This window comes from Anolis sagrei, chromosome 2 (genome assembly GCF_037176765.1).
Source record: "Anolis sagrei isolate rAnoSag1 chromosome 2, rAnoSag1.mat, whole genome shotgun sequence".
NCBI lineage: Eukaryota > Metazoa > Chordata > Lepidosauria > Squamata > Dactyloidae > Anolis > Anolis sagrei.
The window spans coordinates 240,879,011-241,167,368 of NC_090022.1; the positions used below are offsets into that span (position 1 = coordinate 240,879,011).

Below are 288,358 nucleotides of genomic sequence, written 5' to 3' on the forward strand. Positions count from 1 at the left end.
TGCTGATGATCGTGCCATTACTGCTCAAGCAGGGAGTTTTGAGATGGTAGAACAGAAGCTTTCCGAAGCTCTAGGTGCCCTTACTGCCTATTACAGGGAAAACCAGCTGATCCCCAACCCATCTAAAACACAGACATCTGCCTTTCATCTCAAGAACAGAGAAGCATCCCGAGCTCTGAAGATCACCTGGGAAGGAATCCCACTGGAGCATTGCAGCACACCCAAATACCTGGGAGTCACTCTGGACTGTGCTCTTACCTACAAGAAGCATTGCCTGAACATCAAGCAAAAAGTGGGTGCTAGAAACAATATCATATGAAAGCTGACTGGCACAACCTGGGGATCACAACCAGATACAGTGAAGACATCTGCCCTTGCGCTGTGCTACTCCGCTGCTGAGTATGCATGCCCAGTGTGGAACACATCTCACCACACTAAAACAGTGGATGTGGCTCTTAATGAGACATGCCGCATTATCACGGGGTGTCTGCGCCCTACACCACTGGAGAAATTACACTGTCTAGCCGGTATCGCACCACCTGACATCCGCTGGGAAGTGGCAGCCAATAGTGAAAGGACCAAGGCAGAGACATCTCCAGCTCATCCCCTGTTTGGGTATCAGCCAGCACATAAACTACTTAAATCCAGACATAGTTTTCTAAGATCTACAGAGACACTCGCTGGAATGCCTCAGCAAGCGAGAGTCCAAAAGTGGCAGGCTCAAACCCAGAACCTCAACCAATGGCTGATAACAAATGAGAGACTCCCCCCTGGGCACACAGAGGACTGGGTGACTTGGAAGGCGCTGAACAGACTGCGCTCTGGCACCACGAGATGCAGAGCCAACCTTCAGAAATGGGGCTACAAAGTGGAATCCTTGACATGTGAGTGCGGAGAGTAGCAAACCACAGACCACCTGCTGCAATGCAACCTGAGCCCAGCCACATGCACAATGGAGGACCTTCTTGCAGCAACACCAGAAGCACTCCAAGTGGCCAGATACTGGTCAAAGGACATTTAATCAACTACCAAACTCACACATTTTGTATTTTGTCTGTTTGTTTGCTTTGTTCTGTTAGAAATGTAATATAATTGACTGGCTGCCCTGACACGAGAAATAAAAAAAATAAATGCCTAAAAGGGGACATTGTCAATAAGGTGATAATTCTCACATACCTATGAGTTCAGGGAGATCCTCTTCACAGAAAGATGCCCCAAGATAGCAGGCACCTCCTTGGCAATAAGAGCATTTAATACACTTGGACCTAGCCAATCAATTCATTTCTCCTAGATCTTAGCAGCTTTGACAGACCCTCAATGTAGTGGACTAAATAGATTGTCTTGTTCACAGCAACTAAAAGATCCCAAAAAATACTGAGCAGATGTACCACAAACACAAGTGAACATTTCCCCAGACTCTGCAAATGAATGTGGTGTCAAGTTCTGAGATCATATAAGTGCAAATTTGTCATAGTAAGGAACAAAGTTTCCAATTCCTGGCTGTGCTGGGTTTTATCCCATTGGGCTTATCACCACGTAGATTAACTTTGCTGGATGGCATTCCAAGAATGCAATAATACAGGCACAGTAAGATTTTTTTTCCTGGCCTCACTGCTGCAAAAGAGGCACAATGAAGACTGACCACCAATTTTAAGTCACATTTGCTCTGTGATCTAGGCCACCTATCATTTAGCCATTGTTCAACTGTGAGGGAAAATGTCAAGCAATATACCAGGGCAAAGGAAATCATACAATTTAATTTGTGTTGGAATGGGTTAGTTTATTTTCAAACACTCTTTAGATATCTTTAGATTGCACTCAGAGGGAGTGGTAGATAAGTGAAGGAGGGAGAGTCATGATTTCTTTCCCTTATGAAGAACAGATTTTTGTTGTGGAGAAAGGTCTGTGTGTGTAATGTTTATATATTTATTTTGTAGTAAGACAAATAATGACTTCCTTGAATCTAATCTGTTGCTTTCTGAAATAAACCATCATCAATTCTTTCAGACAATCAGTAACCATACACCACAAATAGTTGTTTTGTCTAACAATCTTATTTCAATAGCATGTTTTCAAACCAAAACTTCTTTTTATGTATTAGCTAGCTACTTTTTGTGTATTCCAACCTTTCATGAATAAAATTAACTAAATTTATCAGATAAATATTGAGGACAAACGAATCTTTGCAATGAAAGATCTATGAATCTAAGCTGCTTTGGATATTCCTGTATTTAGTGAATTAAGCTTCATTTGAATTAAAGTATTCAGTAATCTATTCTCTTTAATAGAAAAGCAAGATGAAAGCAGAAAATGTTAATAATAATAATAATAACAATAATAATAACTTTATTTGTACCCCGCTACCATCTCCCCAAGGGACTCAGTGCGGCTTACATGAGGCCAAGCCCAGAATACATCAAACAAAACATCAATAAACACAACACCAATAAAACAATCAATAAAATACAAATCATATAGATCACATGAACAAAAAATATACAATAATCAATAGTGACATATAAACATTTTAAAAATGGCCGGGCCAAATGTAAAAGATTAAAACTGAAAATATGCTGACATGAACAAGGTAAAATATAACTGGGATAGGATTTTTCAGAGAGAAATGAGGGAACGCAGTCAATCCTAAGTCACTATTAAAGTACATTATGGGGGCATATTGCTGAGAGTTCTCCTTATTCTGGGAAGGCACACTGGAACAACCACATTTTCAGGCTCCTCCTAAAGACTGCCAATGTTGGGGCATGTCTAATGTCCCTGGAGAGTGAGTTCCAGAGTCGGGAGGCCACAACTGTCTGTTGAATGCTAAGTCATTATCACTCACAAATAGTCGTTTATTACAAGGTTGAACATTAGATAGATAGATAGATAGATAGATAGATAGATAGATAGATAGATAGATAACCTGTTCATTTTTTGTTAATGTTCCATGAATTTATTAGCTCCAAATCCCCCTAGAACTTGTTTGGTGCAATTTTTTAAATTAAAAAAATGTACTTAATTGGTTTCAAGAACTTACGTACTTTGCTAATATAATCATATACATAACATTATAGCAAATTATGGGATGGTAATGCAGCCCTAATATAATTTTAGGCATTTTCAAATAGCTGATTGGTCAGGTAAATGAAATGGAAAATAGTTCAAACTTTGCAGCAATATTAACATTAAGTAAAGATTGATGCACATGTCATAAATTCCTTCCCTTATCATTAGTAGAAGGAGGGGGAAATAGAAAGAAAGACTGCTGGTTAACATTTGTCAGACTCTTCAAGTTAGAGGTACTTAAAAAAAACAGAGTTTGAATTGTCATATTTGGCCACTTAAGTTAAACTTTAAAGGAAGAATGTTCAGTAATGTCCAGAGAATCAGTATTTACATAATCAAATAGACTTCTAATCTTGTCCGGATACTGCACATTACCTTTAACAATGCCCTAAGGTGCGATTATAGAAATGCTTGGGTTATGTAATGACAGAACCACCTAAACTAGATATTTTAAGTTCTTAGTCATCAGCAGTAGAAAGTGCAAAATGGGCCACATGAAGAGCTGAAGAATGATCATGATTACTGGGGAATTCCAGGAGTTGATGTCTAGTATAGCTTATGGTGTAATCTTTTTGTTTATTTATTTTCTTTGTTTTTTTCAGTTATTGATGGATTCTGTAACATGTTTGACTTTGGTAAACTCCTTGGAGTACCTGCATAATATACTGGGATGGCTGGATCATCTATAACTGCTTCTTCCTACTACAGCATCCTCTTCTGGCATTTGCTGCCTATCGGAACAAGACACATGGGACCCAGAATTGTATGGGTCTGATTCATCTTCCTTAGTCCTCTCTTCTCCACCACCAGAATGGTATGGTTTTGGGACTTGACAGATGCCATGCAATAGGAGGTTTTGGAATAGAGTACAAGGCCATATCCCAAATCCAAAGTAAAACTTACTCATAAGTAAACTTTACTAAACAGGTTTAGTACTAAACAGGTTTATTAGTTTCTTCCTATTTTAATTGGTATGTTTCTATCCTAAGGAAAGCAGTGATTTTTAATATGATGCAGTATTTAGAATTCCCATGGAATGTCTTTTCCTTCCTCTCCTTTCTGCAGCCCTAGAAGCCATCTCTAAAACATCTCTGGAAGGCATCCCAGCCATTTAGAGCAAGCTATAGAAGTGCTGGGACTGCAGTGGGAAGGTAAAATTGTCACCACTTTTGCTGGGTTCTGTGATTGTAAGAGAAGCTAGCCAACACTGGTAATGGCCCAAAGAACACAACAGTATTGTGCAAGCCTTCTTGCACAACTTGTTTGTCTGAAGACTATGCCAGTAAGCCAGTGGCAGGTCATGGGATCACATGGCAGTGGGGTAGAAAATCTGCTTTGAGTTTTAATTTGACTTTAAAGGACTTTATGTTTTTCTGGATGGCAAAACAAAACTTTCTGCACACAGGAAATGTTCTCACCAAGTAGTAGGTGAGTAGGATTGCAGAAGACCTTCTGACCTAGAATATACTTCCCATTCACGGTTACAGGTTGAGGATCCCTTATACAAAAGGCTTGGGGCCAGAAATTGTTTCAATTTTGGATGATGATGATGATGATGATGATGATGATGATGATGATGATGGAGATGATGGAGATGATGGATTTTGAAATGCCTGTATTGGCATATAAGTACATAATGTGGAGATGGGATCCAGGTATAAACATGAAATTCATTCATGTTCCATATATATCTTTACATTATATACATAGCCTGAAGATAATTTTATACAAAATATTTTAATGATTTTGTGCATGAAACAATATTTGAGTACATTGATCTATCAGACAACAAGCAAGCTTTATTATGAAGCCTACATTTAACATTGCAAAAAAGATTTGTCCTCTGATAACTAAAATTTCATGTGCTGTAATTTCATATTTCTTATAAAATGAATATTTAGTTTATATGTATAACTCACCAACTTAGAAAAAAATCATCTAATGTAAAGTTATGGAATTCTGCATCCAAGAGCCTGTAGAGAACTAAGTCCAGAACTGAGAATAGAATGTGATGAGAAATAGCAATAAGAACCAAGGTATACTTTGGTTAAAATGCCTTCTATCACAAAGCTGTTTCTCTGCAGTCGATTATGATCTATAAAACATGTGTAGTGGGGAAGGAGGCATCATTTGAGTTCTAGGTCACCTGTATTTCTAAATAAAAATGCATTGAGGTTTCCATCTTATTGATTCCATACTTGAGGACAAATTATTTACCATGACGAAGCAAATGTATTCTGTTGATAGCCGTGAGTGCCAAGTTGTAACTATTGGCATTTATTGCACAATGTTGCTGTTCTGCACAGTGGTCAAATTGTGCTATAGCATATTTCCATATGCAGAGATTTATTCTATGCTAAGAGAATGTTAGAATGTAGCCATTGTCACTAGCATGGCCTTAATACTCATGTATAAAGTATATTAATGACAAAAATGCTTTTAACTTTTAGATGTTGCCAATATGTTGATGACTGATGACCATTTTTAAAGTTCAGAATAAAACTCAGAAACTGATAATAAAACATCAGTTTTATGATGGCAGCCATGTCTGTAAAATAATTCATAAATTGGGCTTTATTCTTTTTCCAACAAGTGAAGTTTGTTTTACACAAGCAAGCAATTCTGGTGTCAAATAACATCAAATATCTTGCTATTTTGTGATTGGCACAATAGGGGTCCTTGGAGATGCCCTCTGCTTTTGATCTTTACCCTTGACTTACTTTTCCGCTGACTCAGAATGCCTGTCTCACACACTATTTTATCACCCGATGTGACCAGATATACTCTATTTGGGAAATGTGTCATAAGATCAGCTGGTCAATAAAACTTTCAGAGGGTGAAGAATCCAAATAGGAAAAATAAACAAAGCAACTGGAATGTTCATACTCCCTTTCTTTGAAAATATGTGAGGTCTCGCTTGGCTTTATGTTAGTTCCCATTTTATTTCCATAGGCAGCAACCCCCAGAAAACTGTATGGTGGAAATATCTCCTCTGCATTTGAATTGCAGCCTCTACATAATTACATCCCCTGAATGGCCATTTGCTCTTAATGTGCCTGGATGATCATTTGCTCTTAATGTACAGCTCCTTATTTTTCCAGTGACTATCTTAGATGGACTTTGTGATGGCATCATGTAAAGTCACTCCTCTTCTCTGTCTCTCCTTTCTTAATTTCTTATATTCTGCCTTCCTGCTCTCTCAAACACAAAAAAAGTCCATAAAACACTTTTATTTGTTTCAGAGAAATTATTCTCTATGGGTTTCTTGGTGTTTTGATTGGATATCCTGCTGCACAAGCTGGTCTATATTATAGCCAGGAATAGGAAAGAATTGGACTGAATTGGACACACCAGGAATAGGAAAGAATTGGACTGAGACTGAGTGGCAAAAGTATATAATCTGGTACAAGTCATGGGTTGAAACTACGAATTCTAAGTGCAATATGATAGAAGAAGGGTATTCCACTGGCCGGGGGGCCCCCATAGAGCCCGTGACGGGGAGGGGGAGATACGGGAAAGGGAGACCACCAATTCGGCTAATTCGGCCTAGAAATAGTAAAAATTTTACAACCCAAATTCGGCCTAGGGAAAGAAGGAAAAAAAACTTAACCACTTGTAATCGGTCTCCTGACTTGGTAAGTGGGTGTACCCAGGTTGGCAGTCCCTCTGGGCTGAAGATGGTGCTGCTGAACGCCAGATCTGTCAACGGTAAAACATCTTTCATCCAAGATTTAATCTTGGAGGAACGGGCAGATCTGGCGTGCATTACGGAGACCTGGCTGGATGAAGCTGGAGGAGTTAATTTGACCCAGCTTTGTCCGCCAGGATTCTCCGTACAGCACCAGTCGAGACCTGGAGGGCGGGGAGGCGGAGTTGCGGTGGTCTATAAAAATTCTATCTCTCTGACCAGAGGCCCCATCCCACAGTCAACCAATTTCAAGTGTGTCCACCTGAGGGTGGGTGACCGGGACAGAATAGGGATTCTGTTAGTGTACCGCCCACCTCGCTGCACTACGGTCTCCCTACCTGAGCTAGCGGGGGTGGTCTCGAGCCTGGCATTGGAGTCTCAACGGCTTCTTGTGCTGGGGGACTTCAATGTACATGCCGAGACTTCCCTAGGAGGAGCGGCTCAGGACTTCATGTCATCCATGGCAACCATGGGGCTGTCCCAACAAGTATCTGGCCCCACCCACTGTGCGGGACACACATTAGATTTGGTTTTCTGTCAGGGATGGGAGCAAGGTGGCGGTGTTGAGGAGTTATCCACCTCTCCGTTGCCATGGACCGACCACTATCTGGTCAGATTTAGACTCACCACACCTTCTAACCTCTGCAGAGGTGGGGGACCCATTAAGATGGTCCGCCCCAGGAGGCTTATGGATCCGAACGGATTCCTGACGGCTCTTGGGGATCTTCCTGCCACCTCGGTTGGTGATTCTGTTGAAGCCCTGGTGTCTCTTTGGAATGGGGAGATGACTAGGGCCATAAACACGATTGCTCCGGAACGTCCCCTCTCAAGTAGCCGAGCTAAACCAGCACCTTGGTTCAACGAGGAGCTGGCAGCGATGAAGCGAAGGAAGAGGAGACTAGAGCGCGTGTGGCGTTCGGACCCGAGCGAGTTAAATCGAACACGGTTTGTTGCCCTATTAAGGGCATATGCCGTGGCAATAAAGGCGGCAAAGAAAGCTTTCTTTGCGGCCAATATTGCGTCCGCAAAGAACCGTCCGGCGGAGTTGTTTCGAGTTGTCAGAGGGCTATTGAACCCCACCATTCCGGATGGGAACCCTGACAACTCGACGGCCCGCTGTGAAGCATTTGCTCGGTTCTTTGCGGACAAAGTCGCTTTGATCCGCTCTGGACTGGATACCACGTTAACGGCAGTCTCTGAGGATGTAACACGAGCATCTGCTTGTCCGATTTTGATGGATTCATTTCAATTGGTGAAACCCGAGGATGTGGACAAGATACTTGGAGGAATGAGAGCTACCACATGCATCCTAGACCCCTGCCCATCCTGGCTTCTAAAGGAGGCCAGAGGGGGATTGGCCGAGTGGGTGGAGGTGGTGGTTAATGCCTCCCTTCGGGAAGGCAATATTCCAGCCAGCTTAAAACAAGCTGTAATAAAACCGCTGTTGAAAAAACCATCACTAGACCCCACTCAATTCGTCAACTATCGGCCTGTTTCCAATCTTCCCTTTTTGAGCAAAGTCCTGGAACGTGTGGTGGCCTCACAACTCCAGGTATTCTTGGTAGACACTGATTATCTGGATCCGGCACAGTCTGGCTTTAGGCCGGGACATGGTACCGAGACAGCCCTGGTCGCCTTAGTGGATGATCTCCGCAGAGAGCTCGACAGGGGGAGTGTGTCCCTGTTGGTCCTGCTGGATCTCTCAGCGGCCTTCGATACCGTCGACCACGGTATCCTTCTGGGACGCCTCGCGGGAATGGGCCTTGGTGGCACTGTTCTACAGTGGCTCAGGTCCTTCCTAGAGGGTCGTACCCAGAAGGTGTTGATGGGGGACAGCTGCTCGTCCTCACAACCTTTGTCTTGTGGGGTCCCGCAGGGTTCAATACTGTCCCCCATGTTGTTTAACATCTACATGAAGCCGTTGGGAGAGATCATCCGGAGTTTCGGGGTGCGGTGTTATCTGTACGCAGATGATGTCCAACTCTGTCACTCCTTCCCACCTACTTCTAAGGAGGCTGTCCAGGTCCTGAACTGGTGCTTGGCTGCTGTGTCGGACTGGATGAGGGTGAACAAATTGAAGTTGAATCCAGACAAGACAGAGGCACTCCTGGTCAGTCAAAAGGCCGAACGGGGCATAGGGTTACAGCCTGTGTTGGACGGGGTTACACTCCCCCTGAAGACGCAGGTTCGCAGCTTGGGTGTGACCCTGGATTCATCGCTGAGCCTGGAGCCTCAGGTCTCAGGGGTGGCCAGGGGAGCATTTGCACAGCTTCGGCTCGTGCGCCAGCTGCGCCCGTACCTCAGGAAGTCGGACTTGGCCACGGTAGTCCACGCTCTGGTCACATCCCGCATAGATTACTGCAACGCGCTCTACGTGGGGCTGCCCTTGAAGACTGCCCGGAAGCTCCAGATGGTCCAGCGCTCGGCAGCCAGGTTGCTAACAGGAGCAGCTCTCAGGGAGCATACCACTCCTCTGTTGAGCCAGCTCCACTGGCTGCCAATTCCCTACCGGGCACAATTCAAGGTGCTGGCATTAGCCTACAAAGCCCTAAACGGTTCCGGCCCCACCTACCTCTCCGAACGTATCTCCTCCTATGAACCGACACGGACATTAAGATCGTCCGGGGAGGCCCTGCTCTCGGTTCCGCCTGCGTCACAGGCACGGTTGGCGGGAACGAGAGACAGGGCCTTCTCGGTGGTGGCCCCTCGGTTATGGAATGCCCTACCAAGCGACATCAGACAGGCCCCTTCGTTGCTGGCATTTAGGAAGAAGCTCAAAACCTGGCTCTTTGAGCAAGCGTTTGGCTAATCAGCGCAATGGCACACAGAATGACGGTAAACTGAACATAGGAACGGTATAAGGATATGAGACTGGATCTTGTTTGCGATCGAGGCATGGTATGAATGGTTGTGTGTTTGTTACTGTGTATGCTGTGTTTTAATTGTTATTGTTGTGGTAATTAATATTGTGTAAACCGCATTGAGTCACCTATTATAGGTTGAGAAACGCGGTATAGAAATAAAGCAAATAAATAATAAATAATAATAGCAGTATAAGTGAACCAAACAGCAGTAGTACATTGAGATTGAATGTGGATTGGAACATGCATCACAATTATAGTAATGCAAAACTAAATTGCACATTACAGTTCTAGTAATGTAATGCTGACATACATACTAACATAAATACAACCTTAACCCTTTCCAGTTGTTATCCAGGTGGATTAAAGAATGCATACCCCAGCCGTGCCTCTATTTCCACCTCCCCCCTGTTGACGAAAGATCTGAAAAAACAATTGCAATGGTGTTCCACTGCATGCAGTTATACCTCTCCATGTGGTTATAGCACTCCCCATAATAGAGAAATTTGCACAAAATTAGTTTCTGATTTTAACAGTGCACTAAAACCCTATTTAGCTAAAAATTTAGGTAAGTGTTGTCATATATAGCTTGAATGGAAATTAGTACATCACCTATGCAATCCAATAAGATGCTTTGAGTTCTTTACACATATGCTTCAATCCAGAGTTTATTATCTTGGCCCAAAAGTACAGTGCTCTACATACCATCTGCAGTGACAAACCATTCATGTAGCAGTTCATTGAATCACAGTCCCTCTGATTGCACAGCTTGCAAAACTTTGGAAAAGGGCTACTTCATCCTTGGAGTCAATGCACTCTGAAAGGGGTCACTCTTCCATGTCACAGGAGATTACTAGAGACAGCCCTTCCAGAATGCCTCATGTACAAGGACGGCTCCCAAGTCCAGCCATTCAAGAACCAGTCAGTCTATGCTTGGCTAGGGATGGGAAGAATATCCAAAAATATTCAAAACAATATTCAAAACAAATAACTAAACATATGTTTCTCCAACGTCAAGAAGAATATTGGAATAACTATGTTTCCTTAATTATGAGAAGAATCCTGGAATAAAATAACCTCAGTTTTTGTGTAGCACTACACAGAAATATTATTTTCACTCTTTGTCACAAAAAATTCTTGATTCTGCTTCTGTTTGCTCATCTACTTGACTTGTCCTTCCCATGTTCTCTTTAAATGATAACTCCTATGGTTTTCTCTCTTTTAATTATCTTGTCTGTGCAGCAAGGATGGGAGATCATGGATCCCTTCAGATGCTATCCTTCTTCAGTCTTCTGTTGCCTAGGAATTAATTTCAGTTTTTTACTGTAAGTCTCTTTTCTAAATAATTTATCCTCATAGTGTCTTGGAGGCCCCACCAATTCATTGACCTCTTGTGCTTTGCAGTTCTAGATGTAATTAGTTTTGACAAGCTGTCAGACTAAAGATTAAATAGAGCATGTATGTTAGAAAACTGTGTAGCAGCATTTCTTGGGAAATAACTCTGGAGTTTTAAAAGATCTCAATTTCAATAATTAACTCAGTCAAATTCTCTCTCTCTCTCTCTTTATTAGAAAAGCATAGTACAACCACACTTACAAGAGACATGAAGTATGAACATGAACTCATCTTACAAGTGCTGCTATCATTTTTATTCATATTCATGAACCAAGAAAGCTAGACATCTTCAGTAGCACGCTGATGAGCAGATTAATTCTATGCTCACATTATGCCAAGACCATAGATATGTTTCTGCTGTATAGAGTAAACTCCTATAGTCTTGGAAAGTCCATGAGAAACATTTAATCAGCAAGTGAAAGTATTTCTACCAACAAGCTAGTGACATCACAATCCTCATACAACTGCACCCCAAAAAAACATGGCCGGAATCAAATATTTATTTTGGAGTCATGGTGTTTCTTGATCATAGCTGCAGTTCTCAGATTTCAAAACAACAGAAAGACTTAGAAATTAAAAAAAAATCAAATCTGTAGTTTATTGTAAACCAAAACCACAAAAGAAAAATGGGGAATGGAAACAAACAGATGGAGACATTTCAAATTGGGTGACTGCATAAACAAGTGCTTAAACAGGATGAAGATGAATTTTGAAACTGTAGTATGAACAAGTTAGTTGCTATAATGACCACGGGGAAAAGGTGGAATCATATGGCTCCCTATATTTTATTAAACCATAAGTTCCATAAGCTATAGCCAGCATAGTTAATAACACAGTTGTAATACAGATACATTTGGTGGTCTACATAGTCCTAATTTCTTCTAGGCAGACGGATAGAAAGAAAGAAAGAAAGAAACCATGTGCACTTCTTTTTAAATAGGAAAAAGGGAGTGTTGCAGAGAGGTAGAACAGAGGAATTTTGAGGCACCAGAGAGTTAAAAAGATATTTTTGCACAAAATATTTCTGCACATAGAATTTGGGTGGGCATAGATAGAAAAGATTAAGATCCGAAGAAGCAAGCAAAAGTTAGTTAAATAGAAGAAATTAGAAATAGAAGACCAGAATGCTGATATGGCCCCATCATGTCCAGAAGGAGAGATGATGTGTTGTCCAAAGAGGGTGGTGGCAGTTGAATGTCATAGAGGAGAAGATTTAGGCCATATAATTCTCAAATGAGAAAATGAGGGCCAAAGAAATGATTTAACCTGATATTTTAGAGAAAATTGTAAAGTTCTTGGAGGCCATGAGTTGCTATAAAATCTGACATGAACAGAAAAGGAAAACTGGAGGAAGTAGGGTAAGAAAGGGTACAAAATTACATTTTGAAAGCATAGACTGAAATGAGCTTTAGTCGGGGGAAAGTGAAGTGAGTTTTCTTTTAACAAAGGCAGTGAAAATCTGGCCCATGGACTAGATATGACCTCTGAAGTTCCACAACTGTTCAGAGCATCATTTTCTATCAGTTGTCAGAAGATATATGAAATCCGGGAGTTGAACTCATAAGAACTCATAGGCTTTGGGATAGTGCAATAAGGTAATAACAGGAAACCATCTGGTATGGCTGGTTTGAGATGGTTTTAACAATTTGATTTTAAAGTGGATTCAGCTGATTTTAATGTTTGTGTATATTTATTGTTTGTTTTATTCAGGCATTGAATGTTTGTTGTATAAATGTTGTGCTCCACCCTGAATTTCCTTCGGGGTTAGAAGGGCAGAAGATTAATGCTTCAATTAAATAACTAAACTGAGATTGAGCTTGCAACCAGGAAATGTGCAGAACTGAGCTCTGGTTTGCAGTCCAAGAAACTGGCTGCAAGCTATAGTAGGCACTGAATTGAGCTGTGTTTTAAAATGTTTAATGGGGAAATGTCTAGATAGGAAATAATAACACTGTGCACTATTCATCTTATTTTGTGCTTGAAAAGTGTTATTATCCCCATCCACATGATTTTAGAATAAAAGTATCAACAGATATCTAGATAGATCATAGATGAAAGGAAAGGATGACAAGGACCATATGGTCCAAGATCCTCCATATAGGAATACAGAAGAAAAACACTCCCCAAATGGGTATCCAATCTATGTTTAAAGACTACCTAAGAAAAGGAGTTCACTCCACACTTAGGTACTGTTAACCATCTTTTCATCAAAAGACATGTTATAATGTTTCGATGGATTTTCTTTTCTTTTCTTTTGAATCTAAATAAAGGTTGTTCCTTGCTGAGGGTGCTGAAGAGCGTTTGTATTAGTTATATTCTTTGTACTGATGGAATCAGAAAACAATGGTGCAAAGCTACTGGTAACTAAGTGGATCCAGGTACTGGTAAATAAGTGGATTCTTCTTTGATTGTCATCAGATCTCAGAGACAATGAATGTTAGTTGGAACACATCTAAGTAAAAAGTGAGTGAAATGTCAGTACATTCTTTTCAAAAGCCCACAACCATGAAAATCAACATCTTCGAGATACTGTCCTCAGCTACTTTCAAATTCCAAAAAAGAACTATGGATGAAGGGCTGGTCCTACCCAGAGCGCCCTCCATGTTAGCTGTATTGAATGTTGTCACTCCCATGCCACAATGAGGAAAAGAAGGATTAAAGATGCTATCAAGATGTTGCTGAATTCTATGCTCAAGAATTACTGAATTTCTTGGGACTTGATAAGATAGGATATGAGGTGTTTTAGTTGGCTTCTCACCTGATTGCAAACTGGGGTTACAGTTGGGATGAGAAAGGACACATAAATAGTCAGTGGAAGTGAAGAAGGAAGAAAAACCAGAGGGATAAAAAAGGTAGTTCAAAGCACCAATTAAAACAAAAAATAGCTATAAATTGCAGAAGAGTATTGAGCAGCCTGTCCTAGTTTCTTCTCATTTCTCAGTGAAAGAGGGGGATATTGGGAGCAACCATCCATTGGACCTATGTTTGCTTTAGCCTGTTTTTAATTATCATTAATTTTATGATTATCCTGCCTTTCCTCCAAGACACTGAAGGCATCATGAATGATCTTTCTCCCTATGGTTTTCTTGACAGCAGCCCTTTGAGATAAGAGTGTGGGAGAGATAATATGACTGACTTGAGATCACTTGATGAGCATATGGCTTTTAAAAAAACGAAGGCAGAGGATGCCTTCTACCAATACAAGCAAGGACACAGCTACCATACCTATAACTGATGTGTATAGAAGTTTTTGACAAGCTATAGCTTATCAGTCATGAGTGAGGACAGCTGCAGACACAAAGGACCTGCTTCCTGCTTTGTCTCTAAAAGTACATAAAATACATTTCTTGCTGTTCTGTAACAGCCAGAACAGAAGCTCTTGTTGAATTCCCATGGGATTTATTTTCATTCTGCTAACATCTAGAGTTGAAGCCCTTCTGATTTAAAAAAGATTTCAAATTCCCTGAAGTTTTCTACACAAGATGTCCAGGGTTAGCCTCCACTAATATAAAGACCGACAGAAGGGGAAACCTTGTCATTGTCAATTATGTTTCTTGTCAATTGTGAGCCACTGTTAATCATGGAAGACGCATTGAGCACTTGTGGTGAGTGGCAGTAGCATGAAACGAATGAAAAACAAAAGAGTCCCCTTAAGTGATATTCCTCCCAACCTCCTGTCTTGACTGAAGATGGAAAGTAAATGTGCTGGGCTCACCTTTGCCTATGGAAATGTACATTTTGCATCTTTTAAGTGTGGAAATGTCACTGAGAGCATCTTGCTTAGGAAATCTGTACACCTCCTAAAGTTCCAAGGATGAAATTGATTTTTTTGTAGGCCATCTTGCAATTTATTATATAGAGAAGAAAATGGCGAGCCTTGGGCATCTGCTAGGCTTTGGATCCAAGATCCACAAGGATATCACAATCCCTGGATGTTCAAGTCCCATTATACACAATTGCATAGTAAAATGGGGTCTTTTATGTAAAATGGCAAAATCATTATTTATTTGGGGAGATTCTTAAAAAACATTTTCAAGCTGTGGCTGCATGAATCCATGGATGCATCTGGAATTTAGCTTCCCCTTCCTAGCAGTTCAAAAACAGGCAAATGTGAATAGATCAATAGGTACTGCTTCTGTGGGAAGCTAACTGCACCCCATGTAGTCATGCTGGCCACATGACCTTGGAGATGTCTATGGGCAACAACTTTAGGGCTGAACTACACATTGTGTAGGACAAACCACATTTTTATCCAGTAGAGTAGGAGTGTTAAACCTGTTTTCACAGAAAACCACATCAGCCTAACGGTTGTCTTCAAAGGATCAGTTGTGATTGGAAGACCGTATAAATGTAACTATGTTGACCTGGCAATGAAAGCCTTATGAGCCATATAAAAGTATGTGGTGGGCCGGAGTCAGCCTGCAGGTCTTGCCTCATTTGCAATAGAGGACCAGCAATTATGAAGGACAAGTTATACTGGAAGGAAAGTGTAACATTCACACAAAGAGAGATATATGTTGGAACTGTGATTTTAATTAAACTTGGTATTTTATTTGTTATTTATTTATTTATTTATTTGTCGTGTCAGGACAACCAGTCAAATTATATTACATTTCTAACAGAACAAAGCAAACAAACAGACAAAATACAAAATTTGTGAGTTTGATAGTTGGTTAAATGTCCTTTGACCAGTATCTGGCGATTTGGAGTGCTTCTGGTGTTGCTGCAAGAAGGTCCTCCATTGTGCATGTGGCAGGGCTCAGGTTGCATTGCAGCAGGTGGTCAGTGGTTTGCTCCTCTCCACACTCGCATGTCGAGGATTCCACTTTGTAGCCCCATTTCTGAAGGTTGGCTCTGCATCTAGTGGTGCCAGAGCGCAGTCTGTTCAGTGCCTTCCAAGTCACCCAGTCCTCTGTGTGCCCAGGAGAGAGTCTCTCATTTGATATCAGCCATTTGTTGAGGTTCTGGGTTTGAGCCTGCCACTTTTGGACACTTGCTTGCTGAGGTGTTCAAGCGAGTGTCTCTGTAGATCTTAGAAAACTATTTCTAAACTTGGTAAACATGGGAGATATAATTGTGGGTGCCTCACATCTTGTGTTGTACAGCCTTTCAGGGACATCATACGGTGCCTGATTTATGAAGAAAAAACTCCCCAGCTTCTCTTTCCAAATGGTTTTGTTCCATTCCTCACAAAATAATTCAATTTCCTTTCTAGGAAAATGTCGAGTAAGAGCTTTTTTATAGTCTATATAAGATCACTTCCTGTCACCATTTTGAGAAGATCTGCAGAGGAAAGGGAAAACAGCTGCGTTTGGTATAGAGTGGTTGCAGTTTCTGGGAGTCTAGGGGAAAATGTTAGGCCCCTATGCATTTGCCCAGCCAAATGCATTTAGGATAAAGGGAAGAGAAGATCATGAAGTTTGTTGCCATATATTATAATTATATTTTCAAAAGACCCGAGCTAAGGTAATAAGCTAAACTAACAAACTTTTTGCATATTCGTATGGTGAAATAGAGAACCAGATCATTCAAATTTTTTATCCTTACTTGTGAAAAAGAGCATGTTTAAAATGAAACTTACTCACATTTCTAGACAACTAATGTATTATTGACTTAGCTGGGATAGTTAACCCCATCTACAACAGAAATATTATATTCTAATGCATATTTCCCACACAGAAAACTGAGTAATTAGAATCTATTATACTATGAAGCATGAAAAGTCTGGTGGAGCACATTGTCAAAACAAATTGAAGGAAATTAAGATACTTTTATAATGAACTACTTGTTGCTACAGCTCTTTTACTTTTTAAAACAAGGGATCATGGATACTTCAACCAAAATTAATCCCATACAATTTCACTAAACAGTGATCTGATTCCTTTATAGGAAATGTTCCTGAAATGATGACATGATCATTATGAGTATAAGCAATTACAGCCTCAAATGGTCTCAAAACTTGTCACAGCAGGCCTCCGGGATCTAGTTGTCATGTACCCTCCAGTATTGGAGAAGTTCCTTTGCCAATAATGTTGTGTCGAAATTTCATTTTGCCTCTTTCCTGATATTACCGATGTGAAATGGACAGTTATTATATGATTTATGCACTTTGACATCCACTTATTTTCCAGAGTCTTTAATTGTAGATCAGAGGGATATGTGGGCTCTACATTATTGAAGGAATTGATTTTGTGGAATCATCTTGTCAACAGGACTTTGACACGTGTACCAACTACATCAACTGACAAGTTTCTTAGAAAATTCAAGAATTCATTGAATTCCATATATCTACAAATCTCCAAGGACATAAAAACACCAAACCAAGCCAATCGACCATAACTCATATGCTACAATGAATCAGTGGTCAAATAGTTGACTGTTTCAAGCATGTAAAAATGATAATTTTTTTGTCCACTATCACACTGCTGCATTTGCCTTGTGTACTAGCAGGAGCCTTTGCAGTTGGTAAAGGCTGTGTGATGAGCACTGATTTTTGCATATAGGTCACAACAAGAGTATATGTTAGAAGGGAGAATAAAGATATGTGGGAATAGATGTGAGTATTCTAAAAAACTAAAATGGCAAAATAAGCTTTACTGAACTAACAACACACTGATATGATTAGGGAGATCTGAGAATGAAGGTAATATTTCAGTTTTGACCACTTCATTGATCCCAGCATTTACGTCTTGGTTTGATAATACAGTGTGACAGTCATAGAATCATAGAGTTGGAAGAGACTGCATGGGCCATCCAGTCCAACCCCCTGTCATGCAGGAGAAGCACAGTCAAACCACCCCTGGCAGATGGGCATCAAAGAAGGAACTTTCACCACACTCTTAGGCAGAGAATTCCACTGCTGAACAGCTCTTACAGTCAGGAAGTTCTTCCTAATGTTCAGGTGGAATATCTTTTCCTGTAATTTGAACCCATTGCTCTGAGTCCTAGTCTCCAGGCCAGCAGAAAACAACCCTGGTCCTTCTTCCTTATGACATCCTTTCACATATTTATACATGGTTATCATGTCTCCTCTCATCCTTCTCTTCTGCAGACTAAACCCATCCAAAACTTTCATCATTTTAGTTGCTCTCCTCTAAACACATTCCAGCTTGTCAATATATCTCATAAATTGTGGTGCCCAAAACTGGACACAATATTTCATATGAGGTCTGACTAGAGCAAAATAGAGGGGCTCCACTACATCCCTTGATCTAAGGCATCAATATCTTTTTCACATGGACTGTTGTCGAGCCAGGTGTCACCCATCCTGTATCTGTGCATTTCATTTTGTCTGTTTAAGTGTAGTATCTTACAAGCCATCCTGAGCCCCCCTCCCCTCTTCAGGGATAGAGAAGAGACAGGGTACAAATACCAGAAATAATGATAATAATTTCTCCTTGTTGACATTAATTTTGATAGTTTTGGCCCAGCTCTCCAATCCGTTAAGGACATTTTGAATCCTGATCTTGTCGCCTAGCTATCTTTCCCTGTTTGGTGTCATCTGCAAACACAATAAGCATGCTCTCTAAACCTTCATTTATGTCATTAATAAAGATATTGAACAGCACTGGGCCCAGGACAACCCTGCAGCTCCCCACTAGTCACTTTTTTCAAGATGGAGAGGAACCATTGATGAGCACCCTTTCATAGAATCATAGAATCAAAGAGTTGGAAGAGACCTCATGGGCCATCCAGTCCAACCCCCTGCCAAGAAGCAGGAATATTGCATTCAAATCACCCCTGACAGATGGCCATCCAGCCTCTGCTTAAAAGGTTCCAAAGAAGGAGCCTCCACCACACTCCGGGGCAGAGAGTTCCACTGCTGAACGGCTCTCACAGACAGGAAGTTCTTCCTAATGTTCAGATGGAATCTCCTCTCTTGTAGTTTGAAGCCATTGTTCCGTGTCCTAGTCTCCAAGGAAGCAGAAAACAAGCTTGCTCCCTCCTCCCCTTTGGGCTCAGTCACTCAACCAATTCTTCTCCTCAGCTTGACAATAAGTGAATTTGCGTGGTTGGACTTTATTTTTTGGTATTACAGCTTTCAGAATATGCTGACCAGCTTGGCTAGATAATTTTTTGACTTGTAATCAAAAAAGGAACTTTTCCAGTTTTTTTATTTATTGCAATCTGCCTCTGCTTTCAAGATGGACTCGATGAGATTTCCATCACAATCCAGGATAGGAAGTTAGGGTTTCAGTTACTCAGTCCAAAATCTAGATTTTTATTTTTATTTTAGAAATTAGTCCTGCAGTACTTGAAGTAATCTGAAAAAAATAGCATACCTGTAGCCCTGCTGTTATTAAAAAAAAAAAAACCTAATTTAATAGTATGCCTATCTCTGTCATATTTTTTTTCTTATTCTGAACACAACAAACCCCTATCCAATTTATATGTGCTTGGGCTGAATATCTTTTTTTCTCCTGATCACAACTCTTTCCTAACAGTTTTACATCTGCCTAACAAAAGTAATGAAACACTGTAGGGCATGTATTAATGGAGCCATCTATGCAATCAATTCAGTTTATATTAATATTATGAATTTCTTTACAATGCACCTGAGGCACAATCAAGTAGTCCATTAAAATAACTTGTTTGGAGCTGATATTGCTATGAAAAGTCTAAAATAATAGAGGATGGTCCCTAAGAGAAATGTGTTTTGCGTGGAGTTATTTTTTCATTGCCCTGATGCTCGCAGTGCTGGCAGATGGATTTTTAAAAAGAGTTCCACACTAAAAGACTGCATAAAAACTGACCTGGGAAGGAGATGGCCCAAATCAAGGCCCATATATGCATATATAGGACATCATCCAATGCTGCTCATCAATTGATTGTGACACAGAATTACAAGTGAGGTAATTCACTACTTTTCAGAAAAACATATAGGAGTTCCTTTCTGTGTTTTGTTACTAGGTGTGTTTTGAGTTAGTTTGAGCAATAGTGAGGAAGAGCAAGAGAAAGGGTGACATGGTTGTCCATCTTGTGCTTTCTCTCCATGAGGCGTTGTGGTGCTAGTGAAGATTATAGGAGGAGTATAAGTAATGAGTTCTGAGTGAAGTATGCTGTTACAAGAGTAAATCTTGTCTAATTAAATGACTTTCTAGTGTTGGTGAGATGTCAGCCCAAGAACAATAGTGCAGAAAGCACATCCTTACCAGATATCACAGTGAAGTGGATGAAGTGGTCATGAAAGCATAGAGGTGCTTTGTCAACAATTTCTAATGTGATTCAGAGTTGATCCTACTGAAAGACAGTGTACGATGGCCTCCTTAGAAACATTTTTGTCAGCCTGAAAGAATAGCACATTCTTAATTATTTATTATATTTTTGCTGGCCAGGAAGTGGATATTCACCTCTAGAATTTTGTAACCCAGGGCCCTTCCACACAGCCCTATATTCCAGAATATGACTTGGGTGAGTGATGTAGGGAGAGACCTTTTTTGATGCTCTGACTTAGATAGTAAAATATTTTGCACTGCCATTTTGTTCCCTGAATACCCTCCAACAACTGATAGAGGAAAACAGAGACACATGCAGCCAAACAATATCAGAATAGACTCAAGATGACAAAGGATCACACAATTTAGGAAGGGATTCAGGACTTTCCCTTTACTTTCATCTATAGAGAATGACATGATTCTGCTCTCTCTCCTCCATTTCCTGCTGAATTGTTTACAAATTACTTTTTTAACCTTGGATTCAATATGTAGTAGTTGAAGTAAATGTAGAGCAAACGAGAATGAAGAAAGAAGCTGGGATATTTTAGAAGCAGATGAAGCAGTGGGATAACAAAGGATTTTGTCCCTAATAAAATGGGACAATTGAAGGGTATGTCCCTGTTGCAAAAGCCATAGACAGCACCCTGCTGCAGGTAACTAATACCAGCAGCTGCATAGTTGAATATTCTGATCCACCCTTCACCACAAATGACTGGTAAGAAAAGTATTTATCCTTGTTCATTTTGTCACACACTCCAAGCAAACTGGGCCATTTGTTACCACTGCCTTCCATACGAGTAGCTAAAGACTTGGGTATACTTGAAAGAAATGGCACAGTAATTAGATAAACGTGATGTGGGTTTTTCTTAATCTTTTGTGGATGTTTTTTTTTTGCAGGTCATGTTCATCAGAAACTCATCTTTTTATTCATCAAACATCAACAGTCTCCAATGTGATGAGAGAGAAAAAAGAAAAAAATATCAGAAAGCTGTGCAAGGCAGGAGATGTATAATAGTATTTATGTTATATTTTCTTTTGTTGTTACATCCAATCAGCACTGTAATACATGTTTTCTTGGAGTTTGTAAACACAGGCATAATCCTCTCAGGAAATAATTTTTTGATTACTTAGTTCTTTTTTTATCTACATGAAAACATCATCAAAAAGACGGATAAAGAAAATTCTACACACAACATTCATTTATAGTTATGTACTACTGTATTCCAGGCTCAACATCTTTGAGCCTGAACATAACCAATATTTGTAAAACAAACAGTGATTTTTTTTAAAAAAGCCACCTTGTATCTTGTTGACTCTGAGCATGTATTTAAACTAATCTCAGATCTACTTTTGAATATGTTGTCTTTAAAGATGTACTATCCATTTTGACAAATAAATTAGCTTTTGTTCATGTTTTAAAGTGTTCATGTATGACAGCAACTGGGAAATGTTGGCAGTTTCATCAATTTGATTACCTTTCTGACCTTTTTATTTATAAGGGTTACTTGCCATTTTAACCCTCAACCACATGAGCTTCAAAAATTGTGTCCAATGACTTCTAAAGCCTGAAATGTAGGGGAAAATATTAACTTTTTAAAGTTCATGAAAGGAGTCTGATAGGAGAGTGAACTCAGCAGTTTATTAAACAACTGCTGGGCTCTATCTTGGAACTCTGGGGCAATTTTTATGTGGAGTGAAGAACCTACATGAGAGGAGAATATTTGAATTGTACGTAGGGCCAAGTACTGTTTGATGGGACTTATCTACTGAATTCAAAGAGTGCAACTCTGACATTACCTTACTATTTATTTATTTATTTACCTTACTTATATACCGCTGTTCTCAGCCCGAAGGCGACTCACAGCGGTTCACAACAAATACGAACAGCAAAAATTCAGTGCTACAGTATAAAAACAGTTAACAACCTAACACATTACACAATTAATAAACAGTTACTACAATACCCATTCACTGTCGTCTCGTCATCAAAAACATGTTCCAGATTTGTCATCCATTGTTCCATTTCAGTGTTCATTAACCAATCATTGCACTAATTATTCGAATGCCTGCTCAAACAGCCAGGTCTTCACTTTTTTGCGGAATACTATTAGAGATGGTGCTAGTCTAATGTCCGTAGGAAGGGCGTTCCACAGCTGAGGAGCCACCACCGAGAAGCTGGTAAACTGTCTGGGATTTCTGGGAGTTGTAGGCTAAAACTCCTGAGGACTTACAGTTTGAGAACCACTGATCTAGAGCAAGGGTCCTCAAGCTAAGGGCCGAGGTCAAGATATGGCCCTCCAAGTCATTTACCTGGCCTTCGCTCAGGGTTAACCTAAGTCTGAAATGACTTGAAAGCACACAACAACAACAACAACAACAACAACAACAACAATCTTATCTCACCAGCCAAAAGTAGGCTCACATTTCCCACTGAAATACTAATAAGTGTATATTTGTTAAAATTGTTCTTCATTTTAATTATTGTATTGTTTTAAAGTGTTTTTTGCACTACAAATAAGATACGTGCACTGTGCATAGGAATTCATTCATGTTTTTTTCAAATTCTTATCCAGCCCCCCAACAGTTTGAGGGACTGTGACCTGGCCCTTTGTTTAAAAAGTTTGAGGACCCGTGATCTAGAGTTTCCACTGTATACTGTATTTTCCTTTGCTTCAGGGCCAAAATGTCCCTGGCTTACACCAGTCAATAGGCTTTCCCTCTCTCATGTTCTGGTTCTAACTCTTAATGAAAGATATATAAAAGATAAAATAAACTACAAAGCATACTGGTCAGCTATGTCTACTGACAAGGAAAATAATTTGAAAACTCATAATTATAACTACCTCAAGCCAATTTCCACTACATCAAATATATTGTTCTGCACAAGCAATATATTGTAAGGTCATACTGAATCAGCCAGCTGTAATTTTTGTGCTGAGTTATAATCCATGTAAAAGGAGTGAATTATTGTAACTCTACAAAAGCAAGGAGAACAATGTGCCTTCTAGAAGCTTTTTTAATGAAGCTTTCAGTCCTTGAGACTGGCATTCATTCTTTCCCCTCTGTATGGGTGACCATTTCTAAAGGCTAACACAAATCTTTATGAAATGAAGAGAAGGTGGAGGACACCATGCAACATCACATTAACATGTGGCTGTCAACGAAACTGAACTTTCTTCCTCTCTTTTCCACTTTACATCTTCATGTGCTACCCAAAACCCAGTTTTTGGATTGCATAGGTAGATACATCCATGGTGAAAACCACTCCCTTCTCGGTTTCACTAATAGAAAATGTTCCATCTGTGAAATTACACCATCAAATCCCAGCCATTGTTTCTAAACTAACAAATGCTCATCATGACAATGTATGGTGTTTATGAACTTTAAACTGTTATTACATGAAGCAAACATTGAGTATTCTCAAAAAACAAAAAAGTATTTTTGGGGGTTTTTTTTCTGAATTTTGGAATGCCTGTATGTGCATACACAATGGATTCTCATATAGTCACCAGCAAATCCAGTTTTTCTTCCTTAACTAGCCCACTGGGATGCACTGATGCAAATATCCATGTCCATTAGGGATGCCTTGGTTTTGAGCCCTGCATGGAAAATACTCTGCTGCAACCCTGAGAGTTGGCTGTATGTAAATAATGAGATACCTTGGAGATGGGATCTGAGGGCACTTCAACACAGCCATTTATCCCAGGAACATTTGCATTTAAAGACATGAATGTTCCTGAATCGTAATCTACACACAGGTGTGCAGATACGCTCCCGGATATTTCTGGGCGAACACCTGGACACCCAAATCTCCTCAAAATCCAGAAATAGTGGGTTTATCCCATGCCTTCCATGAAGGCATGGATAAACCCACTAACAAATTAATTCGCCACAAATCAGTTTTTTCCTGGTTTGTGGCAAATTAATTTGTGTTTGCCTAGGACGTCATCTGGACAGCCCCCTTTTAATTGCAGGAACTCCCACATTAAAGGGGCTGTCTGGAAGCGCCCTAAGTCTAAACTCAATCAAAGAAACCACTGTCTTATGTTTGTAAGACTTGATAAGGGGTTTTGGGGATGTCTCTCTCATGGGTTAAGAGTGACTTGAAGGCAGTTAACAACAAACAAACAAGAAGAAATAAAGTAGATCTGGCAAGTGTAAAATCTTTCCATTAAATCTCTAATGAAGAATCTAGAATTCAATCCAATGCTGTCATTCTGCTCAATCAATTGACCCTTACTTTTGGATTGGATTTGGCCCATAGTTTTTCATCACTCTTTCAGACTTCAAATATGGGCATGTGAAAGCAAAGGCACAAGCAAGTTTTGCCACTGAACAGAAAGAAGGAAAGGTCAGACTGTGAAGAAATGCTTCTGTCACAAAGGATTGTGTAAAGTGCATTTGACCAGATGAGTTAGGAATAACATTACATGGCCCTAGGCTGTTGTAATACTATTCAAAATAATTGCAGTTCTGGAGGAAAAAAGGAGAACATTTTAAAGTATGTATAATGATCACACACATCTGCGTGATCAAATTAAGTACAAACAAATCCCCATTAAAATACCATTCCTTAAGGGCCAGATCAAACAAAAGGCATATAGTGTTTGAGTAACATTTGTCAGGGGAAAGGGGGGGGGGGGGACTCAAACATTTGCTTAATTATCATAAATGTATATCCCCTTCCCCCTACCTCACTGCTGCCTTCCTTTCAAACAACTTGCCAGAAGGAAGACTCTGTTACCTAAATTTGAACTGGTGATTTGGCTAGTGATCTTTTCATTCTGTTGCAAGCTGCTGTGTTGAAACCCACTCCTTAAGACTAGCTAGTGCAATGCAGCATTGCAAAGTAGGCCTGGTTCTCACAACATTGCTATAGTGTGTTTGTGTATCAGTCATTCATTGCTGTTAATTCCTCCTCTTTCCCCCCTTTCCCTGAGATTAACTAATGAAAGAAAGGGTGTTTTTTTGTGTGTTCTTTTTCATTGTATCAGAAAACCGAATCTACACAATTTATTTATTTATTTATTTATTTATTACTGTGCTTATATACCGCCGTTTCTCAGCCTAAATCGGCGACTCAACGCGGTTTACAACACAACGACAAGCAGCAATATTCCATTAAAAAGCATAAAAACACATACGCAATACACAATATTATTGGGCCACCAATAATAATCCAATGCATCTCTTAATTGTAGTCGCAATCCAATTTCGTCCTCTGTGATTGACCAATCCTTGTTCATCAGTTTTGTTGCACCAGATTAATCGAATGCTTGTTTAAACATCCATGTCTTCAACCTTTTTCGAAATACCATCAGCGAAGGGGCTGATCTCACCTCTATGAGGAGGGCATTCCAAAGCCGAGGGGCCACCACAGAAAAGGCCCTGTCTCTCGTTCCCGCCAGCCGCACCTGTGAAGCAGGCGGGATAGAGAGCAGGGCCTCCCCAGAAGATCTTAGGGTCCTGGTGGGCTGATAGGCCGAGATACGTTCGGATAGATAAGTTGGGCCAGAACCGTTTAGGGCTTTAAAGGCCAGTGCCAGCACTTTGAATTGGGCCCGGTAGCAAATCGGCAGCCAGTGGAGCTGGTACAGCAGAGGAGTTGTATGCTCCCTGCGCCCCGCTCCGGTTAGTATCATGGCTGCCGCCCGTTGGACTAATTGGAGCTTCTGAGCCGTCTTCAAAGGCAACCCCACGTAGAGAGCGTTGCAGTAGTCAAGACGGGATGTAACCAGAGCGTGGACTACCGTGGCCAAGTCAGACTTCCCAAGGTACGGTCGCAGTTGGCGCACAAGTTTTAACTGTGCGAATGCTCCCCTGGTCACCGCCGAAACCTGGGGTTCCAGGCTCAGCGATGAGTCCAGGATCACACCCAAACTGCGAACCTGCATCTTCAGGGGGAGTGCGACCCCGTCTAACACAGGCTGTAACCCTATACCCTGTTCGGCCTTGCGACTAACCAGGAGTACCTCTGTCTTGTCTGGATTCAATTTCAATTTGTTCGCCCCCATCCAGACCGTCACAGCGGCCAAGCACCGGTTCAGGACCTCAACAGCCTCCTTAGTAGCAGGTGGAAAGGAGTGACAGAGTTGGACATCATCTGCGTACAGATGACATCGCATTCCGAAACTCCGGATGATCTCGCCCAGCGGCTTCATGTAGATGTTAAACAACATGGGAGACAGTATTGAACCCTGAGGAACCCCACAAGACAAAGGCTGTGGGGTTGAACAGGAGTCTCCCAGTAACACCTTCTGAGACCGACCCTCGAGGAATGAGCGGAGCCACTGCAGAACAGTACCTCCAAGACCCATCTCCGCGAGGCGTCCCAGAAGGATACCGTGGTCGACGGTATCGAAGGCCGCTGAGAGGTCCAGCAGCACCAACAGGGACACACTCCCCCTGTCGAGCTCCCGACGCAGATCATCCACTAAGGCGACCAAGGCTGTCGCGGTACCATGCCCCAGTCTAAAGCCAGACTGTGCCGGGTCCAGATAATCCGTGTCTACCAAGAATGCCTGGAGTTGTGAGGCCACCACACGTTCCATGACTTTGCCCAAAAAGGGGAGATTGGAAACAGGCCGATAGTTGACGAATTGAGTGGGGTCCAGTGATGGTTTTTTCAACAGCGGTTTTATCACAGCTTGCTTTAAGCTGGCTGGAATTTTGCCCTCCCGAAGGGAGGCATTAACCACCACCTTCACCCACTCGGCCAATCCCCCTCTGGCCTCCTTCAGAAGCCAGGATGGGCAGGGGTCTAGGATGCATGTGGTAGCTCTCATTCCTCCAAGCACCTTGTCCACATCCTCGGATTGAACCAATTGAAATGAATCCATCAAAACTGGACAAGCAGATGCTCGTGTTACATCCTCAGAGACTGCCGTTAATATGGTATCCAGTCCAGAGCGGATCAAAGCGACTTTGTCTGCAAAGAACTGAGCAAAAGCTTCATAGCGAGCTGCCGAGTCATCAGGGCACCCATCCTGAGTGGTGGGTTTTAACAGTCCTCTGACAGCTCGGAACAGTTCAGCCGGACGGTTCTTTGCAGACGCAATAGTGGCCGCAAAGAAAGTCTTCTTAGCGGCTTTTATTGCCGCGGCATATGCCCTTAAAAAGGACACAAACCATGTTCGATTTGGCTCGCTCGGATCCGAACGCCACACGCTCTCTAGTTCCCTCTTCTTTCGCTTCAACGCTGCCAGCTCCTCGGTGAACAAAGGAGCTGGTTTAGCTTGGCTACTTGAGAGGGGACGTTCTGGAGCGATCGTGTCTATTGCCCTAGTCATCTCCCCATTCCAGAGAGCGACCAGGGCATCAACAGGATCACCTACCGAGGTGGCGGGAAATTCCCCAAGAGCCGTCAGGAATCCGTCCGGATCCATAAGCCTCCTGGGGCGGACCAGCTTAATGGGTCCTCCGCCTCTGCGGAGGTTAGGGGGTGCAGTGAGTCTAAAGCTGACCAGGTGGTGGTCAGCTTCAGAGTGTTCTATGGATGGCACAGGGGTATAATCAATTCCTGGAAGGTGCTGTCTTTGTGTGATTCAAGCTGTATCCAATTTATAAGATATTTATTTATTTATCGTATCAGAAGTGAACCGAGGGTACAGTTGTACTGTATTTAAAAACCTCAATGTTTTAAAAACTTGGCATTATACTAAATTTCCTTTGACCAGTAGCTGGCCACTTGGAGTGCCTCTGGTGTTGCTCTAAGGAGGTCCTCCATTGTGCATGTGGTAGGGTTCAGACTGCATTGTAGTAAGTGACCTGTGGTTTGCTCTTCTCCACACTCACAAGTCATGGACTCCACTTTTTTTAAGGTTGGCTCTGCATCTAGTGGTGCCAGAGCACAATCTGTTTAACACCTTCCAAGTCACCCAGTGTGCCCAGTGGGGAGTCTCTCATCCGGTATTAGCCATGGGTTGAGGTTCCGGTTTTAGCCTGGCACTTTTGGACTCTTGCTTGCCGAAGTGTTTCTGTGAGTATCTCTGTAGATCTTAGAAAACTATTTATTGATTTAAGGCATTGGTGTGCTGACTGCTCTCCAAACAGGGGATGGGCCTGAGATGTCACTGCCTTGGTCCTTTCATTATTGGCTGCTACCAGCAGATGTCAGGTGGTGCAATACCATTTAAGCAGTATAATTTCTGCAGTCATGTAGGGTGTAGACATCCTGTGATAATGCAGCATGTCTCATTAAGAGCCACATCCACTGTTTTAGCATGGTGAGATGTGTTTACATCTGGGTGTCCCCTGGACAACGTCTTTGTAGACAGCTGATTCTCTTACACCAGAAGTCTGCAACATGTGTAAGGTAGTTTTGCCAATTAAAAAAATCTGAGCTTTAAAAACTAGTATAATTATTTTCTTTCATTGGGATGCTTTACTCACAATACCTTATTTTCCCCAAAAGCTTACTATGAATACACAGTGTGATTGTTATTTCACAGTTTATATGCCAAAGTAAGTAGTCATCACAAAATGTAGACATGTTATGTATAAATTGGGAACTTCTTGATAGCACCAGGAGCTTTACCCCCACATTTCAAGGTTTGCAAACCCCCTTAAATAGCAACTGTAGTTTAACAAAACTAATTTGGGATGTCCAAACTACTGTCAGAAGCACCTATGACTTATTTCTGTATTTGATTTTATTTCTCAAAATCAAATACCAAAAAGGAGAAGGAAAATTAAGGTGAGATTTACAGAAATTCAATGGATTCAATAATATTTCTTTCACTTATCCATGTAGCCTAAATATGTGAACGCACCAGCACCTGCCCAATCTTGGAATCTAAGTAAGGTCATGTTTGGTTAGAATTTGGATGTGTAACCAGCAGGGAATATTGTGGGCTAGATTTCAGAAGAAGGCAATTGCAATTGTGTGTTTGTTGACTAATATCAAACTATGCGATTCATGAGTCATCCTGACTTGACAGGAGACTTGAAGGGCTGCCTTTGAAAATTTACCAGAGACAGTGCAGCTGGTTTGCTAATTGGGACTGTTTCCTAGTCTGTTTCTCAGCCCACTTAAAACCTGTAAACACTCAATGGTTTGGAGACAAATTAGATGAGAGGGTATCTTCATTCCTGTTCTGACAGATCAGAAGACCTCTTCAAAATGGTCCAAAAAGTGAAATCAAGAAGGTGGATGTAGCAGGTGGAATCACCTTTTCACTAGTGTTTATGGCTAATTCTCCTTTACCTGGCATCAACGCTATCATCTTTTAATGCCATTTAATTGCTTTTTTTGGCCTAATTTTTTTGTACTTTTAGATTTATCATTCTTTTATTTTGGTACTTTTATTATTTGGATTTTATATAACACAATGTTTTTACTCTTTGCTATTAGCTTTATCTTGGTTTCATCATGTGCTATTTGTAGTATATTGTACCCCGCTATCAGAGGGACCTGGTTGTGTGGTCTAAAAGTGAAAGACATAAAATAATGTAATGCAATAACTTGAATATTTTTTCTGCAACCGTATTATCTGTGAGATCTGCTTATTTCCGATCCACTGAGAAAAATTAAAAATTGAACATAAATTAATGATTAATGATGTACATTCTATTTTGTATTTATTAATTCCATGTGCTGTGTTCTACGGGGCCTTGTGTATAAGTCTTTGCTTCTCATTTTAATAGCTCTTTGAATCAGTGATATATAAACTCATTAGTGTACAAGGCATACTTCAGTCTTAATTATTGTTTCAGTTATTTAAGTGTTTTTCATTAGTAGCTGCTTACATATAAAATGGTTTCAGCAGTTTAAATGAGTAAAAGGTCTATGGATATAGAAAGATTAACTTAAAGAAGAGCTCCCATGGGAGCAGTATATTTGTTGCATTAACTCAGAGTTGCTATTTCATTTGTGTTCATGAAGTGGAAGATTAATGCCATTTGCAGATCTCTAGGCCATTATCACAAAACATCTAACTCAAATCTTAATCATTATCTGATAATCCTAAAGATCACTGAAACCAATGTTAGGGCTATTTACATCTTTATCAGCAGTTCTCTCTCCTTTCATGTGAATGAATTACCAAATACTGAGAAGCATATAAATGCAGTATAAAGTCGTAAGAGCATGCTGTAGTGAATTGAACTCATACTATGCTGTCTTGAGCATATCATGGTTTAAGCTGCTGACATTAATCCCACTATCAGGCTCTCCCTCCCATCCTTCCAACTGTGTCCAGTTTTGTTGTGGTTTTTGTAGAACAGTCATGTCTGCCCTGGAGCAAAGCTACCTGTAAAATCTTCTGCTCCACAAGACCTAGTAATAGCCCAAGATATTTTGCTGCTTGAGTTTGAGGTGAAAGACATATATCCTGCCATTCTTATGAATTTCCCATTCTCCCATGTAGTGGAAGAGAGGGCAGGCAAATGGGCACACTCACAGATAAATGTTCAGATTGCCCAACATTGTCTAACTTTAATGGACAAATTTTAGACAATCTTTCAGGTGTATTAATATGTAAGGGGGTGTGTATTGTATTTACTATCTAATTTTTCCTGGGAGGAAGGAAAATCTATCACAGAAAGACTTTCTGTTGTTAGCCAAGTAACAAACAGAAGTGAGGGAACATTTGGAGACACCGGATGACTTTACTCTGCATGATTAGATGGAAGTGAATGTAATCTACTTCCTTGCTGGAAAAGCTGACATGAAAACTAAAATCCAAAGCACCTCTGGTCCCAGTCAACCCATATTTTTTAAATGACCAAAAAAATACTTTTTTGAATACTGATAAATTGATTTGAATTTTTGCAGTTCAGGACAATATCTGCAGAGAAAATACTTAATCTGTGCAAAATATGACACTTCTGCATGGAAATATTAATTTCTGCATAGAAAATGCCACAACTAGAGACATTTTTCTGTATGAATTCAGGTTTTGGGGGGGGGGGCATGTATAAACTTTGTGCAAAATAATTCCTAAAATACAAATAGCTTTCAAAAACTGGATAGGCATTTCAAGGGATATCTTTCAGGAGCTATATATCAAGGATGAACAGGGCTGACATAAATAGGGTTATCAGGTCACATGGCCTGGGTTCTCTTTTTCAGTCCTCAGGGAAGGGAGAAGGAAACTATTTCTTAAACAAAAAGACTGAGTATCAGTCATCAAATAAAGTTATTGTGGAATATTTATATCACTTTTTTCATCCATATCTGGAAGATAAATAGTGAAAATACTAGTCTCTGGTGGTGCAGCGAGTTAAACCGCTGAGCTGCTGAATTTGCTGATCAAAAGGTTCGTGGTTCAAATCCAGGTAGCAGGGTGACCTCCCACTGTTAGCCCTAGTTTATGTCAACCTCGCAGTTTGAAAACATGCAAATATGAGTAGATCAATAGGTACTGCTTCGGTGGGAAGGTAATGGCGTACTATGCAGTCATGCCACCCACATGACCTTGGAGGCATCTACGGACAGTGCCGGCTCTTCAGCTTAGAAATGGAGATGAGCACCACCCCCCACAGTCAGACACGACTAGACTAAAATGTCAGGGGAAACCTTTACCTTTACTTTAAATAATAATCACATGATCAAAATAATTTCTAAACCTTCAGACATTAGTTTCTCCTGATTCTGAGACAGAAAATCTGGCAAGTTTATTATTATTATTATTATTATTATTATTATTCAAATTCTAGATATATGACTCATAAGTAAATGGTTGACAGGTAGGGAAAATGATATCTAAACTGATTCACACAACTTTAACTATTAGATCCACTAAGTGGCTAACATAATTTTGAAAAGAAATCTTCCATTATCTTGTAGCAATTCAATCCTGACCCAAATATTGGCTCCGTTCTAGAGAGAAACAGCCTAACTCATTGACACGTAATGTGAATCACCTCTCAGCAGGCACTGGGAGAAAAATCAATAGCCACTTTAGTACTATTCAGAAATACTGTATAGCTCAGTGCCTACAGAAAATGTTCCCAAAATTTAAAGATGATATGTTTACACATGTTTTAAAATATGAAGTAATTTAACCATAAAGTACAGTATATTATGTGTCTGTATGAATGTGTACATATTCAATGAAAGTATACCTTTATAATAACTGGCATAAATAATGAGAACCCAAACCATAGATGTTGACTATGAACAGAATGAAATCAAAGTTACATGTTTTCAATAACACTGATCTCAATGGATCTTATTTCAGTGTTACTGCTATTTTAATGTGATCTTCCTTGATTTATAATGAGCTAAATAGTGTTTTGCTACAATCTACAATAGCAAACCTATTCTTAACAAATCTTTCCAAGAAAACCTTGTGATAGGTTCACCTTAGGGTTGCCATAGGTTGGAAATGACCTGAAGGCACACAGCAATAGCAGTGCACTTCCTAGCCAGGAATTTATTTATTTATTTATTTATTTATTTGGGGTGCTTCTACCCCGCCCTTCTCAACCCCCTAGGGGGGACTCAGGGCGGCTTACAAAAGGCACAATTCGATGCCTAACAATTACAACATACAATGCAATATACAATACACAAATTTAACACATAATATCACAGTTATAACTGATTAAAACAATCAGACAGTATACTAGCAGCAATAAAAACATCTTGTCGTCAGTGTTCACCAAATCCAAGTCCGTAAACCATTTAGCATTGTCATTGTCCTTTCCTACTCTGGTCATTATTGGTTGTCTTTGTCCATCTGCCAGCCTACCCGAAGGCCTGGTCCCACATCCAGGTTTTTAGCTTCTTCCTGAAGGAGAGGAGGGATGTTGATGTCCTAATATCCCCGGGGAGTGCATTCCACAGGCGAGGGGCTACCACCGAGAAGGCCCTGTCCCTCGTCCCCACCAGTCTCACTTGTGATAAAGGTGGGGCCAAGAGCAGGGCCCCCTCAGCAGATCTTAAACTCCGAGGTGGGGCGTAGAAGGAGATACGTTTGGACAGGTATGCTGGGCCGGAACCGTAAAGAGTTTATGAGACTGGGTTCTGTAAAATCATTTCGTGAAAAATTATCCGTGTTTGGTATTTCTGTTGGTTAGTTTCCCTCATCTGTTTCTTTCATTCTTTACTGTATTTCCTACTTCAATCTGTCTACAGTCTCTTTCAGTTTTATACGAATCGCTTTCTCATTAGTACTGGAAGATGGAACCAAGAGAAGAATGTAGTGTGCACTTAGTCTTTGAATTTTGTTGCCTTCAGGATGCAACATAAAATAAGATTGGACAATACCATTATGATGTATTGTTTCCTTTGGCCTTTATCACTGGAACAGCTCCAATGAGAAGAGCAAGTCTTCCTCTTCTGCCTAATTATAAGCAAAATTGTCATGAATCAGAACAGAGAATAAATGCTGAAAGTTTTAACAGGAGCCAAGTCTGTTATATAGGTTCCAACAGAGCATTCAATTGTCAGATGCAATTACCAACAGTAGACTCCAGAGATTACAAATTGAACTATGATGTAAATACAGCTCAGAATTGGGATAAGTTCAACATCCCACAGTACAACTCAGAAAAGAAACATAACACAATCAGACTAGCAGCCTGATCATTTGCATGTTTACTTGCACAGACCATTGTGGTGACTAGAGCTTTTGTCTTTGTAAATGGACATGGAATTGAAGTCAAAATGATATATATCTTGCCTGCAATTTTTTTCTGCAGCTGTTATCAGAATTTCTTTACTCCTATGCAAATATTTGTAGAAAACAACTGATATTTAAATGCCTATGTCCATTTCCTCTGTGCATTCTTTTCTTTTTTGGAAGAGGAGAAATCAAGCTGGTCTACCTGTGCTAATGAATATGTTACACCTTTATACATACATAATCATTTTTAAACAGTTATGACCCCAGCTGATTGATGAATGTTTTCTACTTAGCCTTGCTGAACACTTGGCACTCATCTGTATCAATTGTTTTTCATTTGGCTCAGAGATTTATGGTTTTTGAAAGTTTATAACCCACCCATATAACAACAATAACAACAACAGCACTAACAACTTTATTTCTTACCCACCTCTCCCCATGGCTCAGGGTGGGTTACAACATTGTTAAAACACACGATAAAACCACATAATCATTGAAAAACATTCTGCAAAACACACATATTTACATACAATACATATTAAAATATGAACAAATATGTGACTGCGCTATCTGACAGAATTGTATTGCATAGGATGGCCAGGCTAAGATATTTTGCTGCCTTCATAAAATACATAGTATTATAGGATGATCAAGTTTTTTAGGCAAATGAGGCAAAATAAAAATCCAGGATCATGTCTTCCCCCTTCCAATAGGAAAAAATGCAACCACAATGAAATAAATTTCCTTCAATATGCCATCAATACATGAAATACTAGGTTGTGTTGCCTGAGGCAATGATCCACTTTGCTTAAAGGTAGGGCTCACCTTCTACATTTAAGGATCCATCTGAAATGATTTTCTGGTGGTAGAATCAAAGGCTAGGATGGGGCACTGTTTGGACTGTTGGATTACAATTCCAAGAGACCAAGGTTTGAATTACCTCTCACTATGGAAATCTACTGAGTGGCCTTGGTTAGGTCATATAGTCGAAAGCCCTGTCTACACTGCCATATAATGCATTTTCAAAATGCAGTTTAACTGTATTGAATTGGATTATATCAGTCCAGACTGTCATATAATGCAGTTCAAGGCAGTTAAACTGCATTCTGAAAATGCATTATATGGCATTGTAGATGGGGTCTAACGACCTCATCACATTGAGGTCCTTAAGCCAGGGGACAATGGAGGAATCAATGGGGCAGCAAGGCAAATACATTGGGCAGTGGGGAAAACCATCCTCAAGCATCCCACATTGCCCACATCACCCATTTGCCTATCACATGGGGGAAACCATCACTGCCCAGCTTCCCCCCTCACAAGCCCTGACCTAATGAGAACATGGGTAGCCAACCACGTTCTCAGGGCTCCATCCTATGACACTTCCAGGATGGAAGCTCACTGAAAGTAGCCCTGTGTCATATGATGGGCTCTGGCGGGCTTCATCCTGGCTCTGTCCTGGAAGCATCATAGGATGAAGTCCTGGCCCCATGTGATGATGTCCTCAGTCTCAGGGGAAGGCAACGATAAACCTTTCAATAAATATTGCTGATAATACCCTATGATAAGGCTGACATTAAAGGCCTATAACCACAGAAGCAACTGTAGCAAAGCAAGACAATTTACTTTTAAGACGAACTAATATCATGACATGATGAAGCTATCCATCATTGAATAGTGATATGATGTTGCTGTGAAATCTAGACCATCACCCTTTTCAGTTATGGATGGCTTCAGTACATCTTTATAGCCATTCTTCTTAAAAGCAAATTCCCATCTTCTAGTCCAAATATCTGTTGTCTCCTGCTTTGGCTGTGCAGAAATTGTGATAGTCTGAACCATGGTTTGAACCACAAAGCTTGGATATTTAGGAGACCTTTCCATGATTCTTCAAAATTAATTGGCACAAGTCAGAGTGAGGAGCGTGTTACCTGTGTGTCATTGTCCATTGGTAACTTGATGGATGTTTGCTGTTTATAAACAGGATTTTAGCCTCTACATATTTGCATACCAACTGTTTGAGAAAATGTAATTATGAGGAATGAACCAAAACCTAAACTTTTAGACAGATGGGAGCACCTGTCGTTTCCTTTCTGGCAGCTTGAGGTCATCATAAATATGAAAACACTATGCAGCCGGGATTTTTCTAATTAGTCAGTTGTCACTTACAGTTCTTGATCAAGTGTTTCAAACATAAATGAAAATCACATCCATAGGAATAATAATGTCTCACAGGTTTAATCTTTCTGTGTCCTGACCATACTTCTTCAGTTGTCAGGAGGTAGTGAATCATTACATTTGGTGTGTCATACAAGCAAGATGCCAATGCTTCATTCATCTCAGAAGTATTTTGCTTCACTTACAGAAACAATGCTGAAAACATACAGAAAATATAGACATCTGTATATTCGTGTAACATCTATTATAAAAAAGTTTTTGATTCCCCACCGACCAATTCTTTCCCTTAGAATCCATTGCTCACATTTAAAATTTGTCCTTTTTACAAAAATTAATTTCCAACTACAAGCATTTTTTTCTATAATTTTTCTAATGTAATTTTAAGTAACATTATTATTAAAGACAATTAACCTTTAACAGTTTCTATATGTATTTTACTATGCTCAAAAATGTATATAGGTTGGTTTTATGGTTGACCTTGTCCTTCCAAGAGCACATAGGGACATCAGGAATACTTCCTATTAAATCCTTGTCTTGTTGTTCAGCTCCTTCTGTTCTAATTAAAATCATGAACTTTATCATATCAACCATATCCTATATCTAGTTTTGTTCAATAGTATTTTTTTTCAGTTATTAGAAATGCACACATATGAAAATCTTAACTGTACAATTAATTTCACATCTCCTGGTTCTGTTATCCCTTGTCCTCAGAGAAATAATACTACTGATGGCTCCAGTGGCAAATATAATCCATTTTATTTTCAATTGCTCCCAAAATAGAAAATCAAACATTTTATTTTCAGTAAGAAGGATCAGAAGAAATTCCATTGCTTTCTTGCTAATAAACTTAATTCTCAGCCATGACTTCAGTTGCTCTGCTCATTTTCCTCCTGAAGACATTGTCTTAGCTAGGCAGCAGAAGATAGCTGATTTTATCCCATATGATATTGGATACAGATGTAAAGCTGCCAACTATCACATAACATCAACACATAGGGTTCCAGGATGTTTTAGGACCTTCTTGCAAAGAGGTGTTGATATGGAGATATTGAATGCATGGCATGTGTGATTGATGGGGGTATCACATATGCATGCCTGAAACATGGGAAATGCACATTTGATACTATGTCATACTATTATTCAATTGGAGTTTCCATCTGGAAACACCCTACTTAGCCTACTGAGATCGGCCCATGTATGAGTGCCTCTCTATTCCATAAGAATACAATTTTGCTTGGAGACAAGACACCCCAAGGCAAGAATATGATATTTATACTAAAAGATTACCTTGAGCTAGAATCACAGAAGAGATCACAAGGGTCATGCAGTTCAACCTCATTCTGCCACACACAAATACACAACTAAAGGACTCCTGGCATATGGTCATCCAGCCTCTGTTTAAAGATCTACAAAGGAGACTACACAATGCTCCAAGGCAGCTTATTCCACAGCTCTTACAATCAGAATGATCATTAAAACAAACCTAGTTTTTTAAATGGTATTCAACAACAAATGTCACTTTGCATGCATCTCAAATGAGTCATGGGATCACAGCTTTTAAGAATACTAGAACTAAACAAAATCTGCATTCATTTTAAATACAATATTTAAGGTCTGTTTGTAATAAAATGATCTGTTCTGCTGGGAAATGTCTTCAATTGCTTCATCTGCCAAAAATCTGATTTACATGGATCACCATGGAAAGTTTTGTCATTAAAAGAATTTGTGGAAATCCAACAGGGATTGAGAATTCACAATAGTGAACAGCTTGTTGTTCCAAGGCTGTTTTTGTGTTGGAGAAAAAGCCAGAAATGAGTGTTTTATGGTTCTAGGGAATCCAGTGAAATGCTGGCTTGTGTGCCTATGATTACAAATTGTGGCTGTCTCCTATAACCTTTTTACTGTTTACCAGCTTAAAGCATCATAGAGTTGGAGGAGACCACAAGGCCCTCGAGTCTAATGCACTGAATGAAGACTGTAGAGCAACAATCTATTCACCCAACAATGGCCTTTCAATAGCTGAAAATGAAGGGAGCTGTCAGACAGTACATCTGGATGAAACAAGGTTGGAAAAAGGTGGTATAAGGGAATATTCACAACATACTTCCAACAGGGGTTTACTGAGTTTGGATATACAATGCCATTTTGGAATGGAAAGTTTAAGCACAATCTCAAAATGTCCTGTTATATTGGAGGGAAGGGTAGGATACTATAAAACATGGGTACAAGATGATAGAATTCTTTTTTTCTTACATTAGAAATTTTATTACATTATTACAGTATATACAATATAAAATAAAACAATAAACCATAATCTAAAATCTTGCATATTTATATCATCCAACCTCCCTCCTCTTGCCCAATCATAGACTTATACAAATACTTCCCTGTCAATTCTCTTATAAAATGTCCTCTACTTAATTGTCAGTTTTATTCGTGATAGTCATATATATACCCCATGTCATTTATCCAAAATCTTATCTCATTTAATGGTGATTTAAATCTTCTATTGCTCACACATATGTAATAAAATATTTCAATATAGCCTCAAATAAATTACCTTTTATTTCTTTTCCTCCTAATCTTCTTTTGTACGTTAATTTTTCAAATTAAGCTATGGCTCATATCCTATCTAACAAATTCTGTATCAATAGATTTTCAATTTTCCTCCATACTTCGTCACCATCCTTGCAGCACATACAAAAATATTATAAATTTTATTAAGTAGTTTCTCATTTCCATTTCAAATAAGGAGTTAAGAAGTAATGCACCTCTAAAGCATTCCTTCTCTCCTATTATTTCATGGAATCATAGATTCATAGAATCTCAGCAGGAAGAGACCACATGGGTAATCTAGTCCAACCTCTTGCCATGCAAGAAAAGCACAATCAAAGCACCCTGACAGATGGCCATCCAGCCTCTGTTTAAAAAGCCTCCAAAGAAGGAGCCTCCACCACACTCTGAGGCAGAGAGTTCCACTGTTGAATCACTCTCGTGGTCAGAATATTCTTCCTAATGTCCAGGTAGAATCTCCTTTTCTGTAATTTGAACCCATTGTTCTGAGTCCTAGTTTCAAGGACAACAGAAAATAAGCTTGCTTCCTCTTCCTTTCATATATATATATATCTCCTCTCAACCTTCTCTTCTGCAGGCTAACATACCCAGTTCTTTAAGACACTCCTCATAGGGCATGGTCTCCAGACCTTAGATCATTTTAGTTGCCCTCTTTTGGACACGTTCTAGCTTGTTAATATCTCTCTTGAATTGTAGTAACCAGAACTGAACACAGTATTCCAGGTGAGCTGTGACCAAAGCTGAATAGAGCAGCATCATTATTTCCCTTGATCTAGACACTATACTTTTTATAGCCCAAAATCCCATTGACATTTTAAGCTGCTTAATCACATTGTTGGCTCATGTGATTTATTTCATCCAACCTCCCTCCTCTTGACCAGTCATAGACTTATACAAATACTTCCCTGTCAATTCTCTTATAAAATTTATTGATTGATTGATTGATTGATTGATTGTGTCAGGAGCAACCGGACAGTTGTATTAAATTTTTAACAAAACAAACAAACAGACAAAACACAACGCAATACCGGCTAGACAATGTAATTTCTCCAGTGGTGTAGGATGCAGACACCCCGTGATAATGCAGCATGTCTCATTAAGAGCCACATCCACTGTTTTAGCATGGTGAGAAGTGTTCCACACTGGGCATGCATATTCAGCAGCAAAGTAGCATAGCGCAAGGGCAGATGTCTTCACTGTGTCTGGTTGTGATCCCTAGGTTGTGCCAGTCAGCTTTCATATGATATTGTTTCTAGCATCCACCTCTTGCTTGATATTCTGGCAGTGCTTCTTGTAGGTCAGAGCATGGTTCAGAGTGACTCCCAGGTATTGGGTGTGCTGCAATGCAATTGGGTGTGCTGCAATTGGGTGTGCTGCAATTCCTTCCCAGGTAATCCTCAGAGCTCGGGATGCTTGTCTGTTCTTAAGGTGAAAAGCACATGTCTGTGTTTTAGATGGATTAGGGATCAGCTGGTTTTCCCTGTAACAGGCGGTAAGGGTACCTAGAGCTTCGGAGAGCTTCTGTTCTACCATCTCAAAACTCCCTGCTTGAGCAGTAATGGCACGATCATCAGCATAGATGTTCTCACGGGCCAGTCCCATGAGAGCATCTGGACACCCACCTCAGAAAGTGTGCGCTTTCTGGGGTGAGTGTGTACAGGCCCCCAGGAAAATCCATGTTTTTAAAATGCAGATTCTCCTGGGATAAAGGCCTGTCTGGCTCCACCCTGGGTTTGAAAGATGACAAACATAGAAATAATCAAAGATCTATTAGCAGGAAGCAATAGAGCCTGGAATTGAATAAATGGTCAATAGACATAAGAAAAATGGATAATGGGGGTAGAGAGTATACAAAATTTGAGGGAATGATAATCCAAAGAGAGAGTAAAGAAGAAAATAAAGTTATAAAAGGTACAATAAGTGGAATTTATAAATTATTACTAGAATAAGAACAGAAACAATATCTGTCAGGACCCAGTTTCCAGGGCCTGGGTTTTCGTGCCAGGAACCAGGGTTCTGACGTAGGACACTGATAAGGCAACTGCGGCTACTGACCCTGAAAGGAAACGGCCAGCGGTTTGGGCAGGTGAATTGTGCGGAGTTTTTGCGCTTGGCGGGAGAGACATTTTTGAATGAGGGGGAGGGTATATAAGGGAGTGCCAGCCGGCGCCAGCCAACCTCGACTTTCTGAATGTCTATGTGTCCAGCAGTAAAGTTTCTCTTTGACACCAGAGCGTGTCCTGCGTTTTCATTGGGAGCAGCCACTGTGAACTGACAATATCATCTTAGAGAACTATGGAAAAAAGACTTAAGAAAAACTTTAAATATTCAAGAATGGAAAAGATTATGGAATTTTTGTTTGGTCTAGATTTGTCATTGATAGGAGTCACTATGCTCTTTGGAAGTGGAAGCTATCTCAAACAATGCTTCCCACAAATATAGATGCATACACCCACATACATACATGCAAAATATTTTCATTTTTATTATAGAAAGAGCTAGAGCAATCACCCACAAGCAGGTGAGTTGGAATTCTTAGATGATCATTCATGAGTTGGACCCAGACAAGTCTTTAAAACAGTTGATCTGGTGATGGGACCAGTTGATCTGGTGATGGGACCAAACACACATCTGGTGATGGGACCATACATTTGTTAGGATGCTCAAATCCTAGACCCTACTTGAGAAGTCAAAAATGACCTAGTTTCCCAGGCAATTATTTCCAAATTCCCACTTCTTTCTGAATTGATAGGTGTTCTTCAGTTTTAGTTTTGGGACATTATCAGCTGTTTTAGTTCTTTTTTTCAACAGTGTCAGCCATCATGAACTACAAACACCTGCCACAATACAGAGAATGAGATGCTTTATTACTTTATTTCCAGCAACCAGAACACCATCTGTATGTGATGAAAAAGGGCCTCCAAACCACAAAGTTGAAATCAAAACTAACAGACAACCAGTGTTTTCCCTGCTGCTTTGGATGAACCATGTTGAAAGAAATTTGTTTTGCTAGCAATGAGGATTTTGACACCTTATCTAAATCTGTCAGTGCTGTTTGTTCATCCGCATGTTAATTTGTCCAGAGTCGGTCACACTATTGTTGTGCCAGGCAGTCATTTTTTCATTTGCTATTGCTTTCTTGTTTTTTCAGGGATGCCTGGTTTAATGAAAAATGACCAGGCATGTCAGTTTGCATGGGGCAACAGCGCTTTCATACTAGTTAACTGTCGGTTCTCACATTTCAAAGCTGATGCTTACTGCTAGCTTTATGCATTTAGCCATGTCAGAATTCTCTAACCAATGCCATTTTGTGAAATTCCAAATCAAAATTTGGATCATATGGATATTATTAATACTGATCATCACATTCAAGTCTGGCAGATTGTGAAAACAGACCACGTGGTGGCTTGGTTCTCAGGTTGCGTTAGCCAACAGGGAAGCAGCTGTCTTTGTTGATTAGTACTCTGACAATGTATCCTTCCTTTAAAAGTGTAGAATATCAGTGTGCTATTGCAAGATGGATAGTGAGGAGAGTGTACTTTGTTAAGGGTTTTACTTGAATCAGACGTCCCACTCCAAGTCGGTCAATACAAAACTGCCCACTATATCTGTTGATATCTCCCTTTTATTAAGATGTTGGTAAAATAGGTAGGAGAGGCTTTTGAATGGCTAGGAAATAACCAACAAATTTTGAGAGGGTGCATGCCTTTGTCCCTCAACTTCTATAAAATGATGGTGTCATTTAGGAGTTATTCTAGATGCCGTATTTGCAATGTGATCACTTTCATTCATGGAAGCTTACAGGACAAGTTGTGTTGATCTCTTCTTTTGATAGCCCTCTCCATTCATTCTCCATTGTTTCTTTGGTTTTTATTCTTAAAACAGAAAACCCATTAAGGGAAATGTCCACACAATGTCTTTTGACTGTGAGTAGTAAGAACCCTCTCCTGAAAGCTGCCTAGTTCTCTGTGCACACATTCATAATGATAGAAGAATGGAGCAAAAACATCTCAATGCAGTCGTGCATATTATCACATCAAAGCTGTGGTGTGTGCTTTTACACTGCACTATAAATGCATATTTGCAGAGGCAACACAAAGGGGAGATGGGCTGCAAAAGAATGGAAGGATCTCAAAGCTATGGCAAAGCACAAAAACAGTCTTGCTGATGGGATTGTGCAGTTTGTGTTTAAAAAAATTTTTTAGGAGGAGTGCTGTGAAAATCAAACTCAACCAGGAGGTAAAATAGAACAGGGAACAGGCCTAGCCTTTCAATGCTTTAGAAACAGAAACTCTTTCTAAGTGAATGGCTAGCAATGTACAAATTACCATGTCATTTAAGTCCTCCTTGGAATGAATAGAGTGTGCATATGCACAGCAGTTGTGCTTGGTGGGTTGAGTCCACAGTGTTAAGGCTTCTCTCAGCTGTCAGTTGCATAATATACTGCAAACCTTATCAGTTCACCACTTCTTTTTTGCAGCATGTTTCACACCCTGTGGAGCAACCATGGAGATTCTCATCTGTTTTACGAAGCTGTTAGTCGATAGCTAGTATCCCTGTCAGAAAGATGGATGCTAGAGAAAGGTTGGGCCTGTTCTCAACAGATTAACCGAAGACCCTATGTATATATGATCCCTAAGAAGGTTGGGGTCCTTCAGCAATTCCCAAAATAGCACATAAACGCCCCAAGCAAATGTATGAGCTATTCCATGATGGATGTCATGGACATTTAATAGCACAAAAACCACAACACAAAAATATAGCTGTTTTGTGTCCCTATATTGCAAGAAAGGTGAGAGAAAACTAAAATAAAATCTTCACATGTGAACCTATTTTTAGTCCTGCAGCTTTAAAGAGAATAACAGCAAGATCTCCGGGTTTTTTTACTCAATTAAATCAAATACTACAAAAAATGTGGCTGATAACAGAAACATTGGCAAATCAGGAAATGACCGCAGAAGAAGAAAAAATCAAGGCATATCTTTTCCTTCCGCATTGGCCTTAAATCTGTGAGGTTCCTTAGTTGTAGCAGCCCTTTTTATAACAGTGTTAGATGTTAAGAAGCACACAATGTAACCATACTGACCTATTTTAAACTCTGCAAACCATTTCCGGCAAAGTTAGGAATGAAGAAATACCTGGATTGTGTGTATGTTTAACCCTTTGTTGTTGTTTCCACACCCTCCAACTTGACTTCCTTACAACTGGCTTTCTTCTTGTGGGTTACAAATGTATAATTGTGAAGGCTTCAAGGCTTAAAATTCTCCCTGACTTTGGTGAGAGTATTAAAACTTAAGGCATTACCTACGACTGGCCATATGTCCAAATCTCCCTTCCCTGTCAACTGAACAACGCCTTTTCAACAGATTTAACTACTGTATTTTCTGTGGCTCCAATAGTGACAAAAGGTTTCAAAATTAAGATCCTACTGCATATATCCATTAGCTCCCCAATGCAAAAAAATGCCTAGGTTATAACTGATATCTGTTTTGCAAATGGACTCCATTAGTCATTATCCATGCCTTGACTTTTATTGTTTATGAGCAATTCCTCTAAAAAGCTGCATGGGGCTCAGAACAGAAAATGAAAACCTATAGAACAAGATACAGAACAAAACTGTGGACAATAATAGAAGGATGTAGAGGAAACTGGAAGAGGGTATGTGAATCCTCCAAAGGGGAGGACAAGAACAATGAAGAAGTTAGTGGTGATTTAAGATGAACTGTAAGAAAAGGCAAACCACCAAAAAAAAGTATAAACCAGTAGCCAATATTAGGAAGAGGGTCAGAAGGGTTGAGACTCAGAATGGGCTCAGGCTTGCAAAGCTTGTCAGTTTTGACAGCAATACCAGGAAAAAACTACAGAACAGATCATTAAACAACTGGTCTGTAAGTATGTTTAAAAGAATGGCATGGTTACGAAAAGCCAGCATGGATATCTCAAAAAGGCTCTTCTCTCACTCTCTTCATAGAATTACAAGCTTGGGAAAAACTATGTATGCCATGTATCTATTTCTGTAAGGTTTTGGCAAGGTCCACTATGATATTATTTCAAATAAACTGGTAAAATGTAGGTACCACAATGCTACTGTTAGATTGTTTATTTTAATTGTATGTTGTTTTAAGGCATTGAATAGTTGTATATTTGTAAAGTCACCTTGAGTCCCCTTTGTGGTTGAGAAGGGCGGAGTATAAATATGGTAATTAAATAAAATAATAAATAAATAAAATGTTAGTTGATAGAATTTCACTTTAGTACTAATCAAATAGTAAGACCTGGAATAAAAGGGATTTCAATAATTTTTTATTGCTTTTGTCACCTTCTTTCATAACAAACAGTACACTTCTTAAAAAGTCACAAAACTCAGCTTGGCATCCTTCTCAGCTTCTACTGCCAATGACCACCCTGCTTAATTGCCTGTCTCTAAGGTTGACCTTTATTTATTATTTATTTATTTCAAACATTTGTACCCCACCCTTCTCAATCCCCACAGGGGAACTCAGGGTTGCTTACAGCCGGCAACAATTTGATGCCCACACAAACAAGATAATAATACAGTAATTACATATAAATGATACATTAAATTAGCTTAAAATTAGTTTAAAATTAAATTCATTCAAAATAATACTGGCTGTCTAGCAGGCCCATAGCCAGGATTTCAATTGGGGGGGGGGGGGTGGAGCTGAGTTTTTTTTATGGGGGGGTTGGGGGGCTGAGTTTCGGGGGGGGGCTGAGTCTGAGTGAAAGAGGGTCTACCCTAGCAAACCTTTTGTATCATTACCCCAATACCCCCACGCATATGGAATATATTGAGTATGGTGATCAGATCAAGATATGAATAAACATAACAGTTTAAATAATGCACCAGTAAGGCCTTTTTGCGAACCACCATGAGAATTTGGGGGCTTGAGGGGCTTCAGCCCCCCCTTCCCCCCCCCCCCCCCCCCCCCCCCCCCCCGGCTACATGCCTGATGTCAAGCCTTATCTACCTTGATTCTTTTTCTGGGCTATTACCTACATTTTTCTAATTCAATAGCAGTTTCTTTTTTAAAATATATATATATATATATTCCAGGATAGAAAGGTAGAAAGGAAGGATGGACCATCCCTGCACGTGATGGAGGAATAGTCAGGATTAGGAGAGAACCAGAGTAGATGATAGTGACTAAAAGAGAAGGAACTGCATAGAATATAGAATATTATTAGTTTCAGTGGACTGAGGAACAAGATGGCCAACGTTGCTCTAGTCTCCATCTCACTTGCTTCATCACCACCAAATCCTTGGAAAACCAAGGGTTCAGGAGCCATGGTGCCCACTGCCCTGGCCATTTCCCCATTCCCAAGGTCAGTCAGAGCTTTGGGGAGAACACCTGCCAAGGTGACAGGAAAATCCCCAAGAGACATCAGGAATCCATCTGTATTCATAAGCCTTGTGGAGCGGACCATCTTAATTGGTCCCCCACCCCTCCTGAGGTTTGAAGTCCCAGCAAGGCTAAACCTGACCAGGTAGTGATCGGTCCATAATAACGGAATTGTGACCAGTTCCTCCACATCACCATCACCATCCTCCCATCTTGCACAGGAAACAAGGTCCAAAGTGTGTCCAGCACCATGGGTAGAACAAGACACCACTTGGGAAAAACACGTGTTTGTCATGGAGTCCATGAAGTGCTGAGCCACTCCTGACAGGACAGTCTCAGCATGGATGTTGAATTCTCCCAGCACTATTAGCCACTTACACTCCAACAACAACCCAAAGACCACCCCGGCTAGCTCAGGAAGGGAGACTGTTGAGCAGCAGGGTGGGTGGTGCACCAACAGAATCCCTATTCAAATACACTTGAATGCTATTGACTGGGAGATGGGGAACCTGGTCAGGGGGATGGAATCATGATAGACCACTGCAACACCACCTCTCTGCCCCCCAGGCCTCACCTGCAGCTGCACAGAGAATCCTGGTGGTCAAAGCTGAAAGAGATTTACCTATCCAGCCAAGTTTCTGGGATACAAACAAGGTCAGCATGCAAATCTAGAATCAAGTCCTGGATGGCAGTTGTTTTTCCATTTACTGACCTGGTATTCAACAGCACTACTTTCAAACTAGGGGGTCTGTCACCCTGGTTATCCAGGCTATTAGATATATGAGTTGGCTGGGGGGCACTATTGCTCTCCCCATTTTGTTGGAACTGAACCTGTTTCCCCCTTCCGCATCTCCTCCTGCCCTGTATGACTCCAATGGGTGCCCCACAAGTCCAGGAACTCCCTCCCTCCTTAAAACAACACATTCTTCTTGTACAGGGCAAGCTAACAAATGGTAAGTAAAATCCTATATAAAACCAGACAGGCAGTTGTTAAAAGCAAGGAAATAGGTCCTCGCCATCGTGCCACCCCCGACGTGGCTCCCTCAAAGGGGTGAACCCCTTCAGTGTTTCCCCTTCTGTACAAAACCATGAATAGACAGCTAAAATCAAAATTAAAAAGAACAAGAAAGTCTCAATACTACCAGAGATTTTTCTTTTCCTTTCTTAATGAGCCATGACAAGAAATAACAAAATAAAGAATATGGAAGTAGGAAAAATATTGGTTTAGTGGGAATTGAGGGGAAGGAAAATTCCAATATTCTCTCTTTCTCGTTCTCTAGAGAACTGGGCAGAAAACTGGGCAGAAAATGTCAGATTTGGCATGTGAACCAGGTTCTCAGTTGTTTTTGCAACTGAAATAACAGATGTAAATACAAGAAAATGGAATGTTGGCTCAAGGATCAGAAAGATAGCACACTTTTTTCAAAATGTTCTTTGTTAACATTCATGCATTCTACAATTTACAGCCTAGCTTCAAACAAGATGCTAAATTTGAAGTCGAGTGAAGAGTTTTCTTAGTGATATCATGCAGCATGGGCAGGCAATACTTGAGCTTTCGAAATAAACCTGCAACACTATGTGAGGCAAACACTGAAGAAGTATGTTTACAGTGGAAAAATATTTCTAAATTGGTTTCAGTGTTGGAATTTAAGGCCCATCTAAAGACCTAGTTTTAAGCGTGAATTTTAAACTCATGCCCTGTGTTTTTAGGAACTGGCCTCAAGCAAGTTAAGAAATATAATATTATTATTAATAATAATAATTCAGTAAATGAACACATCAAACTACTCTGGGACTTCCGAATTCAGACTGACAGAGTTTTGGAGCACAATACTTCTGACCTCACGATCACATTAAAAAACCAAGTATGGATCATAGATGTTAAAGAGAAACAACTGCAAAAGCTGCCTTGATGTGAAGATTTAAAGATCAAACTGCAAAGACTCTGGCACAAGCCAATAAAGGTGGTCCCAGTGGTGATCGGCACACTGGGTGCAGTGCCTAAAGCCTTGGCCTGCACTTAAACACAATCACTGCTGACTTAATTACCGTCTGTCAGCTGCAAAAGGCCACCCTACTGGGAACTGCCTGCATTATTCACCAATACATCACACAGTCCTAGACACTTGGGAGGTGTCCCATGTGTGATCCAATACAACAGCCAGCAGTGTGACCTTGTTTGCTGTGTACTAATCTTTTTGTGTTTCAAATAATAATAATAATAATAATAATAATAATAATAATAATAATAATAATAATAATAATAATAATATTTAAATATATAAAACACCACATAACACCTCCTGACACAATCTTAAAATTTTGTACTATAAAAACCTGCCCGAATAAAACTGTTTTAGCCTGCCGCTGGAAGAACAACAGGGAGGAGGCCATTCTGCATTCCCTGGGCAAGGAACTTCAGAGTTTAAAGGCACTAACTGAGAAGAAGGACCTCTATCGCATCCCCACCAACTGTGCTTGGGATGATGGTGGGAGCAAGAGAAGGGCTTCTCCTGAGGATCTAAAGGGTGGGCAGGTCCCTGCTGGGAGATACCATCTGCCAAGTAGCCTTCAATTGCTGCAAATTAAATTCAAGGTGCAAATGTAGTTTCCACTCCATTAATTCCATGTGGGAGCGGAAGTTTTTCCCTTCCCGGTAGGCACAGGCATAAGCCAACTAGCAAGTCTCTCCTGGCATCTGTGTTCTTCCTTATTAATAACTTCTGCCTTCTTGACTACACTCTGTGGACCATATACATCCTTGTTTACATATGTGAAATGTTGGACACTTATGTTTCTATACCTCAGTCTTTGTCCTAAAATAGCATGAACTTGGATGTTTCTGACCTTACAACCCCAAATTGTGAGTGAGTTGTTAATGTAATAAAAATATTAAATTAAGCTGGATAGTATTGAATGACTCTAGGCCACACATTTCAATAGCCACATCTACTTTTAGTGAAAGCTAGATGCTTACATCAGTTTCGGTGATATGAAAAAGAAAAAAAAGTGTTCTTATATATTATGCTTGTCATTCTGAACAAAGTGGAAGGAAAAAAGACTACAAACTCTCTCAGTCAAATATATTTTCTGGAACACCAACAGTTTGGAACACAAACAGCTATGGGCTTTCACATATCCATCTAAACATTTTTCATGTGACACTATATTGTTTTGCCAGGCAACATTATACATCTGTGTGATTCCACTAGCCAGCTTTCATGTCTATGTTTTTGGAAGATAAATGTGTAGTTGCTGATGCCAAAGGTGCCATTTTATGAGCTATTCTTCTTTCCTCCTATGGATTTTGTTTGTTCCACACATGAAGACACTATACTTGGTCATCTTAAATCCAGCAGTGCTACTGCAATATTACAGTTTCAATAGAAACTGTAATACTGAAAAACTATGTCTGCTTCTGATATATATTGTTAAATGGAGCCTAGCTTTTTAATATTCCTGCTCTGTCGCTAACTACTTTCAGACCTCTTTATTACCTCACTATCTTACTGGAGTTTGCAAAAGGCCTCCAATTTCAAATTCCCCAAAGTTTCATTAAAATCCTGCTTATTCTTTCGTGCTGTGCATTAATGAAGATATTAAATAATACTGGCTCCAGTTCAAATATTGTGTACTTCAGTATCGTGCATGTTTTTAATTCTTAATATTTCTGGCCTTTAGAAAATAGTCACTGGAATGTCATATTTAGAGTTCTTCCTGAGTTTTCAGCTTAATATGAATTTCAAAAAAATTAAATCCAAAAGGGGTGCATGAATGAGCAGTAACATGTGGATAGTAGTAGTAGTTTATTAACTATTCATCATTCACATATAACATAAATACAGTAAATACAATATAAAATTAGTACATAAAATAAGTGTCAATTTTACTTTTTTTCAAAAAAATGCAATTAAAATGCATTACAATTAAAACATGTTAGCTAGAAACAACAATACTTAATTAGATTAGATAATGACATCCCCAGAAAAGTGATACATTTTTCCCAAATTCTCATTACTGCCAGCACAAAAGGAGAAACTTTGTGTATTTTGTTGTTGTTGTTGTTTATTCATTGAGTCACTTCCGACTCTCTGTGACCTCATGGACCAGCCCATGCCAAAGCTCCCTGTTGGCCATCGCCACCCCTTCAAAGTCAAGCCAGTCACTTTAAGGATACCATCCATCCATTTTGCCCTTGGTTGGCCCCTCTTCCTTTTTCCTTCCATTTTTTCCCCAGCATCATTATCTTCTCCAAGCTTTCCTGTCTTCTCATTATGTGACCAAAGTACTTCATCTTTGCCTCTAATATCCTTTCCTCCAGTGGGCAGCCAGGCATTATTTCCTAGAGTGTGGACTGGTTTGATCTTCTTGAGGTCCAAGGCACTCTTGGCATTTTCTGCCAACACCACTGTTCAAAAGCGTCTACCTTCCTTCGTTCAGTCTTCCTTATGGTCCAGCTCTCACATCCATAGGTTACTATGGGGAATACTATTGCATTAACTATGTGGATCTTCATTGCCAGTGTAATGACTTTACTCTTCACTACTTTATCAACCATAGAGTCAATGTGAAACAAGAAACAGAAAATATCTTCTGAAACATTATTGGAATGTAGGTAAGACATTCTGATTCTTGATTCAGAATATAATGAGCAGGAGATCAAATAAGTTAATAAATTAATTATTATTTTCCTGTATTTGTAACCCGCCCTTCTACCCTCGAGGGGGGACTCAGGGCGGCCTCACAGCAAGCACCATTTGGTGCTGTCACAATTATAAACATTCAACAATAATATCTCATCCCTCTTAAAAATTATTTTCTTAATTTCTAAGAGTTGTTTATGTTAAAAAGTGAACTCTTGAATAGTTCTCTTGATGATAAATGCATTGTCTTTTTCTTCATACTGTACGCTTCCTTTTTTCTGAAAGACAACCTTCATCACTTTTTTGTTCACATCGTACTTCTTCTGTCTCTTTTGCCAGTTGTTCTTGACTGTTCAGTTTTTGTACTAGGTCTTCTAGGTTCTGCATTTCTTCCTGCAAATTTCTCTGAAGGTCATGATTGCTGTGTATGAAATCCCTTACTGCTTGTATTCTGCAGGAATCCTCTTTTGACATTGTTGCTTGCTCCTCCATGCAGAGCCTGATTTCACGAAGTCTCTCTTTGATCAGCTCTGCCTCTATTTCAGTCATCTGGCTTGGGCTCAGTTCGCCTTCCAGTCCATCAAGCTGATCTTCCCCTGGTACATGAACAGCCCAATCAGATTTCAGGAGCTTTTCTATACTTGTAGTAGCCATTTGGGCCTTGGGAACATGCTGAAACTCAGCTAGCAAATTTTGAACATGGTTTCCAAACTGCTTCAGCCAGGAAGAGGAGACTTTCATATCTGAAGAGTGCATTAGTTCATTGCGGCACTTAATCACCTCTCTGACCTTCTTTTGATCAATGTTGCTGAAGTAATCACAGAAGGTAAAAAGGTTTAAGAGTCCTGATGCGTCACACTTGTTAGGACCACAACTATCAGCTTTCTCAGGAGGCATGTAAGCCTTTGCAATTTCCCAAGAGTCAGAAGGCCAGAGCCAAGGTATGCAGTTTCCCCAGTTCACCTCCCCATTCCTGTGTATGTGATGCTTCAAAATCTCCTTTTTCCATTCTTTACACAGGGTACAGGGAGGCTGAAACTGCTTTCCTCTCGGGAGGCAGTGCCCGTGGCAGTGACTTCCAGGCCCACCAACGACTTTCTGGGGGCCCACCAACACACAGAGGAGCAAAGTGTTATGAGAAAATCTATCAGTGCTCATGGCTGCAGGGATGGCTTGAAAAAGAATGGCTGTAAAAATTGCCTAAGTTTTGGAAATGTGAGCTTTGCAAGGTAAATAGCCATTTGGTGGTCAAATTTATAATATACCATTTTGAAAAAAATGGAGTTATTAATAGCCTCTCTGTTCAGTTGTACTTCAATTTGAAAACTGTATTCAGAAAGATTCACATTTACATTGAAGAAAGAAAAAAATGTCAAGTGGAGTAGAATACAACTGAAGAAATTTCTGATACTTTTAAATTCAAACTTTGTAGTTTGATAGCCACTCTAACATGGTTGGGTCAAAAGCCTAACAGAGGAATCTTTTAAAGTTGTCTAGTAATATTTGTTAAAATTGCATGCAAAGATCTAATAAAAGGAAACTGATATTTGCCCACACCAGAGCTGCAGGAGTCCAGGTATTCACAGTTTCTTGAGCGATGTATTCTGAAGGGCCTCCAGTTTATCCACCTGAGAGTCATCCCATTCCCAGGCAACACCATCATACAGAATAAGGGCAATGGTTTTGCCTGGAGTATTTCCAGGGCTGAAACAACCAGATGACCCTGAAGTTTGTAAAAGCTAAGGATTGTCCCAGCATATCTTAAAGCTAGTGCTCTAGGAGCTTCTATATGGGTTTTACAGGAGAGGTTTTCTGCGAAGTGAATGCCCAGGTTCTTAAATTGTTCAAAATGGAGGTAATGGTGATTTGTAGATGTGGTGGTGGTTTTTTGTCATCTCTAACCCCTGATAGTTGGTTGCTGTGAGCAGCTGCAACTCCCAAGACCAATTTATGGGAAGGAAAAAAAAATCAAGAACAGCTCAATATCATCAACTTTTTCAAAGGAGCAAATCATTAGTGAATTACTTTCCTATTGTTTCGACATTGCTCTTTTATATTCAGTGGTACACACTTCATGTAATGTGTAGTCAACATTGTTTCAGATATAGCTATGTGATTGTACAAATCAAGATCAACTAGGTCAGGACAGAAATAATTGTGAGTTTTGCCATCAGCAGTGACTACAGAAGACTCATTTTATCAATTGGATTTACCCATTTGTTGACTTATAATTCAACAGTTTATTCAATTGTTCTGGTTCTGGTTGGGACTAACTAACAGGATTTAAGTCACAGACTTGAGAGGGACCTAAATGTCAATTGATCAAACCCCTTGCTCATTTTGTAAGGAAGTAATTTATTTGCTTGTGTTGCTTTTATTTCCTACCCATCCTTAGCATTGGGAGAGTTTGGCCTCACTTTCACTCAGCAGCTCTTATGGGCTGCAAAGGGGGAAGAGATGAGGGCTGTGTTGACCTGCCAAAAAGAGGACATGTTTTAGCATTGGTCCTGTTAGCTCTTTAGTTAGTTTCTTACTACTCCTCTGTAAATCAATGCAAGGTTGGAGGTTTTGGTAGGACTTTTTGATCTAGTTATCTGGACATTTTAAGGAAATGTGCCTAGACTTTTGAACTTTGTGGAGACTGGTTGTCATGGTTTCCATACACATCATACTGTAGTGGTAGTATAGAAAAGGGGAACTGGTAGCTTAAGTGAGTGTCTCCCAGGCAGCCTTGGATGAAAGGTGGCTTCTGCACTGCCAAGCATTCAAAAAGCACTGTACCTACATTGATCCATGGATAAGCTGACCCTATTTGTTTGACAAAAGATTCTAGATTTATACATGAGTATATACACTATATTTCATCTTTATTTCTATTTCTGATAGTGAAAACCAAATATCATTATTTCTTCCAGGTGACAACAAAATGGGGTTATACCCAGAATTGCAACTTTACAGTGCAATCCTATGCAGACATAAAGCTTTCTGTGTTCAGAAGCGTTCACTCCATGCCTTTCTTCCTTTATTTCTTCTTTCCAACTTTATTCATTCATTACCAGACACTGTTTGGTCTGAAACCTTTGTTTTTCAGTGAATTTCAAACTGCCCTCAGGTACACTGACTTTTAATAAATCTCAAAATGCTTTCATTTTTCACCAATTGATTCAGGAATTATACAACAAGGAAGAATAAATTGGGATTCAGTTTAAATCAAGTAGATGTCCAGGAAATTCATGACTGTTGAACAACCTGGAGTTGGCTGGCTTATCAAGGAAGCCCACCAAAGGTATGAAAGTTAGAAAGGATAACAGGCTGATTTAATGGAAGCAGCACTTTGGAAAATAAAGATGTTTGATGGATGAAACAGTTTGGCCCATTGGAAAATGAAGGCAAATGAGGGCCTGGATTAGATGGTTTGCTCATCTCCTCTTCCTTTCTTCCTTCCTTTATTTAAAGATTTATATTCTGCCTTTCTCACCCTGGAGGGGACTCAGGGCAGAGCACAACATTCAAATGGCAAACATTTAATGCTAGGACATAAATAAATTATATGCATACATAAACATTACAAACATTTGTCTCAACATTAAAATCCACTGCTTAAACTGTCTCAATCATCTGCATCAAATCTAGTTGGCATGATAAGGAATCAAATTGCTGTTTTATTGCACTACCCCCAAAGCTTGGTCCCACACCCAATTTTTACCATCCTTTTGAAGACAGGAGGGAGGGAGCCGATCTAAATCTCACCAGGAATGGAGTTCCATAGCCAAGGGGCAATCACTGAGAAGGCCCTCTCGCTCATCCCCACCAATCATGCCTGTGACAATGGTGGAACAGAGAGCAGGGCTTCCCTGTAGGATCTTAATCTCTGGGATGGTTCATAGGGGGAGATGTGTTTGGACAGGTAAATTGGGCCAGGGCTGTTTAGGGCTTTATAGGCCAAAGGGCAGTACTTTGAACTGTGCTTGGTAGCAAACTGGCAACCAATGGAGCTGACATAACATGGGAGTTGTATGCTCCCTGTATGCTGCCCCAGTTATTTACCTGGCTGTCTCTCATTGGACTATTTGAAGCTTCCAAACAGTCTTCAGATGTAGAGCACTTTGCAGTAGTCTAGCCAGATGTAACAAGAGCATGGATCACCATGGCCAAGTCGACTTCCTTTCAGGCTACAGGCTACACAAACCATTTTGCCATGACAATGACATTTATCAAAACCAAGAAACAATGACAAACGTGCTCCAGCAATTTCCATTCCTTAAAGTGATGACTTGATTGCTTGATTTGTTTGTGGAAGAAGGGAAGATTAATATGTGTAAATACTGCACTCCAAGATCACTCCTTATTCAGTAATTATTTTTCAAACCACAGCAGCTTGATAAAAGATTGGGTAATATTTACCAGAATAAAAATAGTAATTGAATGGGGAAGATTGATTTCTATGTCAATATAAACACTATGAGACTGGAAAGCAGCCAGGTTATTTATTGCATCCACCAGCTGGATGGGATTATGTCAGTATATTCAACAAATGGGAAATACTATTAAAAAAAAGTATGTTTAGGGGTGGGACAGAATGGTATGGCAATTAATTGACAATATATCATCATTTCAAAATTAATACTTTATATGATGGTGATAAACAATATTTAAAATTTAATGTTTTAAACAAAGAAAAGTTCTTGAAAGGAAATTGGAACTGGGGACAGATATTACTTACATTTTTCTAATTCAATAGCAGTTCCTTTTTTAATCAAGTGTGGGGTTTTTTTTTAAAATAGTTTTAACAGATGGTTAGGATTTTATATAAGCACCATGGCTTTCTGTTATGTGCTCTTTCCGAAAATAAAACTTGCTTAGATTAAATTGAACAAATGTTAAATAAAATAATTTGACCTCAACATTTGTTCTCGCTGCCAAACAAATAAAAGGGATGAAGAGCAATTCATCTAAACATCTTTCTAGCACGATTCTATTTAGAGGGCCAGCTTCAGAAGATGGTGCTTAGGGACCACTGCTCTGTTTTGACTACATTCTGCCTCCCCTACTCTATAACAGCATTACAAACCATTCCCGGGAAGTTGAGTGAAGGACAACAGAGTTATACTCAGTTTTATTAATGCTTGGACTGTAAATACCCTAACGGTAGCATATTTTAAGCAGGATCAGCCCTAGTTGGTACTTAGGTGTATTGGCAAAACCACCTCTGAGCATTCCTTGTCTAGAAAACCCTATAAAATTCATGGATTGCCATAAATTGACAGGCAACTTGAAGGAACATACATGCACACATATCATAATGTTTTGAGTCTGATTGAGCTGATTTGTTTTGTCTGTGATTGTATTGATTGCTCTTGTGTTTTTCTGTAACTGCCCTGAGGACATTTCTAAATTTATTATTTAAAAGTATAAAATGGAATAAAATAAGTCTGCAGGGCTTTATCATATGTTCAGAAATATAGCAGACCCTTTAGGAAAAGAAAAACCCAGAGGACTTGGTGGTCACCACAGATCTGAAGCCCCTTGTATAATGTTAGATAGTGATGTCTTTAATTACATCCTCTTATTTATGAATGAATTTTGAGACAATTGTGAAATCATGTTACTGGGAATCTCATTGGATAATGAAACTCAGTTCTTCCTTGATAGGACAGAGGTTGGAAAAATGAAGGGAAGGGAAGCCTGGGAGGAGGGGATTGTGGCAAAGTGGTTTATATTAACACTAGTCTAATGTGGGGAAGGAAAGCCTGGGAGGATGGGATCGTGGCAAAGTGGTTTATAATAACATTAGTATAATGGAGAGAAGGAAGTTATGGGAAAGACAGATAATGGCAAAAGGGTTTAAAATTCCCCAACCCCATCCCCACCCCACCCCACCCCAATGGGATGAAGTCCATAGTAATCTTGCCTTTCGATATTTAAGTTTTCCTGATTACAATAAGAAAAGAATGTGGAGTGGGCAGGAACTGGTGGTTCTGAACATGGGACAGAATGGAAGAAGGCTAGAGAAAATAAAGCTTCTGATGAGACATGTAAAACAAAACAATGTATTTAAAATGGAAGGAGATTATATGCTCTGGTAGGAGCATATAATCCCCCTAACCCTAACCCCCCCCCCCCCCCCACACACACACACACACTTTTTGCAATGCATCTGTTGAAGTCCTTAGCTTTAAAGGTGCCGTCACATTCCTTTCTCTCCCCTTCCCCCCTCCCCCCGCCAAATGTCTTTATTTTTATTTCAATTTCCTGAATTCACAATTCTCACTGAGAAAAGTCTTATTGTTTTATGTGCAGTATTGTGGTTTTTTGTATTTCTATATGAAGCCGTTGTCTTTATTCATACCTGATTGGGATTTGTGAATATAATTCATTCCAGCTGTTTCTCTTTATAGTTTTTATTTGTAATTTCCTTGATTCCTTGAACTACAAAGAACCTTATTTCCTTGAACTATAAGGTTCATTTTCTGCCACTCAACACTTTTAATTAATGCATGCTCATCTTGGCCTACATTTACTCAAGGTTTTTTGAAGTCTTTTCTCATCCTATTATTTTCCTGATTTTCTCTAGTTGTCTCTTATGCATTCCCTTCATCTGGGTGTTTTGCTTCTCTCAGCTTGATTCTTTGCCAATTCTTTGTCTTACAATAAGATGGAAATATTTCTTTGAATATCTATTTAAACTTTAGATCTTCGATGAACTTTTGATTGGTGAAATCTTTTCAAGCAAGCAATTGTGCAGCAAATATTTTACAAAGAAATGCTTGCCAAAAAGGAAGAAATATTCCCCACTCCTTTCTTTCCAGCAGGAAATGCTTCTTCTAAAATGAATGCATGCTTCCACATAATGTACTAAAACTCTAAGGGTCCTTCTACAAATGCTGTAAAACCCAGAAGTAACTGGGTTAAATGCAGGGGGGGGGGGGTGGATACTAATCAACATTTAGCCAAAATATGGTGGGATTGAGTTAAGAGCTAAAAAGCATGTATGAAAAAGGTGCACTCAGCATCACACAGAGTCCAGTAGTAACTATCTAAAGCAGTTTATTTACAGAAAGCATATACAAAAGGGAAAAGGGGTATTTCCCAAAAAGCAGTAGGAAATGTGCTATGAAATTACAGTAGTCCATATATACAATAGTCCAAAATAGTACATAAAATCCATGAAGTCAAGAACATAGGCATTAATCCATAAGCATGAAAACAGGAACTTTTCCAAGGCAAAACTCTTTCAGGAACATAGGCAAACTTGATAGCTGAACAGGAACTTGATTCTATGACAACGTTGTCTGCTCTGGAGACACTAGGTAAACATCACTTAACATTGCTAACCTTGAGAAATGAACTAACTGTAAGGTAGTGCCAAAAGTAAAATATTTCGGACTATGAGTAACTAACAAAAATAGTAAACTTTATCAAAATAATTATGATTAAATGTGGAAGAAGATCAAAGGAAATCTTGAAAGTAAGCAAAGACTTCAATTTACCTGGGTAGGGAGAATAACATTGATAAGAATGATGGTTCTACCCAAATGTTGTTTCTGTTTCAAAATTTACCAATAACAAGGGGGTAAAGGTGTTTGAAAAATAGAAGAAAGATCTCTTCAAATTCATCGGGAAAGGCAAAAAAAGCCAGAATTGCTTACAGGAACCTTATTGATGCAAAAGACAGAGTGGTCCTGGCATTGCAATATCTCAGATACTACTATAAAACCACAAATTTTAGCTGGCTAAAGGATCGGATTAAACTAGATAATAAGGAGTTGCTTAAGCTAGAGAGCCATAATTTAAGATATGGATGGCATGCCTATCTGTGGGATGAAAAGGACAGGGTGAATAAAGATTTAAATATTATTTATTTATTTATTATTCCATACATGTGTATCCTCTCCTTCTCACCCCTAGAAGGCAGGCTTACAATCGCCAACCATTAGGTGCCCAAACAAAGACAATTATAATAACAATTTACATTTAAAACAATAGCCAAAATATCAAATATAAACAACCAATTAAAGTCATGCAAGTTCAAGTCATAATCCAGGATTAAATAGACATATAATAAGAGCCAGCCTTTTTGATAAATGGAAAAGGTACAAGAAGGGGATAGAGCAAAAAAACCAAAACCTTATGGCTGCATCCATTGGAAGCCATCCTGAGACCAGCTACACACACTATATCTGGAACGTGCAAGGAATATCTGGTTAAAGAGAAAGGTCAATGGATACTCAAGGAGAGAGAAGAATCAGGGATAAAAGAAAGCTTCTTCCATTTGCATGACAGATTTAGGAAGGACGTGAGGGTAGGATTTGCCCCTAAAAAAACTGGAGTTAGAATGTATCTTTGAGAAGGACAACAAAGGTCTAATCTCCAGGCTTTATAAATATATTCTAGATTATAATTTAGTAGAAAACCAGATAAAAACTGTTATGATTACGTTGGCCAAAGACTTAGGTATAAATATCAACTTGGAAGACCGTTAGAAAAAGGGGTTTAAAATTTCAGTGGCCAGTTCAATTAGAGAAAATATGTTTAAAATGTTTTCTACAACTTATATAACTCCAGAGTTATTGGCCAAAATAGAGAAAACAGGTCGAGGGGATTACTGGAGGTGTAAGAAGGTGAAATGATCTTTTGTCCATGTATGGTGGACCTGTAATATCGTTCAAGAATTCTGGAAAAAGTTGATGAAAGAAACAAACAATAGAATCACCGAAAAGGTCAAGAAAACCCCGGAAATATGCTTATTAGGACCATTTAGGGGGTGCATTAACTCAGAAGATGAAGAAATTTGTCAATGTTGCTATGTTGCAGCAAGACTACTAATAGCTAAAACATGGAAGGTGTAAAAAGAATGAACTATTAAAGAATAGAGAGATAAATTATTAGATTATATCCAAATGCCCAAGCTGACAAATAGTAGCAGAGGAGGAAATAATGAAGAATTTGCAAACAAATGGAGGCTGACATTTGGATATCTGGAAAAGAAGACAAAGGTAGATTTGATGACTGCCACAAAGGGGATTGAGTGAAACAAGACATAGGGGTAGTTAGTTACTGGTTAGTTATGTGATCTACACTGAGGGGTGTCTGAGGTCATGGGGGTTGGGTTCACAGGTGCGGAGTTAGAGGGATAAGGAAATGTTAAGGAACAATAACTGTACAGCTAATACAGATTTTTCACACATTTAACGAGTGTTTGCTGTATATCATTTTGTAAGCCTGTTTATTCTTTTGTACACTTTTTCTTTTTCTTTCTTTCTTTCTTTCTTTTGTTTTATGATTGTCTGTTCTATTTCTTTTATACACAATAAAACAATTAAAACTCTATAAATAAATAAATAAATAAATTTTAAAAAGATGGGTTTTGGCACTGTCTGGAAGCACCCTAACATCAGAGTGCGCTTTTCATAGAATCATAGAATCATAGAATCATGGAATCATAGAGTTGGAAGATATCTCGTGGGCCATCCCGTCTAATCCCCTGCCAAGAAATAGGAAAATTGCCTTCAAAGCACCCCCAACAGATGGCCACCCAGTCTTTGCTTAAAAGCCTCCAAGGAAGGGGCCTCCACCACAGTCTGGGGCAGAGAGTTTCATTGAACAGCTCTCACAGTCAGGAAGTTCTTCCTAATGTTCAGGTGGGATCTCCTTTCATGTAGTTTGAAGCCATTGTTCTGTGTCCTAGTCTCCAGGGCATCAGAAAACAAGCTTGTTCCCTCCTCCTTATGACTTCCCCTCACATATTTATACATGGCCATCATGTATCCTTTCAGCCTTCTCTTCTGCAGCTCTTCAAACCACTCCTCATAGGGCTTGTTCTACTTTAGAGAATTTATTTTAATACCTAGCCAATTGTTTGTAGATTTCATGCCTTAATTGACTAATCTTATAGCGTGAGTTCATTATACCAAAGTCAATTCACCTCATTTCATGTAACCTCCAAATCTTAACAATTTATTTCCTGTATGATACTAATTCTCGCTATCCAGTCTGCACCATTTCACTTCCAGAAATCTTGTTATAGGCCACATTTTTTTCCCTGTCCCTGTAATTTCTTCCAAACATTCTTTTCTACTAATGTGTCTTTTAATGTCTAGGCCATGGGTGTCAGACCTTGAGATACAAAGGAACTGTATTTGGATGACTAAAATAGCTACAATGTAATCCAGGAGTTCAGCATCTCTTAGTAACAGTTCTGAGTGGCACCCCAGTATCCTCTGCAAGGATTTCACTCCTCATGTTTTACACTGCATCATTGGTACCCCCAAAAAGTTTTTCATAAGTTCTGTGCCTGGTTTTAGGTACAAAGACAACCCCAGCACTTTTTCAGTATTTTTCAGAAATAATGTGATTGTAATGAGTAAGAAATGGAAGAGTGAAGTTCAGATGATATGGACTCACTCATCTACAAAGTAGACAAAAATTCAGGGCTCTGTTAATAGGCATATTTTGTCCTTTTTCTTGGTATATTGTGATAATATGCCAAAATTGGACAAAAGTGAAAGCCAGCTAAACTTGGACATTTGTCCCTGTTTAGATTTTGTGGAGTGGAAAAGCAACTATAGTTCTAATACAGAAGGTTACAGCTTGCCAACTTTCTAATGTTTGCACCATCCACATATGAAGATATTTGTTTTTCTTGAAGCATGCCCAGCTGCTGCATACTGTGATAAGCAGGTTTTAGTGTGTCTTTCCCCCACAGTTGCCATTAAGTTGGCAAAAGCATTTTTCTCTCCACGGAAAGATATTATTATGCAGCCATATTAATAATCATTAACTATTAAGTGCTGTTAACTTCCCAGTGGAGTAAAATAGCACTCAGTAAATGTCTAGGTAGTTGTTAAAAAATTCATTTTCATCCAAATGAGGGAGTCAAATGTATTGTCAAAGGCTTTCGTGGCCAGAATCACTGGATTGTTGTAGGCTTTTTGGGCTTTATGACCATGTTCTGGAAGCACTCTCCTCTGACGTTTCACCTGCATCTGTGGCAGGCATACTCAGAGGCTGTGAGGTCTGTTGGAAACTAGAAAACTAGGAAAATTGAGTTTATATATCTTTGGAAAGTCCAGGGTGGGAGAAAAAAACTCTTGTCTGTTGGAGGAAAGGGTGAATGTTACAATTGGCCACCTTGATTAGCATTTTATGGCTTGTTACTGCCTGGGAGAATCCTTCGTTGAGATGTGATTAGGTGTTCCTGATTGTTTCTTGTCTGGAGTTCCCCTGTGTTTGAGTTTTGTTCTTTATTTACTATTATAATTTTAGAGGGTTTTTCAAATACTGGTAGCCAGATTTTATTCATTTTTATGGTTTATTCTTTTCTGTTGAAATTGTCCACATGCTTGTGGATTTCAGTGACTTCTCTGTGTAGCCTGACATGGTAGTTGTTAGAGTGGTCCAGCATTTCTGTGTTCTCAAATAATATGCTATGTCCAGGTTGGTTCATCAGGTGCTCTGCTATGGCTGACTTCTCTGGTTGAAGTAGTCTGCATGCCTTTCATGTTCCTTGATTCATGTTTGGGCAATGCTGCATTTGGTGGTCCCTATGTAAACTTGTCTACAGCTGCATGGTATATGGTAGACTCCTGTAGAGGTGAGAGGATCCCTCTTGTCCTTTGCTGAATGTAGCATTTGTTGGAATTTCTTAGTGGGTCTGTAGATAGTTTGTATGTTGTGTTTCCTCCTCCAAGAACTCCTCCAAGATGAACTGAACCACCTAAACTGGGTTTTACAGGCCAATGGATACTCCACCTCAGACATCAGAAGAGCTGCAAGACCGAGAACAAGTCACAAGAGTAAAGACAAAGATCCACCCAGAGGAAAAGTGTTCTTGCCATACATCAAGAGAAGTCAGTCACAGCAGAGTACCTGATGAACCCATTTTCCTAGTTTCCAACAGACCTCACAACCTCTGAGGATGCCTGCCACAGATGCAGGTGAATCGTCAGGAGAGAATGCTTCTAGAAAATGGCCATACAGGCTGAGAAACCTACAACAACCGAGGGAGTCAAACTTCTTAAATAAATTTTATTTTAACACCTCAAAAGCAGTGTATTAATTTGTGAATGCATTTCAGATACACCTTTCATGTCTATCTGAAACGAAGATAAGTTTCTTGCAGTAGTGAAGCAATACATATTACAATGTGAGTGCTCATCTCAGTAGCAATCATAGTCTTGAGGAATCCAAGGAAAGTCCAAAATGCAGGAAGTTGTGTCAGGTCAAACCAGAAACTCGCCAGGTTACACTGGTTTTCACCTCCACCTCAAAGCAGGTCTTTGAAACAGTGGATTGGCTACACCAATATGTTACTGCTAGTTTTCTATTGAATTCAAAATTAGTTGAAAATGGTTTTAAAATTGAAAAGAAGGTGAAATACTTAGCTATTATAATGACTGATTCAAATAGCACATTATATAAAATAGGAAAGGAAAGGAACAGGAAAATATGAGAGAGTTTGAATTTGTCTCAGTTATGAAAATGAATGTGTTACCTACAATGCTATTTCTGATTCAGACAATGTCAAATTACAAAATATGTATTTTTCAACAATGGCAAAAATATTTGTCACAATTTATTTGATAAAAAAGAAACAGAAAGTGAAATATTCCAGTATGCAAAACTGCAAAGAGATCTTGGGTTACTAAATTGTGATATTGTATGTTGCTGCATATTGCTTAGTTTGGTTAAAAGAATAGATACTATTGACAAATATAAAACTTTTAGAAATAGAAGACCATGACATGCTGTTGTAGTAGAGCTTGTGAGTAACGTTGCAAACAGTAGTATGGGTGCCAGAAGGGGGAAAAGGGTTATTTGAGAGCAGGAATCTGATGAGGAGCAACACAGGAAGAGGATCCGGGATATACTTATGGCACCTACAGATGACGATTCATTTGAGGGGTTCTCTGGGGATGAAGGGTCAATGAGTGAAGGAGAACAATTAACTGATTGATTTTGGAACTTGGAATAATGGACGAGGAAATCGGATTATGACTTTACTGATGAGACGTGATGAGTTAGTTATATGGATGTATTGACATTATATTGATGTATTGATGTGCTGTTATATTGATGTAGTTGCCTTAGTTACTGTTTTTAAATGCTAGTATTGTGCACTTTGTATATTGACCTGGTTGTAAACCGCACTGAGTCGCCTACGGGCTGAGAGAGTGCGGTATACAAATAAAGTAAATAATAATAAATAAATAAGAAGAAGGAGACACCGTGGATTGGAATAGGGGAAGAAAGAGGGTTACTCAGGAGCAGGAATCGGATGAGGAGCAGCAAGGAAAGAGGATCCAGGATATACTTACAGCACCTACAGATGAGAATTCATTTGAGGGATTCTCTGGGAATGATGGGTCACGGAGTGGAGAAAACGGGGGTGACACTGAGGATTGGACTAAGACAAGGGAAGTGCAAGCTATTTGTGCGGAGCCGACATCTAGTGGGGTTCTCTGGGGGTGAAGACTGGCAATTGGGGAATCCAACTGAGTCTTGGGGGGATCTAAGTCTTGACAGGAGATGGAGAAGATGGAGGGTTGGGAACAGCTGCAAGGGATAATGATGGGGCGGTGGTCAGTTCATCTTCTGATGATGATGTGTAGAAAAAAGTGGGTTCAGGGATGGAGGATCTTTGTAGAAGGCAAGGTGTTGGTGAATGTTTGTGCATTAGGTACTGTCTGGACTTGTTGCTGCCTGTTTCATGTTCGGCATTGGTTTGGGATCTGCAGGTTACTGTTCCTGATCGTGTGTGCTTTCCACTTGGATTGGATTCTCGTGAGTGTGGATTTCTCCCTTCTTGGACCTTGGACCAGCTCCACTAAGACGCTGCTTCTGTGGACTTTGGAGCTTCGCTATTTTGGATTCCTCCTACGCTTTTCTCCCCGCGGCTTCATTGCTTTTGTTAACCACCTGCATGCTATGCCTTTTTTGTGTGACCTCACAGTACTGTGTTTGATTTGGTTCTTTTATTTGGTTAATCCGGATTATATTTCTGTTTACCTTTTGAACCAGGCCTGGTTTTACATTTGAGTTTTGATCAGAGGCATTGAGTTTAAGTGTCTCTCTGTCCTTTTCCTTTGTTTCAATAAACTCTGTTTTGGAACTAACTCTGAGTCTGGCTCTTTAAGGCGTCTGGGATTCCAACACATGCTGTCTGAATTCCATGCATACTTATGGTATAATACGGTTAATGTGGACTTTAACAGCCAATAAAAATATACATTTAATGACAATATGGACAAGATTCAAATTTAGGTTATGCCAAAAATGCCACTGTGGGTCTTTATATACAAAGGTTTTTTTTTTTTTTAACAGAAAAGAAACATTAGAAATGGTGAAGATATCAAGCTATACTGATCAACTGCCAAAGAGATAACAGTTTGAAAATGAAAGAACATTTAATTGGGCCACCAGGTAGTAGTACAGCGAGTTAAACTCCTGAGCTGCTGAACTTCATGACCAAAAGGTTGGCCGTTTGAATCCGGGAAGTGGGGTGAGGTCCTGCTGTTATGCCCAGCTTCTGCCAACATAGCAGTTCAAGAACATGCAAATATGAGTAGCTCAATAGGTACCACTTCTGTGCGAAGGTAACGGCGCTCCATACAATCATGCTGGCCACATGACCTTGGATGTGTCAATGGACAATGCTGGCTCTTTGGCTTAGAAATAGAGATGAGCGAAGTTAGACCCAATTAGACTTAAACCTTTACCTTTACCTTATATGTAATTATTCAAAAGATTTAAATTAGATCAACAAAACTATGAATTTGAATTGACAAAGTATGAATTCAAAACTAAAATATGAATGCATGATGGAGAATTGGTAAAATGTAAAGTGTTTGTTAAATTCTGAGGTGGAAAACAAATAAGTAAATCCTTGTATGATAAAATAAGCTAGAAACTTTGCATATTATATAAAAATGGATCAATGGGAAGATTTAAAATTTATTTAGTGTTATGATTTATATAATGATGTGTACAGTATCTACTAATCAGTAATCATATATCCCTGTCATCCTGTCCTGATGACTCCTGGCTCCACTATGGCATTTTGTTTTATTATGTTTTGAATATGTGCCTTCGCATTGCCTGTTGACTTACAGTTACTTCTTGAATTGTATAGGGTTTTCTTAGGCAAGGAATACTCAGAGATTTTTCCCCCAGTTCCTTCTTCAGAAATATAGCTTATACAACTTGGTATTCATTGGCAGTCTTCCATGCAAGTACCAACCAGGGCTGCCCTGCTTAGTTTCCAAAATTTGATAGGATCTGGTGACTGTAAACCCATTAGTATCTAATACAGATGCACTTGAACTGGACAAGAATGCACATAAAGATAATATCCTCCCTCATTTCTATTCAAGACATTTGTTAGTGGTAAAATATGACAGTATGAAAACTGTCAATGAATTCCTTAGTCTGCTAAAAACATATACACCACACTTTTAATGAGAAATTGTATTGGGCTATTTTCAGCCCCTATATTAAATTCAGTTAAAATACTTCTGAACTGTATATTTATTGTTGAAAATATATCAGCTTTCTTATGCACCTGTCTGTCAAATTATTTTCTGGCTTCAAACTACAAGAGAGGAGATTCCATCTGAACATGAGGAAGAACTTCCTGACTGTGAGAGCCGTTCAGCAGTGGAACTCTCTGCCCCAGAGTGTGGTGGAGGCTCCTTCTTTGGAAGCTTTTAAACAGAGGCTGGACGGCCACCTGTCGGGGGTGATTTGAATGCAATATTCCTGCTTCTTGGCAGGGGGTTGGACTGGATGGCCCATGAGGTCTCTTCCAACTCTTTGATTCTATGATTCTATGATTCTATGATTCTATGATGCAGAGATACTTGAGATTTATGGAAGAAATAAACATCTTCAGATCCCTTGAAGGTTAAATGACTGCCTGTTTGGGGTCGTAGCAAGCAACACCTGGAACCAGTGTTAACTTTTCATCCCTGTTTCTGAAATACTAATAATAATTTTATTTCTTGAAATTTAAGTGGGAACCTTTAATATGCAAGCCACAGGTGATACATTGACTCCAGGCTGTCACACAGGAGAACTGGATGGGGGGGGGGGGGGGGCGCCATTTTTGTACATAAAACTTTGAAAGGATTTTAGACTGTTACAAATAAGTACATGAAATGCTATCAACCATTCAGCAAAGGATTTCCTATTCAGTTGCATGCTGCCCTCAGGTGCACCACATGCTGAGCCTGTCAAATGAACATCTCTTGCACCTTCGTGAAAAGAATGTGGGCAATGATTGGGAACGACATAGCCCTGCGAACTTCTGCACTCACTATTATAATGGGTAATTATGTTGCTCTTTGTAAAACCTACTTTTTATACTTATAAGACCTAAATGTATATTCCAAGTGCTGGATAGAATAGGTGGTGGTGTGTGACGTCAATCATTTCCAATGTATGGTGGGTTTTTATTGGCAAGATTTGTTCAGAGTAAGCTTAGCTTTGCAAACGTACTCTGAGGCTGAGTAGGTTTGCAAAGTGTGACTTGCCCAAGAGTGTGACTTGCCCAAGGTCACCCAGTGGGTTTCCATGGGATTTCAAACCTTTTTTTTTTTTCAGAGTCATAGTTCAACACTGAAACCACCTCACCACACTTAATGATTACGCCTTGAACTAACATGCTAAGTTAGAGGAATTGTGGACAGGTTCTTGCTGTGTCCCTGCATACCCTCCTTTCTTTTCCAATTTTCTGGCATTCGTGTACATTTTGACATGATACACATGATTAAGGATTAGCGTCTATATAAGTGCAGACCCTTCAAAGCCATTATTTGTTACAAGAGCTACAAATCCATCTAAAACACTGTCAGAGGGCATTCACTGCTATTAATCTGACGTGGAATAAATTGTTTTAACTTGTACTTGCAGGCATTTTCTTCACCCTTAATCCTAGGTTTAGCAAACCCAATCTGAAATAGATTAAAAAGCTATTTTATTTGACTCGGCACGATCTTTGCAGAAGCATTTGTAGTTGACCTGGTTGCTACTGGCCTTCCTTTAGACATTTTTTTCCTGTTTGGTAACACAAGAGAATTCAAGGATGAGATGGGAAAGGTCAGTGCAATTATTAGGGCAACGAGGCTGCCAACAGGGGTGCAGATTTCAGAGAGGTGCAGTACTGATCATTGAGGTGCACAAATACATTTATGTAGGTTTATTATGTAGATTTATGTGGATTAATTTTTAACCCTTAGGAAAAATGCAACTCAGAATTTATAGACATTTGTTTTAAGATAAATGTCACACCAGTACTATGGGATATAACTAATGATAAAGTTTTGTGAACAAGACTTGCATTTTGTTGTTTTGATTTATCATAGAATCATAGAATCATAGAATCATAGAGTTGGAAGAGACCTCATGGGCCATCCAGTCCAACCCCCTGCCAAGAAGCAGGAATATTGCATTCAAATCACCCCTGACAAATGGCCATCCAGCCTCTGCTTAAAAGCTTCCAAAGAAGGAGCCTCCACCACACTCCAGGGCAGAGAGTTCCACTGCTGAACGGCTCTCACAGTCAGGAAGTTCTTCCTAATGTTCAGATGGAATCTCCTCTCTTGTAGTTTGAAGCCATTGTTCCGCGTCCTAGTCTCCAAGGAAGCAGAAAACAAGCTTGCTCCCTCCTCCTTGTGGCTTCCTCTCACATATTTATACATGGCTATCATGTCTCCTCTCAGCCTTCTCTTCTTCAGGCTAAACATGCCCAGTTCCCTAAGCCGCTCCTCATAGGGCTTGTTCTCCAGACCCTTGATCATTTTAGTCGCCCTCCTCTGGACACTTTCCAGCTTGTCAATATCTCTCTTGAATTGTGGTGCCCAGAATTGGACACAATATTCCAGATGTGGTCTAACCAAAGCAGAATAGAGGGGTAGCATTACTTCCTTAGATCTAGACACTATGCTTCTATTGATGCAGGCCAAAATCCCATTGGCTTTTTTTGCCGCCACATCACATTGTTGGCTCATGTTTAACTTGTTGTTCACGAGGACTCCAAGATCTTTTTCACACGTACTGCTCTCGAGCCAGGCGTCCCCCATTATCCATCCCTCTGTTTTTTTTAAAAAAAAATAGTTGCATTTTTGACTAAGAAACAATCTTTTTTCATTCTTAGTTGGCAAAATGTGTTGCTTACAGCAGTACACATACGGCCTTAATAGAATTTTGTGAACACACAAGGCTAAAAGGTTTATCTGGAAAGACTTCCCAAACTGATGCTGAGATTATTCAAACTGATTTATGCACTAAAATGTTTTTGTGTGTGGGAAAGATAACAAAATAGGGTCATATTCTTACAATATGAAATAATATCAGTTTAATCTTCTAAATAATAAGCTTTTCAAAATGGAAGTTAGCAATTTCGGACCGCATCAGAAAGTCCAGGTGAAGCATTCCGCTTCGCTGGGCTTCTGTGACAAAAGAGAGAGCAGTGGGGCAAATCTGTCACCCTGCACATAGCCCCCTTTCCACAATGGTTACCCTATCACATGGGGAAAACATTGCCCTTGCAGGGAAGCTCCATGCTGGCTCTATTGGTCCCAGCACAATACAAGTAGTTTCCTGTGCTGTGGTGGAAGCGCCCGACAAAGTTTTCACCCCGGTTGTGGACAGAGCCTCCGGTGGATATCACACAATGTTGTATAATGTCCAGCGTCAGTCTCCATCCCCCTAGGACACTAAAATCAGCCCCTTCTGCTGAGGTAGTGACTGTGTGTGTTTCAGTAGTTAGCCTTGCCTAGGCCACAAAATAACTGGGCACTAGTACTAGAAATAGGTAGAATTCTTCAGGAAAGAAGTCATTTGTGTATGCGTTCTTTAAGGAGAAAAGGTTTTTCAGTTTCATGATCTCTGTACCTGAAAAATATAGAGTGGATTCAGCATCACTTCTTGTCTTTTCCATCTGTAGTAGATTTTTGAACCAGCAGAACAATCACACTTGTAGAATCCAGGAGACTTCATTCATCTTTGTGAGTCAGCCATACCATCCTACCTAAAACCCTGTACTTCTGCAGCTAGTCAAGAGATGACTGTACAACCAATCCTCAATTTACAAATGATTCCTAGTTAAGAATGGGCAGAGGACAACAGGAAGTGAAACAAATCTACTCATCGGAGGGGAAATTCACTCCTGAAAGAGTTATCATGGGGAAAAGGTATTTCCACTGAAGTTTTATCACTAAAACACTTTAGTGATAGGCTCCTTCTTTGGGGGCTTTTAAATAGAGCCTGGATGGTATTCTGTTGGGGGTACTTTGAATGTGATTTTCCTGCTTCTTGGAAGGGGGTTGGACTGGATAGCCCATGAGGTTGCTTCCAACTCTATGATTCTATGAATCCTAGTTTCCAAAACAAACCACATTTTTCAAACTCTAATGATCACAGGGACAGAAAGAGAGGTGAAATCTTCTGAACAGGGGCACAGAAAGTAAATAAACACTCCAGGGGTGTTAACCTTTCCCTATGCTATCCAAAGCTATTTTTTTTTATTTTTTGGCTGGAGTTAACACTTAAAAATGTACCTGTTCTGACATATGCAAATTCAGTTTAAGAACAAACCTACAGAACCTTTCCTGTTCATAACTGGAGGACTGCTGCAATTGGTTATGCTGTCCAATGGTCTGACTTAGCAAAAGGCCATTTTCTATGTTCTTCCTCATTTGGTGCCTGATGCCTCTTCCCAAACTTGCATTTGAATCTCTGAAAGAGTGGAAGAGGTGGTTCTGAAGGGTGCAGAGAGAATGGAATCAATGAAACCTGGTTTTCCCTCTTTCCACCAACATGTTCTGAGCAGACCACTACTGATAGAGATCATTTCCCATGGTTTCATATCTATTAACGCAATGTCATTACCCCATGGTCATTACTCCCAAAGCAGTTGCTCTCTTCCGAACTCAAGAACGGAAAACGGAATATTGGAGGACAGGAAAACAGAGTTAAAGATGGGCTCAAAGCCAATCTTAAAAACTCTGGCATAGACACTGAGAACTGGGAAGCCCTGGTCCTTGAGTGCTCCAGTTGGAGGTCAGCTGTGACCAGCAGTGCAGCAGAATTTGAAGAAGTATGGATGGAGGGCCAAGAGGAAGGCGCATCAAGCCAACCCCGACCGGGACCACCTTCCACCTAGAAACCGATGCCCTCACCTACGGACCCACCCCCAGGATACGACACTTGGAGGACCATCATCCTCGGACTATGAGGGATCGCCTAAGTAAGTAATTCATGGTCATTTTCAAAGCATCTGTATGACGTCAACCTCACTGAAGCTTGATCTTGCCAAATTTGAATTTCAATGAACGAATAGCTGAAAATCTTTTTAGGCCCTCTTCATTCAGTTAAAGTCACATATCGAAAAACAATCTGTAAGAATTCAACACACATGTTGCATTCATTCAGGAATGAATTATTGATTGCAACTCCTGTTGTGTAACTGGTTGGCATGCTTATGTGTGGCTGAACTTCAGATATGACATGAGCACAAACGTTACCAAGCTTCATTCATTTAAGGGTCTTTGGTGTCCGTTGCTAGTTTTGACTATGATGTATTAGGCTGGATATACACTGCCATTTAATATGGCAGTGTAGATGGGGCCTTAAATTTAGGTAGCACAGCTTTCAAGATGTTATTCCAAGGGCATGTTTGTATAATGTAGAACATATTAACCCACACTTCTGAAGTTAACTGTATTACTAGGCTTTCATTTGGAAGTCTAATGCAGCAGAGGTGATTCCACATCAGGTCTCTAAATTCTCCTTCACTCACATAATATTTTGGAGTGATGTCCAGGCAAAGTTTTCTTCCATTTGTAATTCTTATTCATTTTTCACCATTTTTCTTGTCAAAGAGAATCTGTTAAAGAAAGAGTGATGGGACAGCTTCACAATATTTTTGAGTTGTAGTACCAGGACTCCGCTGTCTGGAAGTGTTAAAAATGTGAGCTAATAAGAGAAGAGTGACAGCAATAATATATTGCTACTTTCAAGTGTTCTTTGTTAAAATGTACTTTTAAAGGTAATGTATTTCAGTGCATACTAGATCAAAGTGTGCTACCAAAAATTTATAAACCAGAATCAGTTCTCTATTTAAACATATTCTCTATTTAAACAAGTATACTAGTTTTCTGTCTTCTTCCAGGATCAACCAAGGGTTTTACTTATGTCTTAATCAGACTGCAATACTTAATTTTTTTGACAAGCTCTCAGACTTCCCCAGTCAGAAGACTTCTTTCTGTAGTCTCTATTACTACTGAATTGGGACTAGGCTTTCCAAACCACTGGAAAGAGCAAGATTCTCCTCCTCCTCTCCCTTCTGATAACTGAATGACAACTACTCTTGCACTTTAAATTTAATTTTCTTCAAGTAAAGTAAGCTGAGGACACAGTGAGAGGAAAAGAGAGAAACTTCAAAAGCAGTTGAAAAATGGGGTGACAGGATTAAACAGGATTTTCTCTGCCAAATTGGGACACTTGGGCAATATGTCTCTGTGGACTTGGAATGCTTTTGCTTCAAAAAGGCCATTGCATTCCAGATACCTGCTTTCAGATTACAAGGCTGAAAAATACGAGCTATGTGATGAATGTGTAAGGCAGTCAGGCTACCATATGATATTTCAATACACAATACACACAGCAGATTGGAAAAATGAATTGAATTTTAATATTGGGCTAAAAGTAAGATGGAGGTAGTCTTTTGCTACTATTTTACTTGATCTGTTGCAAAACAGAGTGACTCTTTTCTCTTGCAAATTAGTTGAATTGCTTTCTGAAGACAGGATTTAGATCCAGTTAATAATAATATTTATTTATTTGACCAGTGATATGACCATTTCAAAATAGAACATGAATAAAAAACAAGGCAAAAGGGTGAGGTCAGCAGCTGACCTATTTATAGTCAGTTGAGATTTCTCCATTTTGCTATTGGTGGCTATAAGGCAATTAACCAGACCCACCATTCATATCTTCTGTGCCAGGCTGGGCATAAAAGGTTTGTATCTGGGAGGCTCCATTCACACTATAATATGAGCAGACCCTCCTCAGCTAGTTATTTTCTCTGTAGGAAAAGTTATTTGGAAATGACACCTTGTGTATTGTTCGATTATTTGGAAAACTTTTCCTTAAGTGTCCAAGTGAGGCCTGACATTGTAAATCGGTGTCTGGAATCTGTAGGAAACTAAACGAGGCTTTGTAACTCAATTCATGCTGTTACCACGAGCAGTTTGAATGGTCTAGGTAGGATTTGTTTGGAAATCTCTTGGTTTTGATGATGAAATAGTGAAATAATTCTTGAGTCCTACAATTTTAGGAAAAGGGATGTGCTACAGCAGCATCCCCCAGGCTGGTGTCTTCCAGATAAATTGTTTTACATTTCCTATCATCCCCATCTGCCATGGCTGTGAGAGGCATTATAGTCCACGCTGTACTATTGAGTGGTAGCACAATAATCTCTCCCAAATTGTACCATTGAGACTATAAATTAGTCTTCTTCGGGCTGATGTCCTCTAGACCAGGACATCTGATAATAAATCAGCATTTGCATGGCTTGTTAAATAAGACGATTTCCCTTTTTGTGAAGTTCAACTGAAGCATTTTGTGCAGAGTCCAGTGTAATACTCTGCATTGTTGCAAAAAGAATAATGTAAAACAGCTGAAAGGTAACATTCCGAAAGGTTTTTCTCTATTGTGATTTTTTTGTGATCCTAACATTGAGCAAAAGGGACCCCAGTTGTGGTTGGAACCCACAGTTTAAGAAGCAGTGCTCTAGACATATTGGATCACCACAATCAGCATCTCCATCAGGTCAGAAATGATGGGAGCTGTGGTCTGAGATGTTTGGATAGCAGCAGGTTGTAGAAGACAGGTGTGGATTGCAGATTGCTTGAATGCCACTTCACATGGGGGTGAGGCAGGATCCATCATGGACCAATAGTAAGCATCTGATTAAGGACAGTGTGTTGTCAGAAGGAACTCTCAGTACTTCTCTTTGTCTTGGTGTGTATGCAAGATGATACTTAAATAGAAAACTCTGGAAAAAGGAAAATATATATTTTTATTCAAAAGAACTCTAGCATTGAAGGAATCTATGAACTGATAATAACAAAATACTGCATTGAATGGATACAGTGACTCTTTCTGTTTGCAGACTGTGGTTAAGATTATCAGACAATGTATTATCCTTCAACTCTCCAGATTGCAATGGATCCAGCAATATCATCTTTAACAGCACCATGAGTTACAGTTTGGGAATACATCCCTGCTACCCAAGGGTCATATGATATGATGTGTAATTTAGGAAGCAGGCCACAATGACAATTGTTTTATCTTCTGAGATCAAAAGGGGGATGACCACATAGTCATATGGCTGCAAGGAAATCTACTCTATACTGTATTTTTGCAAATAATGATTTGTCAGAATCCTGAGATTCCCAGATTTCACATAAAAACCAATTAAGCTTCTAGCCCTCATTGTTGTAAAGAGAAGACAACCAACATTAAAGGCTCAAAACATGTATTAAAAAAGTTAAAATACATGCACAAAGAACAATGTCTTTGTATTCAAATTAACTTCTAAGAAAGTTGAATTATAGAACTTGAATTTGAATTATATATGCCCATAAAGCAAACAAAAGCCCCACATTGATTTTGACTTCACAATTGCTCTTTCTCACTTCCAAAATTGCACTGGAGTGACACATGATGAAAAAAGTGTCATTTGTGAATATTCAGAGGTTTTGAATTATGCTTTTATCAAGCATTCAGAAATAAGAGCACTCCGTACAACACATCAGCTATAGATTCATTAGTACTGAACCTATTCATGAAAATGATCTGCAGACCATGCACCTGGTCTAGCCCTTCTCTATGCAGGTGGAAGGAAGGGTAGATGTGCATTTGCACCTTTGCCTTGCAGGAAGGCAAAGATTCAAATTTGATAATACATTACAATAGGTCAGCTATTTGATCACACATTACCATAGGTCAGAGCTGGAGAATGCCCCAAGAGCATTCTGAATGCAAAGAAACAGCAATGTTGGGAAAGTTATATTTTTTGGACTATAGCTCCCAAAATCCAATGGCTAGGTTGGCTTGTAGCTTCTAAAATCTGTAGTCCAAAAAGGGTCATTTTCCCCCTAAGCTCTAAAAAAGAGTGCAGTAGAACAGTGACTATAGACAACTTGGGCCAAGCCAACCAGGCAGCATGCAGGTACTGGGCCCATGAAGCTATTTCACAGCTGATCTACCCATCTTTTTCTGTATCCATCCTAGCCTCTACAGGGTGGTATGGATGGAAATCGACTATGCACAATGACTAGCACAGATGACTAGATGCTCTACTGAAATATACTGGAAGAAGGTTTCCCACTGTAACACAATGTCCTGCTCCACAGATTCAGTCCTAGCACAGAGTTGGAGCATATGTGTACAATTCTTCCAGCCTGTTTATTAGTACTAGCTTCAGTATGAACTGGCACAACAGAGTCCTTGAAGCATGCAGAGGCCTAGTGTTGGATTGTGACCTGTGTTATGTACATGCAGGCTCATAATTCCTGATGTGGCTATCACTGATGAAAATTGCAAACATCTGAATCAAGATCCTCTGCAAAAACTTTTAAGCAAACTAATTAACTAAATACTTTTGGAGGAATATTAAAAATAACCTATGTATTGAAATTAAAGATTAAAATACAGCCTTTCTGGGTCTCCATACATATTCTTCAGTAGAAATATATTTTATAATTCTACAAACAACATCTTATATTAAAGCTTTCAGTCTGCAAATCATTATGATTTAACATGGCAAAACAAATGTTTTGGTCTTGTCTCAAAACCTCCCTTCATAGTGAAGGAGAGTAAAAGGGGCAGAATATGGGCTTACAATGAAAATCAGCAAAATAAAGTGATTGCAAATTATACAAATACCACATTTATTTAGAAAAATAAACTGAAAATGCCCGTTTAGCTGGTACATTTCCCATGAAGGACAGATAACTGGCTATAAAAATGTTATGTGTCAAATATGTAGTACAAATGTTTTCCCCTTTTTTGTACAACTGGTAGGACATTTCCAATATTCATTAGGACAATGTGAGATATTCAACTCAATTTCTTTATTCTTACAATGATACAAAAATGTATTACAAATTAGATCCACTCTAAAATTTGGACTGGCCCGTGGGAGCTTTTTTTTTTTTTTTAAAAAAAAAAAGCATCAGTCTTGAGGAGCAACAATTTGCTTTTTGAGTAAGATTCCAACTGTGAAAGAATAGAAAGGGCCTTATATATTTTTTACTTTTGTAGATGGATTCTATTCAATTTCATATAGAAGCCCGTCAAGATACATTTTCTTGTGGACTAATATTTCATGCAGCCATCTGTGCAAATGATGGCCTACATCATTCCCCTGAATGGAAGCAACAGTGCAAATATTAGAAGTGCATTAAGATGCAATCTATGACAACTGAATTATTTTGGCAGAAGACAGGAAACAACCTCTTTCCAAGCATTTTTAGAATCATAGATCCTCTCTTCTTCTATGGCTTTGAATTTACAAAACAGACAACAGTGATCTTCTCTCTTCATCCAAAATGATAACCTTTTTGAAGGGGAGTAAACACGTTGATTTTCCTGCAGTGATTTAAGTGCTTCAAACTTTTATTTAGCTCCATGTATCTATTCTGGACACTAGCTGGATTTCCACTGGCTGTTTCCAATTTCTTTTTTAGTAGTGAGCTCCTCTAATGGCAAGCTTTGGAGATGGCTGTTACTGTGATGGGGCAATAAAATAATTTTCCTTCTTCTTCTTCTGTCAGCATGAAGGGTACTTAAGGCTGTGGCTTTTGTCAGGCCTTGGCTCATAGCTGTTGGATATCAGGTCAGTCATTTAATGCAGATTTCACCAGCCATCGGTTGTGCTCTGGCTCAAGGGCTTCCAAGCTCCAAGGAAAGCTCCTGTTATAAATGATATATGGCCTGAAAGAAGTTGCAGTGTCAAATCTTTCATGGGGAAACTAGTTAACATGCCTCCAAATTCTGACATTCCTTCCAGCCTGGAGGAGCTGCAGGAGAGAAAGAAAAAAGAGAGGGAGAAGTTACTGAACACATATATGAATATATTTCCATTGTTTTCAAAGCATTAAACAAATTGATCTCTTGCATCTCAAAAAGTAGGAAGGGAGCGGGAGGACAGAAAAGAAATGTGGAGGCACCTTTAAGACTAATTGATTTTTTTATTCAGGGAGTGAGATAGAAAGTAATAGGATCCAGTAAGATGCAAATCATGTTCCTTACCTAAACTTTTTCAAAGCATGAAATTACAAACCACATCATATCATGCTTGCTTGCATCTTTCTGATCCTATTACATTCTATCCCACTTCTACAATGTATGAATCAATATGCTTTCTCCTTTAGATCTTAATGTCACTTAAAACTTCATCTGAAAATGTTCATGCTATAATAATAATAAAAAACCAGTCTTACGCTACATTTTCTGTTCTTTTCCTCTCATCACATCTTTTTTTTTATTTATACATATACTTAAGCACATTTACAGAAGATGTTTTCCTCTCCTCTCTGGGAGGAGAGAAATGACCAATCTCAATAAAATAGCGAAGAACAGAGACATCACACTAGCAATGAAGATCCACATCGTAGCCTATGGATGTGAGAGCTGGACCATAAGGAAGGTAGAGCGAAGGAAGAAAGATGCCTTTGAACTGCGGTGTTGGAGGAAAATTCTGAGAGTGCCTTGGACCGTGAGAAGATCCAACCAATCCATAATTCAGGAAATAAAGCCCAATTGCTCATTAGAGGGAAGGATATTACAGGCAAAGATGGAGTACTTTGGCCACATCATGAGAAGACAGGAAAGCTTAGAGAAGACAATGATGCTGGGGAAAAAGGAAGGAAAAAGGAAGAGGGGCCGACCAAGGGTAAGATGGGTGGATGGTATCCTTGAAGTGACTGGCTTGACTCTGAAGGAGCTGGGGGTGGTGGCGGCCGACAGGGAGCTCTGGTGTGGGGTGGTCCATGAGGTCACAAAGAGTTGGAAGCGACTGAACGAAAAAACAACAAACTTAAGCACATTCAATTATATCACAAAATTATGGAACAACAGTTTTAGAAGAGATTCCAAAGGTGATTTGGCCCAATCCTTTGGCAGGGTAAAAATATAAGAGCTAGAGCATTCCTGACAGATGGGTATCTAACTTCTGTTTAAAAACTTCCATTAAGGAGTCCATCATCTAAAGAATTAGTAGTCAGTTTCACTGCTTAAATGTTAAAGTTTTTTTTCCTTTTTAAAAAATGTTACTAATCTAATTTCAATTGTGTAATCATGATTTATTCATTTCTCTGCTAAAACAAAGGTGGTAGCTTAATTCTCAGAAGTTCCTACTGAGTTTGGATGCAGAGAAAGCCTTTGATAATGTCTGCTGGGAATTTATGGGAAGGATACTAAAGCACTATGGAATTGGTCAGCAATTTAAGAGAGCTGCAAGTGCCATTTCTTCAAAACAAAGAGCTAAATTAAGAAAAAATGGTCAATTATCAAACTATATAGAGATACAAAAAGGGACAAGACAAAGTTGCCCCTTGTAGGCTTTATTGTTTATTAGGGTGCTAGAAATATTGAACATTAGAATTAGAAAGGAGTAAAAATAAAATCAAAGGAGTAAAAATAAAAGGATATGAATTTAAAATAAAAGCATACACTGACAAAACGATATGCATTTTAGGGGACCCAATAAGGAGAATCAAGAAGTTAATGGATACCACCAATAAGTATGACAACATGTCAGAATTTAAAATCAATAAAGAGAAATCAGTATTTTAACTAAAAATCTATCCATGGGTAATATAAATAAATTGGAGAAATTATCAGTGTGAAAGGCAGTAACAAAAGTAAAATACTTAGGACTATGCTTAACTGTTAAGAATACTAATTTATATCAAAATATTTATGGAAAAAAATTAAAAGGAAGTTTAAAAAGACTTAGAAAGATGGCATAAAGTTCAATTAACCTTGATATGGAGGATATCAGGGATAAAAATGTTTGTATTACTTAAAAATGATGTTCTTATTCCAAAATTTACCAATTATTAAAGGGTAAAGGTCTTTGAACAGTGGAGGAAATATGTGGTTCAATTCATATGAGCCAGCAAAAAATCCAGAATTATGTAATTTAATAGATGCAAAAGATAGAGGAGGTTTAGCCCTCCTGGATTTTAGATACTACTGTGAAGCAGCAGGATCTGGTTAAAGGAATGAATTAGACTCGAGGATCACACTTTACTTAACCTGGAGGGTTATAACTTAAAATATGGATGGCATGCTTACTTAGGGTATGGAAAAGAAAAGGTGAACAAAGAATTTACCAGACATCCAATAAGATCTCGCCTCCTAAGGTTCTGGAAGAGATATAAGAAAGGAGTGGAACTAAAAACCTCTCTAGAGCTGCATCTATTGGAAGCCGTACTTAAACCACCATCCAATGAGGAAATAAGAATTTACATGGAACATCTAACTAAAGAAAAAGACCAATAGAAATTAAAACTGAGAGATGAAATAGGGATAAGTGACCGTTTCTGTTACCATCAATTGCATGATCAATTTAGGAAAGATGTTAAAGTAGGGTTTGCTAACAGAAAATCAATGTTGGAAGGTATTCTTGAGAAGGATAATAAGGGCTTAGTTTCTAGATTATATAGATATTATATAGATATTAGGATACAATCTGGAGGACAACTGAATAAAAATCACCATGATCTCCAAGACTAAAGACCTAGGGAAAAGTATTGATCTGGAGAATTGGGAAAATCTCTAGAAAAGTGGATTTAAATTATCAATGGCTGACCATCAGAGAAAATGTGTATAAGATGTCTTATAGATGTTATATAACACCAGAGACAATAGCCAAAATGGATAAAACTCAGCTAGGAGAATGCTGGCAGTGTAAGATGCAGAAAGGCACTTTTTTCCACATTTGGTGGACCTGCAGGATGGTACAAGATTTTTGGGAAAAGATTATTAAGGAAACAAACAAAATGATTGCTAAAAAAGTTAAGAAAAATTCAGAAATGTGCTTTTTAGGAATATTTAGAGAAAGAATTAGCAAAGCAGATGAGGAAATTTGTCAGTATAGTTTTGTTTTTGCAGCTAGACTGACAATAGCAAAATCACTGAAGGGTGAAAAAGAACTATATAAAAAGGATTGGAAAGAAAAATTACTACAAGATATTCAAATAGCCAGGTTATCTAATGGTATCTGGGGAGGATATAACGAAGAGTTGGTTTAAAAAGAGGAGGCTAGCATTTGAATACATGGAAAGGAAGACAAATGTAGACTTTAAAATAGCCACAAGGGGAATCTACTACAGTAGATATAAGAGTAGATTATTTTCAAATATGGAATTCACAATGAGTAGTGTTGGAAGTCATGGCTGGTGGGTTCACGGGTGGGAGGCAAGTGGGGAAAGATTTGATAGAATATTGCAATTTATCTGTTTGGGAGAATGACATTCCTGTATTAGATGTACTTGACTATCTACAGATGTTTCTCCTTCTTATATTTTGTATTCCATTAACTTCACTCATTAAAATTATTAAATTACAAAAACACAAGAAGTTCCTATTGAGTTATGAAGAAAATGGACAACAGAGGCAAGCTATGCCTCTGCCTCATAGTTGTCCTTGCCTGCCTATACATTATAATGTAAGCTGAATAGCACTGACTCTTTTCTATGGATGAAAAACAAAATGGAAAATGCATTTACAGGGAGATATTTAGCACAGAGGCCTGCCTTTATTTGTAAATTAATAGTTTAACTGCAATCAATGCACTAATCAGATTGTTTTATGCAAAACTTAAATGAGAATTTTAGTTTCCTTTCCTTCAAAAAAGGCTTGTTTGCTTTAAAAACAAGATGCCAAAAAGCAATTGATAAAAACTGATTAAATGACAGAATAATAATGAGCAATAAAAACAGTAAAACTTTTTAAATGCATATTAAAAGCAATACAAGTCCAAAACTATCAGCATATATGACACATAAAATAAAATAAAACATAAATAAGCATTTAAACTAAAATAAAACATAAATAAGCATTTAAACTGAATGCCATCTACACAGTGATAATATCTCATCCCAAATCTATGATCTGTCTCGACAGCTTTGTATAGGTAGGTAAGCATATTTTCCAACATTTCACAGAAATAGCGCTCCATGCAGTCACATGACCTTGGAGGTGTCTACGGACAATGCCAGCTCTTTGGCTTAGAAATGGAGATGAACATCACATCCCAGAGTTAGACACGACTGGACTTCATGTCAGGGGAAAACCTTTACCTTTACCTACAGAGAAATATGCCTGCCTATGCAGAAAAATAAGGCTTTTGTAAAAGACATTTTGAGTCAAGATTGGTTGAATCTGCGAATGCAGAACCTGTGGATATGGAAGGCTGACTTCCAATTTACATTGCCCCATAATTCTTTGTAAAGAAAAAGACTCACTTTGGTATTTCATAATGCATTTGGAAAAAGGAGATAGCCATGTTAGTCTGATTCAACATGAAAAAATAAAGGGGAAAGCATGTAGAAGCAATTTCGAGATGAATTGAACTAGAATGAACTTTCATAGGTTTAATTCCACTTCTTCTGATGATTTTTGAATGTTCCAGCTTCAATAAATCATCCTCAGCTGTGTTGCTAGATTATTCCCACTCCCTTTTCCTTTTATGCTCATTTTTAAAAGTGAGCACAAAACTCCTAACTCAATTAGAAATCTTGCTACATTGTTAAATATAAATACTTCAAATATGACTCCTATTAAATAATCCATCATTGCAGTCCACTATTTTCCTCAACCTGTTTCTGTGATAATGCTCTGCTGCACATGTCACAAGAAAGACTGTGATTTGCTGAGACAGTAGAGTCTGAATTTACACCTAAATGTTCAGAAACTATGTGATCACCAGTACTAAATTGTCACTATTTGACAATTCAGATCAATTAGAAGGCTAAAACGAAGTCTTTCCAAGGGCATGTAAACTCTGGGCACATAACCCTTATATGCAATCCCAAAAAGATTTTTTAGTGTGTAAAAGAAATTTTAAAGGGAATACAGCAATGGAGTACAGCTCATATTGTCCTTGTGTTTCACAGAGAAAACTGGTTGCCCACTGTGATGTTGTATATTTCCCATATTGCAATTGTAGGAAAACCAGGGAAATAATCCAAGCTACCCTGTTTCCAACCAACATGAAATGTCATTTGAAAACACTTGTTTTATCGTTATGTATCCAGAGGGATCAATAGCAAAGTGTAAACAACATCAGTGAGATGTCATAAATGGTTCAATATGTAGTTCTGGTCATAAACACTGAGGTAGCTACAATTTATACTATAAATACTTTACATAAGCAAGAGTCATGTAGTTAACCCCAAGACACATGCTAAATCAGGAAGCTGGCAAGTGGTGCCAAGGTAAATGGTAGTTCAGCCAACCTTACTGAATACATTACTAACAGTCACTGGTGACCCTGACATGAATATAAATGCACACAGAAAACTCATGGAACAAGATCAAAATACTTAGGGCCCTTCCACACAGCCATATAAACCAGAATATAAAGGCAGATAATCCACAATATTTGCTTTGAACTGTGTTATCTGAGTCCAAACTTCCATATAATCCAGTTCAATGTGGATTTTATACAGCTTTGTGGAAGGGACCATAGACACCATAAAAAAGATTAGAAGGGATGGAGAAAGCAAAACCCTCTGTCAGCAATATCATCACATAAAGCTAGCTAAACAGACACCTGCTAAAGATAGAATAAAACTAAGGTCCTATTGACTATCATTCAAATCCCGCTAAAAAACAAACAAACCCTGGATTATATACACCAAAACCTTGCCTGGAGTCATACAAGGCAGCACTAATAATAATAATTTCAGAGGTGGTAAAGAAGTGAAGGACACTTTGCCTTAGATATTTGGGGAAAATACTTTTATGATACGAAAATCCCTTGTACAGCTTAAATCGAGAAACAAAAACTGAATTTGCCAAACCAGAAATTTCCACAAGGCCTATGCTCTTAGGACTGCTAAGCAATGTTATTATAATAATATGAAAACATGTTATACTTATAACTCTATTCTTATGCTATGACTATATTAAATTCTAAGTTAAATTTTGATTTATATTATAAAGTCTTTTTAAAAATACAAGAAATGTTTAAATTCCACTAAGTTTAAGAGGATGACAATAATAATCCTGCCAATAAATCTTGCCAAGGAAACCCTACAATAAGGCTGCTATAACTTGGAGTAAACTTTAAGTTGATTAAGAAGTAACTGTCGGTGAGAAGTTGTCTCTGATATTTATAAAACTGGGCCTCTAGATTCTGGTAGATTGCACTTTGCCAGGAGTAATACTTGGTCTCGGTCAGTTGGCCAAGTTGAATTAATCACCCAGCAACAGAAGGCAAGCTGTCAGAGAACTGTGCACGAAGGTGTAATTAGATTATAAACAGGTTGCTGGACTAGACAGGCCTTTGGTCAAATCCAACAAGTCTCTCCTTAATTTATTAAATTGAATGTACAGACTTTATATCTGCTTTTGGTAAAGCCACATGTCACATAGACATTAAGGTTCAAATCTGCCAATAAGCTGAATTCTTTGATTTCTGTCCACAATCTTTGACCAGATAGGCCAGCAAAATGTAAATCTTACAAAGGAAAATGAAGCCCACTGGCTTTTTATAGCAGCTCGTGGGGGCTTCACAACACCCTTGGTTTTAGTGCCACTCTAGGATTGGAAAAACAAAAGGACTGTAAAGTAGGTATGTTGTGATTACTGACTAGCAACAGAAATGTCAGTAGTCTGGTAGATTGCTCAGAGACATGTTCCCACACCTAGGATGCATATACATTGTAGAATTAATGCATTTTGACACCACTTTAACTGCCATAACACAATGCTATGGAATCATGGTCTTCAGCCTTCTCTCTCAAAGAGTTCTGCTGACCTACCAAACTACAAATTCCAGGATTCCATCCTAAGGCCTATCTTCCAGATACACTCTACCTTCCAGAAAGAGCTCCAGTTACAGCCAAGAGCTAACATCTCTACCCAGGGAAAGACAGCACACACAGCTCTCCCATTCTGATATTATGCTAATTAAAATAGTGCAAGTAAACACTTTCTTGGGGCAGGGAGGGAACCCAAGAAGTCCACATTTTCCTATTCAATTTCTGCCAGCCTTGGGGCCTAAATGAGAACTCTGTGAGTTCTAGAACCATAATGATAAACAGATAATTAATTTATTGTCGAAGGCTTTCATGGCTGGAATCACTAGGTTCTTGTGGGTTTTTTCGGGCTATAGAGCCATGTTCTAGAGGCATTTCTCCTGACGTTTCGCCTGCATCTATGGCAAGCATCCTCAGAGGTTGAGAAGGACCTTCTCAACCTCTGAGGATGCTTGCCATAGATGCAGGCGAAACGTCAGGAGAAATGCCTCTAGAACATGGCTCTATAGCCCGAAAAAACCCACAAGAACCTAGATAATTAATTGATTTTGTTCAAACATTGGCTGCAGCCAATGATATCTTCCTTCATTGTGCATTAACAGCCAGTGAGATGTAGTAGTCTGTCCCATTTTGAAGTCTAGTTTAAATAGACACGTAGCCAAGAAACTCAGTACATAATACAGCCAATCACTAGCCTTAAATTTAAAAAAGGGTTTGTTCTGTGCAGTATTATCTAACTCAGATCAAGCAATAATAAGAGGAAGAGGACAGAGATGAAGAACAACAGGAGGAGGAGGGGAGGGGGAGGAGGAAGAGGAAGGAAGAGGAGAAGGACAACAACTCTTACCCATGGATCAAGGTGGGGAACAGCAAAATATTAAAATGCAATACATATAAAATAGTCTTTAGGAAACCAGGGGGAGATCAGACAGCATCTTGCATCTTCATTTGAATTATTTACATCAAATAAATTTAAATTTGATCAAGTTTATTTATTGTATGCCATACTGAGAATTTTAGAGGTCAGGATATAAATGTTTTTGAAATAATAAACAATGAATTTGCTATCGGTCGGATAAAATGAAACTCTCTCTTACACAAACATACCTTTATCACCACCACAACTAATAATTCTGCTGCCTTAAAAACAACCTAGAAACCTATGTGTCCTCTAGACTGATTTGAAAGGTGCTGAGTTTACAAGTTTAAAAAGGTTGCTGAAACTCCCAACTGCTTTGGATCAGAAAGTAAATGTCCTGTGGGTTTTGTTTTTTTTACAGTTCACTTATTATCATCAATAATGAATATCCTGTAATTGGATCTTAGTTAAAAATTCTGTTGATGCAGGGAGCCCAGAGAGAATCTATAGCATTTCCCTGCAGCAATTTTGGTTCTTTGTCTCTTTCTTCCAAGGTGTTGGGAAACAACATCCTTATTCTTCTGTTGTAAAATAGGTAAAGCAACACATTCACTCTAGGACATATTTTTAGAGTGCAGATTTTTTTTTTTTTTTGCTTTACATGCTGCTTCAAGGGATTCCAAAACCTGGAACGCCAGATGTTATGTGACATAAGATCCCCAAATCCCTGACGATAGGCTTTGTTACCTGAGGCTTTTGGGAGATGATGCCCAACAACATCTGTAGAACTGAACCAAGTAGCTGAGAACCACTGAGCTAGTTATGATGTTGTTGTTGTTGTTGTTGTTGTATGCTTTCAAGTTGTGTCCAACTTATAGTGACCCTAAGGCAAACGTATGAAGAGGTTTTCTTGACAAAAATTTGTACAGTTTGCCTTTTCTTTCCTCTATGGCTGGGAGCATGTGGCTTGCCCAAGGTTAGTGGGTTTCTAAGGAGAGATTCAAACCCTGGTCTCCAGAGTTGTAGTCTATCATTCAAACCACTGAATCACAGGGGCTCTCAAGCTAGGGCGCTTCCAGACAGTACTTAATCACTAAAGTGAGGGGGGGAATCCCAGGACTTCAGGAGAGGTCAACATACAGACCTGTGGGTCCCGGGATTGCTTCCTCCATTGTCCAGACTTCATGCTTTGTTCTGAGATTTAGAGGCTCCCAAGATAGCCGCCACAGGAATTCCATTGGAAAATGCCAGTGTTTAAAAAAAGACTTGCAGGACACGGATATGTGGAAATTCGGAGGTTCAGATATACAAATAACCACAAAAGTTCTGTTCTTTGTCTTGGCCAGAAAAATGGTTCCCTCCAGATGTTTCATAAAGTATCGCCAAACAAACAAACCTCAAGGGGCTGAACCACTACTGCCCAAATCAGCATACACAAACAGGAACACACACTTTTAAGCTAGGAACAGAACTTATCTACTATTTTTATAGCCTGGCTCTCTGGCCATCTGTCTAGACAGGGTTCTGTTTCTGGGTTATACATGGCTTTTCCTATTAGCCACCTGCATGAACTTGGCTCCCAGTATTTACATTCCTCTCTAGCATTTCAATGTCACTCTTTCAGCCTGTGGTGGGTGGTAAAAACCTTGGAGGTTCGGATGTGCGGATATGCGGAGATTCAGATATGTGCATATCTGCAAAAGTTCCGTTTTATGTGCAGGCCAGGGAAACTGTGTCCTTCACATGTTTCATAAAGTATCTGCCACAAAAACAAAGTTTCAGGGTAGGACTACTTCTGTCCAAGTCAGCACTACACAATGAAACAGGAACACACATTTTCAAGCTAGGAACAGATTGTTGTAATTATTATCACTTTTTACAGGCTGCCTGGCCATCTGTCCAGACAGGTTTAGTAGTGGCATAGAACAACAGGGTGATGTTCCTGGGTTATAAATGGCTGTCCCTGATTGCTCCTGGGATAAAGGTACTGTTTGTATGTATTTTTAATATATTGGAACCAGGTAGTAAGAATTCCCCTATTTTCATGTAAATTTAGGGTTTTCTAAATGCTCTTCTGTATGCGAGTGAAAAAAGAAGAGCAGTAAAAAAAGAGTGGGTGTAGAAATAAACAACAGTTGCTTTGATGTTAGTACGACATGATTCCAACTAAAAGTTTTAGTCCAGACATCAAAGTATCTAGCTATTCTATTATTGGATGGATTGTTTAAAATTTGTGCTAAATCATAAAGTGGCTTCTTCTTTTTATTAACTTTCGAGATAACCAGCCTCCACTGAAAATTGTGTTCTCAGATCAATGCAATGAAAAAACCCCTACTGTATTGTAAAATCATTGCAAATGAATTTCATTCATTTTAATTTGTAAGCTGACTTGAATCCCATTTTGGTGGGAAAGGTGAGGGAAATAACAATATGGAAGAACTACCACTGTACATTATTCAAAAGTGGAAACTTATTGCAGAACTCAGAAAAGGATTGTGTCACACATGTGTTAAGATATGCAACTCATTACTAGAAAGTCAAGTCAGGCCCCTTCCACACAGCTGTATAAAATCCACATTGAACTAGATTATATGGCAGTATGGACTCAGATAAGCCAGTTCAAAGCAGACATTGTGGATTATCTGCCTTGATATTTTGGGTTATACGGCTGTGTGGAAGGGCCCTCTGGTGAAACCAGACTGGCATCCTGGATTGCTTCCCTCCTTTCCCAAGGTGTGTAGACAACTTAGGGAAGTTTCAAAGCTAAAGAGATGTGAAGCTGATGGGTTTTTTTTCTGTGTAATCTCAACATTAGCTACTTAATGACATGTAATTTTATATTGGATAGCTAGAGAAGTTGTGTACTTCTCCTGTTAATACAATTCAACTGGTATTGCATATTGTAATAACACTGAGCCAAAAGTAGCTGAATAGACAACATAGAAAGACATTTCACATATTCTACCTCTATATTTAAATAGACAGGACAATCCTCCAGTAAAAACAAAATGTAGGTAGTAGTACAAAATGCTGTTTAATTCACAGCCCAACATTTATCTCTTTCACCTGGTTTCTGCCAATGCCTTTCCTTTCTTTCTTCTTTTAGATTATAGCTTTGGAGGGACAAAGAAAATGGTGGTTCCATCATGAATATGCAATTGTGTAAATGGGAGAAGGGGCTTATAAGACTGTAGTCTTCAACAAAGGCTGTTTTGCTTTTATGAACAATTTGTTATCACTTGAACTGTTGCAGTCTTTTTCACTGTGGTATATTGATCTATTTTCCAGCTCTCAAAGCTTTCACTGAAACCTTGGTATTCTAAAAACATGATGCCTTTGCATTCTACTTTGGTTAGACCTCACCTGAAATACTGTGTCCAGTTCTAGGCACCACATTTCAAAATAGATATTGACAAGCTGGAAGGTGTCCAGAGGAGGGTGACTAAAATGATCATGCAAAGATACAGAATGAGGGACATCTGACTCGACAGAAGTACATGTGAAAAAGATCTTGGAGTCTTCATGGATAACAAGTAAAACATGAGCCAATAAATTGATGTGGCTGCTAAAAAACCCAATGGGATTTTGGCCTGCATAGATATGAGTACAGTGTCTAGATCCAGGGAAGTCATGCTACCCCTCTATTCTGCCTTGGTCAGGCCACACCTGGAATACTGTGTCCAATTCTGGGCACAACAATTGAAGGGAGATGTTGACAAGTTGGAATGTGTCCAGAGGAGGGCGACTATAATGATCAAGGGTCTGGAGAACAAACCCTATGAGGAACAGCTTAAACAGTTGGACTCAAAAACCACTTTGAGTCTCCCCAAGGGTGAGAAAGGCGGTATATAAATACTGTAAATAAATAAACAAATGTTTAGCCTGCAGAAGAGAAGGCTGAGATGAGATATGATGACCATGTATAAATATGTGAGAGGAAGTCATAGGGAAGAGGGTTCAAGCTTGTTTTCTGCTGCTCTGGAAACTAAGACAAAAAACAATGGCTTCAAACGACAGGAAAGGAGATTCCACCTAAACATTAGGAAAAACTTCTTAACTTTGAGATCTGTTCAGCAGTGGAACTCTCAGCCCCAGGGTGTGGTGGAGGCTCCTTCTTTGGAGGCTTTTACATAGCAGCTGGATGGCCATCTGTTGGGGATACTTTGTGCTTTTCCTGTATGGCAGGGGGTTGGACTAGATGGCCTATATGATCTCTTCCAACTCTATTATTCTACGCCCTCTTCAAGCACTCTGTGCAAACACGTGAAGAATATCCTACAAGCGAGAGCCTTACTTACCTGTTCAGAATTTCCAGAATGAAAACATTCCCTTTTTAGCAGTCATTGGATTTTCCCACTTACTCATAGCTATGAATTCATAATCCCCCACCTAACATGGTCAAGAATTTTTCTGATTGGTTCCATGAAAAATTTGTTCTCACACTCATTCTATTTCATTGAGGAAAAGTTTACCATCCAAAAAAAATCCAGAAATGAACATTCTGTTTGAAAGAGAAAAAAGCAGAGGATGTAGTAGAATTTGCCAAATATTTTAGAAAGCATGAGAAAGAATTTGTAACATGGTCTGATGTGTAGCATAGACATTCCACATATTTTATACTCAGTCATGCAACGGATAGCACACTACATATGTATATAGCTCAATAATTTAAAACATTAAACCTCCTGTTTGCTTCCTGACTGTATGCTTCTGGTGGTTCCATACAAAAAAGTGTTCACCTCTCAAATGTATTTAAGGCCTTTAAACGAAGTTACAGATGGTGCTCTTGCCGTTCCAAAGTCCTCATGAAGCATTTCATTCTCTGCATGAAACAGATTGCTCTATCAGTCATAAGAGTCTGGCAGAGATACTGATTCACAAACAGGGTTAGATGACAAAAATCAATATAGTTGCATAGATGCAGCTGTGACATCAAACCAACAATATGGATTGATAGCAGTGCATTTTCTTACATGTCTTTGGATACAAGAATAAATTGTTTCCCAAACACTCTGTAAGACTAGAAACATGGCTACACTGGCTGGGCTATAAACAGCAGCAGTTTCTTTCATAGGGAGAATGAGATAACTCCCTATCCAAATTTTATTCTAATTGTTATGTTTTAGATGCTCCTAAATTGTTTTAGATTTGCACAGTTTTAATATTTTAGTGTATGCATGTTAAACTCTGGAAAAATTGGATTTTGAAAGCTGTGCTTTGTTTTAAGATTAATCAAGCCAAGAGAGATGGCCTTGGCTCCTATATCGGAAGAAAGGATACATAGTAAATAATGAATAAATGAATAAACAAACTTGCTAGTTCTCTATTTCTCTCTCGGGGCCCTAGGCAGCTGTAGGATCCACTCGTGTGTGTTTTTAAGTGTATGCCTTCATGTTATCTGTTGACCAATGGCAAATCCATGAATTTCATAGGATTTTCTCAGGCAAGGCATACTAGAGGTGGAGTTGACAGTTCCTTTCTCTAAAATACAGACTTCATTACTTCTTATCCATTGTCTCCCATCCAAGTACTAACCAAGGCTGATTGCTTAGTTTCAAAGATCAGATGGGGTTTGATGTTTTTAAGACATTTGGGTCAAAAGAAGACATATGTTCCAACATTTCACAGAAGAAAAATGGAAATGCATGTGTCCAAGTATAAAGCCAAATGCAGTCAAGATTTTTTCTTAAGGAGAAAACCTGATTAAGCCAAGAGAGATTGCAGCAGTTTCCCTTTGCCTGAGCCTATAGGGAAAAAGAAGATCTACTTCTCTTCCTCCCCCTTGCTGACTTGAATGTAAACATTTTGTGAACCTTGAACTGAAGTAAGCTAAGGAAAAAATGTGAAAGTGAGAGAGATGTCTGGATATTTCAAGAGCAGCTTAAAAAGTGGGATAACAGAGAATTAGGATTGTCCATGCCAAATCAGCTCTGTTGCAGGATATAAGAAGAAATGGGTCAGGGAGGAGAAGGATGAAAGAGAAACCAATAGGCTTCCTAACTCCTAGAGGATTTAAGAGTAGGTCTCACCCAATAAACATGAAACCAGGCAACCTTCTTGGCATGGAGTCTTGTAAAGCTTGGCTCATGCCTCATGCTGTCATCTTCCAGAGATACTAGCTCTGCCCAACAAGCTGCTGAGTCTGCAAACATCCTCACTACTTTCTTTCCCTCAGCCCTGCTTCTTTGATATCTCAAAAAACCTTGGTGTCAGCCTGAGGCCAGCGAGGAAATATCCTCCTACTACACATACAATATCTCCCTTTAGAGCAGTTTGAACAGTAGCAGGAACTGGATATAAATCCAAAGAGAAAGCAACCTGGAAGTAATTAAAGTTACTAGCAATGTTTAGACCAAAAGTGCTTCTCTTAATACATCAGCTCATGTTTTCCCTTATCAGAATGGGCAAAAGCCAATTCTGTTAAGAGTAACTACAGCCCTACTGAATGCAATAGAAATAGTGTTGGAGTAATGGGAAAAGCTGGATTACATTTCAGATCTTCACTATATTCGACTCTAGATAGTTCACGTCTCTAATATTCAGTCCCCTTCATTTTTTCTTTGCTTGTTCTTCAACAAGCAATTCAGAATTTGGACCTTCAGAAAGACTGCCTTTTGCAAAAGTTCAGACACAAGTTATTTTTCTTTGATCCATCATCATCATCATCATCATCATTTTCTTAACTGCCTCTTTACGTGGCTCAAGGAGGGTTACAGCATTTTTGTTTTTGTTTTCTTTGTTTGTTTTTCAAGTCAGGAGCGACTTGAGAAACACATATACACTGTAAAAATTCTATAAATACTGTACACATATTAAAATGTATTTCTATAAAAATATATTTTAAAACTTATTTCTTTAAAATACATATTTAAATAAACAGAACAAGTATGAAAACAAGTTTAAAATTCATGCTTAAAGATGGATGGGTAGGCCTGCCAGAAGAGATAGGGTTTTATTTGGTTTTTAAATTTCGACAGCTGATCTAGCTGTTGGAGCTCTTCCAGCAGATCATTCCACAGTCTTGGGGTGGACAGTGAAAAGGTCATCTGGGTGATGGTTGCCAGGTGGATTCTAGGTGGTTGGAGTAGATACCCCCAAGAGGACCTAAATGTGCGGTGTGGACTGTACAGGAGAAGGCGATCCTGTAGGTAAACCCAGCCCAATTCAAGTAGGGCTTTAAAGGTCAAACCAACACCTTGTTCTTTGCCCAGAAACTAATTGGCAGTCAATGGAGTAACTTTAGGATAAGTGTAATATGGTCACTCCTGGATGCTCCTGTAACCAATCTGGCTGTCATATTCCTCTAATATATACTTGGAATTTGATATCACATGTTCTTGGGTTTTTTAAAATATGCATCATGAGAGCCAATGAGTTAATGAAAAACACCCAATTTATTTGCTTTTCAAATGGATTTTGCTTTGGTGTCTTGCTAGGTTAAGATGGTGTAGCAAAGTTCACTGGATGCAAACAAAGTTATTAATTAAATGCTCTTTTTGGTTACACTTGTAATTGCTAAAGTAATTAATGCTAAATTAGGAGGATCAATTCTTTGAAATTACGTTGGTCTTTTGTGTTTGCATAATTGTTCTGATTAAAACAATAATATCGATATAAAATATTAATATAAAATTTATGTGATTAAAGCATTACCACCTATTTTTCATCATTAAAACAGTATTTATAGCAATACCTCTCAAGCTATCTGATAGATCGAGAATTACAATCCCCCCCCCCCCCAGTGTACTAGGGAGCAGCATGGAATTGTGTCCATTGCATACAGTTTTTTTTTTTCTTTCCTGGAAATCTACCAGACACCAGCAGCCAATGGCTCTGGGACCAGCATTGTTCCAAGGACTATCACTTTGAGTAGCAATGATGTACACAACACTACTTAAACAGAAAGTACTGTGAAAGTATATCCAGAGGACACGATAAATATTAAGGACTGCCTTAAAATGCACATTTTTGACTGGAGTCAAAATATATATAGTATATACACACACGTACACATAGGCAGAAATAGTCTACAAAATTTGGAAAATTACTTGTTATTAGGAAAAACTATTTCAGTAATCAAAGTATATATACAGGTGTCCTTCTACATTTGCAGTTTTGACTTTTGTGTATTCGTTTATTCATGGATTTGTTCCCTAGGAATCTCTTGATCTTTCAGTGAGACTCTGTGATCAACTTCCTCTATTCATGCTGAAGATTTCTAGAGAGAACATCTATATAGAAATGTCTATGTTCCTCACTGATATTCTATGGCCCGTTTCCATTAGATTGAACCATAGAGTCTGGTGGAAGACCTAGAAATTCACAGAGAAGTGTTCTTTTAGGTAGAACAAAACAATTTATTTCCTTGAAATTTTTCAACTTTCTTGGGGGTCCTGTAGCCCTAACCCCAGTGAAAATGGAGGGATGACTATATTACTCTTTGAATCTACCCTTCACATATAATAGAATGTTTTGCAGCACTTTTGAGAGCTTCCTCTGGATTTCCATGGCTTAAAGATTAAAATTTAGGAAAAAATGCAACAAAAAGCAGATTTTATCAAATTTAAAGTTAGATGTGCTCTTTTCTTCATCTGTGGGACAGAAACAAAACTGTTAGCTTTACATTACCCTGTGAAAAATATTTATTTTGAGGCTGGCAATAAAATAAAAGGCATTTTGCCTTATTTTTCAGAGACTTGTGAACCGTTTCACTGAAAAATAACATCCACAAAGCTATACATATTTGGAAAATGAGTATGACTAAAAAGGTATAAAAATGTGGACAAACACACTTTAGTTAATGCAAATATATATAAAAGCAGATATAAACATTAGCACAATTTAAAAAAGAAAGAAAACTAAGAACATAAACATATAGATGTCCATGAAAGGGGAAAAAAGTCTCACAGCCTCGAAAAGGCTGACTTTTATGTAGCTGCATATGAACAAAGCTTAGTGACTGCAAGAGTTGCTGCTATTAAAAACAATTATGCACCTGCGGGAATTGATATACTTTCCATTCAAGCATTACAGTCCATTTTAATTGAAGGAAATGATCAAAATGAATGCCTGAATTCACCCTGCTGTAGATGTACAATTCAAGTGTTTTTGAATTATCAATTGTTACTTGCTTCCCTAATGGCCATTCTTCCATCTGCAAAAACAGAAAGACTCATCTGCATCTGATGCTGTTCAAAGAGAATTTGGAATATATTCTAGAACAGAGCTGGCCTGTATTGGCTGAAGGATTCTGGGAGCTATTATAAATTAAAAGGACATTTCTCCACTTCTAATCTAGGACATAGTTACTAGAGTTGTGCAATTCGAGTAAATTAGGATCTGTTTTGGTGTCCTGGATTTTGGTGGTGACCCTGATCCATTTTTTTTGAGAGCCTTCTGAATTTGGGAGGACAGAAATCTGTTTTTGATCCGGGAAGCTGAAAGATTTGTTTTCAATCCAGCCCAATGGTGGCAATGGGAGAGGGGACTTCCCTGGCTCCAGTTCCCACCATTTTAGACATTGTTTGTCCTTATATCTTTCATTAAGAACTGAATTAAAGGTACCAGAGTTAAGACACCACTCTTTCTGGGATGGTTTGTCCTTATATCCTTCATTAAGATCTGGATTAAAAGTATCAGAGTTACGATACCACTGTTTCAGTCTTTAGAGGAGACCTGGGTTTAAGGTGAAGGCTTAAGAAACGCCACTACCTGAAATTCTTCCCTTCCTGTCTTTATAGGAGACCTGGATTTAAGGCAAGGACTTAAGAAGCCCCACTTCCTGTGATTCTTTCCCTTTTAGCAGCTGCCTCCCTCACTACACTTTATGTGTAACCAAAAGAACTGCATGTTATTTCTTCCTCAATCCCTAAAGTGTAACTGCTTTTAACAGAATATTAAACATTCCAGGAAAATACATTTCTTATTGTAATGCTGATATTTTGGGTTTTAAAAAATCTAATTTACTGAATAAACTACTAGATAAAACCATGCACAATAGTTTATTAGGTCTAAAATGGCTTTTAAAACAGTCAAGAATAGATAACCGAATTCACAATTCAGAGGTAAAAAGACTCTGTTGTGTAGAGAAATGCATTAATAATTGGGATGAACATAATTGACCTTGAAGAGATCTAATAGTCATGTCTTAGATTTAGAATATTGCAATTTATGCATTTTCCCTTTAATGGAGATATCAATACATTACAACTCTAAATGAATGTCAAATAATATAATTCCTTTGGAGATATAACTCCAAACTATAATTTTATTATATGGTGGAGGAGGAATATCAGCTGGTTCAAGTTCCAGCAAGTATTGCATGCAAAGAATATGCTGTTTTCTGCACACAAAAATCCATGTGCAATTTTTTCACAAAATAATTTTGGACCTATTTCTTGTTGCAGGAAGAAAATTGCAACAATTATTTTTAATAATATTGGCAAATAATTACATTTGACCTCACTTCTAATTGTGAAATGCATCTCCACAGTCTAAATAACCCAATGGGTTCAAAACATGGTGACATGGCTCTCGCACCATAGAAAGCACTGGAGCATTTTCATTGGAATAATAAAAATATTTTTAAAAAACCTTTTCAGTTGATGAAAGGACATTGTACCTAAATTAAAGAAAGGAAAGGCCTCCCACTTGCCCCATGGCTTGGGAAGAAAGGAAGAGGATGAACAAATAATTGAATAGGGAGGTAACTTCACCTACTTCTTCCATGGAAATCTGTATTTTGTTGATAACAAAAATGACCCTTCCATTGTCAACTTTTGATCTAAAACCTTGGTTTTTAATTGTGTTTTCATTAGAAAATATCAAAACAAAAACGTCCATTCTGCACACAAACATAAGTGACTCAACAAATACCTCCCCCACAAGTCATATTTTACTGTGACATCCAATGATGCATGCTGCCAAGGCAACTTGAAGAATGCTGAAAGTGGGTGCATTGATGTATCAATAAAGAAAGGATAGTGCTAATATGGGGATGTTAAAATCACCTTAACAGAAAATATTCTGGGCCCATATATCTCTTGGCAACCACAAAAAAGAGCTTATTCATTCTGTCATGAATTCCTGACCTAGATTAATGCAGTGTGTCATCAGCTACCATTATCAACAAATTTCTCATAAAAAGGGAATTGAATAAAGTCAAAATGCAATGTTTTTTTAGAAAAACAAACAAATTCTTGAATGCATTAAGTTGGGGTCCTATTCAAGCTTACCTGGGAGCAAAGGACCTATGTTAGCATGCATTGTATTGAACAGCGAGTAATTCATAACAGATTTACTACAGTCAACAATACACATCATAACCTTTTCAACTACACCCGATTGTGAAATTAGTCAGCTACAAAAAGGAAGTACATTCAATTCTGTCTCTTTGAAAAAAATGCATAAAATCCTTCTGGGGAAGTAAGCATTCAGTTGTGATGTTATTACTAATATGGAATCATATCCAAGATGGGTAGGGTAGAAGGAGCTAACATATACATTCCATTTTTGTCCTTGAAAAAAATATGAAGAGTTCTGCTGGTAGAGATAGCAGGCAGGCACAACTCCATTATGCAATTGCAGATCTCAAAATAAGAGCACAAAGCAGTCTTCCTCCACCTAGGTTCACCTAGACCTCAACTTCTACCTAGCAACTACAAGCTACTGCAAAGCACTGGGCTGGGGAAGACTGGCATGGAAAGGATGGCCAGAATGTGGAATGAAGACCTACCTTACACATACCAACCATGTTATCCCAGACATTATCATCTTTGAACTGGATTATATGAGTCCACACTGCCATATAATTCAGTTCAAACCAAATAATCTGGATTTTATATGCTAGTGTAGAGGGACCCCCCACTCCTACTACAAACCTGCAAAGCAGAGATTGGAAATCATGATGCTCTCCAGGTGTCCCTAGGTGTCTCAGCATTCCTGGGAGGTGCATTCTGAGCATATCCACCCTGCTGTAAAAGCTATTCACCATCCCAATCTCTTTAGATGGTTCCAGAGTACATTTAAAGAAACTTGCTCCAAAGCAGATTTAAATCGCTGCATTGTGGGGGTGGGGCTGGGGGGGGGGACAGGCTTTGCCTGTTGGGTGTCTGCATATTTTCCTGGTAACGTCTGATAACCCAAAGACACCCCCCCCCCCACCAGCCCTAAAATGCAGAGTGATTTGGGACCCCTGCCTCCTAGTCACCTCAGGACACCACAGGTAAAAATATGACAGGGTTCGGTATATGGGCCCTGTCTGAAAAGACCCTCAATCATATACTCTCACATTAAATTTGTCAAACCAAGGCTTTGGGAAACTAGGTTGAATATGTATACATCATCATCAGTTATTTGAAATTAATTTCCATAGTTGTCTAAAGATAATAAATTATAAGAGGTGGAGATGACAAAAATGAAATGATATGTAAGGATCACCATATGCTAGTTACACAGATATGGCCAATATTTCCACTAACCAAAAGACGCAAGTAAATTTTAAATAGAATACCTCATCAAGAACAGCTTAATTCAAAATATTTAATACTTCAAATATTTGAATCTCAGAATTGCTCCATTGTCAGTGGAAACTCTGATAACATGTGAAACAAAGCCTTTATAAACTTCCCTGTTTATAGTAACCAAAAACCCATACATACAATATGAGATAATTGAAACATGTAGATCAATGATTCCCAAACTTTGGTCCTTCAGGTGTTTTAGACAAGCTCCCATAATTCCCAACATCTGATAAACTGTTTGGGATTGCTGGGAGTTGAAATATAAAACAATTGGAGGACCAAAGGTTGGAAACCACTGATGTGGGGCCCTTGTACATTGCCATGTAATCCAGAATATCAAGGCAGATAATCCACATTATCTGCTTTGAACTGGATTATCTGAGTCTACACTGCCTGATAATCCAGTTCAAAGCGGATAACCCAGATTTAATACAGATGTGTAGAAGGAGCCATTGATGATGCAGCTGGTTTGCACAACCAATTTATTATCAAGAAAAAAATATATATTGTGAGATTTGCAAGATATTACAAAGAATGTGACTTGGTGGCTGTTGTCCCTGTTAGACTTGAACAATGATTTTAGTGGCAAATGTGGATTAAGCAAACTGGATTTGATGTGACAATATGTTGAATTTTCACCTAGGCAAAAAAGTCCTGGAAATCACTATAACACACAGAATGCATTGCATTTCATACAGAATTTATGCTTTTTGAATAAGCTATTAAAACCTTCCTCCATAGTCTGAACATGGGAACTAATGAAAAACAAATTTCATGTAATTTTAAATTATTACAAAAAGGTTTTAACTTGGGAAGCAATCAGACTGGAACTCTTACGTAATTTTAAGCTATTTGCATTGCTACTTGCCTAAAGCACCTGATCCATCTTTTATTACTCATCCACTATTAAAATCTGCATGCTCTCATTTGGCCTGCATATTTTCCATGATATTTCTTAGACTGTCTAATCATATGTATGCACATTTACATTTCTCAGTGGTGAACTGGGTTGTATATAAAATGCATGCTCCAATTATGAACTGTACTACATTTGATCTTGCATTGAGAATGCATTTATAGCAGTTTATATTCAAACAAACAAAAATACACTAGACACCTACCAATGTGTTCCAATATGAAATGAACATAAGCCTTGTTATTACAGTGTTTTGCAAAGGCATCTTCCACCATCTGTTTTTGTAACACAGGAAAAATAGTTTTTATCATCAAAGTGTTAAGGAGCTTGTGAGCATTTAGTCGTAACAAAGCTAATTAAATCTATTCCAAATCCAGGTTGCAACACAACAAAATGTAGAAAAGTGAAAGTTTAAACATATTTGTATAATATCATGTAAGGTTCCTAGCCTATCTGAAAGTAGTCATTAGTTTAACTCGTAGGAGAGGTAAGCAGATTTAAAAAATGAATAATGAGAGGCACAAGGGGAAATACTTTTGAAATACTGATTTATTGAATGAATTGATTGATTGATTGAATTGAATGCATTACGCATGTATGATCCAAAACTGAGGGATGCTGGTGCTTCATTTCTAAAGTGGTTCTAAATTATACTTAGTGAAAAACTCGTTACTATAATGAGAGTAATGAAATGTTGTTACTTTTTTGTTACAGTAATTGCGCATGTGCATAATTAAATTACTATCATTGGGGAAACTTCAGGGGCTCCTATATCCCTTATTTTTAAAGCAATTGAGGTGAAACTTGCTACAACGGTAAAACACATTTACCACTGTTAGCCCACAAGATTATTTATTTATTTCAATATTTTTACCCCACCCTTCTCAACCCCTGGGGGGGGGGGGACTCAGAGTGGCTTACATCTGGCACAATTTGATGCCACTACATATAAATAATACATACAATAATTGCAATAAAGATATATTAAATTAATTTTAAAATAGTTTAAAATAAAAAGTACATTAATAAAAAAGTACAATAATACTGGTTGTCTAGCCTTATGTAGATAACGGGATAATTCCTCCCAACTTTCAGAAATACTGATTTTAGAGATTTTTAAAAAGTTTTGATAAAAACCGACTGTTTGGGGAGGGACAAGCCACTCTCCCCTCTTCTGATTGGTGCATTCTGATTCTTATGCATACTGGGAAATGTCGTTTAGGGCAGAGCCTTTTTAATTATTTGGCATAGGGCTCCTCTCCTTCCCAAATTACATTTCACAAGTTCTATGCTGCTCCCAAAATGCAATGCTCCCTGTCTTCACACTGAGAAGCCATTGATTTACAGGAAGAGGAATGGCAAAGGAGGTAGCCAGCTTTTCTTATGCTTCCTTTCACTAGCTTATCTTGCTTTCTTGCCTTGTACTGAACGAAACTGACTTTGAGAGACTTCTGAGCTTTACAAAACTAAAAAAAAGTATGAGGTGAGTTTCAATTTCTAAAATATTTATTGTGCACCAGGAAATGTCTCGGAAATGGCTTTTGACTTTCAAAATATCCAATTTTCCTGAATGTTCCAATTTTTTGCACTCTTCTAGTATGCATGTCAGGAGGTGAAAACATGGACAAACATAAGTAACATAGTAACGGTGGAAGGAAAAGGTCATAAAAATGTCTTCTTGTGACAGCAAAATAAAATCCAATTGGTATTTGCCTACATGTTCCTTATTTACTCTTGTCTTTTTCTGATAGCATGTATATGTCTTTGTTACACTTCTTTTCCACCTTTTCTACATTGGGCCTCAAGTTCTGCTCCATGGTTCTTCTTCACAAAAAATATGTGAAGTAGGTCAGGCTAAGATAAAATATCAAAGCCAAAGTCACCTGTTGGAATTTCATGGCTCAGTGGGGACTTGTCCCAATATTTTTTTCTTTTTGCTTTCAAAAATAATTTTCTAGTATGGTGGAACTCACAACTCCCTGACTTTTGGGGGATTCATAACTTTTGAGGAATTTAAATTTGAGATTTATTGTTTATTTATTATTTATGTTTCTTTTTTATTTTTATTATTTTTTATTTTACTTAAGTAGACATACATTTGCAAGTGTTTGTTGCATACAGTGCTATACTTTCTATCTATTAATGTTCCATAATCATTTATCTGATAATATATTTCCTTTTATGGGATGCAACACTGATTTCTAATGTCTTTTGTATGTTTTCTAAAATCTCCTTTGAATCATAGCTACTTCAGAAATAATTACACTTAGGGCTTGTGAAATCACTACTTGCAAGCATCTACTTCAGGCTAGGTGGCATCTGCCACCATATTAAGCCTGATTCTTCACTGGAGGCTATATACATGGCAATTAACCTATTAATTACTTCTGGTAAGTACAAAAGAACCTAGATAGATCTACTTTTTACTCAGAGTCATTTAGTATGGACACATAGGATGAAATCTGTGCCAAATTGGGATGGAGTTGATATTTTTTTCATGTCCATCATTGAACCAATAACGAAGCAGCCGCCAGCAGCAGCTTAGTGGTACTATCAGAATGCTGGCACATATAAATTATGTTATGATTCCTTTTTCTTCAGGAATCTCAATATTTTCATTGGCTTTTCATTCTCTTGTTTTGAAACAGCAGCGTTCTCTTTTGCATTCCAATGAAAAGTAGCTGGATGCATGTAATCCTTGTGTGATGTAATGTGGAAGCTGACAAGGACAAAGTAAGAATTTGTTTTTTTGTAATGCCTTTCCACATGGATTAAGAAAACCAGGGTCAATCAATTCATCTGTGACAGCCACAGCCATGGAAGTCACTAAACTGGCTGTATTATGAGAAAACCAGGCTCACATGAAGGATAATGGCTAGAAGCATATAGTATAATTATAAAACGGAAGGACTGGAAGCATATTTATAGCAATTTTGTGGGTCTGTTACGAGGATTAACAGAGCTGTATCAAATTAAGAGGATGTTTCAGTGCTATCTTCTTCTACGGTGCTCCCTGTTGATTAGTTGTAGTGTTCTCTCTATAATTTCCATTAATAGTTGTCTGTTCTATTCTACACTTGACCTGACCCAAATTCACAAAGGATCTCAGATATGCTTGTACAGAGATCATAAATGGGATCAAATTTAACACAACAAGTTCTATTCTGAATATCTAACTTGGAAGCTATCTTTATTCCTATCTGTAGACAATTTCCAATGGGGAATCAGGCATGCTGTTAAAGTAAACCATTATTTTAAAACAAGCTTTTTTCAAGAGAGAGAAATCATTTCATTAATATAGCTCAAACAACGTAATAATAAAATAGCAAATTATGCATTATTATGAGCTACTGCAAAGATGACAACTGCAAACATTATAAATGATTTAGGCCAATGAGTAGTATAAGATTATACTCCAACAGACCAAATTTCACCTTTTTTCAGGACTAGAGCAATGTGAAAACAGAGATGCAAAATGAGGACCAAGCAATGCATGCTCAGTAGGCACAAAATGTTGACTAATGGAAGACAGAGATGGAGAAAAGGAGGACTGGGATGGAGTATGTTGAAAAGACCATTATGAGCTTACTGCTATGATGAAGATTAGTCTTCCATGCTCCAGCATATATTGGTTGCATTTTCAAAGATTTTACAGATATTTACTGATTCAGATGTTTGATCTCTTGAAATAACTTAATGAACCATGGTTCCTGAATCATATAGCTTTCATATTTAGATTGGCATTATATGCTGAATTAGAGTCACACTAATTTAATAGCTATTTGTCTTCTTGTCAGTTGTGGAAATACTTAGTGGGAGAACTGACAAAAAGTAGAGAAAGAAACTGAAGTTTAATCAAAATAATGTATGTTATCAGTGTGGTTATCTGTAGACATTTATCTCTACACTTTCAAACACTAGTTTGTCAGGAATGAAAAATTCATTTTCAGAGATAATGGAAGTTGACTTAAAGCTACAAAAATTATATAAAACACATCCCATCTTTTTCTGCACTTCAGAGCTTGTAAATAATAAAATAAAGTGCAGTTCAACAGAAACTCAATTTTTCACATCTTGGCTTTCTCTTGGTAAAGTTCTTCTCTTGTGTCTCTCCTGCTGCTGCTTTCAGCCCAATTACTTCTATAACCACAGAAAATATCTGGTCCAACGTATTACCCAATCAATTTCAAAGCAGATAACACAGTGAAGCAAGCTTAGTGTCCAAAATGGCAGAAAGTATAGTGATGACATTGCATCAAGCGGAAGATCTGTTGACAACTTCAGGCATTTTTTGCCAACATTTCCCTTTCAGATAGTCTTTTTCTATGTGATTTCATAAGGTTAAATCAGTTGCCCTAATATTAGCCACAAAGCTAACAGCATTCAATCCCAACAGTTTTGCTGAGAGCTACAAATGTCACATAGAAATATTGGTGATATGCTCAGACACAACTATGCCTTCTGTTCTGATACTATATAATTAGGCTTTCTTTTTATTATTAATGCAACAACCTGTTTCTCAAAAAAGTTCAGTTAGGGCAAGAGTGCGTGCAAATCAACTACTTAAACTGACAAATCACAACCAACCAGGATCCTTAGACCCACTTCTCAAAGTATATAAAGCAAAGGTTACTCCCATGCTCTTGTACGGAGCTGAAGTTTGGGGTCTAAACCAGATACCATTATTAGAGCAATCACAATCACAGCACCTGCGAAGTTTCCTAGGAGTGGACAGGACGACCCCAGCTGCCGCAGTAAGAGCGGAACTGGGAGTACACACAGTGGATGGCTTATCCAAAATCAGGGCCTACAACTACTGGGCAAAACTGATGGCCATGGAAAATGATAGACTCCCCAAACTGTGCCTGTTAGAGCAGATAGAAAATCAACATCAGACCTCTTGGTTAGTTCTCCTGACAAAATACATCAGGAGCTGTGGACTTCCGACTCGGTATCCGAATCTCTTAGAAGTGTTAGACCCAAAAATAGTTGCTCAACGAGTATTGGATATAGAAGGCCAAAAAGATATCGCTACCCTCAGTAAAGCTGGCTCACTGAAATGGTTAGGCCGCTTTAAACATACTTTCCAAACTGCTCGATATCTAAAAACAGAAATGCCTAAACACCTTAGGAGGGTATTTACCAGAGCTCGTTTTGAACAGCTGGATACAATGGACAAGCACGGAAGGTTTAATCAAGTCCCATACAACGAACGATTTTGTATTTGTGGAGCACCAGAGGTGGAGGATATCACACATGTATTGTTCAACTGTGAGCTGTATAAGAAAGAGAGAGACCATTGCCTTGGACCATACATTATTCAAAAAACACACTGGGACCCATATATTAAAACCTCATTTTTGTTGGCCGGGCAGAACCCTAAAATAACACACAAAACAGCCTTTTTTCTATTCAAAGCAACACAGCTAAGAATTGCACATTTAGAATCAATTGGGGTAAACTGTGGAGGTGATCTGAACGAGATCCTGTTGACAGCTTGTTTATTTTAACTCCTTTTATACCGAGAGTTGTATGTTGTATGTATGACTATGTATGACTATGTGTTAATTGTGTTATGTGTTAAATGTTTTGATACGGCCAATAGGCCAATCAATAAAACGTATCTATCTAACAACCTGTTTCTAGTCTCTGGGGAAACAAGGACTATACGAACATAGCAAGCAATCCTATGCTCCAATAAATAAGCATGCATGGAAGCTTTAACATGCACAGCAGTGCAATTTGGTAAGAATCTATTCTCAACTATGTATGCTGCCTCAAGTTATTCTTAGTCATGAAAATGTAGTGGGCATCCAGTGGTTACATGCACGCACAAAAAGCAAACAGCTGCAAAATCACCCTGATCTTTCCTGCAGCCGACGAATTAAACAGTAACTGCCTGGTCTTTTAAAATGTTTGACAGAAAGCAAATTATTTGGTAAAATATGTGATTAAGTAAATTGAGAAACAACAGTTTATGAACTGGAGTTCAGAATTGTAATTCAGCAAAAGACTCCACACCAAGAGAAGGCAAAACAAAGAAACCAAAACTGTATTAATAAACCATGAAAATTCTTCTAGTGCTTTTTTTGACCCCAACCAGCCTCTGAGGTCAAAAAAAGCACTAGAAGAATCTTCACATTTTATGAATAAGTTCAACTCTTTTTCCAAAGTAAAATATGATGAGAGGGATATACTATGTGCTAAGCCTTTCCATTTTTCTAGTACCAACCTGATTCTATCCTGACTACTTGGCTATCAGCATTGCTCACAGTGACATTAAAATTACTGACATTTTGATGGGATTTTGGTATGGAAGAAAGGGAGTCTTCATCTGTTACCTGTCAGTGGGAAATGTTAGATACTATAAGCACTTATATTAAGAAAGAGGTGCTGAACTTCTGTTTCTTTGTGTGGGGGAGTACATAATCATTGTCATTATTGTAGTTGTGGTTGTTTGTTATTTCATTTACATATGTTGAATTCTGGTGTTGGGAAAAAGCTAAAATATAAATAAACTCAGTCATCTACATTTGCAGGTTTCATTTTTGCAGAGATGATTATTTACTGATTTGATTAATATAGTCTCTCTAGAAACCTTACAACCACATCTCATTAGGGCAAATTCAGCAGCATGCACCGGTTCTTCTATTCTTTCATGACAGATCCCACGACACACTGCAATTTTCAGCAGGGCTCCATTATAAAAGGGAAGGCCAAGCAATGCATGCTACTGTGCCAGCAACACAGAAGGCTTCCTGTGTTCCCTTGGATCAACAGGAGGAAGCCAAGTGGTGAACCCTTTCCCCCATGAGATGTGGAGTCTGGTGAGTCAGACGAGGCAGGCATGGGACGATTGGTTCCCTCACACCCCTGGATGGGGAATGCCGGAATCACCATGAACCATGACAATTCTGTGGCCTTTGTGATGAGATTGCTAGATAGAGATCTTCTCAAGATACTTCTAGATCCCCTGCTATGACACTATTGGAAGTTGTACACAGAATCATGCTGGCAGATCTAGAACAAGCATCCTCAAACTGCGGCCCTCCATCTGTTTGAGCCTCTAACTCCGAGAATTCCTGGTCACTGAACAAGCTAGGTAGGGCTTCTGGAAGTTAGAGGCCAACACATCTGGAGGGCTGCAATTTGAGGATGCCTGATCTAGAGACTCTGTCATGTCTCTTATTAAGAAAAGAAAATGAGAAATATGTAATGACTAATGACTAATCAAGAAATGCTTTTCTGCTGAATTTAATTTTTAGATATGTTCCATCAAAAGTCTGTCCTGTTCAGCAAATTACTGTTTTCAAACAGGAAAAAATATGAAAATTCATGAATAAAAACTGGACATAATCCCTCCAACAGAAAACTTGTTTGCATTTCTTTTCTACATGCACCTTTGAATGCATTTTTATTTCAATATAATCTGACCTAAGAAATATATTGCAAAGTTCACAGAGACATGCAGTGAGAAATAACTACATCTCTACGTATAAACTGGTTTGGAAAGCATGAATTGTAGTAATTTGCTTAAAATTACAGACAAAAAGTTATCCTGCAATCCATAAAACCATCTGAGAAGATGTATATTCCTCCGGATTCTGAGGAGCATCACTTCCTTCTTCAAAATTCAGACAAAAGCAGCACTATCACAGACATGTTCAGACAGGCTTAAATGGTAGTCATCCAAACCGTAAAAGTACAAAACTACAGAAAGATGCAAAAGCACTCAAAATAATGCTTTTGGGATGGGTGACAACAGTTCCTGTATATACCAACTGGAATATATTAGTATATTCTACATACATACATATATCTGGGATTTCAGAATTTAAGAAAAAAAAACAAAAGGGTTAAGGGAAGGAAATTGCTACTGTGGATTACTACAAATCAAAGTTCCCATTCTAATGGGTTTTTTAAAATCCTGATCAGCAAAAATTGAAAGAAATATATGTACAAACAAATTCAAATAGGAAATGGTAGCAATAGCTCCCCAGTCCAGACTGAAACCCACAGCAGGGCTATAACATTAATCTCTCCCTCACACCACAGTGCTTGTCTGGATCCTTACTACCTGCTGTTTAGTAAAGCAGAACCAAATAAACAGCAAACAGAACATTAAACAAGTCAAATAGCAATGACAACATTAATACCTGCATCAGTTTGGTGCAATAATACTGCTCCCAAATACTTTTTCTCTTATACATGCAAAACCCAGAGGATGTAGTTCTTGACCTAAATGGAAGAGGTCAAGCTCCAGGTATCCAAAAGTTATTCTGAGGGGTCTACAACTCTGCAGGGATACACTGCACCTTCCATATGTTCTTAAATCAACACTGTATTTTTAGAAAACAGATTTTAGCTAAAATAAGGTGGGAAAGACAGATTTCTAGCTAGAGAAGAATTGCTTCTTTTTGGGGGGGGGGGGTCAAAAGCAAGAACTCTCTTTTTTTAAAAAAAACTTAACAAAAATGTGGTTGGTAAGCTAGGCAAGAAGTGCCTGTTTCATGTACTGCATGATACATGATTCTCACCTCTAATTGGATATGTCCCTGTAACCTACTCCAATGTTCAGTATGCATTTTTTTCTATCTATGTATCACTATCACCAAAGCTTGTTCTACTGGTCTTGCAGCAAGTACCTCCTGTTCAGTCTCCATGACAAATAATGGGAAGGAAAAAAGGAATTCAAGGGAAAGGATGCCAGCTTATTGCCACAGAAGAAGATGGGGGTGATAAATAGTGTACAAATTGACATGACACATTGCCTCTATTATCAGAATGGCTACCATGCTCAAAATGGCTACCATGTAAGTAACTAGGTACTTTTGTGAGTGTTCTATCTACCTGTAACATGAGAGTGATTACTAGTGTTATTATGTCACACACACCAGAAGCGACTTGCAGTTTCTCAAGTCATTCCTTACACACACACAAAATGTCACACAGATAATCAGATAATGGTTGATTCACCATGCCTAGAATATTAGAATTAAAACATTCCCTCCCCCAAAATATTATAGAGCGATTTTCCCATTATATTTTTTCTCTTCCTGGTTTTAATCTTTTAAATCCATTAAGAGGCATAACTCATGCTAGAACTGACATGAGCATTATGCCTAACCCCTCCCTATTTTTACCTGTCAGCGTAGAAGAGTTATAAAAGAGTTGGCACTTCTTCTTTCAATGACTGAATAGAGGGAATAAGCAGAAATTCATTTAAATGCAGTATGGAAAATGTCATGGTGTCAGCAGACTCATTTGTAGACATTTTTTTTAAATGCATCTGTTTGAAGAAACCTCATATTTACATTAAGACAGTTAAATATTATTTTCTTAATTCCCAAGCCTGAACACATGCTTTTAACTAATTTTTCATTGCCCAAAGTGCTCACTCCATTCTTTTTTAATTAACTTCATGCAGTAAAAGAATACAAAGCTGTCAAGTAATCCTGATTTTCATCAACACTCAAGTATAATAAAGATAAAATGAAAAAAATAGCCACACTAAGGAAAGCCATTAGGATTAAAAGGAAAGGCCTTGATATATAACAGCACTATTCAAAGTGGTGATTTGTGGACAGGTGCCAGTCCATGAGTCATCCATTGCCTATCCACTGTGCATTTCCAGGAAAAAAGCAATCATTGCAGCCAATGGGCACAAATAAGATATTGTTACCTGGCACACTGGAAGAAAAATTGCTGGTCCCTCACATCATACGGCCTGAAAAGTACTGATATAAAAGATATTTCCCTCATGTTGAAATACACAACACACAAAATTCCTCAGAAAATTCATGGAATATTCTACAAACTCTCTAGGATGCGTGTCCTTTTTTTGTTTTAAAATAAATTGTTTTTGTTTTTTAGCATTTTACTAGATAGCCCATGTTTACACTGGATCCCTAGTTGCACTGTAAACAAACAGACTTTCTGGACACCAAATTATCATTTTCTTGTCCTGGCAACTAAACTGCTGCACAGATCACTAGGAGTTTCCTATCTGAACCAGCCAATCAATGGCTTGACAGGTCTTAGGGTGGCCTGAGTAGGCTTCATTCGGGTCCATCACCATTCATATAAGAAATTGCATATGTAGCCAACTCTATCTTTTCTTGGACTACCCCACTCGCCCTTCAATTTTTCAGAATGTCTTTTAATGTCTTAGCAATTGTCTTGTTCATAAGGTGTGCCAATTGATGGGTCTAAAGAAGAATTTCACTCAGCGGAGAATTGGCCTATGCCCCATGTATGTTTGTTGCTTCCTTTGCAACAAAACTCAGCTGTCATTACAGAAAGATTGTCAATATGTGCATCCTTTTCATCAAAAATTCATTTATGGAGGCTGGCATGTTTTGGCCTAAGGGTGAATCCAGGACAATGAGTAAGATTAAACAGGAGGCTTTCTTGAGTGACCTTGGAGGTGGGATCCAAAGCCTTGGACCATAGGGTGTGTGTGTGTGTGTGTGTGTGTAAAATTGGCCTCACTCTAAAGTGACACGAGAAGGATTTCAGACAGCAGTTCAGTATGCTTTGGATCCATTATCCCTGCCATTCCCATTGTTTTCCAGCAATGAGGATGGGTTGAGCACCAGCTGGAAGCCAGGTCAACCAACATCATGGTCTTTGGTGCTAAAATTATACTAGAGGTTTAAAAAATAAAACTGCAGTATTTCTCCTTTCGTCACTTTTCCATCATTGTTTGTGTGTTACTCTTAAGAGTATAAAACCAACTATTTGCATAGCACATATTCCATTAGGAAATGGGAGGAGGACTTATCAAACCTGGAGCAGAAAGTACCTCTGTAATGTAATGGAAGCATTGTATCTATGAACCAACATACAAGAGAGGCCTTGGCATCTTGGAACATTGTTTACAAAGGTGCTTTATCTTCAAAGAGATGCACAAATGCTGCAATAAGAACTGGGTGGATAAATACCGTTGCTCTCTCCTCATAGACCTCATAGACCTCTGATATGTGGTAATACAATTATAATTACTGAAACAAACAATTACTATCACTTTATTAATTCCTGGTTCTATTTACATACCACCTGCCTGGTATCTCAAGGCAAAGATGTGAAAGACTCCACCTGAAATCTTACGGAGATGCAGCTAGTAATTGAAACACAGTGCCCCTCAAGACAGGCCTTATATCCCAGGATCTGATCTCAGGTTTTCTGTTTATCCCAGATTACCTGGTAGTGTGGACTCATATAACACAGTTTAAATCACAAAACCTGGGATCAGATCCTGGGATATTGGGCTTGTCTGGAAGGGCCCACACCCACCCAAACACAAGTACAAACACATACACATTTTGGGAGACCCTGTTTTATTCCACTCCAAATATATAAAAATGATGCAGCTTAAATTTTTGCACTTCAGTAAGCTCAAAATTTAAATTATCTCACAGAGATGAGAATCTCAGACATGTTAGTTGCTGCATGAAGGAGCTCTCCACTGAGCCCACTAGCTTCTTTTGTTTGGGCCTCTGTTCAGAAATCAGGTAGAAAAACTTATAAATTCTCTGCACAGAGAGCAGCTAAAAGTAATTCCATGGGACTGTTTTGCAGTCTGTGAGAAAACTGTTTCACTAGGACTTCTATCTGCATAAAACTAAGCTATGCTTTGTTTGTTTGTTGGAGAACTCAACCTGCCAAGACTTAAATAAGGCCTCAAATATTTTGTTTTGACTATTCAAAGGCTTACTGACAGCTGGAAATGGATCCCCAAGTCCTGCCTAGATTTTATCCATGTCTCAGTTGAAAAACATTCCCATTTTGAATATAGAGAATCAGACATGTTTATAATGCAGATTAAGAGAAGAATTAAAAACATTGGAGTTGCTGTTACCTTTGAGTCTATTCTAATTCTAGTATATATAACTACCATCAAAGGAACACTGCCATCCCCAGCAGTATATATACTGAGTACCTGGGGCACCCATATGGTAGCGTTGGTCAGGAGGGCCCAGCAGAGATAGTACTGAGACTCCTAAGGAACCACCAACTGAACGAAAAACTGCTGGTGACTTTCTATCGCTATGGCTATAGAGCGTGTCCTAACCTACTGCATTTATGTATGGTTTGTTACTTGCACCTGATGTTTTTTGACCCAGAGAGAAATAAGGGGAGGATTCCCTATGATATGAGCAAAAAGAAACAGGGAGACCAAATTTGATTTTAAAAACTCTTCATGTAACATTTATTGAGTATCAATCACATAACATCTATAAGTATCAAGAGTTCTCAATCACACTCACAATCATTCGTCATCATACTCACAACAAGCTTTTGAAAAGGGTCGGACGTTCCGTTGCCATGGTTCTGGAGATGTGATGAACGCAGGCAATTCTTAACAGACTATAAGAAGACAGGGGTTGCCTGCATGCATCACCTCTCCTGAACTGCGACAACGGAACATCTGACCATCTGCAAAAGACTGAGGTCTGTTGTGAGTATGGTGAATACTTGTGTGAGAGATTGAGAACTCTTGATACTGAATTAAATGTAATGTCTTATTTCAAATAAATGTTACATGCATAGTGATAATACCAAATTTGGTCTCCCTGCTTCTTTTTGCTCATATCAGGTTTATAACACTCAAAAGGGTTAATACTTCTGCATAGTGAATCATTAGCTGCCCTCTCCCCTGTTTGGAAGAACTTTATAATTCCCGCTGCCTTAAGAAAGGTCAGGGCATTCTTGGGGATCCATCTCACCTGACATATTATTTTTTGAATTATTGCCATCTGGCAGATGGTACAGGGTGATAAAGACAAGGACAGACTGAAGGATAGCTTTTATTCTAGAGCTGTGGCTATGTTGAACTTCATGGTTTCACAGTGATGTGGCATTGGGTGCTGGGTGGTGGTGAGTGGGTGTGTGGAGAGATATATGTGTTGTTTTGTGGCATGCGCGGGGGAAGGCATGTCACTTCATTGTGTAATAGCACAATGACAAATAAAGCTATTCTATTCTACAGATGTATCCTACCATGGTTACAAAAAACATATACTCACAAGGATGATCATGACCCACATTATTAAATTGTGGTAATGTGAACATGCTTTGTCTGATGTGAACATGCTTTGTCTGCATTCGTATTGCTGCCCTTTAATAATATGGGACACAACGACTTGTGGTCACTGCAAATCAAGATCCGGGGGGGGGGGGCACTTTTGTTATACTATTACAGTATCTTATATTACCATTCTGTGTACAATAGTTTTAATTCAAACAACTGTATAACACTATACTTGTAAGAGTGCTGAGATTTCCATTCCCTTTCCACTTCTCATGTTACCTGGCTAACAACAACATTAAAAAGTCGTTTTAAAAACAGCTTGAAATCTGGCTGAACTGTGTGTGTATGTCTGCCTATTAAACACATGATAGCCATTTGAAATGATAGAGAGATAACATTTTAAAGTTGCACACACACACACGAGACCCAGAACTGCATTAGTCCTTTTACCTTTTGATACGGCACAACATTCAACAGGTAGATTCTATGACATCTCCCTATGCAAATTCTCAAGCTTCCAAAAGCATTTGATAAAAGAGTAATCAACAAGCTTATACAAACAATTTGTGTCACAGGTCATGAAAGTACAATAAACATACAAATGGTTTGCACAATACATTGCAGAAGACATTGTTTGGAGGTGTGTGTAAGGAGAAAGCAAGAAAGAGAATACAGGACATTATTTCCCATCTTGAAATAATGGATCAGCACCTTGTGGCTCTCAATTCAGTGGGATAAAGATTATCCTTCATTTTTTAGTTGAAGAGCCATTCAAATCACTGCATCTAATTTGTGGATTAGCCATATAGGGTAGCACTTCCCACATTCTGCCACACTTAATAACCACACCACCATCCTGAGATTTTTATAGACATGCGGGGCATTTATGTACATACAATACTTCCTAGTCTTATTGATTCCTTTCCCTAAATTCTGTACTGAGAAGTTAAGAATTCATTTTATAGCATAGGTAGAACCAATTTCTATATTATATTATATTATATGAATCCAGAAACTCCATAAATTTAGAGATCTCTTGCCATGTTCTCTTTAAGCTTGTGAAGCAATACACTGCCGAATTGAAAAAAAACTGGTAGAATATCTGAATCCTGGTATTGCAGTATGGATTTCTGCTACAATTTAAATTATGGATGTGGTAACAAGCACAAACTATAATTCCAAGAAACAAGTCAGAAATTCACATAATTGTAGCAAACTTAATGGTATGGGAGAAAACTCTTGGAAAACAGATGACCTTTTCCTGCAGGGTTGCAACTAAAGCTCCTAAACACTGAGCCAATTCTAAATCAAACCAACAGAGATTATCCATCATTATCAGATACACAACTAAGATAGAAATGTTGCTGAATTTTTTATGAGCTACATCATTGTGCACTTCTGTCGCTCAGATACGGTGGTCTCCACATTAAATTATACAAGTACAAATTCTATTCTAATTGATTCTGAAAACTGAAGGTTCCAATATATAATGAGTGGAGATTATAATCCTTTTAAGGCTCCATGACAGAAACATTAATTGCACCCTAACTTTAAGTGCTCTAAATGATGCACTTAACCTAAAATTATTAAGCAGTTGTATTATTTTTGAGAAAATATTACTACTCAAATGGTCATGTTCCTTTAAATTATTTTATATTAAACAATAAAATATTATAAATTGTTTTTAATTCTATATTGATAATATTCAAATATCTTTCATTTTTGAGCTATAGTCAACTTTGCCAAACCCATTCTGTATTCGTGACATGATCTAGTTAAACTGAACCTTCCAGCAGATGATATAAACAATCCTTTAATCTTCTCCTTGAATGTAGATATTATTGTGCTTAAAAAGTGCTTAAATAAAGTTTTTGATTCTGCATGGATGATCTAAATCTGAATTTGTCATATGATGAGAACTATGAATGTTGTTGTTGTGAATGTTCAAATCATTTGTATTTTATGAGAACCCCTAAGGCAAATCTATCATGGGTTTTTCTTGGCGAGATTGGTTCAGAAGACATTTTCCCTTGCTCTGAGAAAGTCACCCAGTGGAGACTGAAAACTCGCCTTCACAGCACTAATCTAACAGTCAAATTACTATACCACTACCTTTTGCTTTGAAAACCCCAGAACACATAGCAGCAATGTTTTTCTTTACTGATAAAGGTATCAGCTCATGCTTTCTTCATATAGGAATTGCAACTGTATATGATTCATTCCATCATTAATCTCAACTGCTTCTTGCGGGCCTGCTGGACAGATTATATTTTTTATCATTTAAGAAAAAAAACTCATGAGCAATGCATATTTGAGGTTCTGGAGCAGGATAGAGAAGTCTGATTTCTAGAACCTGAGTATGGAAAACTCAGTGCCTACTGCAATTGGGAGGAATTCAAGGCATATGAAGATGGCTCCCCAACCAAGCTGGCTTTAGGGGTTTTCCTTCAGCTGGTGTAAGAAGAGGGAGGTAAAGCCCCTTACTGTTATCTCTATAGTAAATAAAATATCTATGAGTATATAAAGTATCATATTTTACATATGAACACATTAAAACAAATATCTAATTAGCCAATATTCTACTGCACACTACTGGCCTTCCTTGCAATGCAGAATAACTATCTACTCCCTAATCATGGTATAATTTGGGATTAAATTAATTGGGTGAATTGAATTCTTAGGAGATAGGGATCCAAGGAGGAAGTAGGATTCTGGAATGCCAGATAAGTGAATGCAATGAACTGCCCTGTACATTTCATCATTGCCTAGTTTTAACTATAATCTATCAAAATCTTGTCAAAAGTGTAAACTATAACTTTTGTGAGGTCATGAATTGATGAATGTTAAAGATAGGTACTATCATATATCACACATGGATCAAACATTGAGTAACAATACTCTATTAAGGCAGAAAAATACAAAACAAAAACCCCAAACAGTAAGAATTATTTAAAAGCTAATATTATATATGAGTTGGGTGTATGTGAAGACAAATTAAATATCAGAGAATGAGAACATAATAATGATATAAAATGATGAGTAAAATATTGTTTTGCTGCAACTCCCAGCATCTCCTATCATAGTTTATACTCGCTAGGACATAACAAGAGTTGCAGAATAAAAACAGGCAAGTCACATCTGGTTGCACTGGTATAAAACATTGGCTTAACTTATGGAGCTCCAAAAGTTGACACTTTGAGACTATAATGTAGCATAGCTAGGTGAGAAACTTCATCAATCTCAATAGGCTTTGTACAAACACTGTTTTACAAAATTGTTGCCTTATTTAAGTTTAACTCTTTGGATGTCATTGAAGACTTCTGTATGAATCTGTATCCTGAAAACCATTTTCTACATAAATATGTGCAAAGTTATTATTCAAGCTGTGCACATACACAAAAATTCCTTTGATGATAGCTTATACTTTGAGCCCTTCCAGACATGTCCAAAACACGGGACCTGTCTTGGTTTTACTTGAGGCATCCAAATGACACCTCAGGTAAAACCAAATTAATCCAAAGAAAACTGGGATTTCCCAGTTTGCTCCAGTTTAATAAAATACCTGGAAAGAGCTGGACCTTAAGCTAAGGTATGGATCTTTCCAGGTAAGGGCTCTGTGGGATCTTACTTCCAGGACTGATTCTGAAGTCCCTAGTTCAATTCCCAAAACAATCCCAGTCCTTTGGACTCTAAGAGCCTAAAGGAGCAAGATGCCTTCTCCTCTCCCCTCCCAGCTCCCCACCCAAAACTTACCTGAGGGGCCTTTCAGCAGTGCAGGCCCCTCAAGAGAGCTCCCCTGATGCACAATAATGAGGCATCAGGAGGTGGGGGAGGGATTTCCCTCCTCTATCCCCTCCACTTCCTGATACGTTATTTTCGAATGACAGCAGAGTTCTCTGTAGGAGTCTGCACTGGCAGCAGGCTCATCAGGTAAGTTTCTGGGTGGAAATGGGGGGGGGGGGGGGGCTTGTGGGTAGCTGGGTACCCTCTCCCAGCCAACCGCCCAAGGGAAAGCCCGGGATTTGGGTTAGGGGTGACAACTAAATCCCAGGAGGAACTGGACGTTAGCTGACACAGCCCTCTACATAAAAGTGAGCTACATTGTTAGAAACAACCTCCACTGAACACAATGGGAAGTAGTAGTAATAGTATCAACAACTTTAAACAACAACTTTATTTCTGTCCCACTTCCCTTCACAAAACCAAGATTTGAGATAGCTAACAAATTAAAAGAACTCAATTTAACTTAATCATATGAGGGGTTTAATTAAAATGCAATTAATCCATCAAAAATACTCAAAAATAATACCAATAAATGCAGTATAGTATAGAAGTCTATAATAAAAGTCTTCTCATTAAAAGCACTAAGTTCTGAAAACTGGCCATTTTTATTCTTTGCCTACCAACAGAACGAATACAAGTAGACAACCATTCTGCCCCCCTCCCCCCAGAAGAGTCTGTAACCCCCTAGAACAGGCATGAAATACATGTATCCAAATTCGGAAATTGTAACCCAAGTGGAGAGGGTTTTTTTAATGGCAAGTTGGAAACACCTGAGAAACACAATCCTCTTGTGAAAAGGTATATGACTTGGTTTAGCTTCTAAGGTTGAAAATGCAATGATGCAACACAGAGTTGATATAACACACAGTGTTTTACTTCAAGAATACCAGTATAAAAATATATATTTCTTTTCACTCAAGATTCTGAATATAAGTATTGTCGGCTGTCAAGGATGGTTTTACAATACAATATTCCAGGACATTTATTTGCTTCTGTTACACATTTCCTTTGCATTTTAAAAATACACTATAGTATAAAAATGTATTATGTTGAACAAATTACAGGTTGAGTTTCCTTTATTCAAAATGCTGGGGTCAAAAGTATTCTGGATTTTAGATGTTTGTAATATTTTGAAATATCTGTATTGCAATTTTTTTGTATCAGAAGCGACTTGAGAAACTGCAAGTTGCTTCTGGTGTGAGAGAATTGGCCATCTGCAAGGACATTTTCTAGGGGAAGCCCAGATGTTTTGATGTTTTACCATCCTTGTGGGAGGCTTCCCTTATGTCCCCACATGGGGAGCTGGAGCTGACAGAGGGAGCTCATCTGCACTTTCCCTGGATTTGAACTTCCGACCTGTCGGTCTTCAGTTTCACATATACCTTATACACATAGTCTGAAAAATATTTCTTCCTAATTTTGGGTATGAAACAAAATTTCTCTACATTAAACTATCAAAAAGCAAAGGGGCCATTATCTCAGTCATCCACTTGGACAGTTTTGGAATATTTTGGATTTCAGATTTCCAGATAAGAGACACTCAACCTCTATTGTCTTTTGAAAAATATTTTCCCTCATTAATGATTGCTACTGCACTACCCTCATCAATAACCGGCGTGCTCTGCCTGTTGCCCAATGAATATATTGACTTTTAAACATGAAATTTGGTAACACGTGCATCAACCAACATTAAACAATGCTGTCACTCTCTTTACTTACCACATGATTTTTACGCCACTTCATAGAAGAAAGGGTGCAATATATTTGGGCTTTTTATTGCTTGAGTAGAAAGTGCTCATTACCTTTTTATGTTTATACATAAGGGAAAAAAAAGAGTTTTCCAAATGGGATAACATCACACTGTTGTAGTGGTTGACTTTCTCAAGATAGTCTTCTGGGGTTTTGGTGCAGTTTGTGGAGGAGGCACAGTTGCAGGTCTGAGAGGGGGAAAGCTACTACTGGGACTTATTCCCATCCCTCCATTTTCTAGTGGAAAAGGAGGCAGTGGAGGTGGTGGTGGTGGTAAGGGAGGACATTGGTGAGGAAGCTTTCCCGGCACATGAGGAGGTTCACTGTGCAAGTGAACCTCCCTGTTTTTGATATTGTATCGAACATCACAATCCGCACAATAGCCATGGTACTGCACCTTTTCATTAAATCGTACCCGTTCCCGTGTTCCAGTCTGAGGACACCTGTCTTTTTCAGGTCTGTGCATCATAGGTTGCATTGGAACTTTGTCCAAGTTACTGTTAGATATACAACATATATCCCCATTTGGAATTTTATTTGGTCCACCTGGCAAACCTCCATTTCGTAGTAAAGTCCCATTAGTCTTTACAGGGTTGGGAGGAATAACTGGCCGCTGTGAGTCCTCACACTTCACAGGAGTCAGCCGTGGAGGAGGAGGTGGGGGATTGGGTTTCCTTAGAACTGTAAGAATGGCAGATGGGTGGGCTGGGGGCTTGATGAGTGGTGCGTTGGCTCGCACCTTGATTTTTTCCAAGCTTGACGCTGTTGTGCTACTTGAGCTGCTGTTCAATGTGTCTGTTTTTGAGCTGTCCGTCATCTCATCCTCCAACTGAAGATCAGAAGTCAGTGTATCAATCTGGTCGACCACCTGCATGGAAACCAAACACAAACTGTAATAAACACCGATGACAATGAAAGGGAGAGTGAGGATCCATGCACAAACCTGCTATTTTTACAAAGTACAAAACATGCAATTTTGCGGCATCTTATTTATTATAATAATATTATGTTCATTTTACAATTCTAGAAGTAAGAAGTCTTTTAGAAAGTTACAGCAATCAAATTTGGAATTCATTTTCCTGGACACAGTCATCAACATTTCTCTTTATGCTGAATGCTCAAGGGGTGGGTTAAATCATTTATTCTTAGCAAACCTGAGTGGAATGATTTGTTAATGTTGGCCTACCACAAAAGAGGAAACACTAAAAAGAAAAACAAGATAATAGTATGAATAAGTTGTGAAATATAAATGTGTTCTTCTGCACTACAGGATAAATAGTTTTCTAAGTATAAAAAAGAATAACAAATAATTGCACAGTATATTACATATTGTAAACATTGCATAATGAATAACAATTTCTTTGAAGCACACAGCTGCATCCACTCATATAAACTGACAGATAGTTTTCACATTTCCCACCTAAAGAATGGTACAGTTGTATTCACAGGTTCTGCATCCAATTTCAACCAGTGATGGCTCAAATATATCCCGCCGGGGGGGGGGGGGGGGATAAAAAACCCAAACCCCGATTTTACTGTTTACTGAGTGCTACACTGGTGTGGACTCATCAATGAAATCAAACTCAAACAGAGACTGAGGGCCTGGTTTAATAATAAATAAAACAAATAAAGAGAGTTTTCTTACATTTTCTCTTCCTTGGTCCAAATACCTATTGAACCATTGCTGTTTTGTATTTTAAATTTTTATACATGGAAACAGATGTATACACAACGAGGCCAAGTAGAATTGTAACAAAAGTAGTGTTTTTTAAAAAAAATGAAAATAAAATGACATATTTGAACAGATAATAACTGTCTATTGTAGACTTACATTATGATAACATATTTCTATATTATCTATTCGCATTCCTTACAGATTCATTCATGTTACATTTTTATTTTTTCTCCTCCCACCACCCTTCCCTACCCCTTCCACCATTTTTCTCTCTATATATTTTTAACCACAAACACAACCTTTTAAATCTTTGTACAATATCTATGCTGGCTTCACCTTCTTCTATCCATTTCATATAATTTGCCCATTTCTCTTTAATTTCTTTTGTAACAGAAGTAGTGTTTTTATTTCATAATGATCTGACTCTAGCAACTTGACCTGAACCTTAGACTTTAGCCTACTCAAAAGTGAGCCCCACTGAATTCAATGAGGCTTACTTTAAGGATATTAATAACATGTTTTCCCCAATATTGTTACTGCTTTTAATGTATTTGTGGGTACTGAATTTGAAAAACATGATACAAATCTTGTACCATACACAGTTCTTTCATAAATTTAATGTATTTTATCAATTTAGTTACTGAGTATTGATTACGCTGCAGATCCTGATGTTTCAGTGTGATATTTTTTAGCACTTTTGAATGGATTTGGGGTTTTCCTATCAGCACATAAAATTGCTTTGAAAGCTTATTAATCTCTTTATTACTATTTATGCTTTATTCCCCAAAAAATCTTTACTCAGTCACATATTACAAAAAAAATAGTCAAAACAAATTTTGAAAAAACCTGAACATGATGGAGAAGTGAATCACTGATTCAATGATTTGCTGCTTACAATGTAAACAGTTCATGAGAACTGAAATGTGTTACTATGATCCAGATTTTGGAGGCCTTACTTTCTGGACCATAACTCAAGGAATTCCCAAACTACTATGTTCCACTAACAAGGCTTGCAGATTCTTGACTACAGTCTAAAAAGGAAAAAAATTATATAATCCTCATGCTTATGCCAACAAACTTCACAAATATTATGGGATGCCTATAATTCTAACTGAAAATGGATTCAGAATGTTTTGCTCCTTCAACAAAATTGAAATATGATATTATTAATTGACAATACTAAGAAAGATGAGTTCCTTAAGTTCATTGGGTCTCTTTCTGACCAATTCAGTAAATATGTATCCATGTATATGTGATAGCCTTTGTTGCTTTTGCTGCATGTACATATTATGATATGATTCCCTTATCCCTAAACAAACCATCGGTTTAAGGATAAGGGAATCATATCATAATAAAAGTAAAAATTCTAGCCGTATTTTAAAATATATATTCTATAAGATTTGAGGCACTAGTATTAATAATCAAACTGTTCTGCCTAATCTTTTTCAATCCAACAGGGTTTTTAGAAATATTATTTTCTCTTAGATATAAATGGTTGCTTGTTCCAATCTATTTTACAACAATAATAAATATAATAAAAACTGATAGCTCACCAGTTATATGGACTATAACCACCATTGTTCCCAGATAGTATGGCCAATGTGTGGCATTGCAGGACTTAAAAACAAAATATATGAAAGTATGAAGTAGTACATCTTACTGTTAGATTTTAATCATCTCTGAAATCCAACAAGATGGATAAATTCTCCAACTTTCATCTCTAAAAAAATCCCATAAATATTGTATGCTTTTCATGTAAAACAACCTGAACATAAAAAATGAAGTGGAAACAAGGTAGAATAATTTTACCTCAGGGTAGAAATCAAAGGTCAACCACAGTAAAAGAATATTAGATTTATTCATTCTATGGTGACATACACTTGATTTCAAACCTCCTACCTGGTGGAAAGAAACATATGAACACACTCCCTTCTGGAGTGGAGAAACTCTGTAATCTTAGACCTCATTTACACTGTCCTATAATGTAGTTCCAGAATGCAGTTTAACTACATTTAACAGGATTATATGGCAGTGTAGACTCATACACTCTGGACAGCCAAGCATGTTTTCCTAGCATGCTATATACTTTTCTCATTATTAAAGTGAATATGCATCCTGTGGACCACAGTTTGTGAACTATTGCCTAGCAAACCCTTAAGTGGATAGAACTTTTGGAAGGCAACTGGACATTATGGACATTTGGTATCCAAAATGAGCAACATGTGGTCCTCAAGCAGATGTTGGACTTCAATTAGCATCATCTCTCACTGTGCTCCTGCATCCACTGGGTGCTGGTGGCGAACTGATGGCACATGTGCAAGAAGGGGCATGCAGCACCCTCTCTCCTGGCACATGCGCTGTTGCCTGCCCCTCAATCACTTGCTATCCTGCCCCCAGTCACTTGCCTGTTCATCCATTCACTCACCCACCCCCACACTTGCCTGCCCCTTGCCTGCCCTCCCGCCCACCTCCCACTCTTCCGCTCACTTGCCCCACCCTTGCTAACTACCCACTGAGTCTCCACCCCTACCCCTAGTTTGGGCATTTGATCTCAAATGGGTTTGCGGTCACTGCAGTAGGGTTTGGTTCTAGAATGCCTCATGGATATGAAAATCCATGGGTGCACAAGTTCCATTAATGCAATGGTGTAGTAAAACATCATATTTATATAAGGATCTATGGGAAGGTCCCTCCCCTCCCTGGGTATTTTTGAGCTGCATATGGTTGAGCCTATGGACATAGAGGGCAAACTGTATTGGGTAAGACTGATGTTAGTTTCAATCAAACAACATCTACAGAAGTACATAGTTCCCACCTGTTTCATTGCAACAAACCTATAATTTTATATTTTGCATACTTATTTGAGCTGAGTTTGTTCAAATTTCACATGAGATTGTAATTGTGACTATGAATTTACTGCCATAAATGAAAAATAGAGCTGTAGAATGTATAGTAGATTAAGAGTCTCTCTAGCCATAGCTTTTGCCTATATAGTTCCATTTGTGTTTAATCATGTAAATATATTATATTACAATATAAATGGCAATGTGGAGCCGCTCTTCATGCATGAATGCAGGAAAAATGTCAGTATATAAAACAACAGTTCATTTGATTTAGCCCCTCATTTCAAAAAGGTTTGAGATGATACATATTTTATATATTCGGAGTTCTGTTGAACTAGATTGACACTGATCGATCTCTATGAATCTGGAATGACTTGAAACTACACACACAACTCAACATTTAAGAGCATATAGATTGCTCTTAAATGTTCAGTGGCTATAATTATGATAAGTAAATAATTGCAGAGAGAAAAATTGCTATGACTAAACATCATCTTTATTTAGCATCTTTGAAAGGTTAAGTAGATAATTTTTTGGGGGAAAAAATCTACGATGGGCGTTCATTAAAGATTTCCCCTGATCCATTTCCTGTGAACTGAGAGCAATGAAATTTGGCACAGTTAGTCCTTCTCTACATAGGTGCCACCTAGAGACACACACTTCTCTCATTTTTTTAAGCAACGGTAAACAGCTCACTTGTAGAAGTTGACAGGTTGCTCCAAAAGCCACCTTGTGACTTTGGAAATCAGAGTCTCATCATCTGAAAAAAAACTTGCCCTTCAAAAATAACTTCATTGTTGGAACGAGGTGGAAGCCTGACGGTGCGAGGTCAGGTGAACAAGAGGGACATGGTAGAATTTCAAAGCCACAGGACCACGCTTCCATTTGAGATATAAAAAATCAATGAATTTTGTGTTTAGACTTAGGTCCTTTCTCCAAGATATTGGAGAAGAATGGAACACCTGTATATTTGCCAATACAGGTATTCCAACATCCAAAAAGAACTCTAATAGGTCTGTGTGGGGACATGTTCTTAGGTTCTGGGATTTTTTGTCTTTTGTTTTAAACCCACTGTCTGAAAGCGCCCACAGATGAAATTGCAGAAACTGCAGAATACACTATTGGCATGTTTATATTTAAGTATATTTCAAAGGATTGCATAAGGAGAAAATAGCAAGCTTTCTGGAGACTAGGACTCAGAGCAATGGGTTCAAATTACAGGGGAAAAAAAGCTTCCTAACCATAAGAACTGTTCAATGGTGGAACTCTCTCTTCGAGTATGGAGGGAGCTCCTTCTTTAGAGACTTTGAAACAGAGGCTGGATGTCCATCTGTTGGGGTGCTGTAACTGTGTTTCTACTGCATGGTAGGGGGTTGGAATGAATGGCCCATGTCATCTCTTCCAATCCTGTGATTCTATGATTCTATGAAATGGACATGGCAATAAGAAACTGAAAGATTTATTCATTTGCTTCTCCTTCAAACCACACCTTTGTCCCATGATAGGGCCCCATCATTTCTGCTGAAAATACAAATAGGCAACACCACCCAACCTATCTCACTCTAAAAGACAGAAGGTACATGTACACTGGAGAATTAATACAGTTTGACACTTTAACTGCTATGGTTCAATGGTATAGAAATGGGAGTTGAAGTACTAGCGCTCTTGACAGAAAAAGCTACAGACCTTGTAAACCTACAACTTCCATGATTCCATTGTTGGGAGGGGGGCACATTTTTGTATGGCAAGTCTTTGGGGAAAGGAAACAAGGCTATGATCACAATAAAATTTCCCTTTAAAAAACCAGGGGGCAGCCAAAATCGGAACTGAAAACGACATGGTTTTTTTGGCGTCTCATACATCTTTAGCTTCTGTGGGTATTTTTATGAGCTTGTCTTTCTCTATTAATGTGAGCTCCTCTAGTTCATACACACAAATGGGAAATTGATCTCTAATTCAGTTTTTGTTGACATCAGGAAAAGGCAAATATTCACAGAAACTATGCTGCAAATCTTCCAAATGTCAAGTGTTAAGTGATTTGTTCTCCTCAGACATCTCTTCATCTGTGCAACCAAAAAAATGCATGAAGTTTTATAATGATTCACAGTTTTTGTTCAATACGTGATGATGTAACAATTGCAAGTTTTTCATCATGGCTTCAATCTTGTGTCCAACTTGAAAAACTGTAACTTTTTTCTCAGATCTAGTCTGAGCATATTTAAATAGGTGAAGATATCTGACAGTTATTCCAATTTAGCTAATCGGGAAAAATGTCAAACAACCGATGAGGAGAAATTTCAGTCCATGAGAAATACTCTTACCACAATTCCTCAAAATGAGATTAAAAACTTCCTTGTAACAGCCAAAAGTTGATGGTGTTCACTGTACCGATCTTTGAAAAGCTGCTAAAAAAGCCTTGCGTTCAGTGATTTTATTTTTATAACATTGACAAAATTGACTAATTCGTTTAACATCTTTTTGGTTTTTCTGGTATCTTTTTAACTAGCAGCTAGAGCTTCCCTAGGTATGCACCAATGGTAAGAAGTCACCAGTGGTATGATCTCCTTAATCCATACTATAAAAAGCTTCATCAGTACTTTTATGTTTCAAATTGAGCCAGCAATCTATCCTGAGATTCAGCCAATGTGTATCGTAACATTGAAAAATCATTTTAACAAACAATAACCAAATACTTTTATTCACAGTAATAGAAAAAGAAACATGATCATTTTTTAAAATATCCAATTATCATTCTGAAATCTGTCTCACTCAAAATGACTGATTTTGTATCTGTTCACACAAACGTGGCTCTCCTTTAATACATGAATTTATTTGAAAACATTTTCAATGCAGTACAGAATTCTGGAAAGCAACAGACATTCTGAGAATATCATATGCTCTCCCTCAGCTACGCAGCATCATTCATTCACCACATGCGGAAGCAGAAAGTGCTGAGGACATTTTCAGCAATCCAACAGTTATTTTCATAACCTTTGAATGGTTTGAGATATTATAAAGAAACTTTGTACAAATGATGTCTATCACCTTTGACATCAATGTATAACTGCCTGCTTGACTGTCTCCCTGCAGTCCTTCCTTCCTTCCTTCTTTTCTTTTTTAACAGTAATAGTTCATAACATTTCTAAACCTTTGTGGATTCCCTATGAGGACATTGTGGACTCCCATGGGTCTATGGACCACAGGTTAAGAACTGCTGATGTAGAGCCAGGCTTCCTAAATATTTTCCACTTGCGACTCCTTTCAGCCCAATAGATTTTTACATGACACACTCCATGGCATTAATCCAGCTAGATCTGAAAACATCTCTATATATTATTTTATGAGCCAACATGATATAATAGGTTGAGTGTTTGCTCACTCAGGACCAGGATTTGAATTCTCATTCAATTATGGAAAGTCACTTGGTGAACTTAGGCAAATTACAATTGCTTAGCCTCAAAATAAAGCAATGGCAATCCTTTTATGAACAAATATTACCAGGAAACTCTGTGATAGGGTTTCCTGATAGTCACCATAAGTCGGAAACAATTTGAAGGTACACAAAAACAATACCTGTTATGTTAGCAATATATCCAAAAGAAACCAATTTGACTTTCATTCAACACCACCATGGGTTTTAACAACAGGACAAATAATGGAAGAGTTCAAATTAGTCATAACAACAGAAGTGGTGATTCAGCAAGTGGTTCAGATGATCATTTGCTTAATAAAGATCGTTGATACCATCTATGCTTTAAAAATAATATTAATTGCAAGTCTCAGTACTCAGACCATCTATATTTTCTCAAACAGTAGAGCCACTACTCCAGGACAATGGCTCTGAGGCATCCTTAGGAAAAGTGAACCTTTCGCACTAGAACAAAACAGTCCTGCTTGAACCAAAACAGAAATCTCTTTAATTTCCTGAAACATCGGAATGTTAGCATGCAGAACATCTTCTCACCAAAAAGCACATAAAATAAACAAGAGTCAAAATAGAAAAAACTGTGCTAAACAAGAACTATGTTACATTTTTAAATTCCATTCAAGGCCTCCTGTTGGTGTCATTTCCACAAGGTGAAGGTACTTAACTCAAACCTGTCAATGTCACTTGAAAAATGACATATGACATGAACAGATCTAACCTTGCACTCCTACTGTTTATAAAAAGTATAACAGTAGCAACTATGACAACAACAAATATTCACAAAATTGGAGATCTGAAGATTGTATCCCATCTGTATTTTAAGCAAATTGACTCCATTTAGTGAGAGAGAGAAACCCAACAACATTGCAGCACTTTTATTTTTAAAATGCCCCCCCCCCCCAAGATTTCTGAATAAATAGATTTGAACATTACTATCATTCAGTTTGCATCCCAGATCTCAGTTCAGAGAGGTAAGAAATTCACATAAAACAACATCTTTATGCATATTTTGGGAAAACCTTCTTGATAAGGAGATTCAGTGAAAGGATGTGTTATGAATGAATTCACATACATCAACACAAATTGGGAACAGCCTGAGCTGCCCTTTGCTAGATAAAATGAATATGATTTCTTCCATATAATCTAAGTTTAAGGAAACAACAGCACTGGGATTTTTTTTGTTTCACTTGATTTGCTTTATTACTTTATGATGAAGAAATTAAATGCCTGAAAGGCACCAGAACCAGCTCTTGGAAACCAAGCCAGGTTACCCCTGGTTAGCAGTTGGATGAGGGAGTGTCAACAAATATGAGGTGCTATGGATTATATTACAGAGGAAGAAACTGGCAAAGGCACTTCTGAGTATTCCTTATCTAAGAAAACCCCCTGAAATTCATGGAGTTGGAATAAATCAACAGTTGACCTGAGACACACACACAGTAAAACAACAGTCTATCTGCCTGGCCTTCAATTGCATCTGATTTAAATAAAGCAAAGGTCTAACTGTTTATTGCAGAATTTAGTTTGGGACAAAATCAAGATTTGCCAAACTGGATCTTTGTCACAGAAACTATAAGATAGATTCAAAGTTGTGCTTAAATTAGATTAACTGAAATAATGCATATTATGTTAGTCACAATTAGATGGAATCTCCTTGACTTGAAGTTATCTGCTCTAAGGAGTTCAGGTTTCAACACAATAGTTATAAGGGTCTGGCACACACATGAGATGACATACACAAATATAATTGTAACTCTGACTTTCAAAACCTATCTGTTTGTGCATGCCATGTTTAGTCTGCTATCCAATTGTCAAGATGCTTGCCATTAACTGTGTGGAAAGCAGGTTGAGTAATGTAAACTAACAACTGGAGTATAGCTTGCTAGAAGCTTACAAAACCTTTGAGACAATAATTAAAATTCCAGAAGCAGAAGACAATAATTTAAGTATATCTGAGTCCCAAAACAGTCAAGCTCAGAAATACTTCAGAAGAGCTTTTAGGCTTCTTTCAAATATTATTCAACAGACTTAGTTCTCCCTAGATACTGAAAACCCAAGCTTTTCACCATATGTGTAAAGGTTAGTTTGTGTAGAGAGGGTTTTTTTCCTGGTTTTTTAAAAAAATAAAAAATAAAACATAAGATAGATAACTGATGTATACTTATGGGAAAAACCAGCTAGGGAAAATCAAATATTTAATATATGAATAATGAATAGGAAAGTATGAAAGAACAGACATTCAGATAATCTAACATCAAAGAACTTCAAAACATACTTTACAAGATTTCTTCATATGTATGGTGTATTTCTTATATAGCCACAAATGCTCACTGGAGACAGATATACACAGAGAACAATAACTAATAAATTTTTCAATTATTTCAACTAAGACAAAAATTATAGGGGCATGCTCCTTTAGTTTAAACAACAGTCACATGTTTGCCTTTTATTAAGGCAAACTGTGGGCAACATAATCCATTATAAGCCTTAAAACTGGATTGTTCATAAAAATGGTATCTGGAATTCAGATATATCAAGTTAGTCCAACGTACAAATGTGCCAAATGTTTATGTGTCAGAGGTAGAGCACATTAAAACTTGCTAAAAACTAATCTAGTGACCTCTTTCCCCAATTTTCAGCAAGTAATATCATATATATTTTCAAAACATTCTGTGGGAAATTATTGGTGCACACCAGGAATCACCTCTGGAAAAGATAAATCTTCTGTTTTTGTAATGAGGAACAGGATCCCTACCTGTGTGACTGGCAAAAATGTTAAACCAATGACTCCGTAGTTTGTTGCACAACATTATAACTGAACATAATCCTCTTGAAGGAACTACCGTATTTACTTGAATGCAATGCTCAGCTTTTTTGACTAAATTATCTCCCCAAAATTACGGTGTGCATTAGATTCACGTAATATGGTAAATATTTTTGGGGTTTCAGGGTTTTCAAAATTGAGGTGCAAATTAGATTAGATGGTGCATTAGACTTGAGTAATATGGGTATTAGCAAAGTTATACCATAAAGATGCACTTATTCGTTCAAAAGCTAGAACCATATCAGTAAACTTTGTTCACCAACCACTGGAAATCATTGCTATATCTATCATCATTATAGGCATAACAAGTTCAGAAAAATTGATGCACATTCAGGATACAATTGGATATTAAACTGGATTCCACTTCTTCTACCCAAATTGATGATCTTCCCTACAGCCCTCTGTACATCCTAAAAAAAACCCTTTTGGAAGGGTTTTTTGGAAGGCTGGGAAATCCCGTGGACTTTTGGAAGGCTGGGCAATCCCATAAAGCATGTTTTAGGGTCAGATGGAAGTGGCTGACAGCCTTAGTAACAGCAGTGGAATTTATCTTAAATATTGTAGGGCCACACTTATCTATGGATTTGGTATCCAGTTTCACTTACACACACTTCAAAAATATTCCCCACCTGGAAGTGTCTGCGGGTCTCTTTTGGTCATCCGGTGAGATTCTATAGCAGTGGTTCTCAACATGTGGGTCCTCAGATATTTTGGCCTTAATCTTACAGAAATCCTTACAGCTGGTAAACTGGCTGGGATTTCTGAGAATTGTAGGACAAAACACCTGGGAACAACTGTTCTATAGTATGTTTCTAGTCCAAATAATAAGGTTTGCTATTATCCATGGTTTCAAGTATCCATGGTGTGTATTCCCTGTGAATACAGGGATCATGCTGTATTCAGATGGATCCTATATAGCCACATATTTTTTCTGTTATGTACCTTTAGACTTCAAACCATCTTTTTAAAATGACTTTTTGATTTTTGACAGAATTAGATATACAGTAATTTGAAGGGATTGTTGCCATTTTTAAGACAATTCAGTCTCATAACAGTAAAGATGCCAAATTACATAAGTTGATTTTGCATTTACAAGAGAAAGAGAGAAAGATTACTAACATCTGGAACTCAGTCAGGCCACCAGACATTGTTGGACTGCAGCTCACAGCATACTTCATTATTAGCTGTACTATGCTTGCATTGATGGAAATTGCAGGCTTATCACATCTGTACAGCAATACAATCCCTGTACTGATATAAGATTTATGTATCTGGAAAAAGAAATGGAATTTCAATTGCAAGTGTGATGAGTTAAAACTTTGGGCAGAAGACTCAGAAGTAAGTTTAACTTACAAAACTGGACAAGTTTCTGGAGCCATTTTATGCTGACAGTTTTTATTTTTTTGGTACAAGATTGCTATACTGAGAAGCAGAAATGAAATTAATAATACTAGTATATATCATATCAAATAACCAGAAATCCGATGTGTATTGTTGGTATCTAGGTTTTAAGGCACTCAGTGTGAAACCTTTAATTGCTTTAAAACAATGTTCCTTAAGACCTAACTATATTTAACATGCATATGACAAATGCTCCAGCAGCTGAAGACATTTTGCTTCTTATACACCATTTTTCACTTTAGTTCACAACCATGGTCACTTTTTTTCCCAAACCTTGGTGTGATGAATATTTGTAAGCAAACCTTCATGGGAACAAAAGTGACTGAAAGGGAAATCTTATGAGTGAAACAATAGCTAGAGGGCAAAAGAAGTTTTTCACATATTTCAAAGTAGCTTTTTATAATTTAGAAGCAGGATCCATGAGGGTTTTGTTTCCTTTTTTCATGAAACATGTTGCTTGAAATATATAAGCACATTAAACAAAGAAAAACGAATACCGGTGTAGTAGGCTTTATCTCATAGTTGTGTGTGATACAAACAAACCAAATGAAAAGAAAAGAAAATGAGAACAATGTAGCACTAATGGAATCCAGATAATATTTCAGAAGTATTTAATGAAATCCTGACAAGCAATTACTCAGACAGAAAGATTAAAAAACTTCTCTGATCTCCCAGGTTCCATCTGTCCTGCCTTCCCTTTAATTCCAGCTTGAAATTTCAATTAGAACGGAAAAGAAATCAAACCCTATCCATTTGTTTATAAAATATATATGATGTCTCCACCTTTTTTCTATATAGTTTTTGCTATTACCATTTGCCCAATGCTGATCTTGGTAGTAAAAGCACAGAAGCACCTATTTTAAAATACTGCCCTCTCCTTTAAAAGCTGTAAAAGCATGTTATTTCATTTTTTCTATGCCATTTACAACAAGATGAGCTCCAGAGCGGCAATAATAAGAATCATTTCCTGAACATGCATTAACAGAAGAAAATTAATTTCCTTTTTATGGAGCTTCTCCTCTTCTGCCCGAAATTAGTTGCATTCGTAAAGATTTAAGCATGTCTACTTGCTTTTAACTCTAATATCCACGATATTAGCATTAACAGTTTCTTCTGTCATTGTGATGGAGCAAAAGAACTATGCCGCTCATACTAAAAGGACATAACAACTATGCATACTGCACAATAAAATGCATCATCAGCATTCATGCTAGTAAGGAAAAGCATAATGACAATCCAGACTTCTAAGAACATCAAAATTATTTTCATTTCCATGCTCTAATAGTGGATATAATGTATTATTTGCAATTATTTGCATGACTTCAAAGCTATGCAATTCTTTTCTTCGAAGAACACAGACAGAGCTGTTACAGATAATTTTATCACTGTCTAATGCCATGCAGATAGCATAAATTTCAGTATACATAACTGAATTAAAGTGTAAAAAATGTAAGCAACCATAGGTGACATTCCTTTTGAAAATGATAAATGAAAACTGTTGCAATTTGAGTAGTTTACAGAAAGTGAGACCAACTGAGGGTGTCAGACTTTTAAAGAAACTCTCCAAATTTCACTTCTATCTTGGCTTGACTACTAGAAAGACCTAAAATAACAATAGCACATACAAAGGAGTGCAAACATGTTTTCATGAATACAGTCCCAACAGTATAAAATCTTGAAATAGCAGAACACTGATAGTTAAAAATAGTTCAATTACAGCAAAACCCGTAGTGGAAAGGTTATGCAACTTACAAACTTCACTAGTCAGTGATTAATGCTGTACAGAGATCTCATTTGACATTAATGTTGTAATGTCTCCCTTGAAAGCTGCAGTGGAAATTATTCTGCCATCAATTAGTACAAAATTAAATCATAACTTGCAATCTCACTGGAAGTGGAGGGGTCCAACAGCCAATAAATGGTAAATGACGTTTATTTATCCCAGCTACATAGATTCCTGAATGAAATAAGTTATCCAGATCCATTTTGATCTGCTTTCGAGCCTTATGGGACTAGGAAGGCTTTGGTCATTTTTGAGGACAAACCCAGAAACTAGATACCACTGAACCTTTTGATGGCTTTTGAAGCCCTTGCCATAAATCCAGATTTCCTTCAAAAATTGAAGAGAAAGGATTCCAGGGAGGACGCTATCTTAAGCCCTTGCTATAAATCTAGGTTTTCTTTTTAAAAAAAACTAAGGAAAAGCATCCCAGAAAGGGTGCTATCTTAACTTTGGTGCTTTTAATCCAGTAATAAAGAATATAAAGACAAATGCCTTACAGGAAGGGGAGCCTGGGAATTTCCCCACCCCGCTGCTACCAATGGGCTGGAGTGGAAAAATATCTTTTGGCCTTCTGGGTCAAAAATGGATTTCTGTTCTCACATATTTGGGAAGCTCCTGAAAAACAGATCTGGGCCTCCACTAAAATCTGGAATAACGAAATGGATCACAGATTACCTGAATCGCACAAATCCATTAACCAAATCCCCATGTGATGTCTATGAGGGTTCCTATTGCTATGTCTTTGTCCTATTTTGTTTCAGGCTTTGTATTAGGGCTGGGCCTTAGCACAGCAGGTTTACCACCAGCTGCAATAATTCTTGCCAATTGAAAGGTTGGCAGTTTGAAGCCCGGGTTAGGGGTGAGCACCCAACCTTTAGCCCAGCTCACTGCCCACCTAGCAGATCAAAAACAGCTGTGAGCAGATAAATAGGTATCACCTCAGCGTGGGGGTACCATAAGGAAATAGCAGAAAAAATGCAGGTAATTAAATTTAAAAAAGGAGGAAGCCTGTGAACAAGGTTCTTCAGCATGGAGGATGTAGCAAAAGCACCCCCTCATAGTTGGAACTGAACAAAACCTCCTAGACACTGAAGATGGGAAAAGCATATACCTCTACCTGTGTACTGTGTCTGTCCTGTCAGTGTATACCAGCACTGAATGTTTGCCATATATGTGTTCTGTGATCCACCCTGAGTTGCCTTCAGGGTGAGAAGAGCGGGATATAAATATGGCAAATAAATAAATAAATGTCTTGACAGTATATCTGGAGGCCTCGGTTCAGGCTTTCGTCTTTACCCAGCGTTTTGTTTCCAGGCTCATTTTTGGCATTGTACTTTTACCAATCTATTTAGAGGATGCCACTTTGTTTCAAGTCTCACTTTAAGCCTCTGCCAATATATATGAAGGACTCTGTTTGGTTTGAAACCTAATGCCACACTCTTAGGCTGGATCTACACTGCTATATAATCCAGATTGTAAAATCAGACAATCCGCATTATCAGTTTTCAACTGGATTATCTGAGTCTACACTGCCATATAATCCAGTGCAAAACAGATAATCTGGATTTTATGTGGCACTGTAGATCCAGCCTAAGGTCCTTTCAGAGCTCTCTCTCTTACACCCACCTTCTTGCTTCTCCCACTGGGGTATAAAATGAAGGCATGAAAGCAGCTGTGGGTCATTCCAAACATAGCTGTCTTACTGTGCAATTGTCTGTTAGCTTGAGTTGCTATTCTGAGACTTAAAGCCCTATTTGTTGCTGTTAGTGTTACCTCTCATCCACCTGACTCCAGAAGATGCCTAAATGTCCATGTAAAGCAACTGAATGTTTTTGTGTTCATGGCAAAAAAGTGAAAGATAAATATTGAAGATCAGGAAGACAGCAGGATGAGAAGTTAGGCAGACTTATCAAAGCAACATCCAGGCAACTTCACCAACACCAATGGAATATAACAGACTAAATGTGTACATTAATTTTCTGGATGTTTTCTGCAGTCAGCTTCAAGAAAGGTTTACAAGGCACAGGGAAGGTGTTCAGGAATTGCAAGTGTTCCTCCCTATTAATTGTAGCCATTTAAAATCCAACTTGAATAAGTGCACAGAACTTTGCAATGAATGCCTTCAAGATACTTCAAGATACAATGATGGAAGAATAGAAAATGGAAAACGATTAAACCTGCAGAAAAAAAACATCAAATGCACTAGAAGCATATCTTATCTGTGGTAGACAATTTTTTTTCTGAATGTGAAGAAACTTCTTCAATTTTCTGCAACATTGCCAGTGTCAGCAGCTACAAATAAAAGGTTGTTTTCAGCTCTTAAACGTTTGAAAAAAAAATACATAAGAAGAACAATTGAGCAAGAAAGACTGACTGGACATGCATTCTTGAGTGTCCACCAGGGTCTCCTCGCAATGGCAATGCTTTCCCCAGGTGATGGGGAAAGCGTTGTAGAGTGCAAGGTGACAGATTTGTCCCACTGCTCCTTCTTTCCGCCCCAGCAGCCCAGCGAAGTGGGACGCTTCGTCAGGGCTTTAGGATGAGGTCATAAGACTGCAGTTAGCAAAAACAGAGGTGTTATATTAGGTTAGGTTACTACAAACATTCATTTTCAGAAAACGACTTCTTCTGGATGTTTTGTTTGGTAAATACGTAAATAGATGTTTAGAAAGGAGAAGGTGGTAGAGGAGTATTGGCTTGATTAGTGTACAGCAAATCCTCTTGCCCCCAATTACCTCGATTAATCTTCCACAAAAGACTGCATCTTAAAGCTGCAGTTCTAAAGATTTCTTCCAGATTGACCCTCAAGTTACAACTAAAATCTGTAGTGAAATCCATGTTAAATCCATTAATGTAATTTGACTATATGCATTCCATAGAAAGTTCACATTCCAGCTATGACCTAGTAATACTTATTAACAAGAGCATGTTGTTAATTAGATTGCTCGCAACACTGTAGGTTTATCATAGTAAAGCTAGTTTCAGATGTGGAATTATAAGGAAAACTTTCATATAGTGATAGGTTATTTTAATTGCAGATCAATTGTATATAGGCAGACAGACAGACAGACAGAGCCTCAAAAGATCCTGCAGTAATTAAACGGGAATAATGGATCGGTGTGAAAAATAGATTTCACAATCCTAAGTAAGTAATTTGCTTAGTCAGCACTAGAGCATTTCAGCAATCTATAGATGAAACCCTGCATTTATTTGTCTGAAATTTGGCAAGGACAATTTCTTTCTATGGGTTACCATGTCTCTGGATTCCGATTCTGGGGGGAATAGTTATAGATATTTAAGGGATTTTTTAAAACAATAGTCAATGAGACACAAAGATTCAGTGAGACATTAATGATTCAAGCAAGACCTTAAAATGTTGCTTTTTAAAAGTTGTTATAATTCCAAGCACCCGTCCCCTCCACCCCCCCCCCAGTAGTTACTATTATAAATACTGTTTTTAAAAGTAATTCTCTATCTTGGGTTTCTTAGAAATATGAATCCTATAAGTTGTCAACATATAGATAAAACACATTTCTATCTGGTCCATTTTCATAGAATCATAGAATCAAAGAGTTGGAAGAGACCTCATGGGCCATCCAGTCCAACCCCCTGCCAAGAAGCAGGAATATTGCATTCAAATCACCCCTGACAGATGGCCATCCAGCCTCTGCTTAAAAGCTTCCAAAGAAGGAGCCTCCACCACACTCCAGGGCAGAGAATTCCACTGCTGAACGGCTCTCACAGTTAGGAAGTTCTTCCTAATGTTCAGATGGAATCTCCTCTCTTGTAGTTTGAAGCCATTGTTCCGCGTCCTAGTCTCCAAGGAAGCAGAAAACAAGCTTGCTCCCTCCTCCCTGTGGCTTCCTCTCACATATTTATACATGGCTATCATGTCTCCTCTCAGCCTTCTCTTCTTCAGGTTAAACATGCCCAGTTCCCTAAGCCGCTCCTCATAGGGCTTGTTCTCCAGACCCTTGATCATTTTAGTCGCCCTCCTCTGGACACATTCCAGCTTGTCAATATCTCTCTTGAATTGTGGTGCCCAGAATTGGACACAATATTCCAGATGTGGTCTAACCAAAGCAGAATAGAGGGGTAGCATTACTTCCTTAGATCTAGACACTATGCTCCTATTGATGCAGGCCAAAATCCCATTGGCTTTTTTTGCCGCCACATCACATTGTTGGCTCATGTTTAACTTGTTGTCCACGAGGACTCCAAGATCTTTTTCACACGTACTGCTCTCGAGCCAGGCGTCACCCATTCTGCATCTTTGCATTTCATTTTTTCTGCCAAAGTGGAGTATCTTGCATTTGTCACTGTTGAACTTCATTTTGTTAGTTTTGGCCCATCTCTCTAATCTGTCAAGATCGTTTTGAATTCTGCTCCTGTCCTCTGGACTATTGGCTATCCCTCCCAATTTGGTGTCGTCTGCAAACTTGATGATCATGCCTTCTAGCCCTTCATCTAAGTCATTAATAAAGATGTTGAACAGGACCGGGCCCAGGACGGAACCCTGCGGCACTCCACTTGTCACTTCTTTCCAAGATGAAGAGGAAGCATTAGTGAGCACTCTCTGTGTTCGTCCACTTAACCAATTACAGATCCACCTCACCGTAGTTTTGCCTAGCCCACATTGGACTAGTTTCCTTGCCAGAAGGTCATGGGGGACCTTGTCGAAGGCCTTACTGAAATCCAGGTACGCTACATCCACGGCATTCCCCGCATCTACCCAGCTTGTAGCTCTATCGAAGAAAGAGATCAGATTAGTCTGGCATGACTTGTTTTTGATAAATCCATGTTGACTATTAGCGATGACTGCATTTGTTTCTAAGTGTTTGCAGACCGCTTCCTTAACAATCTTTTCCAGAATCTTGCCCGGTATCGACGTGAGGCTGACCGGACGGTAGTTGTTTGGGTCATCCTTTTTTCCCTTCTTGAAGATTGGGACCACATTGGCCCACATTTTGTCATCATCCTTTCATTGGCCCACATTTTGTCATCATCCTGTCATGAAGAAAATAGCATAAGGCAGTAGTACAAGGAACAGCACAAGCCAATAATTGAACCACATTATATTTATTCATCTTCAAGCATTTAATGATGCCACATGCACTGAAAATATCAGAACAGCTGAAAAATTACCACTACTTTGCAAATAGGGTGAACTTGCTCCCCATGAGAAAGTAACTAGTTTAGTTATGAGTCAATCAGTTAAAACTACTTGTTTACACATTCCAGATAAGCCACCATCTTTTCTTTCTTCTACAGTTTGAGTATCCCTCATTTGAAATACTGAGGACCAGAAGTGCTTTAGATTTTGAATTTTCTTTTTGGGATTTGGGATATGTACATGTGCATTATTTGTACATAATGAGATATCTTCAAGAGGGACCCACGTCTAAACACAAAATTCACTTATATTTCCTTTACGCCTTATACATATAGCTTGAATGCAATAGTTTTAATATTTATGTCTATAGAACATACATTGAACTGTCACCAGAAAGAAAAAATAGGGGTATCTCAGCTACCCATATAAACAATTTATAATGTTAGAGCATTTTAATTTTCAGAAATCCGAATAAAGGATCAGCAACATACATGACATATTCCCACAATTATATTACAATTTTCATATCCATCAGACTGGTATCCTTGATTTCTTTTATCCATGTCCAACAGAATATGCCCTCTCTAAGCATTTTCTAGGTTCTCCAACATGATTCTGTGGTATTTTGGAGTCAGAAGTCTTTTATTTCAATAGCGTTTGCTATTATATGTGGTTCTGTGTGTCCATATAAAGTCTGCACAACTTTTTCTAGATCCCCTACTTTCTCTCTCAGAATATCAACTTTCTTGCAAGCATATAAAATCAACCAATTGGTTGTGGTCAAGATATAGTTTTCCCTTTAGCTCAGGTTTCTTTCCGTCACCAAGCTCAAATGAGCTGAACATTTTCTGTGGATGAGGGTCTTTATATGTTTATTAGGCCTGTGCGGTTTCGTTCGTTAATTTCGTAATTCGTAAAACATTCGTTAATTTTTGCATTTACGGTACGATAACAAAACATATTTTCAAACCCGGAAGGGTTTTTAAATATCGAACCGGCAACTCCCACAGTATTTACGAGCTTTCGCCCGTTTTGTAAATGGGGCGGGCGGGGCGAAGGGGCGGCGCGAGCGCACACCCAGTGAGCCAAGCACCGCCCCTGCCTGTTGGGCGCCCGGCCCGCGCGCGCTCACCCTTACAACCGGCCTCCGCGCGCCATCCAATCGGCTCCGGCTCCTGCGCCCTCCTCCTCCTCCTCCTCCTCCCAGCTGTGTTGCAGGAAGTGCCAGGAGGAGGAGGAGGAGGGCGCAGGAGCCGGAGCCGATTGGATGGCGCGCGGAGGCCGGTTGTAAGGGTGAGCGCACGCGCGCCATCCAATCGGCTCCGGCTCCTGCGCCCTCCTCCTCCTCCTCCTCCTCCTGGCACTTCCTGCAACACAGCTGGGAGGAGGAGGAGGAGGGCGCAGGAGCCGGAGCCGATTGGATGGCGCGCGCGCGCTCACCCTTACAACCGGCCTCTGCGCGCCATCCAATCGGCTCCGGCTCCTGCGCCCTCCTCCTCCTCCTCCTGGCACTTCCTGCAACACAGCTGGGAGGAGGAGGAGGAGGGCGCAGGAGCCGGAGCCGATTGGATGGCGCGCGGAGGCCGGTTGTAAGGGTGAGCGCGCGCGCGCCATCCAATCGGCTCCGGCTCCTGCGCCCTCCTCCTCCTCCTCCTCCTCCTGGCACTTCCTGCAACACAGCTGGGAGTTTTCAGGGCTGTATGAGTGTATGACCATGTTCCAGAAGCATTCTCTCCTGACATTTTGCCCACATCTATGGCAGGCATCCTCAGAGGTCTGTTGGAAACTAGGCAAATGGAGTTTATCTATGGAATGTCCAGGGTGGGAGAAATGAAAGCCATTCAATGCTAATCAAGGTGACCATTACTGCAACATTCACACTTACAAAATGTTTTGTAAATATTTACGAAATTTCGTAAATAACAAAACATTTTTTTGGAAAGTTTTGTAAATATTTTAAATATTGAAACAAAAAAACACCCCAATTACAAATCGATTTTAGAAACAAATTTTTTCTTGATCAAACAGGCCTATGGATAATTTGTGATATTTTGTGGTTTCTTCAAACACTTCATAAGATTTTTTAAAAACAATCATACTTTCTTTCCTAACATCTCTTTATCATTTCATCATTTCATTTCTTAAAAGTTTTTATTCATGTTGGAGAGGACTGTTGGTGACTGTGTGACTGCTATGATCAATTTTTAGGGTTCCTATTAAAAGTGGAATAAATATCTTTAGTCCACAGCAACATCTGGACAGATATTTCCTGGATACTTCACCTCCACCCCCATATTGCAGATACCTTTAAATGCCTCAGAACCATACCAGAAGTATATGCACTATGTTTATTTTTCCCACACAAGGAACACCAGAGAGTTGTTAGTGCTTCATTCATTTCAACACTTTTCTGAACAGACATAGTATGGACAGCAGTATATGTTGAACTGATTAAAAATTACAGCTGAAAAAGGAAAAGGATTACTGCACCCTCCAAGAAATACCACATTAAGTTTCTTGTTCAATATATTTATTTCAGATCAGTCAGACTAAATCAACCAATCGGAAACCCTTTTTGTTAGAGATGATAAAATGATCTTTGTTTTGTGGCATTCTTAGGATACATATTGTTAAAAAAAAAAGAGGTTCCATTCTGGTCTTTACTGATCAATTACTTGTGGAAATGAAGCAATAATGCAAGGCTCTTAACCAGTTGGGGCTGTTTTGTATATGGACTTTTCTTATATTGTACCAGACTATGGAGGAATAATTGCTTTTTTTTGGAGTTATAGCAATTGAAATTAAAATGCCAGATGTTTTGTTGTAATCCCAAATGACTGGAATACATTTCCTTAGAGTCCTTTCTAGTTCACTGAAAACCCAAGGGAGAAAAAAGACCATTTCTCTCGTTCTGTATGGCCTTTAGTAAAGGCATAAACCGCAGCTCTGTGTCTACTGGCAAAGTTCACAGCAAAGTCAAAGAAAATATTCCTCCTGTTCCCAAATGCCCTGCATATGTCCTAGAATTTAGGGGGCAGAAAAAGGAGTTATGGGTGACTTAGAAATGAACAAATAATAGCCTGATGATAAAGGAGAGGGAGAAGTACTGCTAGTAATGTCATAATGAGAATATTAATGTGGTCAGTATCACCAAATGTTATATAATTGTCCATATAGTTCATATTTTAGACTCTGATCTTCATTCATCGTGTATCTTGAGTGTGGCTTTAGGGCTGGGCCACAATTCAGAGGACTTCAGGTAACCTCCTCTGAAGAAACAATTGATTGCTCAGTGGTTCACATTCAAGAAATAAAGAAGGAGTGCACAGAACAAAGCATTTTCTTTGAATTAAGTTTCAAAATGAGAAAAGGAGCTAAATAGATTTTTATAGAACATGGCCATTCTCCTCTAAAAAAGTAGCAGCTAATGCTTGCATAAAACCAGGCAAGAGACAAGAACAACAGGAAAATGTTAAAATCTATGATATGCAAACACGGATATAGTTCACAAAAAGAAACTCAAGCTTTCAAGTTAGTCTTCTACTGAAGTATGTAGCAATGCTTTGAAAATATGCAAGGGCATCTGCCACATGCCTAAAAGCAGCTGTGCTCCTTACTGGAAAACTTTTTGGTAACTTTGTAGGCAAATGACTTTAACATCAAATTTTCTATCACAGAAAGCAGAACTAATATCATGGCAAGAAAATGTAAAGTTATTCATATTCTTCCTCATCTCTCTGGAGGCCTAGCTCTCATGCTGCCACTCCATACATTGCTAAATGTCAAGTCTGCTATCATCACAAAGGGAAAAAGCAAGATTAAAACAAAATGAGCACTTACATTTGCGGGTCAAACTTGAAGTGAACTATTAGCTTTGAAATTGGTAACAGCAAAGAATCCATAACAGCAGCCAAGGCAATTAATTACAAAAGATAAGATGACAAAATTCAATTGGTATTTGACAGAAATATTCATGAAGAATGAAATACAATAAGGCCACCAGCTATAACAAATGGAAGAAAGTTTTATTAATGACAAAAAGAACAATGAAACTGATATCTTTGGAGCTCAGAATTACAGCAGAAGAAAAATACTTAGTAGGGCACAATATAGACAAGATCTCCAAACTGCATAAACAGATGTCATTGGTTATTTCAGAGTATAATCCAAGCAAAGCTATGCACTCATCTGACTCATTCATCTTGATTGGAAAATTAGATATTTCCTCAAATATCCTCCATGGGTTTGACAAGTTCTGAGCTTGGGTCATTAGTTTTCCAGATTGTCAAAAAATCTATCCAAGAATGAATGATTTTTGAACACAATCTGTGCCACATCTTGTCTTCTATGAACCTGTTCATTACTATGATGAAACATACCATGTCATGACAAATGGCTATGTGTTCTGTCAGTTTTTGCTCTTCCACTTTAAATTAGATGTGCAATGGTAATGGGGAAAATATTCCAAAATATTTGAAAAATTGATGACTTTATTGCAATAGGATAAAGAATTTTTTTACAATAATTGGTTGCTTGGTTCAAGAATGAAATTAGTGAAAAAAAGCTATTCTCAAGTTTAATTCATGTTGAAAGCTCACTCTTTAGAGTTTTAGTCATGGTCACCACATACTCTTCTTCCTAACAATTCCCAGTATTGTAATACTTTGCCAATGTTTATATATTTTAAAAATGGAAGGCCATAGATTTCTGTCTGCAAACACCCATGGTTATCCACAACACAGTCAGGGAATTGTAACATTATGACATGGTCCTAAAGAAGAAGGAAGGCCCAGATACAGCTATAGATCAAATATTACAATGGAAAACTGAGAAAGAGAAAGGAATTATAGGATTCATATACAACAAATTAGTAGAAAAAGAATACAGCTTGAAACCCACACTGCTAGAGGTATGGAAAGAGGAATTAAACTAACTCAAAGAACATAGAATTGCAGACAAATCAAAAGACGTAAAAATCTAAAGATCAAAGAAATAGAACAGGAAATACTGACTAAATGGTATACTACCCCCCAGCAATTAACCCATATTACGAAAAGTACACCTGAATTATGTTGGCATGAATGGAGGAAACTGGAACTTACCGTATATTCCGGCATATAAGACGACTGGGCGTATAAGACGACCCCCAACTTTTCCAGTTAAAATATAGACTTTAGCATATACTTGCCATATAAGACCACCCCCCTTCCAATGCACACTAAATAAAAAAAATTAAAAATCAGATTTGAATTCAATATGGTAATTTTAATTCAAATGCTTATGAGAAGCAGGTTCCTATGAGAGGGACATTGTACCTTACATTGTACATTACAGTTGCTCTTTCTCCTTGAATTTCATTTACACTCTGGGTCCTTTACATCATGCTGGCAATAAGTTAAAATAAAAAGTTGCAATAAATAATACTCATTTAAAGCAATTAAAAAACTAGCCGAGGTAAAGTGCCATTATCAGTTCCCTTTTGCCTTCTCTCAGGCTTCTCCTATTGACGCAGCCTAAAATGGCATTGGTCTTTTCAGCTGCAGCATCACACTATTGGATTGTGGTCGACGAAGATCTCTTTCACAGAATCCTAAAGTTGGGAGGGACCTCTAAAGGCCATTTAGTCCAACCCCCTTCATTTTGCCATCATGTAGGGAAAGCAAAATCAAAGCACCCCTGACAGATGGCCATCCAGCCTTAATATTAACATGAATAATAATAATAATAATAATAATAATGGAAGGGAGCTCTAAAGACCATCTAGTCCAACCCCTTTCATTCTGCCTTCATGGAGGGAAAGTACAATCAAAGCACCCCTGACAGATGGCCATCCAGCCTTAATACAGGGTTAGTCAAAATGCATAGGCCAATAAGCCATTCAATTGAATGGCTTATTGGCCTATGCATTTTGACTAACCCTGTATTAACATGAATAATAATGATAATGATAATAATAATAGAGTTGGAAGGGAGCTCTAAAGGCCATCTAGTCCAACACCCTTCATTCTGCCTTAATACAATACAAAGCGCCCCTGACAGATGGCCACCCAGCCTCAACAACAACAACAACAACATTAATACTAATAAAGAGTTGGAAGAGACCCCAAGGGCCATTTAGTCCAACCCCCTTCTGCCTTAATGCAGCAGGAGCGCAATCAAAGCAACCCTGGCAGACAGCCAACCTTTCTCAATAATAATAATAATAATAACAACAACAACAATAAGATTCATACTAATAAGTCTGAGGAGACCCCAAGGGCCATCTAGTCCAACCCCCTTCTGCCTTAATGCAGCAGGAGCACAATCAAAACACCCCTGACAGATAGCCAACCTTTCTCAATAATAATAATAATAATAATAATCATACTAATAAGAGTTGGAAGAGATCCCAAGGGTCATCTAGTCCAGCCCCCTTCTGCCTTCATGCAGCAAATGCATAAAGCACCCAACAGACGGCCACCCAGCTTCAAAAATAACAACAACATTAATAAAGGGGTTGGAAGAGATCCCAAGGGCCATCTGCTCCAACCCCCTTCTGTCTTTCCCTGCTCCCCCCCCCCCCCCGCCTCCTTCCTCAGCAGCAGCAGCGACGACAGAGGAGAAGGTAGCCCCGGCGGCTTTACTATCCTCCTCTCTCGGCCCCTGCGCAACCACGGTGCGAGGAGGCAGAAAAGCTGCACATGGGGCAAGAGAGGGAAAGGCACGCACCTCTCCCCCTTCTCTCTCACCCCACACATGCCTTCCTTGGCAGCGATGGTAAAGGTGCTCATGGGGTGAGAGAGGAGGGAAAGGGGCGCACCTTTCCCTCCCTCACACACCTTTCCTGCCTGCAGCACTGAGGAAGGCATCTGCGGGGCGAGGGAAGAGGAGGGAAAGGTGCACACTTGCGGAGGCCTGCACAGGCTAATGTCTGCTTGCTGCTTACCCCAGTGCAGGTCTCCGCAGGTGTGCACCTTTCCTTCCACTTCCCTCACCCCACAGATGCCTTCCTCGGCGCTGGAGGCAGCAGCAGCAGCAGCGCGGCGCAGGCCAGACGCTCCCTTGGCCCCAATTTGGCCCAGGAAGGAGGGACGCAGAGTGAGAAAGGCTGCCCTCCAGCCTCCTTCCTCACGCTGCCTCTTTCCTCACCGAGCCCAGCTGGGGCCCGACGGAGCGTCAGACCTGCGCCACGCTGCTCCTCGAGGCTCAAGACAGAGGCTGGAAGCCTCGCTGGCAGCACCAGGGGCGGGCGGGCGCGCTCACCAGCGCTGGCCTGTGTAGCCCTGGAAGTCAGGCAAGCAGGCCGCTGCGAGCGGAGGTTCTCATCCACTGACTCGGCTGCTTCGGTTCCAGTGTCGCTACCATTTGTCATCTGCTATATCCGGGAGATTAGACGACCCCCAACTTTTCAAAGGATTTTAAAGGCTTAGAAAGTCGTCTAATAGCCCAGTTTTTACGGTATATCCATATGTCGTGGGATTGTACCAAGGTACAAGAATTCTACAGGACAACAAAGAGTGAAATGAAGGTAATATTAGGGTAAAAAATAGAGCTGAATACCCTGAGATTGGAAGCAAAAAGCAGTAATAAAGACTGGGCTGAGATGATAAAATATATGCTAGCTATGGCACAAGCTAGCTGGGAAGAAAGGAGTGTAAAAAATGGGACACACAAAAATGGTACAAATATATAGCAGATTATATGCTTCAAGATTACATTATGGATAGGAAAAGTAAATATATTAATGGATATCCTAGAGGACAATGGGAAGAGAAATTGGAATAACCAAGGTAAAGGGAAATAGAAAATATAATGAACTGAACCAAATTATCCTTATGATTAAACAAATAGAATGAATGATAAATAAAATGTATGACTATTCCAAGAGGAAGGGGTGAAAGAGAGAAAGTGGAGGGGAAAACAGTGGGAAAGGGATAGAAATAAGTAGGAGACTAATTTTAATGAGGTATAGATAATAAGCAACATCAGAAGGGGGTGAATATATATGGAATTTTCATACTATATATATGTGTGTGTGTAAATATCACATGTGTTGTTTTCTACACATTCTTGTGAGGAAATGAGAATATTAGACTAGTGCAAACCAGGTAAACTGCAATCCATTTCAGTGTCCCAGATTTTGTAGGGGCCCCAATCCATTTTTCAGGAGCCACCAGAATTCTGGAGGACAGAAATTTGTTTTCTATCCAGTCCATTATGGGGAGAACTTCCAAGGCTCCCTTTCCCATCATTATAGGCATTGTTTGTTCTTATATCCTTCATTAAGACATTGATTAAAAGCATCAGAATTAAGATACCACTCTTTCTGTGAGAATTAAGATACCACTCTTTCTATGGTCCTTTTCCTTCTGTTTGTAGAGAGTCCAGGTATAATGCTTAGTTAAAGCTGTTAAACCTACTCTAGAGGAAGCAGGTACACGTGACGCTCCCTCCCTGCACAGCACCCAGCTCTCCAATGCATTTTAAGGAGGCTTGAATTCCCACTTACGAGGGCAGGAAAAGAAGAATGATCTATCCTACGCTGAACAACAGTACCTCCATGTTCCATTGCAGGTAGCACAAATACCGTAGCCAAAGGTATTGGCAGTCAATGTTAAGTTTAGCAGAACCAATGAAGACATGCTACTACTAAACAACTTCTGATCAAATTTATCTAGTATGATGGTCAAAGCTCCATCACATAACTAGACATGAAGCCAGACTTAAGTGGCTCTAGAAAATCTGCCTGTTATAGAAACTCTAGGACTTTGCCATAAAATGGAATACGTGGCCAATTAAACTAGAATGCTGCATTTAATCAATATAGAATGTCAAGCCTTTCTTGTATTATTAGACAATTAAAATGTATAACTTTGGTTTGTACTGCACCATTGTATTTCACTGATTTTCTTTGCAAAATGGAGTAGTGAAACTCATAAAAGCAAAAAGGGGAGATGGAGCAGTGACTACAAACTGTGTTTCCCTTAAACAGAATTATGGCTAGGTATGATTTGCAGATCAGACTCCAGTTCTTTTGCACATCAGCAAAATGATACACACTCCCATTTTATTCCTAAACAATTAATCAGATCATATATGGGGGAGGAATGGATATCACATAATGTTAGCCAGAAGTTTTCTATAGAGGAAAAACAAAACAAATAAACTCCAACAGAATCCATTAGTGACCTTGACTGCTTTCTAGGTCTGGCTTTCAGATACAAGCAACATTCCTTCTGAAAATTGCATTCAGTGTATACTGATGCAATTCCCAATTTGAATTAGTGGTATGCTTGCAAATCAACTTTTGAAAGAACATCTGTTGAAATGTAAGATGTGAATGTTCACAAGGTATTTTAAGATGAACATTATATACAAAAGACCATATGGTTAATCACTGAAATAGAAAACATGTTAACTTTTAAGAAAAAAATCTAATACAATTAAATACAGATATTCTGCATTCTCCATGACAATTTTTTGCCTAGTTTGAAACTATTAGTGACCAAAACTTGTTGACCTTTCTCTTTCATTTGAATGCCAGAACTCTTTTTCATTAGAATCTTAATAGTATAGACATATAAGAGATATTTAATCAGTTTGCACTGTAACATGATTTTTGTGTAAAGACTATTGTTAATTTTCTACTAAGGTTTTATTCAACTTGTATTCTGCCCAAGCTACAATCACTCAAGCTCTAGAGAATGAATAAGACTCAAACAAACATAGATGTCCTGTTTCAGTGTAGGCCAAAGGAGTATGACATGAGTAAAATAATGCAAGAATATGATGGAGTAGTAATGTAAATCACATTATTTAACCTGACATTACAGCATTTGCTACATCTTTGGCTATGATTTCACCTGTATGACTTCAGAAGGAGCACACTTTTAATTACACAAATATGACTCTCAGGCTTGCAAAAACGAATACTCAGAGACTGCTATTCAGAACATATCCCTAGAGCTATGATTGTCTTCCCACAAACTCTGCCATAAAGTCTCCTTAATGAATACATTTTAATACACTTTACTGCAGACTACATCAAATTATTAAAACACGACAGCAAACATGAACACATAGTCACCCTTAGACTAATGAAAGTTAAAATTAAAAAAATGTTGTGCTTGAGAAAGGGAGAAGTGTAAAGGAGCACGGGTTTCCCCGTCATCTTTCTCCATTTTTTACTTTTTATAATCTTTTCTCACCCTCTCTATTTCATTTTGCCCTCTCTCTTTCTTAATAACCTCATCAATCTTCAATAGACTCCACTCTGTTCATTATATCTTGTCAATCTCTATTTTTCTACACTGTTTTCATCAGTAGCTGGTACCATGTGGAACAATGTGGACAGACAAAATCTCCTGGTTCACAAACATCTAAAGCAGTGGTTCTCAGCCTGTGGGTCCCCAGGTGTTTCAGCCTATAATTCCCAGAAATCCCAGCCAGTTTACCAGCTGTTAGGATTTCTGGGAGTTGAAGGCCAAAACATCTGGGGATCCACAGGTTGAGAACCACTGATCTAAAGGCTTTTGAGGGGCAATCAAAGAAAGTTGTGCAACTTGTAAAAAGGCAAGAGTGGATGCATCAAATACTGAGGAAAAAAGAGAAGCTTGCTAGTTCAGACAGTTCCAAGACTTAGTGCATTCCTAGATGCAGGAAATTATAGATGCATGGAGTTGGAAGAGACCCAAGGGCCACCTAAGGATGTGAACATGATCCTTAGAAGTCTGAAAGCCTCCACTAGCATATACTGTACCTGTGCCATTCATGGCTCTTAAAAGCAGTTGAGGTGACTAGCCAAAGTGGGTGAAGGAAGGAGAAATATTCTTTATGGCAGCACAACATATTTGCATTCTACCCAAAGACAATTCAATATGCCAAACGTTTACAATGCTGGAGTTTGGGGAAAATAGACTTTGATATTTGGGAGTTGCAGTTCCTGGGATTTATAGGTCACCTACGATCAAAGAGCATTCTGAACCCCACCAACGATAGAATTGGGCCAAACTTCTCACACAGAACTCCCATGTCTTGAAGGGGCTTGATGGCATGAGCCTCCCTCCAGCCTTGCACACTCTCCCTCACCATGCTTTTGCACCACACTGCCATGCGTCAAGTGTGCCTGCTCTCCTCTCCCCCCTTGGAGTCTCAAAACAGCCCTCCCCTGGGCTAAGATGCTGGCTGAGAGGATGGCCAATCACATTGGAGAGTGGCTTTTGGTGGGAGGATTCGCTGTCTGTTTCCAAAAAGGTAAAGAACGACAGGTGGAGAGATCTTCAGCCTTCTCTACCAAAGAGGTTCCTAAGACCATAAGAAATATGTTTTCTGATGGTCTTTGCCAACTCCTCTGAAACCCACACATGACCCCCCAGAGGTCCCGACCCCCAAGTTCAGAAATGCTGGTCTAAAGTTGGCTACTCTTACTGTCCCTATGCCATCTCCAACCAACACTTTTCTCTTCCTCTTGAGAATAGTCCTCATTTTCTCTAACTTATATAAATTAAAAATTATAAATTAACAATTATTTTTAGCAATTATAGTGGTATTGTGATCCATATTTTAGAAATGCTGAGTGTTCATAAGCTAACATTTCCTACTGAGTTTATGCCCACGATCTTATATGTAAAGAGGGGGGGGGGGGGGGAGAAAATACTGCATTTTTTCAAAAAAAATTCCACATTTACATCAAATATCTGATCTGACATCCTGAAGCAGTATTAGAACAGGTAATATTAACAGACCTGACTCATGTTCAATCAATATTCAGATGTTTTCGCCTCTTCAATAGTTCAGTCTGCCTGCAATTATTCCTTCAACTATTTCAGAGGCTATACAAATATTTTCTGAAGATTGCCTTGCCTTTTTATGGGAGGTATATGACTTTTAAAATCTAAACACTGCTGACTGGAGACGCATGATGCAGACACATATGCACAAGCACACATATACACTTCCCTTGTGAAAACATATATATCAACTATACAGTTTAATATTGAATTAATTTAATCCTATAGGTCGCTACATATGAAGAAGAAATCCAACAATCTTATCCAGTGAACAACCCCTAAGAGGTCTTTGAAGAACCACACAAAATACTTTATTCACAAGAAGTAAGAAATCAACTCCAATGCATTGTATTTAACAAAAGCACAACAGAAATACATATTATCATCTGTATTTCTGAACATCAAAAAAGTTATCAGAAACCAAGCACAAAAATTCTCAAGATCATTTTTTGAATAGTAAAATAGTGATATTTACAGACTAAATAAAATATTTTAGTCTTCTTATAATACTACAGTTTTAACTGAGTTGTTGTGGTCAAGGACTGGGTACAAGTGAAGGGACTGCCTGAATCTGAATCTATCGGGTCAACCAGGCATATTTTAGTGACTGAGCTACAATAGTGTGAGGGGGTTGTGATTTACTTTGTTTTTGTTAGAATATGTTGGTTGGATATTCTTTGGTTACCTTAATCCTCCTTACTGAGGTTATGGAGACCATATAAACCTTGCTTTTAAGGATGACAAAGAGTTTTGTATTAACCATTTAAAAAAACAAACAAACATTTTATCCATTTATGGTTTATGAGTCAATTAACACAAGTGCATGCATATCTTTTCATTTTCCATCATAGAGAAGAAATTGCATGCTGCAAATCTCACCCTGTTTTTCAAATTATACACAAATAAAATATGCACATCTCAAAATGTGTATCTTTCAAAAATGAGCTGAAGCCCAAGTTAAGCAACAGATAAAATGCATACAATAACAAATATGCATAAAAAGTAGATAATTAAAGAGTGTGCATATCAAACTGGACATAAATTAGCATGCCACAACACAGACACGCAAACCTAATCTAAAACAAAGATAAAAAAGAATCAGGTATAAGTGTAATAAATGCAACAAAATTGAGAAAGATGTTTCACATCCCTATTTGCTTCCATTATAATACAGTACACAATTGAATCTGCACTCTTCATGAAGCTTGAACCTTTATAAGGCTCAACAGAGGCCACCTTTCACAGGTACAAAACACCATTAGCAGCATATTATATTTTTCACACATTTTTTTTAACATAATGACAAAACACAATGCTTATAATAGTTGTTTGACTAGTATTATGTGAGAAAAATTACTTTTTCATACTTTTTGAAAAAAGAACCTTCATAAAAACTAAATCTAACAATTAGATAGAAATCACAATACTGTTTTTTATACTTTGAAAAGAGCAAAAATGCAACAAGGAGAAAATATAAGAGCTCTATAAATGTAAATGTAACACTAGTCAACAAGCAATCCACAGTATATTTCTTGTGAAATAATTAGCAACACGTTTTTCAATGCCACTTAATGTGTTCTTGTTTGCACAAGGACAGAAAGTGACTGAATTATTATAAGAGATGTCCCACAACAAATTCTAAGACTTCTTTAATTGTCAAGCATCCTTTTTCTCCAGATATGTTTTTGCGGCCACAATCTCACCAAAATATTTTTTTTTCACTCAAAAAATTGCAGATATGAGAAACTATGGTCCCTTCAACACTACCATATAATTCAGATTATCAAAGCAGATAATCCACATTATCTGCTTTGAACTGGATTATCCAACTGCATATTATCTACACTGCCATATAATCCAGATCAAAGCAGATAGTCTGGATTTTATATGACAATGTAGCAGGGGCCTAAATCTAATCTGCATCAATAGAAAAAAGGCAAGTTTTACGGCTCTGACTTTACAGTACATTGAACATTCAGAAATGAATTGGAATATAATTTCTGATAGACACACATACGCCAAACAATGGATGTAGAAACTCAATAGAGCAGAACACTCAAAATATCAGTACAGTACTTCCTTTCTTTTCATGTTTCATGTCTCTCTCTAAAATTTTCACAAATGCTTCATATACAGCAACAATGTGGAAATCCAATTCTTTGATGACTTCTAATAGAAATTCAACAAACACAACTATAAAATAATTAATAAAGAATTAATAAAGCCACTCAATGACTCCACACAGAGCAAGAGCTCTTTCGCACTACCATACAAAGTCATAGCACTATGTTTCCACTTTAACTGTTGTGGCTGCATTCTGTTGCATTCTTAGGTTCTTAGTTTGGTGAGGCACACAGGGCCCTTCCATACAGCCATATAACCCAGAATATCAAGGCAGAAAATTGTAGGAAACCAGTAGAAAACCAGTTATGCCACTGGAAAACATCGGCAAACCGTGTTCCCCAGATGCATACACTGTTCCTACCCCACTGACCATGTATGGACATTACCCTTGAGGACAGGAAGGATGACATCATCTATAGCTGACCTCACCTGCAGGCTACCTCACCTTAAGATGACCTCACCTCTAGCCAATCACTCTGCCAATGATGTAATCCAACTCACTGTTACTATGCAAGCTTTGCAAAGAGCACAAGAAGGTATATAAACAGCTTGGCTGATCAATAAATTTGAGATCACCTTCACCCTCCTGGACTGCCTATTTTCTTTATCGTCACTACATCTGGTGACCCCGACGTGATCCTCCCCGCCTTCTGCTCACCGCTGGAATAGCTTTCGTGCACGACAACGGTCCAACCGTTCCCAATCTCGTGAGTACATGGGTGGAAATGTGTCAACTTACCACCAGCAAGATCATGCTGGGGAGTTGCGCAAGTTGTTGGGGCAGAGGGAGGGTCCCGAAGTCAGTCAAGGAGACTTGGAAGACTTAGTTAGAGAAATTCAGAGCCACTGCCCTTGGTATCCACAGCAGGGGTCATTAAAACCATCGGATTGGGTCAGGATAGGTCAAACCTTCCTTGAAAAACCCCAGGGGACAATTCAACACTTATTGCTGTGGAAGCAATGTTGTGAAACAATCACTCTCCTGGGAGTGACAGATAATTGCCCACCCGTGGCTCCGGTCACGAATCAACCTCTCCCAACTCAGATCATAAATCCTCTTTTTACCCCGCTCGAGATGAGATATTCACAGATAGCCCTCCCTATCCCGCCTTCATGTGTCTTTGCTTTTGAATCATCCCCCGCCGATCCAAATCTCCCCTCTACTTCTCTTCAAAATAAACAGCCAAGTCTTGAAAAATTGTTACAGCCCCAGCCACTGAGAGACATGATTCCTCAGACCATTCAGAATGCTGGGGGCCGAGAAAACATGACCGCAACCCTTCTTGACATGGCAGGATTCGAGGAAGCTGTATCCTCGACTGAGCACATTCAAAACACAACAGCCGTGGTTCCAGACCTAATTTATGGCTCCGGCACATTCACTAAAACAGCTGGACGACCAGAGCTTCCCATAATGTCAGTTAATCCCGCAACATGCGCGGTTGAAGAATCTGACATTAATCACCAAACAATCATAAATATCATAATTCACCTCCCAGATTTTGAGTCTGAAAAGACATATGCTTTTAAAGGGGGAGTTACATAAATAAACAGTGCTTATACCACGTCTGGATGAACCGTTAGGTCACAGACCCCCACCTTTTCTTAATACATCATTGATGAGACAGTTTAACGACCCCTATCCCATTCCCATAGTTTCAATCGACACTAGCTAAGATACAGCTATGTCAATGTTCTCTTTTAACCCCTCTCTTTAAGAGACAACATTAAAACATTTCCATTCAACAAAACGTAAAGCTCCCATATATACTGTCATTAAATAAACATTTGTTACAAAATGATTTTCAGAATGAACTTCTGTTCAATCAGAAGTTCCAGGGTCATAAATACATACACAATATACAGTTAAAGATCAATATAGAGAGTCCTCATTCTTTTAAAGAGTGTTTTGATAAAAAGCTTTCAAAGTTTTATCTTTGATAAAGATAGACAATACACAGTCCTCTAAAGGTTATCAAACTTCATTTTCTTTAACACTAAACAATATTAATTAGTTATAAGATATAATGAGAGCCACTACAACTCTTTAAGATAGTTCTTTATGTTATACTAACCCTCAACTGAGAGATTGTTTGAGATTGTTTTCATTGTTGTTGTTGTTTCATAGTTATAATTTTACTCATTGTTATTGTTTCATAATTATAAGTTTTTTACTGTCATAAATTGTGATAAAAATGTCTTACATACAAAACAGACTTTCATTTGCTTGATCAAGTGTGATACACATACCCATATACAACAATTTAAATACTGATAGAGTTGGTGTTGATTTCATAATCAAGAGTTGTGATTCTTAAAATCTATAGTTCACAACTAAAACACATTCTAAACTCCACCAACAATAACATTAAACCAGGCTTGACACACAAAGCTTCTTGTCCCTTTCGTTTCAAAGGGTTAATTATATATAAGACTCACATTCAATTCATACAATCTTAAATTTTAATCACACCTAAACAATTACATGCTTGGTTTCCATGCCTTTCATCTGATACTTACAGATAATCAGCTTCACAAAAACACACTTCTTACAAAACATTAGTTGACAACACATGCTTACATAATAACAGATCTTGCTATGTTACACTTTAAACATTCTCATTTTAAGATTGAGTTTATTAAGTCTACAAATCATAACTTTGTTTGCTTCCTTTTGATGTTCTTCCTTCTTTCCTATCACACTACAACACGCTACAATCAACACTTTAAAAGTCTGATCTCAGCTTTCACTAGATTTAAACATTCTGTCATTAAATAAAATCAACACTCACTTCTTACAGACAGACACACACCTCTATTCGTTACCCACATTTAAAAATTAACAAAACAATACTCAAAACCAGACATTTATTGCTTTATTCACACATCATATCTACCTTACAAGACACTAAAATCCATGAGACAAAAAATCTCTCCCTCTCTCTCTCTCTGAGAGACCAAAAGCAACACACGCTGCCCAAAAAGGGGGGCATACATTCCACAACCCGTACAAGACACGGCTAGGCTCTGAGATCTAATCAATACACACACACACCAACATTGCCTCCCTTCCCCTTTCTGTCTGTTTTAAAATGATTTTTTTTTATTCATAATTGTTTATACTTGATTACTCTGTTTTATGCTTTTAATTTGTCTCTTTTATATGATATTATTAGATGTTTTTAAATATGCTTTCATTCTGCTTTCATGCCTAATACTTCAAAACTACAATTCCCTTCCTTACACACACCGATCCCCATTCTATACTGTGCTGGTCAAAGACCATAATAAATCATTGATTGATTGATTCATAGCTACCACATCCTTCCTCTACAACAAAACACAACCCTATGAGCCATGCCTTTTCATCCTCAAACTACAAAACCTATTATCCCTTTCTCATTACATAATCACTAAAGTGATCCAACAGCTTTGCTGTTGCTCATTGCCTCACTCATCCACATATATTTCAAAATACATTCCCTAAAGATTTTAATACAACATTTTCCACCTTGGTCGAGTCTATTCTTTCTGAGACTCCACCCACATTGCTACCTAAACCTAAAAAGAGTTTAAAACCACTTTTTTTTCCTTTTATGACTCTGTGTCAGTTCCAAAGCTTTTAAAATCATACCATCCCAATGCTAAGAGTTAAACATGGCTTGCTACTATTAACCTGGGTTTAACACACTCAGTTTTCTTAAAATGTTCAATTGATCTAATACATATGTTTACAGCTCATTTTAACCTACACCCCATAGACACTAAAACAAACCAGCTTTCACAAACAAACAACACACATTTTCCCTCATTTTTCCCTTACACAATTCTTCATGTCACTGTTGACACATTCTCTAATTACATTTAAACAACCCCTCACAAAAAAGACACACCAAACGTGTTCTCAACCACTTTCTTTATACCTTTACATTCATGAGGGTCCCTCCTACAATAAAAACTACCACCAAACCCTCTTATTACAGCGCTACGCTTACAACGTTCTACTCTTCCTACACATCTTTAACATTCCATACGATGGCCACACAAAACAAGATTGCTGAGCGTTCAAATCATACCTCTACAAACCATCTGCTTTTTCTCACACACAAAGAAAAGGGGGGAGTCACCCCCTTCCTCTTTCCTGCTCGTTTTTGGGTTTCGCTTTCCAATGGCCTTCCTATACGTGTTATTTACCATTAATCATTTGAATTTAATTTTATCTGATTCTTCTCTCGTTACCAGGATCCAGAAATATTTCCAAACCTCCACACCCCCTCTCCCTCCTCCTCCTCCTCCTTTGATGCAGGTTACCAGATCCGGAGTGAGAAGGCCCAGCCCCCCTCATCGCCTAGAGTCAAGGAGTTAAAAGAGACCTCATGGGCCATCCAGTCCAACCCCCTGCCAAGAACCAAGAGTTCCTGCTTCAACTGTCATAAACCTATGAACTTTAACAAACACAACTTGCTTTTTGACAACATTGTTTAAACACACATTCTCTGTCATTGACTTCTTAAATCAAGCGCTTTGGGTTCCTGCTCACTACATTTGCCTCTAAAAAGATGACGTGACACCAAGGCCTTCAAAATTCCATTCACCTTCTAGTCTATTCTATGTGTTGTTTCAAATCTCACAAATAACTTCAACAAAATACTTATGCATGTTGTTTTTTAATGACTTAGCTTAACATTTTAAGCAAAACACTGTACCTGCTTGATAAAACTTTTATTATCCAATTTGTTTACTCTACACAACTATTGATGGCTATATAATAATCTGCTACTGCTATATATATCCCATTGTTATAAGCTTCTTGCTAGCCTCACGCTCTGCTGACCTTTCCCCCCGCCTCAAGATAATGTCCTATATATGTCCTGGCCTTTAAATAAACAAAAAAAGGTGGGATGTAGGAAACCAGTAGAAAACCAGTTATGCCACTGGAAAACATCGGCAAACCGTGTTCCCCAGATGCATACACTGTTCCTACCCCACTGACCATGTATGGACATTACCCTTGAGGACAGGAAGGATGACATCATCTATAGCTGACCTCACCTGCAGGCTACCTCACCTTAAGATGACCTCACCTCTAGCCAATCACTCTGCCAATGATGTAATCCAACTCACTGTTACTATGCAAGCTTTGCAAAGAGCACAAGAAGGTATATAAACAGCTTGGCTGATCAATAAATTTGAGATCACCTTCACCCTCCTGGACTGCCTATTTTCTTTATCGTCACTACAGAAAATCCCACAATATCTGCTTTGAGCTGGGTTATCTGAGTCCACACTGCCATATGTTCCAGTTCAAATCAGATAATCTGGGATTTTATTCAGCTGTAAGGAAGGGGATCCAGGTTCTCAGGCTGAAAATTCTAATTTTTTTTCTTTACATAGCAGCATTCCATAGGATGCTGATATGGAAGTTAATGAAATCATAATGCAATAATTGCTCTATACATTGAACTGTACTGAAAAAGAGCCAAGTTCAAGCTATACCTAAGCAAAGCCAGTATGATACTTAAGGGGAAGAGAACATTATCCCCACTCCCCCATTTACTGAAATGTTTGGTAGTTCTGTGCTCCCTGAAGCAGAGTCCAAATAGCACCACACCCACTCACTGCTTAAGACAATTTGCTGCACAATTCAAGCATCAATTCCTTCTTATGATGCTTCTGCAAGCAGATTGTTTCATCCTGCTGCATGGCAAGACCAACGCTGCATATGAATACAATCAGATAGCCCTAATGGAGTAACTAGTTATTGTACTTTAAAATGCTTCAGTGAATTACCAAGGAGGAGAATGAGTTAGTATTAATTGCTTCTCACCACAAGAAGAAGTCTCAAGTGATTTTTGGTGATGACACCTTAGGGCAGCTTTGTTCTGCACTGAGGACATAGGTGGGCACAATGGGAAAATTATCTCTCCTTGCTTAGACTTTCACCTACTCATGTCTTTGCTTATATATGCTATTTTTCGCATCCCCATTCATAATCAAATCATTGAATGATGAAGGCCTTGTTTGATTAAGGTCCCTTCTACACTTCCATATAATCCAGGTTATCAAAGCAGATAATGCACATTATATGCTTTGAACTGGATTACATGAGTCTACTCTGCCATATAATCCAGTTCAAAGCCAACAATCTGGATTTTATATGGCAGTGCAGGAGGGGACCAGGAAATGGCTAAATATTGAGATGATAGAAGATGCTTCATGCTTCAGTCATTATTAGACCAGCCACACTGGAGCATGGAAAGGAGAGGTATTCTTGCCACAAAACAGCAATGGCACCAAGGAGTCCACAGATCAGCCAGTCATGTGAAGTAATTCCTGGCTGGACCTTACTAGCATATACTAGACTGATATTAGGAAATACTTTCATCCACTTTTAAAGGACCTCATAAAGATGAAATTACAGATGATATGTAGTCGTCAACAAATCTCAATATAAGAGATGTAACATATTCCCTTATCAGATTTTCCTCCCCCTTCCCAGTGATGTTACAGCAGGGAAAGAAAGGCCACATAGTGACTCAAGTCACTCAGCGAGTCACATGTTCATCCTTCTCCTTCCCGTGTGATGGAAAGGTAAGGGTAGAGCAATTGCTATGGGGCCTGGGACTAAAAAGAAAGAAAACAGCGCAAAGCTTACCTATATCATAAATGCTGCCCATGATGACCAAATTCCACAGGCCCAAACTTTCTTTCTTTCGTGATGCTGGGGTTTCATGAAAGAGGTGTGGCAATTGCATATGTTTCTGATCGGCAGAGTGTGAGACCGTAAAATAAGGTTTTAAAAAAAGTGGAGCCCTAAACGTGCCCCCATCTGATGAGTCCATAAAGTAGGATTCCTTTTCATCAAATTGTTTAACTCTCATATAACTGTGGAGGAAGCAAAACAAGATCTTCTGTCTACTTACTGAGTGCCAAGAACAGCAGGAAACTCCCACAATAGAATTCTGATAAATGAAGCAAGGCTTTTGTTGATACAATAGTTTTACAATTAACAATGGACAATTTAAATAGAACATTTTTTTAAAAAAAAAAGAGTCAAGAAACAGGACACAAAGTTTTAAATATGTCATTGATTGAAAAAACAATAATACTTCTACTCAAATGTTTAAGGAAATTTATTAAACTGACATTTACAGTCTGCATTCATTTAAAATCATGTTTAATATATTTATGGTCTGAGAACAATAGTTCCATTAGCAGCATTCCTCAAATATTCTGATCTATTACTATCAGTTTCTTGAAAGACGGCTACTTTCAATTTGTCATTCATAATGGGGCAATCTATCTCCATTACATTCTATCCTTGAATAAGTCACTGAAATTTGATGATAAAATATAAGTTATATTGGTTGACAGAAAGAGATATTTAAGATATATACATGTTCGTAAATTATAAAAACAAAGCAAAACTTCATAGAAGAATACCCACAAAGCAAAATCCGTGAACTAACATTATGACTTTGCTTATTCAATCTCAGTTACTGAGCAGAGAATCAGTGAAAAATATTTCTCTTGTGATTTTCTTGTTCCACAACTGAAGTTTTACCTTTGTTCCATAACATTTACAGAAGCAAAAACTGCTATTCCTGCACATCTCTCAAGGTCAAACAACTTTGTAAAACACGAGAGCATGAACACTCAAAAATTGATGTACTCCCAAATGGTTATCACCCAGCTGTAAAAGAAGCATAGAATATATACTGCTAACATGAGGTGGATCTCAATCACCATTTTTATTAATTGTGTGTATCTGATGAGGTAAACTCTTGCTTACAAATATCCATAAGACAAATAAATTATCTGTCAGTGCAATCCTATGCATTACTTCTCAGACCCCATTCTACACTGCCATAGACTCCAAAGCAGATAATCTGGATTTTATATGGCAGTGTAGAAGGGACCTCAGAGTATGTCCCAACAAGTTAAATGGGACTTAGTCCCAGATAAGCATACATAGTATTGCACCTGCTATAGAACAATGTCATAGAACAATGTGACTTTCCAACTCATAACAATCAGAAACTAGATATGTGAACAAAATAATCTGTGTGATCACAGGCAAGCATGGTCTAGGACAACAAAATGGAGCGGGACGCAGGCTGATAGAATTTTGCCAGGGAAACACTCTCTTCCAACAACCTAAAAGACAGCTTTATACATGGACTTCACCAGATGGCCAACACAAAAATCAGATTGACTACATCCTTTTTGCAGTCAAAGGTGGCGGACATCCATCCAGTCGGTGAAAACAAGACCTGGGGCAGACTGCAGTTCAGATCATGAACTTCTTATTGCTCAATTTAGAATAAAACTAAAGAGATCAGGGAAAACACACAGACCAGTAAGATATGATCTCACTAACATTCCTAGCAAATATGCAGTGGAAGTGAAGAACAGATTTAAAGCACTAGATTTAGTAAATAGAATCCCAGAAGAACTATGAACAGAAGTTCGCGACATTGTTCAGGAGGCGGTAACAAAGCACATCCCAAAGAAAAGGAAAACCAAGAAGGCAAAATGGTTGTCTACTGAGATGCTGGAAGTAGCCCAAGAAAGGAGGAAAGCAAAAGGAAACAGTGATAAGGGGAGATATGCCCAATTAAATTCACATTTCCAGAGATTAGCCAGTAGAGATAAAGAACTATTTTTAAACAGGCAATGCATGGAAGTGGAAGAAGACAACAGAATAGGAAGGACCAGAGACCTCTTCCAGAAAATTAGAAACATTGGAGGTAAATTTCAGGCAAAAATTGGCATGGTAAGAAACAAAGATGGCAGGGACCTAACAGAAGCCGAAGAGATCAAGAGAAGGTGGCGAGACTATACAGAAGATCTTTATAGGAAGGATAATAATATCGAGGATAGTTTTGATGGTGTGGTGAATGAATTAGAACCAGACATCCTGAGGAGTGAAGTTGAATGGACCTTAAGAAGCATTATTAACAACAAGGCAGCAGGAGATGACGGGATCCCAGCTGAACTGTTTAAAATCTTGAAAGATGATGCTGTCAAGGTGATGTATGCCATATGCCAGCAAATATGGAAAACACAAGAATGGCCATCAGACTGGAAAAAATCAACTTATATCCCCATACCAAAAAAGCGAAATGCTAAAGACTGCTCAAACTTCCATACAGTGGCCCTTATTTCTCATGCTAGTAAGGTAATGCTAAAGATCCTGCAAGGAAGACTCCAGCAATACATGGAGAGAGAGTTGCCAGATGTACAAGCTGGGCTTAGAAAAGACAGAGGAATGAGAGACCAAACTGCCAATATCCGCTGGATAATGGAGAAAGGCGGGGAGTTTCAGAAAAAGACCTATTTTTGTTTTATTGACTATTCTAAAGCCTTTGACTGTGTGGATCATAATAAATTGTGGCAAGTTCTTGGTGGTATGGGCATACCAAATCACCTTGTCTCTCTCCTGAGGAATCTGTATAAGATCTAAGTAGCAACAGTAAGAACCGACCATGGAACAACAGACTGGTTCAAGATTGGGAAAGGCGTACGGCAGGGTTGTATACTCTCACCCAACCTATTCAACTTGTATGCAGAACACATCATGCGATGTGTGGGGCTTGAGGAATGCAAGGCTGCGGTAAAAATTGCTGGAAGAAACATTAACAACCTTAGATATGCAGATGACACCACTTTGATGGCCAAAAGCAAGGAGGAGCTGAGGAGCCTTCTAATCAAGGTGAAAGAAGAAAGCTCAAAAGCTGGGTTGCAGTTAAACATTAAAAAAACACAAGATTATGGCAACAAGAATGATTGACAACTGGGAAAGAGAGGGAGAAAACGTGGAGGCAGTGACAGACTTTGTATTTTTAGGTGCACCATTACTGCAAACGCAGACTGCAGCCAGGAAATCAGGAGACGCTTACTTCTTGGGAGGAGAGCAATGACCGATCTTGAAAAAATAGGGAAGAGTAGAGACATCACACTGGCAACAAAGATCCGCATAGTTAAAGCAATGGTATTCCCCATAGTCACCTACGGATGTGAGAGCTGGACCATAGGTAAGGCTGAGCGAAGGAAGATAGATGCTTTTGAACTGTGGTGTTGGAAGAAAGTTCTGAGAGTGCCTTGGACTGCGAGAAGATCCAACCAGTCCATACTTCAAGAAATAAAGCCTGACTGCTCATTGGAGGGGAGAATAGTAGAGGCCAAGATGAAGTACTTTGGCCACATCATGAGAAGAAAGGAAAGCTTAGAGAAGACAATGATGCTGGGGAAAATAGAAGGAAAAAGGAAGAGGGGCCGACCAAGGGCAAGATGGATGGATGGTATCCTTGAAGTGACTGGATCGACTTTGAAGGAGTTGGGGGTGGTGATGTCCGACAGGGAGCTCGGGCGTGGACTGGTCCAAGAAGCCACTGACTGAAATGACTGAATGAATGAACAACAACAAAGGTGAAGTTGACAACTTCTTCAACTGAAATTTGATAATGAACAATTGCATCAAATCAAGGCCCCAGCTGTGTCAAAAGTTTACGTCCTAAAAAAAAAGTTTATGTCCTACACAGTTTTATATCATATATATCTGCTCTGTTTACAATGGGAAAATCAGGTTCCAGATTTCATCATATATTAATTGACTTTCCTAAATGCTGAGTGTAGAGGCAGATTCTTGCACTGTACAAATCACATATTAATCAAAACATGTTGAACTGCACGTTGAGCTGAACCATAATAGCTACAAGTGCCTTCAAACAATACTTATGAGGGCCTTCGATTCTGACAATGAACATGTCAAAAGCCGCCTTGGTAAGCAGTATTTAGAAGTCTAAATATTCTATTAGAATAGAGTATAATCCTCATCTTCACAGACCCAAAATGCCCTATGTTTTCTAGCTCTCATGAATTATATTGTGCCTACTCATGGATGGAAGAGAGATAATATGCATGCCTTCTCTTCTCTTTTCCGGCCACTGCCCTAATCTTTTCTGAGTTGTGTTTACATGTGAAACAAGCTAATTGTATGTTTAAAGCAGTGTCGTATTTCTGCTTCTATTTCACACACTGAAGCATTTTAAGTCTTCAGGAACAAGGTAAATATATTTGCTAAAAATGATGCCACACCAGAACAAGATCCAACATTTTTTAAAGTTGCAATTTCTTTTTATGCTATGCAAAGCATCAACTTCCCTGAGAAATCTGCAACCCCTTAACTTGTGCAGTGATGAAAGCCTAATAGATCTTTCCCAGAAATGTGCCTTCAGCGATTACCGCATATTCAGATGGATAGAATATGCAGAAAAAGAAGAAATTTATTATATAAATTTGACGGAAAATGTCCTTGAGCCCAATTGGAACTGCTTCCATTTCTTCAGACATCAGTCTTCACAGAATGAAAAATTAGTGAACCTCTTTCCAATCCCTATAAAAATAGTCTGGTGAAGGAGTGGGGTGGGCAGGAAGGTGAAGATGATTTCGGAGTTATTTTTTCCTAAAAAAATATTTTGCCTACACAGTTAAGTACAAAATGTCATATTTGTATGGTATACTTATTACAACCCCCCTCTGTGAAAATAAAATTTTAAAAATACAAGTAATATACAATTTTCAGTGACAAAGTCGTCTGGCCTAACAATAGTTGCAAACTATTCAAAACATTACCAATTTACTATAGCCTACTGACTATTTCATAGAATAGCCAATTTCTAGGGTATTCAATTTCATGTGGGGTTCTCTGAAGACATGGGTTTAATGTTAAGTGTACCTAACTTTGCATAGATCTATTCCTGATTTTATCAAAGGGAAAAAAATATAATAGAAAAGAAAAAAGGTAACCTTTAAGAAAAGCAGCATGCTTAAGAGGAGCAATTCTTTTACCACCAAAATGTATCCTAGTGAGTAATTAACATGTGGGAGATGTTTTAATTATACATCTGTAATGCCAGATTGAGAACAATGGTATGTCATTAGACTAAGTCATGGGTAAGAGGACTTTAGATCTGCTTGGGTTCTACTGACATACGAAAATCCACCTACCAGAGCCGGGTGCAAAACAATGACTAAGAGGGGCATGACAGACTTTAGTAGGACAATCTACCTTTAATATATTGGTTAGATCAGGTAATCATACCTCGTCGGCTCTTACTCTCAATATTGGAATGCCACAAGGCTCTGTGTTGAATCCTCTGCTTTACATTTTGTATACATATTATTGTGCCTCCATCTACCATAGCAATATTATTACCAAATTCACAGATGAAACAGCCATGGTGGGGCTTATCTCTGAAGGTGATTAATCTGCTTATCGGAATGAGGTAGATCGGCTGTGCTAATGGTGCAGGGACAATAATATAGTTCTTAACATAAATAAGAATAGGGAGCTCATAGTGAACTACAGAAAGAACAAACCAGAAATCCAGCCCTTGGTCATAAATGGACACCAAGTGGAGTGGGTGGCCATTTTTAAGTTCCTTGCTGTCACTGTTAAGGAGGATCTGACCTGGGGCACTGAAACAGCAGCATTGATTAAAAGGGCCCAGCAGAGACAGTACTAATTGAGACTTTCAAAGAACCAACAACTGAATGAAAAACTGCTGATGACTTTCTATTACTGTGCTATAAAGAGTGTCCTAACCTACTGCATCTGTGCATGGTTTGATAACTGCTCAGTGGCAGATAGGCAGGCACTCCAAAGGGTCACCACTTCTGCACAGAGTATCATTGGTTGCTCTTTCCCCTCTTTCGAAGAACTTTATAGGTCATACAGCCTTAAAAAAGCAGAGCATTCTTGGGGATTTATCTCACACAGCATATTCTTTTTTTTGAATTATTGCCATCTAGCAGACGGTACAAGGTGACAAAGACAAGGACAAACAGACTGAAGCCCCTTCTACACTGCCATATATCCCAGAATCTGATCCTGAATTATCTGTTTATCAAATAATATGTCAGTGGAGACTCATATAATCCAATTCAAAACAGATAACCTGGATTAAATACTTGGATATAAGGACATTGTAGAAGGGTTCTAAGAAATAGCTTTTATTCTAGAGTGGTAGCGATGATGAACTCCATGGTTTTGCATTGATGTGGCATTGGGGCTGTGCGGTCATGGTTGGGATGTGGAAGGATGGGTGTGTCGTTTTGTGATGTGTGCTGCAAAAACATGTAAAGTACAATGACAATAAAGCTATGCTATGCTATTCTAATAGCTTCGTAAATCAAGCTGACTTGACAACAATAGATGGGGGGGGGGTGATGAGAGACTTTTCGCCAAGGCTATTGTTAAGTACTTGGAATTAGAAAAAAAATGTCCATCTACAGAAAAACCTCAGGATCTATATCAGATGAGGGCAGCCATTGAGGAGCCATTTCTTCCCTTCATTACGTCACACCAGGCCCGTAGCCAGGATTTCGATTCGGGGGGGGGGGGGCTGAGTTTTTTTCAGGGGGTTTCGGGGGGGCTGAGTTTCGGGGGGGGGGCTGAGTCTGAGAGGTTCTACCCTAGCAAACTTTTTGTATCATTACCCCAATACCCCCATGCATATGGGATATATTGAGTATGGTGATCAGATCATGATATGAATAAGCATAACAATTTAAATCATGCACCAGTAAGGCCTTTTCGCAAACCACCATGAGAATTTCGGGGGGGGGGGGGAGCTGAAGCCCCTCAAGCCTCCCCCTGGCTACATGCCTGGGTCACGCAAATCTATTTGAGGTGAAAACCAATCGTTTGTGGCAACTATAACATCACATTCTGTTTAAAACTGTAGGTTTAAGGTCGTATTTAAAAATAATTTATATTTATTTAAAGTTAAATTTTTTATGGCATCAAGCTTTCAAAACTGACAAGAATGGGTTTTCAATGTTGTAGCATTTAGTGCTGTTGCTATGGTTTGGATATGAATTTTTCTCAAATTTTACTAGCTTTTCCTTTTATAAATTGCATGTTCTTTCTTTAAAAAAATATTATTATTTTATCATGATTCAATACATTTGTTATACATTGTTTGTTTTGCAGCAGATACATATTATTCAATACAACCAACCATACTTTAACTTTGGCATCTAGTGTTGTTTTTCTGCTTATAACTGTAGTGAAATGTCTTACATTTCAGGATTTGTGTAGCTGCATAAGAGAGAGGCAAAGATTTTCAGGTTTTTTTCCCCACAACAGTTATTTTAAAAAGAATTATTTATCAATGAATTGCTGTTTTGGGGAGGGGATTCAATATAATTTTTATTGATAAATTATAGGAATACGGAGGTGCAAGCAGTGTCTTAGCAAGCTGGACATCCCTGGGATCTATCAAACACATGGAGTTGAGAAATACTTCTTCAAAAAGAAGAAGTATGGACACAAACTTCTCAAGACTCAAAAGATCTCACCTTCCCTACTTAAATAAAAGGAGAGAGAGGAGAGGAAGACATTGAATACCCTGGTGATATCAAGCAGGTGGGTGCAGACTTCTATTCACCTCTTAAAAATACTACATTTACATAGGAACTATAAGACTATAAAACAAATTAAAAGAATCCATTAAAGTTTCTGTAAGCTTACCAACTTTGTGGACAAAACACCTTAGGGAGGTAAAGCGGATTTTTTTTTGTTGGAAACCGTAGAAACTAAAAAGGGACCCTTAAAATCTAATTAGTGGAACTATTCTTCAGGAATTTTCTAAGACTTCCAGGCAATACTATCTTGTGAGAACAGCTACAAAAGGGTGAAAATGAATTAATTTGTTAAAGGTTAAGCTATAAGAACCGTGGGAATTAAAATTGTTTAACATACCTAATAACTCAGTGTGTGCCTTTGGACTAATTCCAAACAGAAAATAAGTCACAATTGCAGCAAACACCTGTGAAGCTGTGACTAGTCTAACACCATAATTAAATCATCGGACAGTGCAATCATATAGGGCACATAACATATTCAGCTGATGTCCCCTTTTTAGATCTAGCTTGTTGACACTGTAGAATTTTTTGAATGTCCTCTCTTATGTTACTTGTTTTAAGCCCAATAAGCAACTGTAATGTTAAATGTGTTGTCAAAGGCTTTCATGGCAGGAATCACTGGGTTGCTGTTAAGGTTTTTCGGGCTATATGGCCATGTTCTAGAAGCATTCTCTCCTGACATTTCACCTGCATCTATGGCAGGCATTCTCAGAGGTTGTGAGGTCTGCTGGAAACTAGGAAAACGGGGTTTATATATCTGTGGAATGTCCACGGTGGGAGAAACTCTCGTCTATTGGAGGTGGGTGTGAATGTTTCAACTGGCCACCTTGATTAGCATTTGATGGCCTAGCAGTTCTCAAGGTGTGCTTTCTTACTGCCTGGGGGCATCTTTTGTTGAGAGGTGATTAGCTGTCCCTGATTATTTCTTTTCTCGGGCTCCCCTGTCTTTATTTATTGTTATAATTTTAGAGTTTTTAATACTGGTAGCCAGATTTTGTTCATTTTCATGGTTTCTTCCTTTCTATTGAAATTACCCACATGTTTGTGGATTTCAATGGCTTCTCTTTGTAGTCTGATATGGTAGTTGTTAAGAGTGGTCCAGCATTTCTGTGTTCTCAAATAAAATTCTGTGTCCACAGTGTTAAAATTTAAGCCCAATAACCAACTGCAATGTTGACATTTAGAAAAGGTATTTTCCAGCTGATGATAAGTTTCCAGAAGTGTGTGGCTACTTCTCAATATACTTAATTAAGACTTAATTCAGAAACAGACAAATGTATAACTGGCCTTCGCCCCCTCCACACACACATATCTATACATAGTGGATCCTAAAGTAACTTAACTTAAAGGAACTCATCACAAAGGTCCATGAATTTGCTATGCATCATGGTGAATCCATAGGCTCACATCAAGGTGCACGGAGAAGCCATCGCTCCATGCCCTGCATCGCATAACTTGCCTTTTCCCTCATCCCACGGGGGGAAGCGTTGCTGCCAACTTCCCCCCATTACTGGTAAGTCAACATGGGAAGGCTACTATGTTGCTGCAGTGGCGACATACACCACTTGCTCTTTCTTTTCTGGATGAAATCTGACCTGAAGTAAACTTGTATCATGTAATGGGGTCCATCCTGAAAGGGGTGAACAAGTAGTGTAGGATAGGATGAGGTCAAAAGAAATGTTTTTTTTCTCTTCTCCAGGAGTTTCTTTGGGCAACAAAGAGCACCTGAAAAACCAAGAGGTTTTTTGTACAATGTGAAGTGGATTATGGGTTGGTATTAGGATGGGAGGAATCACCCAGAATTGACAAGAAATAGCCAACGTCTTTTAAATTCTTATCTCCCTCTTCTCAGGATTCAAACAAATGTTTTTGAAACAAAAGTGATATGCAGGGTATTTCTACTCCTACTATGAAAAGCCAGAAACAGTCCATGAGGCTAATTCCTTGTGATATCCTGTGTAGCATTGAAAGAAAGACACTTTATCTAGCTTAGCAAGAGTTTTCATGAGCTCACAGGCCAATAATTTATTTTCCAGAAGCAAGGTTTTATGGTGCTACTATAAACCTGTATCAAAATGGGTTTGCAATAAAAAGATTGGAAAATGGCTAAATGCTGTACTATAATTCTAATAAAGTGAAAATATTACATATTCTACATGCCAGGATATCCTCCTCATATAACCAATGACGACAACAGGAAAGCAACCATCATTCTGAGAGAAAATCTTCTCTATAAAAGACATGAGTCAAGTAAAAACCAACAATGCATTGTGATAGATATCCATCTAGCATCTTCCAAAACTCTGTAGCAATTTGAGAAAATTATCTATTAGTAACCAGTACTGTAGATCTTGCTAGATCATCAGGAAGGCTCTGGTTATAGCCTTCCGACAGCCAGTAAATCTGCATTTATTGTTGGCAAAAGATATCCTTAAAAACTAATCAGAAATCTAGGATCCCAAAAATGTAATTCAGTGTCATCACCTCTTATTAATTATCTTAAGCAGACTGTCACTTTTAGGAGCACTGCCAGGACCTACTATTCTAAACTAGTGGGAATTGAAGTTTTACATAGTCTATCACTCTCTCTGCCAAACAGTGCTGAGGCCTCACCAAACTACAACTCCCAGGACTCCATAGTATTGGGCCATGGCAGTTAAAGTGGTGCCAAACTGTACTGATTCTACAGTGTATTTGTGTCTTGGGAGGATAATGCCAACATCTAATAAAGAAAATAAAAGTGTTTTTATCTAAACTGCCATATTGCGTGCAGCTCATTTGCATCTTTAGCAGCTGGAGAAGGTAGAATAAAAACATTTGGTTATGTACAGTATTTTTCAATCCTGTTTTTAAAATATTTACAAATTCTTGTATATGCTCCTTAATCTGTAGGACATTGTGTTCTACAACAATGTTTTGGGAGAAAAAAGAAATAAAACAAGTTCCCACTACAGGGCAAGGTTGTCATTTACCTCCTGTTCAGAAACCAGATTTTAAACTGCATTAAAGCCTAATAAAGTGAAAGTATGTCTGTGTCTATTGAACTTCCACACACTCAACAACATTATCCATTCAACTTAACCACAGAATGACCCAAGAGGGAATCTAGTCAGCCCCCCCCCCCCCCCCGTTTCCCCTCTAAACATACTAAAGGGACCTGGCTGCATCCACAGGCTCCTTGGAGAAATTGTCAAGAGCTTTCTCTGATGGGATTGAGGACACAGCCAGGTTCCCACAGTAAATTTAGAGAGGAAATGTGAGGGGGGGGGCTGGCAAGGGAGGGGGTTGCCATCCCCCCCTCCTTCGGGCTCTTCAAGCACAAAGAACTGGAATGGCAGTGGGGATTGATCCTTGGGATCATGGAAGGTGGTTTCAAGAGTCAATCCCAGGAGACCTAACACCAGAACAGATCCAGACCTTGCAGTACGGTCCTAGGGGACATGAAAGAATCCTCCTCGCAGGATTGCAAGATATCCGGGCGTCCCCTGGGCAACATCTTCGTAGATAGCTGATTCTCTCACTCCAGATGCGACCAGAAGTGACTTGCAGCATGCAAACAAGCAAGCAAAACAACCAAGGGAGCTTTTCAGGACCAACCATGACAATAATCTCAATCAACATGAAGTATGTCAGCTGCCAAAGAACAACTGCTCTATGAACTGTGCCAAGATAAGAAATGTGATGTGCTGTGTGTCCAAGAAACACACCGGGATGAACAACAGAAATGACCATCAATTCCAGGAATGATCTTAGTAGCGGAGAGACCACATGTGCAGTATGGAAGTGCTGTCTTTGTAAAACCAGGCCTCCAAGTCAGCAGTGCCCACAACACTGAAGAAAACAATATAGAGGTTATAACAGTAGAGCTTAATAACATCACAATCACCTGTGTACAAACCCCCAAATTAAGAGTTTTGTTTCTCCTCCCCCGAGAACTTTGATAGGCATCAAAGGGTGACTTTAACAGCCAATAGATGTATAGGGGATAAAAATGGAGGATAAAAATGGAGAAGCTGTCCTGCAGACCACCTGCTGCAATGCAACCTGAGCCCTGCTACATGCACAATGGAGGACCTTCTTATAGTAACACCAGAGGCACTCCAAGTGGCCAGCTACTGGTCAAAGGACATTTAATCAACTACCAAGCTTGCAAACTTTGTGTATTGTTTGTTTGTTTGTTTGTTTGTTTGTTAAAATGCAATATAACTGTTTGGTTTGCTCCTGACACAATAAATAAATAAATAGTACGGTCCTGATCTGTTGAGGGTTTTTTAAAATCTGGAGTAAACTGGGAAATCCCAGTTTATTCTGGATTAATCCAGATTAACCTGAAGTGTCGTTAAGCCGCCTTAGGTTAATCTGAAACCCATCATGGGTTCTGAGCCTGTGTGGAAGGCCCCTCAGTACATCTCCCTCCCTGAGTTGGTGATGAGTGTTGTATGTCACTTATCATGTATAAGAAAGAATGTAATACATTTTAAACTAAACTGAGAATGCATTTTGATATCCTTGATAATATGGTACATTATAAGTACTGCAACATGAAGAGCTTGCCCAGATTCTCCAATATGTAAAATTCTCTTAAGTTACATGGTCAGGTTAATTTTGACTGGCATATAGCCAGCCTGCTACAACTGCAGGTATAATTTGTGCAGGCCAGGAAAAGCCCTCTGACTTTAAAACATCACACAGCTGAGTAAAAATGCAAGCAGTTTATTGAAGATAATAAAAAAGCATTAGCAATAAAAACACTTCATAGAAATATGTAAATCCAAGTAGGTAGAAAGATAAACAGGAATAAAAAAAATCCAGGAAATAAGTCCATCAGTGTTCATGGAAAACTAACACAGGAACTTCTAAGGTAAAACTCCAAACTTTAATCAAGAAATCAAAGAAGGCATATCCTGAATCTATCCAAGGCAAGGTTACAAGGTTCAGGACAAACGTCTTAATTCAATTCCAACATTGCTTCATCTTGCTACAGAATCTGTACTTGGCACTTTTATCCCCTAATCTACTCTATATCCCAAGCCTCCAGAAAAGGATTTCTTTGCAGCTTTGACTCTCTTATCAGTTTTTCTCTCAGCCTGGCAGAATGCTGGAGAGATTGGTGTGTTTGTCTGTTCTGTTTGAAAACATGCCTTCTATCTTCTGGCTCATTAATTTCTGCAGCTGGGCCAGGTGCCGAGCTTTTCTCAGGCTCAAAGTCCTGGGAATTCTCTTGTAACAATCCAGTCCCTCTTCCAGAGACCATACCATCATCCCCGAACTCCTCAGGAACATTCTCATCAGCAAAGACACTTTGAACAGGAATCCCATTGTCATTCTCTACATCTAAAGCACCCTCATCATTAAAAACAGCATAGTCATTCCCAACATCCAGAAGAAGAAGAAGAGGAACTTTTTTTTCTACCCCAGCTCCATCTCCCTGAGGGGACTAGAGGCGGCTTACACTGGGCCAAGCCCAAGGCAACATACAATTAAAAACAGAACAATAACATATTTAAATAGCATAAAAACAGCACAACAATAATAAACAGCATCAAAAGCAACAACAGACTCATTTTTGGAGGGGGCGGGGGCCAATATGCGAAACTAATTAAAGGATAGGGTGGTCAATAAGATGGATAGAAACGTATAGTAGCATAGAAAATAGCATAGAAATAGAGCAATTAAACAGGATCAATTCAGCTTAACTTAAAAATGTAAGAATGAAATATATGTATTTGGATTCAGGTCACGATTCAGAGTACCCTGATCATTAGACACAATCACAGACTAAACACCCTGATTATTAGACACAATCACAGGCTGAACTCCAACACTATAATTGCACAACCTGCATCAGGGTGGCTACATGCAATAAGGATTCTGGGAAAGTTCCAAAATTGACCAATTTCATGACCAAGAAGTGTTGAGAAATCTTTTGTGGGGTTTTCAAGGAGCAGTATTTTAGTGGTTTAGAAGGATTAAATAAAATTATCTGTGAGTGTGAATGGTCTTCAAGAGTAGAACATTACCCTTGGGGGAGTCAATTTTCATCTCGGTCCTATTTTTGATGAAGGTTTGGGGATTTTGGTAAAGGCTTAGGGACTACTTGAGCCACATGTGGCTCATGGGCTGTAGTTTCTGTGCCCCTAGAGTACATTATAATTATGATTAAACCAAAGATAACAAATCTGTCAAATATAACTGTGAAGTCTCAGGTTGATGGCATCAAGATATTAACACCTATTTGAAATTGCAGTTTTAATCCTCCCAATTTATAAGTTAATAAAGCGCTCTTTTACCTGTTTCAACATTTCTGTAGAGCTTTGATTGTGAGAATTCATCAAAAGTAGCATTCTCCTTTTTTACAGTTAAAAAGGATGCTGAACTTCTCATTAACATCTTCCCAAATATGTTAAATTTTTATCTCAGTTGAAATTCTTCAAAGAGCAAGATGTCTTACATATGCAGATTACTTGCCATGATGACAGATGCATGACAGTTAATTGTATAAGCAAAGAAAAAAGCAGCAAGCTTTCAACTGCTAGAAACTATAACTCGGTTAATTGAACTGATTATATCATTTGTATTCCACTTCTTTTCCATAAAAATAAGCTCAAGGCTTTCTCACCTTGCTTTTTAGCTTCACAATAACTCTGAGAGGCCAGAGTGAGGACATTTCCAGACAGCATCAATATGCATTTTTAAAAGTGAGGCAAAAAAATCCGAGGATCTGACAGCAAGTGCACGCACAGACCTCTCAGTCCCAGGGAATGGTCCCCCACCATCCTTACACCTTCCTCTGTAACGGATAAAAATGGAGGGAAGATGGGGGATATCCAGCAGAAGTTTTTTTTTTAAAAATATCTCCAAGATGCGCTGGACCTTATATGAACACATGAGGCAGATTTTTTATCTCTCTTTGCACCCAACTGTTAATTCAAACTCTGTTTAATATTATAAGAAAGAAAGGAATGGCTGCAGAGAGTTCTAGTTGCTTTCCAGTTGTGTTTCCCTTTAACCACCTGTGTGTCCATGGCTCTATTTTTGACAGCCAGATCAGCTGTTTCAGCCTTTTTAAACACATATGCTGGAGCACTCCATACAGGAGGATGGGAAGGAAGCAAACCTTTTAAAAACATCCTTTTCAGCTGTTAACCCGATTCCTCCTGTACTTTCCCCAAACGTTGTTTAGCCACCACCATCCCCTTTTACCTCAGGGGCCTTCCACACAGCTCTATATCCCAAAATATCAGAGTAATCTATGGGGTGACTCTGAACTAGGTGCTAGTTCTTATCTTGAACTATCTCAGAGGTTGTTGTGACAAAAAGTGGAAAAAGAGAATCATATGCATTTTAAGGATGCATAACTATATTATATACACACACATACACATTTGCATAGATTTATCATTTATCCTTCACCTAGCAATCATATAACTCAAAGGCATTACATGCAAAAATACTTAAAATTCATTTTCTATCTGTATCAGATTTATAAATAGTGACAGTTATTTGCCATTCATCCACGCTGAAAACAATATTTTTAAAATTCTGTCAGGATAGTTTGCTGCTTTTTGAAGACAAGTAAGGTAAGTGTGATGGTAAACAATGCAATAATTATTCTATGAATACAGAGATTCTAGCAGAAGGTGACATAAGCATCCTGGCAGGTGCAAGATAAAGAATGGGAACATTTTAACGATCATACTTCAGTAAAATACTAAGAAAACACATATTGAACTCTTACTAATTGCATAGTGTGTTTGACTTATCACTGAAAGATTGTAATATTGTCATGTATTTTGTGAAATCTTGCACATCCTTGGGAGGGAGACTTATTTATTTATTTCAGTTACTTCTACCCCGCCCTTCTCACCCCCAAGGGGGGACTCAGGGCGGCTTACAAACGAAGGCACAATTCAATGCCTATGTCAATTATACAAACATGCATAAAACAATTTAAACAAATTAACAGATTAAAAACATTAAAGGGAATACAAGGCTATATTCAAAGAAAGGCAGTGCTAAGCCACTTCTAAATATTCCTCATTTAAGAGAACCCTTGAAATTTATGAAGTTACAACAAGTTAATAGATGGCATAGGGACACATACTTTACTTAATAAGAGATTCTTGTTTCTGTTCAAATAATTAATTTGGAGAAGTTTTTCTTCTTGTCTCTCAGCATGGTGTATATCAAAAAATAGGGACCCAAATCCAGTTGTCTTCGCATCTTGAAGAATCAGCAGAATATTGTGCATGGGGATGCATAATTTAATCAGACAATAATAAGACTGAGCATACCTCAGAGGATGCTTGCCACAGATGCAGGCGAAACATCAGGAGAAATGCCTCTAGAACATGGCATATAGCCCAAAAAAACCTACAACAACCCAGTGATTCCAGCCATGAAAGCCTTCGACAATACAATAATAAGACTGTCTGCCCCTCCATGTTCCTCTATCTGCATCCTGATCCTCATAGAGATTTTGAATTGCCAGTTTTCTTTTGAAATCTTTTTGTACTGGTTTGCTTAGCTCATGAGAAAGCTGAACTACTTTTTTGGTCTTACTAGGTATCAAGATCAATAATATAAAGCAGCATTGCTGGCCCCATGTGGAGTAAATTAAACAGGAGGATGCTGAATTGGCTTCCAGTCACTTGGCCTATGCCAATTGAGCATAATTTGCAGTTTTGTACTTACTTGAAAGGAGTTGGCTCTGCAATCCATCAGGACTTGTCTGTCAGCACTGGCTTTTACCTCTAAAAACAAGCTATGTTAGTATCTACAAGGGTTTGAAGGGGTGGACCCCGTTGAAGACCATTCCAGATTACAGGTTCACTGCAGTTTAAATAGGTTCTAGGACAATAAAGTGGTCCTTATTGTACCCAGCTATGTGTCTGCTTTCATTATCCCATGGCAGGTCATTAAAATGAAAACAAGATTTTTAAACAATTTTTAACAATTTTCACCTTTCAAATGGTTTGACTTCAATGTCATTGTGCTCAAAATGTTTAACAGTAAGGGATTAAATAAATAAGGTAAATAAATTATGGAGGATGGAATCCAAATCATCTGGGCATTTGTGTCAAAGTAGTCTTGAAGAGCTGCACACATACATGTGAACCAAGGAATAAAAAGCACATCCTAGGAATACATTATTGAAGATAAGCACATTTGGAGGGTTCACTAAACTAGGAAATTTGGTGAGTTGTTCAAGTTAAGAATCCTGACTCCTTATATTTGTTTTGGTTTTCCTGACTGAAATACATTATATATGCAGAGAGCAATAAAATAAGATGTCCACTTTTAATACAGCCTTCTTTTCTGTTAGGTAATTGGAAAAAAAATCTGTGCTGAACACAAGAAGTACAAATACTTCTTATTGCTTGTGGATGTTTTCTAGAAATTACTCATAGTAAGTAAATTCAGTCAGTTACTGAGGAAATTAACGAAGTCAGCTATAAAAAGTGGCTTCAAAAGGGAATCTAAAAACACTGTGAAAACAGAAAAAGTAAAACTAAATTTATATTATTTATGATTCACATATCAATGGAAACAAAAAGCAAATAAATAAACTTTCAATGTTTTCTTTTGCATGTAAAGAAATTTAATCCTCATCATGTTTGCCTGCAAAATTCACAAAGAACTAAACCTATAAAGTAGACAAGACATCATCACTAGAAATTTTGTGAATAATTATTGCATTTTAAACAATTGCTAAGCATATGAAGGATTTCTACTTTTGTTTGCTACTTTGCAGACCAAAAAAGCTAAGATTAAATCACCTCAACAAAAGTTAGCAAAGAAAATTTTCTGGAATTATTTTTCTTTCATCAATATTGTCAGTGTGAACTGCACTGTGGGAATTATCAAGGTGTAGGGTGGTTGTTGAAGGGCCTCAGCCCCCTCTTCCTTGGAAATCTGTTATCTTCTTGGTTCTCCATATAGATGGATCTCATCTTAGTTGGAAGAGTGGTCAACTCCATTAGTCCAAAGTAACATATCAAAGGAAAATGTATTGTTTCAGTTCTAATTAATTATGGACTCTGTGCCTACGACAAGCCACTATGGGAGAAAGACAGGAACCAGAAAATATCACCAAAAGGTATAACATGAAATCTAGGCAAACACGCAACTCACAGAAGGTTAGAAGAAGCACAGATGAAATAGTACCTTTTTTAAAAAATGTAATGATTAAAGATTTGTTATACAATGCATCTGAATGCATTTTTGTTATATTGACATTTCATTATGCCTACGCATTTCAAAGGTTTTCAGATCTAGAGTGACACATCAAACTGTTTGTTTGCAAATCTTGCAAAAGTACTAATTATGTAAATTTGATTTGTTTCAAGTTGAGTTTTTTCTTGAGAAACTCAAGATTTCTTTGCTAAATAGAATACTACATTTAAAAATAATAAAACCATTCTACAAAAATAATGTATGTTATATAACTAAAAGGATTTAGTATGGCAATGTAAATCATGGATTTCTCATAGTCATGTGCAAGAATGAAACTGTTCAAAAAATTTCAATAGCATTAGTTTTTATGGGAGCCCTCATGATATAGTGGTTTGAGCATTGGATTAGGACTCCAGAGAGCAGGGTTTGAATGCCCACTCATGGAAACTCACTAGGTGCCTTTGGGCAAATCATTATGAGGCCATATTATCTTGGCCTCAGGGGAGGCAAATAACAAACTTCTTCTAAATAAATTTTGCCAAGAAAACAAACTGACCATAGGGTTGTGTTAACTTTACTGTAAAATGGAAACAAGTTGAAGGGACATAATAGAGTTATTTTAATAGAAAAGGGCTTTAAAATGGAAGAAATATTTGTATTTAAGCTATTAAGACTTCATTATGAATAAACTAGATATCTACACGAAGCAATCCTTTTAATCACTTACCTTCACCCTTTCTCTCAATCCCCTGTCACTCCTCCAGTCCCCGTGTTATTTCCTCAGCCACCTTAACTTCTTCTGCCTTCATCTAACTTTTCTGCTCTTCTGCTTACTTATGACCTACCATATCCTTGTTTAATCTCTTGCTGTACCAGGGCCTTACCATAAAAAGTTGTGAGGTTGCACCTTCCTGCACTGAATCAACAGCAGACGCTTACAACTCTCCAGCAAAACTGAAAACAAACTGCTACAATCTTCTATCTGTTGGACTCCCCCTTTATCTGCCAATCTTGCTATCCACTCTTTGGTGTCCTGGGTCAACTTAACATGTCATGCCTGCCAGTACATCCCTTTGTGCTATGCCTTACTCAGCTTTTCTCAGTCAATCAACTTCATTTCTCTCACAGGATGCCTTTGAGATGTTTTAAATTTCATTCTCTTGCTGTTTTTTCTGGACAACTGAAACAGTTGTTGAAATAATATGAACTCAAACAGGGCTAGACTGTGTGGGCAACAGTCCCTTTTAAATCTATGTAATATTAATTCTTTCCCCAAACTGTTATGTATGGTTACTATAGCATCAAAAACACAGTTGCAAAGGAAATCTGTATCCTGAAAAGAAACAGTTTGTTAAGTGAAGGAAAAAGCTCAGAAATTAATCAACTATGATATTTAAATGAAAATGGATTTTGGTTCTTCAACAATTTTCCATGCTATATGAGTTTTATTTGCAGAATTTACATTATCTATCACACAACACTTCAAAGAGACTTCCACCTTCTCCCTTCAGTCTTCAACATAGTTTCCTTAGCAGTACTTCCAAGAACACTTGCTTTCTTAGCTTTTTTGACAATAAAATGTCTTCTGATAAATGACATCAGGCAATGGGCACTTGCAGACAGCAAGAAAGTCCATGCTCAACCAGGTTAAAAAAACCTGGGTCGGGGCAACTTTTAGTTCCCACACCACCCTCCAAAATGCATCCTTTCCCCTTCTGGGAAGGCACCAAGATACCCAACACCCCCCCCCCCCCCCACACACACACACACACCCAAAGGTTATAAAATATAAAATAACTTACCCAGCCACCATTAACATCTTCCTGGCATGTAGAAATTATGCCCCAGGAGAGAGGGGTGAGGAGGAAAATCACTCCTTGCCCCCCTCCTGGTGCGTCATTTCTATGTGCCAGGAAGACTCCTGCAGGACGTTAATGGCAGCCACAAGAATACTGATCATGGAAGACTATCCTACTCGTCCAACGCCTAAGTAAAGTAAGTAAGTTATTTTGTATTTTTAAACCTTTGCGAGGGTTGATGCCGTCTGGGTTTTCTGAGCTCATTCCGTCTATTAATCTATACATTTATTGAAGAAATCTTTTTACAATTAAAAGCCTGATTCTAAATTTGGGGGAGGGGAGAGGGTTTAATCTGAGTTTAAATATCAGTAGGCAAAGTTGATCTAATCTCAAAGAAATAATAGCTAGTTTTATCTAGTTTAGCAAATAAAAGAACTATTATCTTAATCACAAAATGTTGGACTCATTTATTTAGTACTTTTTATATAAAAACAAAGAGAGAGCACATTAAGTTTAACAAAGCAACTTAAGAGTAGAATCTACTGGTTATGAACGTTCACAAATATTTTGGTCTTGTTAAAGGGATGGCATTTTATACCTGGGACACTTATCTCTAAATAATGTCACACCATATCATATACTGGCACAATTATACTTTATTTTCCATGTAAATGAACTTAGTTAATTCTCAGACTTAATTCTCCACTGATTCAGAATTAAAATCAGCATAAGCCTTGGAATTTGGAATGTCTGTTTTTCCTCCAGACTTATTTTGATCATATGATGATTTAACTAATTAATAAAAATTAGAGCATTTATATTTATTTAACTAGATAACAGCTCTATCAATTTTACATAGTGTGACACATTTGTATTTCTCTGCATTCTTTGCAATAGATCTCATGTAAAACTTTTGGTACAGACCCTCGTGTTTGTTCCTTTTGCCAAACTAGCCATATGTGAGGCTTAATCCAATTGTTATTCCCAAGTAAAGTAGACCTATTGAATGAATGTGATTCCATGGCTTTACTGTGGTTGGGATTAACAGTTGGATTGAGCCTCAATTTTTTTGGAAAGTTTTTTATATGAAAAGAAGAAATATTGTTTTATTGTGGAAACATATTTCCAACAACTACTGTGCTTTTTTTCTTCTCCCAGAAACAAAATCACCAAACAAATCTCCAAGTTGGCTGTGATAAAAGCAAGTCAATACAATACAATAGAATATTAAGGTAGAGTCTAATCAGGCCTGTTGATGAAGATAGGGGGACCCTCATTCATAGAGTTCCCATAAGAAAAGTTGACTTGATGCCAGTTAACAACCAGGTAGACAATATGAGTCCTGTGAAATTGAATTGAATTGAAGTTCGGTGAAAGGTGAGGTGTAAAAGTAGTATCTCAGAGATGAAAGAAACAGAGACAGAAAGACCTTTGAGAAGAAGAAAATATTTTGTGGTGCTTGGCTACACAAGCCACAATACAACAAATTGGGCCAAAGTGCAGAACTTACTAGACCCCAAAGCTACTTGGTGTCTTGCAAATTAAATGAGCTGAGAATATGAAAGGAAATCATACAAACATCAGAATTTAGAATAAGAGGTTCACTGCCCTAGAAAAATCTGTATTTATCTACAAGCAACAATGCATTGAAAATACACTTGGCCTTGTTAATTTTCTGAAAAAGTTTCAATATGTCTTTTATAAATCCCACAAAAAAGTTAAAGAAATACGTTAAGATCACTATAATTAAACTGATCACACATATTGCATCCAACATTGCTGCTGTTGTGAGCCAAGTTGAGTTTGACTTACAATGACCCTATCTCAGAATTCTTTTCAAAATTCAGTCAGAGAGGTTTGCTTTTGCCTTCCTCTAGGGCTGAGAGAGTTTGACTTGCCCAAGGTTGCCCACTGGATTTTCATGGCTGACTGAAGATTCAAAAGCCGGTCTCCCAGAGCCTTACTGCAACATTTTTAAGCCACTAGAGCTATTGGCTTGTTTTATTTTGTTTTGTGTTTTTAAAAGCCTACATGTAATAAATGACTAAATAAGGACTACAACAGTTCTGATGATGCTTTTATATACTATAAGCTATATTTTATCTGTAATCATTTGCATAACCAAAGCTCCTGCCTTTTTCATCCAAGCTTATCCAGCACTAAATGCTGCTCACTTGTGCAAGAGAGGGAAAGCTAATTTGTCTAATTTGCCAATCGCCGCTGGGGCCAATTAATTACCAGCCGCACATTGTATAACTTTATTCAACTATCTTCCATTTAACCACTGACTAGGTTCATCTCTATTTAGCTTTTCAAAAACACATAAATCATAAATTGAGATTACAAATTGAAAAATTGGTTGAAATTTCATATAATAGCTATAAATACAGGCGTAAAGAACAGAGGTCATGTTACTAAGCGCAAAATAAAAGTACTGTATAAGAAGCAAGCAAAACATAAATAAAAGGAAGGGAAAAAACTCAGTAAAGAATGCAATTTTGGTCTCGTTCTTCCTTCCCTGACTTCTGGTTCTCTTCTATTATATGTTGATTTACACCACACCTCCTGCAGACACTTGAACCCCCCTTTTCAAGGCTAAATTAGAAACATATATACCTCAAGCATTCAAAAAGAAAGCTTTGGGGGCGATTAAATATAAAAATCTAGTGAATAGCAGGAGAGCATATATCATTCAAAATAAAATACATCCTCAATATTTAACAAGTGGCCAAAAATGAGGTAATAATTCACAACTGTCACTTCTTACATATTTTAGAAATCTATACATTGGATTTTTCGAAATGGATTGATTTAACCTCCCTCATCTCTCTTTCTCTCACACAAACAATTTCCAGATGTTTCTCATACTTCAACTTCTGGAATCAGCATATTTCAAAACAGTTTGTTCTAGGTCAACAAGAGGTTTAAAAAAACTTTCATGAAATTGAGGTTTTTTATTGTGTCCTTTAGGGCACTCTCAGGCAGCACCAAAATCCATGTTTTAAATCTAAAACAAAAAAATCCCAGGACCTGACTGCAGCTCTACACACAGACCTGTCAGTCTTGGGATATGGTCCACCACTGTCCTCATAGCCTTCCTCTGTAGCGGATCAAGATGGAGAACAAACTAGGGGCATCTGGTGGAAGATTTTTTAAAAGATTCACTGCATTATGCACTGGACCATATATGGCCATAAGCAAACATCTTCATATAAACACAAGCAGATTCACATGTGCACATATGTCCAGCACATAACAGAGGGATTTAAAAAAAAATCTTCTGTATTGTCGAAGGCTTTCATGGCCGGAATCACTGGGTTGTTGTAGGTTTTTCCAGGCTATATGGCCATGTTCTAGAGGCATTTTCTCCTGACGTTTCACCTGCATCTATGGCAAGCATCCTCACTACCTCTGAGAATGCTTGCCATAGATGCAGGTGAAACGTCCGGAGAAAATGCCTCTAGAACATGGCCATATAGCCAACAACCCAAAAAATCTTCTGTCAGATCTCTTCCCCCAATTCTTAATTCAACCTCTGTTTAAGATTATAAAATATAAAATAAAGTGTTTCAGGGAATTCTAATCTCTCTCCATTTGTGCTTTGAATCACTCATGTGTCAATTTGACAACCCAATCAGACGATCAGCTGTTTCGGCCTTTTAAAAAGCACATGTTCACTGGAACATTCAACACAGGGGGAAGGAAAGTGCATGTTTTGCATGACTGCAGGAATATACAGTCATACAAAGGTGTACTTTTTTCAGGTTGAATTGGGTTTTAAGTTAACCTTTTAAACACTTTTTTACCTCTTAACTCAATCCTTCCTGCACTTTGGCGAAAATTTGTTCCCGCCCTGGCACCTTTAACTTGGTCACTTCCAGATTTTACTGCATGTATAGAAGGGCCCTTAGTCTGGAAAATATTTTCTCATTACATTGTGTTCGTGACTCAATAATTGAAATATTTATTAGATCTTACAATGGAGTAATTTTAATAATATTGCCTGATGGTATTCACATCATCATTAGAAAATGGGTTCTATCTTTTCTGCATTATTCAAGTCACAAGAAATACTTCTTTGAAATTTAACTCTTTTCAGCTGAAATTGTTTATTATTTCCAAAGAAAAAATATATAACTATACTACTAGAATATCTAGTCTTTTAAGGGAAGGTATAATATGGAATAAAAAGTATGCCAGGATAGAAAAGTGTCTCCGCTCCCAATAAAACAATAATTTTTAAAAGACTAAATGTGTTTTAAGTGGACTGAAAATGCACAAGTTGCCTTTCACCTTTTAAAAGGTCTTTAAACAGAACCCCCTATTACACTAGCCTTTTAATGATTTGGATAGAAAATAATAAATTAATTAGTAAGAAGAACAGATGTCGCCAGAGTTACTAGAAGTCATCAACTATTGATACCTCTCTCTCTCTCTCTCTCTCTCTCTCTCTCTCTCTCTATATATATATATATATATATATATATATATACGATTATACCATATATTCAAGTTTCATTTTTCAGTCACAAAACCACAAAAAGAAAAATAATAGGAAATACTTCATTCACTTTAGCAATGTAGCATTACAAGACAGTTGGATACAGTATTCCTTGTGGACATACCATTCATGTAACACTCTACAACATCCAGAATTTTCAAAACAAACTTTGTGTATTGTTCTTTCCCACCTGTTGACTTATAGCAACCTCTATAAGTGTTTTCTAAGGTCAGAAATATTCACAAAGGTTCTGCCAGTTCCTTCTTCTGAAAAATAGCCTACAGCACCTGGTATTCGCCAGGGATCGCCCATCCAAGTGCTAATCAGGACTCTTTTTAGCTTCCAATATCAAATAGAATCTGGTACCTTTAGGCCTTTCAAAATAATAGTGATTTTTCAATCACTAGTTATTCACAAGTTTGAAGCAAATATTTATTACAAAACATAGGCCAACAAACGCTAACTTATTTCTTAATTACTTTACAAGTTGGTGTGCTGCAGGTTGTTTTGGAGAAATTTCCCTCATAGTGATCTCAAATTTCACTGACAGCTGAACAGGATTAATTGAGCAAGTGGTTAAGATAAATCTTCAACAGTTACTAAAAAATACTGAATAGAAAAGCATCTTCTCCAGGTTGAATTAAAAATAATTAGCAGCTGTGCAAGCGCCAGAATTTGGCAATTATTCTCCCGCATGCAAGCACATTGACATTTTATCTCATTAGCAAACCCAGGTTATCCTGCTAAATGTTAAGAGTTTACAGCTTGTGTAAAAGATCAGGTCAGACATTATTTCCAAAATATGGCATTATGTAAAAATATTAAAATCTTCTAATCATGTCACCCTGTCAAATTAACCAACCACATTTGAGGATGCTACTCATCTCCTATAGTAATACGTTATCGCATCTCCGTCTATGAACCCACACGCTCACTCCGGTCATCTGGAGAGGCCCTGCTCGTGATCCCGCCCGCGTCGCAGGCGCGCTTGGTGGGAACTCGAGACAGGGCCTTTTCTGTGGTGGCCCCCCGACTCTGGAACGCCCTCCCAAAAGATCTTAGACAGCCCCCTACACTGGCAGTCTTCAAAAAGAACTTGAAGACCTGGCTGTTCCGATGTGCCTTTTCAGATTAGGAACCCCCAATACCAGGTCCTAGAAGCACTTTAGTAGAACTAAGATCACTGCACACCGCACACTGCACTTACTTTATAATCCTACATACCTCCTGCCACATCAGCACTTTTAATCTTGTACCCATTACTCTGGCCTGGCCCAGTTTTATATTGTCTTGATGTCTCGGTGTATTGTTATTGCTGTTGTTTATCTCTGCTTAACTGTTTTTAATTTGCTCTAGGTATTGTACTGTTGTATTGTGTTTTGAGGCCTTGGCCTATGTAAGCCGCATTGAGTCCTGCGGGAGTTGCTAGCGGGGTACAAATAAAGTTATAATAATAATAATAATAGTAACAATTCTACCATATCTACCAAGTCTATGTTTGCATTCTTATTTTAAATTCTCAAGAATAACCACGAAAGGTATAAACTAAAAGGTAAATTCAAAATGAAAAGCTTGGCTATGACCCAACACAAGTGAGATTGAGCCTTCAGAAATACAAATGTAGAAATCAACCTTATACTGAATCTGACATTGACTCGTTGTTGAGGCCTGTGAAATCTCTGAGGATGAAGAGGGGGACTTTTTGGAGGTGTCTGAGGTTTCTAACTTCTGAGCCTGTTACTTCTGGTGGGGGGACGGGGACAAAAGTGTTCCACCTGATGATGAGAATGTTTTCTGCAAATCTGTTGTTAGGAAAACAAAAAGTGGTTCTCATGAGAATCTGTCAGGGATTGACTTTGAAATGAATGTGAATGCACTTCAAAAGAGTCTTCTCCCACTTTCACGTCATTTTTAAAAAGAGTCCAAGTATCATATCACAGTGCCTGTTTTCTGGCTGAGCTGTATCCCACACTGCCCAGATCTGTACCTAATATACTCAAAGAGTCCATGAACTCTCCCACTGCCCTGCTCCATCCCCTTTAATTCAGGAATCTTAGCAATATTTCAGAGGGCCCTCTCCTGATTTTCCACAAACCTTCCAACAAGATCCTTAATCAGAACCTCAACTAGAAACCTGGCACTGCATCTTGAACATAAAACAAAAACACTTTCAAATTTGGAGGTGCCTAGCATTGTCCTAATAAATTATAGCTGCAACGGAGTGACATGAGTTCTTAATTAATCTAATAGCCCACATATCTAAACTACTGATACACATTTCTCCATATATATTATCAGTTATCATGTAATTGTGAGAAATATTTGTCATTCATACTGTCTGCTAAGTCCCCTGTCGTGGCCATGAGCACAAACTAATCTGTTATAGAAAATGGCTAGAATCTTAAAAGACGAGATTCAGCATACCTGTGCTTTGTCACTGTACATGCTGGTTCATGGCTGGCAGCTGCCAGACTGGATGAATGCAGCACATTTCAGCTAAGAAGGATGTCTTGCCACAGCAGCATTACATTGTTTCAAAACTAGAATTTATATATGCTCTAATTAGCTCACAATTGTACAGTGCAGTACACTTTGAGATACTCTAGAACTGCGCAGAAGGGTTCACTGCAGCTGACACAAATGTTTAGAAAACAAAACAGCAAATGCAATTGCGACAAGCATGCAACGTTCTGTCAGGTTACATGATGTTCACAAACTGCACCAAACATAGATGCTGGTCTTTTTCTTTTCCAGCCAGCTCTATACTGGAATTAAATGCCTTTTTTGACTTGGTACAAGAAAAAGCTTTGCTTTGGCAACAAATGTGTTCATGATAAACTGCATATAAAAGTTCAAGTCTGCTAACAAATTAAGCTCTATGTACATCTATAATGTTATACTGGTGTACTTTTAACATTTTCCTGTGTATATCCTGAGAAAGATTTTTTTTTTCATTGCAACTTTAGGAACCACATATTTAGTTCCCTTGATGATCCATATGTGGAAACAAACCCTAGAGAAGTTACCTTTTCTTAAGTTTGCCAATCAGAAAGCAAACAGAAGCAAACAGAAATTTGGCAGTTTTAGAGGACAGATAAAAACAAACATTTTGTACTGGAGATATTTACACTGCAGACTTGGACAACAAGTAGCAATAGCAGCCAGTAGCAAATATCTCTAAAAGAATTGTTATACCAATTCAAGGAGAATGTGTTTATGAGTGGCTGCTGATAATGACAGCTCTCTTACTTCCAGTATGCCGCTGTATAGTTGCTAGCACACTCATATATTGCTTCTAAGCTCCCCAGAGACATTTGTCTGACCCCTATGTAAGCACAATGGTGGACTAGATTAACCTTTGGTCTAATCCAGAATTATTCTTATAATCTTTTCATAAGGAAAGAACAGTTTTCATGAAACGTGAGTGTATCCTAAATGTAGGAAATATTTCCTTTTCAAGTGGTATAACACAAGGGCATCTGTAAAAAATATTCTTAGTGGAGGTTAAGTAAAAGTCTGCACACTGGTAAGGGTAATTTGAAAATTGCCAAAGGCAAGAAAGAGAAATGCTTCAGAAAACACAGAGATCAAATTAGAGTCACAAAGACAACATGTAGCTAGTGAACTTAGGTTCCTTCCACACAGCTCTATAAAATCCACATTGGACTGGGTTACATGGCAGTATGGACTCAGTTAATCCAGTTCAAGCAGATATTGTGGATTATCTGCCTTGATATTCTTGGTTATATGGCTGTGTGGAAGGGCTCTTAGGAGAACTGAGAGTGGGATTTCCTGAACTTACAAATGTGTTAGCAACACTTAGAGCTCTTCCACACAGGCATATAACCTAGAATATCAAGACAGATAATTCACAATATCTGCTTTGAACTGGATTGTCTGAGTCCACATTGCGATATAATCCAGTTCAATGTGGATTATATACAACTGTGTGGAGGGGGCCTTAGGCAAACATGCAAAAGACACTCCTCGGTTTCAAACATGTAGGCTAATGGCAAACACACTCTTCATCAGATTATCTATCAAATCATTACTGTACTCTTTTGAATAATACAGTGCATTAAAACCATACCAGACTAGTCTACTATTTATCTTATGCTGTTCAGTTTCTACTGGAGTTGCAATTTCAAACCTTGTGTAATGCGGGGAAATGGATGCTAAAAATTCAGCGATCTGGAGTTAAAAACAATAAAGCACTTGCACAAACCAAACCAGCATGAAAGTCACATGGATGGGAGAATGCATTCCCTGAAGCTATTGCTTATTAACTTCTCATCTATCTTTCCCTCTAAGATTATATACGCTAGTCATCGACTTCTAAAGTTGGAAAGGATCCCAAGGGTAATCTGATCTAACCCCTTCCAATGAAGGAAACTACCATTAAAATATCTCTGAGGTACCAGAAGAAGGCCAATAAGTATTACTAAGACAAGATATGTTAGGCTAACTGGAAAAATCATATTTTTCAATGTCCCAAGACTTTGTGCCTTCTCTACATCTCTTCCTAATGTTTAATCAGAATTTCATTTCTTGTAATTTCAACCATTCATTCAGGTCTTACCCTCTGAAGCAGCAGAAAACAAGCTTGTTTCATATTCTTCATGACATTTCCAGCACCACCAAGAACAGAGAAGCATCCCAAGCTCTGAAGACCACCTGGGAAGGAATCCCACTGGAGCACTGCAGCGCACCCAAATACCTGGGAGCCACTCTGGACCGTGCTTTTACCTACAAGAAGCACTGCCTGAACATCAAGCAAAAAGTGGGTGCTAGAAACAATATCATACGAAAGCTGACTGGCACAACTTGGGGATCACAACCAGATAGAGTGAAGACATCTGCCCTTGCGCTGTGCTACTCCGCTGCTGAGTATGCATGCCCAGTGTGGAACACATCTCACCACACTAAAACAGTGGATGTGGCTCTTAATGAGACATGCCGCATTATCACGGGGTGTCTGTGCCCTACACCACTGGAGAAATTACACTGTCTAGCCGGTATCGCACCACCTGACATCCGCCGGGAAGTGGCAGCCAATAGTGAAAGGACTAAGGCAGAGACATCTCCAGCTTACCCCCTGTTTGGCTATCAGCCAGCACGTCAACAACTTAAATCCAGACATAGTTTTCTAAGATCTACAGAGACACTCGCTGGAACGCCTCAGCAAGTGAGAGTTCAAAAGTGGCAGGCTCAAACCCAGAACCTCAACCAATGGCTGAAACCAAATGAGAGACTCCCCCCTGGGCACACAGAGGACTGGGCGACTTGGAAGGCACTGAACAGACTGCGCTCTGGCACCACGAGATGCAGAGCCAACCTTCAGAAATGGGGCTACAAAGGGGAATCCTCGACATGCGAGTGCGGAGAGGAGCAAACCACAGACCACCTACTGCAATGCAACCTGAGCCCAGCCACATGCACAATGGAGGACCTTCTTGCAGCAACACCAGAAGCACTCCAAGTGGCCAGATACTAGTCAAAGGACATTTAATCAACTACCAAACTCACACATTTTGTATTTTCTCTGTTTGTTTGCTTTGTTCTGTTAGAAATGTAATATAATTGACTGGCTGCCCTGACACAAGGGGGGGGGGGGGAAGCACCACCAATTATCCCACAGGTTGGTTTCTAGATCTTTCACAATCTTGGTTCAGTAATTTCTGGATATATCCCAGCTTTCTGATGTCAGAACTGGACAGAATATTAAAGGGTGAAGCTTAAAAAAATAAAATTACTTCTCTTGATCTGGATTCTGCAGTTCTGTTACCATATCCTAGAACTGCACTTTGGCACTGTTGTTTTGTTGCTGCATCACACTATCTACTCATATTCAGCCTGTGATCTACTAAAACTCCAGACCCTTTTCATCTATACTATCCCATTTTGTGCATTTCATTTTTCTGACTATTTTTTTTACCCTACATATATCCTCGTTAAAATTTACTTTACTACTTTTGGCCCAAATCACCTACCATGGAGGCCATTGTGACACCTTATTCTGGTTTTCAAAGTGATTCAAAGATCATATGGCAATATGATGAAAACAGACTAAAACTAAGTATAGAAATAAAATCCTATTATTAATGTAGCAGCATGAAAACAACAATAATATCCCCCTAGCCAGCATAGCTAAAAGTGAAGAATACTAGAAGTTGCAATTCAGCTACTTTAGAGGGCCATAGAATTCCCACTTCCATTTTACATCGATGCTCGCTTCAAGATGAGAACTACATAAACCTAACCATCACTTTCCAAATAGTAGCATATTTAGAGGTAAACAGCACAGAATATCCAGCTTGTCAAGACTTTTGTTCCACAAAATTATACCTAATACGATTCTTAAACATCAAGAAAACCAAGATTATGGCAACAAGAATGATTGACAACTGGAAAATAGAGGGAGAAAATGTGGAGGCCGTGACAGACTTTGTATTTCTAGGCGCAAAGATTACTGCAGATGCAGACTGTGGCCAGGAAACCAGAAGACGCTTACTTCTTGGGAGGAGAGCAATGTCCAGTCTCGTTAAAATCGTAAAGAGTAAAGACATCACACTGGCAACAAAGATCTGCCTAGTCAAAGCCATGGTATTCCCTGTAGTCACCTACGGATGTGAGAGCTGGACCTTAGGGAAGGCTGAGCGAAGGAAGATAGATGCTTTTGAGCTGTGGTGTTGGAGGAAAGTGCTGAGAGTGCCTTGGACTGCGAGAAGATCCAACCAGTCCATCCTCCAGGAAATAAAGCCTGACTGCTCATTGGAGGGAAGGATACTAGAGACAAAGTTGAAGTCCTTTGGCCACATCATGAGGAGACAGCAAAGCCTAGAGAAGACAATTATGCTGGGGAAAGTGGAAGGCAAAAGGAAGAGGGGCCGACCAAGGGCAAGATGGATGAATGGCATCCTTGAAGTGACTGGACTGACCTTGAAGGAGCTGGGGGTGCTGACGGCTGACAGGGAGCTCTGGCGTGGGATGGTCCATGAGGTCACGAAGAGTCAGAGACGACTGAACGCATGAACAACAACAACAACAACACAATTCTTAAAACAGACACTTAACACAAGTTCATACCTATTATTTAATATTTTTCATTCAGATATACTAAAATCAAGAGAATGCTGAATGAATATATGCTAAAAGTAATAACCATAGAAATAACATAAATCCCTTTTCCATACTTTGATCCTTTCCTCCCACAAACTCTCTGCAAGGCTGGAATAGAGCTTCAAAAAGGCTTCTTTGTTTGTTTTTAAATCCCCAAATCTACCAGCAAGCAAAACACTAGTGGGCCTTTGACCATATTGCTGCAGACAGAGAGAGTAACAGTCCCAAAAGTAACTTTTCCAAACTCCGAATTAGAATAAATGTTTGAATAGATCAAAGCTACAGAAAACCATCTGATTCTAAAGGAGGACATCATCAAAGTTAAAAAAAACACAGATGATTTCTTGTTAAACAGATCTCTAAGTAAACAAGAATGAATAAGTAAAAATGGTATTATATTGGTCTTCATTTTTCATCATCAATAAACTCCCCCACAACACATCTATAGAAACATGACAAGAGAATCATAGAATCATAGAGTTGGAAGAGACCTCATGGGCCATCCAGTACATCCCTTTGCCAAAAAGCAGGAAAATCAGATTCAAAGCACACACACACCCCACCCAACAAAAGGCGATCCAGCCTCTGCTTAAAAGCCTCCAAAGAAGGAGCCTCCACCACACTCCAGGACAGAGAGGCCCAATGCTGACCAGTAATCACAGTCAGGAAGTTCTTCATAATGTTCAGGTGGAATCTCTTTTCCTGTAGTTTGAAGCCATTGTTCCACGTCCTAGTCTACAGGGCAGCAGAAAACAAGCTTGCCCCCTCCTCCCTTTGACTTCCACTCACATATTTATACATGGCCATCATGTCTCCTCTCAGCCTTCTCTTCTGCTGGCTAAACATGACCAACTTTTTAAGCTGCTCCTCATAGGGCTTGTTCTCCAGAGCCTTGATTATTTTAGTCACCCTCCTCTGGACACATTCCAGCTTGTCAACATCCCCCTTCAATTGCGGTGCCCAGAATTGAACAGACTATTCCAGGTGTGGTCTGACAAAGGCAGAATAGGGGGGTAGCTTGACTTCCCTGGATCTAGACACTATACTCCTATTTGTGCAGGCCAAAATTTCATTGGCTTTTTAAACTGCCACATGAGATTGTTGGCTCATGTTTAACTTGTTGTCCATGAGGACTCCAAGATCTTTTTCACATGTACTGCTATCGAGCCAGGCATCCCCCATTCTGTATCCTTGCATTTTCATTTTTTCTGCCTAAGTGGTGTATTTTGCATTTGACCCTATTGAATTTCATTTTGTTAGTTTTGGCCCACCTCTCTAATCTGTTCAGATCATTTTGAATTCTGCTCCTGCCTTCTGGGGTATTGGCTATCCTTCCCAATTTGGTATCATCTGCAAACTTGATCATGCCTTCTAACCTTTCATCCAAGTCATTAATAAAGACGTTAAACAGAACTGGGCCCAGAACAGAACTAGGCGGCACTCCACTTGTCACATCTCTCCAGGATGAAGAGGAAGCATTGGTGAGCACCCCTTGGGTTTGTTCACTTAACCTATTACAGATCCACCTAACCATAGTTTTGCCTAGCCCACACTTGACTAATTTGTTTCCCTGCATCTACCCAGCTTGTACTTCTATTGATAAAAGAGATCAGATTAGTCTGGCATAACTTGTTTTTGATAAATCCATATTGACTATTAGTAATGAGTGCATTTCTTTTCAAAGTGTTTGCAGACCACTTCCTTAATTAACTTTTCCAGAATCTTGCATGGTGTTGACGTGAGGCTGACCAGATGTCTGGGTCGTCCTTTTTTCCCTTCTTGAAGATAGCAGGCATGTAGCCGGGTGGAGGGGGGCTTGAGGGGCTTCAGCCCCCCCCCCCCCGAAATTCTCATGGTGGTTCGCGAAAAGGCCTTACTGGTGCATTATTTAAGCTGTTACGTTTATTCATATCATGATCTGATCACCATACTCAATATATCCCATATGCATGGGGGTATTGGGGTAATGATTCAAAAGGTTTGCTAGGCTAGACCCTCTTTCACTCAGACTCAGCCCCCCCCCCCGAAACCCCCCTGAGAAAAATTCAGCCCCCCCCCCCCCCGAAACGAAATCCTGGCTACGGGCCTGGAAGACAGGGACCACATTTGCCCTCCTCCAATGACATGTTTTTTTTTTAATTCCTACATAAACAAGCTGTGAAGAATTGATCTTTTTAAAAAAGAGAGAAAGTAAAAAAAAGTGATGTCAATTCTTATTCCAGTAGGCATTCTAAACATAGAAGGGAAAAAGTGGGCACAAAACCTCTAAAGAACATGACTCTGCAGCTGATGGCAACAGAAGAAGAACATGCAGCTATACCAACAAAGAACAACATCTATGATCTCTAAATGCTCCCATGTGCAATTTAAATGTTGCCTTTGAAAACATACTTTGAGATCTTCCACCCAATATTTTTTATTTATTTGGGTCCATTATTATGGTCCACATAAGCTCTCTTATTTTGTCAATCTACATGCATACCTGAGGCAACATATCCATGTCTCTTCCCATATGAATGAATATATTTCTGTTCCTGAACTTCATCTAATATCTGCATTTCTAGCTTAAAATCTTTACTGAAGTGAAATACTCAATGGTTTAAGACACAGGAAACCATTCACTAAATCAATCAAAACAGAGGACGTTTGAGGTACAAATGGAAAATTCAGTGATGCACAGAAACCACAAGTTTAATGGCAGGCAGTCAACTGAACAAATTGCTAGTGTATGCAACACTTGAATGAGGCCAAAGTAATTATGAATACTAGCCATTATTTTCCTTGCATACCATATTATATAGATATTTTCCAGTTTGGATTGATTTCTAAAGATTATTGGCAACAACTACCTGTCTGTTTCTTATTGATAACAAGCTAAAGAATATTCATTTTCTTACTAAAATATATGCAAATGCTTCATAAATAACATTAGAGAATTTATTCTGGCTGACAAGGTTTTATATCCACATAATGTTTAGCATGTGATATGATGCAAAAAAAAAAAAATTCTCCAGTGCAATCAAGTGAAGAAAACATATACATGACATTAACAGAAAATAAAGCCTTGTAACTGGTAATGGCAAAAAACAATATCCTAGATACATCCTAGAATTACAATATTACTATTGAGAAAACTCAAGTATTGATTCACTAATTAGTGAATCAAGTATTGATTCACTAATTAGTGAATCAAGTATTGATTCACTAATTCTGTGTTAATCACAAGCTCATATTTTTGAAATATTTGATAAAGTCTGTATTCAATTTACGCAAGTACAAAAAATTACATGAGGAAAGTTGTTGATTTAGCAAGTATTAACCACTGTCCTGAAACTTAAGAAGATTGAAGATATACTTTAAGCTGAAAACCTCTATATTATGATCATGAACTGAGCTCTATTGGGTTTATGCTTAAAACAAGAGAATTGCACTGAGAACTGAAGATAATGTAAAATCATCATCCTATTCCCTAGTTAGAAGTGCAAGTTGAGTTCCACATTTCATACTTGTACACTATACAAAAGGAACTACTTACTAGATATACTATGCAAGGAATGTCTGTGAAAGTAAGCATATCATATGTACTAGTAAAAATGGCTTCATGTTTATCATCTTTGTACTTGGGGATTTTAAAATACAGAATGGTTCCATGGAATTTTGACCAATGGTCCCTCTAACGTCAAACCTAAAGTGAAGCTCTACAAGGTAAGACATTTAACTCTGTATAGACAGAACCTTGGACCATTTAATCACTTTCTAAAAACCACACAGCAATACCACAGAGATTTCTCTAAACTGTGAGAAATCAAGCAAACTCCAAGCAAATGCTTGAATGAAATATCTGTGTCTACACATCAATGGCAATACCATTGTGGCTGTTAAAAAATACATCTACTTTCACAGACATCGATTCAGACTCAGATACAAAGAAGCCCTATTCAGCATATTCAGCTATATATAAGGTCAATATTAGGATGGAGATGTGGGTGAATATGTAATTGCTATCCTAAAATACACCTGCAAGTAAGTCTGACTTTCCTATTTCTAGTACACAAACCTGAAGAGGGCTTTGTAAACATGTTCAGTAAATACTCGGCTTCAAGTCAGAGGAGCTCTGAATTCACATTTGTTCAGACTGTTACAGAACCTTCTTCAGTTATTCATAGTCTAATATGCAGTATAACCTACTTCTTCTTGCTCAATGGCTTTTGGATGAGGGTGCACTGAAGTTTAGCTCCACATAGCATCATACAAATATCTGAGCAGCACTGTCATGCCAATGATCCTTCCAAGTGACCCTGCTTGATCACTCTATAGACATGGCTCACATGATCTTGGAGAGAATTCTCTACGTCTTTTACTTTGCACATATTTAATTAGAGAAGCCCATTATGACATTTAAGAGCTACTATTAATGACAATCCACATACAACTCAACCAGCCCTCCTCAACTGACCTTCACTCTTTACCCTGAAGACGATATATTGCTAGGATGTCCCAAAATTTCAAGCATCCATAAAATATCTGGGAACCCTATCTGTTTTGCATCTGTCCATCATGTTCCTCGCAAGAAACCCTGAAAGACAAGTAAGTAGCTTCCTATTACCCACCAAGGCTTCAATACCAGTAACAAAGGCTTTAATGGCCTTGGTGGGTGAACAAAGCCCTGCTGGACAGCACTGGCAGAGTGAGTTCTTGTAGACTCTAATGAACCTCTAATTAACTTTCAATACCACAAACCCCGGGATCCTTCTGGGCCACCTTGCTGGGATAGGATTCATGGGAATTGCTTTACAGTAGTTAGGTTTCTTATATGAACCTGTCTTTGAAAAATGCTCAGAAACTTCAATTGGCCCAAAGAGCTGCAGCCAGGTTGTTAACTGTGGCTTTCCACAGGATGCATACAACTCTCCTGTTACAACATCTTCATTTCAAAGCACAATTCAATGTTCTGATTGTGACCTATCAAGCGCTATACAGTCCAAGCTATCTGAACTACTGTATCAGATAGCCTCAGTCACACCAACTTCCCATTCATGGTTAGTGATAACACAAGAGAGGATCTTCTTAATGGCTGCGCCCTAGATTTTGTAATTTTTCCCTAGCTAGGCTAGGACAGCTCTCTACTTGCTGTGCTTCTGTCAGCAAGTGAAAACTTTTCTTACAAGCTTTTAAGAACTGACTTCAAGGAGCTTTTAATGGTATGCTGTTTTGCTGACTTTTTTCTTTTGTCCTTTACCTGATTTCTTTTAAAAGTGGTTTTATTACTATGAATATTGTAATTGTATTTAAAATGTAACATTGTGTATGTTTCCATACATAAATTTATCTGTATTTGTTTTAATTTCTACAAGATGCTTTAAATCCCAGTAGTAGAAAAAGGTTGGATGTACATACATTGATAAGGAGGTGAAGGGAGAGAATGAGATTCTAAGATTACTTTATACACAATTGTACTGACCTAGTATATACTCATGGATCGGGCTAGAAAAATTAGTAAAACAATGAACTCAAAAACCCTGGGTTTATTTATCTACAGGTCAATGTTATTGTATCTTAATTCTCATCAAAAAGGGAACCATCCCCTTCTTTGAGTAGAGTGGTGAAAGGCAAGAGCTTAATCCATTATGGGATAACCTAAAAAAAATCACTGGCCCTTTCTACTCTCTCCGCCATGGCACTACTTCTGACCTTTCTGAATGCCTGGCTGGGGAAATGCTGGAGGTTACAACTAGCTAGTATCCTGAGTCAGGTTGGTGCTTTCCCCTCTTTGCAGACTGACCCTTGACCTAACCATGAGCCATATCAAAATCCATACTTTTGGCACTTAAATCTACCCTTGATTTATATATGAAATTGGCTTACACATGAGTATATAGGGTAAATTAGTAAGCTGTGCTGAATGTTTTTCTGTTTTCTTGACCTGGACACAAGTTTAGATTTTAAAAACACCCCATATTCTAATTTGTCTCACTTAATCGCATCTTTAGGGTTTTTTTTCCAGAATACTTCCTAAAACTTTACGTGTGACATCAAGTGCCCTAAGGACTGAAAGACTGCAAGGTCCATAGAATCCTTTTCCATAGGTTTAATTTTCTATCTTGCAGAATGGTCAACCATGCCAGTCCCCACTTTCAGCCCAAATTGGTCTGGTCCAGACAGTGGTTTACTACCTGAGTTGCAACTTGACCTGTATCCAAAAGTCACTAAATTAACATGACTATATTAGTTCCATAAGCTTCACAACTCATTTTGCATTCCTGTGATTTTGCAGAAATCCTTCCTGATATTTTACTATAAGCGTGCCACATGCTGCCATCGTAATCAAATAACCCAATTTAAAAGATGTCAGATTGCTTCTCTGCTGTGAGACAATGCAATTGGAGAATCCTAATAAGGAAATTTTTCTTCCTATGCATATTCACAAGTAGGTACCATCTAATGATTTTCAGAATTATTTACTAGACATATGTTTCTACTTTACAAGGACACCTAATGTATTCTTTAGGAGGGAAAATTGTAGGAAAACAATAAATTTGAAAGAAAACAGAAACATCTGTCCAATTGCAATGAACATCAGCCCAAAAAATAAAGAAGGGACATTCCTGAAATACAATAGTGACATGATGCATAAAAATATGAAGGGATGCCTTTAAAATTATCCTAGTAAAGTCTATTTTATTTTTCAAGTGATCAAACATTAGGATAGAACACAAAGATTGGGAATTATGATATTTTCAATCAGTGGGATTTACTCTCGACTAAAAATGTTAGTAATTGTGATAAATTAAATGCCTCGTCCTGAGTCAGATCTTTCTTCCATTTAAACAAGTATTGTCAACTTTAGCATTAGCCAGATGGGTAAGGTAAGTGTTCAGGGACATATGGTGATATTTGGGTGTGTTCAAGATAGAGAACTGATTGCTATGTGGGTTTCAGTTCCTTTAAATTAACGGAATGGTAACGTGATCAGGAGTCTCAAGCACATCTTGTTGGAGCTATACTTAAGTGAGAAATATGACACCAGGAAGGCCATAGTTGGAACTTATTCCTCTCAATAGCAGTTTTGCATTTTCTTTTAAAGCATATACCAAATGTCAACAGAGAGAAAAGAAAAAGTAAGCCCAATAAGTGTCGCATGCCCTATTCATGGCATCTTCGTAGATCAACACAGTTTAAGATAGGTTTCTAATCTTTCTATGCTAGATTTTAGCGAATACAACAAGCCCATAGCATCTTCACAACCACGCCTTCCCCCCAATCTCAACTTCTTGTTTCTCCCTACTTTTTAAAGCAACTCTCTTTGGTCCTCATACCTTGTATGGTCCTTATAGCAATATTTCAAACAACATGAAGACCTATTCCACTTTTCTTTCTCTGTGTAATATCTTTAACCATCAGAACCAGCTGACACCTCCCAACAAAGGATTCCCATGGGGAAGCAACCAGGCTTTGAAGCTGCAAGGCCATTCAATGCTAATCAACGTGGTCAATTGAAACATTCAAACTTGCCTCAAGCAGACAAGAGTTCTTTCTCCCACCCTGGGCATTCCACAGATATATAACCCTCACTTGCCTAGTTTCCAACAGACCTCACAACCTCTGCGGATGCCTGCCATAGATGTGGGTGAAACGTCAGAAGAGAATGCTTCTGGAACATGGCCATACAGCCCGGAAAACTCACTGCAACCCAGTGATTCTGGCCATGAAACCTTTGTCAACACATTCTTTAACCATCTTTGCCTGATGAAGAAACAAGTAGACTTTGAAAACTAGTATGATTTCTTTTGTGCCTTTTGATGAGTTAAATAAACAGGACAAAACAAAGCGAGACATTGCTACACCTACCTCTTCCATTCAGGTTCACTTTTTTTAGTTCATTGCTATTCTATCCTACTCTTTGCATGTCTAGATCTGGGGCTCCCTGCCCTGGCCTACATGCACTGTTTTTGCAGCCCTGGAGACAAGCCGGTTTTTTATGATCTGAGCAGAAAGCATGCCTCGCCTAACAGTGACAAGCTGAGTCTCCCCAACCCACCCCTACTTAATTCATGGGCCATCAATACAAAGACCTGTGGAAGAAGTTTTCCATACAGAGTCCTATTAATCCTCACATAAAAGCTGGACTGTTGTGAACACTATATTCCTGACAGCATAATCCTCTCAAAAGTTAGGATATCCAACACAAAAATAGCTCACCCACGTAACCAAAGTGCTACTGTTACAGCCTGCCAACACTTTTAGTATACTAATGTATATCTTTGATATTCTGTCCAATTTAAAAAAAATAAAAATATATATTAACACAAGAGTCGCCTGTGTCATAGTTTTGGTTTCAAAAGCTCATGTTAAAATATCCTTGTCTCTAAATTTTACAGATGATAAAAAAGGCCATGCAAGGCCAATTTTTGAAACTGAAATACATAAACCCAAGGCTTAGCTTAATCTATGTTTGCACAACCTGGTGTTTTTCAAGGTTTTTGGTTAAAAATTCGCAACAGAACAAGTCAGGATGGTCAGTGGTCAAGGATAATGTGAACTGTAGTCCAAGACACATGGACATCACTGGCTTGGGGAAAGTAGCCATGCATGATGGGGTGATTTTATGATCATAAATAGAAGTATGACTAACTCTAGATCCAACCCAACATTCAGAACGTCAACATACTGACCAGTGAATATGCAAATACAGTATTAGGAAGTTATTTTCAAGACAGGAAAAAAAACCTTAGACTTACATAGCATGAGCCTTTGAAGTTCATGAGATCAAAAGAAGTGCATTATGCCACATTGAAATAAACAAACAGCAAAGCTATTTAAGAGCAAAATTCCAAAACAGCAAAGCTATCTTAAAGCCTCTCCATTATTCTAACATTTTAATAACATTTTTGTCGATAAGTATCTACTATACAATCGACTGGACTTAATGTCAAGGGAAAACCTTTACCTTTACCTTTACTATACAATCAGAACAAATAAGGGTTTTCTTATAGTCACTAACTTACCAGGTATGTAAAGGTAAAGGTTTCCCCTGACATTAAGTCTAGTTGTGTCCTACTCTGTGGGGTAGTGCTCATCTCCATTTCTAGGCTGAAGAGCTGGCGTTGTCCATAGACACCTCAAAGGTCTGCATGATTGCATGTAGTGCCGTTACTTTCTCGCAGAAGCAGTACCTATTGATCTATTCAGATTTGCATGTTTTCGAACTGCTAGATTGGCAGAAGCTGGGCCTAACAGCAGGTGCTCATAGTGCTCCCCGGATTCGAACCACCAACCTTTCTGTCAGCAAGTTCAGCAGCTCGGTGCTTTAACCCACTGAGCCACCAGGTGGCTTAGTATACCTGTACCAAGGTACTATTAACAGACCAATATAGTGGAAAAGTACTACTTTATCTGAAGCATTTCACAGATATCAGACTGACAATAGACAGAACAGTCATCATTTTAACTGAATTTTTTGACTGCTTTAAAAACAACTTTTCTAACATCTTTTAAAGTTAACAATATTTAGGTAGAGGGGATATTTTATTTGATGAATTTACAATGGCTGAGTTTTCAGACTGATGCAGATGTCTCTTATGTAAAAGGGAACATCACTGGATCGAGAGCAGTACCTTTGACCAACCCTTGGTCTTTTATTTTAAAAAACAAACACCAGGAAAGGGTATTTCAGAAAGACATGCATACAACTTTCAGAGGGGTTGTCTGGAGACACATTATGTAGCATTACAGCTAAACTGTCTGGATGTGGCAACTATCTGTCCACCCTATATGCATTGCCTGGATTTCATGGAAGAAAAATTAAACACACATATAAAACACGCAGTAAAAAAAACAAACACATTCTAGTAGTTAAATCCATAATGGTGTCAAAGAAGGGTGGTGGAGTTGCAGCTTTTTAAAAGCCAGACACTTGAAGCCATGCCATACTTGAAGCTACACTTGGTCATGAGGTAGCAAAAAAAAAGTTGTCCATGAGGACTCCCAAGATCTTTTTCACACAACAGCAGAACATGTGAAAAAGATCTTGGAGTCCTCGTGGACAACAAGTTAAACATGAGCCAACAATGTCATGCAGCAGCAACAAAAAGCCAATGGGGTTTTGGCCTGCATAAATAGGAGTTTGGTGTCTAAATCCAGGGAAGTCATACTACCCCACTATTCTGCCTTGGTCAGACCACACCTGGAATACTGTGTCCAATTCTGGGATCCACAATTGAAGGGAGATATTGACAAGCTGGAAGGTGTCCAGAGGAGAGCGACTAAAATGATCAAGGGCCAGGAGAACAAGCCCTATGAGGAGAGGCTTAAAGAGCTGGGCATGTTTAGCCTGAAGAAGAGAAGGCTGAGAGAGACATGATGGCCATGTATAAATATGTGAGAGGAAGTCACAGGGAAGAGGGAGCAAGCTTGCTTTCTGCTGCCCTGGTGACTAGGACGCAGAGCAATGGATTTAAATTGCAGGAAAGGAGATCCCACCTGAACATGAGGAAGAAATTCCTGACTATGAGAGCTGTTCCTCAGTGGAACTCTCTGCCCTGGAGTGTGGTGGAAGCTCCTTCTTTGGAGGCTTTTAAACAGAGGCTGGATGTCCATCTGTTGGGGGTGCTTTGAATGTGATTTTCCTGCTTCTTGGCAGGGGGTTGGACTAGGTGGCCCATGAGGCCTCTTCCAACTCAATGATTCTAGGGTTTCAAAGAAAACATATTCACCCATTTGATGAAAACAGATGAACTGTGTGTTAATGAACAGTGTTTTCAAAGAACCCAGTATTTTAAAATGGTTATTTTAGGTACATAAAGTTGTAATTACAAGTTCTAGCTTTCTGACAGGCTTAGAGTATATTCCATGAAAACTATTACAGCTACAGGCAGGAAAAGCTTTATTGCTTTTTCATCAGTTGTTCAGTCAATGGCTATAAACAAGCTTGCTTACCTAAAACAAAATCACAGCAAATGACAACATGTGATTTTTCCTTATAGAAATCGTGCCTAGATTTTAAGAGTGAATAATCAGAAACTCAAAAGTATCTTGGCTCAGTGATGGCAAAAAAAAAAAAAAACCCCAACAATCTTAAAATATTGTTTCTAGAGACGAAACAGTATGCAGGCAAGTGTAGAACCGGAAACCCATCCAAAATTTTAAATGAATACTATTTCTCTAGGCAATTTTTGACGGCAAACATGGCCAGAGGTGGCCCTAGGTAATTTTCAACGGTAAGCAAACAGTATTTTGGTGCCCCCCCCCCCAACCCATCACTGATACATATTTTCTGTTTGTCGTGGGAGTTCTGTGTGCCCTATTTGGTTCATCATTGGTGGAGTTCAGAATGCTCTTTGATTGTAGGTGAACTATACATCCCAGTAACGACAACTTGCATATGTCAAGGTCTATTTCCCCCCAAGAACGCCTCAAGAGCGCCCCTGGGCAAAATCAACTATACTGGGAATGCTTACTTTGCGTAATGGTTGAGCCGCCCCTGAACATGGCACAGAGGTTTGAGTGTTGGACTATGAGTCTGGGAGACCAGGATCCATCTCTTCACTCAGATAAGGAAACCCAATGGTTGCATTTGGAAAATCCCATTGTCCCAGCCCCAGAAGAAGCCAATAACTAACCTTCTCTGAACCTCACAACCTCTGAGGATACCTGCCATAGATGCAGGCGAAACATCAGGAGAGAATGCTTCTGGAACATGGCCATACCGCCCGGAAAAATCACAACAACCCAGTGATTTTGGCCATGAAAGCCTTCAATGATACATCTTCTTTGAAAAAAATCTAGCCAAAAAACTCTGTAATAAGTTTGTGTTGGGGTCACCATAAGCTAGAAATGGCTTGAAGGGAGAACGCCACAACACAATTTTCTCCATCCCGGTGCCATCCAGGCTTTTTTTTTTTTAACATTTCTGTTCCCCTGATTTTTGTCATGCTAGTTGGAGCTGATAAGGAATTGTCATCAAGCACATCTGATGGGCATCAGGGAGCTTGAAGAATATATGCCTTCAGATAACAAATAAGCCGCTTGCATATATTACTGGGGGGGGGGGGGGTAGTTTGGTGAAAAAAGAGTGAGATTTAAGGCAGATTTTCTGAACTTTATGGAAATGAAAAACTGCTTTTCAGTCCTCTTAAGGGAAAACAACTTGTTAAACCCCAACAAAATTAGGAAATAGCCATTGGGGAGAATTTTATCATGTAATGTGAAGGATTAGAGAGGACGCACACATGCTTTGGACTTGATTTGCAGCGCATAATCCTACCATCTGTCTACCAGTTGTGCCACCAAAGCACCCACACAAGCAGACCCACACCAATGATCTGAGGAAACTTTGGAAAAGGATATAGAAGTTACACTGAATTGCAATGTTTTGCTACTTCCCAATATCACCACAGCAATTGCTTCGGGTGGACAAAGTAACTAAAGGAGCTGACAGCAGCTGCCGGCTAAGGATACATTATATTCATTTCAAAGATACAAGAGACAAATAAATATGGTGTACAACATTTCTTTTGTGATTCATGCCTGAAAAGAAAAGAAAAAAACCATCCAAACTGTTTCTAGCAATTGCCTTTCCAAAAGGGAAGTTGCAGCTGCTGACACTTGTAACAGCTCTATCCCTGACCTCTTGCACCTTTGCTGCCCAATCATATCCATGTACAGCAAGATAGAAGTTTCACTGATATAATGGTTTTAACTTTTGCAGCATAATCCTGCCACATCAACAATGGGTCTACAGCAGATATGGGAAAACCCAGGCCGGAGCCGGATGCAGCCCCTTGGGCTCTTTTCTCAGGCCCTCCTCTCTCACGCCATCCTATCCTTCCTTCCTTCTCTTTCCTTCCTTCCTTTCCTTTCTTTCTCTCTTTCCTCTCTCCCTCCCTCAATTCCCTCCCACCCTTCTCTTCCTTTCTTCCTTCCTTCTCTTTTTCCACCCTCCTTTCCTCCTGAGCAAAATTTAGCTGGGAGAGGAGAAGGTAGAGAGGGAACATGAGGACCATGTTTCAAGATGTAAAAGGGTGTCCCATTGAGGAGGAAGAAGAGAAGAGGAAAAACTGACTTTCTGCTGCTGGGAGGGAGCAATGGGTTCAAATACCAGGGAAAGGAATTCAACTGAAAAGATGAGGAAAAACTTCCTGGCGAGTGGCATAGGCTGCCTCAGAGTGTGGTGGAGTCTCCTTCTCTGGAGGCTTTTCCATAGAGGTTGTCTATCAGGAGTGTCTTGATTGTGCCTTCCTGCATGGTTGGGGGTTGGACTGGATGGTCTTTGGGGGTCTCTTCCAGTGCTAGGATTCTAGGGTTCTATATCAGGAATAACCAATACGGGGTCTCATTGATACACTTTTTCCCTCCTGTCCACCATCTCATCCTGACCAAGACCAACCCTTTCGGGATCCAATCATTTCCAAAAGAGAAGGGGAAGGCAAGGAAGGGGCAGGGAGGGGCTTTGGGGAAAAAACCCCTCCCTCCTGGCCTGCCCGCCCCACTCCAGCCCACCAAGCAGCTCCCAAATTAGAAGGTTTGCCCATGCCTGGTCTACAGTATATCTTAATTCACACTTGTCATTCAGACTTATCTGATCCAGGGTGTTAAACAACAGAAAAGGGAGGAAATGGCTCTCCACTCCCTTTCTTTGAAGATAGCTAAATCTCTCTAGTGTAGTGGGTAAAAATATCAAATATCATCATCTCCCTCTGGGTACGCTCTTTGAGCAGAGACGTCTTCTACTTCCATTGTGAAAACTCCATAAGGATGGTAGCACAACCTGTAGCCACCACAGCAAAACGTGAACCCATGAAGGCTAGTAAAAGTCAGACTAAAAAGGAAGGCTTAAAAAGCTTGAAACATCTATCAAGATGACATCTAGCCATTGCCCACAATGAAGTTGGAAGGAAGCAGGGAAAGGGCCACGGTTGGCACACACTTTGCACGCTTAAAATTAGACTTGGATTGTGGTGCTGACAAAGTCCTCCAGTTCACACAGGCCTGTATCCTTCCTGCATTTGAGGGTGTGTTTTGTATGCAAGGGCTCGGGATCTCGCAAAGCGTCACACACCGCAGGCACAGAGTGGAGCTTGGGAGGAGACCTCTGGCTTCCCTCGCCCTCGCCAGGAGCCCCAAGGCAAGCCCTCCCTTCCGGGCCAGGGATCCCCCTTTCGCAGGAACTTTAATGAGTTTGACAGGCTCCATGCCGAGACCTTTCCTCCTCGCCCCCTCCCGAGCGTCTTAAAATAACATCCGCGACAGAAAGAACAGATTTAAACACACACACACACACACGAATGGAAGAGGGGGGGCATCTCTTAGGCGTTAAGTGCCACCATCGCTGCTGTCAGGGAAGGAAGCGTCAAAACGCAATGACTAAACGCTAAATCTGGATCCCGAGAGAGTGGGAGAAAGGGGAGGGGAAGAGCGGGGGGGGGGGAGCGAGGAAGAAATGCCCACGCAGTCTTTCCACGCGAAGAGACGGAGAGGCACAACTCCTCCTTCCCGTCTTCTCTCTCCTCCCCACATTCCTCAAGCGACATACAACCCAAACTCGAAAGAGGGGCAAGAAGGGAGGGAGGGAGGGAGGGAGGGAGGGAGGGGCGGCACTTGGAAGAACCTCCGAGCCACTTTCGCGGGAAGGAAGAGAGGGAGGAAATATGGAAGGAAAGGTGGAAGGGAGGGAGGGAGGAAAAAGGAAGGGTGGGCTGGCGGAAATACGGAAGAAAGATGCAAGGAAAGAAAGAAGGAAAGGTAGAAGGAAGGAAGGAAGGAAGGAAGGAAGGAAGGAAGGAAGGAAGGAAGGAAGGAAGGAAGGAAGGAAGGATGACTGGAAAGATGGATGGAAAGAAGGAAGGAAGAAGACTGGACAGATGGATGTAAAGAAGGAAGGAAGGAAGGAAGGAAGGAAGGAAAGAAGGAGGGAAGGAAGGAAGGAAAGAAGAGAGAAAGGAAAGAATGAAAGAAGGAAGTAATGGAAGAAGGAAGGAAGGAAGGAAGGAAGGAAGGAAAGAAGACTGGACAGACAGATGTAAGGAAGGAAGGAAGGAAAGAAGGAAGGAAGGAAGGAAGGAAGGAAGGAAAGAAGAGAGAAAGGAAAGAATGAAAGATGGGAGGAAGAGAGGAAGGAATGGAAGAAGGAAGGAAGGAAGGAAGACTGGACAGATGGATGGAAAGAAGGAAGGCATGAAAGAAGGAAGTAAGGAAAGAATGAAAGAAGGAAGGAAAGAAGACTGGAAAGATGGATGGAAAGAAGGAAGGCATGAAAGAAGGAAGGAAAGAAGGAAGTAAGGCAAGGTAGAAGGAAGGAAGGAAAGATAGAAGACTGGAAAGAGGGATGGAAAGAAGTGGGATCCTTCCAAAACAAACCCTCTCGAGTCCATCTCCTCTATCCCAAAGGACTGGGAGCACAGGGAGGCTTTTGGAAGTAAACGGAGAAGGGAAGGGAAGAAGGAAGGCGAAAGAAAGGGAGGAGGAAGGAGTGGTGGTAGTTCGGCTTCTTCCTACGAAGTCGCCCCAAGGCCCCGAAAAGCGGCAGCTGCCCTCCTTCCGGCGGCCTTTGGGCGAGGAGTGTGTGCCTGTGTGTGTGCCCCTCTTCGCCGGCGCCTTTCCTCCCTCGGGAGCCACGAGTTGCTCAGCCTCGACGCCCTTCCCGAGAGTTTCGCGCAGAGTTGGGCCAGACGAGAGGAGGAGGAGGAGGGGGGGGGGAGAGGGCGGCGCGTTCCTTCCCTCCTCGAGCAGCGCGAAGGGGCTTTTGCGGGCTTTCCGTCTTGCCTTTCCCCGTCGGCCACCCGCCCCTCGGGGGTTCCCGCTCACCTCCTTGAGCTCCTTGGCCACGTCCTTCAGGTCCCCCAGGACTAATTCCAAATCGTCCACGATGGTCTTGATCTGCTCCTTGACCTTGGCTTTGGAGGCGGCCGGCGCCCCTTCGGCGGGAGAGGAGACGGACGAGGAGGTGGCCGACGAGGAGGTGGTGGGGGTCCCCTTGGGCTTGGCGGACATGCTTCGCGGGAGGAAGAAGGAGGAGGGGGGAGGAGGAGGAGGAGGAGGCGAAGGAGGAGGAGGAGGAGGCGGGGAGGCCGGTCAGGAGAGCCGCTGCCTCCGCCGCTGCTGCTGCTGAGTGGCCACCGACGACGAAGGGCCCGCGCGACGACGGCGGCGACGCTGCTGCTCCTCCTGGCGCTCGTCCCTCTCCGGGCAGCCGCTGCCTGCCTCTTCGTCTTCTTCTTCCTCCTCCTCCTCGGGACGGCACATTTTGGGCTCCGCTTCCCGAGGCAAGGCGCTCTCCTCCGGCGCTGCCATCAACTCGCCGGCAACTGAGCGGAGACGGGAAGCCCGGGCTGCGGGCGAGGAGAGGAGAAGGCAGACTCCGGTGGAGGAGGAGGAGGAAGCGGCGGCAAGAGCGGGAGCAGCAGCAGCAGCAGCAGCAGACGGGCGGGCGTCGCGCCTGCGCACTTCCCCTCCCTTCCTTTCAGAGGCGCGCGAATCCGCCCCCCCCCCCCCCCTTCTCTCTTCTCTCTCTTTGGAAAAGGCGAAAGAGGCAGAGAAAGAGGGCGCGCGCGCTCCCGACAGCGGCACGCGCCTCTTCCCCTCAACGCCCCCGGCTTTGAGGCAAACTCTCAATCCGCGCTAATCCATTGAGCTCGAGGTGGAGGCGGACGAGGAGGGACGGGAAAAAAAAAGCACCTCCTTCCTTCCTTCCTGGAAAGTCCGCTTCCCTTTTAGCCCATCATCTATATGTAGAATAGTCCTCTAAGAGTTGGGAGAGAGCACCAGTCCAGCCCACTTTAGGGCCACGCGCAGCACTCCTGAAGGTGGCTTGCTGGAAGTTTTCCGGGCTGTATGGCCATGTTCCAGAAGCATTCTCTACTGACGTTTCGCCCCCCATCTATGACAGGCATCCTCAGAGGTTGAGGGGTCTGTATGAGGCAAGTGTGGATGTTGCAATTGGCCACCTTGATTATTTATTTATTATTTTTTAAAATAAAGATTTTATTTGCATACAATAACAACTTACAGTGGTAAACAAAACACAAAACAGTGAACATTTTACAAAGACATAGCCCCACCACCAAGGCCTGAACAAATATCTTTTCCTTCACCATATATTTAGAAATCAACCATTTTATAAATTTATTATGTATTTATGACATTTATATGCCGCCCTTCTCACCTCGAAGGGGACTCAGAGCGGCTTACAAGATATGTGTGTGTATATATATATACACACACATAAGGTAAAGGTAAAGGTAGTCCCCTGACATTAAGTCCAGTCATGTCGGACTCTGGGGTGTGGTGCTCATCTCCATTTCTAAGCCGAAGAGCCAGCGTTGTCCATAGACACCTCCAAGGTCATGTGGCCGGCATGACTGCATGGAGCGCCGTTACCTTACCGCCTGAGCGGTACCTATTGATCTACTCACATTTGCATGTTTTCGAACTGCTAGGTTGGCAGAAGCTAGGACTCACAGCGGAAGCTCACGCCGCTCCCCGGAATCGAACCTGCGACCTTTCGATCAACAAGCTCAGCAGCTCAGTGCTTTAACCCACTGCGCCACCGGGGGCCCCATATATACAATACATTATATTATTAGCATAGTACAATATCAGTATTATATATTACTATATTGTACTATATCATTATATTGTAACATTACTAGTAATATTACATGTAATATATATATATATATATATATATATATATATATATATATTAGTAGTAGTATTATATTGTATTAGATTATATATATATATATATATATATATATATATATATATAATTAGCATAGCACAGGAGACAAGGTGGAACTGTCCCCTGCCCCCCCCCCCCCTTCACACTGGCCCAGAGCGGCAGTTGGTGCTGGGGGAAGGGGTCATTTAATGGCCTTGCAGCTTCAAAGCCTGGCTGGTTACTGCCTGGGGGACTCTTTTGTTGGGAGATGTTAGCTGGCCTTGGAGCCCCCAATGGCACGATGGGTTAAACTCTTGTGCCATCTTGGTTGGAGAGTGCGGATGAGCTCCCTCTGTCAACCCCAGCTTCCCATGTGGGGGTATGAGAGAAGACTCCCACAAGGATGGTAACATCAAAACATCCAGACATCTCCTGGGCAACATCCTTGCAGACGGCCAATTCTCCTACACCAGAAACGATTTGTAGTTTCTCAAGTCGCTCCTGACACACACACACACACACACACACTTTAAAAATTGGCCTTGATTGTTTCCTGTCTGGAATTCCCCTGTTTTTAGAGTATTGCTCTTTAGTTATTGTCCTAATTATAGAGTTTTTTAAAATACTGGTGGTAGCCAAATTTTGTCCATTTTCATGGTTTCCTCCTTTGTCCCCATGCTTGTGGATTTCAAATAGCTTCTCTGTGTAGTCTGGCATGGTGGTTGTTAGAGCGGTCCAACATTTCTGTGTTCTCAAATAATATGTCGGGTCCAGGTTGGTTCCACCTTCGACAACTCCTGAACCCTTCTTCTCCCCATCAGTTCTTCAAAACCAACCCCTTTTTGGCGGGACGCGGGTTTTGCCCAGTTTCTCTCTGCTCGTTGAGAAACAAGGAGGAAGAAGGGCGTCGAAGGAGGCGGGGGAACGTCCCCCCAAACAGCCCTCGCTTTCTTCCCTCCTTCTTCGCTCCTTCCTTCCCGCTCTTTTCTCTCCCCCCCCCCCCCGCCTTATTCTCTCTCCCCTCCTTTGGCTCCTGCCTCTCACGTTGGTAGTCCACATTGTACAACGAATGCCATTTGACACCACTTGATGCGCGAGGATCCTGAGCATAATAGTTCAATGGGACAAGAGCTCTCTTTACCAGGGAAACCTTGCAAACCTAAGCCATCTAACCCTAGAGCAGCATTTCTCAACCTGTTGGTCGGGTCTCCTGGGGGGGGGGGGTTCGAGGGGGGGGTGTCAGATGAGTTGCCAAAGACCATCAGAAAACACAAATATATATTTGGTCATAGGGAATCTGTGTGGGAAGTTTGGCCCAATTATATTGTTGGTGGAGTTCAGAATGCTTTTTGATTGTAGGTGAACTATAAATCCCAGCAACTATAACTCCCAAATGTCAAGGTCTGTTTCCCCAAACTCTACCAGTGTTCACATTTGGGCATATTGAGTATGCGCGTAGAGTTTGGTCCAGATCAATCATTGTTTGGGTCCACTGTTATCTCTGGATATAGGTGAACACTCCAAAACACAAACCCAGTATTTTCTGTTGGTCATGGGAGTTCTGTGTGCCAAGTTTGGTTCAATACCACCGTCTCTTTTTACAAAATCTCAGAAGACCAGGAATGATTCCCAGATTCTCTATTTCAGAAGAGGTAACTGGCAAAACTACCTTGCATTTCAAAACTCTATGAAATTCATGGAATCACCATGACTCGACATGCAGCTCGAAGGCACACACACAGAACTCCCATTTACAGCTGTGTTCACTTAGAGCAGGCATAGGTAAACTTGGGCCCTTCAGGTGTCTTGGACTTCAATTCCCACCATTCCTAACAGTCTCAGGCCCTTTCCTTTTCCCGCATAAGTGACTGAGGGGGGAAAGGAAGGGGCCTGAGGCTGTTAGGAATGGTGGGAATTGAAGTCAAAGACACTAGGAGGGCCCAAGTTTGCCCATACCTGCATTAGAGGCAGCCAGATCACAGTTTACAGGGTGTCCCCCCAAAAGTGTACATCTTTAACAGGCTGAAAGATGCCAAGACTAGAGAAATGTCACAAAATGACGAGAGAAACTTGATACAATGTTTTCTATTCTGTGCTTCTCCATACAAGGCAAGCAATGCACATGCATCAGGCACACTTTGACCACCTCAAATAAAATGGCAATTTAAGATGGAATTTTCAACTCTGATTCAATCATCATTGTAGCATTTATTCTTTCATAGAAATGTATTTCCTTAGCCTTCAGATAATCACCATAGCTACTATTGGCTGTTAAAGGGTGTATACAATTTTGGGGAATATGTGTTTTGTAGGGATAGAGAAGAGGATTTCCCCCAGGCAGGAAGCAGCCAGGCTTTGAAGCTGCAAGGCTATCCAATGCTAATCAAGGTGGCCAATTGCAAGATTCACACCTGCCTCAAAGAGACAGGTGCCTCTTTTTCCTACCATGGGCATTTCACAGATATATAAACATCACAGCTAGTTTCCAACAGACCTCTCAACCTCTGAGGATGCCTGTCATAGATGTGGGCAAAACGTCAGGAAAGAATGCTTCTGCAACATAGCCATACAGCCCAGAAAACTCACAAAACCCAGTGATTCTGGTCATGAAAGTCTTTGACAACATGAGGAAAGAACTGCTTCCAGCTTCTGGAGCACACTTTTCTCACATTCTGGTCAAATTGTGATAGGAGGAGATGACTGCAAGAGACCAAGCAGGGGATGAAAATGAGGGGGTATTTAAAGGAAAATTAAGGATCAGATGGAAGAAAAACAGTCTGGAGGAGGGTGGCTCATATTAGACAAAAGTTTTCTGTAAAAGCCCTTTCTGTGGAATTTATAAGGAAATTCCAGAGGCTGAAAGGATCAAAGGGGAGAAAAATCAGTGGAATTCAACTGGAAATTATAACAGGTCAACCATGAAGTAAATTTCAGAGGAAGTAGTGATTGTTTAAAAGAGGTAGTAAAATATGTATGACTGGTTTTTTTAGGAGAACAAATAATGATTTCCAGGCGTATTAAAAATGCGATAGAAGGGGGTGTGCTGGGTTTGATTCCAAGACTCCCCTGAATACCAAAATCCATAGATGTCCAAGTCCCATTGTATACATTGGCATAGTACAATGGTGTTCTGTATATAAAATGGCAAAAACAAGGTTTGGGTTTCAGATTTTTTAAAGAAATGCTTTCAAAATGTTTATAGTGGAATCTATGGATTCAGCATCCTGGGATGTAGACAGCTGGCTGCATATTGTATTAAATCACATTGTGGTTGAACATGGGGCGGGGAATAAATAAATACATAAAAGAAAGGGGATCTGGAATAGATCAAAACTTCAAGAATCCTCCAGCCAGTCTACTTGTCACTTCCCCAAGTCCTGTTTAATATGGTAGATGTGCTTAAATGAATAGTAGAATCACTTTACTACTACTTTACTACCATAGTAGCAATTCTCATTGCTTACTATAAGTTACAGTCCAGTTGTGACTTCTCATTGCTTAAATCTGTCATCTTGTCACCACAGTAACCATTCATTCATTCATTGGTTGAGTTGATGTTGATGTCAAAAATAGTTTTCAGCAGTTACATGATTCATTATCCTTGCTGTGAGATGCAATATTGATTCTTCCTTCCTAAAAGTGACAGCTAAGAAGCATCTGAAACAAACACTTCATCAGCCTGGGTTACTGAACAGGCGTCTCGCTCATCCAATTACCAATCAGCACCAACCTTGTTTAACTTAGCTCAGGAGAGTTAATGAGATCACAGTTGCTAAATGGTATGTTGTGTACAAGATATATTTAATGAGTATTCATTAAACAGCTTTATTTGTATTCAGTAAACAGTGCTCCACAAACAGCTTATTTGGATAACCTTCTTGAATCCAAAGGAGTGTAGTGTCTAGTTTGAGGGAAGTAATAGTGCCACTCTGTTCTGAGCTACTCAGACCTCATCTGGAAAACTGTGTCCGACTCTGGGCACACAAGTCAAGAAGGATATTGTTAAGCTGAAAGGTGCCCAGAGGAAGGCCAGCAAAAAGGTCAAGGGTCTGGAGGCCAAACCTTATGAAGAGCAGCTTGAAGAGCTGTATATGTTTAGCTTGGAGAAGAGAAGGTTAAGAGGGGACATGGTAGCCATGTTTAAATGTTTGAAAGGATGTCATATTGAAGAAATCTAAGCTAGTTTTCTGCTGCTCTAGAGAGTAAGACACAAGAGTAATGGCTCCAAATTGCAAGGTTGGAGGTTCCACCTAAATATTAGGAAGAACATCCTGCTGGTAAGAGCTATTTTAGTGTGTAATATGCTGCCTCAAAGTGTGGTGGAATCTCTCCTGGAAGTTTTACAAAAAATGCAGGGTGGCAATCTATCAGAAGCGCTTTGATTGTGTCTTCCTGCATGAAAGAGGGGTTGGACTGGATGGTGCTTTTGGTCTCTTCCAACTCTACAATTCTACAATTTTTCTAAGTCCTTTTGGATTTCTTCAGTTTCTATTACTAGTATTTCATAATAATAATAATAATAATAATAATAATAATAATAATAATAATAATTACAACAACAATGACAATGACAACAACTTTATTTTTGTACCCTGCCTGAAAACAATGCCTAAAAACAATGCATAAAAAACACACACAGTACAATACAAAAAAGTAAAACCAATAGCACATAAAAAACAATTTAATATACATTGTGAAACTTAGAAGTAGCTACCATAGTGGTTATATTTGGATACATCTTGAAACTGCTTTGAGTTTCAATGGCTACTCAAATAAAAAGATCAAAGCACTGGCACACAGTGGTTCCTTGATACTGGATAAGTGAATCTGTTCTTGGTTTTAGTAAAAAAATTATTGGAGTTACACATGTTGTTGAACCCTTTTTGGCAATGCAGGTCAGCACATTAGAAAAATCCTTTACTGTTTGGATTAAAACTCAGAGCAGATTCATCATTCCACTGATGTGAAAGCTTTCAGTTGCCACTGCCTGAATTTAAACTTGCAACAGAAGTATTACCTCTTCTTCAATGACAATACTTGAAAAGTTAAAATAATATTCAGATCTAATATGATTATGTGAAAGTATGGCCCATCAATTTTATAAACTCCACAAAGTACTAACAAATTAAATCGCTTTTATGTTTCCCTCAATGCTGAGTAAAATTTCTGAGGAATAAAGTTGTTTACAATAACTACTATAGATCAATCATATCCACAGTCTCCATAAGACTGCCAAATATAGCACAATAGTAACATTTGTCTTTGTTTTTCTTTTTTCAAAAAGTTTGCATTTTGGAAATTTGTTTTTACACAAGGTGAGATGCAGGTTGATGCAGCATTGTTTATCCACACAGAGCATTCATATAGCAATTTGTATTGAAGTTATAAATAATAGTGAATGTATTGTTTAATAGTGAATGTATTATTTACAATGTTTTAATGTATTCTATAATTCTATTTTAAAATGTTTATTTTAATTGTACATTGTCTTAAGGCATCGAATAGTTGCCTATGTGTAAAGTGGCCTTGAGTCCCCTCCAAGGTTGAGACAGATGGGGTATAAATGTCATGAATAAATAAATAAATAAGTTGAGGATAGTTGTTAATAAAGTAATTATCTAATTAATCCAGGCACATCTAGTTAAGGGAGAAAGAAAGAAAAAGTTGAACCCCCATAACAATCTTTCCCTTCTTTGCAATTGTACAGTATTGATATTCCTATAAGTCAGTGATATTATTTCCCCATTGTATCATTGTTCTGTGAGGGTTTTTTTTCCCCCTCCTTCCTTCTCTAGTTCAAGTATCTTAGAAGTTACCAGCTTGTTTTCTATTTGTATCACTCTTTTCACAATTATTCAGCAATTCCATCCCTGGCAATAATTTCTTTTGTGCAGTTCTCAATTAGCATTTCACATATTCCTTACAGTTTCCCAATGGTATCCTCTATACTACTTGTTTATTGTATAGTTGCCCCACCCTATCTATGGATTCTAATTACAGCACCATCTTATGCAGATAGATTTAAATGTGAGATTATATTAAGTGAAATTCTGTATTCTCTCACACAAATCTGACAAGTCTATTTAGAAGGCCCTGTTGTCAGTGCCACTATTCTCAAATGAATGTTTAATGAAGGTACAAGAGGGGGTATTCTTAGTGGCTGTTCCAGGTTGTGAAATTCTATGGAAGGTTAGGCATCTCGTTTCACTAGTCTTCTTTCAGCAAGACCATCCACTCAGACAAACCTTTGTCAATGGCTTACTGAAAAAAAGAATTTTCATGAATTTAATTGATTTATAGTGTAACCCCTGTATCTGTGGGTGATACACTTGTGTACTTACCATGAAAACGGGATTTTGTGGAAACCCAATTGAAACAAATACTTTCCATCAAGAGTTACCATAGATTCACTCCTGGGAACCCAGAAAATTCCTAGTGAGATATCTCTAATGAGTTGGCTCTATGGTAACTTCTGGTGAAAGAACATCATAGAAGTACCCAGAGGACCCTGAAAATTGTGAGAAAGGATTTATCGTGTCAGATGTAGTTAAGTGGAAGTGCTGATACTGGCCCCATAGGAACTTGTCTTTACAGTATTTTTAAAGTGCGTTTAATCAAGTCGTATTTAAATATTATAATCTGTTTTTAAAGCATTCTGGTTAACCTTTTTGCCACCTGCTTTGAGTCCCAGTTTTGGGGGATAGATAGAAAATTAAAGAAAGGAATAAATTCTATTGGACTCGATACTTGCCTCCAAGTTATTTGGTACATCATTATAACTTTATGTCGTTTCCTATCTGATTTGTCATCGATCCACTCCGTTGGGCTTCATGCAAATCTACCATTTGACAAAATTAATCGTTCATGTGCTTTTCTTTTCCATTTCTGGTGGAATAGCTTAATCATTGGTTTGTCCTATTGAGTACGAGGTCTGCCCAAGGGCTGCTTGTGGTCTCTTGGTATCCAGTTTGTAAGTCACCATGTGTATCGGTTGTCTTTGGTTTGTGGTATATGCCCTGCCCATGTCCTTTTTTCCTCATAGATCTCATTGACCACGCCACTACCCTGGTTCTTTGATGCAGCTCTTTATTGCTGACTTTATCTTTTATTGTCACACCACACACCCTTCTTTCCATTGGTCTCTGAGCCATCACCAGTTTTTCCTTCTCTAACTTTGTTGTTGCTCATGTTTCAGATGCATATAACATTGCAGGTAAAACTGTAGTGTTGAAGATATCAGCTCTGACCTTCATTAGAAGCTTATCATCTTTTAGCACTATACAGTTTCAATTAAAAGCCATCCAAGCAGCCTTGCATCTTCTTGCTCATTCATCATTTGCCAAATTATATGACTCTACTTGTTGGCCAAGATATACATATTCAGTTACTTTCTCAAACCCTTGTGCTGGCAGGACTACTGACCGAAAGGTCAGGAGTTCAAATCCAGCCAGCGGGGTGAGCTCCTGTCTGCCAGCTCCAGCATCCCATGTGGGGACATGAAAGAAGCCTCCCACAGGATAGTAAAACATCCTGACATGCCCTGGGCAACGTCCTTGCAGGTGGCCAATTATCTCATACCAGAAGCAACTTGCAGTTGTTCAAGTTGCTTCTGACACCTAAAAATCTCCCTCAATTTCATCTCTGTTTATAACGATGCGGCCCTGGATACACTGCTATATAGTTTGCTATACCTTATTAGCTATACTTTACATCTTTATTGAAGTTGCCCTTTATCCCTTGAAAAGACAGTGTTCTCTATGTTAATATAAAGTATGTGAAAGTGGATGCTTCATTATGATCTCAAAGGTTATTTAACAATAAACGAACATATCTGTTGTAAACCATTCCACAATGTTTGTAGAGGATTTCAATGGTAAAAGTATCATCCTTGTGGAATTCTAGTTTCTAACTTTTCTCTCTCAAAACCATTGGACCAGTAATTGTTCAAAATATGTTTAGATTTCTTAGATGATGTTTCTACTTCTTCATTAAAATATTCTTCCTTACTAGTATAAATTCAGTCTCTGTTGACAAACATTTAAGTGATATCTGAATGGAGAGTTACAGTATGTGCACTGTGGGATGAAATTGATATGATATAAGATAGGTGTGAATCCCATTAAACAGAATATGACTTATTTCTAACTAAAGTTAAATGGGATTGGTCGCACTGTAAGCCATTTAAATATTTTAAATAATTCAAATATTGCATATCAATTATTAAAAAGCCACGGAACAAGAACTCATCATATTTAATTCCTTAACTTTTTTTTTAAAGTAGCTTTACCTCTGTTTGGCTGTGCAGTATATGTATTTTTGCAATCTTCAGCTAAAATCATGATGATGATCGTAAACCATTCTCAGTCAATTTGTAAGTCTAGTTATAGAATGGAGTTTCACATGTGTAGCTCCCCATCAAATTTTCAATCCTCCCCCCCCCCCCTAATTTCATTGAGAGAGACATACTCTTACTTCTTTTCATAAATAAAATTATGCTTTCTCCTTGGATAAACATGGCAAAGGCTGTCTTATACAAATAATATGAGATAATTATCAGGGTGAGTTCAGAATTAGCAACAGTTTTTCCTTTTAGTCCTTTATCATTTAACATTGATACTTGAAAGTATTGTGAAACCACGCTTATGAGAAAGCAGGGTTGCCCACTTTTTAGTTGATGCTTCACTTACATATTTGTGCTCTTAATGGTAGTCTGATGTGCAAACATTGGCCTCAATCCTGCTATTAGAGCCAACTGGAGCATAATCCATTGCATCAGCTGGATTTGCCCACTGTTGAATCATCAGTCAACAACTGATTCAAGGGCCTTTTTTTAGTTGGAAGGAGCCAATATTATTTCAGCCATTATCAGGCACCAAGTTTGTAAATGACTAAATTATTGTCTTTTTTATTGTGAAATGCTTTCCTATTGATTTCTGTCCATAAGCTGCTGTTTAAAGATGCAAGACTGGGCCTGGTTATTTTTTTCTTATCACTTGGCATCTTGGTTCAAGGCATACAGCATTTCTCATCGGTACTATTGTTCTTGTATTTAGTAGTGTAGATATTTTTTAAAGTTTAGTCCTGGGAGTCTTCCCTTGAAAAACAAGAGTTATCTAAAGAAAAATGCCTTTTTGTTCTTTCAAAAAGCTCTCCACAGCGTACACAGAATGCTAGCCTTAAAAACTAATTACAGTTGCTTCTGAGTTTCTAGAGCTTGACTGTCTGAACGATATTATTTTTGGGTTGTTGGCCATGTTCCAGAAGCATTCTCTCTTGATGTTTCACCCACATTATGGCAGACATCCTCACAGGTTGAAGAGTCTGTTGGAAACCGAGAAAGTGAGTTTATATATCTGTGGAATGTCCAGGATGTGGAAAAGAACTCTTGTCTGCTAGAGGTATGTGTGAATATTGCAATTAGCCACCCTGAGCATGTGGACAATGTGGACAAGCATGTGGACAATTTCAACACAAAGAAGGAAACAAAAAAAATGAACAAAATCTGGCTACCAGTATTTAAAAAAACTCTAAAATCAGAACAGTAAATAAAGAGCAAAAATCAAAAAGCAGGGGAATTCAAGACAAGAATCAGTCAGGGCCATCTAACTACTTGTATTGGTTTTTAGCTTAGATTTTAAAATTTGTTGAAGTTTGAAGTATATAACCTCTTGGGTTTGATGTGGATGTACGGGACTGGGTCCCCCTGTTATGATCTGGTCATTGGCCATAATAAAGTTTAATTACTTACTTATCTCCCAACAAAGGATTCACCTAGGCAGCAACCAGCCAGGCCATGAAACTACCGGCCATTAAATGCTAACCAAGGTGACAAATTGCAACAGTCATACTCCACCCTGGCCATGCCATGGATATATAAACCTCACTTTCTTAGTTTCCAACAAACCTTCTCTGAACCTCACAACTTGGATGCCTGCCATAGATGCACGTGAAACGTTAGGAGAGAATGCTTCTGGAACATGGCCATATAGCCTGGAAAACTCACAGCAACCCAGTGATTCCAGCCATGATAGCCTTTGACAACACATAGATTATTTTTATTTTCCAGTTTTTAAAAGTTTTATATCCTATAATGGTATATACTATCTGTGTTGGCAAAATAGATATGATGCCCTGTCCAAAGGTAGCATGCAGACAACTTTTAAATCTCTTTCCAGCCCATCTATCTCTGCACCCGGGTCCTTTTTCTCCCAGTCCACCTCCCTTCAGTGCTTTCAACAAGGCCAGATTTTAAAGACCTTTCCAGCCAAGTTTAAGATTTAGAGGAAGCAGATTGGGAGAAAGATAAAGGTGTTTTAAATGGGGGTAAAATATGGCTGGCACTGTTGAAAGGATAGGAAATTGAGGGGAGGTAATTTGGGAGGCAGAAGAGTGAGAAAAGGAGACTGATGGCCAAAGAGAGCTTAAAATCTGGCTGGCTTTATTGAAAGGACAGGAGGTTGAGGGAAGATTGACTGGGAGGCCGAGGAGTGGGATGAGAAGATTGATGGAGAGGAACATGGTTAGCTCTGTTGGAAGAAGAAGAGATTGTGAGAGGGGTGAGGAGGTTGAGATAGTTAGGCGGCATCCAGAAACTCACAAATAACCAAATCTGCAACAAAACCCCTGAACTGTAATTGTTAGAACAGAAAAGGTGCTTATTTATTTCTAGTTCCAAGCCACAATACTCTGTCTGCTTATTTTAGAGGAAGCTCCATTGAACAAAGTAGATAACTACAATAATTAATGACCACTATATACCATTATAGTTTCATAGAATTGTGAATATCAAGAAAAAATGGTTTCCCTTTTAATTCAAATACATCTAATGTTACACTGTTGAAACCACAACCACAAAACCTGGTTATCCTTCCAAAATCACTGTTTTCCCAACCTTTCAAAGGAGTTTTCCAATTTAAAAGATATATTAGGAAAAAATGCACACAATGACGTATCTATCCATGAAAACTATGTTCAGAAATGTGTTCCTTGCTGTGAGGAATGAATGCTGTAGTGTATATAACCTGGGAGCAGAGAAGATAAATGAAGCCATAACATTTAGCCATTTGCCCAGTGCAAGTCGCTCGGAAAAAGTGGACAAAGGACACTATTTTTCATGTCTGTGCTTTCAGGTATCCAAAGGGAATTTCATTAGGATGATTACATAGCTTTTGGAGCACCACAATGCAACGTTATATACACACCTCATTGAACTGAGTGGCATCTGTACATAGTCCCACGTATTTCTATTTATCAGTGGTTTGTGCATAAGGCATTTTAATGTGATATAACTGGGAAATATCTTCTCAACTAGATTTCATGCTTGTGTGACTTATGGTATTTATGCTTTTAAAAATATATTATTCTGAAAGCCCCAGATGGATATTTCACAAGCCAACATAAAAACAATCCAAGAATTAGGAACTCAAAAGAGGATTTTATTTTGAGTACCAGAAAAGGTCCCTGTGTAAACAGAATGATGGACTAGTCATACCTTTGATCTGGATGAAGCATGGCTATTTCTACTCACTTAAGTAAGTAGAGCATTGATTCCTTTCATACAAAATGCTGCATCTAGTTACTTAAATAACATTTCACACTTTGGTTGAATGATATAATTTAGGCTGAGAAGCTGAGAGGAGCCATTTTGTAAAGGCTGCTGTTAAACAACGGAGGGTCAGAAAGCTTTGCCAAACTACTGCAGCTGATGCAAGAGACTTCCCAGCAGAACAAAATCTACCCTCTGCCCACCCTTTTCAAAATTCCCTGTCTTTCCACTCTCCTTGTTTACCAATACGTCATCAGTGAGCAAATGTCTTTCTTTCACCAAAGACAAATAGCTTGGTGTCAGACGCAAACTATTTCCTGTGAAAAAGTATCCTTTTACCACTGGTATTCATCTGAGCCACACATTATTGCAAACATCTGGAGCTATGCAGAGAAACACTACCTGGATTCTTTCCAAAAGCAGCACAATAAGGGCAAACTGAGAAAAGAAAGGATTACATGAATAAAAACAGGAAGAGGATGTGGGGAAAGAATAGGTAGAGTACAAAATCAGTCTTAAGAGAAGCAGGATAAACAATCTGTATTCCTTTAAAAGATCTTAGGAAATAACAATTTCTTCTATTCAGTCCCTATTGCATCATTCACTCTGAATCTTCTTTTATAGTACATATGTAAACATTTACACCATGTATGAATAGGGGTTGATTAATAGATTAATGATAAATAACAGATGGGCACAATTTCAGTTTTATGGCTGCCCCCCCCCCCTTCCACATGTACTGTAAATGGATCATGTCCCATTTACCATTGTGTTCAGAAGTAATAAACTCTCTTTTTATATATATACAGAATTTACTCAAGCTTCTCCAAGGGTAAATGCTCTCAGATATAGGCTTGAATCCTGCTGGTGTAGAATGCCATCACAACTATGCCAGCACAGGCTGTGGCAGCAAGAGGCAAAAGGGTGCATGTGTAACAGCTGTGAAAGAAATAAGGCACAGACACATAACTTCTCAGAAATTGAAGGTTTTACGTACCTTCCCTCACTACTGTGCCACCATTTGCATTTTGCATTAGTCAGTTATAGTATATTTGCACTAATAGCAGTTTCATAACACTTTAGCTTCCACAGCTCCATCTTATGGAATCCTGAGATTTACAGTTTGGTAAGGCACCATCCCCAGCTCCTTGAAGGAGCTGGGGGTGGTGACGGCCGACAGGGAGCTCTGGCGTGGGCTGGTCCATGAGGTCACGAAGAGTCGGAGACGACTGAACTAATGAACAACAACAAAAGGCACCATACTTAATATTCTGTAATAGAACTCTCGAATAGAAAGAACTTTAGGGGATGTTCTGGATACCTAAAAAACTGAAAATCTCAGGATTCCATAAAATGAAGTAATGACAGTTAAGGTGGTATCAGACTGCTGCAACTATATAGTATAGACACACTCAGAAAAAAGCAAGATCATAACTTGATAATAGATTATGGATATAAATAAATATAAATAAATATTATATAGAGACAATCCTCAAGTTACAAACATCTGACTTACAAATTACTCATAGTTAAGAACAGGAATGAGACAACAAGAAGTGAGAGAAATCTATCCTTAGAAAGGGAAATTCACTCCTGAAAGAGTTATTATGGGGAAAGTGTGTCCACTGAAGCTTTATCACCATTCCGTTTCCACAACAGGCCACATTTTTCAAAATCCAATTATCATAGTGACTAAAATGAAAGTAAATCTTCTGAACAGGGGCACAGACAGCAAAACAAACTCCAAAGTTCCTGTTTTGACTTACATACAAATTCAACTTAAGAACAAACCTACAGACCCTATCTTGTTTGTAACTTGGGGACTGCCTGTATTGATACTTATTAATATTGTTAGGGCTGGTAAAAACTGATTTAGTTAATGGCCCACCTAGCTGTATTAGTATTTGAGGCCTATTTCTTTCCCTTTTAAATATTCTGATAACATTTCTGTGATAGCAAATCACTGTTCTTACCTTGACAGAAATAGCCTTCCTTTACCCTTAATGGGCTCCCTTGCTATGGAATGGAAGATGAAATATCCTTCCCTCCACATGAGAGGAATGGATGACAAGTAAGGGAGAAGGCTTAACGTGCATCCATTTTCAGGTAAAAAGGCAAAACAGTGTTGTTGCTATTAATGCAGGAGCATAAACTCATAAAGTTAATAAAATAGTAGTTGTCAACAAATTACAAATTACAGTCTTTTTAAAAAAAGTTATTTTGATTGTTTATGTTATATATCGGGGCAATACATATTTCCAGTTTTAATTAATTGTGTCATTGCAGAATAGAGAAGCATATTATGACATAGAGCAGTGGTTCTCAAACTGTGGATCCCCATATGTTTTGGCCTTCAACTCCCCGAAATCCTAACAGCTGGTAAACTGGCTTGGATTTCTGGAAGTCGTAGGCCAAAACATCTGGGGACCCACAGGTTGAGAACCACTGACATAAAGGCTGTTTGCTTCCTTTTTTGCTAGAATACTTACTTACTTAGGCGATCCCTCTTTGTCCGAGTAGGATAATCCTCCAGGGTGGGTCTGTAGCTGACTATGGAGCCCTATTCTTGATCTGCATCATCTCCCACAGTGAGGGCATTGATTTCCAGGTGGAAGGTGGTCCCGGTCGGGGTTGGCTTGACACACCTTCCTCTTGGCACATTTCTCTCTTTCGCCCTTCATTCATACCTCTTCAAATTCTGCAGCACTACTGGTCACAGCTGATCTCCACCTGGAGCGCTCACAGGCCAGGGCTTCCCAGTTCTCAGTGTCTATGCCAGAGTTTTTAAGGTTGGCTTTGAGCCCATCTTTAAATCTCTTTTCCTGCCCACCAACATTCTGTTTTCCATTCTTGAGTTCAGAGTAGAGCAACTGCTTTGAGAGACAGTGGTCAGGCATCCAGACAACATGACCGGTCCAGCAGAGTTGATGGCAGAGGACCATTGCTTTGATGCTGGTGGTCTTTGCTTCTTCCAGAATGCTGACATTTGTCCGCTTGTCTTCCCAAGAGATTTTCAGGATTTTCCGGAGGCAGCGCTGATGGAATCATTCCAGAAGTTGCATGTGATGTCTGTAGACCACGTTTTGCAGGCATATAGCAGGGTTGGGAGGACAATAGCTTTATAAACAAGCACCTTGGTATCCCTACGGATGTCCCGGTCCTCAAACACTCTCTGCTTCATTCGGAAAAATGCTGCACTCGCAGAGCTCAGGCGGTGTTGTATTTCGGTGTCGATGTTGACTTTTGTGGAGAGGTGGCTGCCAAGGTAGCGGAAAATGGTCAACATTTTCTAATGTTACACCATTAAGCTGTATCTCTGGCATTGGAGAGGGATTGGCAGGTGACTGCTGGAAGAGGACTTTGGTTTTGTCAATGTTCAATGACAGGCCAAGCTTCTCATATGCTTCTGCGAAGGTGATTAGAGTGGCTTGTAAGTCTTCTGAATGCACACAGGTGACATTGTCATCAGGATACTGGAGTTCTATAACAGATGTTGTTGTAACCTTGGTTTTGGCTTTCAGTCTGCTGAGGTTGAATAGCTTGCCATCTGTCCGATAGATGATTTCCACTCCAGAATAAACTAGAATAAACTGAGACCACAAAAGTCATTGGATACAAATAGCCAAAGACTAGATATCTGAATTAGTAAAATTGTTTAGCGACAGGTACAGGTGGAATGTATCACTTTCAGATGTTGGCTGCTTATTATAGGTGACAATTTTGTGGATTGCAGTGTGCAAGTTGTCACCTAAAATACACCTACAACCAGTTTACAGGGATGTTTCTTCTCCTGCAGATGACTCACTGAGCCTGGTGGCTTCTATGTGGAACAATGAATCTCCTCTAGGATTTAGTCCAGCCATTCATGGAGCTATCCATGGTGCTCAACCTTATTCTTGAAATAGCTTCTCTGAAGAGTTCCTCTGACTTGGACTAAAACTAAAACAGATTCCTCCCTGGGAGCCATTAAGTTACAACTAAGCCAAGGTTGCCATCTTAAACACAAGTTTAGTGGCTAGGACAGTCGAGAATGGTTTGAAGGCAGCAGAAGTGTCCAGATGTTTCCCTATAACTGGACACAGAATACTGGCAATCAGCTTTCACATTGCATTTTCTTGCGCCATAATGTTTTAATTGTTAAAAATATGGCAGTCTGGTTCTGTATTCAACCTGACAACCCTACATAGAGCCTATCTTTATATTTTCAAGACTGTAGTAAAGGCTCCTTATTCTGGAAATGCCTTGCAACTGAATTGAATCGATTTAATTCACTTTAACAGCTTTTGTTATGTAAAAAAGCCACTCTGGGGGAGCCTTGACAGAAACCCCCTTCTTGTTTACATTAAAAGGGATTGTTGCACCGAAATACCAACAACAGCTCCCCCAGAGGGGATTTTTCTCAGGACTGTGACAGGGAGAAAAAGAGTGACATTTCCTTTCATCACCCCAGCCCCATTGTTTTGAGAACACTCAGGTTTCCCCATGGCTGTTATTTACATAACAAAACAACACAAGGCATAATTGCATTCATGTATTTAATGTCACTTTTAGTCAGACCCTAATTGCACTCATGTGCTGTTGCATTATGCCAGTTTTGTTTAATCACATTATTCTTACTGTAGATAGGCCAGGCATAATGTAATTCTGAGCTAACAAGAATATGTTAATTAAATTGCAAGCGGATATCTCTCTCCACCCAAGGTTAATATCTTGAGGGAACCCTCAAGAACCAATGCTAGCTTCTCCAATCCCACTAGGAGATACACATTTTACAAAACTCCATTTCTAACACAATTTTATAGTTAATAAAATAATATTTTAATTGAGATTTCAATGTTCATCATGTTTTCCTAAAATTTTCCTAAACACTTATGCTGTTCACATCACATGCAGAATAAAAATAGAGAAAGGTTAATTCCATTTACTATCTTTCAAAGACTCATCACATGTGCAGCCACATATCCATGTCATGTGTGCTTCACATCCCCATGTGATGTAGCTGAATGTTACAAAGAGTGCTTTGCTGGACATCAGTTGATTGTATGTGGATAGGTGCACGCATGACAGCTGTTTGTAGAAGTGATTGTGATACTTCAATTGGATTAAAGTTCATTTGGGTTTGCCTAGATAATCTTACCAGTGCTTGAAGAAGACCAGAGCAAATTTACACATGAACTTAGAAGTGGTGCAAACTGAAGCAGATCACTGAATTTAAAACAGTTTATGTTTGCTGGGAGATCTCCCATGTTGATTAATCAGCACCAGTCTATACAAAACAATTAAATGAATTTATTTTCTAAAATATGTACTAATTCATTCATATGATTGAAAACCCATTTTAATGAGTACAAGAGGCAAAACACTGTTATATGCTACAAAGAAAGAAAAATTAATGATTAAAGAGATCTCAGCTGAGAGAATAAAGAAATCAGTGAATAAACAAAAATATCTATTTAATGACTTTGATCAACTATAGGGATCTCTTTGGTTTCTTTATTAAATAGGCATATATTCCATCCATTCTAAATAGGCATATATTCCATCCATGCATGACTTTATTTGAGAAATTCCTTGATTCCTTATCCAAGAAGAGAAGGCTGAGAGGAGATATGATAGCCATGTATAAATATGTGACAGGAAGCCACAGGGAGGAGGGAGCAAGCTTGTTTTCTGCTTCTTTGGAGACTAGGACGCGGAACAATGGCTTCAAACTACAAGAGAGGAGATTCCATCTGAACACGAGGAAGAACTTCCTGACTGTGAGAGCTGTTGAGCAGTGAAACTCTCTGCCCTGGAGTGTGGTGGAGGCTCCCTCTTTGGAAGCTTTTAAACAGAGGCTGGATGGCCGTCTGTCAGGGGTGATTTGAATGCAATATTCCTGCTTCTTGGCAGGGGGTTGGACTGGATGGCCCATGAGGTCTCTTCCAACTCTTTGATTCTATGATTCTAGGGTATTACATTGAACCCATTTTTATTTAAGAGAAACATTCTCATGGCTAAAATCTTCTGTACTTTTCTCTCACTCTTCTACACTATTTCTGAAACATAATTACTCATGGGTGTTCTACAATCAAGTCAGTATCAATGGCTGGAATCTCAATGGACAGGTACTGATACAAAATCCACAGTTATGCATTTATAACTGGGGCATAATCACAAACCTGCAATGATTTCTACTTTAGGTGGCATGTAGGGACTGTAAAAGTCTCCCAAGCCCTGAAGCTGGTAAGCAGCTGCTGAGATTGACGGGGACCGTTTACCCTGTTGATTGCAAAGTGACTGCTGAACATTCTCATCTCCCCGTTCCTTGTGTAAGTGATCTGCTTCAGTCCATCAGTAGAGATCACTCATGGGAAGGGGTGGGAATGACAGACAACCACTTCTGAATCTACTTAGACTCTACTACAGAGCATCATAATTATGACATGTAATGGCTGTAAAGGATTCTGCTGGACACCTGTACTTTCCCCAAATGAGACAAAAAATAAATGTTAATAGATGACATGCAAGTAATTCTGGGAAACTAGCCAAATATTAGCCAGGAAGGACTTACAGAAAAGCTGCCATATATCAGCATTTCTTCATTTGGCAAGGGCAGTGAGCTTTGATAATGATCATTGATCAGTTGTTCTGAGGATGGGAGAAAAAAGGTCTTGGAATCAGTGGCCTCATTTTATTGAATAAGTAATCAGAACTATTACAACCAAAAAACATTTTTTTGTTTTCATGCAGCAGTTTTTTTCCTACTTTCAGCATACAGATCACAGCTGGTGAATGTGGGTACAAGTATACATTTGGCTCCTTTTCAATGATAGTCATCAATCTCAACAAAAATAATTGCTCCGTACACTGAAATTAATGGGCAATGAATGCCATTTAATTTAAGATATATCTTAAGATAATTACTAACCAAAGCATTTTGTAGCTAACTCTTAAAAGGTTCCCTACACGTCTATACAAAATAAATTCAAGAAACTGCTAAATGTTCAGATTTTTTAGACCATTGTCCAAATATGTTTGAAATTTTATTGGCTACAGAACATCCATATCTCTGAATGGAGGAATAATCTCACACAACCAAATCTAAATTGACTCCTGCATGGTTACATAAAGCTGGACTTATTCCTTTATAATTAGTTCTGCAGCATGTCATTTGAGGACAGAGCTTCTGTCCCTTTCAGATCTTATAATGCTTATTGGTGCAATCTCTTTTGGAATCTCGGAATCCACCATAAGTTCTCTGAAAGCAAACCAGGCTGGCACAAACCAAATCATTAGCACTTTCATGACTTTCCCTCAATAGCACTTTCATAGCTGATTTCAAAAAGCTTCCCAGTTCCTCTCACAGCCATTAAATTGCTGTATATCATTGTAAGAAAGCAGAAAGCCATTCTATCTGTATACCTTGTGCTAGTTCATCTCCTTTTTTGTACTGATAGTTGCAGGTCTTTCTTCTGTTTTTTTAAATCATTAACTATGTGCTCCGTTACAAACCTAAAAGCGAAATAGGGGAGGGAAAGAGAGAGAGGAAGCCAGTAAGCCCACCTTAGGTAGGGAATTTCTATATCAGGGACAGGAATCCTACAGCTATAGGACAATTTTTGCAATTGTGGGAAAGGCTGCAGTCCAAAACCATTTGGAGGGCTTTATGATTCTCCTACTCCCTTTTCTCACAAGTATATTGATTGAGAAACTGTATGCAGTGAATATTGTCCTGCTTTGATTTCTCAGATAGAAAAAAAGGTCTAGAAAGGCATATAGCAAATGATGGAATAAATGGAGAGGCAATCTATGAAATACTGAAAAAAATTCTCTGTCGATAAAGGGAACTATTATGTCAATTGACTGCTCTTTTCTACCTTGAATTGACTTCTCTTTTCTACCTTTTCTACCTTGACTGTACTCACAAATCTGACTGCTATCTGCCAGCACAAGGTAGTTCTTGGGTTTACTGAGATTAAGACTTTCAAACAAGTATGGCACAATTAGTTGAAAAGAATAGTTCAACTCCACAGTTTCTTTGGGCCCTTCCACACAACCCTATATCCCAGAAAATCCCACATTATCTGAGTGTGGAATCAGACAACCCAATTCAAAGCAGATATTGTGGGATTTTCCTTGATATTCTGGGATATAGGACTGTGTGGAAGGGCCCTTAGAGTCCACACTTTCTACTCTTGTTGGGTTTTCTTATATCTTAAAGGTCCAACGTTTACAGATATGGTGTACTTTTGGCTGCAGTGTTGCTCTTGTATATGTAAATCACGGTTGTGATTTACTGATATCTCAGTAAATATTCTTTCTTGGGGCTCTTCCACACAGCCATATAACTCAGAATATTAAGGCTAAAATCCCACAATATTTGCTTTGAACTGGGTTATCTAAGTCTACACTAACTTATATTCCAGTTCAAAGAAGATAATGTGGGATTTTATTCAACTGTGTGGAAGGGGCCTTGGAGAGCAACTTTTACAACTTTCACCTATGCATTTGTAATTTCATTCATTGAATGTAGCATGTAATTTGTGTGACTTAACCTTTAAGAACAATTAAAGGCAAACCTTAACAGCTGGAGAGAGAATTTGGGGAAATAATCCATTTTCATCCATACTGACATGCCATTGTGCACCCATTTTCATTTGCAAAAAGGCGTTGGTAGCCTGTAGGAACCTAAATGTTGCATCTGTGAGTCATGTTCTGATGTTTGGTCCCATTTCACGCACAAAATTACCCTAATGTCCTTTAAAAGAGAAAAAAATGAGTATATGGCTTTTGGGGTGGGGGGTGCAAGTGGCTTTGGAAGCCAGAACAGTGAGTTTCAGGGTCTCCATGTGACCCACAAGGCATGCTTTCTTCAGCCCTGCTTTGGGGTATACAAAACGAGGAAGTCTTTTTTTCCTAGTAAATACAAATCAAGGAAACATTTCCAAAAAACATGTAAATGATCAGTCACCTGCAGTTCCTTCTATGGCAATGCTAAATTGAGAAATAAAAATTCAATTACCAATAACTTATTAAGAAATTAATTCACCATTTCTTAAAGTAATCTCCCTAACTTACTCTATCACATTCAGGGAACCAAGAAGGCCTACAACTATCTTGAGAGAAGAAACATTAAAACTGTAGGAAAAAGACTGGCTAACATTGGAAAAAACAGTGACAGGTGTGGGAGAAAACTCTCTAGAGCCCAAGCCACAGAAGAGCAGAGTTTGGGAAAACAAAATCTTCTTCTTAGGCAAACCCTCATAGCCCAAGGATGATGGTCCTCCAAGTGTAGTATCTTGACGGTGGGTCCGTAGGTGGCTGTGGAGCCCTTTTCTTTACCCACATGTTCTTCCACAGTGAGGACATTGGTTTCCAGGTGGAAGATGGTCACGGTCAGGGTTGACTTGATGCACCTTCCTCTTGGCATGATTCTCCATTTTGCCTTTCATTTGTGCCTAAAAGCAAAATAGAAAATAAGGGGGAAATGAGTCTTGGTTTAGAATGGGGTTTAGGGCAGGAGGAAATATTTGGTTGCTTAGATTACCAATAACTTATTAAGGAATTAATTCACTATTTCTTAAATTAATCTCCCCAGGGCCCTTTCAATACAACAGCTCTTATAGTCTTGATGGGAAGGTGCCTTGTTCCCATAGGAATGTGTAGGATGTGTGCAGAGTCTTTCTAGGAAGAAAAGGTGAAATGCAACTCTCTCCAACCATGCTTTTTCCTCTATAGATGCTGGACGGTTTTCCATTGTATTTTGTAATATTTTATTGCATTGTGGTATGTGGCAATGAATCCTTTTTAAAATCTTAGGGCGCTTCCAGACATGACTAAAACCTGCATCAAAACGGGTTAAAGTAACCTGCTTTAATGCAGGTTCTAGTCCCCACCCTCAACCCAAACTCGGGCTTTCTCTGGAGCAGTGGTTACATGCCACCCTGAGTCAAATCAGAATAGCATGGAGCCACCTGAAGCCCCCCAACTTAGGTCCCCAAACTTACCAGAGATGCTTGCCGGTAGCACAGACCTCTCCCTACAGACCTCCTGGCATGAGAAAATGATGGATCAGGAGTGGGGAGGGGAAAAATCTCACACCATTTTCTTGCATGTGCTGCCAGCGGTCCTCTCTGATAAGTTTGGGAAATTAAATGGGGGGGGGGGGGCTGGAGGGGATGAGGTGGGCACCATCCTGCTGCTCCAGGCTTTTCAAAACTTGAAGAAGTGGGATGGCTCTTGGGACTCACCTCCAGTGCCATGGAACATGACCCCAGAAGTCAGTCCCCAAAGGCCCAATACCTGGGCCTTTCAGTAAGACCTGGATCTACTAAAGTATTTAATTAATGTGGAGTAAATCAGGGAAACCCCGCGTTCGCTTTTACCGGAGGCATTTTTTTCAATGAATATCTCATAGAGTCTCAACCAATTCAAAATAGTTTATAGCAGCCACAAAAGCAGCTACTTTCAAAGTAAGCACCGCATACTTGAAATAACATTTTCAAACCAGGAATAGAAAATGTTTCAAATTTCATTACATTGAGTAATCAAATATTTTTTTCTTCTTCCAACCAATCCTCAAATTTCTTGAATCTTCCTATCTCCTTCTCTCCCTACTTTGTCCATTCTGCTTTTTATCTTTCTCCTCCTTCATGAGTTCCACTCTTAGGGAAGAAATGGGATGTAAATGAAGAGATTTAAAGTGATTGATTTTTTCTCTCTCTCCTCTTTTAATTATACAGTTAAGGTAAGATGGGTCCAAAGAAGATTGTGTTTGTCAGGTACTTGATCATTAAAACTGAAGATAGCACAAACTGAATTTGGCCCCCTGCATACAAAACATGAGCTGTACTATTGCAGACCACATTTCTTGATGTGCAATGGAGGAGTAAAGAAGATGCAAATATTTAGTTTGTGCAAAAAGTTTTTTTTCATATATTCAGAGGCTCTCAAAAATTTCAGACAAAGAATTATTTACCCTTTATTCACTAGGTGATCTGTACAGCTATCAACTTATTGCTGGATCCATCTACACTGTGAAATTAATGCAGTTTGACGCCACTTTAACTGCTGTGGCTCAATGCTGTGGATTCATGGGAGTTGTAATTTGAAAAATATGCACTATTTGTTAGAGAAGGTTAACAAAATTGAAAAACTACAGGTGCAGGTGAGTAGTAATGTGAATTGAGGAGCTTGTAAAATTAGGTTCCGTATTTTGGGACAACCTGTCTTTGTCTGACAGCAACCTGTCATTGTCTTACAGTCTGACAGAAATGAGAGGGCTGGGCTCCTCTCATTTCCAGATAATAATCAAATTATGAACTTATGAAAATTCTAGGTAGAAGACATCTGTGAAAGGACAAATGGGGCTCATTTGAAGGAGCCCTTAATAAAATGTGCTACCATAAGATCAAGAGAGACAAGCTCTATTCCATGGTTTGGCTGGCACTAACACCTTAATTTACAATTTCATTTATGATAACTCAATTAATTAAACCAGTTCAATTGCACACCAGTGTTGAAAAATCCTTTTCAATATAGTAGTTGCTTTAAATGTATCTTGAGGTGCTGAATTTGAAAAAAACACCGTAAAAATATCATACCATATAAAGTTCTTTTACAGATTAAATATTTCTACCAGTTCATTTGTTGCTTAGTTTTGATTAAGTCTAGCCACTGATTTTCCATTACAAATTTATTATAGTGCTTTTGAACAGATTTTGTATTTCATATCAGCACCTTACAGTGTTTTGAAAGCCTATTAGAAGACTTTAACACCCCCTTTTACTCTTTACTCCCCACAGAAATCTTACTCAATACTGTATTTACTCAAATATAATGCTTTCCTTTTTTTACTAGATTACTTTCTCAAACTTAGAGTGTGCATTAGTTTCATATAATATGATAAGAACTTTTGGGGGGTTCAGGGTTTTGAAAATTGAGGTGTGTATTAGATTCAGTGGCACATTAGACTTGAGTAAATAGGTTATTACAAAAGAAAAACATAAAAGCAAGATGTGAATTTTAAAAAACCTCAATGTGATGGAGCAGATCTGAAGTCATTTTTAGATTTGGTATGCAAAATTCTATCAAACCACTACACATTTTTTAAAAGTACTTTGACTCTCGGTTTTGAAGACCTGTGCAACTAGTGTTGTAGAAGTGAATTGATATTTAATTTCTAATGTGAATTTTAATTGTAAAACCTAGCATTTGAAAGTGAATTAATCAAATTAATTTTAAAATCTACTATTCCAAACTATATGTATATGTATATGTATATAGATAAATATGGAGACACAAGTTCCTTGGATGGCCACACAATAATCCATTCAATGCTGCAGTTGGTGGAGAATGAGGCCCACCAAAAGAGGTTTATTTATGGAGAGTAGTGGCAGATGGTTCCTCAACATTATTGTCCTAACTATCTGTGCCCTGGGGGTATTGATTTCAAAAGCAATGCTTGTCAGTGACATTACTCTCCCATCCCTGCCACTGAATTTTTGCACTTTCCCTTACCTCTATCTAGAAATTTTGCATGAACTCAGAGCCCTCTGAACTCAGCATTTTTATTGCTCCCATGGTACTGTTTTTATGATGTTATGTTTTTAAAATTATTATTATTATTATTATTATTATTATTATTATTATTATTATTATTGCATTACGTTTTAACTCTGCTCTCTGGGCTTTGCCCCGTGTCCCTTCGGGAAGATGAAGGCGAAGTATAAAAATAAAGTTATTATTATTATTATTATTATTATTATTATTATTTCAGTGGAGGCACTGAAATGCAGTACCTACATTCCCCTTGTTCCCAAACTATGGCCCCAAACTAAGGCCTGTGGGCCAGGTGCAGCCCTCCAAGGTCATTTACCTGCCCCCCCCCCATCCTAATCTGAGTGTCACCCTAAGTCTGAAACAACTTGAAGGCACACATGAACAACAATCCTAATTCAACTTGACTATCTCATCAGCCAAAAGTAGTCCAACATTTCCCATTGAACTACTGGTAAGTTTATGTTGGTTAAAATTGTTCTTTGTTTTAAATGTTGCATTGCTCTTTCATTTTATTATTATGCTGATTCACAATACAAATAAGATATGTGCATGGTGCATAGGAATTCATTCATATTTCGTTTCAAATTGTAGTCTGGTCCTTCAACAGTCTGAGGCACCGTGAACTGGGCTTCTGCTTAAGAAGCTTGAGGACCCCTGACCTATATACACAATTGCAGGTACAAAAATCAGGTCCTCCTCTATTTTAGTCCCAGATATGGCATTGCTAATTCATTTCCATTAACTGCAATGGTTGAGAAAGTGGGGAAGAAGAGGGAAAGATAAAAAAAACCTTCTCTCTCATCTTCTGTCATGGTTGCATTAGGAAATAAGAGCTTTGGATTTGATGGTAGATTCATCACAGAGTTGTGTTTAAATCAAATTTAGAGGAAGGGCAAATGATTCTTTTAAAGCTATAGCTTTTATAGCTTTTAAAGCTATCATGCTAAAGTTAAGGATTTCTACTGAAATCTTTAAAAGATCATAGAAAGTGAAAACACTTAAACAAGTGGGATCCCTTGTAGCACCAGGAAAGTCTTGATTGTAAATTTTGCATTTGAGAATAGTAAATGAAAAGGATTGCATGTTACTTTACCAGAGTCTTTTCCTCTCCTAAATTATTTGAAATGCTTATGATTTTTCCATTAATAGCATATTTTATACCATTCCTGCACCACACATTCATATTCTTTATTTCTGCCACTAAGTAGCAAGCCCCAAGCATTTTAATTTTCATGAATCATATTTGCATAGATGCAAACTCCCTCATTTGCACAAAAGAGCAGTAGAAAATTAATTTTAAAACACATTTGGTTTCACATATGTTTTCTATAAAGCTGTTATTTTAAATTGGTTTAATTAGAGGAATTTGTCATACTTAGTGGAAGCTGGCATTACGGCATGGTTTCAGCATTAGAATTTAGGCAGTGAGAGGATAGAGACAAGACTATGTTCTCTAAAAATGGGCTTCACAATGTTCACTGGCAGTTGATGTAACACACATTCTGTTTAATGGCATCTAAAAGGTGTTTATGTGTGGATATGTCATCTTGTGTTGCACTCCAGGACAGGAAAAAGCCCTCTGATTTTAAAACACACCACACGTTGAATGAAGAAACAAATCCTTTTTTATTGAAGCTTAGTAAAACAGCCAGTAGAAAGAAATGCTTGTAAGAAAATAGGAAAGTTCCAAAAAGTAAAAGGTCAGTAAAATGCAGTAACTCAAAGCAATGTCCACAAAAGATATAAAAGCAACCCAAGGCAATGTTTATCCAGATAGGAATCAACAGGATGCGAAGACAATCCAAACACTGCTAATTAACACCAAAAGGCTAGAAGTATCCACAAGAACAAGACCCCTTAAACATGATTTCCACGGCACATGAACTTGATTTCCAAACGATGCCTGATCTAACAGGTTTTCCCTTGAAGCAAACCTTATATCCCAAATCCCAGAAACTGGTTTTGTTTTCCCCCACCCTTGACTCTTATTTGATGAAGCCTTTTGGAGCGATGTAAACCTTGAGTTTGTTGTCAGTCCTGGCTGAACTCCAGCCGCCTGTTTTTCAACTCTCTTTCTGGCTGCTCATTAAAATTTCCAGGTGTCAGATTGTTTTCCAAACCCAAATCTTGAGAGCTCACAGAGAGAGGGAATAAACCATCATCCCTATGCCTAGCAGGAATATTCTCATGAGAAATTGCCCTTTGCACTGGGCCCTCTCTGTCATTGTCTGCAAGAAAACCATTGATCAAACCATCTCCATCTTGCACCTCAGCCTCGGCACCATCATTTCCCTCATCATTTCTCACAGCATTGCCCACATCATTGCCCACATCAGAAGCATTATGATCATCCTGGAACACAAACACAGGCTGATTCCCAACATCTTGTCCTATAACAGTCTGCATATGCACAGCCTTTTGAGAAAAAATGAGCTTGTTTCAATAAATTTAACTTTTAAAAAATGTGTTATGTCCTAATAATGATTATTAAGATTACGTATATAAAAAGTTACATAATCCAGAAACTGGCTGAGCTATTGGCAGGAGCTGTACAACAGCAAAATAAATCTGGGGGAGAAAACTTAACCTTAGACCTTCTAGAACTTATACTTCATAGCCCTAAGATCCTCTAAATGTTCTCACATATATTTAGGAGATTATAATGAGGACACAGTGATAGAAACTTTTCATAGATACCTCATTTGTGTAACTATATTCCAGTGGCTGTTTTTCAGTCTCTTCTATCCCAGACTCTGAAAAAAATCTGTTCTCCTTTGTCTATAACTGATATTTACTACAACCCACATACCTGCATGTCTGATACCCATAGTTTCATCTACTTGCACCTGACAAAATATGTCCTCTTGAGGAATTTTCTTGGGCCCTTTCTACACTACCATATAAAATCCAGATTATCTGCTTTGAATTTGATTATATGGCAGTATAGACTAATTTAATCCAATTCAAAGTAGATAATGTGGGTTATCTACTTTGATAATCTGGATTATATGGCAGTGTAGAAAGGTCTTGGTCTACCAGGAGATTCTACAGTAGGTTTCTGCAGGAAATTACCTAGAAAATTCCCAGAAGTGCATCTACACTGTAGAACTAATGCAGTTTGTTACCACTTTAACTGGCATGGCTTGATACTATGGAAACCTGGGATTTGTCGTTTGGTGAGATACCAGCACTATCTATCAGCAAAGCTACTCAGTGGATGCCAGGAGCTCTCCAGAGCTCAGTGGTTGGCTGCTGTGGCAACAAAGAACAAGCCAGGTAAGTTTCATCCCTTTTACCTTGTGTTGCAGAGCATAGAGAAAAGGGAATGGCAGCACAAATTAAAACTGGTCCACACCAACCCAAAACTGCTGGACTTCTCCGGGGTTTCAGGAAAACTGAAGAGCAATAGTTGATTTCTGTTAATGTGGTGTAAGGCCATCTTAACATGTTTTACCCTGTGTTATGGACCAGAAGTCCCTGGATATTCCCTGGATGTCCAGGAGTGAGTTCTGTTTTGATTTGAGGTTTCTGACAATGATTTGACAGTAAACACAGAAGCATACTTTCCTCCTGCCCATGAACTTAAGAGAAGTCCCTAACCACTTAAGAAAGCAAAATGTAGTGAGTGGGGAAAAAATCTCAAAAACATTTTCCTGGCTAATAACTATCTGTGCAAAGGTATCTTGTCTCCTACTTCAACTATTATTATTTTGTGTCAAAAGCATTGCATAAATGTTGTAAAGCAGTGCTTTTCAGTTGGGAAGATTAGCCGTTTGCAAGAAACGTTGCCCAGGGGATGCCCAACTGTATTTACTCAGTCTTTGAGGAGGCTTTTTCATTGTCCTACTTCAACTGCAGGATTACTAGGCATGGTCATGAATCAAAACCAATATATTTCATGTATTTATTCTTGTTACCTTTCTCTCTCTCTCTCTCTCTCTCTCTCTCTCTCTCTCTGTGTGTGTGTGTATATATATATATATATATATATATATATAATTTTACCTTATTCTTTTTAGAGACTCATTAGATTCATGAGACTTTTTTCTGCTATCAGCAAAAACTTTATTTTTTATCCCCACTGTGCTTTCCTTCTATTAGATTGATTATTAAATTCATTCTTAGAAAAACGTGCTTGTTGAAATCTATTTACCAGTGCAATTATTTTCAGTCATTAACCTGTCTCCAGAGGCTTCTGGAGTGGTTTGCACCTCACTTTCACATTTTAATACAGTTTTTGGGCCAACCCTTTCCTGTGTTCCTGAATCTATATGAAGAAAAGCATCACTCATTGCTGTTTTATGACATGCCTTGGGAGAAAATTGGAATCTGATTATACTTTGGCAAATTATTACGATAATGCTTTCTTCATTTAAGATAAAGTGAATTTGAGATAACATCCTCACCAAATCGGTTTTAATCAAAAAGGTAAAAGAGATAAGAGACAAATTTTCTTTCTGTCCTGAGAATGAATTAGGCCATTTGGTGTTCTCTATCGACCATAAAAGTAGCTGTAAAGTCCAATGACCTAATAAAGTCATGGTCCCCTATTAAAATGTCATAATTTGAGATTAATTGCCTAATTTCTTTAATATGTTGAAACAATTTATGGGAAATTTGATTAGTCAGCACACTTCTCGAGTTTAACATTTCCAGCATAGGAATCCTAGAATGGATGCATGCTGCGGAGAACTAATTTTTTACTCCCTTTTGCAATTCGCTGATGGTCTTGCTCTAGTCGATAACATTTTTATTCATAAATAGTTGTGCACACAATTTTATTTGTTTCCCTGTCAAAAGATCATATCCACCAAAAACAAACACACCTATTTCTGAAGGTTGCTGAATGTGAAAAAACTGGAATACGGCACATGGAACATCCATTGTGTATAGTGGTCTGAGCGTTGTGCTAGGACTCTCGAAGACCATACTTTGAATCCCAACTCAACCAAATCATTTGATAAGTTTACAGATAAGTTAACTTAAAGACATATAACAACACAATGGCACAGAGGGCAACAATGCAGAAAAATGGCAAAAACCTGTAACTGGAGCTGTGACTATATTGAACTCTATGGTATCACACTGGTGTGGCATTAGGGGTCATGCAATAGTGATTAAAATGTGGAAGGATGGGTGTTTTGTTTTGTAATTCTATATATATAATGTGAATGGGAATTGCATTTAATTTTGTTGTATGGTGTTCAATGACAATAAGGTTATGTATTATTCTAATTGATGGAGACGGAAGTGTTTACACTAAAGCATTGAGTATAATCGTTTCTCTACTGTTCTCCAGGTTTTCAGACAAATTCTTGAACATACTTGTCTTCACATTTTCTGGAACAACTACTATAATTAGGTCTATAATTTTCATACAAATGTTCAGGGTTCAGATTCTGGGTCAATAGGGTTGGATGTTTCTCTCTAGAAGGGAAAGAGTCCTTGGATAACCCAGAAGATTTTAGGGGTAAAATGAGTAAGCATCTTAGTCAACTGCCTTCTAGAATTGCTCATGGCTTCTTATAAGTCAACTGAATTAAAGTCAATTAATGAAGTCATGGGTGGATGTGAATCCCATTAATAATATGGACATAGAATTCTTATTTTGACCAATCTCTCTCTCTCTCTCTCTCTCTCTCTCCATACAAAACTAATATATTTCAAAGATAGGTATATAGATTGTCCTGATTTTTAAAATGCCCTAAAGCACTAAAGTTAGGAGGGGGGATCATTTTCAGATGAACAGCATTGCAGCACTTATCTCTCTCTTCCCCTCCCTCTCTCCCCCCTTTCTCTCTCACACACAGAAGTGAATTTTATTTTGAGGGAACAAAAAACAACAGAAAACCACCTATCTCTCATCTTCCATTTCTTCAAGAAAGACTAAATAGTAGGCTCTGTATTTAGACTGAAGTACAGTTGTAATCCTATACAATTTATGATTAAGTCCCATTAAGCTCAGTAAGATGTCGTGGTAAACATGCGTGCAATTACACAGCCCACTAATTATATTTTTGCTACAAGTGGCCATGAAGCATTCATCCTACGGTTCCTATATACAGAAGGAGGTTGCTAATTAAGTTTCTTGCAGGGGCGAAGAGCCACAACAGCAGCCAAACATATGTGAGGAAGCTCAGAGAAAACATAGTCCAGAATATGATTCATAGCCAACACTTATCTTGCTTCTGTAGCTAAATTTATATGACAGAGTTAAGCAAAGCAGAAGGACTGGGCAGCATATAGATATCCTTTTGATGAGTCTCATAAAATCCACAACCAGTGACAAGTCAGAAAAGGAACACACGCCTACTGGCAGGCATTTGATGAATTTCTGTAAAAATCTTCTGGCAGGTGAAGCGTCATGGTTTTTTGTAAGCCTAGTCATCTGGTAATGGATGGTGAGTAGAAACTGAAAATATTACTTCAAGAAAATGTGGGAGATGCAGTGACAAGGCAAGAAATGACTGATTGATATGTGCTATTTTGTGTTAATTGAATCTTTTAACCGCTTTAAAAAGGCAAATATGAGCTTTTAGAAAAGGGCTTCTAAATTCTGCAATTCTGGGACTAATAGTAAAAAAAACTCAAACATTTTTAAAGCTCTGGGCATTACCTATGATCTTTCTTGTATCAAATACTCCCACAAAAAGCACATTTTCTGGGAAAGGTCCAATTGGACTCAATAGCTCACTATGGAGGAGGCACCAAGGCTATGAGTTGTCAGTGTGTCACCTTGATTTGAACTCCCCCCACACCTCCTCAGCTCTTGTATTTGCTGCCCATCTATGTCATTTTTCTAAAGATTTCATACTTTTTGAGTGATCTCTACCCCAGACCAAGTAGTCTCTTTTGTTAGTAGCTTTTTCTTTTCACCACCAGTCTTTCCTTCCAACTAGAATAGCTCAGAAAATGACCAGTGGCTGTAATTTATCCTGCCTGGCAGGTGACATGTTTGAGCAATTGCCCATAAGTGTGCTGATATCTGCTCAGAATGTCTTGGAACTACTATCTCAATCTTCTCATGATAACTACTTCAGTGTCATGGTAGGGAATTTGAATGTCAAGCCACCATGCGCTGATTGTAATTGCTGGTTATTACTGCACTGATGAGCCAATGGTGATCTAGAAGAAGGCCCAGAAGAGAGCTCTTTACAAACAGCTCACTCAAATCTGAAGTCAAGTTTGATTTTACCAAAGGGGATGTATGTCTCTTTTATATTACATTTCCTCATAACATGGAGTGGTGACATGTGGCTGACCAACTAGTAGTGAAAAGCAGCTGCATTCTACATATGAATGCATATGTATTTTCACGTGATTCTCTCTCTCTCTCTCTCTCTCTCACACACACACACACACACACACACAGTCACAATAAAATGGTGAATAAAATTATGGAGTCAGACTTTACAATAAAATTTGTGACTTTAAGGTCCTGGCTCATTTTAAAAAGAAAATTATCTAGATACTGGATAATTAGATCAAGATTTATAACTTGGTGGCCAAGCACGAAATGATGCCAGAACAATGCCTCTGACACAAATGTCTGTGGGTATATTAACTAAAGCCATGACTCAGAAAGTGCCATTGTAATGTGATCAGACAGCCTAGTTCATCCCATAGGCATATACATCCATATTCATCCACATATTCTTGAAAGGCAAGGCTAACCTCAATCCAAAATAAGTTAATGCTTTCCTGTTCAGCTTGCCCTTCAGAGTCCTAAACTTTCACCTACAAAGTGAATCCCTAACCTACATTTCCACTATTTTTTTATTGTTAAAAAGTAGTTGTCGTAATCACATGGTCTTCCATAAAACATAAAATTTTGAACAGGGAATCTATGTGCTGATTTCATTCCTCTTTTGTAAAGGATTAGTTAAATTTTTGTTGTTGTTGAACAAAAGCAAGATCCTTTTGATTCTCTGTATGTATTTTACAACTTTTTCTTAACCTTCCTCTGTTACCTTTGGTCAATAAGTGGAGTAGGAACTTTCTTTCTGCCAAGTACCATTTGGATATTTGTAACATCATTTGCAGGCCATACAAAATTAGAGAGAGGGAAGGGTTTTGAGCAGGCATAAGGAAAGGGGACCTCGGCCATTGTGAAAGGGAGGGAAGCCACACTTAACCCACAGGAAGAAGGGAGCACCGAGGGGAGCTTAGCCAGTGATCATGCCAGTGATCATGGCCTTGGAAGCCCTGGCAATTTCTCAGGAAGTGTTGCCACCTGGACGGAGGGGTTGAAGGGGAGCATGACTGCCAGTCATGGAGGGAGGGAAGGGGCAGACAGGCAAGGGGAAAGGGAATCTGTCTGGGTCACTGATCCTCCTCTGGCCAGAATAAGGGCATCTCTTTCTGGCTGCATCCCCAAAGGAGCTGAGTGAATGACAGAACGAAAGAAGCAGGCCAACTGCTCCCCAGAGCTGATAGCGACTTCTGCTGACCAAAGAAGAAGAGAGAGAGGCAGCCATTAATGCCATGGAGCCAGACCAAATGACTTTGTTGGCCCATGGGCCAAAAGTTCTCTACTCCTGGTCTTTAAAAAGAAAGGAATCTGTATGGGGGGAGGAATATGGGATCTGATGGATTATGTGCTAAATAAACACAATAGAATGTACAGATGCAAAAGAACTGTACAAGTGAAGATTTTGGCTTAAATCCAGTTATTAGTGCCAACTGAAGTCCCATCAGTGGAATAACTAAGAGTCTATTAATCAATGTGTCAACTATAGTAAAAAAAAACTAGCAGTTGAAGTCAGGCTTGAGTTATATACTGATACTAATGCCAAAATCAATTTACAGCTATTTTGTATAGTAAGGTGAAAATGGTGAAAAATACACATGATTACAGCATGTGAACAAACTAAAAGGGACGGATGTGCAAAGAGGAAAACATTTTACTACCAAAAGACCCCATTTTGCACAATGACATGAGGACATAAAATTCAACATTCAGAAGATCAGTGTACTGAAAACAGGCTATAAATAATTCACAGATAAAGCACAATAGATAAACGATTCATAGATAAAGCATAAAAGATAACATTATTTATATTCAAAATTTTACATTAATAGCAATCAAGAGTATTGATTCTTAGAACACTACACTTGAGTGATCTTTGCCAGTGATTTCCAGCCAATAGTCAAGGACTTGGTGAGTTATAGTGCAACAATATTGGAAATCACTAACTGAGACCATTCAAGAATGGGCTTGAATGCTGTGGAGTGCACCAACATCATGCTTCCTTGCTTGTCCACAATATTATGTTCATTTATTGCATTGCATTTTTGTAATCCAAACATTTCTGAAGAGTAGATTGTCAGATTCATGGTCTTCATTATACATATATAGGCCGAATATCCCATATCTAAAATTCTTGAACCAGAAATTCGTTGGATTTTAGGTTATTTTGAATTATGAAATTTCTGCAAATTCATACAAAATTGAGATGGTACTAAAATCTAAATATGAAATTCATTTATGTTTCACTTTTACCCTATACACATCAGAAAGTAAAGGTCTATCTCAGCTACCATGGATAATTATGATGATCAAACTGTGTTAATAAAATTAATGGATTTAGCCTTACCACCTCATTTATTTTACTCTAACAGATCTAATTCAAGGTTATGATGATCTGAGTATGGATCCTAAATAAACTGCTGAAAAATTACATTAAGGTTGCAGTATATATGTTTATGAATTAGTCCCATATTGTTGTGAATTAGTTACTCTTTTTTTCATTGACATTGAATCCTAGAATCATATAGCTGGATAGATTTAAAGTGTTTTGCAGGCTGTACCATATTCATTTCCAAGAAGATGACTGTCAATATTGCATCCCATTGAGATTCATGCTATAAGATCCAGTTTAATGCAAAAGCATTTGGTATATTTTCAAGTGTCAATGAAACCACATGAAATTAGAATAACATCCCCATCAGCCCAAGAATAAATCAATTATTTATCCTGATAATATAAACTGCCAAATATGAGAACTAAATACTGTGCCACAAGAAGGAATTACTCTTTTCATGGGGGAAAGGAATGAATATTTACATATTAACACAACCTAAATCTTTTGAAATTATTATGTCTGACTCTATATACTGTATATGACAAATACGTTATGTGTGGGGGAAAGAAATAAAACCATTCTCATTCCTACAAATATAAAACCTCTAATTTTCTCAGAGAAAGTCTAGAAGAAACCCAACATGCATGAAGGAAGAATTGGCTGAAAGTCCAAGAGGGAGAAAATATGAAGAACTGGAATCTTCAGCTGATCTTCTTGCAATATGTGTAATCTTAGAAGCCAATTCTTCATCATTTTTGTCTCCAGAGAACTCATTAGAATACTTTAAAAGACATGTCAGAGATTATGCTATCCCTTAACAATAATATAGGGAAAACAATGGAAACCTGCCAACATATGGCCCTCATGTCTCAGTGCCAGGCTCTCCTGGATTCTATAAAAAGGTTCTGAAATATCTTGCACTACTTTTCTTATTCCTTTATTAGCTAACTTCCATGCTGACAAAAGTATAAAAAGAAAGCAAACTTTAAATGCCTTTGAAACTCACACCAATAGATCATGCTTTGTTATTATTTTGGATATTTCCCCATCCCATTGTGTACATTAATTGAAAACTTCATTTTGTTCCACTAGTGTAAATTTTACAAACCAGAACATTTCCAAATACACTAAGAATTTATATGTGACAACTCAAAAATATTAACACTTCTGCTCAGAAATAATAATTATTATTGATTGCTTCCACAAAATATTGCAGCTTGTTAACAGAAAGTAGCAGAACATTGAAATAAACTGACAGATAGCATAATTGTTGCTAATAAAAATCATTGTATATTAAAATTTCTAATGGATTTCTTATCATATGACAGTGCATTCATTTTAGGGATTTTGTTACCATTTAATGAACTAACATTTGTTAACTGAATCAAATAAACAAATATAATCACTAGAGAAACATTTAATACAGTTGCAATTAGTGAAACTTTAGTTTACAAAGAAAACATAAGGGGCATTCTCCAGCGAAAGTGATGGCTGTTTATATTCCATTGATGAAATTTTAATGATTTAAATATTTTTGCTTATCTCAGTAAGCAAGTTATGTGCTAGAAGTCTCTCGGGCCTTTGAAATCTCACATGATTGAGTGAGATCAACTGAAAGCCTATTTATAGCCTTGCATCCTTGCTGGTCAGCAATTATAATTAGTTATGGAATTATTAGCTGAACCTTCATCTTAGCAGGTAGCACCCCAAATTTTGACAGACTGTATTTAGGAATCTTTTGGCATACAGCCTATCCAGGTTGGAAATCTTGATACTCTCTTGGTCACTCTCTCTGCCTGCATCCTTACTTTTCAAGTCCTCAATCTCTGTGTCCCATTCTCTTGGTTGTTCCCCATCTTGCTTTGGTGGCAGGGTGTGTGAAGGTTGGAACAGTAAGGAGATGGAAAGGACACCTACTCATTGGAATAGTAGGAAGGTGCATCACTACAACATTTTCATGATTCCTTTCTTTTTCTTTCTCTGTTCTCTTTCAGCTCTCACAACTCTCCCACTCTTCTGTTTTTTATCTTTTCCTTCCACCTCCTTAATTCCACCCAATTCCACCCAAGTCCCCTCCTTTCCACCCTCTCATACAAGCTGATCATACCAACCATGCACAATGTGGTCCTGTTGCATCTCTCAACTCACCATTCTCCTCAATTTCCATGGCTCCCATCATCCTCCAATATTATTAGGAAGGTGACACATTGCTGCTGCAGAGTCTAATATGAGAACTTAGGTTGACCAGCAGTTGTCTCTACATTTTGCAGGCAAACCGCTGCTCACATTCACAGTTTTTAGCTAGCTCTGTTTCTTAAGCAGCCTTCCCATTACATTCTGGGTAGTGGGGTACAGCTTTAGGTGGAGTAGCATGCAGATTTCTCAAGCCAATATCCATTAATGGGGCAAAGAGGAATTCAATGGGATGCTTTGTCTCCTACCTTCATTGAACTGGCTGTGACTGAAACTGTGTCTCACATCATTATACTCCATCTGGGTGAGAATGACCTATTCCAGACAGCTAAGTTTCACCTTGTCAGCATGTTGATGGAGGATCTCCATAACATCTGCTATCTATTTCCTAGTATCCATATTGTCATAGCTCAGGAGTCAAACCTAGCCCTGATGGGCAAAGAAAGAGCTGAATAAAGATCTTAGAGGAAGTTTCTTGCCAAGCAAAAGGAGAATCTCTTAATCAAGGACAGCTGGTTGCAGCCCATTTAAGAAACATCTCTACTTACATTCCTTGTTGGAAACAGCAATCTGATTTATGCATCTGACATGGGATTTCCACAGTTTTGCTTCAGATACCTGAAACTTTTATCGTTGAAGTGGCTAAAAGACTTTTTTGGCTCTCAGTCTAAATTTTCACTTCTCTGCATTCACAAGAAAACCCTTTCAGGCAGGTTTGTTACCAGGGACTTTGCTTGGTTTACTTCCAATGCCTTATATGCATTATTTGCTGATGCTTGGAGTAAACTCTAACAACTGTCTGAGTATGGGCTAAAACTTAAATTCAAACTTATATTTCATGGACTAACTACTACTCTGATGGGTGGAGCAGAGAGTGCATAATAGTCATTACTGCCACTTGGAAGCATGCTAGTTGTGATGTCATCTGCAACTTCAGCCAGATAGACAGAGCATATGTGCAAGCCCACCATATCTCCACAAGGGCGATGGTGACCACCTCTTCTCAGAAGATGACTTCTTGAACTTCCTAACATATCAATTATGGCAATTCATTCAAAAGATTTGCCAGGGGAAAAAGGTATACCATGGTAGGCTTAATCCTGTGACAGTTATAAAAGAGAACAGAGGCCATTGTACACAAGTTAAATTGGAAGTAGATAAGCCCATGGTGTGATGGGCAATTTGGTGGAAGGAGCAGATCTGCAGTTTCCACCAAACTGTCCATCATTCCATGGACTTCTTTACTTCCAATCTTTATAATGTAAATATCTGATATACAGGATATACAGGATTTAGAAACTTATTTTGCTTGCCCCATAAGGTGATGTGAATTTGTTCATTAGAGCTGTTTAATATTCATATTCCAGTTCTGTAATCAACTTGCACATATTGCATGGGGAACTGACATCCAAATTGTAAGTTAAATTATGTTTTAAAGCACCTTTCAAAATGGGAGGGACCTGAGAGACTTTCCAGATGCTGTTGAATGGCAACTTCCTGCAGCCATAAACCTGAAATCTATTGTTATTTTCCAACAAATTAGACCAACTAAACCAATGAGGCTTGGCTGTGTGGTGACTTGCCATTCAACACATTATTCTATGGGTTTACTGTAAGTGGGACTAACTGATGAGATTTAGTCTGGAGCCAACCTATCCAGGGGTAGGGAATGCTGATAGCCAAAGGGCCACACAATTCACACATTGGCCTTAATTTTACTAAAACATTTCCCATTCTACATAAAAGCAGTTTCATATAAATAGATGAAAGAGTAATCCATTTATCTTAGGAATGGCTTACTGCTTTAAACCCCTGCTACAAATAATGAAAAGAAAATAGCTGTTTTACTATTCACTGAGAAATGCAGGTGATAAATTATAGATACCATCTAATGGGCAATCCTAGGAACCATTTTGCAAGCACAGCAGCCTATAGCAATGGGAATAAAGGTTCAGACTCTGATGTAAGAGCATAGCTGATGCTTTCACTTTTGGTCCACAGCCAGGACCAATTCCTGCCCAAGGGCAGAAACAGCAAGCAGCTGAAGTATGCACAAATTGAACAATTTAAGGATAAACATGCCCAAAGTATCTTCCACTCACTAATAATAATAATAAGCCCTTCCGGTTAAGATGGCGACTGCTAACAGCTAACCTCCCGTCCGGGTAAGGCGATTGCTCTTAATCCGAGCTTAATCTGATCCATCCGCCCCTATTCTGAACTCCTGTCATCGGCTCCTGAACCGGCATCTCCTCAGGACCCCGGAGGGGGGCTTGAGGGGAGCAGAGGAGGAAAAACCAAGGAGGGAAGAAGAAGGGAGAGGAAGGAGGTAGAGCGAAGGCCGCTACTATCGATACGGCCTAGCACGCTCCCTCCCAGCCCGTTTGCTCGGTCTAACCTGGCCTGGAACATCTAACCCGCCAGCTGCCAATTACCACCCGCTGTGTTGACTACCGGAGGGAGGTCGGAGCGGCCGCCCTTGGAGCTCGGCAGTGTGCGCCGTGTTGCCTGTGTTGCTGTGCTCGGACTCATCCGCGGCTTGGATTAAACTGCGGACCGGAGCGGAGGCCTGGGCTGGTTGGAGTGGATTGTGGGGCTGCCGAGGGACTGCCGAGCCGGAGAGAGTTGCTGGGGCAGCTGGCTGTCGCTCCGAGAGCTGCGGTGCCAGCGAATTGCCGTTCTGCATTGTCCATCTCCACCCACGGCTCGATCTGGCCCTGACTTTCATCTGAGCCCTCGGCCTGTGTCCCCAGCGTGGCTCCGCTCCCCGCTCCCCGGATTCTGTGCCGATCCTTCCGCGCCAAGCTTGAACTCCTCTGCACTCGGAGGTGTGATTCCTCCGCGACTCCAACTGAGACAGGCCTCGTACTCCAACTTTCTCCGAGGCCTGGAGGCGTCCCGGCTGCTTCTCCCATGCCCCGATACCGCTGGGGCAAGCTCGACAGGGTGAGCCGGCGGTGACTCGGCGCCTCCCTGGGAGAGCCTGACCAACGCCGCGCGGTGACTCAGCGTTTTTTAAGCTCTCTTGCGGCGATCGTGATCTCTAGCCTGCAACGCTCTTAACCAGCAACACTAACCTCACGACTGCTAGGCTGTCTCCTGGGTGGTTGGAACTATATATATTGCTACATAGCTGCTGTTACATGCTTTGTGATCAACCGCCATTACTGTAACGCCACCCACCGCGTTACTGCCTCCATTTCCGGAATTATCCAGCTCATCAGCAGTTCCGGTGGCCATCTTAGCGATCCGTCACTCTGCTGCAAGGCCCCAGTCACCCGACCCTGACACTGATGGTGGGAGGGGGAGGAGGGAGACCAACTGGACTTTACATCTACCAATAGGACTGAGGACTATTCGATCAACTTGCACATTCATTGCGCTAGTAAATTGTTGTCTGAGCCAACGCTGATACCTGCCAACTGCCAGCACTTTATATGGGCCAACGCTATTAAGTCTTCCAATTACCAGCACTTTATTTGATCTATTGCTGCCAAATTTTACAACTGTTAGCACTTAGAGGGGCCAATTGCTGCTAAGGTATACAACGGTCAGCACTTCATCCAACAACTTGCACTTTAACCCTGTATAAGTAAGGTTATTAAGTGACCACCATAGCAGTCAGTCTCTGATAACGCGTTATTGTATGCACTTAACAGCTTTCTATGCACTTTAACAGCTTAGACTAAATCTTTAGCACTTTAAGACCTAGCAATTTAAAATCTACTACTACTTGAACCTAATATCCTACCTCAACCCTGTATCAACTCTGTTCCCCAATGTCAGCATTCCTCCCTTGGGGTCTGCTTATTGTGTTACTGGTGGACTGGGAGGACAATAGAGGGTGGAACGGGTGGGGGGATCCTGGAATTAACACACCAGGAATAGGAAAGAATTGGACTGAGACTGAGTGGCAAAAGTATATAATCTGGTACAAGTCATGGGTTGAAACTACGAATTCTAAGTGCAATATGGTAGAAGAAGGGTATTCCACTGGCCGGGGGGCCCCCATAGAGCCCGTGACGGGGAGGGGGAGATACGGGAAAGGGAGACCACCAATTCGGCTAATTCGGCCTAGAAATAGTAAAAATTTTACAGCCCAAATTCGGCCTAGGGAAAGAAGGAAAAAAAACTTAATTACTTGTAATCGGTCTCCTGACTTGGTAAGTGGGTGTACCCAGGTTGGCAGTCCCTCTGGGTTGAAGATGGTGCTGCTGAACGCCAGATCTGTCAATGGCAAAACATCTTTCATCCAAGATCTAATCTTGGAGGAACGGGCAGATCTGGCGTGCATTACAGAGACCTGGCTGGATGAAGCTGGAGGAGTTAATTTGACCCAGCTTTGTCCGCCAGGATTCTCTGTACAGCACCAGTCGAGACCTGGAGGGCGGGGAGGCGGAGTTGCGGTGGTCTATAAAAATTCTATCCCACTGACCAGAGGCCCCATTCCACAGTCAACCAATTTCGAGTGTGTCCACCTGAGGGTGGGCGACCGGGACAGAATAGGGATTCTGTTAGCGTACCGCCCACCTCGCTGCACTACGGTCTCCCTACCTGAGCTAGCGGGGGTGGTCTCGAGCCTGGCATTGGAGCCTCAACGGCTTCTTGTGCTGGGGGACTTCAATGTACATGCCGAGACTTCCCTAGGAGGAGCGGCTCAGGACTTCATGTCATCCATGGCAACCATGGGGCTGTCCCAACAAGTATCTGGCCCCACCCACTGTGCGGGACACACATTAGATTTGGTTTTCTGTCAGGGATGGGAGCAAGGTGGCGGTGTTGAGGAGTTATCCACCTCTCCGTTGCCATGGACCGACCACTATCTGGTCAGATTTAGACTCACCACACCTTCCAACCTCTGCAGAGGTGGGGGACCCATTAAGATGGTCCGCCCCAGGAGGCTTATGGATCCGAACGGATTCCTGACGGCTCTTGGGGATTTTCCTGCCACCTCGGTTGGTGATTCTGTTGAAGCCCTGGTGTCTCTCTGGAATGGGGAGATGACTAGGGCCATAAACACGATTGCTCCGGAACGTCCCCTCTCAAGTAGCCGAGCTAAACCAGCACCTTGGTTCAACGAGGAGCTGGCAGCGATGAAGCGAAGGAAGAGGAGACTAGAGCGCGTGTGGCGTTCGGACCCGAGCGAGTTAAATCGAACACGGTTTGTTGCCCTATTAAGGGCATATGCCGTGGCAATAAAGGCGGCAAAGAAAGCTTTCTTTGCGGCCAATATTGCGTCCGCAAAGAACCGTCCGGCGGAGTTGTTTCGAGTTGTCAGAGGGCTATTGAACCCCACCACTCCGGATGGGAACCCTGACAACTCGACGGCCCGCTGTGAAGCATTTGCTCGGTTCTTTGCGGACAAAGTCGCTTTGATCCGCTCTGGCCTGGATACCACGTTAACGGCAGTCTCTGAGGATGTAACACGAGCATCTGCTTGTCCGATTTTGATGGATTCATTTCAATTGGTGAAACCCGAGGATGTGGACAAGATACTTGGAGGAATGAGAGCTACCACATGCATCCTAGACCCCTGCTCATCCTGGCTTCTAAAGGAGGCCAGAGGGGGATTGGCCGAGTGGGTGGAGGTGGTGGTTAATGCCTCCCTTCGGGAAGGCAATATTCCAGCCAGCTTAAAACAAGCTGTAATAAAACCGCTGTTGAAAAAACCATCACTAGACCCCACTCAATTCGTCAACTATCGGCCTGTTTCCAATCTTCCCTTTTTGAGCAAAGTCCTGGAACGTGTGGTGGCCTCACAACTCCAGGTATTCTTGGTAGACACTGATTATCTGGATCTGGCACAGTCTGGCTTTAGGCCGGGACATGGTACCGAGACAGCCCTGGTCGCCTTAGTGGATGATCTCCGCAGAGAGCTCGACAGGGGGAGTGTGTCCCTGTTGGTCCTGCTGGATCTCTCAGCGGCCTTCGATACCGTCGACCACGGTATCCTTCTGGGACGCCTCGCGGGAATGGGCCTTGGTGGCACTGTTTTACAGTGGCTCGGGTCCTTCCTAGAGGGTCGTACCCAGAAGGTGTTGATGGGGGACAGCTGCTCATCCTCACAACCTTTGTCTTGTGGGGTCCCGCAGGGTTCAATACTGTCCCCCATGTTGTTTAACATCTACATGAAGCCGTTGGGAGAGATCATCCGGAGTTTCGGGGTGCGGTGTTATCTGTACGCAGATGATGTCCAACTCTGTCACTCCTTTCCACCTACTTCTAAGGAGGCTGTTCAGGTCCTGAACCGGTGCTTGGCTGCTGTGTCGGACTGGATGAGGGTGAACAAATTGAAGTTGAATCCAGACAAGACAGAGGCACTCCTGGTCAGTCGAAAGGCCGAACGGGGCATAGGGTTACAGCCTGTGTTGGACGGGGTTACACTCCCCCTGAAGACGCAGGTTCGCAGCTTGGGTGTGACCCTGGATTCATCGCTGAGCCTGGAGCCTCAGGTCTCAGCGGTGGCCAGGGGAGCATTTGCACAGCTTCGGCTCGTGCGCCAGCTGCGCCCGTACCTCGGGAAGTCGGACTTGGCCACGGTAGTCCACGCTCTGGTCACATCCCGCATAGATTACTGCAACGCGCTCTACGTGGGGCTGCCCTTGAAGACTGCCCGGAAGCTCCAGATGGTCCAGCGCTCGGCAGCCAGGTTGCTAACAGGAGCAGCTCTCAGGGAGCATACCACTCCTCTGTTGAGCCAGCTCCACTGGCTGCCAATTCCCTACCGGGCACAATTCAAGGTGCTGGCATTAGCCTACAAAGCCCTAAACGGTTCCGGCCCCACCTACCTCTCCGAACGCATCTCCTCCTATGAACCGACACGGACATTAAGATCGTCCGGGGAGGCCCTGCTCTCGGTTCCGCCTGCGTCACAGGCACGGTTGGCGGGAACGAGAGACAGGGCCTTCTCGGTGGTGGCCCCTCGGTTATGGAATGCCCTACCAAGCGACATCAGACAGGCCCCTTCGTTGCTGGCATTTAGGAAGAAGCTCAAAACCTGGCTTTTTGAGCAAGCGTTTGGCTAATCAGCGCAATTGTACACAGAATGACGGTAAACTGAACATAGGAACGGTATAAGGATATGAGACTGGATCTTGGTTGCGATCGAGGCACTGTATGAATGGTTGTGTGTTTGTTATTGGGTATGCTGTGTTTTAATTGTTATTGTTGTGGTAATTAATATTGTGTAAACCGCATTGAGTCACCTATTATAGGTTGAGAAACGCGGTATAGAAATAAAGCAAATAAATAAATAAATAAATAAATAATAATAATAATAATAATAATAATAATAGCAACACCTGTGTGGGGCCATAGCAACACCTCTTTGGCCCTGCTGTCTTACAATTCCTGGGCAGGGTGCCTCCATGGCCACACAGCCTCGCGCTGAGAGTACTTTACCGGCCTAACTGCCCACTGCTGAATTGTGTGGCCCTTTGGCTATCAGCATTCCCTACCCCTGGATAAGTTGTCTCCAGACTAAATCTCATCAGTTAGTCCCAGTTACAGTAAACCCATAGAAGAAGAGCATACCACCCCTCTGTTATGTCAGCTCCACTGGCTGCCGATCCAGTTCCAAGCACAATTCAAAGTGCTGGTTTTGACCTACACAACCCTATATGGCTCCGGCCCAGCGTATCTGTCCGAACGCATCTCCCTCTATGTCCCACCTCGGAATTTAAGATCTTCTGGGGAGGCCCTGCTCTCGGCCCCACCTCTATCACCAGTGAGATTGGTGGGGACGAAGAGCAGGGCCTTCTCGGTGGTGGCCCCTCACCTGTGGAATTCACTCCCCGGGGAAATTAGGTCATCGACATCCCTCCTCTCTTTTAGAAGGAAATTAAAAACATGGATTTGGGACCAGGCATTTGGGTAACCTGGCAAATAGATAAAGGACAATGACGACTAGAATTGATAGGAACTGACAATGTGGAATGAATTTATGGATTCTGAGCTGGCAAACGTTGAGCATGAGATTGGTTTTATTGATTATGATGTATAATTGATTGTTTTAACTGTTTATAATTGTTTTAATTGCTGTTATATATGTTTTATTTGTACTGTTGTGTAGGCATCAAATTGTGCCTTTTGTAAGCCGCCCTGAGTCTCCCCTCGGGGGTTGAGAAGGGCGGGGTAGAAATATGCGAAATAATAAATAATAATAAATAGCAACACTTGTGTGGGGCCACAGCAACATCTCTTTGGCCCTGTTGCCTTACAACTCCTGGGCAGGGTGCCTCCATGGCTAAACAGCCTCGCACTGAGAGTACTTCAATGGCCTAGCTGCCTGGCCATAGCAACACCTATTGAATCACTCCTTGTGTCTTAATTTTATTACATCAAGACCAGAATGAAGTCCAAAGAAAATAGTGCACAAATCTGAAACAATTATATCTTATAAGCCGTTCTGAGTCCCCTTCGGGGCGAGAAGGGCGGCATATAAATGTCGTGAATAAATAAATAAATAATATTTTTTTTGTTCTCAGTAAGGCAGTTAAATGCATAGATTTCATGTAGAGCTAGCCTAAGATATTTTGCTGTCTAAGGATAGGATTTCTCTAGACATAAACATGCACACAGAGTACAACACACCAAAGTCAAATGGACGGGACGATTTCTTCAATGCTGGTCCACCATACTCCAAGACAGTTGAACAGCAAGGAGGGGCAGGGTGGGTTATGTGAGATTATATTTATTGTTATTCCACTATCCCACCCCACTGTATCTGTCACTTGAAGCAGCCACTTCCTCCTGATTAATGGTACAGCTGGTTTTCTTAGTTAGTTATAATAACTCAGGCCTGTACAGAACAATTTCCTTTAAAATGAAGCCACATGCTTTTTCTCAAAAAGCCTTATTTCCACATCAAATGTCAGTAAGCAGACCTCAGGTGTTTCAGCTGAATTGCTACTCCAAAAATAGGTCACTTGACTTGAAGATGTACTACAGCATGAACATTTTGCTCAATACGGAGAGTGCAAGGCACAAAAGCTATCATTTTCAGAGTTCTAAATTTAATTATACTTGTGAAGTTGATCCATTCAATTACACAACATCCACAGTTACCACACCCTGGTAATTGTTTTATCCAGTCAGGAAGAGTAGGTTTCAATGTTCAGCTTTATAGATAACCCCATTAATGAAGCACGACTGTATTTTACCCTTTTGAAGTACCCTTTGGAATTGGAAAAATGGCCTGAATCCAAACAATTATTCAGTGCAATTTAGTGTGAGTTGTTTCATCCACAAGAGGGACATGCAAGAAGATGTTAAAATATAGGGCGTTCATGGTTGCTGGATCTGTGCAGCCTTCCAAAATATATTGCATTCATTGTTCCTTTTCCATCATTTTGGAACCACTTTTTTACTCCCAACTTCCTTAATCTGAATCAGGCATACATATCAACTATTAGTTTACATAAATTTTAATGGGATCTAGTTTGCTCACAATTATTGTAGGTTTCAAGAATAATGGGGGAAATATGTTTATTTAAATTAGTTATTCTATTTTTGCAAAGATGGTAAAAACCCATCCAACATTCATACTTACCAAAATAAAACAAGTAAGAGAAGCTCCGTATGTATTGGTTGTTTTCATTACCCTACTTTAAAAATATGTGCATCCATATCACATGACTAGTTTAATGAAGAAACAGCATTATACATGGTTTTTACTGGTAAACAAAATTCACACTTTCTTCCAAAGGACGATTGTTATAGAGAACCAGCTCATAACATTTTCCTTCAGCAAGGTCTTGTCTTTTCAAAATTGAAAACTGGTCAGATTAACTAGGAATGGACAGTGGTCAGCTATTCCTAGTCAATAATGGCTGGGCATACAGCAAAGTTTAAAGTTGTAATTAAATTCATAATTAGAAACATCAAAAGTGTTTACTTTATTCATTGTGTTCAACTTACAGTGTTCCTAATCTCTTTTGCTCTAAAAATCTACACACTTGATTGCTGAATTGCTGAACTTGGTATGATGAAGACTTTAGATGGGGTTTAGACTTAGAACCATAGAGTTGGAAGAGACTTTGTGGGCCATCCAGTCCAACCACCAGCCGAGAAGCAGGAAAATCACATTCAAAGAATTCCTGACAGATGGCCATCCAGCCTGTTTAAAAGCCTCCAAAGAAGGAGCCTCCGCCACTTAATCTGAGAATTACCTTCCAAAGAGATATATATATATATATATATATATATATATATATCTTGAAATATGTATTTCTGACCTGATTTTGATCAAACTTGATGTTTAGATTTAGGCTGTGCACTGAACATTTTATTCAAGTGTGAAACTGATTGACCAAATTAAGCCTCCCCCCTTTTTATTTATTTATTTATTTATTTGCTTTATTTCTATACCGCATATTTCAGCCCAAACAGGCGACTCAATGCGGTTTACAAGGTACAAATTATCATAACAATGTCAGTGCAATTAAAAACACAACAAATATAACAACAGGATCAACAACACCAATCCACAACAATTAACAAACAACATGAAACAAACATAGCGCCTCAATGAAATCAGATCCGAACTCATAATCCTTGTGCCATTCCTATGTTCCATTTACCATCTCCCTATGTTCGGTTGCACTGTTTAACCAAACGCTTGTTCATAAAGCCAGGTCTTGACCTTTCTCTGAAATGCCAGCAACGATGGCGCCTGTCTGATGTCTACCGGTAAGGCATTCCATAGCCGAGGGGCCACCACTGAGAAGTCCCTGTCTCTCGTCCCTGCCAAGCGCGCCTGTGACGCAGGCGGGACCGAGAGAAGGGCCTCCCCAGACGATCTTAATGTTCTAGTCGGTTCATAGGTGGAGATGCGTTCGGAGAGGTAAGTGGAGCCAGAACCGTTTAGGGCTTTATAGGCTAAAGCCAGCACCTTGAATTGTGCCCGGTAGTAGATTGGCAGCCAGTGGAGCTGGCTCAACAGAGGAGTGGTACGCTCCCTGAGTGCCGCTCCCGTTAGCAACCTGGCTGCCGAGCGCTGGACCATCTGAAGCTTCCGGGCAGTCTTCAAGGGCAACTCCACGTAGAGCGCGTTGCAGTAATCAATACGGGATGTAACCAGAGCATGGACTACCGTGGCCAAGTCAGGCTTCCCAAGGTACGGGCGCAGCTGGCGCACAAGTTTTAATTGTGCAAATGCTCCCCTGGACACCGCCGAAACTTGGGGTTCCAAGCTTAGCGAAGAGTCCAGAATCACACCCAAGCTGCGAACCTGCGTCTTCAGGGGGAGTGTAACCCCGTCTAACACAGGCTGTAACCCTATACCCTGTTCGGCCCTTCGACTGACCAGGAGTGCCTCTGTCTTATCTGGATTCAATTTCAATTTGTTCGCCCTCATCCAGTCCGATACAGCGGCCAGACACCGGTTCAGGACCTGAACAGCCTCCTTAGTAGTGCGTGGGAAGGAGTGACAGAGTTGGACGTCATCTGCGTACAGATAACACCGCACCCCGAAACTCCGGATGATCTCTCCCAACGGCTTCATGTAGATGTTAAATAACATGGGGGACAATATAGAGCCCTTGTTGTGCCTCTGGTTAAGATTCACCTTGCTTTCTCTGACAAAACCAGCCAAACTTGTGAGGTAGGAAGTTTATTGAAACAATCAAAGTATAAGCAGTAAAAAGATCAGTGGTACAAGGTAAAAAATCCAATAAAATCCCTTTGAGTCCAAGCAGGAGACGTGAAGCAAAGCAGCAGAGTAAAAACCAGGAAGTAGCATAAGGTTACATGAAGCAGGCTGTTTCCAAACCTCAAGCCCCCGAGCCGGAGCTAAAGCGAGCCATATCGCAACGTTGAAACTGACACAGGATCAATTCCAAGGCAGGTTACTTATACGTTACACATCAAAACAGCAAACATCAAACAAGCAGCTAACGAGCAGTTTTCCCACCAGATGAGCTCAACACTTCGCTGCAAGCCGTGAACTCCTTCTCAACACCTGGCCAGCATGACCTTGCTTCCCAGCAACTGACTTATCAGCTACATTCCATTCTCGTGAAGACACAGGCCTGTCTCTAGATTCATGAGAAAACTGCAAGCCCACATCTGCACTACTCTCATTCCCATCATGCTGGTGCTGAACCACAACAGCCCTGTGGAACCCCACAAGACAATGGTTGTGAGGTAGAGCAGTTGTCCCCCAGCACCACCTTCTGAGTACGATCCTCTAGGAAGGACCTGAGCCACTGCAGAACAGTGCCACCAAGGCCCATTCCCGCGAGGCGTCTCAGAAGGATACCGTGGTCGACGGTATCGAAGGCCGCTGAGAGGTCCAGCAGAACTAACAGGGACACACTCCTCCTGTCTAGCTCCCTGCGCAGATCATCCACTAAGGCGACCAAGGCTGTTTCGGTACCATGTCCCGGCCTGAAGCCAGACTGTGCCGGATCTAGATAATCAGTGTCTACCAAGAATACCTGGAGTTGTGAGGCCCCCACATGTTCCAGGACTTTGCCCAAAAAGGGAAGATTGGAAACAGGCCGATAGTTGACGAATTGAGTGGGGTCCAGTGATGATTTTTTCAACAGCGGTTTTATCACAGCTTGTTTTAAGCTGGCTGGAATTTTGCCCTCCCGAAGGGAGGCATTAACCACCACCTTCACCCACTCAGCCAATCCCCCTCTGGCCTCCTTTAGAAGCCAGGATGGGCAGGGGTCTAGGATGCATGTGGTTGCCCTCATTCCTCCAAGTATCTTGTCCACATCTTCAGGTTTCACCAATTGAAATGAATCTAACGAAATCGGATAAGCAGATGCTCGTGTTACATCCTCTGAGACTGCCGTTAACATGGTGTCCAGGTCAGAACGGATCAAAGCGACTTTGTCCGCAAAGAACTGAGCAAATGCTTCACAGTGGGCTGTCGAGTTGTCAGGGTTCCCATCCAGAGTGGTGGGATTTAATAGACCTCTGACAACTCAAAACAGCTCAGCCGGACGGTTCTTTGCGGACACAATATTGGCAGCAAAGAAAGATTTCTTTGCTGCCTTTATTGCCGCGGCATATGCCCTGAGAAAGGCAATATACCGTGTTCGATTTAACTCGCTCGGGTCCGAACGCCACACGCGCTCTAGTCTCCTCTTACTTCGCTTCATCGCTGCCAGTTCCTTGTTGAACCAAGGCGCTGGTTTAGCTCGGCTACTTGAGAGGGGACGTTCTGGAGCAATCGTGTTTATTGCCCTAGTCATTCCCCCATTCCAGAGGGATACCAGGGCATCAACAGAAGCACCAACCGAGGTGGCAGGGAATTCCCCAAGAGCCGTCAGGAATCCATTCGGATCCATTAGCCTCCTGGGGCGGACCAACTTAATGGGTCCCCCACCTCTGCAGAGGTTGGGAGTGGCAGTGAGTCTAAAGCTGACCAGATAGTGGTTGGTCCATGGCAACGGAGAGATGGACAACTCCTCAACACCGCCACCTTGCTCCCATCCCTGGCAGAAAACCAAATCTAATGTGTGTCCAGCACTGTGTGTGGGGCCAGATACTCGTTGGGACAGCCGCATGGTTGCCATGGAAGACATGAAGTCCTGAGCCGCTCCTCCTAGGGTAGTCTCGGCGTGTACATTGAAGTCCCCCAGCACAAGGAGCCGCTGGGACTCCAATGCCAGGCTCGAGACCACCCCTGCTAGCTCAGGTAGGGAGACCGTAGTGCAGCGAGGTGGGCGGTACACTAGCAGAATCCCTATTCTGTCCCGGTCACCCACACTCAGGTGGACACATTCAAAATTAGTTGACTGCGGGATGGGGCCTCTGGTCAGAGGGATTGAATTTTTATAGACTACCGCAACTCCGCCTCCCCGCCCTCCAGGTCTCGATTGGTGCTGTACGGAGAAACCTGGAGGACAAAGCTGGGTCAAATTTACTCCTCCAGCTTCATCCAACCAGGTCTCCATAATGCATGAAGATTTCACATTAAGATGAACAATGTCAGGTAAATTTCCTATCTTTCTACACAAAAACTTAGCTTATCTGTCTGCTATGCTATATAATATTTGATTACAGAATAACCAAGGTTGAAGTGTTATCTAATGGGACCAAAACAAAGATCACAATAAAATTTAAGACCACCCTTATCTGTGACTATGGGTACCTCCTGATTTTTTAAATTTTTGTTTATTTATTTATGCTCTAGGATGCACATTTCTGATTTTTCATCAAACTAGAAATTTAGATGTCGATTTCCTGAGTGTGTTTATTCTTAATTCAGAAGTGATCAACATACTACAGTGGTCAAGAGTTCCATGGAACATTGCTCTTTTGTGTCCCTTTTCATTGAACTTTGTGAGGAACAGAATTTTAAGGTTGTGAACCTATGTTTAATTCAAGACATACCTCATAAAGTGTATGGATTTCTTAGTTAAGGTGTACATTGTCTCATCACAAGGCTAATTTTAGTGACAATCTGAATTATAACAATTATTTTACTACTGCAATCTTCCTTCTAGCTTCTTGCTAACCAATCTTCTTTGCAGTCATTTTCCCACCAGTGTGTATTGCATATTTTCTACTGCTTGACCCATGTGATATCTGTCTTTATACTTAGTTCAGGATCTAGTTAAATTGTACGCATATACTGCATAATAGGTTGTTATAAGATGACATACCCTCAGACACAAAATGGCTTTGCAAATTTCTTCATTTCCTTGTACTAATCTAGAGAAATAATCCTAAACAACTGAGGTTAAAACACCCACCTGCTAGCAACTGCATATTCAGTTCTAGATAAAGCATCATATTTCATGGTGTTATTAATACTCCAGAAACTAATCTGAACAGTAATTTTTTTCAGACTAAATCTATGGAAGTGGGGAGAAAAACAATGTAAATGTTATTGCACTTCCAATTCAAAATTTGCATAACTCAGGAGGAAAAAGGATGAAAAACATAGTGATGCACATTCAAATTTATAGTACATGCCCACTGAAGGCTTGCCAGGCAACTCTGACAGTAAATCTTACATGTTTCCTGTCCATGTTTAAACATGTAGACAGATGACAAGTTATAATAGTCCTACAAAATGACATATACTCAAAAGTACTTTATTGGTTTAATTTAATTAATCTGAGCATGAAATATCATGCTACTTTGCAAAATAATTTCCTGTTGTCTTTGAGATTTGTGATTGGGGTCACTGACAAGTTATAAATGGGTAACATGCCTTGTTATATTAGCTGCTTTCAAGAAAATAAGACATCTACATCTAATAAAGAACAAAACGACAACATGCTAAAAGCATAATCAAAGAAATTTATTAACACCTACACAGAACAAGGACACAAATCAGGATGTAGAAAAGATTGCCCTGAAAACCAATCATAATCAATCTCTTCAGTACTCCAATAATTCACCAATAACTCACTGACTCATTTGAACATTCCCCTGCTCTAACAAAAAAATACCAGGTATCAGATTAATATTCATAGAATGTGTTCTGCCCCAACAGGATTTGTTCTGTTGTATATCAGGTGGAAGTCTGCTGAACTGTGAACATCTCATGTGCAAGCAATAAAGAAGATGCATTTCACATAACATTAGAAAGAAGATAATGAGAAATTAAAATGTTTTACTGCATGCATACAATGCCAGTCAGAATCCATAGGCTCCAGAAATGTATGTATAAGTCACATATAAGTGAAATATGCTACAAGAAATTATCCTTATCATGCCCTTACTTTTTATCTGACTTACTAATATCCATGTTGATGTGCTTAACTTGGCTGAATTTGGTGTGATCTAACAAGGCAATTCCTACATTCTTACAACCTGCCAAGCTAGACTGCTGGGTCTGCATCCATGCTGGCAAGTAAATAACACTTTACAGCTTTTCTGAGTTACCTTCAGTTTTAGAACTATCCAGGATGTTATGGCCTTTGTTCTGCAGCTATCAATTGTGCTAGAGTGTTGCTGTAGAGCTAGCATTGAATTATGGAACAAACATGATTTACCCAACACAATAAGCCCATATGGCGTGTTTTATATAAACACTGATTTATGCCATTATATGGTTACAAAAACTCTTGCAAACCTCATCATGTTTACTGCTGCTGAAGATGTGTCATGGAACTAATATACCTAGAATCATAGAATAATGGAGCTGGAAGGGTCTCTATGAGTTGTCTGGTCCATTCTCTTGCTAAGTGCAGGACCTCCTGCTATGGCATCACAAACAGGTAGCTGTTCATTCTCTTTCTGAAGATACCCATAGGAGGAAACCCCACCTCCTCTCTAGGTAATTGGTTCTATCACTCAACTGTTCCATCTACTGTCAAGAAGATCCTTCTAATGCTCTATCAAAACTTACATATTTATAATATAAAACCACTAGACCTAGGATCTCTTCATAAAGAACTTTCCCTTCATTTCTACTTGTTTCTACACACATCAAAGATGAACTCCTGATGATCACATCAAACAATGCAGGACTGCTTCTGGTGGTTGATAGTGGCACTGCATCTCCACAGCATGTAAGAATTGGAGGATTTCAGAAATGAACACAAATTTACTCCAATCCTTTGTTTGCACTTAGAAATGCTTTTTCCTTGTGATGGGAAGTGGTAGATTTGTCTAATTACTTTGCGATGTTTCAGTGTGGGTGGTCTGCTAATGCCCCTTCTGTTTCCATTAGTGGTTTAAAGAGAGTGTGGGCCTCATTGAAATAAATGTTTTAAAAAGTATGCCTGTCTCTTTTAGTGTAAAGGGCTGAAGGGGAACTGAAGGATCTCATGGAAAGTAGTGCCTCAAAGAGGAGAGTGGTGTCTGACTCCTTTAGTGTAGGGGCTTAAAGCAGTGGTGCTTAACCTGTGCGTCCTCAGATATTTTGGCCTTCAACTTCCAGAAATCCTGACAGCTAGTAAACTGGCTACAATTTATGGGAGTTGTCGGCAAAAACACCTGAGGACCCATAGGTTGAAAACCACTGGCCTAAAGGGAAATGAATGATTCCATGGAAAGTGGTGCCTCAAAAAGAATGCCTGTTTTAAAAAGTCTGCTGGTATCCTTGAAATAGTTGAGCAAGAAAGGGAAGGAGGAGATCCTGTGTGATGTGAGTGAGTAAATTCTCTGTCTACTTTAAAGATGGAACACCATGAAACACCATTCAAAGAAGACAATTCAATTCACTTCCCTTCCCTTGAGTGATGACATCCCTAGATCTGCCTTTTGAGATAGCAGAGAAAAAGCCTTCCCTCTTTGTGGAAACCTTTAAGGTATGTATCATGTTATCATTTTTATCGTGTCATCAAGCTATCATTCATGTATTCTTTGAATAATTAATTTTATATAAAATTGATCTATTATCTTCCCAAGGTACTGCAAGATGATAACTGTATAACAGTTTTGTTTTCATTTAGCCAACTCAACAAAAGTTCCTCAAGATTCTTTACCTTCACCTTGATCTCCTCGGGAATTCCACCCAGCTTTATATTCCTGCAACACTGTCTTTCAGCTGAATTAATAGCTTCATTCGTTGGCTGTTCTATCTCTTTATTTTGATCAGCCTTTTTCTGAGCTGATTGTGCAGTTTTTAAACTGATCATTCCTCTTCCTTTTCCTCTTCCATCTGGTTTTGGAAATGTCTGAGGTCAGATCTGATATTCTTCTCAATTTCTCACATTAATTCTCCCAATTCTTTTATACTGCATGCCATCTTCTAGTTTTCCTTCGGCACCAGGTCACTGGAGTTCTCTCTTTCTCTTTCTGAAATTATACATCTGTCCTCCTACAGCATCTAATCTTTCTGAGCATGCGTGAAAAAGATGGGGGATTTTGTTAACCAGTTAAAATTCATGAAAAAACCGGGGTGGGCGGGGGTGGGGTTAAACCTGAAAAAATGGAGGTTGAACCCATAACCCCCCCCCCCTCCCCGGCTAAGGGCTTACATGTGCCTGACTTGAAGATGACATCAAACTGAAGACATTATGGAAGATCTTATTAAGTCTAAGATTTAAAGATGATTTCCGCTAGTTTCCTGTTTTCTTTTTGTTTAAAATTATTTTTTAATTTGGATTGTACAAGTAGAGTTTAACATAACTACATTTCCTCAAAAGAAAACTTAGAGGATAAGAAAGGTGGTTTACAGTGTGTGTGTATCGAATTTAGCACAGAAAGAAAAAAAATCCCTATACATTCGTCCCTTCCAGTGTCGTTTATTGCTTACACTTATATCCATTCCTTTCTCACTGTTTTTGCCCTCCCCACTCCCTCTCCTGAGGGAACTACTTTCCTGTTCTATTTACCATTGCTGTGTTGGTGTTTTAAACCATGGGCGAATATAACACATTATGTTTGTACATGGCAAATGAACATGTACAACAGCCCATCTGGACGTTGTGATGATGTAATGGATATTAACCTATTTATTTCTTTTTGTTTTGCCTTATTTAATAAGATTGGGTTTCTCTTTTTATGTTGAAGAAAGCAAATGAAACAATAATAATAAGTTCATTCCTGCACAAAACAGTTTCAGGAATTGAAAAGCCAATCCTCAACTAGCAGTCTTTTAATTATTGAATTTCTACAACCATGTGGCTATTTGCTTTTGCAAGGCTATCTACCAAATAGACAAGCAAAGAGAATCTTTTTTTTTCTTAAGAAATTCTGGAAAGACTTGGCTGTGTTTCAAAACTGAATAGTTTGGCTAGCTTCCCATCCTTTCTGTTTTGAGCGGGTATCATTTGGACAGTGTTTCAGTTTCAGATGTCAGTGATATCAGGCATCTGTTCTCCATAAAAGAAGTAAGTTCTATAGCAATACATCAGGAGTTCACCTATTCTGAAAACAGGTTCTAGTCAAGCTCACAAAACCCACATGGGAGACCAAGACAATAAATAATACTTCCCTTTTATTTCCTCAACAAAAAGAACTCCAGTGGACTATCTGCTGTTAATAAAACATGTGCATGGCTATAGTGATATAGATTGAGTTGATATTGCTCAATAGCAGTATCCTTTCAAGACAGAAAACAAGAACTAATGAGTTCGAGTTCAAGATTATTTTATTCTAGTTCAAGTTTATTTTATAAGTAATGTTTGCAATTTGTAATGTGGATTTTCAGATGCTTCTTGTCTTTCAAAGGTTATCAAAGTTAGAATCATAGAATAATATAGTTGGAAGAGACTGCATGGGTCATCTAGTCCAACCTTCTGCCATGCAGGAAAAGCACAATCAAAGTACCCCTGGTAGATGGACATCCAGCCTTTCCTTAAAAGCCTCCATGGAAGGAGCTTCCAACACACTCTGAGGCAGAAAGTTTCACAGCTGAACAGCTCTTACTGTTGTATCATGCTTAGTTCTTCCTAATGTTCAAGTGAAATCTCCTTTCCTGTAATTTGAACCCATTGCTCTGAGTCTTCATTTCCAGAGCAGAAGAAAGCAAGCCTGCTCCCTCTTCCTTTTACATATTTATACATGGCTATTATGTCTCCTCTCAACCTTCTTTTTTCATTTCATTTTTTCTGCTTATGTGTAGTATCTTACATTTGTCCTTGTTGAAGTTCATTTTGTTGGCCCAGCTCTCTAATTTGTTAAGGTCATATTGAATTCTGATCATGTCCTCTAGAGTATTAGCTATCCCTCCTAATTTGGTGTCATCTGCAAACTTGATAAGCATGCTCTCTAAACCTTCATCCAAGTCATTAATAAAGATAGTGAACAATACTGGACCCTGGACCAAACCCTGCGGCACTCCACTAGTCACTTCTTTACAAGATGAACCCTTGGTGAGCACCCTTTGGGTTTAGTCACTTAACCAATTACAGATTCACCAAAGAGTAGCATTGCTTAGTCCACATTTGACTAGTATGCTTGCAAGAAGATCATGAGGGACTTTGCCAAAGGCCTTACTGAAATTAATACATGTTACATCCACAACATTCCCTGCATCTACCAAGCTTGTATCTCTGCCAAAAAAGAGATAAGATTAATGTGGCATAACTTCTTTTTGAGGAAATCCATGTTGACTTTTAGTAATCATAGAATTCATTTCTAAGTGATTGCAGAATCTCTCCTTAATGATATCCTCCAGAATCTTTAGTGGTATTGATGTCAGGTTAACTGAATGATAAAAGTTGAGCACAAGACACAATTGATTGACAAGAAGGTGAGAAGGCTTCTTCCAGGAGAAGTATTGGTTCAATATAAGAAAAGAGAACTGCCATGGTTAGTTCAGAGAGTGAGAAACAGATTGTGGGTTGTTTTGTTCTGTCTCTAGTACACAGTAGGACATTAGGTGTTTGGGATCATATCAAGAAGGTTTTAGGAGGTTCTTCAACCACAGGAGAGAGTTGCATTGGGTATAATAATAATAATAATAATAATAATAATAATAATAATACTTTATTTATACTCCTCCACCATCTCCCCAAGGGACTCAGAGTGGTTTACATGAGGCCAAGCCCAACAACACATCAAAACAACAAGCAATAATAAAACAACAAGCAATAAACAAAATAAACAATACAATTAATATAACTCACAAGTAGACAATAACACACAAGAATTTAAAAACCTATGGCTGGGCCAGATGTAATACTTAAAAGTTTAAAAATAAGTGCTGGACATGAACAGGGAAGGCACACTGGAACAGCCACGTTTTCAGGCTCCTCCTAAAGACTGCCAATGTGGGGACTTGTCTGATATCCTTGGGGAATGAGTTCCAGAGTCAAGGGGCAACCATGGAGAAGGCCCTCTCCCTCGTCCCCACCAATCGCGCCTGTGAGGGAGGAGGGAGCAAGAGCAGGGCCTCCGCAGATGAACGAAGAGATCGTGTGAGTTCATACACAGAAATGCGGTCACATAGGTAGGCGGGTCCCAAACCGTTCAGGGCTTTCTAGGTCATAACCTGCACCTTGAATTGGGATCAGAAAATGAATGGCAGGCAATGGAGCTCCTTAAACAGGGGGGTTGACCGCTCCCTGTAAGTGGCCCCAGTAAGTAATCTAGCTGCTGCCCGCTGGACCAATTGAAATTTCTGAGCTGTCTTCAAGGGTGCATGTAGAGTGCATTACAGTAATCTAATCTGGAGGTGACTAAGATGTGGACCACCCTGGCCAGATCAGACTTCATGAGGTACGGTCGCAGCTGGCGCACGAGTCTTAGTTGTGCGAAGGCCCTCCCAGCCACCGCCGATGGCTGGGCTTCAAGCATTAGCGATCAGTCTAGGAGGACACCCAAGCTGCAGACCTGAGCATTCAGGGAGAGTGCAAACCCATCAAGCACAGGTTGCCACCCTATACCCCGATCTGGCTTACCAGATCAACCAGGAGGACCTCTGTCTTGTCAGGATTGATCTTCATCTTATTCATCCTCATCCAAACAGCCACAGTGGCCAGGCACTCATCCAGTACCCGAGGGGCTTCCTTGGAATTAGGTGGAAAAGAGTAGTAGAGTTGGGCATCATCTGCGTAGAGATGGCATCCAACTCCAAAACTCTGGATAACCTCGCCCAGCGATTTCATGTAGATGTTGAAAAGCATGGGGGACAGAATAGAACCTTGTGGGACTCCACAGGTCAAGGGCCAGGGGTCCGAGCAGGTGTCCCCCCGCTTAACCATCTGGGAGCGTGTGATGGCGTGATTGGCACCACCTATATGTATAACTGTTAGCTACAAGATTTAAACTGTTGTATCATGCTTAATCCTGCCTATGTATAGTTGGATTGATTGGTTATTTATAGCTGTCAATCAATGTTGTTTGCACCAGTTGAATTGCTTTCTCAGCTCAATTGTTTGGCTCCACCTCTTCCTGGAGTAGGGGGTGCTTTCGTTTCTCATTCCACCATCAGATTTTCTACCAGATGGACGTGAGTAAGAGACTTGGCTCTAAAAGCCCTTGATTAAGTTACCTCTCAGCATCAATTCTGAGATTCTTACCCTTGAGACTTATGCTTCATGTTCAGATCAACCTGAACGACGTTGGGAAGTCTCAAGCGCCTTCAAACCAGTTCTTTTTGGCACCAGAGGAAGACTTTGTGTCTTCAAACATAGGCCATTTGGACTGGGGTTGTGGATTGCTCTGGCATTCACAGCCATTGAGAAAGAGGGACCTGGAAAAGCTTCTCAGCTGCAAAACCCCTTGGACCCAAGACAACCAGAGACTGTAATGTATGTTTTCCTTCGCTCCTTTGAAACTTCCAGCTTATTGCCTTAAAGAGATAACTCTTTGTGAACAATAAAACCTATTTTGAGTTATCTATAGTGTTTGGGTCTTTTAGAGTTCTAGTTTCCCTAAAGGAGGGCAAGAAGCAATCCCCTGGGGAAAGTTGTCATGTTCATGCCTCTTTCACTAAGAGCTATAGCCCCCAGGTGTGACGGCATAGAGCGGCCCTCCAGGAAAGACCGGAGACACGACAGAGCCGTGCCTCCAAGACCCATCCTGGAGAGCCATCCCAGAAGGATACCATGTTCGATGGTATCGAAAGCTGCTGAGATGTCCAAGAGAACCAGCAGGGTCACACTCCCCCTGTCCAGCTCCCTGTGGAGGTCATCCACCAAGACGACCAAAGCAGTCTCGGTATCATGGCCAGGCCTAAAGCCAGACTGTGACTGGTCCAGGTAGTCGATGTCATTCAGGAATCCCCAGAGCTGAGAGGCAACCACCCGCTCCAGCACCTTGCCCAAAAAAGGGAGGTTGGAAATTGGTCTGTAGTTGCTCAGAACCGTGAAGTCAAGGGAGGCCTTTTTCAGGAGTGGTCTCACCACATCCTGTTTCAAACCAGATGGAAATGTCCCCTGCTCCAACGATGCATTAATGATCATCACAAACCAATCAATCAATCAATCCACCCCTGGCCGATTTAATTAGCCAAGAAGGGCAAGGGTAATGGCCTCTTCACTCCCCACCCCCGGTTCGGCAGGTGGGGACTGCTCCTCGGCAGTGGTGCAAACCCTCTCTCTCCCCACCCCCAGTTCAGCGGGTGGGGGGGATTCCACTGCGGTGGGATGAATCCCAACAAGCAGCTAGACAGGCCCAGTTCGCCTCCGGGACGGTAGACGATCCTCAGCAGCTGTTTCATTCTGCAGCAGGGCAATTGCTCTCCAGAACGGCAGGGTGATCAGTTGTTTTAAACCCCAGTGATTATCTCCTGAGCGGCAGGTGATCCTCAGCAGCTGTTCCAGCTTGTCGCAGGGAGGCCCTTCAGTCGCTTTCCGGAACAGCAGAGCGACCAGCTGACGCAGGCCTCTGAGGCACTCCACAATCACTGTCCTCTGAGTTGGTGGGGGCCAAAAGGCAAGGAGGCATCTATATTGGCCTTCTATTTTTCATGAGTTTGATTATCACAAACCTTTTAGAAGTTTTTAGTGAAAGAGTACAAACAACAGAATATATATTTCCATTTTGTTCATTTAATTTGTATTTTATATGCAATTTCACAACATGTAACTTTTTATTGGCATTCTAAATTATGATTACAAAGAAAAAAGAAAAATAAGATGAAGGGAGAAAGGATAATACATAGGATATGAATATGGGTCACACATATGTTAAAATAAGGTGATACATTTTCTTGAAGTTGTTGTTGTTGTTCATTCGTTCAGTCGTCTCCGACTCTTCGTGACCTCATGGACCAGCCCACGCCAGAGCTCCCTGTCGGCCGTCACCACCCCCAGCTCCCTCAAGGTCAGTCCAGTCACTTCAAGGATGCCATCCATCCATCTTGCCCTTGGTCGGCCCCTCTTCCTTTTTCCTTCCACTTTCCCCAGCATAATTGTCTTCTCTAGGCTTTCCTGTCTCCTCATGATGTGGCCAAAGTATTTCAATTTTGTCTCTAGTATCTTTCCCTCCAGTGAGCAGTCTGGCTTTATTTCCTGGAGGATGGACTGGTTGGATCTTCTCGCAGTCCAAGGCACTCTCAGAACTTTCCTCCAACACCACAGCTCAAAAGCATCTATCTTCCTTCCTTCCTTCGCTCAGCCTTCCCTAAGGTCCAGCTCTCACATCTGTAGGTTACTACAGGGAATACCATGGCTTTGACTAGGCGGATCTTTGTTGCCAGTCTGATGTCTCTACTCTTTACTATTTTGTCGAGACTGGACATTGCTCTCCTCCCAAGAAGTAAGCATCTTCTGATTTCCTGGCCACAGTCTGCATCTGCAGTAATCTTTGCACCTAGAAATACAAAGTCTGTCACGGCCTCCACAGTTTCTCCCTCTATTTTCCAATTGTCAATCATTCTTGTTGCCACAATCTTGGTTTTTTTGACGTTTAGCTGCAATCCGGCTTTTGCACTGTCGTCTTTCACCTAGGCAACTATTAAAACAATTTTACATGTTTTTATACATTTTATGTGAATTTTCATGAACTTTTAAAAATGTAATCAGACAGGACAATGATAATGGTAATAATGCCAGCATTGTGTTGAAGTATCTCAGCATAAGTTGAAATGTTAAATTAATGGAGGTAATTCAGAAATCCAATAGCAGCTTTTCCACTGATTCTACTGAATCTGAAGTGTAACCAATATTCCTGGAGTAAATTTATTGAAATGCCCATTGAAACAAATTACTGGATAATGAGAAAGTAAGATGAGGGAATTTTCCAAACAATCAAACCATGTGTGCCCCAATATCCCTTCTCTTAATGTACATTCCTGCCAGAAGAAGCAATGTCCATTAAGAAGTAGAAAGCATGAGATAGTGCAACAATGAAACAAAATACTGAAGCATGCTGTGGTGGAAGAAGGGAAAGTCTCAGTGTTGTTCTCCCCAGTTAATAAAACAGGGTCACAACAGCAATCAACAAAATGATATGGCCAGCAAGGTAGAGGATTCATTCCTCATATCATAGCTAAACTGCTGTGACTCTCATCCTCCTCCTCTTCCTCCTCTTCCCATCATCATCCAGATTTATAACCAGCATTTTTTCCAAATTGGGACTCAAGGAGGTTTATATATTAAAATAAGGCCCACCTGCAGTCGAGTGAAGGACAGTCAGCACTGTTGCCACGGTGGAGGTGGCTGGGGGATTGATTTGGCCAGAAGGAAGGTCAATCGGGAAATGAGAGCTGCCATGGGGCAGAAGTGTACAGGGCCAATGTTTGTGAATGATTTAAAAGAGGGGATAACGCCTAGTGGGAAAAGTGAACTTGGCAGATGCCTGCCTCTTTTAGTGAAATGTTAAAGGTTAGATAGGCATGGTAGACACTGTGACACGCCCTCCCCCTTTAGGGAGCGAAGGGTTGACTCTCACAGTCAATATAAATTTTCAGAAAATGGGAGCTACCCTTGGGGTTAGAATGAGGGTTTTCACTCTTAAAAAAAACTCTGAAGTTTGGGAGGGAGGGCACTCAGGATGGCCTTTCAGCAATTATCAACTGAGAGGTGCAGTCAACGAATTTTGGTTGGCCTATGGGATCCTTGGTGCATGCATGTCCTTGGAAGTGGTCAGAGGAAGAGACACCTAGCCCAGAGACAAGGCTCACTAGGTTGTCCAATACTGTTCATTATCTTTATTAATGACTTGGATGAAGGTTTAGAGGGCATGCTTATAAAGTCTGCAGATGACACCAAATTAGGAGGGATAGCTAATACTCCAGAGGACAGTGCTCCAGTTTTTAGACCATGCATATGCAGGAATGCAATAAAATAATGTCAATGACAGCAGTGGTGTAGCCCAGAACCTTTTTTAAGGAGAAAATTGACTATGTAGTTTATAGACTTACAGATCCTTACAGCTGGTATGACTCTCCCATCCATCTTCTCACTGTTTCTCAATATACATCCCTTCCTCGGCATCTAGAATTCTTCTTTTTCTAGAGTGAAAGATACATTACAGTATGTGCTCAGAACATGCATCCCATATCATTTATTTCAATAGACAAACCAGGTTTTGTATGAAATGCCTGAAAGCTCCCCCACAAATCTAGTCTGGATGTAAATTAATCATGTCCCTGATGTATCATGATTGTATGTCTTCTGAATGCCAGAATCTTCCAAGAATATAACACAAATCTTAATGGAGACTCATACTCCATAACTTTATCAAATGATCAATAGAAATGTCAGAAATCAATGCAAAAGGCCATATACACCAGTTACCATTATGATAATTGAAGCACATTATTCACATTACTGCCCTGGGAAGCATTCCAAGAACCAGACCGTTTGCATGTGTGGTGACACCAAGCCTTCCACTGAAATGAACAGTGATGCTCTTACAAAGGAAGGAAAAAATTGTAGAAAGCCCTGGTGCCTGAAACAGATTGCTGAATCAGGGGAATTGTAGCCTCAATTAGAAAACCTGATTGAATTAACTATTGAAATTAATTCTCCATGACTGACTGAAGAAAGAAAGGAGCCAGTTCTTAAAGAGTTTAAAATTGCTTCATAAGTTTTTGCTTCATCTATTTGCTTTGAATCTTTTCTTTAACTTAGACAAGCAGCAGATGCCCCCAAATAAGTCTTCCCCACTCCCATTCAAATGAGCAAAGAAAGGATCAATGCAAAAAACTGAAAGTGAAAGTTAAAAATGCAATGACCCAGGATTGTCTTTGTGTGATATGTGATTGTATTTTATGTGATGTGTTTAATAATGTTTAATGTTTTATCAGGGGAGGGTCAATTTTAATGTTTTATACTGTTTTTAATCAATGGCATTGAATTGTTGCCAACACTGTGAACCGCCCTGAGTCTCCTTTGGGGTTGAGAAGGGCAGTATATAAATACAGCAAATAAATAAAATAAATAATCAACTTATCATGATAGCAGTCATCCCATTACATTCCTGCATTTCAACCCACAATGGATAACTTTTTTCAACACAAGGGACAAGTTCAGTTACAGAGAAATTCCTATGCGTTGGTGCATAGAAATCAGAGCCAAAAAGTGGGACTTTAGCTTAACAAAACGTGGGATTTTAGCCTGTGAATATGGGCTTGTGTACACTGTACAAAACATGCACTTGCCTTTTAGATGCTGCAGTCCTGACACACAACATGACAATTCACTTGTAATGTGGTTCTTTAGGCTTTAATCTGGTTTTAAAACACCTTTTCTTTTACACCAAAGTTTTACAGAAAAGTTGGGGGGGGGGGTTGTATGTGGGTGGCTCTTCAGAGAAGTATTGCTTTGCTGTGTTGGAGGGAGAAGGTAGTAATGGGTGGAACTGGTTGGTGCAAAGTGATCACCCCCACCACCACCACCACCACCACCACCACCACCACCCCCCCCCCCCCCCCGGAGATGGTTCTTCTTAAAATTAATTGTATCTTTTAGGACTTGTATATCAATATTTATGTACACCGCTGAATAGACAGACAGACATATAGATAGAGATAGATAGATGATAGATAGATAAATAGATAGATGATAGATTCGCATGAATGATGGGGGGGGGAAGGGGGGAGCAAACATGACTGTGAGCGGCCAAAAATAATGCAAATAATTGCAAATGTTAACCACCTCATAACAGTGAGGTGAGTTTGCCAGGAACAAATGTGTAGTAGTCAGTAATGGAAATGTCACAACTATGGGTGTGACATTAACAGGGTCACTGCAGGGCCAATGTGAACTGAAAAAAATGCAGTGCTAGACATATTTTTTTTCATCAGTGTAGATAAGCCATAAGCCTTAGGAGAGCTTTTTCAATCTTTTAGAATGAAAGAAAACTACAGACCCCAGAAATCACCAGCCGTTAAGTAAAGGGAGGCACATTCATCTCAGGAAGTCAAAAGGGACACATTGAGGGGAGATGTAATTTCTTGTCATCTAAGTTTTCATCTGAAAAGGAGGGTGCTGTTGAAGACTTGCAATGAAAACAGATTAGAGCTAAATACTGCATTCTGAAAAGCTAGCTACAGATTTGTAGTAGATTCATTAGCTAAAAGCTATGCATGCACATTCCAGGACTGGCTGTGAAAATTAACTTGAATATTTTAACTCTGAATAAGTTCACAGAAGCATTTGACTACCCAGCTCTATGTCCATCTTTCTGTGACTTTGTGGCTGCTATTGGCAGATGTCAGAGTGCTAGTACAAATAGAGTAGTTCCTCGAAGCCCAAGACTGTTCATCCCTTCATTTTTATTATTGTGTGCTTCAAGTAATTCAATCTATGGCAACCCTAAGGTGAACCAACCATGGGTCATTCTTGGCAAGATTTGTTCAGGAGTGATGGTTGCAGAGGTTGAGATAGTGTCTTGGTCAAGGCTACTCAGTAGGTTTGAATTCTAGCTTCCCAACATTCTGGTTCAACACTCAAACCACTAATATAATTTTTCCAGATTCAGGGACTTCTCATGATATTCAGAAAAAAATATTTTCTTATACTCCTTTTTCCCAAGTTTTCGGAGTTCTAAACTACTCTTCATATGTCACAAAATGTTAGTATGGGGTGGAGTGTGTGTGTGGGGGGGGGGGGGGAGGAAGTTGAGAGGTTGACTAAGTTCCTAATGCATGGAATCATACAATAATACCACAGGGTTTTCTTGGCAAAATTTCTCCAGTGCTGAGTTTGTTTTTGCCTTCCTCTGAGGCTAAGAAGATGCAACTTTCTCAAACCCAATCAGGGGGTTTCTGTGGTTAAGCAGGGATTTGAACCTGGGTCTCCAGAATTATAGATCAAATAACTACTTAATTGTAATTAGTTCCCTTCCTTTTATCATGTAAGTATAATTATGTTACATTGTGTGTGTATCTCAGTGAGGGATGTTTTTATTCCTTTTCTAATATGGTTAATGTTTAAAGTTACATTTATAGTTGTGATATATGGGGGGTATGAATATCATGAGAATCAGCTGCCTCTTGATAAGGTGTTGATGTTTACATGATTATGAGGTAGATTCTATTTTGTTCAGCAGGTCAATATATTACAACATTCAATATTTAAAATAAGGAAAAGTTATTTTAAAGTTTAGCTATTGAGAAATTGAGAAATAAAAATTATAGCTACTTTGGACTTTGAATTATAGCACTAACTAATCAATTGAAGCTCATGGCTTTCATGTCAGTGGAATGGGAAGTCAATTACAGATTTTGAGCTGAGCTATAAAGGAGCTATCTAAGGTGCTGAAATCTCAATTCAGTATATTGAGCAGCTCTTTTCAAGTTCAGACTAAAATTTGGAATGGATTTTTCACCAATTGATCTGGAAACTACCAGCTGCTATGGAAACCAATTGATTTTTTAAAAAAGCAACTTTCAAGTTCTGCCTGCTATTTGCACCCTCAGTAACATCCTGCAATTCTTCAAAGTGCCTCAACTGTCAAGTCGACCATAATTTGCTTCTATTATCCTGATTTCTTCCAACTGTATGCTATCAGTCAGGTGAGGAAGTAAAACCACCAATAGCATGAGTGATACTGATTTCTTCATTCTTGGAAGCATACAGACAAGTATTTGTCTCCATCTTTTTTAAAAAAAGAAAGAAACTCTAATGACTTTGTTAAACATTGACTGGGTTTACTGGCCTATAGAAAACACTTGGGGTTGCTGAGGTTCAGAGATTGTTGTTAGAGAGTGATGTTAGAGTTTCTAAAGACTTCTAATGTGCACATGCAAACAAACAACTCCAACATGCTATATGCTTTTAAAAGACTTAACCTTGTTGCAGGCAAAAGTCCTAAATGGGCAAATTAAGACAGGAGAGAAAGCACATATTTGTTTGAAATAATTGCATCTCTACAGGCCATTTTGGTTCTGAAGGGCCAAGCATATCCAGTTGGGAGCTGCAACATCTGGAGAACTTAAATGATTCCCTCCCCTGTTACAAATAATATATATACTGGAAGGAATGGGTGAAGGAGGGTGGAAGAAATATGCCATGAAGTGAGCATTCCCTGACCCTGTCTGAAAGTGGACTGCAGGTCCCATGAACTGAGAAGAAAAGAGGGATGAAAAAAAATCAAGCTGATAAAGCAGTAGGAGTAGTATCCTGGAAAAAGGTGGCAGTGAACTTTGGTCACAGAATCGTATCCAGTTCAATAGTCATCTGGATGGGGAAGATGGGAACTATAGTCAAACCCCATACCAGAGAATGCTGGCATAAGCATTTTGTCATTTTGGAGCACTTTGAAGCTGCACAAGTATTGGGAAGGATTAATTAGGATTAGTGGGAAAGTTCTTCTAGTTCAAATTAATCAGCCTTCCTAGGTCTCCTAAAGCTATGAAACAAATAAGCTCATAACATCTCAAAGCATTTTGGAATGACAAATGAAATGAAGGTCAAGGATGAGTGCCAAATGGCATGTACCTCTGGACATCATATTTCCTATAACATTTCTGCCAACATGATAGCAAAAATATTATTCCCCCTTATACACACACTGTATGACACAAAGCTGGAAAAGTAGCTCTCTATTCACCTAGCCTCAGGCACCCACAGTCACAGCTCAGCAATCTATGTTTTGGCAGCATAAAGGAAATGGTCTCTTTGTCATTTATTCACCCTCTTTTGTAATTCCTAGAAGGCTGCCAGCTTGCATTTACTAACAACTCACTTGGTGATCCCATAAGTGGTTTCCCTGTCAGAAGTGTAATGAAATTGCTCTGGGTTTTATCACAGGTTTTAAAAGAGCTATCCAAGGTGTTGAACCTCTACCCAAAAAAAGATTCAGAACAATTGCTATCTAATGTTCTGTGGCATAATGCTCCCCTCAGTGTAAGACATGACATAAGTCATCGTCCCATAATTATTCAGAGCAATAATGAAATTGGCCCATCCACAAAAAGACAGATTTCTGTATAACCAAAGGACTCCTCAAATATGCAGAAACGTATTTGTTTGTTATTTTAAAGAAATACACATTTTTGCTCATGGGAGTAGAATGAAATGAAGGTCTTGTGAACAATGAACACAAGGCAATCCTTTCATACTGCTTCTTCTCTGTCCCCTTCAAGCTTCTCTGATTAATGTCAGTGCTAACAACACACAAGTCTTATATTAAAACAAGTGTGTGTCTACCCAGGTGCTTTGATGTGGAGGAAGAGGCAGACATTCTGGCTATAAAAAGTGTGTCTCTGATTTGGATCACCTGCCTGCCTGCCTGCCTGCCTCCTTCCTTCCTTCCTTTCTTTCTTCCTTGCTCCTGGATGCACTCATGATTGGAAGAACACTTCTTTAGCTTAGTAGCATCACACGTACTTTGTCCCTTAACAGTCAGCATTTGAGAGCATTTGTGTTGTAGTGTTAAGATCACTGAGGTTCAGACCTGAAGAAGAAGAAGGAGGAGGAGGAGGAGGAGGAGGAGGAGGAGGAGGAGGAGGAGGAGGAGGAGGAGGAGAAGAAGGAGAAGAAGGAGAAGGAGAAGTCACCACCAGGTCCTGCCTGATCATGGAAGCTAAGTAGGTTAGTTCTTTTGTTGGGAGACTGGAAATAAATATTAGTTGCTGTAATTATTACTTACTTTGCTGTTACACAATATGTTACTGCATATTACACTTGCACTTGAGATGGTCGTGGGACCAAGAGGAGGGTCTCCCCTGTCAATCTCAGAGCGCACACCAGTTCATAAAAAGAGATGCTTTCTCAAATATAGGTTGGACCCAAAGTGTATAGGGCTTTATAGGTAATAACCTGCACCTTGAATTGAGTCTGGAAACTTGTCAGAAGCCAGTGGAGCTTCTTCAGCAGTGGTGTGGTATGTTCCCTGTACCTAGCTCCAGTTAGTAATCTGGCAGCCAACCTTTACACTAGATGCAATTTCTGACTATCTTCAAAGGCAGCTCCACATAGAGTGCTAAGGATGTAACTAAGGCATGGTCCACCATGGCCAAGTCAGGCTTTTCAAGGTATGGTCGCAGCCGGTGCACAAGTTTTAACTGTGCAAAGGCCCTCCTGGCCACCACCGACACCTGAGCCTAAAGCATCAGCACTGAGTCCAGGAGGACCCCCAGACTGTGGACCTGTATCCTCAGGGGGCACAGGTTGCCACCATATACCCCAATTGGCCTTGTGACTGACCAGGAGGACCTCTGTCTTGTCTGGATTAAGTTTCAGCTTGTTTGCCCCCATCCAGTCCATCACAGCTGCCAAGCACTGGTTTAGGATCTGAGGAGCTTCCCTGGAATTTGGTGGAAAATAGTAGTAGAGTTGTGTGTCATCTGCATAGAGATGACACCCAGCTCAAAAACTCCGGATGTTCTCACCCACCCGTTTCATGTAGATGTTGAAGAGCATGGAGGAAAGAATGGAACCTTGCAGAACCACACAAGTCAAAGACCAGGGGTCCAAGCAGGTGTCCCCCAGCTTCACCATCTGGGTCTGATCCTCCAAGAAGGAGGGGAGCCACTGCAACACAGTTTCCCCAAGACCCATTTCAGAGAGCCAACTCAGAAGGATACCATGGTCAATTGTATCAAAAGCCGCTGAGATGTCCAAGAGAACCAGCAGGGACACACTTCCCCTGTCTAGTTCTCTGCAGAGATCATCCACCAGGGTGACTCCGTTCCATGACCAGGCCTTGTGAAGGATCAAGATAATCAATGTCTTTCAAGAATCCATGGAGCTGGGAAGCAACCACCCGCTCCAGAACAGTCTTTGGGTACTTCAAATGACTAAAATGTGTAACTTGGCTTGCAGTTTATCATGCATATGGTGAAGTGAGCTGGGACTTGTTAGTCTTTTAGATGTAAAAAAAATCTGTTGTTTAACTTAAATACTTTTCACTCTGCATTTTATTATGGATGCCACAGGCACACTTAACAACCTATCTGACAGTAAAAACCCTTTTTACAAAGGCTTTTTACACTCAACCCCAGCCCCCACCTTTCCTGCTCATGCTCTATCTGGACATTTTAGCAAAATCAGCATTAGTAGAATAGTTGAAGGAAGGCTGGAGAAAATAGGCTTTCATTGTCAGCTTGCAGTAAAACAACACAATAAAAATAGCTTAGAAATAATAAGATTCTGCTTTAACCAATCTCTTTGAAGTTCTGTGTGCCTACTCCCAGAATCCATTAATTAACTTGCCTGGACAACAAAACAGAGAGAAAGGGGGACAGCTGATAAACTTGTATCATTTAGATAGAGCAGTGGTTCTCAACCTGTGCATCCCCAGATATTTTGGCCTTCAACTTCCAGAAATCCTAACAGCTGGTAAACTGGACGGGATTTCTGGGAGTTGTAGGCAAAAACACCTGGGGATAGAGCATATTAAATAAAAAACAAAAATTGTAAGTTCAGCCACCAAAATGAAAATCATAAGAAAGGGAGAATGTAATGCCAGAATTTGTTTTGGAAGAAGCCTCAAGTGATATATTTGTTGTTTTGTTCCTTCAGGATGTTTCCTACTTATGGTGACTCTAAGGCAAACCTATGACACGGATTTCTTGACAAGATTTGTTCAGAAAGGTTTTGTCTTTGCCTTCCTCTTAGACTGCCAAAGTGTGACTTCTTAGTGGGCTTCCATGGCTGAATGGGGATTTAGATCCTGGTCTCCAGATCCATCATCCAAAGTGGAAACCAATACACCATTCTCTAGAATGTTCAAAATGTGTTTGTTTCGACTTGCTTGTTCTATTGTGTCTGCCTCTGCTACTAAAGTTTCTGTGAAAGAGATGTTAGGAACACCTTCACTGTTAACACCTTATATTGGTGGTTTGTTAATAATAAAATTTCAGACAATATATGTAAAGGAAAGAAGCTAAACTAAAATACTAGGAATATATACAGAGTATTTCTGTCTGTCTTTTATTCTGCAGCTCCAAGACATAATTCTGTGTACATTGCTAATGCAGCTGTCACTGTGTGGGAGAGATGTGGTGACAGAACCATCCAAGTGCAATGCAGTAGTTTATGAACACTAGCTTTACTCCCAGGTTGATAATGCATTTAGAGTGTATTCCTGCTGGAAAGATGTGTGTTGACTCTACGCTATTGCTTGCCTGGTAAATAAGCATTCTTCAAAGAACAGTATTAAAAATAAAGCCAGACAAAGCAATCCATTTTAATCTCAAATACAGCCATATCCTGTCATCTTGTGCTAATGTGAATTTGAAACCAATCACATGTGGGGGTTTGGTATTACTGTTTAAAACATATGCCCCATAGCACAGTGGAATTTATCTCAAAATTTGTCTCTAGGCCAGATAACTCCAATTTTTACAGACTGCGCTTCCAGAGCATACACTGCCTCTCTACCTGGCCATCTGCTAAATTCTGAATTCTGAATGACAAATAAAGTCCCTATATATCTGGCAATATGCAGTATCATGCCAGAATGGTTGACCAAAGGCTATGCATGTGTTTGTGTGTGTATGGCTTTCCCACACTGCTAAGGGTTTCTTAAATTGCCTTCAGATGCCACTGAGAAATATAAAATCATACATTTTCACTACACAAAAGCAGCTCAGTTCCTGCCAGTTGCAAAACTACACCTGTTTTGCACATTTGTCCAACTAAATCAAGAATGACGAAACCAAGTAGAAAATAAACTTGTTGTATATGTAATCATCTTCCAAAACTGTAAGATTAGAGAGAGGCAAGGAAGGGATGAACTAGTTTGGTCAAATATGACAGTCCAGTACAATGTTGAATTTTCATAGCTTAAAATATGAACCTGACATTCTGTCTTCACATATGAACAGAACATTGCAGTCCTTCTCTTGCTTAGATTTAAACTGACATAGACAATGGCTGTTCTCTCATTCTACACACACACACACACACACAAACGTATATTACACTTGTGGACTGTTCTTTCAACTACCCATCCACCAGCTGGCACCTGGTGGAGGATTGTGTTAAATGCAGAACTAAAATCTGCAGAAAGCATCCTCACATAGTTCCCCTGTCATTCCAGGTGGGTCAGAGCAGTGTTGATCTGTTGCTTTATATGCAAACCAATGGCTGTCCAATGTATGTGGAAGGCAAGAAATGATATGCCTGCAGACCAGTTTTTCAAGGAACTTCATAATGATGGGAGTGAGTGCCACTGGTCTGTAGTCATTAAAATTACCAGTAGGGAATCAGGACAATGTTGGAGGCCTTCAAACAAGATGGAATAATAGATTGAGTTAAAAATTAAGTTAAAAATCATAGTAAAAACACTGGCCAATTCGTCAGCACAGTCTTTAAGCACCCAGTCAGAAATGATATCCATTCCTGCGGCCTGCCTAGGATTCACAGCCTTTAAAACACACCTTACTTCATGTTCCTCCATGGTGAGATGAAAGCTGCAACTGCCCAGTGGCTGAATTCCAGCTACCACTGGTGGCCTTACTTCAAAGCGGGCAAAAAAGTGATTGAACTCCTCTACCAATAAAGCATTTCCCTCCGCAGGAATGCCATTGTTTGATGTACAGTTAGTAATTTGTTGAATCCCTTGCCACACCTGCCTCGCGTTGTTACCCCAGAAATTATCCTCAACTTTCCTCTTATATTCCATCTTGGCCTGCCGAATGCCTTTCTTGAGACTTGATCTGGCAGCACTGTATTTTACCTCATTACCAGACCTGAAAGCATTGTTTCTGTCACACAAAAGTCACTGGACTTTCTTGGTCATCCAGGGTTTCTGGTTGAGATAAATCCAGATGCATTCGTCCACAGTGACATTATCTGTGCAGTATTTGATGTAGCTCAGAACAGATGCACTATGCTCTTTCAGTTCTGAGTGATAGAAAATGTCCCTGTTTGTTCTCTCAAAACAATTGTGAAGTTGTTGGGAAGCATCTTTAGGCCAGGATTTCATAGTGGTTGTTTCCTGAGAGAAATATATGCTAGTGCAAAGAATAATGACAAATAATCTGACTGCCCCAAGTTTTATGACCTTGCAGCCCTGTTTAATGTTGATATACACTTATCCAGCATGTTAACTCCCTGGTGCCACACTTAACATGCTGATAGAATGCAGGGAGCTTTCAAGTCAGCATGGTTAAAATCCCCTCCTTTAATATACACAGTATCAGGATATCTTTCTGCTGGTTTTCAACTGATTTATACAAAAGTCTCAGCGCTATGTTAATGTTTTTATCAGGTGGGATGTAAATTGCAGTCATCGTGACCACATTAAACTCTCATGGGAGATATATGGGTCTGCATTTGACAGACTAACAACTGGATATAAGCCACTAGTTACACCTAAACATTATTGCTCTAGTAACATGATAAAAAGGAATGAAACATATACTCTAACTAGAATGTATTGCTATTTTTAAAAAATAAAATAAAATATATCAAGGTGTTTCTCAAGGTGGTAATTTGCCCTAGATATAGGCATGATGATAGGCATGTTGTTTAAACACGTGTTTCTTTTATAAAGATTTGGCAAATATGTAGCAAGTTAGTGAGTAAATTGATGGTGCTTCCCCACATATTCTCCATGGTCTTCAGTGAAATTGAGAGCAACCTAGATTAATCCAATTGTGAGTGAACTATGGCTCCTTCCAACTGTTGTGTTAATGGCTGTGTGTTTTTTAAAAAGTAAGTTACAATAAACCTAAGCCATTTTTAAAAGGCAGCAATGGCATAATGGAGTTTCATTATTTTTGACCTTTTGATAATAATTATGGGTGCAATATATAAAAGAGCCAATTTGCAGTGAAAAGTGTAATGTTTGCAGCACAATACATTGTTTATATGGATTTGTTAGTCTTAGAATAGATTTAAATAATACATCCTAGATTTTCAATTGCTGAGAAGGGTAAACCAATTATGCTGCGGCCTGAACAAGGAATCCATGAAGGTCCTTGATGAGGGAGACAGTGGGGGAATCCATAGGGCAGTGGGGCAAATTGTGGGGCAGCTAGATGAATCCGCCACCCAGCACCTCACATTGCTTGCACCACCCGCTTGCCCATCACATGCTGGAAAGTGTGCCTTTCTGGTGTATCCCCATGCTGTCTCCATTATTTCCTATCTGAACAAGGGTAGTCACCTGTGTTCAGATTTTCCCCTCCTAGCACACTTTACTGGTGCAGCTGGTACGGAACCCTACCAGAAGTAGATGTGCGCCATGTGATGAGATCTGGTGGGTTCCATGCCACCGGTGTGGCTGAAGTGTTCTAGGACAGGGAATTTTTTCCATGTGATAAAGTCCTAAATACTATAAATTCACCAACTTCTGTTAGATCTTGGAAGCTAAACAGGGTCAGCACTAGTTAATACTTAGATGAGAAACAGATAATGGTTCAGTGCTGTAGGGTAAACTTTAGAGGAAGCAACTGGCAAAAAAAATCATCTTGAGTATTCCTTGCCTATGAAATTCAAGGAGGCAATCTGAAGGTACAATAAATACATACACACATATTTGGATGGGGGAGGTACTACAAAAATCAATTCTGTGTCTTTTAAGTATTCGAAGAGTCCTCACCCCAAAAACATTTGCATTGGTTCAAGTGACAGGTGGAAAAGAGTACCATTTTAAGACTTGTGCAATGTTGCAGCAATTTAGATAAATATATCATTGGCATGAAAAGGTTTTGTGCTCACTCTGATCTGCTTCCAGTCCATGTCCTGTCAGTAGACTTTTGTTTTAGCTAAAAGTGGAGCATTCATGATGGAGAGGCAAAGGGTGCCGGACTTTCCACATTCCTCATGGGACACCCTCTGTAGAGATTGTAGACTTTGTTAATTAATTAGTTGAATGGACTCATTTAGAGCCTGATTAATTAATGAGTTTCATGGCTGGTGGCTTAATGAATGTTAATTGGGCAACATATTTCTTTTTAAAAAATCATGGAATGTTTCTTTTTTTTTTCAAAGTTGCAGATGACAGGGGTCATTTCAAGAGATGTTTCCCTGTCTGCCTTTTCCATCATATAAATATAAATATTCCCTTTTCTTTCAAATCTATGTATAAATACTGTAAAATAAACTGAACAATTGATTGAAAAATCATATAATTCCCATCCAAATATAGAGTGTTTCAAAAAGATGGTTCCAATTTGGAATTGCTATACCTCCGCACCCACAAACTGCCCATAAAGGAAACTCTTATCACTTGAAAGTGAGGGGAATAGAATTTCAAACAATATAATCTAGATGCCTCTCCCAGTGCACAAACAGCCCCCAGCTTCAGTCATTCACATGATGGTGACCAGGGCAGTAGTCAGAAAAAAATTTCGGGAGGGGTTGAAAATTTGGGGGGGGGGGTTGAAAATTTCACAGGGGGGTTGAAACCTGCCTCTTAGCTCATGCTGAAGCAAAGAGCACAGCAGGGGGTAGACCAGCCTTCGGGGGGGGGGATTGAACCCCTCCCTCCTCCCCCCAGCTACAGGCCTGATGGTGACCCCTACAACATAAACTCTATAAGATACTCTCCATTGTGGAGGGTTTTTTTTAAAAAAAGAAGATTTGTTTCTGTCTCAAAATGGTTAGTAACTCATTTAACCATTTGTAACTTCATGTTGTCATCATGAAATATGCTGCTTTGAAATTGAGTCCATCATTTTGAAACATCTTGTATCAGTATCAGTTGAATTAAACTGATGGTTTTCAAACTTTAAGTCCAGGGAAAGTAACAAACACTTTGAAAGAAGACCTGGCAGCCAACATATGTCTACATCTGAGCACCAGAAGCTAGAGCACTAACATTTCTGTGTTAGTGCTGAGCTGGAAAAAATTAGTTAATGGAATGCAATTCTCAGAATTGTCCAGCATATGACAATGCCACCAAAGTGATTCTGGGAGTTATGGTTCCTAGAATAAATTTTTTCAGTTGCCAGATAGCCGTGGAAGCAGCATGTAGGAAACATGCAAGAAGTTTTGCCCACATAGTAATTACTTTTTGCTCCATCTTATTTTCTTGCTAGCTATTTTTAGAAGGCATTCTGAGTTGGCAGTTTGCATTCAAATGTATCTTTTAGACACTATTGAATCTACATACATGAATTTATTCACCAGAACTCTGTAAGACAGAAGTGGGAGAAATGTCCTAATATGCAGACCTCAGGACAATTTTGGATACTTAACTTTCTGTCCCCCTAAATACCATATAGGTGACAGATAGCATTGCCACTATATATTGGCCAGTCTGGAACTGTTTTAAACACAGAGAAGGCTTTTCACAAACAGAAAGTAAATGCCCTCCCCCAAGGGATAAACATTGGAAAGGGGTGTAGGGATGTGACCATTTAAGTGCTCTAAAAGGGCTATTTCAACCCATTAATGCCTGAGATTTACCCACCCCTGCTGTAAAATAAGCTGGTAATACGACTTATTTTCATAATTACATATGTGGTGGTGAGGTTTACTGAGAGATAACGGCTTATCTTAAAAATCACCCACTGAATTAACAACAGTGGCAAGTTTCATGTTTCTTTGCTCATAGCAAAAAAAAAAAAAAACATCCTGTTTTTTTCTGGAACTAAACAAGACATTCTGAAGGAAAGGGTGCCTTTTCTTTCTTGATAATAGGGATTAAAGGAAACAAAATATACACACCTAGCTTACACTCATATAGAATTCTTTGTCATATCAAAGAACTTAATATGAGGGCAGTCGAAAGACAGTAGCATATATCACAAGCAGAGCAATTATTACTTGAAACAACTTGTTCTACACCATCACAAAGGGTCTAGCAGAGAAATTACACTGTGTTAGTCTTTCTTGGGACCTTCCATGCAACCATACAACCCAAAATATCAAGGCAGAAAATCCCACAATATCTGCTTTGAACTGGGCTATCTGAGTCACACTGCCATATATTCCAGTTCAAAGCAGATAATGTGGGATTTTATTCAGCTGTGTGGAAGGGGCCTAGGTGAAAAACTATGAGTAGATTTACTTACAAATACTGGGAGTTTCATAATGTTATGGTAAGAGGCTCTGTACAATCTGGAGCAAATCCACATTCTTTCTCTTGGGGCTGATCCATAGTGTTAAATTCCAGATCAGCCCTGGGATGGTTTTGTTTATGCCTCTGGTCACTGTACTGGTGAAAAGGCATTTTGACTAGGCCCAGTTTGGTGCCATTGGATGGCTTCCCTTGCCTCTTCTGCACCCATTCTCATTGTAGTTGCAGTCAGCTAGTCTCCGTCACTCATTGTCAGGGTGATGTTGGCCAGGCGTACCAGAGTGACCAGAAATGAGAGATAGGAGGAATCCCCCTCCCTTGTGTCTGATCACCCTTGTGTCCTACAAGCAACAGACACTAGCCATGTAATGCCTGCTGGCTACTCCCATGACCAAAAGAGGAGGAGGATAGTGAGTGCCATTCCATGTCCCTGGGCCACCCAACCTGTGTAAACAATTGTGGCTGGTTCCGTCTTACAACTGCTTACGCAGCTACAAAGCAACAGTTTGCTCTGGATTAATTTGAATCAACCCTATATACAGTGCAGCTGCCATGGAGCCAATTCCCCCTCCCCCCCCCCCCCCACACACACACTTTAGAATAAAGGATTACTGTGATCTTCAAACATGGAGGAGAAAGGAAAGCTGTGAACCACAAACTGAAGAACAAATAAATTCAGACTAACTGAAGGCTGAGGGAGGGAGAAAGACCAACCAAAAGGAAATGACATGAATAGGTTCTTGTGGGGTTTTTCGGGCTATAGGGCCATGTTCTAGAGGCATTTCTCCTGACGTTTCGCCTCTAGAACATGGCCCTATAGCCCGAAAAACCCCACAAGAACCTAGTGATTCCAGCCATGAAAGCCTTCGACAATACAATGACATGAATACATTCTATATCTAACGTAGAATGCAAGCATGCTAAGGTTGCTATTTCTAACAGATTTATATTCCCCATAGTTTGGAATCCTACTTTACATTCCAAGGCTATTGCGCCACAACATTTTTTACTTCTGCTCCTACCACCTACATTGTTTTGATTACCCTGACATTTAACTAACAAAAGTGTTGATATTTGTATTTTTTGCATGAATGTTGGACATGGATGGAAATTGTTTTTAGGAATAAAAAGGGATTTTCCTCATCCCTTGATGTACCATTTCTTTGCTTTTTTCATATTGATGTGCAGGAAAATAATTGTACAGCTGCTGCATTTGGCACACAATTTGTAATTCTTTGGAAGGCACCAAATAAAAGTTAAAAGCATGTATAATTCCCACAACAGCTGATGGCAATGCCAAAATGACAATTTATTTCCATTAGAACATGGACACTTTTCAAGAGGAAATAATCAAGCACTATGATTTAGTTTTTAAACAAAGAAGAGAAGGGGGTGAAATGACATGAAACTAGAAAGTATTAATTTTACATATTAGCAAAAAGATTTAGTTGAAAAAAGAACATTTAATTAATAGATTTTATGGAATGTACCTATGGAACATGGTTAGGTGTTAATTTTGTTCCATCTGCCATTTTATCATTTCTGAAGGGATGTATTACTCAAAGCAGAAATCTCAAGCTACAACTCACATGAGAGAGCCGAAACACAGCAAATACTTTACAATTTATTTCAGATGGATACATTTAGAAGGATAAATCTTTACTCAGTTCCCTGAATTGTGTGGCATACTATGGCAATACATAATCAATGCATTCATAAACTATTGAGCTTAGATACCAGGATAGGGTAAATTCACCATCAGATCATAAATCTGTTCTTTATTAAACAAAAGTAATCTGATTCATATCTTAAATAAAAGTGTACATGGTTTCAGTATTTCTCATCCTCAGATAAATATGTTGCCACATGACTACTAGCTTCTTAATTTATTTTTAAGTGTCTCATTTTTCAAATACTATAATTTAATTCTTTTTATGTTTTAAAATCACTGAGGATTGGTTTTACCTGTGACTAATATCACATCTTAAAATAACATTTTAATTTGGCTACAATCTGTTTAGAATGAAGAGATATGTAGGCCAGCAAGACTGTTTTTAAACTAACTCCGTCAGTTTGGTGGCGTAGGAATTTTTCTCTCTCTAACCAAGACCTTTGGATAATACAATGAAAAGAGAAATTCATGACTTTATCATGCGAGCCTGATGTGCTGTCAGAAGCGTACTAGTTTAATTACAAAAACATACTGGATTGCATCAATTATTACCACACGTTGTGTTAGTGCTTTAGTGATCCATAGTGCATGCCTTTCTAATTTTTTTATTTTTTACTTTTCTTTTCAATATTTTTGCAATTAATTTCTTATAGAATCAAGAAGCAATGGGCGTTCCTCCTTGCAAGGAGAAGACTCCCCACAAGGAATGACTGTCTCTCTTCTTTAGGAGGTGTGGGAGAAGTTAGGTGTCCCTTCCCAAAGGAGGAATGACTGTCCTTCCCCACAGGAGGGAGGGAGGGAGAGCCGGTTGGTAGTGTTCTAAATATTATGCACACTGATATCACATGACTAACTGGAAAGTGAAACTGCACTGGGAGGAACTTTTAACATGTAAATCCATTGTGCAAAAGGAGTATGATTAGGAGACATTAATGAGTTTTACCCATCAATTAAGTGGAGTGCTCCTGGAACAGATCGACAGGACCGGCACAGCATTGTGTGATGAATAACAGCCAAAGATACCATTATGCCCTGATAATATCACCAATGGCATGCAGAATATAGCAAAAGGTGTTCCTGCACAATACTATTGTATCAGTTAACCAGTACTTTAATGAATTATAATTACGTTTTCCAAAGTGGTTTAATCTCTGTCCTCAGAAAAAATATATAGTTTGGGGAAAATACTCTACTTCTCTTGATAAGAACATTTTAAGCACATCACTAAGATATTAATCCTATGATTTCTTTGGTTGAAGCCACGACAATTAATGTGGTAGCAATGAAATCAATATACAGTAATTCTGCAGAGCAAATAAAACTAAATACTCTATAAAATTCTGCTTCTTGTTGTCCACCCTCAGATATTACACTATTTCATCCTCACATGAAAAGATGAATAATTTCCTAAGGTTTCTCCTTGCTGCATAGGAAACAACCCTTTTGGTGTAATTCTCACTCTGTATTTGCATATGCTAAAGTATTTTGATAAATGATTCAGCATAGAAATATGTGTTTTCTTTTCTTGTTCTTTTTTCACCAGAATTGTGTGATTCTCCCCTCACTGTTTCCATATATGTTTTTCATCCAAGATATCTGTTTCATATGTAAAAAATTCATACAGTCTTACACATACAAAAAACTTGCACTTTTGTTTATATGTTCAGTAGCTTCTGACTTTTGATGACCTCATAGACCAGCCCATGTCAGAGCTCCCTGTCGGCCGTCGCCACTCCCAGCTCCTTCAGAGTCAAGTCAGTCACTTCAAGGATAGCATCCATTTATCTTGCCTTTGGATGGTCCATATTCCTTTTCACTTCCATTTTCCCCAGCATCAGGCATGTAGCCAGGGGGGAGGCTTGGGGGGGGGGGCTTCAGCCCCCCCCCCAAATTATCATGATGGTCCGCAAGAAGGCCTTCTTACTGGTACATTATTTAAACTGTTATGTTTATTCATATCATAATCTGATCACCATGCTCAATATATCCAATATGCATGGGGGTATTGGGGTAACGATACAAAAGGTTTGCTAGGGTAGACCCTCTTTCACTCAGACTCAACCCCCCCGGAACCAAACTCAGCCCCCCCCCCCCCCCCGAAACAAAATCCTGGCGACGTGCCTGCCCAGCATCATTGTCTTCTCTAAGCTTTCCTGTCTTCTCATTATGTGGCCAAAGTATTTCATCTTTGCCTCTAAAATCCTTTCCTCCGATGAACAGTTAGGCTTTATTTCCTGAAGTATGGACTGGTTGGATCTTCTCGTGGTCCAAGACACACTCAGAATTTTCCTCCAACACCATAGTTCAAAAGCATCTATCTTCCTTCGCTCAGCCTTCCTTATGGTCCAGCTCTTGCATCCATAGATTACTATAGGGAATACCATTGCTTTAACTATGTGGATCTTCATTGCCAGTGTGATGTCTCTACATTTCACTATTTTATCGAGATTGGTCATTGCACAGTGTAGAGATATGTTTATTATAAAGTGTTATTTATAATGTGTTTAAACTGTATTTATGTTTTACATTGGTTGCCATGTCCTAGCTGTGAGAGATAGGTTGCCATGGTGACAAGGCAAGAAGAGGAGGTGGGCGGAGCTTAAGGAGAAAAAGGTTTGAAAGTGACAGTTAAGTTTCAGTCAGGAGGAAGAGACCCTGAGAAGAGGAGCAGAGTCGGATAAGAACTCTGGGAAAGTAACTCAGTCAGGAGGATGAGACCCTGAGAAGAGTAGCAGAGCCAGAAAAGGACTCTGAGAAAGTAGTTCAGTCAGGAGGATGAGACCCTGAGAGGAGGAGCAGAGACAGTTAGGGCTCTGTGGTGTGAAGCAGTATAGATTCAGTTAGTTTTAGTGTTTGTGAATATTTCTTCAGCAAGGGAGCTGAAGGGAAACCTCGTTAGATTGCTTGAGTTAAAAAAGAATCTAACAGAGAGAGGGTTTTTGGATCGCCAGTAGTGGAAGACTAGAGATCAGTGGTTTGATCCGGTATAGGACAAATAGGACAGTGTGAATATTTACAACAGGGAACACTGAAATAATAAAGCACTTCACTTGAAGAAAGAGTTTATAAGATTGTAACATCTAAAGCCTGAATGTATCTCAACCAAGCCATTTTGTAACCATCAAGCATATGCCAAGCTCAACATCTCAATATTGCAACAATTACGCTTTGTTTAATAATAAACTTGTTCTCTTTGTATTTTAAATCTGCCTCCTCCATTGATTTTACGTTCGGTGCATTCCACTCTACCAAAGTTACCTCACAACGCAAATAGGGATAAATGGAGACTTTAAGACCAGCGTCTCTAAACTTATTGGTGGCAGTTTAATTTAATAGCAGTCTAGGAACTTTCTTATATTTTTGGTGGTCCCATTTGGTGGGATTAACACCACGTCTTTACATTTTATTGGTGGCATTGATACCGTTCTTTACACACAGAAACCTGAAATTTTGCAAAAAATAACCACATTGGGTTTTTTCTCCACAAAAAACAACCAACGTTGCACTAATATATTATTGGCAAAATACTGTGCAGAAAGCAGCAACCTTACACACACAAAGCTACATACAACAATATTTGTTGTTAAACCTTGCTCCCTCCTGTCAGACAAAGAAGCCGCACTTATTTCTCCATAGAAAGTATTTCCCACAAAAACTTTAATTATGCAAATATGGAGCAATAACTATACAACACTCTTGTCACTGTGTTATTCTTTTGGATTTGGTATCCTTTATTTTGGAGAACCCATTTAAGCCAGGAAGTTAAGAACAGCAAATATTTGTTTCATCCTTCCTCCATAATATCCAGTCTGTACACATGTCTGATATGACATGGAACTGGACCACCCAGAAGACATTCTCATGATTAAATGTTATTGTTTTCAAAAGGGCAGAATTACTTGAGAAGAGTATATGGTGCTGGAGTCAACCTTATATGGTTGTCAATAGCATTCATTAAATGTATCTATCTGGTCATATAGTAAAGAACTGTACCGCTGTGCATTTGGAACTCATTAGGACAGAAACCATTAGGCGCTCAAGCTTCTTCTTAATCTGTAAAAGCACTCACAGCGTGCATGAAAAAGCAAGAGCAAAGTCAGGAAAATAATTGGAAACATATTATCTGAAGTGGAAAGTCTTTATTATGTACATTTTAGGAAAACATGATAAGAGAGCATATGTTTCCAACTTTTGCATAAGACAGAAGGGCTGGGCAAAAGCCTTTGGAATTTTTGTCAGAAACTAATTTCAAAATACCAGTTTGTCAAATCAGTATTAATTTCTCTGACACTTCTAAAGTGTGATTTGAAGAGTCAAGTCCTTTCTAAATTTCCCTTGTTCTTTGTTGCTAGGGTAACAAATAATAGTGTGATGATTTCTGGCACATGGATTCTTTCAAAATGTCACAACAGACATCATAGTTAATAAGAATAGATGGCACTAATCTTTGGCTGAAAGAATTTAAAAAAAGGTTATCCTTTGGCTGGAAGGATTAAAAATTAACAAGGTACTAGACAATGGGTTGAATCCACATTTAGTCATGCTGCATAGGTCTATTTAAATCAGTGCAACTTAAATTAGTTGTAAATTAAGTCCAATTGATATCAGTGAGCCTACGCAAAGCATGATTAAGGACTTTATCACAACAGCCTATTCTCTTAGGTTCTTCATGGATAGGCCAAGGTTTAAATAGGAAAACTAACCTAAAAGAAGCCCTGTGCCAATGAGTGAGTGTCAAAGAGTCACCACTGCAACAAAGACAACACAGAGGATCATAGGTCTTTTCAGCTTCACCTAGTCTCCTCTTATTACTCTGCCTTGGCAGACAGGTACCAGATACCTGCCCAGTATCCCTCTTTCTTTTGGCTGAGCTGCAATCAAATGGGATTTGGTGAACTTAACTGGAGCTTAGCCAAAAAGCTCCCACTACTACTGTCTTTCTGGTCATGCAGGGTTTGGCAGGCAGGGACACTGTAAATTTCCATATAGCAGGAGCAGAGTAAGATCTAATACTACTTCCTAGACTCTGGTGGCATAGACTGTCTAAAACAGATGAGAGGTAGTAATTTTTTACTCCCCACCAAGTGTCTATAGAGCAGTGGTTCTCAACAATGTCTTATATCACCTCACATTTTGTTCTGAAGGATGTGTGGTTCTCAACCTGTGGCTCCCCAGATGTTTTGGCCTACAACTCCCAGAAATCCTAACAGTTGGTGAACTGGCTGAGATTTCTGGGAGTTGTAGGCCAAAACAACTGGGGACCCACAGGTTGAGAACCACTGCTATAGAAAGTCAACACATCCTTCAGAACAAAATGTGAGGTGATATAAGACATTATTGATGTCCTTCACAGCAACCATGGAATGGTAGTCTTTCCAGAACGTGGGGACATCCTTCATAGTTGTGTCCTTCACATATCCTATGGAAGTGCTACTTAAGCAGAGTAAATCAATTGCGGGACACAAGTTTTACATGGAAATGAAACAGTCTAAACCAAGGATAACATTCATGCAGCCCCAGGTATTACAGGATCGCTACTTTCAGGAGTCCTAGCCAGCATAGCCAAAGACAAGTAATACTAGGAGTTGGTCCAGTATCTGAAAGACTACATGATTCCCACTGCAGTTTTAAAATGCACTCAGGGATATTTTTGTACTACTCATGCATGCAGGAACACACAGTCAAAGCACTCTCCCAAGCTCAGCCTTTGAAAATATTGTGGATAATATTACCTTTTGGCTATTTGTATACAGTGTATATGGAACAGAAATTAAACAGAAATTAATTCCGTGTTTAGACTTGGATCCCATCTCCAAGATATCTCGCAACCCATACACAAATATTTTAGCCTTCCCCACAAAAAATCCAAAGTCCAAATTGTAAAGTGAATAATTGCTTGCCAAATAGTAAGAAAGGCATGAGATGTTTATGAAAAACTGATAAAAGAACTGTATATGTCCTCCTACTGATTTGTTTTCATTTAACCATGAAAAGTATCTTACACAGGCCTACATATATGGAGAACTATA

General features: G+C 39.4%; 1 protein-coding gene, 1 long non-coding RNA gene and 1 pseudogene across 6 annotated transcripts; 1 reads left to right on the top strand and 2 right to left on the bottom strand.

The window, feature by feature from the left end:
* Positions 1-50,804: 50,804 nt before the first annotated feature.
* LOC132766434 (uncharacterized protein CXorf38 pseudogene) lies at positions 50,805-51,530 on the bottom strand (annotated as a pseudogene).
* Positions 51,531-73,610: 22,080 nt separating this feature from the next.
* PRR16 (proline rich 16) lies at positions 73,611-203,895 on the bottom strand. 5 transcript variants are annotated; one of them, XR_009630624.2, is made up of 4 exons: positions 203,260-203,895; positions 116,526-117,340; positions 107,051-107,100; positions 73,611-76,636 (listed from the first exon to the last, which is right to left on the bottom strand). XR_009630624.2 is itself a non-coding variant. In XM_060761951.2 (2 exons), the coding sequence occupies exons 1-2, from the start codon at positions 203,443-203,445 to the stop codon at positions 116,579-116,581; spliced, it is 948 nt and encodes a 315-aa protein (XP_060617934.2). In that variant the 5' UTR covers positions 203,446-203,895; the 3' UTR covers positions 115,576-116,578. The 5 variants fall into 5 exon arrangements, 1 of the variants encoding a protein (XP_060617934.2); XR_009630622.2 differs by having other exon boundaries at positions 116,443-117,340; XR_009630623.2 differs by lacking the exon at positions 107,051-107,100.
* On the top strand, positions 149,716-154,634 carry LOC137096137 (uncharacterized). Its single transcript, XR_010909322.1, has 2 exons — positions 149,716-150,137; positions 153,673-154,634. It is a non-coding gene; the product is annotated as an uncharacterized lncRNA (long non-coding RNA).
* Positions 203,896-288,358: the final 84,463 nt, after the last annotated feature.

Coding starts and splice junctions, on each gene's coding strand:
- PRR16 (XM_060761951.2), bottom strand. CDS start 203,445: ATGTCCGCCAAGCCCAAGGGGACCCCCACCACCTCCTCGTCGGCCACC. Junction 117,341..203,259: donor TGGCCAAGGAGCTCAAGGAG/GTGAGCGGGAAC, acceptor GTTTCCATGCAG/GTGGTCGACCAGATTGATAC.